The 219,062-nt window shown below is 35.0% G+C and overlaps 10 protein-coding genes across 16 annotated transcripts; 4 read left to right on the plus strand and 6 right to left on the minus strand.

Moving 5' to 3' along the window:
• Nucleotides 1–1,189: 1,189 nt before the first annotated feature.
• On the minus strand, nucleotides 1,190–4,822 carry LOC126765912 (L-dopachrome tautomerase yellow-f2-like). Its single transcript, XM_050483602.1, has 6 exons — nucleotides 4,553–4,822; nucleotides 3,335–3,666; nucleotides 3,165–3,270; nucleotides 2,884–3,088; nucleotides 2,354–2,804; nucleotides 1,190–1,437 (listed from the first exon to the last, which is right to left on the minus strand). Exons 1-6 carry the CDS (start codon nucleotides 4,755–4,757, stop codon nucleotides 1,294–1,296), a joined length of 1,443 nt encoding a protein of 480 aa, XP_050339559.1. The 5' UTR covers nucleotides 4,758–4,822; the 3' UTR covers nucleotides 1,190–1,293.
• A 1,398-nt stretch (nucleotides 4,823–6,220) lies between these two features.
• On the plus strand, nucleotides 6,221–21,115 carry LOC126751537 (uncharacterized). 2 transcript variants are annotated; one of them, XM_050461887.1, is made up of 17 exons: nucleotides 6,221–7,866; nucleotides 7,933–8,111; nucleotides 8,176–8,337; nucleotides 8,395–8,534; nucleotides 8,596–8,777; nucleotides 8,838–9,241; nucleotides 9,964–10,283; nucleotides 10,358–10,802; nucleotides 11,697–11,729; nucleotides 11,793–11,873; nucleotides 11,932–12,038; nucleotides 12,099–12,169; nucleotides 12,232–15,769; nucleotides 15,857–17,614; nucleotides 17,702–18,120; nucleotides 18,708–18,945; nucleotides 19,538–21,115. In XM_050461887.1, exons 1-17 carry the CDS (start codon nucleotides 7,042–7,044, stop codon nucleotides 19,975–19,977), a joined length of 9,342 nt encoding a protein of 3,113 aa, XP_050317844.1. In that variant the 5' UTR covers nucleotides 6,221–7,041; the 3' UTR covers nucleotides 19,978–21,115. The 2 variants fall into 2 exon arrangements, with proteins under 2 accessions (XP_050317844.1, XP_050317845.1); XM_050461888.1 differs by having other exon boundaries at nucleotides 11,935–12,038.
• A 1,726-nt stretch (nucleotides 21,116–22,841) lies between these two features.
• On the minus strand, nucleotides 22,842–43,227 carry LOC126751392 (C-terminal-binding protein). Of its 6 annotated transcripts, XM_050461618.1 has the most exons (10): nucleotides 43,115–43,226; nucleotides 41,709–42,304; nucleotides 36,048–36,301; nucleotides 35,671–35,954; nucleotides 35,297–35,602; nucleotides 34,966–35,226; nucleotides 33,923–34,054; nucleotides 33,593–33,812; nucleotides 27,078–27,265; nucleotides 22,842–25,027 (listed from the first exon to the last, which is right to left on the minus strand). In XM_050461618.1, exons 4-10 carry the CDS (start codon nucleotides 35,863–35,865, stop codon nucleotides 24,953–24,955), a joined length of 1,377 nt encoding a protein of 458 aa, XP_050317575.1. In that variant the 5' UTR covers nucleotides 35,866–35,954; nucleotides 36,048–36,301; nucleotides 41,709–42,304; nucleotides 43,115–43,226; the 3' UTR covers nucleotides 22,842–24,952. The 6 variants fall into 6 exon arrangements, with proteins under 6 accessions (XP_050317575.1, XP_050317572.1, XP_050317573.1 ...); XM_050461615.1 differs by lacking the exon at nucleotides 41,709–42,304 and having other exon boundaries at nucleotides 27,063–27,265; nucleotides 33,914–34,054; nucleotides 43,115–43,227; XM_050461616.1 differs by lacking the exon at nucleotides 43,115–43,226 and having other exon boundaries at nucleotides 27,063–27,265.
• A 541-nt stretch (nucleotides 43,228–43,768) lies between these two features.
• LOC126754429 (protein MEMO1) lies at nucleotides 43,769–46,792 on the plus strand. Its single transcript, XM_050466383.1, has 7 exons — nucleotides 43,769–43,986; nucleotides 45,447–45,528; nucleotides 45,589–45,657; nucleotides 45,721–45,833; nucleotides 45,907–46,018; nucleotides 46,089–46,308; nucleotides 46,367–46,792. The coding sequence occupies exons 1-7, from the start codon at nucleotides 43,935–43,937 to the stop codon at nucleotides 46,607–46,609; spliced, it is 891 nt and encodes a 296-aa protein (XP_050322340.1). The 5' UTR covers nucleotides 43,769–43,934; the 3' UTR covers nucleotides 46,610–46,792.
• Nucleotides 43,983–45,440, minus strand: LOC126754438 (uncharacterized). Its single transcript, XM_050466396.1, has 2 exons — nucleotides 45,107–45,440; nucleotides 43,983–45,043 (listed from the first exon to the last, which is right to left on the minus strand). Exons 1-2 carry the CDS (start codon nucleotides 45,181–45,183, stop codon nucleotides 44,362–44,364), a joined length of 759 nt encoding a protein of 252 aa, XP_050322353.1. The 5' UTR covers nucleotides 45,184–45,440; the 3' UTR covers nucleotides 43,983–44,361.
• A 107-nt stretch (nucleotides 46,793–46,899) lies between the features above and the next one.
• On the minus strand, nucleotides 46,900–50,371 carry LOC126754421 (traB domain-containing protein). The gene is made up of 6 exons (XM_050466373.1): nucleotides 50,192–50,371; nucleotides 49,670–49,956; nucleotides 48,814–49,547; nucleotides 48,631–48,750; nucleotides 48,086–48,560; nucleotides 46,900–48,025 (listed from the first exon to the last, which is right to left on the minus strand). The coding sequence occupies exons 2-6, from the start codon at nucleotides 49,836–49,838 to the stop codon at nucleotides 47,832–47,834; spliced, it is 1,692 nt and encodes a 563-aa protein (XP_050322330.1). The 5' UTR covers nucleotides 49,839–49,956; nucleotides 50,192–50,371; the 3' UTR covers nucleotides 46,900–47,831.
• A 431-nt stretch (nucleotides 50,372–50,802) lies between these two features.
• Nucleotides 50,803–51,794, plus strand: LOC126754565 (uncharacterized). Its single transcript, XM_050466661.1, has one exon. It carries the CDS (start codon nucleotides 50,899–50,901, stop codon nucleotides 51,715–51,717), a length of 819 nt encoding a protein of 272 aa, XP_050322618.1. The 5' UTR covers nucleotides 50,803–50,898; the 3' UTR covers nucleotides 51,718–51,794.
• Nucleotides 51,795–51,862: 68 nt separating this feature from the next.
• On the plus strand, nucleotides 51,863–56,832 carry LOC126754557 (structural maintenance of chromosomes protein 1A). Its single transcript, XM_050466647.1, has 15 exons — nucleotides 51,863–52,178; nucleotides 52,243–52,463; nucleotides 52,527–52,675; nucleotides 52,744–52,912; nucleotides 53,004–53,897; nucleotides 53,969–54,097; nucleotides 54,154–54,236; nucleotides 54,306–54,678; nucleotides 54,759–54,872; nucleotides 54,936–55,191; nucleotides 55,255–55,559; nucleotides 55,645–55,757; nucleotides 55,832–56,335; nucleotides 56,387–56,564; nucleotides 56,622–56,832. Exons 1-15 carry the CDS (start codon nucleotides 52,016–52,018, stop codon nucleotides 56,682–56,684), a joined length of 3,714 nt encoding a protein of 1,237 aa, XP_050322604.1. The 5' UTR covers nucleotides 51,863–52,015; the 3' UTR covers nucleotides 56,685–56,832.
• A 2,451-nt stretch (nucleotides 56,833–59,283) lies between these two features.
• Nucleotides 59,284–218,470, minus strand: LOC126750893 (eukaryotic translation initiation factor 4E type 2). The gene is made up of 4 exons (XM_050460674.1): nucleotides 218,069–218,470; nucleotides 217,041–217,497; nucleotides 62,803–62,951; nucleotides 59,284–60,346 (listed from the first exon to the last, which is right to left on the minus strand). Exons 1-4 carry the CDS (start codon nucleotides 218,098–218,100, stop codon nucleotides 60,322–60,324), a joined length of 663 nt encoding a protein of 220 aa, XP_050316631.1. The 5' UTR covers nucleotides 218,101–218,470; the 3' UTR covers nucleotides 59,284–60,321.
• LOC126750892 (syntaxin-1A) lies at nucleotides 209,817–216,433 on the minus strand. The gene is made up of 3 exons (XM_050460672.1): nucleotides 216,158–216,433; nucleotides 212,958–216,096; nucleotides 209,817–209,890 (listed from the first exon to the last, which is right to left on the minus strand). Exons 2-3 carry the CDS (start codon nucleotides 213,824–213,826, stop codon nucleotides 209,875–209,877), a joined length of 885 nt encoding a protein of 294 aa, XP_050316629.1. The 5' UTR covers nucleotides 213,827–216,096; nucleotides 216,158–216,433; the 3' UTR covers nucleotides 209,817–209,874.
• Nucleotides 218,471–219,062: the final 592 nt, after the last annotated feature.

A 219,062-nucleotide genomic window follows, 5' to 3' on the forward strand; every position in this document is an offset into this window, starting at 1 on the left:
CTGGGAATATTATTAGTATTTTGGTAACAACGCAGTAGTGAAGCGCGAAGTAGCTAAGACTGTAGGCAACTCAAAAGACTCACGAGAATAAAATTCTGCGTGAAAGGCGCATGAGCACCCTGTCAAAGAGATAGGTGTCTCGTTTGCTCAAACTTTACAATAATCGCTACCGTGAAACCATTTCATAATGGACTGTGAAATTCTTAAAGCGTAATCCGAAGATGGATCTGCATCGTTACGAGGCTTACGTTTACGAAATATTGATCCCATGTAATATACCCGAGACCAAAAAACAGTGGCCTTTTTCCCGCGGTTCTGTTCCGGAGGAGGTCTATTATTTGGAAAGAACACCGTATTCCAAATACACCGCATTAATCATAAAACTTAATTGACCTTTCTCCGAAAATAGATATGCACTTTTATACAATAAGTAGTCCTGTTTAACAGCAGAAGTCTGAGAAAAACTGAGAGACTAATTGGCGTATATAACGGCAGATGGACATAGAAAAAACGACTCAGCTCGTGCGCTGGTCATTCATATACATATGTACTTCATAGAATCTCCCACGCTGAGAGTGGTTGCTTTCTGAGTGTTGAAAACTTCATTATACCCGCCGAAAATCTTCTTAGCTATATCCTTCTTGCGAGTGCTGACTGGACGATGGACGTCGCTGCTGATACCATCACGGCTTGACATCTAGATTAGTTTCCAGAGCAGGTCATGGTGGTGCGAGCAGGCAGCGACTAGTTCTCCTCTTCTTTGTAACTAGCTTTGCATACGGTACTGGAAGAGAGGGTGTATATCTACTTCTGCTATTTCTAATGAAGTAACTGGCAGTAGGTATAACACGCTAGAGGTAGAAGACAGTAAGAACAAGAAATTCGGCTGGGACATCAGCACAATCGTTGGTAGGAGAAGTGGCTATTACCACTCACGAACACAGCGAGTTAACAACAAAACATTTAGACAAAAACTTACACGAAAAAAATAGTTCTTTAATATAATGAAAATCTAATACACATGGGAACATATAAAAATGTGATGCGATGTTATGTGCCTGTTTTTTTAAATAAAAACTTTTTTATAAACATAATCACTTAATATTTTTAATTTTATTCATTTTGTTTTTGAATTTTTAATAAAAATTTTAATAAAAAAAAATATAATCAACTTGATGCAAATATTCCGTTATTGTTACAAAATTATTAATTTTATTAACTCACCAGCGTTTGGGCAAAAAGGAGTTTAATTACAAAAATGCTTGTAAATTATTTTCTATACAAAATTATAAATCAGGCTGCACAGACAGTATTCTTTGCAGCTTCATTGACATTCTGCTTCCACACGCGGAAATTCACCACATTCGGATCAAGTGTTGAATAAATAAATATCGGCATTGAATTGGTCATCATCCAGATATTGTCTTCGTCATCAATCTACGAATAATAAAGTAAGGAGGAAAAGGTGCGATCAAGTAATACTGTACCAAAACGGAAAAAATACGAAATACGAAACAAATATTTCTGCAAAACTTATTTTAAAAAACATATACGCTTTCCTTTCATGTGCAAATGCATTTATCGGAAACGGAAGAAGTCACACGGTGCCATATCAGGTGAATATGCGGAGTGGTTAATGGTTAAAATGGGACTTTTTGGTCAAATAATCGGTCACAAGCGTCGATCGAATGTTGGATTCTAAACAATTTTTGGTCGTCAGTCAATTTGTGCGGAACAAACCTTTCGTAAGCCCAAATGTTCGGTCAAATGCGATAAATCGATGTTTTGGAGATGTTTAATTCCATTTCCATGAATTTCAATGATGATTTCGGCTGATTTTTGATGAATTCACGCACAGTTTCGATGGAATTTCCGGTGATCACGGATTTTGATTGGCCTACTTGTTGATTGTCATTTATGTCCTCACGACCACTTTGAAAACGTTGAAACCACTCGTGCACTCTGCTACGGGATAGGCAATCATCGCCATAAACTTGTTTCATCAAATGAAATGTTTCGGTAAAAGTTTTACCAATTTTAAAACAAAATGTAATTTTCGCACCGATAACACAAACATACTGACACTTAAAACGCAATAACTTAACTTCCAATCTATGAAATGTCATGAAATTCTCACTGGACAATCGATAAAGATAGCAGATTCTAACGCACTAGTCGACATATAGATGGCGCCACCAGGAGGCGCTAAATGTGAGAGAACAAGCATTCCAAGTTTGATCTCAATTTTAGAAAAGCCCGCAGTTACAACTTGATTGTTTAAGATGTTACTCGCTACACTTAGTGGAACAAGCGTTTGCAAGAGTACAATATCACTATATAAACTTCTGCTTACCGTCAAATCACTGGGATATATCATACGTTGTGCATCTTGTGCTACGGTGCCATGATTTTGTGCAGAAAATGGTTTGTTTGTATTCCAACAACCAATACCGTTACGTTGTATTTCCGCATAGAAAATTATACCGCTCTTTTGGTCATAAGAATGCATAGTGGACTGGTGATTGTCTCCACGACTACCCAGTGGACGAAAATCGTTGCCGTGATCGCTACGTGCGGCATTAGCTTCATTCTGCAGGACACTACTGTCCACTTCGAATTCCGTATTGCTAGCCATCGGATGGAAGTACACAGTACGATAACCGTCCGGTGCATATGAACCAAGTGTAATCGAGAAGATACCATCATCCCAACGGAAGGTTTGGCCACCAATTTGCAGATCACCACCGAGTGGATCGAAATTGAAGTAATTATGGCTGAAGGCCCACATGCGGTTATCATTTAGGCTGTGTAATGAGAGATAAAGAAGAACTTATTAAATAATGTTATTTATATACAAATTATTTGATATCTATTTAGGATTACCTAAAAACGTATAACTGTCGGTACAACAGATCGGGTATGTAGGCGAAAGCTTCGTTGCATGCTCGTTCAAAAACATCTACAGCTATGCTTGCTAGTCCTCGACCTGTGTCGACGATACTCTCCGGAATTTCAAAGCGGTGCAATACCTGATCGTTCGATAAATCAATCACCCAAATTGCCGGTCGCTGCACCTGCGTGCGATTGTCTTTGGAATAGATCATAAAGGTTTCAAACAAGTACATAAGTATAAAGAAAGTCGACAAATTAGCTTTTCAACTTACCGGGATACTCGAGCATGCCCGTATCGATGAACCATAGGCGTTTGCAGGCATCCACAGTGGTGCGGTAAACCGAAATAATGCGTTTAGGATTTGCTGGAAAATTTGGCTAAAAATATTTGCGCACACATAATTAAGCAATAATTACTTGGATTGTGGAATTTAGCACTCACATTTAGATAGTTTGTTTCGAAATCGGGGTATGCATGCAGTTTCGGACTATATTGTTTGCTATCCTTCAGTAAGTCGATGTAATTCAAGGTGGACGGTATGCCAATACGACGTCGTGGCATTGTCACAAATAGCCGACCCTTGTAATGTGTCGCGCCCATAGGAACATTATTGTATGGAATATAAGAATCGTTTGTATCTGCATTTTGAAACCGACTTTCGATGTTGATCAATGGGTCATCGCGGGATGTTATTCGCTTATCGACGGTGCGTTTGCTTCTTTTATCACTTTCAAGCAAACCATGTAGCTGATCGGGGAACACGATAGTACCGGCTGAAAATTTTATTTTTATCAACGGTTATTAGGTTTAAAAGCATCGTATGTAATTTATGAATTCACTATGGATTGGCAATTTATAAGAAATGTCGCTGTGAGTAATTGTAAAAAACCGGAAGTGTTTTTTATAAAGTTAATAAAAAGCTTTGCCGTTCATTTCGGCGAAAAGAAAGCTCAACTAGGCAGCATAACTGCCAGGCTCATCAGTACCATCCCCCACCTTCATCACGACCCAACCATAACTGAACAATACCACAGCCGCAACAATCTCCACCTGTTCACCACTCCCTAAATTCCAAGGTTACAACTATTTTAAGATGACTCTACTAGAATTCCCTACTTCGTTCCCCCGACAGTGGGGTCTATATAATCAACCGATATAGATTTGCATTCGTCCAAGGTTTTTGAATGCACAGTATTAGTTGAGGAATTGAGACAAGTCGCATTAAAATCTGGGTTCGTTCCGGATTTCTAGTCCTAGAACTACAGCATTCCTACTGATTTCCTCAGAATTATCAACATTAAAGTATTATTTTGAATTGCTATTACACATAATGTTTTCCCCATTAAAAATTAATAATTATTTTAATCCCCCCTGACTTTAGTTATCACCAAAACTGTAGACTATATAGGTAATATTAATTTGTGTATGTATGTATGTATGTATTACAACGCACATGGAGCGATTCGAACGTATATTATATTAAACTTTTGAGTTGTTCAATCGCTTTGAACCTTGACAGATGATTTCATATCACTTTATTATTTCATTTGAAGGCGCGATGCATTCTTCTTAATTGCATTCTGATTAATTATATAATCATTATTTCTTGTAATAGAATGCAAATCATGTGTAACAGTATTTTGAAATGAATTTGCTTACATGGCGGTCGCTTTTTATATCCATCTCCTACAGCACCACCTCCATCACCTCTGTTTCCGTTCTCATTCGGAACTCTGTCGCCACGATTGTAAAAGTCCATTTGTTTCCAGCCAAAAACCTCTATCATGCCATCACCGTTAGCAAATTGTACGATATTCACCGTAAATACCAACAAAATCGGTAAATATATATTTTTAAATATCATATTTCTGTACTTGTAAGACTCGAAGCGATCTTCGCAGATCGACACTAAAATGAAAACTAAAAGCGCCAATGTTATTAAGAAAATAGAAATCAATGTCGCTCTCTTGAAAAACCTCTGCCTACAATATTTACAAACGTCTATCTATAAATTAATCAGTGGATTCTACTAAGAACCATGTTTAAACATATGTATGTATGCAATTTACTATCATCTCCAACATCAACTTTCGTCATCTCAGGTCGCAAATGATTGATCGTTTGATCGTTCGCACGAATTCCATGTTCTATTGGCTAAGCTATATATGTAATTAAAGTCGAATGTACATACAAACTTATATGTTTGTACACACATACATATAAAGAGCAACCAAATCATATATGTTGATAAGATGCACTAGTGGGAAGTGACGAGTCGTGCCGGATATGATGGAAAACCGGTTTTTAATATGCTTTCTCCGCCAACTTTTCGCAGTATTCATAAATATGTTATTTATGTGTTATATCACACATACTTACATCTGTATGTATGTACGTATATTAATCAATGATATTTGAGGTAACATGAGAAAGATTTGTAAAGTTAATACAAACAGAGGCAGTCCAATTTGCATCCCAAACTCTCTCTCTCTGGGATAATTTTGTAATAGCACAAAGTTAAAGGGAGAGGTAGCTAAGGCTATAGGCATCTCAAAATACCGCCAGGGTAGTATCCTGCATGAAATATTGGGCATGAAAACGTTGTCAGTGCGATAGGTGCCGCGTTTGCTCACACCAGACAATAGTCACAACCGAGAAGCAGCGACGAAACATTGATGTCCTATTGTCCGGAAGTTTACTGGGTCAACACATGCTATATTAAACTCAACTGAAAAAAGAAAGGAGTACCGTTCTTTTAACGGACTAGAAGTTGATAAAAAAAGTGCTTATTCTCTCCAATAGGCAACTTTAATATACCTCGCCGTCCATTACTAAATCGAATTTCCTAGTTTTTATATAAAGAAGAACAAATTTCCCGTTTCACATTCGAGTTTCTAATGATCATCGTTTCTTATAATTTCATGACATCAAGAAGTAAAACATATTGAATCCAGATTGGATAATGTTAAAACTATAGGTTATTCACTCAAAATCGGACGAAATCATTAAAATTATAACTTTAAAGTTTTAACGGAAAATTTAAAAATTTACAAAAATTCCTCTGAAGCGTTATCGTTGTTACAGTGTTACCAAAATTCCCTTAATAAACCCAAAATTCTTTCTCTAACTTCTCACATTCAATACTGCTTGCATTTACTGACTATATATTTTTTTGTACTTTTTTAAATATTCACTTCGATGTTTTAAGTTTGTAAATTAAATTTTTAATAATTTAATTTATTTATAATTTATTATAGTTACCAAATCGTGCAACTCTGCAGAAAATAAAGTTCGCTGCAACTCTCACGAACGATATTAAACGACGAATAGAGAACGAAGCGCAGAACGAGGAAATTTCATACATCCGTGGAAAAAGAGAAAATTAAACAAAAGGACATTATACAAGTGCATAAAATAATTAAAAATATAAAATTTATAATATTTTGCTTTAGTTTAATTATATAAAGGAGTGAAAAGTGCGTGGATATTGCAAAAAAACAACAAAGAAGTAAACTCGCTCAAAGCAACTAAGAGTTGTGGCTGCGGCAACCGAGTGAAAGTGTCGCGGAAATTCTGGGCTTCGTCCGCCCGCACCGCGTTGCGCTGTTTTTATGCGCTTTGTTGGGCTCCGCTGCTGGACACAAGTTTGCAGCGAACGTTTTTGCAAACGGACAAAACGAAAAATGCACTTAGCGAATGAAGTAATTAGAAAATAACAGAAAAGGTGGACAAAATAGAGCCAAACATTGTGAAAAACACGGATGGTGGGAAATACGGAAATAAAGTAGCGAATACCAACCGAACAAGTTAACGAATAACTGGCGCGTGCAACTACATTCAGTATTGCCTTAAATCGAAAATATATACATAGTTTTGTGATAAATTAGACAAATTCTATGTCTAAAATATATGCATGCAATAAGAAGAGTAATTGAGTTTATAACATAAAGTTGTTAAGAGCAGTCTTTAAATGCGACCTCGTCCGTTTTCTACGTCACATCGTGGTGCTTGCAAGTGCGAGCGCGAAAGATCGCCATCATTGTAGATGTCGCAGGTACTGCAGCGTCATCAAGTCAATTGAAACTAAATTGTGCTGGTGCAGTTGAATTGCAACTGCATTAATAAGCACATAACTTTGAGTACAACTAATGGAATCAAGAAAGGCAAAAGATCTACGAGTGCGCGTACGACGCATAAAAGTAAACTCTTCCACCTGCAGCTCTAGCACTGCCCCAATAGCAGATGCTGTTTTTACATCAAGTAAGACGGAAGTTACTGACGAGATGGAAACGGAAACTCCATGTACCAGCAAGAGCACGTTGGTGCCATCTAATAGATCATCGCCTTCAACCTCTGATGGCGACGATTTCGCAACCGTGCATTTTAAGCTAGCAGCCGCATTAGAAGCTCATCTTCTTGATTGGCAAAGCATGAAATCTGCACTATTAGCTGAAGCTAAACTTAATTTCAAACTTAAAAGTCGTAGCAATGAGAAGACAGAAGATAATGAAACCGAACCACAAAGCTCTGATGTAGAACACCAAGATTCTGCTACAGAGGAGACGCGATTGAGTGGTGTGCTATTAAAAGCGCGGCAAGATAGTGATAGCAGCAGTACTAGTTCCAGTGACGAAGACGACGATGTGCCTGAAATACTTCTGCTGTCGCCAAAACCAAATGTGGATACCATGGACACTGATCGTTCAATGCTATTATCAAAACTGCCGTTTTCGGATCCTGGTGTGTCGGTGGTGGACGATAAGAATCCAACTGCGGCTTTATCAAAGATACTCTCTCTGCCACCATTTGATCCACATGCACCCCATTTGTTAGTGCAATTAATCATTAAAAATGTAGTTTCGCTTACGCAATTGAGTCAGCGGGAAGACAATGTAATTGAGGTGGACATTAAGAAAAGCCTTATAGCGGAGTTAGCAGTTAGCAAGAAGCATCGCACACTTAGTCCATTCATGGTAAAGTAAAAGTAAAAAAATTAACTTTGTTTATACTAATGAATTTTTCTTTCTGCTTATATGAAGGATGCATCCAACATACATGTAAAGCACAGTAACGATGAGTTCTTTACATTTTGTTCGTGTAAAAATTGCTTGAAATATCGTGAAATTGTCATACATATAATGGTAGAGCAATTTAAAACGGCGCACATGGTGGTAATGTTACTGGATGTGCTAATAAAGGCGTACGGGCCAATGCTAAAGTAAGCAATCATATTTCAAATATCAAAACTTTATTACTTAATAAGTAAATATTAATATTTACAGAAATCGGACCGCTTACAATAAGTTTGAAAAACTTTTGGACGCTAATAAGGAAATATACTGGATAGCGTGTGGTTTTGTCTATAATAAAAAGGCTGAGCATATGGATTTCATATATGATGATTCCTTATCAGATAATATGATTTTCGTGCTTTTTAGTTCCATGTGAGTGTTATAAATGTATATCAGTCCTTTTATTTAACTTACATTTTTTTATTCCAGACTAATGGTAAACAACCCTCTGCTTTTGCTGCAAATATTAGCGTTTCACGTGGAATGCATCGTTAAGGCATATGCAGAAGGTTTTATCGAAATTGTTGAACCCGACAGCAATAAAATACCTGCTGAGGAAATGTTAACATGTATGTGTACAAACATAGAGTAAATTATTATATATGAGTTTATTTACATTTACTTTTACAGATATTTTGGATGGTTATGACGACTTGTGTCGCATATCGGAACAAATTTCCAGCTATTTGTTCGCATTCGAAAACGATTTTCTACGCAAATTCAACTTAACATGGACATTGCTGTGTCAACGCCTATATCAGCTACATGTCTACTCTAATCTCACTGATACCATGTTGGCTTGTATTATTACTGTAAGTGTAGTGTTAATTTAAATTCACAACATTCTTATTTAACATTAATATTTTAATTAGTTGAAAGAGGACGAACTAACCTCGCGACATGCCTCACTTATCAAAAAGTACATTCAGTTTGACGATAAAATGACATGTGTTGAAAAACGTTGGGCTGACGTTTGGAATGAACTTAACAAATTCAATTTGTCGGAAGCGGAACGCAAACGTCGAAAATGTCTACTAAATGTTCATCGCATATTCGATACTGTGGTACAGGATGCGATAGCCTTCTCATTGCAAGAATTCGATGATGACAATGATTTCTACGACTTTCAATGTCTGGAAAATAGGCAGCTAGCCTGGCAAAATATAATGGCATATACGAAGATGAAATGGCCGGATGGATTTTTCAAACCACCAAATACCTTGGTGTGCGAAGACAAGTGCAAGAAATGCAATGTGCTATTGGAATATCATACAGAGTGAGCTAATGGGCTTATTTTCAGAAATACTATTTATATGCACCTCGGTAGTAAATTGTAGTGAATAATTCGGTGTTTTTTATTACAATATTTTTATATACCCTGAACAGGATGTATTAAGTTTGCCACGAAATTTGTAACACCCAGAAAGCAATGTGGGAGATCCTAAAAAGCATATTTATAATAGATGAGCATGACGAGCCGATTTAGACATGTACGTCCAGTCATTCAGTTTTGAGGTATCGATCTGAAGTTTTGTACACGTCTCTTCTCGCCAAAAATTTACTCATTTGTCGGAATCGCCGATGTCAGATCACTATAGCAAATAGTTGTCATACAAACTGACCGAACAAAATCAAATTTATGTATGGATTATTTTACTTGAACTTGTTTATTTAAATATATAAATAAACTAACTTAAATCACTTGACTAAATATCAAATATTAACAATATCCGATAACTTAAAACATATTATGTACTGCGACGATTATCTTCGTAGGATGGTATTAACCCAAATTTTGTCTGATTAACGCTTTTAAGACATTTATATTTTATTAGGTTTTGAAATGGTTCGACACAATCATAAAAAACTTGTTTGCCCTTTTAAGCTTTAAAGAAGGCACATGTGAAGGGTATTAGTATCGGTGCAGCCGAAGTGAATTTTTTTTGTTGTTGTTTTTTTTTTAATAATAATGATTTATAATATTTTATTTTTATTTAGGAATTGCAAGTGTATTACATGCTCTATAGCTGGAGGACCATTGCCACCCCGACGCAACTCGGATAACACCTGCTACAAGTGTATGGCGCAATCGCTAATAGAAAAGGAAGTTAATCTGTACGAGTCGAAAATTTTAAATGTTTGCACAAGTGATGATTTTCTATCATTTGTGAGAAGTAATAGCAAACGTAAAGGTTCCACACAAGATGATCTGGACGATGAAGTTTCCAAGACATTGCCGGCCGTTGAAGGGAAAATTGACGACACAATCGAGTTGGGACAATATCATATAGCCTGGGCTGTTTTTCAGCATTTAAATAGTATGCTCTAAATTCTCTTATAATAATACTTTCAAAATGTATTTTATTGATTGAATGTTTGTTAATTTATGCAGATCGAAAACGTTATAGATACACATCTATTGACGAAAAATATTTTTGCAAAGATTGCACCAGTCCATCTTGCCTGTTAGCGCGTAAAATACTCAACAACGAAGTGACACATACTCTGTCTCTAAACTTGGTGCAATACTACCAGCAACTGTCGATGAGTATCGAAGAACTTCGTGCTATACTGCCAAACATTATGTTCTATAATCGAAAAATGATTGCTTTTAACATTGGATTCGATTTAGCGGATGTTCACGATCTAGTAGTGAAGATATATTGGACATTTATAATTTCTCTTTATGCTAGATATTTCATGGAGTTTGATCTTAAGTGCCCATTGAACTTAAGCTACTTTGAGTTGGAAAATAGTGACATTAAGCTGTGCACAGATAAAATAGTAGGCAATAAGGATGACACAAAGTTCGTTAAGTTTCTAGATAAAATAAAAAGGTAAGCCAATATTTATTTCACAAATTTTAAATTTCGATTATTACTAATGAATTCAAATAAGATACTCCTATAAATATCCTTAAAATTTATACTCGATAGTAATTATCGTTCGTTGCCAGAACGAACCATTTTGAATTGCTGAAACATTCCATAATTATATACTGAACCGGTAGTATTAAGTTTGTCACGAAATTTTAACATGCAGAAGGTCCAGAAAGTACACGAACTAGTCACTCAGTTTTTGAGATATCAATATGATATTTTGCACATGTTCGTTTCTCAACAAGAAGCTGTTGACTTTTCGGGCACGCCGAGATCTTACAACTATAGCAAATATCTGTTATACAAAACTGTTTTTATATCTCAACAAATCTGCTGGAAAAACTTGCCATTGATATGCTAAGAAGACTGTGGAGGATTTGAGGTGTCCTGAATATGAATTTTAGTTGAAAATTTTTCCATCACGTATTTCATTTTAGTAAATGGTGATGGTTTGACCCCTACACCGCTTGACTACAACACAAAAAATTCATTACTATCATTTCACATCAAACAAAATTACTGTAAACTAACAAAAAGTTGAGATCGCACCACTTTAGCACATAACTGCCATAGAAACTGACCTCTCAAAATCAAGTTAAAGATCGAAGATAAAGGAGTATAGACCTTTATGCATTAAAAAATGCACCGGAAAGGTGTTATAGTGTCGGTGCAGCCGAAGTAACTTTTTTTAATAAAATTTTAATTTGATATTTTTATATAAAATAATCTTTATAATAATATTTGCCGATCTCTGCAAGGTTTATTTGCTTTTATATCAAACGAATTTTGTTTTTCATTCCACTTTATTGTAATTTGTTAATAATATTTGTATTATCTTTTATTCACCTATAGTTTATCGCCTTTTAAAAGTCAAGTCGAATCAGAGTAAGTATATAGAGACAACTTTTTGTTTTTTTAATAATCAATTTCTTTATTTTTGAATTTCAGTTTTGCTTTTACTGTTGATGTACACACTGAAGAGATTCAAAAGAAATTGGATGAACTTCTTAATTTCGACGATGCGCAAAAGTATGTACATATTTCTATACATTTTCAGAACACTTTTAAATTATATTAATAATTGCAGCAGCCCGGCCTTAAGTGACCAAATCCCACCGCCCATTACCAATATCGAAGCAACGACTGTTGTCGAGGATCATCCAAAAAAGAATTGCAAGGAGAAAATGAAGAAATGTATGCAACATAACCTTGAAAAATTCCAATTAATAACTTAATTTTTATTTTATTTTTTAGGTTGTTTCGATCATTCGGATTTGGGTGATCACTGCAAAGAAAATCATTCCAGCAAGAAGCGCATCAAAAAGGTATTTTTTTTATTGGGTTCTTAATATATAAAAAACAAATAATAACCGATTACTGTCTGCAGGAGTGCAATCATGCTCGCATGAACGAGACTCGCGATAGATTACGTAAAAAACTATCGCAACTGATAAATGCGCGTAAAAACATGAAAGCTGCGGCAGCCGCAGCGGCGGCAGCCAATGATCCACAGCAGCCGCCGCAACCACCGGTGCTGCCAGCTCAAACAACAACGCCAATAGCAAGCACGAGCACCAAGCAGCCACCTTCATTAAAGGCGGTAGCTAAAGCAGCAGCAGCAGCTACCGCCGCCAATTCTAAAACACATAATTTCACCGGCAACAAGTTGGAGGATGATGATGACAGCTTGGTTTGTTTAAGTACATTGTGTAAACGTATTAGTCATCTGCATATGAATCAAACTGCTTCGAGTGGGCAAAATGCGCAGCCAACAACGGAAACGCCCAATGGTGTGGGCAAAAAAGTTACACCCGCTGCAGTAATGGGCTCGTCCAGCATTCCAATGGCAAAGAGTGCAAATGCTGCCGCCTGGGAAGCAGCTAATCGGGAAGTCACTGCCAGCAAGATGGCTAATGGCAAAAGTGCTTCAGGTGGCAGTGAGAAGGGCGGTGGTGGTAGTGGTTCACGTGATTTGAGTGTGCTGAGTGTTTACCTGAACAGCTATTCGAAAGAGTTCCTAGATAATTACTCTCGAGATCAATCAAAGGTGCGCAAGTGGATAAATGAAACGTTGAGCTACATCGAAGGTGGAACGGGAGCTTGTAGTAGTAATGGAAAAAAGCCACAACCGCAAACTACCAATCCGAAGAAAGCTGCTAAAAAGGCAAAACAAAAGCAACGCAAAGAAGAGGAGAAACGCATTATGGAACTGCAGGATCTGCGCGGACAGTTTCAAGATATCTACTTCAAGGAATTCACTGACAAACACAAACTTAAACTGTTAAAGGGCAGTAAGAAACGTGACAAAAAGCAAATCGGTGAACTCGAAACAAACATTAAAAAGCTGCAGCGCGCTAAAGCAAGAGTGGAAACTGTGATATTGGAGTTGATTGCGACAGTAAAGCAAACAAATGCTGAATTTAAATTTTCCTATTTGCCTACAAAGGAGCAACAAGTGGAAAAGTTGAAGGCAATTGAAGAGAACGCCAGCGGCGTCGGTACAAGTGTGAGCCCTGATACCAATGTAAGCTCAAGCGTGCCATCCACAATCGCCAACGCCATTGATGGTATTAATAACCTGAATGCCGCTACCGGTATTGTGCCTGGCAGCAGCAGTTATGCACTGCCATCTGCTTATGCACATGCCAATGTGCCCAGCGCATCATTTTCTCCTTATCAAATTGACTTCCAATCTTCTCAAAGCGCTACATTGGGCGCAGGAGCTGCCACTGCGGGTTACGGCATGATTCGCGCACCCATGCCGACACCAATGTGCTATGCACCGCCGCCCCATCAAACACTCTCCCCAGACGTTGTCGCTGCCATGGCGGCCAACGCTGCCTGCAACTCGAATACCGACCCCTCCAAACGCATCGTCACAATACGCCGCGTTAACTTGCCAAACGTGCCAGAGCCACGTGTCACGGTCACCGCCAAGGGTAGCTCTCCGGATAAGGACAAGTTACTCTATACGTTCGTGAATGGTCAACTGGTACCCACTACGGCGCCGCCAATGACGCAACTGCCTCTTCAGCAGTTATCCAATGTCACGGAACCCCGAGTTACTGTCAGCGCCAAAGTCAATCCTGCGGACAAAGATAAGTTGCTCTACTCATTCGTGAATGGCCAACTGGTGCCAACATCGACGCCACCAATGACACAATTGCCATTACAACAAATACCTTTGCCACTGCCAATGCAGGCTCCATCGCCACCGCCGCCCATTGCTTCCAGCGAAATGCCGGCGGAACATTTATCATTAACAATACCACCGCCACCTTTATCAAAAACGCAACTGAAAAAGGAGAGGCGTCGTGCAGCCAAATTAGCTGCCGAACAGGCAGCAGCTTTGGCGGCGGCTAAAGAAGAGCAACTGCGACAAGAGCAAGAATGTGCGCGTGCAGAGAAGGCGAACCAACAAAAAGTAAACAAAAAGAGCAAATCGAAAACCGATGAACCAACACAACGGCGGACTGAAACAACAACTGCTAATTCGAAATCAAAGAATAATCCTGGTAAGAATGCGGTTACGCCCTCGGCGTCAACCACTTCTGTGTCAACAGCGGACGCTGTTGAGGGAGTACCCAAGAAAGGCAGTAAACCACTAATATCAGCATCACAACGACGTTCAGCATCCACAACTACTTCTTGCTCTGCCGGCACATCCTTATCTGCCACACCAGTCAACAGTCAAATGAACACGAGAGAAAATTCCGTGAGCAGTCAGAAGCCGACATTTGGGGCAGCTGATAGAGCCAAGAACATGAAAATGATGAACAAATCAGCTTCTCAGCAACACAAAACTTTGATTCAAACCGAAAAAACAATTCCGTCACAAAAACAAAAGGACATAGTTAAAGGACAACAACAAACCAATAAGGGCAATGGTAGCAATAAGAAAGCGCTCGAATCTGAAAACAAAGAGAAGGCAAAATCGGCATCTCCAGAGCCTTCAGAAACTGTGGAAGAAGAAATTGAAATGAAAAAGCGAAAGAAGCGTAAGAAAGAGCATACGGAACGAGAGCGACTTATTGACAATGGTCAGTTTGGCAACAATCCTTTTGCAACACTGCATACGCAGGATTCTGATTCCGACTGGTATTCAGATTCGTCAAGCTACGATGAAACAGACTCGGAAGACGATCAGCAGACGAGCCCAGTTGTCATTGTCCCTCAAAAGACAATATCAAACCCGCCTGTATCTAAATCTAAGGTAGCACTAAAAGCAACAACGACTACTACTACATCAGTTCCGATGGCATCGACAACAACAAATGCTGCACCAGATGTTGCAAAGCCAAAAACAAAAACTAGTGGGTTGAAGACAAAAGATGAAGGTACTTCTAATCAGCAAAATCTAAGATCACAGAATAAGAAAGGTAAACAGGAACAGCGAAAAGATGATGGGGGAGCCAAAAAACAACAGCAACACCAACAAACTGTCACACCACCGCCACCATCTCAACAACAATCGTCACAACCAAAACAACGATCTGCAACCCAACCACAGCGTAAAAACGATAAGGATAGGGAACGAGAACGAGACAGAGACAGAGATACGGGAAGCTCTAAGGGTAAAGCCAAAGGAAAGGAAAATGTGCAAGCGGGGCAAAGCAGTCAGCCAAGTGGTACAGTAGGAAATAGAACTGCCGGCACAACTTCTGTTGTGGGAGCTACTACGCATCGAGAACTTCCATCGAAATCTGGTCGTCAATCGTCACGACAGCAGAAGTTGACTGAAAACCCATCACAAAAACCAATGCAGAGCCAGTTACAAACGCAATCACAGGATCCCCCACGCAACAGAGGGGGACGAGGCAATAGAGGTGGCGGTGGTAATGGTGGTTGCAGCGGTGATGGTGGTGGAAATGATTCACGTCCAAAACGAGGCGGTGGACGTTATGAGCGTGGCGGTCGTGGATCTGGTGAGTTCCTAAAATTATTAAAATTTAAACACGTTTATATTATTCGATAACGCATATTATAATACAAAATTCATCTTTCCACTCAAGGTGGTGGCAATGGTGGGACGAATCAAAACTCCTCTCGTCATTCTGCTGACCCCAACCATCAAGTCTCCGGTGCTAGTGCCAGCGTTGAGGGTAAACCGCTCTCTAAGCGCGCACAACGACAAGCTCAACGCAATAAAAAGTTCCAAAAACAACAACACTTGCACCACAATTACGAGGATTGCGGTGCAGGCATACCGAATAATATGGGCTACTTCAACCCGGATGAAGTTGTGATACCACCAGATCCGCAGCCCTCTTTACAGCATATACAACAACAGCAACGCCAATACAATAGCTTGCCGCAACAGCTCCAAGCGTTACATATTGGTGGCAATTTAAGTGTAAAAGTAAACGGTCAACCCCCGATGCAACCCAGTTACGCGAGTGTAAGTAATGGCGGTAATAATGCCACCTACCAAGGTATGGTTCCCGCACTAAGCATTATGGATCAATTAAATCGTGGTGTGCAGGTGGAAAATTTGTCGTTACCGCCCGGCATTACGCTCACCAAAGTGGATCCGGTTAAGAGCGAACAGTTGCGCCAGAAGTCCGAATCCATACGAAAACTATCCAAACCCTTGCAGCAGCAACAGGTACAACAGCCACAATCATTCCATCATAAGGCCGGTGCAACAATTATTGCACCACCTGTTGCTCCGGTTGGCAACTATTTCGGGGCAGCACCATATGCAGGTGTGGCAGCAGCAGCCGCTGCATTAGAGCAAAGTGGCATCATAATGGTTGAAGCAAATCCGACCAGCAATAATAACAACAAGAAAGCCTCTGAAAAATTTAATGCAGGCAGCGGAACGGCAACAGGTGGTGGGAAACCATCAAAAAGTAAGAAGCGACGTAATAAATCGAAACAAGAGAGTAATGCACGTGCTGCAAATGCCGCTGCTTCTACTAACGGTCCAATTAGCGGTAATATTGGCGACATCGCTGCTGATCAGAAAGTTAACGGACAGCCGAAGATGATAACCTTACGAAATCCGATGTTCCACGGTGGTGCTGTTAATGCAGCGGCAACCATACTACAACAACAACCAGGACTCGTAACAGGCCGCCCGCTTGGGGGATTGCCGCTAGCCGCACCAATACCTATGGATCAACCAGCTGCAATAATTAAGAATGAGAATGGCATGTTCACTATACGCAATCCGGCGTTACACCAGGCCGTAACGAATGGCCTAGCATTGGGCGGTTATCGGCAATTCGGTAATGTAAGCTATTATACGCCGCAAGAAGCCGCTGCCGAGGCTGTTAGAGCCACTCAGCTGCAGCAGCAGCAGCAGCAACAACAACAGCTAAACTCTGCCAACCAAATGATTTCAACGAACAACAATGGTGACGGCAGTAGCGCCTCTTCGTCTTCGGCCTTCTCATATTTTTCGAATACCAGTTCGAATGCGAGCAGCGGCAATGCGCCGGCCTCGTCGTCTTCGTCGACTGGCAGTGTGGGTCCCGGTACAATTGGTAGCACACACAACACCATCAGTATTAGCTGTACAAGCATTGATGAAAATGGTGGCAGCACTTCATTAACTGGTAGTAGTGGCTGCGGCGGCGGCGGCGGCTTGACGGGTGATGCCGCGATAATTGCGCGCCCATCACCACAACAAAAATGCATCTCGGCCATTGGTAGTGAAGTCAAGAACGCATTACAGCAAAAGCAGAAATGCAAGGAAGGCACAACACAATGGCCCTCATTCGTGGGACAGGAGCTGCAAAATACTGTAGTGCCGGGAGCAGATAACTGTAAGTTAAAGCTTTGTGCAAATTGTGGATAACCAGAAATAATTCAAACCCCAATTTAATTATAATCGACTCCATTTTAATTTTCAGTGGCAGCTGCGGCGGCGGCAGCAGCTTATTTAGGTGGTGCAGGAAATGGTTGTGTTAGTAATGCCGGTAATGGTGGTGTTGGTGGTGGTGCAGGTGGCTGTTTAACCGCAGCGTCGTTGCAAGAGAAATATCAACAGTCCAGCTACTATAACGGGTTTGTTGACGTTTTCCCACCAACAGCGCAGACCAGTAGCAGTCAAATGTCGACACCAGTCGTGCATTCCGCCAATACCGGTTCGCTATTCGATAGCGCCAATGATTGCCATTTACATCACCATAATTGCGGTGAGGATTCACCGCCACCCACCATCACCGGTTATAATTCATATTTGGATGGCATAACCAATACGGGTGTAATACGCTACGACGACGCTTCGTTCTTGAAAAATTTAATACCAGGACAAAATCTCAGCAATGAGGTGAGTTATATTTTAAAAATTATTTTATCTAAATTGATTTCGTTATTAAATGAAGAGCGCATATTGTATTTCTATTAACAATTTATTAATTTCGCAGTACCCGTTTTAGTATTAAATAAAATAATCCCGAATCTCAATTGTTTCAACTATTAAAATATGAAAAAAAACGCTTGCCGAAAAATTGTTGAAACCCATTGGCCTCCTTGTTTTTCACGAATGCTCTTTTGGCAAGCACTAAAACTAAATCACATCGTACTTTTGTTGTTGCCTTGTAATAAAAAATGTGAGACTTTAGGAATACTGCTGAGAGAAACTTTAACTATTCTTACTCCTTCCTTTTTTTTGCTTAGATGACATGAACTAATATATTTTTAACGGTATAAAATCAAGATAGACATGTAGGCGTTTAGAAACTCGCTTTAAAGTAAAAGTAACTACGACGCTTAAACACAAAAAGAATATTCAGCTATTATAACTTTTTATATGTGAAATTGAATACCGAATATGAAACAATTTAACAAATTTTCGATAATTTCTATGAAATGAAAGTTTTGCCATTCTTTATACATAAAATTTACTTTAAAAAGGTCTCCATTCACAACATAAACGACTCGAATTTTACACGAAGTACGACATCACCGGTAGCACATCGTGTGGAAATCACGCCGGTCTACCGCAGTAGGCCAACGTCAACGACTACGAATATATACGAGCATTGTCCAACATCAGCAGCACTCACCCAGAATGCATTGAGCGAGCAACAGGCGAAATATCATCCGACAGTTGTGCCCAATTACAATGATACTTTAGCCGATTACGGGAATGGTAAGCAGTCTATAATAAAAATGAATTAAATTTAAAAATATTTATAGACTTAAGTACATTAAGGGATTATTAGGTGTAGTCTGACTTAAAAAAATTACAATTTTTTGCCATAAAATTATTTTACTCTATAATAGCTTTCAGAACAATGCATGTAAAGTTTTATGTATATGAACGTTACAGAGGTCCCAAGAACCCTTTGCTAGTATTCGAATAACTCGAAAAGTATTTTTCATACTTTTTATTATACAACTAAATTTGTAAGTTTAGCCCCTTCGAATCAATTCTTAACCTAAATATTACAAAAATAATAATAATTCCCGATCCTGTGGTACACCGAGCTTTTAGCCGAACTTCTGACAGATTTGTAAAAGTATTTGACAAGCATTGAGGTTTGCCATTACCTTTTTAGAGGGAATCGCTTTTGAAAAGGCCATTTTGATGTTAGTTGGAAGCTCAAAGTAATATTGAATAGTTTAGGCCTATCTGAAAAATTACTAACCTAACTAATAACTTCCATACTCTTACATATGTATGTATATCTGCAATTGATACATATACGCTTTATAATTGAAATATTCTCATTGTTATTCAGATGCTGGCATGTTTGCAACAAATAATCTCGTTAATTTGAATGAGCTCGACGCGGGCAGTGCTGGCACGGAATCTGATGTTGAATCCTATCAGCGTTATAATTATGAATATGAGAGTCAGCAACAGCAGCAGCAGCAACAAAATGCAATGCTCGACCTAAACGAACTGCTAATCAAGAAGAGTTCACACAGCCCGCATGCGCAATGCGCTTCTCCATACCTAGACGAAGCGGCCATGGACAGTTTTGTGCAAAATATCAGTACTTTACAAATATCAGCAACCGCAGATGAGCAATGCGGCGGCCACATGAATGGGAATGGCAATGGCAATAGCGGCGTCGGCAGCGGTGGTGGTGGGAACAATAATGGCCGTAGCAGTGTGGGTGCGGCCGGTATTCCGAGTAATTCTGCTACCACAACGACGGCTAATGGTTGGTGGTAAATGCAAAATGCAGCGTTTTTGCTGTCGCCCAATATCTATTCTAACGAAACTGCACACAAGTGAACATATTACAATACAAGCTCGAACATATGAATACAAATAAACATATTTACAAATGTACACAAACCCACACACACATACACATGTCAACATGTTGTTTATGTTAACTATAACCGTTAAAAGTCTTAAATTGTCAATTTAAGTAAAACGTCAAGATGTCAAAGAAATTTTTCTGCACCAGTTTACATTGTCGTGTAGTGACAGCTCGTCGGTCGGTGGGTCATTCGTAGAATGGCGCGCAACTGTTTTTCGCAATTTATACACACAAGTAATAAAAAGAAAGCGAAGAAAAAATAATAAAAAATCTATCGAAAACAAGTAAAAATAAACGAAAGTTTTGTCACATTTGAAAATGCGATAACACAAAGTTGCAAAATACACATACATACATATATATACAATAATGATGATAAAAATTAAACTAGAATGCGAGTAAAATACATACATACATTGAAATACATCATAAAAAAGAAAATTACATAGATTAAACACTGCTTTCATTTATTTGTGTCCGTGGCTTATCCACATTCGAATTTAAGTAAGGAACATACATTCATTATATCACAGTTAGTTCCGGTTCTACCACCACTACATGCACCGGGTAACCATAAAGACACGGAAATACAAAACAATTTAATTGAACAGCTGTGTGCATTCATGATTATGTTGCACGTATATGTGCATGCATATACATATGTGTGTGTGCAACATAGGGGAATTTAACAAATCAAATGGTTTTGAATATACGAACATTTTGGAGGCACATGCTTGTGCTCGTGAGTAAAGAGTGCTGCACGTTCGATGGTGAACGCCTGCACCAAAGTATTCACATTGACCTACATATGTATGTACATATTTACATAATATGTATGTATTAAAAAAAAATGTCTATCTATGTATGTGCAAGAATTTTATTTTTCTATTTTCTTTCAGCTTTTGACGCCAACTCAAGTTGCGAATTAGCAAATAAAAAAAGATAATTGTAATAAAGAAAAAAATAGTAATTTTTAAACGTTCAAACGCGAAAGAAAATCCCGATGAACATTGTAAATAATAAATGTGATGTATTAAATATGCACTTTAAGGTTGTTTCAATTAAATTCATATGTGTGAAGGTATCATATTCATATAAAGTAAAATAAAATTTTCTTTTAAGGAATTAGTTCAATTTAAGGTCGAGGTGTTATCGTTTTTGCAACGTCAGAAAGAACCTCTCAAATAATTTTTAAATTATAAACAGTAAAAGCAAATACATTTTCTCTTATTACATGGTTCCAACACCGTTACATCTTCTAATTGAAATATATTGGGTCTATAACTACCTATATTCGTGCGATTTTTTTTTGCCAAAATTGGAAAGTTTATTTAAGAAAAACGTACAATAATATGCAGATATTCGAGTCTCAATCCCTGCAGCAGTATAGCAAGGCAGCATATTCGACGCAAGAATGTTGCAATATAAGTATCAGTTGAGTCTTTGCAAAATAACAACAGTGTCGCAATATTGGTGCAGCTATTTGCTTGCACGAACATCCCCTATTCAAAGAATTGTCCATCTGAAGCTCTAGCATTTTTTAACCTTTCTCGCAATTTGTGGTTTCCATTTCAAAAGAATTGCGTCAACTTAGCAGTCACGAATGAATCAAACCAATTTTAGAAACCCTGTTCTGATTTGCACCGTGTTCCCGTGAGGAAGTTTTGTTTGCACTGACAGGACCTAATAGTAGTCAGAAGGGACAAAGTCAGGGACTTTAATTTCCAACCGTTGTTCTTCAAATAGTTTTTCACCATACTACTTGCAATATGAGTTGGGTCGTTGTCATGATGGAAAACTATTGCCTTATGTCTAGTTATAGACCCAATAATTACATGGAAATGTTGGTTGAAAGTAAGCAAGAAACACTGGTTAATTCTAAAAATAACTGAAAGCTGAGTGCCCATAGGTATAGCAAAAGAACTGTTTGCCATCTTCTGTCAAATTGCACGATTATAGTTTTACACTCATTAACTACGTTGAAATTCTGACTAAAAGTAGCTAGGGAACACTGGATAAATCTAAATAGCAGATAGCCGAGAGCTATAACAAAAACCTCAAATCGTCAATTTCGGCACGGACTACTTTGCCACAGTATTAGAATGTCTTTTGGGGGCTGCATTTATAGTAGAATGTTTTTTTGCAACAGCAATGTTCGCTTTGAACTAGTCAATTATCTGAGAATTGCTGAGGTACACTGTCTAAATCACACCACAAAAAAAGTCAGGAATTCAGGTGTAGAAACATATCTGTACAGTCAGTGTCAGCTCAGCTTAGTGTGGCTGGAGTTTTGGTTACAGTGACTAAAATCTATTTCCATCAAATGTTTTGTTTTATTCGGATTCGAAAAAATCATCACGATGTCATAGACGTGTTTCGAAGCACCGATATCATATTTTTTAACATTTCTCTCGCACAATCGACACGAGTATTTTTGGAGCGATTGATGATTAGTGTTCTGGAACAACCACTGATTTTGGACGACCTTCATGAAATTCGTCTTGAAAACACTGGCCCTAAATGGAGCTAAGTTCATCGGTGTACACTATTGCTCAGTTAATCCACATAGAGAGTTGTAAAAATTAATCGCGAGGAAATGTTCGCGATTTAATTCTATTTTTTGGCCGAGATGAGTATTTTAAGTTACAAAAGTTGTGAGTTGTCAGATTGCAACACAGGGGTTAGCAAATCCCGAAATGTGTATAATAGTCAACCTACGTATACTTACTTACTTACTTTACTACCGAGAAATTATTACATGTCGAAAAACTTAATTGTTTGCCTTTTTATTTGTAATTATCAATACCTTAATAGTACCAGAATTTTTAAATTGATTTTATAGTTAAAAATTTAAATTTGTATTTTAAACATAGAAATTTACCAAAAATAAAAATAAAAACAATTATTTTTATAGTAGGTATTATAGTATTAAGGTGACTTACACTCGTACAATAATTCATTTATATTTGTAAATCAAATTAAATCAATGATGTCTATATGTATGCGTGTATGTTCCAGTGTTGTATGTATGGTGTTTTACTTGCTTGTTCATATGTTGTATGGGTGCTTAAAATTAAATCTACATATTTATAGATACAATACCAGAATCGAACTATCCGTGTACTGCTTTGTGAATCTCGTATTGCAAGACGTTAGATAGTTCAAAATTATAAATTCAAAGGAATAAATGAAAAAAAAAAAAATTAAAAATTTAATGGAAGTTTGCCATTATTGCCATAAATACACATATGATAATGCAAATCATAAGGAAAAGGTGCCAATAGTTAATAACAACGCATACGATTTTCTGATTTTTAAGCTATTTTCAAATATTTTATTGCAATTTATATGGGGAAAAAAGTTTCCTTTCGAATGGTGTGGACAATTTAAATATTGAGTGAGCGCACAGCAAGCGTTTAGTTGCATTGACCAGACGGCAGTAGGTTTATATTTTCTAATAAAAATATATAGCTATTTTTTTCAGCTTAAATGTGAGCTGAGAATGGTTACATAAGGAAATTTAGGTGGACGAAGCCAAAACAGTGAGCTTTCTGCTTGAAACACCTTTGAAAAACTCCAATCCTTACAAGAACTCTAAAAATATTAAAAGTTAAGCGAATTGCGGCTTTACAGGTTAGGCAGGCTTTCAAGAACAGCTAATAAAAAATCAATTTTGAAGAAATACTCATTATGCAAACGCTTTATTTATTCATTTGCATAGAAGCAATTAGGTGGGATACATATGTATACACACTCTTATAAGCAAAATTAGAAAAACAGTACAAAAACTTCGTTGTATTATTATTGAGCACACTATATAGAGGGTCAGTGCTGTTACGGATTAGTTATTATTTGAATATTTTAGGGAATATATGCAAATGCACATTTGAAGAGTGTCACTGCAGTGTAACCAACTGCCGTCCGCATTTCTTAGCAAACGCTTAAGCATCACTCGGAAAAAAATCAGAATTAAATTATTTCACAATTCTTAAGCGTGTTATTTGAAGCCTATTTTGTAACATCTACTCGTTGGTAATACAATCTGCTCTCGCATATTGTATATTTACTTTCTAAATCAATTCAGATAAAACTATTTAACTGAATTCCATAAGTAACTTAACTTAATTGCAAATCTAAAGGAGTATTATTATGTAAGACAACTTTTTTGATTAACTAAACATTTATAATGAGCTTGATACTTATACATTTTGTTTATATTTAGTTGTACTTCACTCTGAATTATTCATTTATTCAATTAATTTGTATTTGTTTGAACATGTTTTTAAGTATTGTAGAGCGAATAAGCGTGTTTAAAGTGTAATATACTCCTACAAAGAAATATGCTATGTTTTGTATCACTCACAGAAGCGAATACATTTTTAGCTTTAAAACTTTAACCAAATGTTGTGACGGATCAAGTTAAAATTCTTTCCTTTTTTACGTTTCTTTTTTGCTGCTTTCCGCATCCTTTCATTTAAATTATGTAATTATTTCAATATGCTGCCTGTTTCTGCGTACTAAGTGCTAAGCTTGGATCAATGCGTTCGACATAGCATCGGCTAGAACGCTTTCTTTCTTTCCTATGTATAATTATGCCATAATTAATCTTAAAATATTTGCTTCTTGGTTTAAAATTTTACATCACGTCTAGACTTCTTTCTGCTGGCCGGGGTTCATAAAATATTTCTGTTTGAAAATTAGTCGCAGCAATTTATTGTTTGCATTTTTTGTTTAATGAATTTGCTTTTAAATTATTTTCAGGTCAATTTGCGTGTTCGTTTCAGCGGTTTCTGGTTGCTTGCTTGCTGGTTGTGGTTGTAGGTCTTGTTTTCTATTTATATTAGCTTATTGAGTCCACTCACAGTTGTTGGCGCTTTTGAACTATTGGACCTCTGATGGCTCTGGTATGTTAGAAGCAGACGAAAGATGGTTATTAGGGTCTGGTGCATTCAGGGGCTGCAAGAAAAAGAGAAAATAAATTTTATTTTTTTGGTTTGTTAAATGTTAGTAATATAATTGAGATAATTCAATTATAACAGAAAAATTACAACAAATAATGTAAGTGAAGAAATTAAAATGTTAAAATAATTTAATTTTTACTGTTGTAAATTTCAATAAAACGCAATGTCAAATTAGTTATGTACATATTTTAGGTATTTTTGACGAAACGGTCTTGTAGTGTTTGACTTTTAAATATAATACTTTAAATATGATTCTTATTTTTTATTGTTATGTTATTTATTCTAAATTTTATTTTGCTTTTTTACAGTACCCTACACTCATACTAATTTCAACCAGTTGACAGTAATTTACGAATATACAAAAAAAACTATTTTTTTGAATTAATAATTTTTTAAAATAATATTTCTTTAATTATTTAATAGAGTTACATAAATGGTGAGCATTATTAATTTAAAGTGAAAGCTTAAATCATTTTCACCAAGTCTTGTTGAAATTTTAATCTCCGAAAGGATAAATGTTTTTTTTCTCTTAACAGTTTCAAAGAGACGGTTACAACAAGTTATCAATTAATAATGTTTAATGAAAACTTAAGCAATAGTTAATGCTTTTTATAAGCTGAATAACGTAAAACAAAATATTACTTGAAAGACTTTAAACACTCTTGAAATGATTTTTGCTGAGTATATGATCGCATATACAGGTACATATGTATGTACATATATGTTATATAAATATAAAGGATATTCCACAAATTTCAAATTAATGTTCTCAAAAAATAAATTTCAATAATAATTTAGTGTACATATGCAGGATTAGTTTTTCACTTGAACAAATTTTGATTAAAATTAGGCTTTCACTTTTTAATTTCAATTTTGGTCTTGGGATTATATTTATTTTTTCAATTCAAATAAAAATAAGTTTTTAATCCGATTTTTGGGACTTAATATATTTATTATATTTAAATCCAGTATTTGTGATTCAAAAATATTTTTTAATCATTATTTGGGATTAAAAATTATTTTAATCAATTACAAATTATTTAAATAAATATTTTAATTAAGTTTAATGCTTTCATATGAATGCCGCCAAATATTACAAAAAGAATTTCAACAAAGGTCATTAAATGGAAAATGCTGTTATGTTTAATAAAATTAAACAAATTCGATAAAGCACTAGTTTATTATTTACTAATAATACTGAATAGTAATACATACTTATGTCATTTTCACATCATTGAGCAACTTCAATGTAAAAAAAACGGAATACAAGCAAGAATTCGTCAGAAAATAAATTTTGAAACTAAATTTGAAATTAAAAAATGTATATTTCAAAATAGGAAGTTAGAATTATTTAGTACATTTTAATTAATTAAAAATACGAATAATTATTATCATAATTATCGGTATAAAATTTTAATTATTTTAATAGGCGTAACAATGTGTCAATCAATAATAATCAAATGTGTCAATTATAGATTATCAGGCTCTTTAACAAAGGCGATAAATCAACGAATAAGTATTATTTATTGTATTCGACACACACATTTCCAAACCCATAAAAGTACACACACATACATATTTACATAGAGCTAAATACTTCAATTAGAAATTTAAAGCTAATATTACATAATCGATCAACCAAATGAAAACTAACAACGAGCTGGTGATAAGAACAAATTTAAACAACTTTTACTAGTTAAACAAACAACAAACTTCAATTGTTTAGAAACTTATAGAAAGCACAGCAATCGAAAAGTACTGAAATGATACAAATACAGGATGTATTAACCATTTACTTGAGTTCGCTTTCTTTTGCATATGGATGCGCATATATGAAATCAACATCCATATAAAAATATGGATATACATATTAAGTGAGTATGCGCATATGTAGGGCTGGAAAGCCAGAGCGTTCATTTACTAACAAATCAACTACACTAAACAATGCTAACACTAACAACAACAACAACATACAATCAACAGCAACAGCAATAACAAGAACAACAACAGCAACACATATCTATACCTACCGATTTACTACTCACAAGTCCATGCTGTAATCCAACTTGCGGTGGTATATGCACCGACGGCACCGTAGGAACTGGCGACGGATTCACTACCGACGGCGGCGGTGGAACGATAAGCGCACTGCCAGCTGCACTATGCGGTACATCATGTGTGGTACTATGGGCCTGTTGCAGTCCGCTCGTTGCATAATATCCGCCATTTAATCCTGTTTGTTTGTATACATACATATATGTAGCATATAGCATAGTAACATCGTTAATATTGAAATACTTGCAGCATCAGAACTATAAGAACTACAATTTTATCTCTACTAACTATCTATAAATGCAGCAGTTTTTTGTTTGACATAATGCATTATACAATTTGCTCAATGAAAGTTCATACATGTGTACGTAAGTACGTTTGTGTGTCTATGGGAATTAATTTAAAGTGAATTTTGTAAAATTTCCTTTTATGTATTTTGTTCAAAAAGTTTCCTAAAGAGAAATAGATTATCATGTAAACATCCATTCACGCGGCACAGCGTTTTATAAAAAATACGCAAACAGTTATAGAAGATAATGGCAATGATTTCGGCGTTTAAAGGGTTTATTCAATATTAATTATTGTATTTGTATGCGGTTGTTGTTGCTGTGCCTGTAGTAGCATAAAAACTATTGCCAATGCTTTAATATGATGTGTGATGACAGTATATGCCTGGAAGGCAGCCCAATCCTACCGTTGAAGTACATCCAACTTCGCTGCACGGCCATATGGCTAAGATCAATGGCTAATATCGCTAAGATCATAATACGTATTATATTTATTGCATTCCTATTGCTGTTTTATACTATAGTTACCGCGACGAAAAACTGTTTTTCATTGCTGCCGGAAATGGTTAAAACACCCCAACTAAACTTAACTTAGACTTAAAACGTAAACATTAACGAATGTCCATCCTATATGCGAATATCTAAACAAATTATCTAATATTACCAAAAAATTTAGCAGAATACTTGAAAAGTAAAATTTTGCATGTGTAAGAGCTGAAAAGCATATTCAACTATTTGACGAACTATACTTTATTAAGTTTTTTTTGAAGGCATTCGAAACTTTCTGCGTGTAACTCCTCTTGAACAAGAAAAAAATCAACAAAAAACTTTAACCTCGACTGAACCCAAGCTCTAAAATACTCTTACCGTAACATTCCTTATAGCATAAAGGGTATAAAAAGATCTTTATTTTGATTTTGATAGGGTCAATTTGAATGGCAGCTATATGCTATAGTGGTGCGATCTTAAAAATGTGGTCCGGGATTGGACAATAATCAAAAGATTTTCATACACGAACTTAATCTTCATTGTTATATGTCAGCTATATGCTACAGTAGTCCGATATTGGCGACTCCGACAAACTTGCAGCTTCTACAGCACTAGAGACACACCAATCGTTTAAAATTGCACCATTTTGCATATCAGTGTTGAAAATTCATACGAACTCACATACAAATCAATTCATACATAAAAACCTATATTAATTAATTCATAGCCTTTTTCGAAGCGTAGCTCGTTTGCTCCTATGATAATAAATACTTTCTATTCTATCGGTATTTGCTTATGCCACTTGTTTGTTCGATTCGCCACTCTCCAAGATATACAAGCACACTGCGAATTGTAACTGTAACTATTTTAGAACAATTTTTGGAAATTCGTGGGAATGATGGAAACGAATATGCTGCACAAAACAAACTGTAAGTGTAAGTGAATGAGAGAGGAATTTGTCATCTTGTGCTACAATTCCGAAATTCCATTTCTTTGGAATTGCATATATTGTAGCTAAAGCCGATATAGTTAAGTACTTGGTGGTCGATATGTGTCGTATGTAAATCTAGTTTTTAACCTTAGTGATATCTATTTAGCTTTAATAAATTTACTGACTTTCATTCGCAGCGTTCGTTTTTTGTTTTGTAGTTTACTTATAAAACTTTTTATATAACATTTTTTTTGTGCATAAAAATTTCTATTTCACTTATATATACAAAATTTTGCTCTCGCTTAATGATTCCATCATCCCAGAAAATTTCAAATGCCTTCGCAAAAACAAAAAAAAAAATAGAAGGAAATAACTCTAACAACATAAGAGACTCAATGGTATTGATTTATTTGCGAAAACTAAATGCAACCGACAAAAGCCGACAATGCGCAGCTATGTTGACTATGTACAAGTATATCGAAGAAATTATGCTTAAAGAAAAGAGTTTAGCGCGTTTGTTTTTAGAATTTAGTTTATTTTTGTTTTGTTTTTTGTTTCTCTGGAAAAGTTTAATTTTATTTAGCTTTCACAGTTATTAAAAATATTTATACAATACAAAATAACAGTTTTCATCTCATTTTACTTTCTTTTGCATCATTGTCTTGACCATAATTATGATCATTTTAATCTGTTGTTTTAACTTCAATCTTTACTCTTCCTTATTTAAACTTATACTTTTATGTGTCTCATATACTTATTATAATATATTAATGTATGTATAATTTCTTTTGCATTAGTTTTTATTTTTTTATTTTTACTTTTTTTGTTTTTGTTTTTAAATTTGCAATGTGGGAGTGGGTGCTCAGTATACATATTCCTTTGCAATAAACAGTAGATGTAGATGTGATTGCAGTGGTGATGGTTGCGGTCGTTGTATGCAAGTAGCTGCAGCTGGGCAAATGGCGACACGTCGCTGACAACATTCACAATTCCAGACTTTGTTTTTTATAACAAATAATTTACAGCTTTCTAGTGAATCTTGGTTTACGACAAAGTATAAAATTAAAGGCATAGATAAAAATCTGTTATGTTGTATTTTGAGCGTTCACTGCCTATTTGAACTTGCAGTGGCGCCTGCGCGCTTTATTTGCGGTTGATTTGTGCAAATTATCCCTACTTTGTAAGCTACAATTTATATTTCATGGTAAATATTTGGAATTTATAATAAAAATAATTCTGACTGAGAATCAAGACAGTGAAAGTCAATTGTGGAAATGTGCCTCATATCAATATTACATAAATAATTGCAATTTTTGATTTGGTTATTTCAGAAATAGATGCGGAAGGACATTTAAGCATTTAATGTGGTTTCTATATGAGTTTCTTTGTAATTATACTGCATACGCACACGTATAGTTTCATGTATACATAAGCGTATGTTGTAAGCGTAAAAAATATTTCACACTTAAGAAAGCTCTGAGATGCGTTAACACCCTTTCTGTGTTGCAGTTGCTTTATGTGACAGCTAAAATGCTTGGAAAATAATACAACTATATATTTCGTGTGATTTAATTAACAGTAATTTAAGTTCATTACACTTTCCCACAGCGTTTTCACAGTGAACGAATGCAGCTGCGAAGAAAATAATAAACGAAACGTTCGCGCACATTTTCACACGATAAATTTGCGTGCGTGTCTGTGTTTGCATTATTCAGCATGCTAATATTTTTAATCATAAAACTACATACTATTTTCTTTTCTGAACTTATAAATCGATTTTATATTTTTATTATTTACTTTATTTTTACTTTTATATAATCGTATCTCTAAATTAATATTATTAAATTTAAAGTATTTTAAATGTACATAATCTATTCTGTTTTAGTATATTTGAAGTTTGTTAGGTTAGATGTTAAAATTTTTGTTATATCTTTTCTCATCGTCCTTCATGTTGCTAATGTTCATTCATTTATTTGTTTGTTTTATCCCGCGCATCTATTGTTTGTCATTATTGTTGTTGTATTAAAGAAGAATATCAGCTGTGTAACGGTTTATAGCAACGGTTTGATCGCAAATCTTCCCTATCATATATAGTATTGTTTGTTGTTACACGCTTTTAGCTTAATTATTTCGCATCCAAAATGGCAACTGTTTGTTTTTAGGTTAGAATTTAGGCAAATCAATTTTGAACTGTTCGCTGTATTACATACGTTTTCGATATATGCACCATACATGTATGTATGTATGTATTGGTAGTTAAAAATAAACAAGGATGATGAGATCATTTAAAGAGCAGAAATTCATTTTTCTTATTAAAAGTTCTTTAGACAAAGCTTAAAACCATCCAAACTTAATTATAATTACTAGAAGAAACATACCAATGTTTTAGCATATACATATATATTATGTTCAAGTAAAAATAATTGTTTGAGGTTATAGTTATACTATCAACTACAGTTTTATTTGATTTTTGAAAGTCAGTAAATTTTTGCTTGCTTTAATTATAAAACGTACATAAAATGAATATAAAATGTTAAGTAGTCATTATGTGCACAGATATGATACACAACTGCTTACAAAATATAGAAATAACTTCTTCATTCCTCTTCTATGATTTATAAACGATTGTTTGCTTTACAATAATGGATAAGACACACTCTTACAATTAACATCCATTAACACACAAAATACTTTAGCATTATGTCCTGTATACATTTAACGACATTAACTCTTAAATTACACCAGCAGGCACCCAATATTCGAATTCGGTTGGATGCCAAGTGGATGTATAATTATGTTTTGATGTGTAGTTGTCGTTCACTTTTAAGTTTATTATTAGCTTGTTAAAGATTTTGTAGCATATATGTATGTATATCACAAGGAAATTTCATGAATGCTATCAAATATTTTGCTTGCTATTTAAAAATTATAATTTTTTTTACTGACGAATTCTTTGAAGAGGAAACATTACCATCTTATTTGGAACCATTTTTATGGTTGCACTTTTTTATATTGTAATTTACAAATATGTCAAAAAAGCAAAAATAATTTCGGTCTGCCCTTTTGAACTAACAAAAATGCGAAAACTCTAACCTAACGCAAAATAGGGGAAATTACAATATAGAACATAAATTCAAAAAAGTTTGGAATAAAGCAATGCGAAAACAAGAAGAAATATTTAAACAGCAAATGAATATAGTAATACACAATTGAATTCAAAACAAAAAGGTGCTAAAACAGAGTGCAAAAATTTTTGTATTCAGATAACACTAATATTTAACAAGGACGGTGCGCTTAATAGCTCATTAGGAAAATTTTATATTTTTTTCTTCCAAGACTTTTAATTTCTTAAATGTGAGCTTTGAAATACATATATTTTTAGCACTCACTTTTTAATTTGGGTTTTGTATATAATGCGGACGATAAGAAAATAAATTAGTTGTCCAAATTTATAAAGAACGCAAAACATACATAAAGAAAATTATCAATTGACAAGCGGTTGCGTTTGATGAGAAACGAAAAAAATTCATTGATCTGATGTGCTTATAAACAAGTAAATAAAGAAATATGAGTTAATTTTGTTAATTTAAATATCGAAAAAATAAAGAAAAAAACAATATATACGGACAGTTACGTCGTGACAAAAATTAGCGAAATTAGAAAAATTGTAATAAGAATCATGGTACATTTGTACATTTTCACTTTTTGATGCAGATATGCAGATACATACTGAATAATACAAAATTCTGGAATTTCGAAAGCCCTAATGCGTACAAGGCCAGCAGTTCAGTATGCGAAAACAGTCACAGACTATAAAGTGCAGATGATAAGAATCATAAAATATATTTGAATGAACTGCGCATTGAAAAGTTAAAACAAAAAATCCATTGTGAAAATCAAGAGTAGTCTAACCAAACCGTCGTGTATGTTTTTGCGTGTTCTGACAGAATCGGATGCCTTGCAACAAACTTCACTGCCGCGATTGATTTTTCAATATATGTATGTACATATATATTTTTATTTTATTTTTTTTTATGTTTTAAACTGTATGTATGTATACATATAGAGCGCGTATGCTAATGAAGGAGGGTAAATGAGTTTGGACATAAATACAACTATGTACATATTGTACATATGTACACACATTATTAAGCTCATGTATTGTACAACTGCATGACTTTTTTATTATTAAGGAAATTGAAACATATGTACGTATATGCTCCGCTACTGATGCGCTGCTGTAAACCTAATTAAATTTGTCTCAAGAAATTCATTTCTTTTCCTCTCTCGCTATATTATGTGCATTGCATTTTTATATCTTTTTTTGACTTGTTACTATATGCTTATTATTATTATTTTGCTTTTTCTTTGTTGTTGGTATTGTGATTCTATGCACTAATCTAATTGTGTTTTTTGTTTTATTTTACTTTTTTTTGTTTTGCAGATTCGCATTTATATTAGATTCTTAAATAGTCCTTATTATGATTTACTGTTTTGTGTTTGTGGTTTTATATTCTTTGCATCTTTTTAAATATTTCAATATACTGTATTATGCTCTGTTTTTAGTTTGCAGGTTTTATTACACTCAATATTTATATTTTAACTCTATTTTTGTGGTGTTTTTTTATTTAAATTTAATTGTATTTAAACCTGTTTGCTTTATATTCAGTTTTCGCGCTTATTATAATTTGCAATGTTTCTCTTCTATTTCCTCTTTTTGTTTTCTTGGTAATTATTAAAGTTACGTTTAGTTTAAAATATTACTTTCACTTTTCTGGATTTGATAATATTTGTAGTTTACCTTCTGAATACACTGCCGCAGCTGCAGCAGCAGCAGCCACAGCTGGTGTTCGCAAGAAATATTCCTTATTAACACAATTCCTTAAGACGTCTGGAATATTGCCGACTATTGCCCGTCGTATCTCCGTTGCTGCCATTTCTCGCAACTCGGTTGCGGATGCATCGCTGAAGAAGGCTGCATGTGGTGTACATATAAGATTTGGAGCATCTTTAAGGGCTCCCTGCAAAAAATAATATGTTATTAGTAATTGTTTGTATTGCCAAATATACATACTAAGAATAAATTATCTAGTTATGCATAAATTGGCAATTAGAGGCTTACTTGGAATACATTGTAGGGCTCGTTTTCGTGCACATCTAAAGCTGCAGCTCTTATTCTGCCTTGTTTCAGAGCCAGTGCCAAGGTCTCGTCATCGACCAGCCCGCCTCGTGCTGTGTTTACCAAAAATGCACCAGGTCGCATCTGTCATAATAAAAAAAAAAAAAAAAAGTTTATGTAAATAATCAAACCAATAAATTAAAGACACCGGTGGCACACTAATTAGCACATCCTTACATATTCCCATAGTACTGCTTGAAAATTGAAGATAACGATATTTAAGAAAATTTTTTGTATATAAATTAGTTATTTTTACACTTAAAAATCAGGCACTACTGAAAAGCTTGTGGTCGGTTTCAAAGAAATGTGCCTTTATTTCATAAATACAGTTACGCCATTCATTGAGAGGGAGCCGGCGAAGGTTTTAATGTCTCCACTGTGAATGGCGGTCAGTGCATGTCTGAAGTTTGTTGGAGAGGAGAAACGTACGGACCTCACTCACAAAAGGCATCCCATTATAATCCGGAGTGTGGTGTTCTGTCATGTTTGAAGCTTCTTCGTCTGCAACAGGCGACCACATTGGTGGGGGCGTAGTTAAGGACCGGTCGGTCGATTGCCAAAAGAATTGCACCCGAAGTATACCAGGCAGATCGTTTTCCAATAGAAAATATGTGGACAATAATCAAATGCGAGTCATGGCACTGAAGCCGAAGACAGCGCATGATTTGAAGGCAGTTATTCAAAAGAAAATTCCCAATGACATCTACGCGGATCTAGGGTCATCCATGCCGAGAGGATGTACATCCGTTATTTCCCAAAATGGATACCCATGTAAATATGTATGGAGTAAATATAAACCCATTAATTTTATTTTTTTTAATTACTTTCAAAATTTTATATGATTCTTTTTACGTTTTTTTTGAGATGTGTTGGTCTCTTGACCAAGCTGTTTCAAAATAGATTTGAGGTTATATTTGAGTGCACATGCGGGTGTGCTAATTAGTGTACCACCCCTGTATAATGATTTCTTTTTTAATTAAGGAACAGTATCATACCTGTTTAATTGTGAATTCGTTAATTAAGTGGTGGTTGTGTTCGTTGAGTGTACAATGCAACGACACACAATCCGATTGAAACAGCAAATCTTGTAGGGTGTAGACACGAGTTAGACCAAGCGATTTGTCGATACCATCCGGAAGATAGGGGTCGTAAAATATAACATTAAAGCCAAATGCTTTTGCTCGCAAAGCGACAGCGCTGCCAATGCGACCAAGTCCTACAAGTCCTAAGGTATCTCCTCGAATCCTTGCGCAACCCTACAAAAAATTTATGAAATTTTTTTTTAATTTCAAAATTTTCTGTTACTTTTCAAAATATTTAACATACATGCGCTGCTTCTCGAACTTGTTCAGGACCAGTGAATTTTTTGCCTTCGCGCACCATATTCGCCAGCCAATAGGTCCTTCGATACAAATTCAATATCAAACACATTGTTGTATCTGCTACTTCCTCAACACCATAACCCGGTACATTACAAACGGCAATACCTAGTTCACCCGCTGCTTTCACGTCGATATTGTCCGTACCGCTACCAATCCGCACTATAATACGTAAAGCTTTGAATTTTTCCAAATCCTCTTTTGTAAGGATTATAGTATGCCACATTAGTGCGCCGACAGCTTCATTTAAAACCTATTTTGGATTAAATTTATATTAGATATGAACTTTAACATTACTACTTAATCTAACTAGAATTTTACCTTTTCATGAATCTCGGATGTACTTTGTGCGTCGCAGAAGGCCACTGTGGCCACATCTTTCAGTATAGGCATTTCAATTGAACAGTCGCGTCCATCAAGTAACGCAACCAATGGACGTGCCTGCAACGGACCATTGGCGAATGTGCCTTTCACGTCTAAGCGTGAACGCTTCGGTAACATCATATTTTTATCCATTGTGTGTTACTACCGTATTTTTGTATTTAAAACTACGTTTTCGTTTTCCAAGTCTATGTTAATATGTTTGTGTGTTAAATACACTCTTCCTGCATTATATGAACGAAAGAAAGAAATTTAATTATATCATAATCAAAATGTTTTGATAATAACAGACTTTAATAATAGTCAGCAATACTTACCTCTATAAATAATATAAAACTTTGACCTTAAAAAAGAAATGTGATGAATTGCAATTTTTCGGTTTTCCAACTAAGCGCAATCGTTCGTATCTTGCACTTCCTTTTCCACTTGAGTTCAGCTATGTAAAGCGTAAAATTATACGACACAGATTTTCTCAGATATTTCAACTGGCACAACGATTACAATTTAATACAAATGAGGTTCCTTCATACATAATAACTTCATTTCATTCATGTTGAATTGTCCATTTTACCTAAAAAATGTTAATTAAAATTTATCGTTCAAATTAAATTAAAAAATTGTTGTGGTTATTATTGTAGCAGAATATAACATTTCAAAAACATCGCTGCCGAGGTGACAGATAGCCAGATATACATATGTATAATTCATACTTTTCATTTAAAACTTTACAATAAAGTTATAAAAACTGAAGTTTATATTAGCAGGTGTTGGTACGCGTTTATCGATTTTGTGATGAAATTATTTTTAACATTATTTTCAAAAACATAATTTACAAGCTTTGACAATGAACACTATTGACAGTGAACTCATTGCTAATATTTACTTTTGAGCCAGCTTTTAATAAAAAGCTTTATAAAAAAATTATACAATATTGTAACATCTTTGTTGTTGGAATTTTTTTGAATTCAACTAAGAATTTAGTTTAGCATTGTTATTGTGATCATCTCCACTGTAGGAAATTATTGTTTCTATACACACATGAAACGTGTGCATACGCGAATTAATTCCTAAGTTTTTATGATATCAATCTGAACTTTTCCACATGTCAGTTTCTCCCCAAGAAGCTGCCTATTTGTAATTGTTGTAGCAGCAGTAAATATTCAAAAAATGAATGGTGCCTAGTTGTCGGTTGTTGCCCGGATAAAAATTCGAGTTCGTTCCAGTTACCTAGACGAGACTGAAGTGGGAACGGTTCATTTGGCGGAACCGCGAATCTTGTATTCAAAAACATATTTATTTAACAAAGTACCTTTAGTAAATAAGGTACATAGTAGATAATTGTCCAACGCAGCGCTATGATCTCTCCGAACAAATTATTCAGATTGAACAACTATAGAACATAAAATGTCATATAAACTGATCGATCAAAAACAAGACTTGATGGTTCTTTGTATTGCAAACCTTGGCTAGAAAGAACTAAAAAAGAGTTTTCCGTTGGATGCAAACTATTATCCCACTGGGATGTTTGAAAAATACTGGGAAACCGTTGAAATCACTAGTGACATCAATTTTCATTTCAAATAGTGTTTAAAACCAAATAAGGTTATTTCCTCTTATCCTTCTCCGATCATGATCTTATTAAACAAGTGTAATATGTAATGTAAATAGGTTATATTTTAGTGAATTAAAAAAGTCTCAATCGATTCCTTTATTGTACTTAGTATTTATAATATCAAAGGTATGTTATGCTAGCACTTGTATGATAACCTTCAACTTGATCACTTTCTATCTACATATGGCATTAGTATGTATCGTAATTGTATTCAAAAGAGAACTTAGTTTTGTTGATTTTAAGAAAATCACACACCGAAATAACTGCAATTAGAAGATGCAAACAATCTCAAATATTTTTAATTACATTTGTACCTATTAAAGAATATAGCTATAAAATATACACACATGTATTTATACTGCGTTCACATGTACGTGAGATTAGAATAAAGTTCTTATCAGTTAAATATGAAATAGTGCAAACGGTATGCTATAGTGCCAAAACGAATGCACAAACGTCAATTTTGATATATACATATGTATGTATTACAACCGCGTTTTTAAACGAAGCTTAAATTTTAGTCTTGTCGCTGACTTAATGCAGAACAGAAACAAAAATACATATAATCACAAGTAGTGACCGTTAGATGGTATATACATACAATATGAACATATATATTCACAATATCTGTAAGTTATATGCGTACTTCAAACAATGCATGTTTTACTAACACATTCAATTGATCACAGTAGCTAGCTCTACTGTACAAGTATGAAAAACACAGAAATAAATAATACAACAAACATATTCACGTATACATATACATACATATGTATATGTGTAGAATACAAATGCGGTACTTTCAAAGATAAGACTGAAAATGAAATTCTATTTCAGGCAGCTGAAAGATATAGCGCGCAATTGTGAAATCATTAACACCTGCTGTCCCTCTCCATCAACATACCCTTTAGGTGCAGCTAGCTTTTGATTACGAGTTCGCACAATTATGTACATACGTGCATACGAACGTATATACATATGTAAACGCATATGAAGGTATGTATGTTTATATGAAGGCTACATAGGCAACAATTCAGTTTCGTTTCTGACGAATGATAAGATTAGGATTTGTTTTTGCTATTTTTGTGTTGAACAATTTGATGACGTGCGAAAGCAAAATATTCCAAACGATCATAGACAACAAAATTAAGGTCTGAGTATTTACATACACATACATACATATATGCCTATACCTATTTAGGAATATTCTTTATAGATTAAGAATGACTGAGAAGAATTTGGACACATTTCCATTTTCCATTATATTGAATAAATGCTATAAAATTGATAATTGATTATTTAATAAAAATTAATCTTTGTATTAAAACATACATATTTTTGTTCGTAGATATTAAAAAAAAATAGTTTATATATCCGTCTATTCTGCGATTTATGTATCCAAATATGGATTAAAATTTCTTAAACTAAAACTATCTCTATATTATTGTGACTAAGCAAACACATAATACATGTGCTAAAATTCTGCATATGTATGTATGTATATAAATATTTACATATGTCACTCTTCATATGCGACTGTAACATGGTTGCAGGTATTTTGTATATAAACGCTTGAGCAGTGGGATCAGAATCATATACAGTACAGAAAATACAAGTGAAATTAACACGATTATATTGTACTACTCAAAAGCAACCCGATCCTATTACCAATATAAACTATGATATTTAACATTAATTAATGAACTTGCGTGCGTAGCACATTTAATGTGTGTGTCAACGTATGTATGTAAGCGCTTATTGAAAATGTGGCAACAAACTGAGCCGGTAAACATTCACTTCCATCCAATGGTTGATTATCAGTAAGTTAAGCTATGTAGCAACACAATTGACATTCTACAAATGCAAAAAACCGGTTTCGATTGCCATTAGTTCTTAAAAAAGAAATACTAAAAACTGAAATGAAAAAATAACCCTATAAAGATTGGCATTTATAAAGTTGTACCTTTCCCTCTCATGCTGCTTATGTGTATAAACGGAGCAAACAAACAATAGAACCTATTTTCTAACTCTCTTTTCACTTAGCACTGCCATAAAGTCAAAAAGATAGTTGTCTGCCTGACTGCCTGCCTGTTGGATTGTTCGTTTCGTCACTCTTCCTTAAAAAACACGATTATACTTTGGTCTTATTAAAAAAAAAATATATATATGCCATATAACAAATTTCATTTCAAATCCTAAGCTTCAATAGTAAATTGGTACTCAAATCATGTAACTATTAATAACAATGTTTAAAACACAAGACTTGTTATTTTATTTATAATTAATTTAACAATTTTTAGTTTAATTTTAAAGTTGCTATTTTGTATTTGGCACAAGCTAAAGGGGTAAACTATCGTGTGTCTGACAGATATACATATGTACCAAAGTTTAACCTATACGCAACCCAAGAGTAAACCCGAAGGAACAAACGTCGTACGAGTTATTAGGGAAACGTTTAACGCTTTACTTTATTAGTCACACTGAAATGCAACAATTTATGCAAAACAAGTCACTGAAGATATTGCAAAGAACTGGTTGCATTTCCACAACTGCTCATGCTACGTTTGTCAAATGTAACGAACTTCACGTCGCTATCGGCAACTTAAGCCACAAAAACATGTGACTCCACAAAACGTGCTGTATGCAACGGCAGATAAACCTCTTTTCGTCTCAATGGCAAGGGAATAGTGTGCGTGCTCGTAATTGAATGACCGTAAGTCAGACAGGTCAGTGGGGAAATTGAAGTAGCTTAATGGCGGATGCATTGTGCGTTGTTCGAACAGACAACCCGCTAAAATTTACAAATGGCAAATGTGTACATACACATGCAGCAGTTGGTTTTATAACTTCTCTGGAATATGTCTGTCGATTTTTACTACTTGTTCATTGCGTTCATATGTTTCTTTTGTTTTATCTTTTTTTATATGTACATATATACATACATGTGTTCAATATTCAATAGCTTAGTGTTGCGTAGGTGGCAATAAGCAAAACGTCAAGAATTGCTTTTAGACAAATGCAGCGTGTAATATCAATGTCCGTTAAAGTTTCATACTTTTAAGAATGTATGTAGCTATGTCTTATTTGCATTTTCCTTAAACAATTTTATATATATATGCATATTTCAAAATATTTAATAAAGTTGACACCATGTTAAATCCCTATATTATATATTATATACATATGTATATGTATATTCAGAAGAAAAAAAATTGCAGCTCAATAAACTCTATTATGGTGGGAATAATATTACTGTACAGTAAACATATGCGGATTTGACACTGAGAATTCATGTTAATTCCAATTAATTTGCTGACAATACAAATATTTTGATCAGACTTGGATTTGTATACCGACATACTATATATCAAATATGCAAACGCATGTTCACACTAGTTCTATACAGAGATTTGTATGTAGATTTGACATTTTCCACTACATTCAAAAAATCCTCAAATACTGTCAAATTCTTTAGAAAATGTGTTATGAAAATATCTATTTTTAATTTGAAACAAACAAAAAACATTGTTGCAAACGCTGCCATCCGCATACTACATACCGCATTTTTATTTACATATTTATCATTTTTTCAGTGTAGACATTTGTATTCGCGTATGTAACTATATATTTCCTTTGTACTTTAATTCTTTCAAGATTTATGCAGATAACAAAATTTTCATTGCATTTTCTTCTTAAATTAAATACGCCAAATAACTATCTACATATGGTTTGATTTTTAAGCAGACGCTACAATTTGTAAAAACTTCGAAAAACAAAATGTTCGGGGAGCAAACGAACCTGCCAAACACAAAAAAACAATGACTTGGAAAAATCAATCATACAAAGATCACATCACAATTGATACAATTTCCATTGAACAAATACATTTTATATACGAAAAAGTTTATGTCAGTGGTATTTGTTGCTTTAGTTATTTATGTTATTTTGGAGCATAAAGAAATTGTTAAAAATGTGTCAACAATATTCGCCGCCATACTTGCACTAGTTATTCGCTCGCGCCATCTACACTCGTTAAAATTATCAGATTTTTGTTTCTTTTTGCTATTCCACTTTACAACTCGTTACTTTCTTTTTCTGCACGGCGTGCAAGTGTGAATAGGAGGCGGCTTATGGCTGGTGCGAAGCCTTTGGCCCTCAGCTTGTCAAGAAAAACTTAAATTGATTATCTTTATTGAACAACACGAGTTAAAGTGGGATTATAATGCATGTTATTTAATAAGTAGTGGCTATACCATTCTCGCAATACAAAAACTATTTATTTTCAAAAGTGAAACAAAAAGCACTTCTTTGTATTAATCATCCCACATATCTACAAATATAATTTTGACTATTAAGCAAGGCTTACCAGTAATAGTTTTCACTATTTTAAAGGGACAAAATTCACGAACGATTTGTTGAATGGTCACTATGTATGTATTGACCGACTTAAATGTGTTCTGCGACGTTGACAAGGTCTGGGAACGAAACGAACTATGACTGCGCGACAACTTTCAATTTTATTTTCTGCGATAGGCACGTCAACAAACTTTAAATTTGTAACAAGTTATAAACCATATTTTACAAAGTGTTGCCTTTTAAGTTTATAGCCGCGGCGGCAGACCGTGGATTTTGTGGTGCTACTCGCTCACTTGTAGTAGGCTTGCTTTTTTCTGCGTTGGTTAGCCCTTTTCGCTTGTACAGAACATAAAATTTTCCTCGAACAAATCGAGCAAACACAATGTTTAAACAACTACTTTTTATTCACAAACACTTCCTTGGTTGCTCCACTAAAAATGTACACTTATTTTATTTATTTTATGTACGTTTTCTCAGCAATTTTAGCAATTTTATAAGCAACGCGTTTTCTGACGAATCACTAAATTTTACACTCGTAGCTTTCAAAATGGCGGAAAATTGTGGAGAACACGGCGATTCTTTGCTGTCTGTGCTTCTTCTTGTTATCTTCAATTTTAGTACATAAATGACGCGATAGTGCATTTCGCACAAACCTCATACGCGAACGAATGAAAACTGAAAGTGTAAACACAATGGCTAGACTGCAGCGGCACGACAGTGAACTGAAAACGTCGTTGTTCATCTTACTGCATGTACACTTTGAGAAGCAACAACAACACAATGGCCGGCATGTACACAAAACAACGCAGTTGTCCATTTTGCATGTACACAATTTCGTTGTGGCCATACTAATACCTTTCACTTCAATGAAATTTTAATATTTTGTTCAAAGTGAAATTTTTTATGCAAAAAATAAGTAAATAGGTAAATATTTTTGCTTTAAATTATCACTTGCTATTACAAATGATATAATAGAGCTATTTTATGCTTTTATTTGTAAAATAACATTAAGTTTGTTAGAGCTGTGAATAATTTTACATTTTACATATTAGTGGCATCACCACTCTACCTCCTCTTTCTATCTTCCATTCTACTGTCGTCGTACTGTCGTTGGCAAAAATAGGAGCAAATTGAAGTTAGCGAGAACGACAACTGTCGGCCTGCAGTCGTGTAGTTGTGCAGCTGTCAAAATAACACTGCCCATAAGAACGTGTGTATTTTAATATTTGACAGATGTAGTTTGCAGTCTGTCGTAGCCATTGTGTTTACACTATGAATCGCCGCAATGACAGTTGACTCGTTGCTGTTGCCGATTTTCAGTTTTCACTAGTTCCAAGCGTACTCACAAATGCTTTTTACAACAAATTTAAACCTTTCAATAAACTTGATAAGAAAACACCACAAAAATGCACACACCTTTTCTTTACCAATGTATCACAAGGAATTTAATTTATTATCAAAAGAATATATTGAAAAAATGCAGTGCACACCAAGACCTGTGAACATAAGCAACTATCGAACTCCAGCGAATTCTATCAAACTGCGAATAATTTTAGTACACGCTGCCATGCGGCATTTCAATTCAGCAGGGCTGCATTGAGGAGTTTGTTCACACAAACATGGGAAAGCAATTTTTTTAATATTCTTATTTAATTAGACCACCTGATTTCGTTCATCAATACTACTGGAAAAAACACAATTCATTATTTTTAACTCGCTTTGTACTTCTAATTTATATAGCATACTACAAAACTAACTAAATTCTCATTTCCAATATAAATGGCCTAATGTTATTCCACTCGTTCTTGCCTACGAGTCTATGGGCAATCTGCTTGATTGCATTATTGCTACATTTGCAGTACTCATAGCTGAATTTTTCAGAATAACATGCAAAATTAAGTTAACATTTATATTTGACGGTTTCTTCATACATAAAGCACAATATTACGTTTTGTTTTAACTAAAGAAATTTTAATGTTCATTTAGTATTATTTTTAAAACTCTTAATTGTGAATGGTAACTCTTTTGTGAATTCTCTTTTACCCAATGCAATCGGTTGTTCCTTTTGTCAAAGACAACGAAAATAAATTGTTATTAGGTTTTCACATCTGACTGTGCAGTACATACTGAGGAATTCTTTTAAAGCACTTAACTATCTGTCAACTATTATTTAAATAAATAAAGTGATATACGTAAATATATAGTAAAAGAAATTTAAGAAAGTGTGCTGGTAAAAATGTCTACAGTCAGAAAAGCAACCCATTCTGGAAGCTGGTACACAAACTTAGGTAAACATTGAGCAAATATTTTTTATTGTCGTATGCTATCATGGTATCAGTAAAATTATCAGTTTTATAGATACATGTCTAATTGCTAAGAAGATGAGTCAGCTTCATCTTGATTATTCGGAAACATACATAAATATGACAAAAGTTCTTTTAACGTGTATCTGATAAGTTAAACAATGCATGGGGCATGTGAAAGTATTCCAGCAAAGTATGTACATACATTTACATACATATATAAAAGTCAGAGTGCAAACATATTTCTTCAATCTATGTATGTGGTACTTCTTCAAACCTTAAAAAAATAATCGGTTTAGATCAACTAGAATTTTTGAACTAAACATATACCAAAATATTTGGAAGCAAGCCAGATCTAAACTAGGTAATTTGTTGATATTCTGTGAGGTTTCGGCTCTGTCCTGAATGTGTAGATTTCATTATGTTATAAATATGATCTATACGTGTATATGAGGCTTCTGTAGCATTGGAAAGGCGTTTTGTCATTTCACTAATGGAATTACGTTGACGCTTTAGTTGCTCTAAACCATGTTGTAACTGCGAGCAAGTTTGGAAAAATTCACTCAATTCCGGTATATTTCCGAATTCGCCAGGATGATTTTGGAATTTTTCACCCATTTCAGCTGTCAAACTATTTAGTGAATTATTATTGTAATGTTTTTCTAATATATCCTTCATTTCTTCGTTTAACTTTGCTGTACGATCTTGTTTACTAAGATTCATATCTTTAATGCGATTTTTGAGTGAACTAAAATTGATAGCTTGGAATCGTTCGCCCATAGTCTGAAAAAGCTCGTAACTTTGTTGTAAATCGTAACGCATCTTTTGTAGGTCGGTGTCAATAATTGCACTTTGAGATTCATTGGAAGGTAGCTGCAAAATTTTGCTAGAAAGCATAGTTGACAAATGTTCCACCGGAGTTGGTGTCTTCGTGATGATATCACCATCATCCGCAGCCTCCGCGGACTTCTGTAGCTGTGAATGTGTGCCATCATTGCCATCCAATTTTATAGCCTTTTTAGAATCATCTGGTTGTGAAGCACTAAAATGAAATTAAAACAATGTTTTTCTACAAACGCGTCTTAGGGGTTATCAATAATTTTACCTATTTTCATTAATAATTGAATTCAGTTCCTTCCGTATGATATCGTAAAGTGCATTGGAATTATCGCCCTCTGTCATTTTCTCTTTTTGTATTTAGTAGTTTTATATGTTGTTTATTTTTTCTCCATAAATTTTATGCTAAATATAAATATAAGTATATTTTTTAATTTTATTTTCAAAGATAGAATAAGGTACATATAAACAAACGCGTTGCTAAGCAAAGTAAACATTGATTCTCTGGTTACTTTTCACAAAAAAAAACTATGCTTGTGTATAACAGTTATTTTTAACCAAGAGTAGTAAACAACATACAAAATTTTTCAAATGTTTGACTTTTACAGGATCTGAGCTGTCACGTCAGCTGGATCGCTGGCTGGGTGCTGCAGAACTTTCTCATGGACCAGCTCGTGCAATTATTGCGCCGTATGTAAAAAATTTACTATACATACAAATATGTTTAATAAATATTGACTCTCTTTGCAGGCATGCAGGTTATACCTACTGTGGTGCGTGTGGTGCCTTCGCCTATCGACAAGTCAGTCCCGCCGTTGTGTAAGTTTGCTTAACTTTAATGACGAAAACAGTGATTAATAGGTTTCATTACTAATTGCTTAGGAAACGAATTTTCATATTAGGTCCATCACATCATGTACGCCTGCGCGGCTGCGCGTTGTCCACTGCTAAGGTGTATAAAACTCCACTTTATGATCTCACGATTGATACTCAAAGTAAGTGCCAAGTCCATATTTCGGTGCGTAGTTTTTGGTGAAAAGTTTCTAATATTTTTTTACCCATACATAGTCAATGCAGAATTGGAAAAGACTGGTCACTTTTCGTGGATGGACATGAAAACAGATGAAGATGAACATAGCATTGAAATGCATTTGCCATATATAGCGAAAGTAATGGAGGAGTAAGTTTATTAGACACTTTTTTCTTGTTTATTCAAATAAAAGCAATAATATTTTACATTAAAATTTCAGTTTTAAAGATCAGTTCACGATCGTGCCAATTTTAGTCGGTTCTTTGAACCCTGATCAGGAAGCTTTATATGGTGATCTCTTAGCAAACTATTTTACGGATCCACAAAACCTCTTCGTGATATCATCGGACTTTTGTCATTGGGGACATCGCTTCAATTACACATATTACGATCGGTCGTGTGGTCAAATTCACTCATCCATTGAGAAACTTGACAAGGATGTAAGTAAATAGGACAAAGGCAGTGGATTATTTATAATGAGTAATTTTCTCTTTACAGGGTATGGCCATCATCGAAACCTTAAATCCGGGTGCTTTCACTGAGTATCTACGGAAATACAACAATACAATTTGTGGCCGTCATCCGATCGGTGTGATGTTGAACTCTGTAAAAGCGTTACAAAATCAAGGGTACAGTAATATGAGCTTTAAATTTCTCAAGTATGCCCAGAGCAGTCAGTGCAAAGATATGAACGATTCCAGTGTTAGCTATGCATCTGGCTCATTGGTGTTTGAAGCTTAGTATATTCAGCAAGATACAAATTTTGCTTTAATTTGCAAGTACCGACCGACATACGTACCCAAATATCTGGCAGAATACTTCTACTTTAAATGATTTCATGTATTTTTTTCTAAAAAGCTTATAATAATTAAATTTCACCAAACTATATTTCAATAAATGTAGACAAGTGTAGCTTATAACAAACGTGTTTCACTTTTCAACAACTATTTTATATATTGCACGAAAAATATCAACACACACTATCTGGATAAAACAGTTAAAAAAAGTAAATAAAGAGATCGCTTTAGTAATATTTTATGACATAAATATATATGTGCTTTTGCATTGGTTTGTATTTATGACAGTTTTACATTACAGAATACAGACAAGCGTACATCTATGCTTATACAACATTTTAAAACTACAAAAAATATATACATATGTATATAGTATATGTTATATTTTAGGGTCCACATTGATTTTAAAATGTGATCTTAATAGCTTTCGACATGTTTGGAATATTCTACGATCATACATTTTACTACTGGGAATGTTGGGCTGATAGACGCAATGTTTTGTAAATCCGGGCAGGCTGGCTTTGACGTAACTATCAGTTTACCTGGGGCACATCTAAAACTTATTGATCTGCGAACGCATTTAGTAATCTACAATTAACCAGTATTTTTGTTTTTCAAAATTTTTTTCCTAGTTTCTACACTTATTTTATGTATTTTAATTTTGATAGTTTCAATCACACATTTTTTTAAGATTTCTGTACAACATATGTATATTCTTTTGAACGAATGTTTTACTATTTTTAGTGCGGCTCAATAACGATTATGCGGCCTTTGAAAACCTTTAATTTTTTATTATCCTTTACTGCATTGTGCAATTTAATTAAATTAAATGAAAATACAATATTTGTATGGAACTGTTTGCATGCTTCGTATGTAACACATACATAGGTATTGAGAACGATCACACAGCTGAAAATTCGCCGTATCTTATATAAATATCTTATTTTAACTAAAATTCTTTCTTTCTGATCATTCGCAACTCATGCGCACATTTATGTGGAGATCACACAATGTTGTGCTTTTAAATTAGTTTTGATGCGGTTACAGCATTTATGTACATAGGTATATATATATATATATATATGTATATGTGTAAATATATCTACGTTTTAAAAGTAAATCGATAATGATTTTCACACAGCAGTTATCATCGCTTTGAAAAGCAATTAAAATAAACGTTTTAGGCATGGCTTTAAAATCCTATACCCTTGATACAGTACGAGACTGCAAAGAGAAGCTTGGAATGAATACCAAGCAAGGCGTGTACTTAAACGACCAGGTGGTATTTTCATGATCTCTGGTATGCACGATGGATCCACTTTTCCCCATTTTTCCGCAATGCCATTAGCATGCCCAATACCTAGCGGTAGAATGAAATTATTAAGTTACTTATATTAGCTTAGAATATAGATGCACTCACCTACAACACCAACGACGCGCACTGGTCGGGGTATACCAGAGCCATCGGTTGGCATTTGTGGTAAAGCTGCCAGCTGCAATGAATGGCAAAGAAATATATCACGCTCCTTCACAAATACTTCCGAGAACTCTGGAAATTCTCCAGCCATCTCTTGCATCAGCTTTTCGAGCAAATCGCGTTGTTTACATTCCTCCACTTCTTCGATACTTATGGTGTCGGTGGATGTGAGGCGCCATACCAGCTTCATTGTCTGCCACAAAGTGAGAGCACGCAACGCCCGATGTAAGGTGATGCGTATAGGTCGGTCGCCAAGATGTAGCATACAACCGGGAATTCTGTGTATTTCTTCGAATGCTCGCCGAAATTCGCCGCCCGGCGCCATGCCCAAATCCTTGGCGATTTGTGCACTCATTTGCAATAACAAGATGAAGAAAACGCCGTTAATGTAACCGTGTGTCTGTATAATGCTGCGAATCTGTTTCGTTCGTTAAAGATTTGTGCTTTTTTATTTTTGGATTATATTTAATAAGATAATGCTAAATTACCTTAGCAAAATTGAAGTTTTTAGCTTCCTCTAACAGTGTTTTTTCGTCAAGTTTCAAGATATGTACACGTGACGGACATAGTTCAACCATCACCACATCTGGACGGACATTGCGTATAACCTAAAGTATGTATATAAAGTTTATGGTTGTTAACGTATCTATGTCGTTACTGCTTCTACTTACATAAGAGACATCATCCTGCGACTCCTCACTGAAGTGAGCTGTGCCCACCAAATAAACTCTGCTACCGAATGGTGTGTCCAACACTGTCACAGTCGACGGCAAATTTTCTTCGAACTCTTCTATGGTGTCGTATAATTTTATTTCACGCTTGGTTGCGGGATGTGTTTCTTCTGGCACCGCATCATCAATGTCATTTGTATCACCACTAGCTGCTTTGGATTCAGCAGCAAATGCCTCAGCTACATCTACATTTAGTGTTTGTTTACTGGATTGAATGAGTGTTTCGGCTTTTTTACGACGATTCTCCGAAGATGCTGTAGCAGCATTATCGGCAGTTTTTAAAGGAGAAATCTTTTGTTTCGCCCCACCAACAGTTTTAGATAAATTTTTCTGCTGATCCCTGTCATCATTAGATTCGATTAGGAAAAAGGAATTTTCAGCTTCCTGCTCTTTAATTGAATTATCACTAATTTCTATAATTGACAAATCTGGATTATCCGTTTTAAATATTGTCTTATTTGCTAGTTGGGATTTTGGATCAACTTCTTCTTGTGATGCATTTGTCTCGGTGCTCTCCGACTGTATTAACAGCATACTGGCGCTAATGTTTTTATTCAAATCACGAGTGGCAGTAGAGCTGCAAGATCCGGTGGTTGTGTTGTATCGATGTGAATCGCCGCCGTTTAATGTTGCATCGGTGGATACATTGAAAAGTGAATTGTCATTGGCACTTCCTTAAATAGAAATCATATAGCGATATTGTTCATAAGTTATTTATAAATATGCAAAGCATGGAGAGGTTGGCCTAATGTTGAAAATTAATAAATAATTATAAATATTAAAATTTAATAGATACCGTCAAAAGATGTATAAGCGGTGAGATTCTCCAAGGCGCTCTCATATATGCTACTGCCACCTAGTGACGTGTCATTGAGTTGCCCTTTGTTTTTATTTCTAGCGCTTGATGGTGGTGTTTCGGAGTCTGCCCGAGACATGTCACGATTGGAAGATGATGATAAGTTCATGTTTTGGAAGAATAGGTTACGTAAACAAATTCGGTTTTCGGAGGATATCTATGTTTTTTACTATATTTTTTGTTTAGCAATAACTGCAGTCTTACAACTATATTTTTACCATCAAAAACTGCAAGAAAGAAGGGAATATTCTTTTAAACATAAAAAGTAAAGATTTTAATATGAATGTATGTATGATATATTGATAAAACAAATATTTTTTTCTTAATTGATCTAGGGTGTTTAATTAAACCAAATAATAGCAATTAGGAAAGTCAGAAATTTTTGAATATATTTTGTATTACTAAGAATTTTTTCGTTTTTTTCACTACCTGGTGATGAAATATCTGTATGTATTTACTTACAATAATTCTGAACGTTTTGGCTTGTGCATAAAGCTTTGCAGTTGTGTGTACACTATTAACAAAATATAAATTATAATGCAAAATTTTTCAAAAAACCAAAAATTAATTGAAAATTTCTTTCTCGTCTTTGTACTCGTTTCTGATGCTTTGGAGATTTCTTCAATTTGTTATTACGTCGTTTGCGCTTCATCAACACGTACACAATTTTTTGACATTTGTTGACTTTAGGTATGATTGCCAAATTTCGGGTTCCGTCAAACTATAATATTTATACGTATATTTTAATAACACTAGAAAATTTGATGATATAAATTAAATTTTATCTTCCATTATAAGATGTATGAGTTTTGATACAATTTTTATTATGAGCACCACAGACATTTTTTGACAATATATATTTCTTAACACAATTTATTTCAGTTTATATACATATTGGTTATTTCAACAAAAAACAAATAATAGATCACAAATAATCGTATTAATTGTAATTCAAATGTTTGACGAGATGAATATGTTTTATTATAATAAGCACGTTTTATTTGCAATTATAAACTATTGTGAATAGTTTCTTTACAACACCTGTTTTTGACATATTTCTACCAAAGCGAATATACAAAAACATTATACACGTGAAATTGTTTTGGTGAAGTGGTAAATTAGTTTTATATTAAAGTATTTTATCAAATCGTAGTTAATAGTCTATTGAAATGGAAACTATAAGTCTTAAACAGCGTTTCCTTGAGGATAATTTGCAGTACAAAGAAATAAAAGCAAGCGCTGAAATAACCACAATCGGTCAATTTCAAGACATCGATGAAATTGAAGATGAGATTTGGGTCCTACAATGTCCGAAAGGATATAATATAGAAGAAAATTTGCAAAATCAAAAGTTGAAGCTCCCTGGTCGTACCAATTTTAATTCAGCAGAAGCTGTAGCAGTAGAATATGCTGAACCGGAGACACGTGCCTTTGGCTACTGCAATCGCAAAGGCCGTTATTCCCTGCGACTGTTACCAGTAATGGGAAGTATTTTGCTTCGCGATCGTTTAAAAGCGTCTGAAGCGGTGACATTAGAAAATGCTGAAGCTTTATGCCCACCGCAAAGTCGCGTTCCATTCCCTGACATGATTAAGGTTCGTCATCCATTGCATGGCCACCAATTCGACAAAAGCTTACGAATAAACAAATCCATAGCAGAACGTTTAAAAAAGGCGGATGAGATATCGGCGAAATTAACGTATGAGGCGGCTTTAAATAGGGCAAGTGTGAAATCTCAAAATAGCAAGTTGTCCATTCAGAAGCAAAAATCGAAACCCATTTCTGCCGTAAATGAAATTAACTTAACTGATGACGATGACGTTGAATTTATCGGTGAAGTAAAGCCAAAGAAAAAGGAAAATAAACGAAAGCGGAACGATAGCACAATAGTAGAAGGACAATCGACAGCGGTGATTCCAAAGAAGAAGAAAAAAGCAAATAAGGGTGAAGAAGTCGCAAAAGAATTACAATGGCTTCAAAATATATAGATTATACTTTACTTTTATTAAAATAAATTCTTTTGTTAAAATAAAAAGCTTTGTTTACATATTCTATATATAACAGTTACACTGTTTTTTTATGGCGGCATTAATATGAGCTGTTCACAATAGGCGGAATATCCGAATAAATGTCAATGCTAAAGAGAATAAGGGAAAGTGTAAAACAGCGCGTCTTTTTCCTTCGTGCTACAAAAATATTTAATTGTTTGTAATTAATTTCAATTTTTTCTTTATATCATATTTAAAATAAATAAGTAGTTAGAAAATTTCTAAGAACAAATCAGAGATGACCGAAGAAGAAGTGGCAGCAGAGGCTTCCACCTCCGCGCCAAAAGATGATGTATATTTTCTGCAGTTTATTGAAATGGAAAATTTTAAGTCGTATCGCGGACATGTAATTGTTGGACCACTTAAGAAGTTCACTGCAGTTATCGGCCCTAATGGCTCAGGTGAAGTAATACTGTAATATTCTTAAAGAATTTCACTAAAAAGTAAATGTACATGTACATATAGGAAAATCGAATTTCATGGACGCAATCAGTTTTGTTATGGGTGAAAAGACTTCCAGTTTACGTGTGAAGCGCCTCAATGACCTAATTCATGGTTCATCTATTGGTAAGCCAGTCTCGCGTAGTTGCTATGTAACTGCTAAATTTCTCATCAACGATGAGAAGCAAATGGACTTTCAGCGTGCCGTTATTGGCGGATCATCCGAATATCGTATCAACGGAGAGGTACAGAGACATTTCGTTCCTAAAACTTAGGCACCATGAAATAATGTTTTATAATTTTGTTAGAATGTGTCGAGCAGTGTTTATTTGTGTACATTGGAGAAAATGGGAATAAATGTTAAAGCAAAAAACTTTTTGGTATTCCAAGGCGCTGTCGAAAATATTGCAATGAAAACACCAAAAGAGCGTACAGCATTATTTGAGGAGATAAGCGGGTATTGTATTTACAAATTTACAAGACTTTGCAAGATAAATAATATTGTTATTTTCATGCGTATTGTAGATCTGGTTTGCTTAAGGAAGATTACAATCGTTTAAAGCAAGAAATGAATTTGGCAGAAGAAGAAACACAATTTACATATCAAAAAAAGAAGGGTATGGCAGCTGAGCGCAAAGAAGCAAAACATGAAAAAATGGAAGCAGAACGTTATGCCAGATTAAAAAATGAATATGTGAGTTAAACAGTTACCCAAGATATATAACAAAACTTATTTGTTTTCTTAATTTTTTTTTTATTTTGCAATTTCTTTATTTAATTTTCAGAATGAGAAACAAGTAGAGTATCAACTATTTCGTCTGTTTCACGTTGAAAACGACATAAAAAAACTTAATCATGATTTGGAATCAAAACAACAGGACGTTAAAGCCGTTGAAGTGCGCAAAGAGCAAGCCGATGAGGTTTTACGGGAGAAGAAGAAAGATGCGGGCAAATTCTCACGTGATTTGGCCAAAATCGAGCAAGAGATACGTGAATTTGAAACGCAAATGAATAAAAAACGCCCGTTGTACATTAAAGCAAAGGAGAAGGTGGCACATTGTCAGAAAAAGTTGGCGTCGCTGCAGAAAACGCTTGAAACTGCGCGAGAGGCGGATAATGCACATCAACAAGACATTCGCAAATTGGAAAAACAGTTAGCGGATGTGGAAGCATTAAAAAAACGTTATGAGGATGATCTCGAAAATGAGTCTCAACGTCGTGGAAAAAGCGTAACAATGGAGGAGGGCTTGGTGCAAGAGTACGATCGTCTCAAACAGCAAGCGGAAGCCACAGCTACACAATATCGTTCGCAATTAGATTCAGTGAATCGTGAACAAAAATCCGATCAAGATATGTTGGATGGTGAAGCCAATCGTAAAGCATCGGTGGAGGAGTCCTTAAAAAAGTTGACATTACAACGCGAAGAAGCAGTGAAACGACGAGACAAGCTAATGGATCATATAAAGTCATCACAGGCGGCATTAGAGGAACAAAATCGTATTAAAGATGAACTGCGACGTGATGTGGGTTGTTCCAAAGAAAAGATAGCTGAAAAGCAACGGGAACTAGAAAACGTGCGCGACCAGCTCGGCGATGCAAAGAGTGACAAGCACGAAGATGCGCATCGCAAAAAGAAGCAGCAAGTTGTTGAGCTGTTCAAGAAGCAAGTGCCGGGTGTGGTGAGTTAGTAGATGCACATATAACTCCCATAATACATTCTAGTTGTATAATTTTTTTATATATGCTTTAGTATGATCGCATGATAAACATGTGTCAGCCAACACATAAACGCTACAATGTCGCGGTTACAAAAGTGTTGGGCAAATATATGGAAGCCATTATTGTTGATACCGAAAAGACCGCAAGACACTGCATTCAGGTGCGTTTGACTTGAATATTTTATCCCGTCAGTTAATAATTTCTTTTGGTGCATAGATATTAAAAGAGGAAATGCTGGAAGTGGAAACATTTCTACCGTTAGATTACTTACAAGTGAAGCCTCTCAAAGAACGTTTGCGGTATATAATACATTTAATATTTTTTTTTTTTTTTTACAACATTCTAATATGCTTCTCCTCTTTCTATAGAAACATTACTGAACCGCGCAATGTCAAACTTGTTTTCGATGTACTCAAATTCGAACCACCTGAAATAGAGCGTGCTGTCCTCTTCGCTACGAATAATGCATTGGTGTGCGAGACACCCGAGGATGCTATGAAAGTGGCTTATGAAATTGATCGTACACGTTATGATGCGCTCGCCTTGGACGGTACCTTCTACCAGAAGTCTGGTATTTTGTCTGGTGGTAGTCACGATTTGGCGCGCAAAGCTAAACGTTGGGATGAGAAACATATGGCACAATTGAAAATGGAAAAAGACAAACTGAACGAGGAGTTAAAAGAGCTGGTGAAGAAATCGCGTAAACAAAGTGAACTGGCTACCGTAGAGTCGCAAATCAAGGTATGAAAATTATGAATTTTAAGTAACTAATATATACTATATATATACATACATATGTATGTACAAATTTAAAATAAAAGGGTTTGGAAAATCGACTAAAGTACAGTATGGTGGATTTGGAATCATCGAAAAAGTCGATACAACAATTCGATAATCAACTCAAGATGGTGCAAAGTCAACTGGATGAATTTGGCGTAAGATTTTCCTAAACGTCTCACATTAAAATTTCTCGCCAATAAAATTTCCGCATATTTCAGCCAAAAATCAGCGAGATTGAACGGCGTATGACGAAGCGCGAAGAACATATTCAAGAGATTAAAGAGAATATGAATAATGTTGAGGACAAGGTGTTTGCTTCGTTCTGCAAACGTTTGGGCGTGAAGAATATACGTCAGTATGAAGAGCGCGAACTTGTTATGCAGCAAGAGCGTGCACGAAAACGCGCTGAATTCGAACAGCAAATCGATGCTATCAATACACAATTAGATTTTGAGAAGCAAAAGGACACCAAAAGTAAGTAGAGCCTCTATGCATGCCACTGCAGGGCAAAATAATAATTTTTCGAAATCGTTGCAGGGAATTTGGAACGTTGGGAGCGTGGTGTGCAAGACGAAGAAGATGCGTTGGAGGGCTTAAAGGCGGCAGAAAAACGTTATCTCAAGGAAATCGACGAGGATAAAGATAAAATGGAGAAGCTGAAGCAGGGAAAACAAGCCAAAAAGCAAGCAGCTGACGACATGGAAGAAGATATCTCCAAAGCCAGGCGCGATGTTTCCAATTTGGCAAAGGAAATACACAATTTAGGCAGCCAGATTTCAGCGATCGAGGCAAAAATCGAAACGAAGAAGAACGAGCGTCACAATATTTTGATGCAGGCGAAGGTTTGTAAAATGCTTAATTGACATTCACGCTTGAATTGTGTTATACATACATACTATATATTTGTGTGTTATTTTTTCTCTGCAGATGGATTGCATAGCTATACCGTTGCTCAAGGGTTCGCTCGACGATGCCGTGCGTCAAGGCGACTCTGAAACAAATACTACTTCAACTTCACTTATTTTAGAACGTGAAAATCAGTAAATATTCACACGATTAGTTCCATTTATTTCACTATGAGACACCTAATTACTATATTTTTTTACATTTACAGAATCGAAGTCGATTACAGCAGTCTACCGCGTGAAATTTGCAAGCTGAAAGATGATTCCTCCTTCAAAAAAATGAACGACACACTACAAAAGGATCTACAATCAAAATTGGATATACTTGAGCGCATACAAACACCGAATATGAAAGCCATGCAGAAGTTGTCACTCGTCACCGAAAAAATACAATCGACCAATGAGGAATTCGAAAATGCACGCCGCAAAGCGAAAAAGGCAAAATCGGCCTTTGAAAAGGTGAAGAATGAGCGTTCCGAGAAATTCATCCAATGCTGCAATCACATATCCGATGCTATTGATGGTATTTACAAAAGTTTAGCGCGCAATGAAGCGGCACAGGCGTATCTCGGTCCGGATAATCCGGAAGAACCGTATTTGGATGGCATCAATTATAATTGTGTTGCGCCGGGTAAACGTTTCCAGCCGATGAGCAATTTGAGCGGTGGCGAAAAGACCATTGCTGCCCTTGCTTTGCTCTTCTCGATACACAGGTATTATGTTTTTGTTATAATTGTGTTATCTCTACAACGTATCGTTGATAGCTACCAACCGGCACCGTTCTTTGTGCTGGACGAAATCGATGCAGCGCTGGATAACACCAATATTGGCAAAGTGGCATCCTATATACGCGATCACACAAATAATTTACAGACAATTGTCATTTCGTTGAAGGAGGAGTTCTATGGACACGCCGACGCCTTGGTGGGCATAACACCAGCGGTAGGCCTTTAAAGTAATATTTAAACTTTTCTTATTTATGCTTCCTTCGTTATTTAGGAGGGCGATTGTTTGATTTCTAACGTTTACCTGTTTGATTTGAGCGTCTTCGATGATAAGTAACGATTTCGAGTTTTTTTTATTAACCAAATTAATTTACAGAAAACCATTATGCTTTACACATATTTCTTTTTCACCATATACATATATATGTACTGTTAATAACCAAACGAACACATTCATAGGGAATAAAAGTAATAAGTAAAAAGTGCGAGAATTGTTTTAATTTACAAACTGAATATACGAGAGCGTTTCGGAGTATACTTAGCCTACAAAAGTAAAATAATAATTTGGGAAAAATTGCGGTCTACTGCTTAAAATAGGCTCCTTTTCGATGGATACACTTGAACCAGAGTTACTCCGTCTAAAAACTACGTGTAGCGGACGCGTTCGGCATCCATTCAGTAATTATGAGGTATGCTGCCGAGTTGACGATACTTACACGAATAAAAAATTGTGGCCGTTCCGGTTATATAGACCGAACTGTCGTAAAATGGAGACCACTGTTGTGGCCATAATCCAAAATTCGACTAAAATTTTTTCTGTTGAGTGAATTTTTCCAGTTTGAAACAAAGAAAAGTCGCAAGGGGCAAAATCTAAAGAATACGCCAGATCGTAGTCTAATTCGATCAATTTAGGTGCGACTACGGGGGTGTTGGTCGCCGGACTGTTGTCGTGGGGAAGAACGCTTTTTCTTCATCAAATAAGGTCGTTCTTTTTTTCAACACAGCGATGAATCCGACCATTAATTTGGCATAGTATAGCTCGGTGATCATTTTGTTGTTTTCCAAGTAGTTCCAGAATGTAAATTGTCCAATTCTCATCACTTTTTCGATCGGTAGCATAGTCTACGCCTTCTTCCGAGCAGATTCGCCATGTGAAGTCCAGTGTTTTGAAATGACACAGAAAATTCTTCGGATCAGCGTTTTCTGAAATACGGTCTTACGATTGCGCTTGCTGACCGTAGTGAGCACATGCCCAATATTTCATGTAGTTTATTTCTCACGTGGTCTTTTCAGTTGCTCTCAGCTATTTCGCACTTGGTCTTTCATTACCAGCTTCTGGAATTTATTTATTCGGCTGAATTTGTCATCTACGATAATGTACGAAACGATAGTAAACTTTTATTGTCATAGTGGCGTTATCATATGATACATTTTTACCGTTATTCTATCTTGAATCGTTATACATACCGTTTAACTTTATTATTTCTCGAAACTGGTAACACCCAAAAGGAAACGTTGGAGACACTATACAACGGCACGATTTAGTCATGTCCGTCTGTTTGTATATACGCGAATATCGAACCACTATAGCATTCTACTATGAGGAAAATATAGTAAGACTTTGTTCATAATTTAAAATTCACAATTTATTCTTCTAAATCTCTGTCATCTCCTCAAAGTAATCTCCCTGGGCCTTAATACACTTGTGCCAATGTTTTTTTCCAATCCTCGAAACAGTTGTTAAAGTAAATTTCTGAATATTCTCCAAGCGCATAGCGATTCTCGTTAAATGTCTTCAATTGCCTAAAAACGGTTTCCCTGGAGCGGTCGTTTGAGTGTGCTGAATAGCCAGAAGTCCCACGGAGCTAAATCATTATCGTGGTGGTAACAAGAGTTGTTGGCCTATAATTCTGGCCTCGCGTCAATGACTCATAACACTCAAACAGTATTCCTTGTTGACAGTTTGTCCAGTCGGAAGGAATGCGGAGTGCACATTTCGAAATCGAAGAAAACTGTCAACCTAACCTTGATTTTTGGCTTCGGCTCACCTTTGCCCGATATTCGGCCGATTGATCGTCCGTTTCCGAGTCGTAAGCATAGGTCCGAGACTCATTGTCAGATTTAATAGTCGGAGAGCATTACTTCACATACTATGTATTTACATACGTTAACGCGATGCTGTTTTTCGGAGAAATTTAATGTTTTTGGAATCAGTCGTGCTTTTGCTTTTCTTAGGCCCAAATGATCTCTCAAAATGGTTTTCACTGATCCTTCCGATTTTCCAACGATGCCAGTAAGACCTCTGGCTGTTAATTGTCAATTCTCAAGCACCAATTCCTTTATTTTATCGACGTATTGCTCATCCGTTGGTGTTGAAGGCCGTCTTGAACATAGTTCGATCGTCAACGCGTTCTGGACCCTCTTTGAATAATTCAAAAACACTTGCTCCCGACAAACAATTATCACCGAAGGCTTTTTCCAACATTATGAACGTTGCGGCACCAGAAATTTGATGCCACACAAACAATTTTATGGAATTTCTTTGTTTAATAATTTCTCTCATCGTAAAAACCGTCAAATGTACTTTATGTACTTCAGAAAGACGATAGAGCGTTATACTAAACACAAAAATTATTTTGCTGTGATATTTGGCGACGAATTACCGACGTTTATACTAAATTTAAATTAAAAAAATGTCTTACTATTTTTTGCCCACGGTAGTATAGCTGCCATTCAAAGTGACGGATCAAAATCACGATAAACAACTTTTTATACTATTTTAGGCAATAAGAAATGCACTTGTGAAGGCAATTTTAGCTTCAGTGCAGGCGAACTTGTTAATCTTTTTTTTTTACTGCTACTTCAGGAAGTTGCGCGCTTTTTATACCATTAAAATCAATACAAAAAATTAAAAAGAAAGAAACACACGTAAAAAATTTGTTTTAACTGCTTTTATTTTTTGCAACTTTAATAACTTTTTATTAAATTCTTATACAACTCTTTTCCTTCGTTCTTTATTTAATATTTTTTCGGGTGTGTGGGGAAATATTCTCAATAAATTACATACAATATTTGTTGTATTTGTTTAATGTTGTTTGAGTATGTTTACTGGTATGTATTTTTCTATATGTTTTAGTTTAGTATAACTACCGTTAGATAGTTAACGCCATACTATTATTGGGTTGGAATTTGAATAACACACTTACAGTGTTCGCGTTCATCATTAAACACACACAAAGGTTGTTTTTGTTGTTGGTACAAACTTTTTGGATTTTCAAAAAATAAAAAAAGGAAATTCAGCGTGAATAAAGTGAAAGTCGGTTATTAAATAAAAACAATTGCAGCGATTTTATAAATCGCCCTGATGACGGTAAGCGCTCAAGTAATAAAGAAATCATAATACTAATGCAACATTGTGTGGCAATAACAATTTTGTGTGTGCGAGCATTGAATGATTTGTTGATATTTATGTTTTTTCTGGCTTGTGGTTGTTGTTAAAATTGAGGTTGCAGCGTTTTTATTACTAAATATAAATAAAAGTAGAAACGCCGGCAATTCTTCAATTGTTGTGTTAAAGCACTATTTCTCATTCGCATATTTTTAAGAACCTGCTTAAAGTGGCTATTTTCGAAAAACATAAATAATTTCTACGTTGTTGCCAATGTATAAAACGTTATATAAGCATGTCTGTTTCGGGCTGCAGCTATTGCTCTGGTGGTGCTTAATTTCGTTATATTCTAGGCGTTTGTAATTTTAGCATTATTAATATCGTATAAATAGTTGTTATTGTTATAGTTATTGTTGTTATGATAGATATTGCTCTTGGTATCCATACTGTTGCCGCTTCTGTTATCGCCGTTGCTCTGCCCATTGTTGTTGTTGCTGTTATTAATGTTACCATTGCTGTTTACATGGCGCACTGTGTCATCTACAATTGTTTTTATTTTTGTTGCGTTGAACGTGTTTACTGAATTTCAGCTCTTCAGAGGCCCTTTATTACTGCAAAGGAGAACAAAAGAAAACAAATTTAGTAAAATTATGTGTAAAATAAATAATAATATAAATATTGGGCAGTCGAAAAAGTATTTTCGTATTTTGTCAATAGATGTTTTTCAGTCGTATATCTCCAGTGCTACCGATCACATTGTGTCATACCATATAGTGTTGGAAGGTGAGATCTAATCTTCACTTAATCAAAAAAAAAATTAAAATCGGGCAAATTGAAAAAAAGTTACAGCTGTTCAAAAATGAGTGAAAATAATGAAGAAATTTGCTATATTTTGAAATTTTTGTATAAAAAAGGGAAGCATGTTACGCAAGCCCTCAATGGAATTTGTGAAGTTTACGGAAACGATGCTGGATCAGTTCGTGAAGCACAACAATGGTTCGCTCGCTTCCGTTCTGGAAATTTTGATTTCCACTGATGAAAGTTTTACACTGATGGAATAATGTCTCAAGCGGAAAAATGTCAAAAAGTGTTCGCTCAAAATGGTACATATTTGCTTATTTATTTATTAGTATAAATATAAAAAAATAAGTTGAAGTTTGATTAGAAATACGAAAAGACTTTTTCGACTACCAATATAAAATAAAATATTTATTAATGATTAGTCTTTGTAAATTACAAAAACTTTAAGTTTCGTTAAAAGCAAACTCGTTTTTACAAGTTAGCTTAATTTTTAATAACAATAAGGATTTCTTATGTGAAAGATTGTAAAACAATTAAATTAAATCAGGGTATATCAATCGATTTCTCTCTTTTTATCATTTTTATCTCCTAGTACATACGATTTGAAGGACCTGTTCTAAAGAAAACTGCTCGAGGAAAAACAATTTTTTTAATTCCATTACAATATTTAACGACTATTATTATCTGTCTACTGATATACCAACTGTAACTTTTGGAGAGTCAACTTTATCATGAGTACAAGTTTTAGAGTGGCACAATGCATTTAATAAAGTTCGTGAGCCGTCCAAAACTCTTTGGTTAGTGTTTTAGGTATGAAGTGCATCGCTGCTTGGCTCATTCTTGAAGATCAGAATTTTTAGTAAATACTGCGTCGAGTAAAAGTCGCAAAAGGGATGCTAGATAACACAGCTGAGCATCATTTCTGGTGACGAGACGTGGTTTTATGAATATACCGCCAAACTGTCAATCAAGCAAACGGCGCTTAAAAAATGAGCCGAAACCGAAAAAAATAGCTGAAGGCACTGAAGGCCATCACAGCCGAGGCTTAGAACAAGTGTATTGAGAATTGGATTAAGCGTTGGCATGTTCATTGGCTCAGACGGCTATTTTGAAGGCGATAATAAAGACCTTTCAACAAATTTAGTCAATCCGACAGTCGGATATGACAACAAACTCCGTTCCAAAATAGTTCATGTAAGCGGGACTGACCCGGATTTTTCTCCGGCCACGGAGGAATATTTTGTCTTGTTGCCTTAACAACAACAACAACGATGCATACAATTTTAAATCGGTGAGTGGAACTTTTGAAAAAAGGATCACATATGCCGAGAGCTATATAACTTATGAGTTTCACAAGTCAACAATCATCGGAATGGAGGGGAAAAACGGGCAGAAATAAAAAAAAACGAGCCAAAGCCGCTCAAAAATCAAATTGATGCTCATTTTCTTCCGATATTCGTAGTTTGGTGCATCAGGAATTTCTTACGGAGGAACACTCGGTCAATAAAGAGTTCTATTTGGCCGTATTGAGGCGTTTACTTGAGAACATCCGTCGAAAACGGGCGGAATTGTAGAAGAACAATTCATGAATTTTACACGATGATAATGCACCATCTGATCGAGCCACAAATGTGATCGAATTTAAAGCCAAAAACGCAATGAATATCAACGATCAACCACCGTATTCACCAGATTTGGCTCCGTGTGGGTTTTTCTTGTTCCCCAAACTGAAATTGCCGCTCGTGGAACCCGTATTCAGTCGATCGAAATTATAAAGCAAAATTCGGTGAAGGAGCTGAAAGTTATCCCAAAAAGTGCTTATGAAAAGTGTTTCGAGGACTGGAAAGATTGTTAGCTTAAGTGTGTTACATCTGTCGGGGATTCTTTGACGGCGACAAAATAAATATTGATATATAGTTAAATATTTTTCCTTTTTTACAATTTCCGGGTTCTTTTTTGTCACAAAAAATATTGTATTTTTAGGCTGTCACACTACCATAAGTCTACCCACATATTTTTTTTTTTTAATTGAAGGAGTTCTGAAGTGAGAGAATGAACGTAATCTGGTGTTAAATCAGAACATATTATTAATTTGTTGGCATTTGCTCGATTATTTTACTGCTCGGTTAGATTTTAGGAGCTTTTGAGGTCACATAAAGTTCGGTTCTTTTCGCACATATACCACTCTTACCCCGTTTGGCTAACATTTGCGTTTTTCACTTTTGTAAAATTTTAAGTTTTTAGATAATTTGCAATCAATACTCACATTGCTACATATTTAAGGCTATCACAGTGTATCTTATACTCCATTGCCGTTGTTAGAGGTATGTTTAATATCCTACGTAGCGTGTCACGGATACGTGTCGTGCTCGTGTGATCAGTGGCAGTGCGATTCCAAATTGATAAGCTATCCTCCTAACAATGGGAAATCAAGAAAGTAATTTTAGTTAAAAAACTTGATGCACAAATAATTATTTTAGTATAAAATATAATATAATTAACAAATTGCTCGGCAGATATGCAGTTATGCCAAGGGCTGGAAAACAAAGTAACAGCTATACTCACAAGGTTGCCAACTTTAGATGAAATAAAACATTTTTGTTTTTGCATTTATTTAATAGATTGTTATTTTCAATCAATCAATGTTTAAATCATTTATCCAATCAATTACGCCAAAAAAATACTTGTAACAAATAATGAATACTATATATTAATTAATTTAATTATATTTGTTTGTCTATTTTCGTTTATCTTAATATAAACAATTGTTGTTATGCCTTTTTTGGATTTTATGATTTTTGTTTTTTAATTTTTAAATTTTATTATATAATTGTTTTATGCTTTTACTTCAAATATTTAAGTATGTACGCTAACACTTAATATTTTATTCAAAAAACAATTAACTAAACTTACTAAAAGGAGAAAATCTTTTTATATAATAGTCATACTTTTTTGCTATTGAAATATATATGTATATATTTTTTTTTGCTTTTTTATAATTGTTGTATATTTAATTATATATTTTTAATTCCATAATTGTATTTTGTAATTTTTTTGTTATTTATTTTTTGTTGCTATTTTTTTATAATTAAACCGTTTAACAATAATGAGTATTTTTCCACCAAAAAGTTTGTTATATATTTGTTTATATTAACACTTTCGCTTGTTGCGCGCATGCGCGACTTGTGTTTGCCGGCGGGTTGTTGCCAGCGCAGCTCCTTGCGCATAATTTTATCTTCTTTTACATTTTTTTGTTTCGTAGATTTTTGCTTTTGTCGATATTTTTACACAATTCGTTAAGTTTTCGTTTTCGCCATTGCATTTTCAGCAATTACATTACACATTGTCTTGGGTACTATCAAATTTGCATATAAACATACCATGTGTATATGTATGTGTGTGTGTGTTGTTTGCGTTTTTCTATATTTTTGCATTTGGTGATTGTTTTCATTTCTTCTAAATTTTTCAATTTTTTCACTTTAGATTTTATATTTAAATATTTTTATTTTTGATGTTGTTAAATTGCTAAATGTTTAAGGTTTTATGAGTAATATAGTTTGCGTGTGTGTATATGTGCCAGTGTTTTTTCGTGTTTGCTTGTTAGTGAACCAGAATGTTGTAACTGAAACTGCTTCGAAACATGTGAAGTCAATGCATTCAAGTCGATTTTGAATTTGAAAACATGCGCCTAAAACTATGCTTCAATATATATATTTTGAAAATACAGCATAATTTTAGGTGCTATATTTTATATGTATTTTTCTGCGACCCATTTCAAAGCATTCAAAAGTTTACGCCTAGAACTAAGCTTCAATATATCTCAAACTTTGCAAATCCAGCATACTTTTAGGTGCTTTATTTTTTCTGATTTTTTCTTCGACGCATTTTAAAGAATTCAAACCCAAAACTATGCTTCAATATAATGCATAATTTGCAAATCTAGCATAATTTTCGGCACCATATTTTTCATGTCCCATTTTAGAGTATTAAAATATTCGCGCCTAAAATCATGCTTCAATATAACTAATTGCAATTCGTATCCAGCACAATTTTAGCTGCTATATTTTTTTATATTTTTGTTTTTACTTTTCTTCGTTCTATTTTAAAGTATTGCAATGTATGCGCCTAAAACTATGCTTTAATACATTTGAAAGCATAGCTTTAGGCGCTGTTCTTATACTATTTTAGCTCATACATATATTTAGTTTTGAAAGCGAATTTCAAAATATGTTCTATTGCTTCTTTATGGTTAAGCTTTGCAGTTATCTTTTCAATCTTGAGATTTTCTTAAATACATTTGATTTTTTAAATATTATTTTATTAAATATTACGCTTGCTAATAATATATAATTTATCGGTTCCTCGACCCAGTGTCGTGTGCGTGTGTGGGTTGGCTAACGGCTTATTTACTGTTGAAGCTACTTGCCTGCTTTCTTTCAAATGCTGACATACACTTTATCTTCAAAATAATTTTATATACTAAACATCGCTTGGAAATCTGTAACAAGTTTTTGACTTCAGAGTTCTCATTTTTGTTCGTCAAACTAAGCACTTTTCATTTGCATATCTTTGGTATGAGTATAAACCAATGTATATAAGTACATACATACGTATGTGTACGTACATACGTACATACGTATGTACTTATTTACTTTTTATCTATACATATTAATTTGTTTATGCAATTTTGTTGCTGCGTGCGTCTAATTTGAACTCACGTTGTATGAGTGACTCCTAAATATTTTAAATATATGTATATATATATATATATATATATGTATATGTTTGTTTATGCATATATTTTTTATATTAAATGTGTGCTAATTTATTTATTTTATTATTGCTTTTTGTATATTAAAGTTTATCATTTTCAACATTCCTTTACTTGATTAATTTTGCCAATAATTTAATTCTTTGCAAAAGTTCCCTAACCATTGTTGGTTCATATATATGTATGTAGATACATTGCTGTGTAATTTGTTTGGTCTATTGCATACTTTTCTGATATCTTCAAACCCACAGCAGTTGTTTAGACTGCAGCAAATGGCTTAATTTTTTTTTTTATTCGACACTTTGATGATATTTTCGCTCTTTAACCAGCAGTTGCTATCATTCCACTATGCGCTTGATATGTAGTGGTTAGTTGCATTTAAGCTAAGCGGTATTTTTCAGCACTCAATATTCTCTCAGAATCCAGAGAAGAAGTTTAAGGCCAGAACATCTGCTCAAAAACAAGGTTGTAAAAAGAGAAGTAACAATTTCAGAAAAATGAATGAGCTAATTTTATTGAACTGTTGAGGAATTTATGGTATAATCTCCAAAATGTAAGGAATATGAATAATATAATATTGAAAAATTGTAAGAAATATCAATAAAAAAATATTGAAGTTGGCCAACAAATGCTTTTTATGTTGTATTTTGCATTTTTAGTTTTTGAAGTTTTCTTTTATTACAGCTTACAGTGTTTTTCCCCTTAGATATTTTCATATTTCCATTAATGCCTTATGTCATTATATTATAATTTTTTTTTATGCAATTTATGTTTGGATTTTTTTTTATTTGTATACATAAATATTAAAATTCCTTTGGTCTAGCTTTGTCTTCAACATTTCAAATACCATTAATTTGTTTTGGTAAATGCCATGCTTATTATCCTAATTATATTTGAAATATTTTTGCTTTTGTTATGAATTATTTAAATGTTATTAATTGAACTTGCGAGCTTCTTAAAATTGTATCAATATTATATATATATATGTATATGTATGTATATTTTAATGTTTTTTTTTTTATTTGTATACAATTTAAAATTCCTTTGGTCTAGCTTTGTCTTCAACATTTCAAATACTCGTACCATTAATTTGTTTTGGTAAATGCCATGCTTATTATCCTAATTATATTTGAAATATTTTTGCATAAAAATTAACGTATATTTCTGTTTTAAAACATAAGAAATCTTAATGCTTAATAACTTTTAAATTTAATCGGCGTTTTACTGATTTTAACACTTTATTGGTAGATTCGCATAATAATATATTATACTACAGAAAATTTGTATTTTGTGTGATTGTGTTTGTTGTATGCTAAGTTTTATCGAAAGCAACGAATAACTGATGCATAAAGAAGTAATGAGTAAGAAATAAATAAGTAAGAAAGCGTAAAAATTAGAAACATAAATTTGTAAATGGATATCAAAGAACCGCAATACATATTTTGTCTTTGTATTCCGTGACAGCAGAATGTCTCTCAAAGTCTATCGTTGCTTTCTCGAGCTATATACATATGTATATTGATTTATTGTTATTTTTTAGTTTGAAGTTATAAATTTTATTTTACAAGCAACCGCCGCCCTTGGCACGTAACAATATTTCTATAAATTCTCTTTATAACATTTATGGTTAAGATCGGGTCACATTAACCACTTTATTGGCCTTTTTGGTTTTTAACATTATGGATTACTCAGAAACACCATGCTTACGGGACACCGTTTTTGGTGTTTACGAAGATACAGCTCTGCTTTGCTACCAAATACGAAGGAATTTTTGAAAAAGAATGGTGACACGGTTTACTTAAGAGAGTGTTCAGAGTATAATTGTTCGATTTCAGTCATAATTCAAACAGTAAAATTGTATTGGGAGAATTTTAAGGTAATTCAAAAGAGTCTAAGTGAGAGAGAGAGACGACTATAACCCGCTACAAATAATATAATAACAAAAGTTTAAAATTAAATTAAATTTAAGAACAAATGTAAATTTAAGCCTAACAACACTAGCTTACAAATTAAAATAAAGTTCATGCTCTTCCAATAGATTCTAGACCGTTTTATGTAGTAGTAAAAAAAGTTCTTTGGCTATATTTGTGAAAGATGTAGGCCAATATTATGAAAGGAATATCTAAAAAAAAAATATGTCGTGGAAACAGGACGCGTTAGATATTTTGTTTTGTCTAACTAACGACTTTAATAAGTTGTGTGTGGTGTGCAGGTGTGTGTCTTGTGTTTTTACGCGAAAATCTAAAGTAACACCTATCGAACACATTTATGTTTTTTCATCACTTTGTTTCGTCATAAATTATACATTTTATTTTAGTAATATACTTATACATACATATATAATTCGTAAATGTTTATAATACATAATTTTCTGAAAATAGTTGAATTTTTAAGTGTTTTTTTCGTTTTTTTAATTACACCTATATATAATTATTTAAAAGTTCTACAGTTTTAAGCTTAAAGGTTTATATACAATAACGATTTATGACTAGATTAAATATACATATGTATGTAGGTTTTGTAGCGGTATTTATTTGGATTGCAGGCAGGAAAATATACGGTATTTTTTACATTTGATTCTGAGGTTTATATTCATAAATATACATATATATATGTATGTATTTTAAAGTGACAACTGCAATAAATTGTTTTTTCTATTTCACAACAGTTGTGATTTTGGTTTCGAACGTTAGCTTATTATTATTTGCTTATATTTTTTATGTACTTGAAGTTCAATTGGTGTTTTCCTAAGCATCACTTGCATCTGCATCTTCGTAAGAACAAACAGAAAACAAGTAATATGAACATACTTAAGTTGAGGAATTAAAAATTAATACAAAAAAGTAGAATAAAAAAATAAATTTTCAACAAAAGTATGAGTTTTCAGTTTTCTTGAGTTGTAAAATTCATAAGAAGAAACCAAAAAAGAAAAAAATAGTCAAACATCAACCGTTAACATCCTGCAAACATTTATGTTTACAAAAAAATCTTCAGAGACCATTTTGTAGAGCAATAAAATTTTTACAAAATCCATGAAATGAGATACATTTTCAAGTAGTTGGAAGCGAGTCATGAATTGTTCTTTCTGATAGGTTAGGTTAGTTTGAACTGGTAGGCCAATAAGCCACCTGGTCTATGCGTTACCAGATGGAGTTCAATTCCTAAGTCCAAGAGAAGTAGTCATCCTTTAGGATGCCTGCGCTTGACGCGAATTTTAACAGACTCTGCGGCCTCACTATTGATACCTCCTCCAGTGTACCATACTGTGGAGACCCCATATGCTTACAGCGTTCTATCTAATCTGGTTTGGCTTTTTAAGTAAGGCTGTAGCAATTTTCATAGATTTTTTAATACATACCGTCTATAAAAATTCTATAAAGCGTTACTTAAAAAGCCGAAAATCTCGAGAAGTATTAATGATTGCGATTTTAACCTCGGACCTTTTTTATAGAAAATAAAATTTCCTACAAATTTGTCATGAACATTTTTTCTATAACTCTTGTCATTTACGAGATATATACAAAAAAAATGCGAAATTCTTGGAAAAATCGGGTTTAGAGCCCCGTACTACCTCGCCGGTGTGAGTTTCGACTTTGTCGTAATGGGCACTTTTGTAGAATGTTCAATTCTGAGGAATATGTGTCTAAAGTCAAAGCGATGCCATAAAATGCCTCCGACCTGTAGGAATTTAAAGATAAAAAGTCACGATTGTAGTGTATTTTCAATGGAAAATTTTTACATGCCTTGGTCCAGTTCTTAATGTTAATATTAAGGGGTAAAATTTTCAGGGAATTTTTTTAGGGTATTTCCAAGGAAATTTCGTAACGGGATTGAAAAAAATTAATAGTTAAAAAAAAACACCCTAATATATGTACATACATATATGTATAATAAATCACAGTTCAATATTTAAATAAGAAATATTTATATGTAATATATATATATATATGTTATATGTAATATATGAAACTTCTGACTGAAAGTTTTGTTTCAACAAAAATTGTAACTTTTTTTGGTTGAAAAAAATACAAATATATATATATAATAAATAAGTTAAATAATTTTCATTGTTTAATATTTCACTATATTTTTTATAAGGGCATGTGAATTTATATTATATTTTTATATATAATTATAATGGCGTATGTTTATTTACTATTATATGTATATACGTAAGTATTTATAAGTTTTTGTATAATTTATTTATACAATTTCGAAAAAAATCTACTTATGCAGATTAATGTTAATTTTTGGTACTTTTTTTTAAACTTTCTTTTTTTGTTTATGTAAATTTTTTTTTAAGTATTTATGTTATATATAAGTACAGTTTTTATTTTTTCACTTTTTTAATTGAATTAAGTATTTTTTTATATGTATATATATGTATATTTTTTTTATTTATTTGAATTATTTGTCTTATACATATGTATGTATAAATTTAAATATTTAACAAGATTTTTCTAATTTAAATATAAGTTTTTATTTTGCTTTATTTTTTACACTATTTTCTAGTTTTTAATTATAAGTGGTTGCTGTTATTTTTATTTATTTTAATATTTATTTAAATTAACATCACAATACAATAATATTTATTATAAATAGTTTTATTTATTTTTCAAATTTTATTTTTTGTTTATTTTTTCTGAATTTTTTACTAAACTTTTTATTAGATTTTAACAAGTGTGTTAATATTTGTGATTTTGCATTTTAGTTATATTATTTATTTAGTTATATATTTTGTCACTCTGTTTTTGTAATTCCTTGCCATTGTAGTGATTTTATCTCACTGTACGCATGCGATTGATTTTTCGGTTCTTAGAATGCTTAAAAACCATTTTCGGTTGTGTGATGCCAAAGCCCAGCACTCACAATAATTGAATTTTAATTATGTTCAAAAGTATATACATACATATATCACTAACTGCACATATGTAGGCAAATATTTAAAATAATTTAAAGCTTTTTATTGAAATTTATATGCAACGCGAAACAAGATATTTAAAATTTTTGTTTATTGATAATCATTAAAACATAATTTTAATTTTTAAATAAATAAATTTTGATGTCAAACACCAAGACCGATGTTTGCGTACGAACAAAAGCCAGCTTAAGTGATTTAATCACATTATTATTATTTGTATAAGCAATTACAGTGGTATTAAGAAGATATTTGTATACATATGCAAAGAAGTAAATATTCATATCTTGAAAAAAAAAATCACAAACAACCCTCAACTTCAAAGCATATCTCATCACCAACCGATTCCATTGCAACTCATGAAATAAAACTCATCTTAATTTAATGCAATTAAAAGCAAAATGAAGAACCACAAGAGCGGGTGTGATATGATATGATAACAACACCTTCGTTTTTATGTATGTATGTATGTACTACATTTATATGTATTATTTATTCGCATGCTCTTTAGCAAGCAAATTTTAACGCTTCTTAAATCCGGTTGCACCGCCAACACAAAGCTGTCATCGCTGCACTTACATAAGTTATGCTGTTTGCCACCTGTGCTTAGTTATTGCCGCTCTGCTGCCTTACACCGTTATCTGGCTCCTGCAATAAAAATGCACAAAAGAAAGAGAAAGGTGTCTTGTTTTTATTGTAACACTTTAATGTCACCGCTGAGGCTGTGTTGGTTTCACCCTTGATGGCCTTGTGAACAAACGTTTCTCTACTGTGAATGTCTTTGTTGTTTTTTTATGAGCTGGTTTGTAATTTTTTGTTGTAGGAGTGTTTATGTATTAAGTAAAAAAAAATAAAAATATAAAAGCGCGTTCTGCTTTTTACAACTTAATGGGTATTAATGTGGTGAGATCTTATTTTAACTTGCTTTTGCACTTCACATACACGAACAAAAATATAAAATATACTAAGTTACAAAAATATATACCATATATAAATTAATAATAATATTAAAAACGCTCTAAAATATATTAAAATAGCTATTAAGTATAGTTTATTTTATTTCTTTATTGAAAAATGTAGTATAGTTAGTTTTGGAATTTTCATAAAATTAAATTTATTTTCGTTCGAGTTCTATTAAATCTAGGGTAGGAATCCTCAAGTAATAATTATATAAAGACTATAAGTATACTTATTGAACTTAGTAAACTAAATATAATAGATTTTTAAATATATATTTTTTTTATAATAAATCTAATACTTCGAATCGGCGTGTGTGCGAACCGAATCTCAAATCCATAAAAAAATACTTGGGTGCCCCCTTCTACACATTATTTTAAATTTTTATTACATAGTAACATGAACGGATGAAACGAAAATTAATGGAATAGATCTTGATGGGAAAAAGTACTGTTCATCGTCTTAAAGGTCAATCGTTGAATCCCAGGTACACAAAAAAGACGATAAAACACGCAGGCGGGAATATTAGGTAGGGGGTGACTATTCCTGGCACGGCATGGGTACAATTATTCACATCAACGGGAAAATGGATCCGTATCAATATTTAGATATACTATATTAAGGAACGAAATGAAACCTTTAGCTTTCAATTGCATTCCAAAGCGAAGGTCACAAAGGATTGGCTTAAGGAATAAAAATAAATGGTGTGGATTGGCCAGAGCAAAGCCCTGACCTTAATCCAATAGGAACGATGTTATACTCATAATTGGTGCTAAAAATTTCTCAAAATTGAGGATTTATGGGCAAGTATTAAAAAAGATTGGTACACCATCCCAAAGAAGAGATGCCAGAAGCTTGTAGAAAGTATGGTACGCAAATGTGATGCTGCAATTGAAAATCGGCGATATAGTACCAAGTATCATAAACTTATAATAAGTATATTGTGGCACCAAATCGTTGATTAAATTTCATTAACTTCACATGATTTTTGCAGGTTTGGCTCATTGTGGTTATTTGAATGTTCAAGGGATTTTTGAGAGAGTTCAAGTTTTTCAATTAATAGTAATTATTCGTGAATTGCTATTTGCTATTGTTTACTAAAATGGATAAATTAATAAACAAGTAATCATATTTTTAGCTCTTAGGTATATGACACATCAAGATTCTGAAACCGCGTATCTAGTTACACTGATGAAAATAGGATTGTATTTAATTTCCCATACAATATGCAATTTTATTAAAGTATTAACTAAAATATTTAAAAATCTAAGCAAATGAATCACACACTCAAAAAATACACTGGCGACGCAGTGTTAGTCAAAAAAATAAAATCTCTCTCCTCAAAAAAGTAGCGCTTATCAGTGTGAGTGTACCTTTTGGGAAACATAACAAAAATGGACTAGCCATAACAAACTAATATGAACAATGTGCGCAGCCAAACAAACATAACTAAAGCATATTAACCCTTAAATGCACACATAGGGGCGCACAATCGTTTAGGTGCTGCAGAAGTGCACACACACGCACACATGCGCACATTGGCTGAACATAAAATCAGTGTCTGCAACTGTTTCCATGACATGGGGGAAATCGAATGACGGTTTATAAGTGTAACAAATGAAATATGCAGTAATAAATTGGTCCGTGGAGAGGAAGCTGGCTGCACAGGCACGCGAAATGCGAGAGTGACAGCCAGAAATGAACGGTTGGAGAGTTCGTCGGTGGGAGGGGGGTACCAGGAAGAGGGTACACTGAAAGACAGTGGTTGCGGTGAGGATAGCTTTGAGTAGGTTGGCGGCGATTTAGCAGTCAAGACCAAAAGCGAATTAAAGTGATGTTGTAGCAGCAGCAGTCACATGTGCTTACACTGCACATATGTATGCATGTATACAAGTGCAACAACAAGTAAGCGCAACAACTCGGCAAGTTTTGAGAAATGAATTGTATATGGAATTAGGAAAAGGATGTGGCATTTCGTTGTTATAGTTGTTTTCACTTACGAGCCAAAGGCGACGCTTATGCCGTTATGGCGCAACGAAATGTTGATTGTTGTGATTATTGTTGTTGTTTTTGTTATATGTAGGTGCTGAAAGTGCTGTAATGGCAGGCGAGTCCGACCGACAATTGTCAGCACGAGCGGAAACGAAATTATATCCGGACAGTGTTGTGGAACTCAGACGACAAATATGTGTATGTAGTGCTGTGTGCACAGATGTAATGCACTTATGAACAGACGGACTATAGACTAACACAACTAAACAGTATGTGTGGTGCAGCATGCGAGTACTTGTGAGAGTGAGCGTCGCTGTGTGTACTTTTTGCTTGTCGGAGGTGGTATATACATCATATGTGTGTGCGTGTGAATGCGTCTTTAGAGGGAACCCGCAGTTCAAGACTTAATGGAGCAAAGCTCTTATCCGATTTTACTTGTAAGTAGAGAGCACTGAATGGGATTAATAACAAGCTTAATGTGATAAAAGGCGATATGAGCACGAGGGTATATATTTAATACGCGGTAGGGTGTGTAAAGATCAAGTGCTGTGCTTTACTACAAATATATGGTGAATTTAAGGAAACTCTTCTACGTAGAATTCATGTTGGATGGTATGGCCGCAATAATAATCTCAAGTCGCGTTACTAATCATTTAGAGAATTCTATGCAGATGTCTTGACATGAGTTAGCCAGCCTTAAATGACTCCAAGAATTAACTTTTCGTTACTTTTATTCGAGAGTACTTTACAGAAAAATAAATTGGAACGTGTGATGGCACGAAAGAAAAAGACGGAATATCTTTGTTTATATATACATTCCTACTCCCTATAAACAAAGGTGAATTGAAACATTATGCAAATATATTTTGCAAATATATATTGGGAATTATAGACACGATTTCTTATCACCTTTGACCTTTGTGACATAAACAATACATTTTTTAAAAATACACAAAATAATTCTTATAAGATTATATGACATCAGTAATATTTTCTGATACTAGTATTGGGTACTTTATTACAACCATGGCTAACGTTTTAAAATACTTTATGGAATGAACATTATACAATTTCATATTCTATAACGTCACTTTAGCTCTACTCTGTGAGGAAATTGAGCCAACTTGTAAGCAAAAAACTGTGGAATAAGCAAATAATACACTGTGACTTCAGAAAAAGAACAACAATGTATCGTCTACCACAATGAGCAACAAAATTTCTCCTAATCAACCATTTGCGCTTTTATAAAAAATGTTGCGTATACGCATTGTTGCACTCTAAAGCGGAATAGCATTAAATAGGGTGCGTGAAATTTGCCACTAAAACTTTTCTTATTCACCAATAAACCAAATTCACCGCGGGCTATATTAGCAACTTGCGAACACATTTTTTGGCAGCAGAAGTTTACGCTTTCAAATAAACTTCCCAACGCTAATTGCTTGCTTTTGCTGCCGCTCATCCTCTCCGTGCGCCTAGTAGCAGCAGCAACGACGGCAGTGGAAATTTTGCGTTAATAATTTATTATCCATGATTTATGTGTTAAACTGCGCAAAGAAAAAAGTTAAAAAGTGCGCTGCGAAAAAAAAATAAATGCAAGCAGTAAACACTTTTGCGCCATGGAGAATTATGAGCGGCAATTATTTTGTGGTCGAGTTGGAGCGCACATTGTTGTATGCGCGGTACCCAGTAAACCATTGTTGTTTAAGTGAATAATGAAATAAGTACTTTAATTAACACATTTTTTATGGTCATTAAATGTCAAGAGACTTAAGTGAGAGAGGAAATTTTAAAATTTTTATTTTTTTGTGAAGTCTACTTGGATTTTTTTTACTTTTTGTTACTCTGAAAGAAAATCGACAATGATCGAATAGTCAAAAAAATCGAAACAGTTTTTTAGAGCCATAAAAAAAGAACAATAAAAATGCCTTAAAACCCTAGACTTTGCATGTTTCTCCATCTAGCTTATATGACAAATGCTGTGAAGTTTTAAAGGCGAGTCAATATTTGTGAAATATGAAATTTCAACTGTTTTTCAAAGGTCCGACTATGGCCTTTTATTATATGTCACATAGAAACTGAACCGAAAAATGTTATGCACCAGTGAATCAAGCGGAAAACCTGGATGATGCCCATATTTTTGGCTTTGGTCCGATCGAAGTTGCTTTATAGTAATAAGATACAAGACACAAGACCAACATTGCTAGACAAAATCATTTTTTGGAAAAAGTGTTTTACATCTTAATTGGTAACTAATTTGGGGATCCAATTACGAACTACATAATAAAAATATATTTGAAAGCACTTCCATTGTTTTAGAAATTGGCTGCGTGGGTTATCCGCTACTGTTTGTCTTTTATTTACTAGCCAGCCAGCCAGCCAGCAATGGCAATCGGATTCACATGCAACAGCGCGTGTTAAAGTTGCTTGCGGAGGCGTAACTACCATAGATTACAACAAGTGAGTCAAGTACATCTGTGCGAACACATACTTACATACTTACGTACATACATATATGCTTTTGCAATTGCTTAGCAACATATTTATTGTGGATTTTTTACTTCTTGCTGGCTGAAAACAGCATAAAGCGCACATAAATAGTATAAACACGTACATATTGAAAACTCTCTATGTAGTGTTAGACCTTGACCCACAATTAGGTTAAGCATAGTGAATTTTTTTATATTTGTGTTTATATTAATTTTGGTTTTCCTGTTTGCTTGCGCACAGTTTTTTTTCATATATATACTTTAACTTAATAAAATGTTATTAAACTCCTGTGATATGAATTGTGGTAATGTGGTAGCTGGACTATTATTAGAAGTATAATTGTTGTTCCATGTTTTTCAAAAATTAAAAAAGCTTCACTTTGTCATAAATTTTTTTTGTAAATCATAAATTATCTAATATTCTCACAAGAAGGCAGTTAATTGTGCTCTGGAGGCGATTGAAAGCAAACTTAGATATTATACCATCTATTCCAGCTATAAACTATTATAGATAATATACTTTAAGAGGCTGCAGACAAATTTTAAATGTTGCTTGCTAACTGCAATGCTTTCAGAAGCTATTCCTTGAACATTTCTGCGGAGAGTTTCACGTGGGTCTCGCAAAAAAAAAAAAAATAATAGAGGCAAACAAATGTTAGACTCCCAGCCTGAATATCTGAGTAATTTTTTTTTTATATAAAACGGGTTTCAACGCCCTTTTCAGCACGCATACTAAAGCTTGAAAAAGTTACTGAACTACAAGTCCATAAAAAATTTTAGGTGCACAAGAATTTCCACTAGTATTATCTCAATTTTATAAATTAAATTTAATACTAGCGAGTTGACAATTTAGTCGAAATAAAGCCGGAGTGCACCGCACATGCAGTGACACATAAAGAACATAAAAACAAGTATGAGTTATTTTTACGTACGGATATGCCACATATTTCATTATAATGGAAAATGGTCGGTCACGGCACGCAACAGCTGTGTCCATCCTTACACTCACACACATATACATATATATTAAACATGTCCTGTTCGCACACGACTGTTTAATTGCAACATGTGTTGCGAAATGATTTGCAGCATACTCTCTGTGCATGCGTTCACAGCATAAAGAATAAATTAAAAATGTTATATAAATAAAGTGAAAAATCAACTGAAGTAAGAGACATTTCAATTCGCAGAAGTCTAAGGTTGCTGAGAAATTTATTTTCTTGTTATTTTTATATGAAAATATAAACGAAATTATTTGCGTAAAGCTTGTGAAGGTTCTCTTATCTTAAAAAATCTTTCTAAAAGAAAAACCAATAAAATATGTATACAAATGTAGAAGTGGTTAGCGCAGTGGCATTTCAAAAACACTTGCAAATAATAGTATATCAAAAATGATGAACATTTTCAATTTCGAAATGTTTTATTTTGCTGCAAGGGCAATGCAAGGCCAGGAGTTGGCATGACACCACAAAAAAATGATAATGATGATTGCATATATCATGCAAAAATAAAGTCCACAAATACCTATTAAATAAATCGAAATACATATATGATATTGTATATAATAATAAAATAAATCAAATATCGAATATATGCTTTTTGAGAAAATTAAAAACAATAGTAAAATTCAGCTGGAAATAACACCGACCATTCATTTTAATGTGAAAATTTATTAATATTGGTGTTATGCATAAAATCCGAAACTAGCGAAAATAAAAATAGTTATTTTATAGACTATGTAAAAACAAAAGAAAGCTTTGCAATAAAAAAAATATGAATTTAATATTTTTAGAAAAATTCATTATGTAGTAAAAGTGTCACAATCAGAAACACTGCGTGTAATTTAATCAATTTCCTACGTTCATTAATAAATAAAAAACAAATAATTGTATATATATATCTATATATTATATATTTTTTTTATATTTTTCCTCAAAGATATTCACCATATAACGGGTGAACCAAGTATATGTACTTTTTTCAATAGCCTTTTTTTGACAAGATCACATCTGAGTCGTGTCAAGCTATCATGTTATTTTTGTTCAGTATTGTTTGACATTTCATCGTGGAGAGACCTACTCCTGAACAATGCTTACAAATCATAGAAGTTTATTACGAAAATTCACGTTCTGTAAAGAATGTGTTTCGCGCGCTTCGCTCAACTTATGCTCAACATAATTGGCCTACTGAGCGTATTATTCGCAACATCAACACCCATCTTGAGACCCAACATTCATTATTGGATAATATTTGTCCGAATAGACCACGTCAAGCACGCAGTGAACAAAAAATGGCAGCTGTAGCTAAGAGTGTACACGAAGACCGTGGAGAGTGGATTCGGCGCCGTTCGCAGCAACTCGGACTAACGTATGGAACGACTTGGCTCATCTTAAGTTGGAAGCGTGCCAAATATAGCTTGATAGCTTGTGCAAGAACTGAAGCAACATCGCTTCGCTCTACTGCTCTTCAAAAGTTCCAAGAAGATCCGACGTTTTTGAGCCAAATTTTGTTCAGCCTAAGACCCATTTCTGGCTCAATGGGTATGTAAACAAGCAAAATTGCCGCATTTGGGACGAAGAGCAACCTGAAGAGATTCAAGAGCTGCCTTTTCATCCAAAAAAAAAAAAAAACAACGGTTTGGTGCGAATACACACAAGTGGTGTGTAAAGTTTTTGTATTTAGATCAATTATCTCAAAACGATGTTGAAGATTTGTAAAATATGTTTTCATAGTACCCGAACTTCTTCATTTTGTAATATTTTTTTCGAAATACTTTTATTTTAGCTTTAAGCTAACTAAATGAACAAAATTCAATATGAAAGTAATTGAGATCAAAGTTTTTTGTAGACTGGTTTCGTTCATATTTGATTTATATTTTGCATAAAAATGGGCATCAGATTACCCCTACGTGCGTTATCATCTTGGGGTCTGAGAGCAAGAAAAAGTCCCCGGGCTTCGAATACAGAGCATAAGGTGGATGTGGAAACAATTTAAATCTCAAAACATGCTAGAATAGAAATCGCAGCTGCAGTTAAAAATAGCCCTGAAATTGCTTTCAATACATTTTTTTTATATAAAATTCAAATTTCAGATATTCTAGTGTCTCATTTAAATATTTGGTTTAATTGTTCTAGCGTTCTCTCATAGAGACCATGCGAACTTTCAGCTTGTCTGGCATTTACGAGTTCAAACTTGAATAATATGAATGAATATGTCGTAAATTGTTCGCCTTATATACACAGCAGACTTCTTACTTCCGCCACACCGTTAGTTATATACAAAACATTTCAATTAATTCGTATAAATATTACAAATTTAATATACACGACAAGCATTTTGACAGCTTAAGATTTTGTCAAAGACATAACGGGGGCAGAACGCTCTCCTGGGTGGAGTGAGAAATCTAGATTATTTGCTGTCAGCAACGTTAGCTGCAGCGCCTGCAATAGCAGCAACAATAACAAAACTAATTTATGCTTTTACAAATTTATTCCACATTTTCCAATCAACGGAATTCGAACAACGCTCACACACGTAGCAAGGTGGTTGCATTGCATTTTTATCAATGACACTACTTCGGCGCTCTTATTGCTCTCGCTCTGCAAATTCTAAAGTGCTTGCGGTGCTATTGATTTACGACGATATTATGGGGCACGTGGCCAAGAAAATTCGAAGCACATTTTCTCTATACATATGTACTACTTATATATAAGTATATACACTTGCAGGTATAAAGTTTAAAGCGTTATCAGGAAAATGAAAAAAGTGTATTGTTTGTAATGGTGTGCCAGGCATCTCGTGCGGAATGATGAGAAGAAAAAATTTGGCCCTTCTTTTTTGCCTTTTTTAACGAACATCTTCTCTCTGCAAACCCCAAAACCAATTATGTAATTTTACTGAAATTTTCAGGTGGCTTTATGAAATTGATAGTATTCCTGTGGAGTTTAAAGCCGCTAGATGTCACGGGTGTTAAGTAAATAACGAAAATATCTATTTTAAAGCCTTAATTTTAGAGCTCTGAACAAGTTACTACATCCAATTCGCCGATTAAATTTGCAATTACTCTGTTTTTTCATGGATATGCTCAATAGTGCGTTAAAATATTTTTCGTTTTCGCTTTCAACTAAAAAATAATATTTTTTACTTTTTTGAAAATGTTTTTTTTTCTTTTATAAAAAATGTTTAACTTAAGTTTTATCAACCCAAATAAAAAAACAACGACAACAATGCAAAGTACTTGTCCCAGTCAAATAATAGAGATACACGTGCTTCTGATTTCGTCGATAAATCACTTGTAGCTGTACAATGCTTTTCAAGAAGTCCAAAGTACAAACTGTAAAACGCTCAAATTGTCGACGACCAAGATAAATGCATTATTTTAAAACAATGCCAACAATATAAATGAAACTTATTAAATTAAAAAAAAAGAAAAACAGTCAATAGGAAAGTAGCCAACCCCAAGGCAAAAAGCAAAGAAAATACAAACAACAAAGCAACAAATTGCAAAACAACATGCCACAAGTCAGTAGCAATACAATAGCAGATACCCTAAAAGGCACAATGTTCCGACGTTGACGGCAACCAATCACACTTACAATACCGTATTTGTTGGCGTAACGGCGCGTTGAAGTCGAACAGCACGGTTTACGATGTTCTCCAGCTGATGGGGCGAATTTGTTGTGATGAGCTAATGGTTGTTGCGGGTGAGCAATGACTATGTGGGCAGCATAGCTTTAGTTATGTTGGTGGTAGTGTGGATGCCGTAACGGATGTTTGTCCAACTATTTGAGTAGCTTACATTTGGAAATTTGGGGTATTTTTGTAAACCCACCACAATGAAAATAGCCAGTGGTCAAATAGGAAAACAAATAACAGGCATATCAATAACAGTAATAACGGAAGAGACAACCAATTGGGCGTATGTGTAAGGATATGGTTATGCAAAAGACTGAATTAACTTGGTGAAATTTACTAGCCAGTTGACTTAGCGATTTCCAATTAAGTGTTTATACAACTACTTAAATATGTAGAATTTGATGGGAATGGTATATATACATTAGGCTGGGCAAAAAGAAAAAATAATGTATTTTTTCGTTTGGTACTCGGAAAACATGTTCTTAGACACTTTTAAGAAAGTCTCACCAAGTATCCGCTCTTAATTTTATTGGGAAGCTATTTCACCTTGCAGTCTTATATTTTTTAATCAGGTAGAAGAATTGAAATCTCGTTTCCAAACTCCTTGAAAGTTAAGAAATTAAGAGCTCATACTTGGAGAGACTTTCTTAGTGGCGTCTGGGAGCTTATTTTTACAGAGTATCAAGCGAAAAAAATATTCGTTTCTTTCTGACCCACCCTAATATACATATGTACGTCTGCATATGCGAACGGCAATTGGAGGCATTATCCTGGCATAACAATTTCTAAGAAATTTATGTACAGGAAAGAAATCATAATAGCGTAGCTTTAGGATAAACTATTCTAGACTACTCTATTTTATGGTTCTTATTACGAAGAATCCTTATTGACTAATGTCTAGTCGAAAACATGGCAAACAATTTTTTTTGTTCTTAGCAAATTTTGATTTAAAAACATCGGCCTGTCCAATATACGATCTCATTCATAGATAAGATAGATAGATTTAAGATAATGGCATATCTAATATTTTGCTGAATATCGGTTCGTTAGTAATATGAATTTAGTTTTTCAGTTATGATAAAGGTTCTGCGGACCTTTGTGGAGCATGCAAACGTCAGTTTTATCGAAAATGTTATGCAAAAATTACGTCTAAAATTCATCTGTAATCACAAATTGTCGAAGGTGTAGAAAAGGGAGCTATCTAGAATTACACATCCACAAAAAAAGTTTGTTTTGACACTTTTTGACCAGGTTATATAGAAATTTTCCTTTCGTTTCAAAAGTAATTCTCAAGAACTCTTCAGAAACAAATTTTTAGATATGATGTTGCCAAATACCCAGATATCGGATCAGCCTACTAATGGATATGAAAAATAAGGTGAAATAGCTATCCCAAGTTATTTTTTCAAAATGAACTCAGTGACTTTATACGTGATGAAGTTAGGAATGATAAAGCAAGTGATCAAAGCATTGGATGTGGAAGAATATTGTTTTAACGATATTTGTAGAAAATTTTCGATCTTATAATAGTATGGAAAAGTTGAAAGGGGGCATATTTGATGGTTCTCAAATAAGGCAATTAGTGAAAGATAGAGACTTACGTTATGACTATTCTAGAAAGTGAATCATGGAAAAGTTTTGTACTTATACTCGTATTCCAAAATTTTCTAGGTAACCTTTAAGTAACCAATTATGATTGTGCAATATATGCTGGCAAACTGGCAGACTCTAGCAATAAATGTGAGTATCAAATGAGACTATCTACACAACCATCCGGATACATTTTCGAAAATTTTGGTAATTATCTAAAGGCGTAGAAAATAGTATCAAGGTTCTTCAGATCGTCATATGATGTCAGACACCTGTTCGTTGTTAAAAAATGTTATCAACTAAAAAATTGTGAAAGAAATGCTCATAAAAGGCGTTTAATTGAGTTGTAACATAGTATACTATCGATATTTGCCTCTCCTTCAATATTTTCTGTGGACCTGTGTTATCATTATGAAACATTATGGAATCTGTGCCTCAGTAGAAGTTTGGGTTTGTAAAAGAAGTTGGTACTTCACTTTCTAATTATATTTGAAGTCCGAATAGTTTATTTTTTGTTTGTCTAATAAAATATGAGTACGTTGGGAGTCATTTGACTGCCACATAAGATTACAAAACTATTTATCCTTAAGGGAAGGTTGCATTATATAAGAAAGCATAAATCCGGATACGGAGTCATGAGTAGAAGTTCACGCAAGTGAGGAAAATTCTCTAAGCGCCATTCATTTGGCAGTGGCCAGGAATGATTCTCTTACATATGGCTCAAGCAGCTCACGACTTCTGTCTTACATAAATGCTCTTGGTAGCTAAAAACCATCCGTTTGAAGGCGAGCTACAGTGAGAAAGCGAATCATTCCTTCCCAGGGTTGTGTTCTGAGTTTGGGACCTGGCACATAAAAACCACCCACAATGAAAAAGACACAACAGCCTCGGATGTAATGAAGTATCAACTATCACAGATTTATTTGAGTGGAATGTTCCAGGCCATCTCTTGTTTTCACTTTCAGCTTACTGTAAATTTATGTAATCATAAATGTATATTTTGACCGTATAAAAATCAATTCGTTCACTGTGTTGTTGCTTCCATAAAAAATCCTTCGATATAAGAAGAAGTTTTGAACCAGCGGACGATTAATCAAAAACCTTATAGGATGGTGCTCGTGTAAAGAATTTATCGTGTTGTCCCTCCATATATTCCAAAAATTCCACCCAAATTTGAAATTTAGTACAAAACTTCCATAAAGATATCAGAATAAGCAAAATATTAAAGCAAATACCCTAAAATAGAAACCTTCAACTTCTCTAACCTTGAAATCTTACATCTTGGGTTTACCGTAATTTATTTTTTCCATTGTACAATATTATTTTAGCACACAACTAGAAATACACAGGCATGTTTGGGGCACTTTGGTGTATTTTATGCTTAACCCATTTAAGAGCAAATGGAAAATGAAAATAGAAACATTACCCAAAGGGGAAATTCCAACATACCGACACACGTCCGTAAGTTTGCAAATGAAAGACCCTACACCCCACATGTTACTGTGCTGTGTAACTAAACTAATTTAAACGCATACAATCAGAGTTGCTCGGCCTGCAGCTACGCACTTAAGGGTACAAAGCCAAGCAATAAGGGGCGACAATATGAAATCGGAGCGAATGCGGGCAAAATAGGAGGGGATTAAGTAGGCATTCCTGGGAGATATACCAACAAATCTACTTAAGTATATATGTAACGAAACATATTTATGTATATACGGTATGTATGTATATGTATGTACATATATATGGTATGTATGCAAGTATGTAAGTAGTTATGTATACACAGCTGGCTTTAAGTAAATTCATCGACTTTACGTTTTGATACCCTTAATCTTATGTAACTGTAACGAAAACAATAGCCAAAGAATAATAACGGCACTGCAGCTCTTAGCCTTTGTATTTAAATGTAGAATTCGATGTCTGTTTCGCTTTGAGCTCATTTATAATATACAAAAAGCAATGGCGGCCACAATGTAATGCAAAAATGTGCGTATTTGTATTGAAAATTATTCATGTGTATGTAGGCATGCCTTGTGCGTGTGTCTGCATGTGTATTAGTTTGTGTATTTATGTGACTGCTTTGCTGTTTATTCTCCGTTTGCAAATGTAATAGCAGCTTATTATTATTCAGTAACTGTGCTGAATTTATGGTTGTTTTAATTTCTTGCCGCAACGATTATCAACGGAGCTCAAATAAATACAAAAATGTTGTGTAAATATTTCTTTTTCTGGTACGAGTTGGTATGAATATATTAGAGCAGGTCTACTTCCCTTATTTGTTGTGGCAGGTATTTCTTCAATGACAAAATTAAATCATTTTAATGTTCAAAATTATAGAAATAACCTCAAAACCAAATTTTTCTTTTCAAAAAATACAGATTGTTTTTCAAAACAAAAAAAAAAAACAAAATCGTCAAAATATTATTTAAAGAAATACAACTTTTTTCATTCAAAAAATACTTTGAAGAGCAAACACATTAACTTTATAATTCAGTATTTCGTGGTCTCAACGCAAAGAACCATAATTTTATGCCTTAAAATATTTTAATTAATAAGCTTGCTGAGAATTGTAGAAATGTCGAATGAAATAGCCTGTTATTATACACATACTTTGTAAGTACTTTTATTTTGCCAATAATTTTTTGGTCTCAAAATTTCATATTTGAACATCAAATGTCAGCTCTAGACCGGAGATTTAGTAGTGAAAATTGTGGGTATAGAAATTTGTATTAAACTTAGGACTTTTATATATAGAATATTTCATAATTTTACTTGGAGAAATATACATAGTAAATCTATAATGTAAACAACAAACAGCCATGAATGGAGCCATGTGTAGAAGCTCACGGAAGTGAGGAAAGTTCTCTGTGCGCCATACACTTGGGTGTGGCCAGAAATGATTCTTTTACATATGGCTCAAGCAGCTCACGACTTCCGGTTTTAGACCAAGTATCCTCAGGGTAGCCAAAGAACGAGGTAAAGTGAGTAGGCGAATCATCCCTCCCTAGGATTGTGTGCTGGGTTTGAGACCCGCCAGGTATAGAAAACACCACCAATGAAAAGGACACAACATCCTCGGATGAGAGACTCCCCGTTTTAAAGAAGAATGACAAACAGGTTCTTCTAAAAAGAATGTTTGCCAAGCACTATTGGTTTACCGTTATCGGAAAGATGCAGTTTCATAAGATATATTCACAGTAGTTTTTGAAAATGTATTCGAATGCACATTGTTTTGATACAGCAACAACAATTACAGCAACATTGCACCATTAATTATGTAAATTGTTAAAAGAGGTTCTTTGTTTGTCTTTAAGTACGGTTTGGGATCGTAGAAACAGTACTGAAGTGGTGAAATAGAGAAAAAAATTTGTTTGGCCAATCCGTTGAAAAAAGGGTTCTTCCGGTCAGTCAGCTGACACACGTAAAGCGTTTTTTCAAAATTGCAGCTTTCAAATAGGACGATGGTGGTACTCAGAATTTCCACTTAAAATTTGTACTGTAGATTCACAGCAATGTTATCTGGTAAACCATATGGGGTTTGTGTTATTAGTCCAACTTTTTTTTATACATTTTTCTTCTAGAAACAAATGAAGTCTACTAAGAAATATTATGTAGAATAAGACTACGTTTTGTTATTTTTTTCAGATAGCACGAGTTTTCGAATCAGCCTTGCTGGCAAAAACCTTCTTGAAAAAAGTGTTTTCGAAGATATGCCGTAATTTTCAACAAAATATCACTATAAAAATTTTAGTAGGCATAACCCCTTTAAATTTATAATCATTTACAGAGGCAAAAGTACATAGTTTCAACACACACACCAGCTTCTTTCTCCACATTTTCGAAGCCAACTTACTTTAATCTTTTACATAAGTAATGAATGAATTGAGCACTTCATTTCGGATTTCCTCAAGGGTTGTGTGACTTCGTATTTATCCGCCAAAAGCTTAGCCAATTTGTAAGCGAATAAGTGGGGATTGCTCCCTGCAGAATAGACTTAAAGGCACTTTACATTGGCCGGCTTCATTTTGCATGAGATTAATCAACACGACCGGGGATACAATAGACTGCTAGATGGTAGAGCGGCAAAACAAGGAATTACAATAACAACAACAATGTGGGGGGTTTTCATGAACTATAACAAGCTTAACTCAACACTGTAATTGTGTTGAATGCCAGCTGAGCGGTAAACAATCCAAATGACTAAAACTTAATTACTAATACCAATGGGCGATAGAAATCGTGCCAACGCCCCTGCCTTCTTCCAATACTACACCTTCTCAAATGTTTTGCAGTCACACTTAATCTACCGAAAAGCGTGAAAAAAGTGAGCACGTGAAGGGAAATGCTGAAAAAGACAACACAGACGAAAATGGGAAGTACTAAAAAGACTGAAATGAAACACAAAATAAAGGCACCCGCCGAAGTGAAATAGAAAATGGTCTAGTTTAATGACTAACCGTCGCTGGTAGTCGCAAGCTATTAATTTATTCCGTTCTTGTTGTTGCTTGCGGCGTCTTTTAACGCTTCTGCCGACCCCAAACGCAGCCGAATAGAATCGTGTGTTCGAAGGTATGTTTCTATTTTACATAGTCTTCGTATATACTGCGCGTGTGTTGGGCTGGGTCACGCGACTTCTGAGGTTATTTTCGGAAAATTAGTCGTTTGCGTGGTTTAACACACCGTTACCTTTGATGACGCTACATGCTTGACTATGTCGCAAGTTTAACACAATACAAAGTTGGCATTTTCTATACTACAATTCTAGAATTAAAACCGTTTTTAATGGAGCATGCTTCGGTAAAAGCATTAGCGCGGAGTTGTGTGGTCGCCCTGCGGTGTTGAATGTTATTTATAACAATGGCACGTTTTGCTCGTTTCGATGCAAATGTAATGTTCTCACGATTTCACTATTAAATTAAGAATTATGGAAAATTTGATTTTTTATGCAAAATAAATCAATCGTCATTTACGGATTTTTCAAGTTCATTTCATTGTTAACCTACATGCATAAATTAGTGCGTATCGAATATTTAAACATGAGTTAACGTGGAATTTTATGGACTCGAGGGTTACACTTGTTAAGCAATAAAGCGGCGCCTTCAGGAAATTGTGACTTTTCTTTTTTCTATAATACGCTTCGTGAATGTATTTTTTATAGTCAATATTTGTATAACTAGATCTGAAAATGTAACCGGTAAAAGGTTTGCATCGAACGGAAAACAAAATTTCAGATCGAGATCCCAAAAACTGAGGTACGAAAATGGCTAAAACGGCCCAGCTGAACGTTTATACTTGTATATGTATATATAATTTAAAGGGTCGTCGTGTTTCATGACAAAGTTAATACACACTGTTCTGGGTATAACAAAAAATATTTGAATAATTAAAGATCGAATAGTGATTAGTTGCAGGTTTTCTGAACAAACAAATTTCCGGGAAAAAGATTTGCTAACTGACGCTAATTCTCGATAAGTTCTACATCTGATGAGGTACCATATTTCAAATAATTTTAGTAATTATAGTTAAGTCAGCTGCTTCAGCAATAATAGGTACTCTAACTAACGGGTGATCCAAGTAGAAGTACTTTTTGCTCTAGCTTTTTTTTGACAGATCATGAGTGAGTCGTGTCGAGCTGTCTTGTTACCATCACCCATCTTGAGACCCAGCATTCATTATTGGATAATATTCGTCCGAATAGACCACGTCCAGCACGCAGTGAACAAAATATGGCAGCTGTAGCTGAGAGTGTACACGGGGACCGTGGAGAGTCGATTCGACGCCGTTCGCAGCAACTCGGACTGACTTATGGAATGACTTGGCGCATTTTATGTCGAGATCTTAAATTGAAAGCTTACAAAATACAGTTTGTGTAAGAACTGAAGCCGCTCGAACTTCCGAAGCGACTTCGCTTCTCTCTATGGGCTCCTGAAAAGTTCCAAGAAGATCCGATGTTTTCAAGGCAAATTTTGTTCAGCGCCGAGGCCCATTTCTGGCTTAATGCGTAAGAAAATAAGTAAAGTTTCTGCATTTGGCACAAACAGCAACCCGCAGATATTTAAGAGTGGATGTCGGTGAACTTAAACGTCAATGGCAACCGTTATCACGCCATGATAACCGACTATTTGATGCCTGAAATTTAAGCTCTTGATATCGGCGACATTTGTTTTTAACAAGCAGAGATACTTCCCAAAAATCGCCTCAATCAACAGATTTATTGAGAAAACTCTTCGGTGAGCAGACAATTTCACGTGTTGGGCCGGTCGATTGGCCACTAAGATTGTATGACATCAAACAATTAGAGCTTTTCTGTGGAGATATGTAAAATCTAATGTCTATGCGGACAATCCCGTTTCGATTCCGACCTTGAAGCAAAACATCACGCATGTATTCGCCAGTTATCAGTCGAAATGCTAGAAGGAGTCAATGAAAATTGGACTCAGCGGATGGACCATCTGAGACGTAGCTGCGGCCAACATTTGAGATAATCTCCAAAAAATAAGTACCAAAAAGTATTCTTTTGATTGATAATGAACATTCTCAGTAGCCTCTACTTTTTCAAATTAAATTGCATGGTTCCTGAGTATCTACACATATCTTTAACGAAGAAATTTTAAAAAATATATATCTACATGAATAAAAACTGAGAATTCAAATGAAGATATGTATGTAAATATGAAATTAAAGGGAGTTATTACGAATTTATTAATTATTTAAGAAATAGCTTTTTCCAAAAATTCTCCAAGTAAACTTAATTTTATTTCTTCGAAAATTATTTAGAATTGGAAAAAACGAACTCGTTTTAGAACAACCCCGAACATTTGCTCCGTGTACTGTAAGTCGCCGTATTACTATAAGATTTGAGTTTGAACAATTTTACCGGCAATCAGTTCTTTGCTGACTCTTTTGGATATTTTTTTTTGGAATACTACTAATAGTTTAGTAGATCCTGTGGATTCCGTTGTAACTCGCTCAGCTTTTGTTTAGACTAGGTACGTCTATAAGATAAACATTGGCGAAATAACTAAGCTGGGCTTACGAGATATACATAAGTACATGTATGCACTACAAACTATAGTAGCGCGTGGAAATGGCTCATACAGTCTGAAGAGCTTTTGAGCGAACATATAATATCAAATGATCCGAATATATATTTAGCGAACGGAGCTAAATAAAAAAAAATATCGAACATTTTCACCTCAGTGTATGTTTTTATAAGGTTTGTATTACATATCGTCACCTTAAATGCAAAATAACGTAACAACATTTTCGGAAATTTCCACGGGAAAGAATAGAACACGTTAAAAATGGGGGATGAGTGAAACAAAATTTAAATATTGGTTAAAACAGGGTTATATCTGATAGCAGAATCTAGAAATGTTGGACATATGTACTTATATGTAAGTAGTGGATCGAAATCAATGAAACACTCAATTTCGAATTTTTTGATCATACGTTATTTTGCATTTTAGGTGACTATATGTATTTGAGATTAGCTATCGTGGATGACAAGAAAAATATATTTAAAAAAATATATCTCCATAAAACGCCAACTTTAAACATAAAAAAAAAAAAATACTTCAGTTTGTATGGCGCATATGGTATGACAAAATATTAATCCACCGCTTTTAAAGCGCAGATAGCGGAAAATTTGACATCCAATTGAAATTAAACGCCTCCCACGAAGCTTTGCGGTTTTACACACAACTACAGGTATTCATATATATATTTATGTATGCTTGTGTAGGCGTTAATTAGTCGTTTGTTCTCCACACAACGCAATCACCTGGTGTAGAGTGTGATACGGCAACAAAAACAATAACAACGCTGCAATATTTACGAAGTCCATGTCAATTGGCGTGAAATTACATTACATAGACAAACGCAAACAATTCAAAGTTTAGGCATAAATGGCTGCACACACAATAGTTTTATATGTGTATACATATGTAGATATGTATATATGTGTATAAATGTACAGGTAAAATTCAAAATACGCACACACACAATCGCTTTTGCACTACAAATTTCGCATCATTTGCACACACGAATTTTCGCCAGTAAAGTGCAATGTCGGTAGTGTGGCTACAAACCAGCGAATTACCATATTTCAACGTAACCCCGCCAGCGCATACATACACACGACTGCATGAGACTAAAAATAGAATCGCCGGCTGGACTAACTAATCACGAAATCGAGCTTTTATGTTACCGGCAGCACCTGACGAGGCGACCAACGTGCCTCGCAAAATGTCGGAATTCCGTTAACGCAAAAAATCGATGATGCGAAAATATTCTGCAGTTTGTTGATTGGAATTTCGAATGGGACCCGGCCACTCTGGGGCATCGCATGCCTGGGTGGAGAGCAAAGCGGCTGGCGCAATGCAATTAATCGAACACAGCTGTGCATTTTGCAGTTTCGTGGACAAAAATTGGATGTGTGCAAAAAAAACATACACTTAATTTAAAGCAATTTGTTTGGATTGAACGAAATTTGTCGAAAAATAAATAAATAAATGAAACATTAAAGTAAAATAAAAAAATAAAATTTATACGAAGAGAGAAAAATATTCAAGTAAAATAATTTAACAAAGCACAACAAAATAGATCAAAGTTAAATAAATTAAAAATATATTATAATAAAATAATACAAAATAAAAAAATAAAAAAAATAAAATAAAATAAATAATAATATTGTAGCTTAAGTGGTTTAGGAGATATGTGCTTTAAATCAAATATAGGGCGGGTTCTCGCCCACTTTTTAAAAATGTTTAGTCCACTGGTGCTCCCAGCTGCTGCTCCCAGCTGCTGCGTTACCTGTGCTAAATTACAGTTATATACCTTAATTTAGTGCTTAATTATGCCACTTTATATGTTTTGCTTTCTGTGGGCGTGACAGTGATCCGGTTACGTCCATCCACGAAGCTAGCCATAATTTTTTGCCAGTGAACGCGTATACCAAGTTACATCAAGATATTTAAATTTATACTCAAGTTACAGTTCGCACAAATGGATGGATGGACAGACAAACAGTCACCTCGTCATCCTGTTCATTTTGATATATATATAAACCTATATCTAACTCGATTAGTTCTAGGTGATGCATACTACTTCTGGAGCAACATGTTGCAAGAGTATAAAAATGTCAAGAAGTAGGGCAAGTAAATTAGGCTCGGATAGACTATATTTTATAGCTTCGTTATATCAATTGCCTGTGAACCCTAGTTACGACTAAGTAGTTCGAAACTAACATTCGGTTGACTTTATTGGAAAGTCAAGCAATTTTTGGAAAAAGTGATCAGTGGAAGGCCAATTGTCGAAAATATCGAATACATAATGGAATTCACCGAGTACGACCGTCTTGTACAGGGTTTGTCCGGAAAGTAATAGGATTGAGTCGATTTAAAAAAAATTTATTGAACCAATCGTTACAACTCTTTAAAAACTTTCAAAATGGGCTCCTTCTGCGTCGATGTAGCGCTGCCAGCGCGATTTCCGAGCATTGGAGGCGTTACGGAAGGCATTGTTCGGAATAGCCTTGAGCGCCAAGGTGCATGCTGCTTGGATCCCCTCTGTTGTCTCAAGACGCTTGCCTTTCATCGGTTTTTTCAGACAAGGAAACAAAAATACGTTCGGGGGCCACATCTAAGCTGTAGGGCGGTTGCGGAAGTGTTAGGATGCCGTTCTTGGTTAGGTAGCTGTTCACAAGAAAGGCGGTCTGAACCGGGGCGTTGTCGTGGTGCAACTTCCAATATCCAAGTGCTCCGTCACAATGTCATGAACCACAGATTTTGATAAATTTAACATCTGGGCAATTAAGCGAATAGTTAGTCGACGGTTTGAGTTCTAAACTTTGCACACACGAGTCACACTCTTGGTGTTTGTCGAAGTCGCAGGTCTTCCAGCACGGTCTTCATCAGCGACCTCTTCCCGGCCCTCCAAAAAGGCCGAAACACACAACTTCTTGCTAAAGCAACACCTGGGTAAACCTGCTTGATCATATCAAACGTCTTTGTAGCAGATTTACTAGGGTTTTACACAGAATTTAATCGAGTACCTCTGCTCTAACGAACGCTGCATTTTCGGCTTGCACCACTCACAGAAACACGTCGCGCGAAAATGTTTGTCCTGACACTCTAGGTGCTCGGAGACAAATGACCAGCTGCTCGTTCGTTAGCTAGGAACGCCCTCTAGCGAATCCAGTTGGTGCGCGCACGCTCCGAAGTACAGTCGCCGTGGAAGAGAATCAGTCCTATTACTTTCCGAACAAACCCTCTAAGTACTGTTTCGATTGCCAAAGAGCTTAACATTATAAAACAAACCTTTTGCAACTATGTAAATAAGCTTGGATATTAAATGAAGTTCGTTATGTGGGTGCATACAAGTTAACGTAATAAAACCTGATGGAAATGGAGAATTTCCATCCACACATAATTGGCGAAACGCAACAAAATCGATCCATTTCTTAAGCGGGTAAGCAGTAACCACTGGTGAAGAAAAGTGTATCATTTGCGCCAGCGTCAAGCGAAAGTGATCGTGTTCGAATGTGCTGCGTGGGTATGCTAGAATTGATGGTCAGAAAGCTTTTCTTAAGTGTTTGGTGGGATTGGTGGGGAATTATTTACTATGGTGTATGTTGGCCAAACATACATATAATTCGGATCTGTACTGTCAAAAATTGGACCAATTGAAAGAAGCAAACGCCAAGAAGCGGCCGGCTTTGGCCAATAGAGCAGGAGTTCTGGTCTAATGCCGGCTTATATACAACTATAATGCCCCGCCAGAAGCTCCAAGCGGTCGTTGGAAAGTTCTACTTTAAAGTCCGGACATGACACTAAGTGATTATTACCTTTTCCTGTTTATAAAGCATTCAAATTTTGTTAAGATTTATCGACTGAAACATAAAGTACTTTATTTGATAATTTTACTTTATGCATTATAGTAAATTTTACTTAATCCCTTGAGTACATTTGAAACAACAAGTTTACATTTGAGAAATTTGAATATTCATAGGAAATTAAATTTATAAAATCCCTCCGCAAATTCGATTATTTCAGGAGTTTCCTACGGTTAATGTCCGCCTAAATTTGCTGTGCAACAAAGCTGATGATTTGAGTATGATTATTGTTGAATATGGTTATTTTTATAATCCTCTATCGAAAATTGTACCATTAGTGAGTATTTATATTTATATGTGCACATGCAACTTAATTGTAATCATTACAATTTCATTGCTGCGAGTCATAAACCAAAACAGTTTTGGCCAAAAGCCAAATGGTTCATAGGACTCAATCGATCTAAGCCAAAATTGAATTCGAATGCAGTGATTTATAATTAATTTTAGCTTAAACGCAAATATATGCAAGTTGATTAATTGTGAATGCTCCATGGACACACAGGGAGACAACAATGGGCGAAATACAGTTGTAGCATTACATGCTATTGACCTTAGTGGCTTGCGTTTCAATTGTGCAGCAAAGCAATTTGGACGCCTGCCAAACGCTCGGCGCAAAGCTGCTTCGGCCGCAAACAACAAGCAAGTAAAATTAAATAAAAGCAATACATGCCTGTTTGTGTGTGTGTGTGTGTTGTGCAGCAGATAAAGTGTTCAACAAGCGGTGGCACAAACAATTACATATATTTAGGTAAATATGTAAGTGTGCATACGGGTATGCCATGGCGTATACGTTACTCAAGTATTTTAGGTAGACGCAGATGGCTCTGTGTGGCACTTGTGCGTTTGTTGCTGTGTGCACAGCGAATTTCGTACGAAATACGTGAAACGAATGCAAATTGCAAATTCCCAAATGCTGTCGTCACAATGATGTAGTCGTTCGCAAACTCGCCACTGCTGCTCAAGATGCTGGTGGTGTTGCTGCTGGCGCTAATGCCGATGATGATGATGATGTTGTTCTTTATGTGGCTGCTGGCGTTGATGAAAGCAATGCTATATGCCGCACCAGCTGAGTGCTGCCAGTTGATTATGAAAGTGATCGTGTCTGTCGTCATTGCCGCACTTTGTTCGGCACGTGTTCGGCACTTAGTATTGTTTTAATGATTACGGTTGTTTTCTAAGTTTCCTCTTTCTTTCAAAGATGATGGACTTTGGTGTTATCTGTACGAGTATATAGTAGTTATGTGTATATTTGTTAAACGCGCAACACATTACACATATGTACATATCTATAATATATATATTTATATATTAGAGTAGTTTTGTAGGTTTATTTGTTTTGAGCAAACGCAATTCAAGTGAATCGTTTAATTGTGGTATCACGTTTTTATCGCTGGCAAATTGCTGTCGGTTTGCGAGTTTGCGTGTGGCGCCCAGCGTGGCGGAAAATTAGTGTGCTTTTATAATTCTGACATACACTTGGAATATTAATAATCTGAGTGTAGTGGCGGCGATGCAATAAAGATTTTCGAAATATTGTAAAAAAATATAGAGACTCGCTTTATAACAGTAAAATGAAACCAAAGTGGTAAGTTTTAATGGAAAACAATGGAAAGGTTGAAAACTACAGAGATTGTTTGTTGAGTGAATATTTTTTGGATTATATTGATAATGATTATACTTGTAGACGTTGGAACAGGGTTGATTAGGAGGTTTTTGATCGGCCGTTATAGTAAGGATTACACTAAGGGATTAAATAATTAGAAGAAAGCTGAAAAAGTCATGATATGATCACTACAACATACAGATGACATACAAACTGTTCAATTGAAATCAAGTACTTGTATGGAAAGTTTTTTATTTGACAAGCTATTTTCACGAAATTTGGCATAGATTATTTTCCAAGACAATGCTTCGATATATGAACAAATTGTTCAGATTGGACCACTGTAGCATATGGCTGCCATACAAAGCCAAGTCCGTGCATGGAAATTTTTTATATGACAAGATATTTAAACGAATATAGATTATTTTCCCGGATAATGCTACGATATAGAAAGAAATTCTTCAGTTCGGACCATTATAGCATATAGCTGTCATACTAACTTTAGTCTTCGAATTATCTCCGATTGGATCAGTATAGCATATACTTAGTTGTCATACTAAATATTGGACCAAAATCAAGTTGTGTACTGAAAATTTTTATTTATATGTAAAGGGTATAATAGCTACGGTGCCGAAGTTAAGATTTTTTGTTTCAATTAAAATAACTCAAAGTATAAATACTTTGATTAAGGGTTATATACAGTTAGAATTTTCAAAAAATTATTCTTTTTGTATTGTCTTATTAGATTCTACAACACCTCTAGAACATTGTTCTCAATTGATTCGAGTAATAGTTTCGGAGATACAGCCTTGAGAACTTGTGCACTCGAGGCTAGCTAGGCTAAGTGCGCCGTCTTTAAACGCGCTTTTCTCGAAACTGTGTTTTTGAAGTCGGTTGGCAAGATTTTTCGAGAACTACTAAACCGATCTTCATAAAATTTTGCGCAGGTCTTTGAGATATAATTCTTAAAAACTTGGACGAAGGTTTTTCTTCGTTTAAAATTATTTGAAAAAAAAATGTCGCGAAATTTTCAGTTTTTTGTAAAAATGTCTGTCAAAAATCCAATTATCATTTTCTTCCCTCGTCCAAGTACTAGGTTAAGGTTTTAACCAAAATACGTATTTTTTCACTCAAGATGATCCTGTAAGGAGTTATCCTGCCAACGCTGGCGCATCTTTTTTCCAAGAAGTTGGGGAAAATGGCGTTGCAGTAGTAAAGCTTAAAATATTTTTTTCCAAAAATTTCAGAATTTCTTTGTTAATAGTGTATGTTTGCAACAATAAAAAATTCAAACAAAAAATTTAATTTTTTATATGAGAAAAAAATTGTTGAAAAAGGCTGTTGAAAAGGGCCGAGCAAACCCATGTAACTTTTTAAGTTAAATACCACTTTGTTGCTTGGAACTACTGTGGCCATTAAGTGTAGGCTAGTTTTTTGTAATTTGGACAAAATTATAGTTTATTGGTGAATAACTAACTTCTAGCATTTTCTATATTAAGGCATTGATTCATGTTTTGAGATAGTTAATAAAAAATGAGAATATATAACACACTTATTATTCAAGTTGCGAGTTTGGGTTACATGCCATGATTATAATAATTAATAATACATCTGATAATATAAATGCGGTTATGTTAATGCTTGCACGAATTAATTAATTGTTAACAAGTGAAGCAATATTTCACCTATAACAAGTGTACAATTAAACACGCCAGAAACTCGATATCCACAATTACATATTTATATATACATGTACATATATATATAATATATAAATATTTATGTGTGTATTTAGGTATATATATACACTAGTTTTTACTTCACTTCAAATTCCAGCACTTTAATGTCAATCTAACCTTACGCAATATAATTTGCATTTATGGTGAATATTAAAACCGTTCAGAGTGAACCTCATTAACTTGCGTGTGTGTGTGTACTTGTGTGCGTGTACTTGCGCTTGTGCGAAACCAATTTTCAAAGTGTTGCACTCATTTAAGTTTTGATGACTTTTGCCTTGGAATTAAAAATTCCTTCACAATTTCAGTGACATTGCTGCTGGCGCCACCAAGAGTCAGCAACTTAGTGTGTGCTAAATGGAAGCAGCAGCAAAGTAAGCAACAAATTATAACTCGACATGTGAACTTGCACATATATATGTACATACATTTATGTGTATGCACATGTGTGCTTATAGGGCAGCACATCACAAAAAATAACATAAGTGAATATATGAAAGTCGACAGAGCGACACACAGGCACATACTCGCTCTCCTAAATATGCACTTGAACTTAGATAAATAGTTGTACAGACATACATATGTATGTAGAGTAAAGAAGACACGTACGTTTGTGGAAGTGTATATTTGGAATTTAGAGTAAGTTTTTGTATTTGAAGTGTAAATATTATGAGTAAGAAAACGCCTACGACAATGTGTCGCTGCTATTGTGGCTACCAAGGGATGACACCAAGAAAGAAAAGCAGTTTGAGAACGCTGTTAGGTTGTATATGGTATATGGTTGGAGTGGCTCGGACTTGAAGCAAGTTTCTCAGTATACCCATTTATATGATCAGGTCTTAGGTTGAAGTGCTACAGTTTTGGCATCTTTGTAAAAGTTATTACAAAGAAGTCAGAAATCTGGTTCAACAATTTCCACTGAAGGTCCAACAGATCATTGAGCATTAGATCCAAGCAACACATAGCTGACTTAACGCTTCGCCTTATTGAATTAGTATAATTAAGGCTCCGAAAGTTTATTTAAATAGTGAAGGAATTGCAGGACAAAATTTCAACTTTTCTTGTAAAAGTGAATCATAGCTAATCATAGACACCAAGAACATCAATTCGTGACAAAATATATATCTATTTGGGCACAAAAATAAACAATTACTATCGAGTCAATATAACGAAATTGAGCATTTAAGCAGTAAACGTGTGTATTTACATACGTCTCAGTTTATGTTACATTGGTAATAATGAGACTTCTTCAATAACAAAGTGTTCTTGAATATACATATACATACATACATATGTCTATAGAAATTTATTGAACAGAAACACTGGCCATTTCGGGCCAAAAATATTCGATTATCATTGAGCGGTATCGATTCCCACTCACAATAACGTGCCGGTCTTGATCATCACAGAAGAAGTACGGCCCAATGACGTCCCCGGCCCATAAGCCGAACCAAACCGTAATTTTTTCGGGATGCAATGGAGTACGTGTGGATTGCTGCCTGACCAATAACTCATATTTTGCTTATTTACGAAGCGATTCAACCAGAAGAGCAGATAATTTTTCGATAAAAATCCGGATCATTTTCAAGTTGTTGCTCAGCCCAATTCACGATCATATGATGATTCTGATGGTCAAGCGGCTTCAGTTTTGACGCATAAACGTTTGATCTTGTAAGGACGTAGGCCAAGATCTTTTCGCAAAATTTGCAACAACGACGTCACATTAATCCCCAACGCTTGAGAACTACGTGTTCCAGTGGTAGCAAAATTCTCGACATTACGGGCACTTCTTTGTCTAACTGGCACGGGAACATTTTGTAATATGCCTGTGGATTCAAATCTTCCACTCGCTCAATTGTTGACCTGACAGGACGATTATGATGACCATAAATAGGACGTAGCGCTCTTAAAGTTGAAGCCACGTCTCCGAATTCCGCTAGTAAATTCTAGCAACTTCGATTCGTTGTTGGATCGTGTATCTTTCCATGTTGAAATGGCAAGCGTTACTGAACAGAAATGTCAAAAGAGCCGGAAAAAAGATGGCGTCGCTTGCCGTCCCTTTCGGTCTACTTTTGTAGCGTCCCTATAGAAAAACCCGTTATTATAAGTTGAAATGTCCCTTCAGGATTGTGATTTTTTTGGATTAAAAGTCAGATTTTCCACTTTTGGGATTAAAAATTGAGAAACTATTTTTTTTAATTTGAGAATGGTAATAAGACAAAAAAAAAATTAATTTAAAAAAACTGGAAAGAAAAGGGATAAAAAATAATTAAATATTTCTAATAGATTTCCAAATGGAAAAAAATTAAAAAAAATACTAATTGTTTTCGATAGGAGTAAAATAGTCAAATAATCGTATTAGGAAATATAGAAAGGTAATCTTCAAATTAAACAGAGTTTAAAAAGAAATACTTGATTTACAACTCTAAAAGTACTCACACAAACGAAAAAAAATTCAGTCCAGCACTAATCCCGAAATACTAGCCCAGTAACCTTAATTTACACACACAGATCATAACAGTGCTTGTAAAAGTGAGAGTGTAACATAATATGCTTTCTACACTCATCAGTAGCCTACATACATACATATACATATGTATGTATATCGTACAATTGCCACGCGACATCTCTAATAGAGATGAGACCACCCGGTACTCACTATTCACTACTCATTGACTCATTGTCATGTCACACTGCCGACCAGCGGCAATTTAATGAACAAACAGCAGTAAGTATTTATGTATGTGCTTTCAATTCTATTCGAATCCAGTGGTAAAACGATATCCACTACAACACAATATGTCAGATGCAATTATTGTAGCCGTCAAGTGGGTTGAAGTACCGTTGCACAGGGTGGCAAGCCACCAACGCGAAGTTCAGCAACAAAAAGCACATTTTTTTCACACACACACAATTATCATTGGCACGAGCTTTATTGGTGGCGATCTTACATGCATTGTCAGTTGGTGCTTTCCTTCATTGTACTCTGTCATATTCTAAAACGGCGTGGGTAAACGCTGACGACATTGTTACTATCATTGTCATATCAGAGTGAATTTATTAATTGCGTGCTCTTCAATGACGTATGCCTAGTTGGTTTTGCTGTTTACTCTTTTCTAGTAGTCGTATACGTTCGTATGAATTCTAGTTTGTGTGGAACGGTTTCTGACTGAGTCACTATTAATTGCTAATTAATTTTCCGAAAAAGGAAAAGTGACGAATGAAATATTACGTGCCAACAAGTTATAACTTCTACAATGAATGTCATTTCACACAGGTTAGAGCTATTAAGCAATGATGAAGCCATGTTCGAATTTATATGGAGTGTGTGTATGACGTTCAGTCAAGACTGAAAAGATTTTACAGCGATGAAAGAGGTTAATATTTTATCACATTTCAGCTCTTATTTTAACACAAGTTCATTGCCTTGTAAGGCACAAAATAGATAAATAAAATTTTTTGAGCGATCTCCGATAGCAATACTCGACGTTCATTATTTTATCATAAATCTCTTATTGGATCATCGGTTATATTAGCAAACCAAATCTTCTAATTTTTTCTGTAAATACCAGATTGCACGAAAAGGTTCTTCTCCATCTATGATCTTGTTGTCTAATTGATCTAATAACACAAAATAATTAGAAAACAACTACTGAGTGTCTCAAAATCACTGGCAAAAACATTTTGGCAAAAACATTATTGGCTTTGGACGGAGCTTCGACATGCAACAATCATTTATGGGACTACCGATTAGACTCAGGTGCAAAATAGAACATATTTCATATATTGTCACAAACCGTCGCAGAAGCTTGCATTCAATAACTTGAGACCGATTTGATAAAATGTCATACAAGCTTGAGTATTTTAGTTAAGATAATTCTAACACACGTTTTTTTTGTTGTACCAATATTTTCAGTACTAAATAATAATCAGAATTTATGGCTTGTTGGGATGTACATATGTGCCAAAAGACTTCCAAAGGTAAATAGGTATCTCTTATAACTAACTTCAGTGATTTTGTTCCTAAAACCAAAGCGCAGGAAGACATCCAGTCCTGACTACAATTGGAATCTCCTATTGGCGCCAAACAGCGGAAAGGAAGAACGATTGGCACGCTGTTGTAAACTCTATTACAACCGCTTAAACGGTGCCAACAATGAAGAAGAAGAAGTATACGAGTTGAGAGTCAACAAAACGACGTTAAATGCCACAGAAATCGTGAAAGATCTAGAAGTTAAAAAGAGGTAAATTTGGCGAATTTATTAGTAATCTGTAGGCGTATGTTCATTGCTTGATCTTTAACTTTGAAGATGTTTCTTTTATTGATATTTGACCTATCATACTTCGGCCTGTAGTCAACATTAACGATTAAGCGACTGGGAAAGAAGTTTTTTGCCAGCAACTTGTTATAGTCGTAATACTAATCAGATAAAACAGTTATTCGGTTCCTGTTAGATAGAATCAACTATCGTGTGAACTTAAGGGGCAAGAAAATATTACATTTTTTCGAGTTATACACGATCTTCGACAGCGCTTCTACGTGGATGAAACCTGTAACATAAAAAGTCTCTACTATAAGAGAATTCCCTACAATAACTTACGTTGGCGGCGTCATACGGGGAACTTGTATAAACAGAAAATGCAGAAAAACTGGATAGTGAACGAATTATTTGTCTCCGAATAATACGCCAAGCGAATTTGAAAAATGTAGTTCTGAGAAAAACACCTTTAAAAGAAAACTCATGCATCTGATTAAACTATTTGAGATATCGATTCACCAAAGAACATTTAAATTGGTCTACGAAAAATGAACATTTTTTGGTCGGAACATTTTTGAATAATACAAGACGCCACCCAATACCGAATACCAGCCAAAATATACATAAAAACGGTAAAAATGGAGGTGCAACAAACACATCTTGCCATAGGATCCATTTATTGGAATAAGGAAAACATGATTGGGGATGCCAGTGAAAAAATGCCGCTTGTTTGGACGTCCCAGTAGGACAACGATCCCAAGCACACAGAAGAGCAGTTGCTAAAAGCTGGTTTGAGGAAAGGAATGTCAAGGTAATGGAATGGCCGCCACAGTCCCCTAACATCAACGCCAGCGAAAAATTGTGGACCGATGTCAAGGAGTCAGTAGCCCGATGTAAGCCGACATGCAACTATGATAGGCTATTTCTTTCAAAAGATGTCAAAAACTTCGAAATTCTTCATAAATTTTTTATATATTTATAATTCATTGAAATTACTTAAACAATGAGTTTTTTTATTTGTTTTACATTATTTTAGGTTTTTATGGTACTTCAAATACTCCCATTGAGAGAGCTTTGAATTACTTAAAGCTAGAATAAATAAAGGAATCCGAAAAAGGTAGGCTTTTAAGGTTAAAAATATTTCTAAATATATTTTCACAGTCATTTTAAATAAAAAAATATTTAAAGGAAAATTAAAAATAAAAATATTTCAAATAATATGCATTTAAGCGTTTTATTTCTCAAAGGACACCCATACAATCGCGCACACAATAATGCACATTTACTACATCAGCATATCACCTTTTCCATAATCGCATCTTCCGGGCCATTTGTCATTGTTTCTAGCCGCGCTGCAATCAATATGAGTAATGGCGGCGCGGCGTGGCACAGCGTTAAGCTGACTGCGTAGCTTGTTGAAAATTATAATAAATTCATAGAAGTAGCGCTGAGGCGGCTGCTGCACTGCATTAATCTGTGACAACGATTGCAATGAATAGCTGGGATATAAATAAAAATGCGCGCACGTGAGTATGTGTGTGGGTGTGTGAACTGCCCATTGTGCAGTGGATTCATGGGAAATCCTTAGTTAACGCGACAAAAGCAACCTGTAGTAATTCCAATGCATTAAACGCAGCGGATGATGAATATATAATATATATAATATATACATACCAACAAACAACTTTATGGTATATATGTGCATGTATGTATGTGTGTATACATGCATGCTTGTATTTCTGAGCTGCATCAATGCAACAATATTCTTTGCATATGTTAAATTTATTTCGACTTTATTGCGCTTCGAAAACCCATTTGGATTATACGCTCAATGGCATTGGTGTGATTGTGCTTGTGACATTCAAGTGCACTTTAGAGACTCAGGGCGCGATAATGCGGTTGCCATCAAAAAGGCAGTATTTGTGTGTAATTTCATTAACTGAGCCACAGCGCTTGCTATTTATCGCAGAAATTCGCTACCATAAAAATGGCATGAAACTTTTTAATAAATTCTTAAAAAATGAGTAATTGTGTTATGTAACATATATGTACTCTATAAATAAGCATACGTGCATGCATGTATGTGTGCTTAACATATGGGGCGTATGCGACGTAATAGCGAACTTAATGGAATATTAATCAATCAAACGCTAAACAATGTGTACAACTCGTGAGCGCCTGAAGCTGCGACTTTATTTGAAATTTAAATGAAATTCCGCTGATTACGCTTTAAAGAGTGCGACGACAAAAACAATGTGTGTCTGTGTGACCAAGGCTATTTTTATGGTTGGATATGGATTTAAATCAAAGCAGCTTGTCTATAACGGATATGCTTGTGACATCTCTGCTTATTTAAATTTTTATAATTTTCTATTTTTTTTTTTTTGATTTTTTAACATCCGTTTTTTTATGAATAATGCAAACACTCATCGGTGATGCACTTGCATAACACTATTTGTTGCTGTTTACTTTTATAGGACGTGGCAGCGATTTTTATAGACAGCTCAGCTTGTGTATACTATTTTGACATTTACATGACAATTCGTTAGCACATATGTATGTTCATGTAAATGTGTGTGCTGGAACCACATTTGGAAAATGACAGCTGTGAAAATATGTCATAGGGTCTGCCACGTTTGTCACATGGAATTCTGCTTGAGTTACTAGTGCTGTTGTGCAATGCACCAAATATGATGCAAATGTGTTTTTAGAACTAAGTCACTGTGTTTCATATAATTTATAGGGTACTATTTTGGTTAGTTTTGTACTTGACATATATTTCCTCTACAGCCGATGAAGCATTATTCTAATTATGTGTAGTCCAAAGCATATATACATGTGTCAAATAGGACAGTAAGAACAATATTCATAGTTTTTTTGTATAAATTTAAATTATATTAAGCAAAAATGAGCCTCACCTAATTGCATTAAGATAGCTTACAAGCTGAGTAGTCCACCGGAAGAGGTAAGACTTTTGTGTTGTAGCTGCTGAGTTAAGGTATCTAATATATAGTATAAAATATGTATATATAGAGTCAAATAGACTGATAAATAAATGATGAAATTGTTTAAATAATTTTTTAGATGGAATAACAAATTTTTCCAAAATTTTTTAGATATAATAAAAAAGAAATCAACTTTGTTTTGCTATAGAGGGTTTTAGTATTCAGTATATTGCGAACGGGTTAAGTTAGGTTAGGTCGTAGAATGGGTCCAAAAATCACTGGATATCACTTGGGCTGATATTTCTTCCATGTGTTATCCAAAATATGCCCCCAATACGCAGCCTTATAGATCAGCGAAAAGTTTTAAGATCACCACAAAGTTATTACGAAAGCTAATATCAATCTCAGTTACTTCGCTGAGTTCTCCATAGATGTGTTTACCGAGATATTTCAAACTCAGTCTGACAAATGCCTCGCAATGGCGGGACAAAGAACTTCCCTCAAATATTAGATCGCAACGCGTGTGTACCTATTGGACATTGTACATTCAGATCTTCAACAATTGCAATGAGATTGACTTTGCTAAGTGCAAGTAGTTCGGAGGACCTCTTACGGTTCAATGTGGGTCAGAAAGATTTCACAGTCGCACAAGCGCTTGCCGAGCTCACGACATCGGAAAACCGTCTCGCTTGCAATCTACTGAAATTGTAGTAAGGACCTAGCAAGCTCATCCGCTTTACCGATTCCCGCAAATCAGCTACGACACCCATACATGTCAAATATGCTTGAAGCTTTAATAATTAGCTAAAACACTGCTTGCCTACTTTAGAGGGTATAGGCAGCGAGCTCAAAGCCACTGTTCCCGCGACAATCGGGTCTACGTATTCGGAACGCACCCGGATTTTTATCCATCCAAGCACTGTCAACTCGGCAGAACAACAACAGTAACAACATCTCAAAGCCAGTATCGTCGCTCGGCTATCCGACTAAATGAAGAACGCTGCACTTCGGAGCAGTATGTCTGATGCTACCTTGATGGCAGACACCTCCGCTTAAAAGACGGTACAGTGGTCTGGTAGCCTGGAACTACAGCTGTCGTAGAGCTCCCGATCGGAGACCCCAGCTCCTACTCTCCTTCTTAACAACGACCTTATTCGCGAAAAAGGCTCACTGCACCTCTTCTCGAGCGGAAATTGTGAAAATTTAAATCAGGCGGCTGGAAATGTGAATTGTATTTGTGATTCTAATACTGTTTTAGAACTTGAATACACAATTTTTTTAAAATTTCCATGAAAAAAATTGCAGATACACGGTGGCTTTATAAAGATAGGGATTTTCATATTACTCTGTCTGTATATACTTGTATACGAACTAGTCCCTCAGTTTTTAAGATATCGTTTTGAAATTTTGCAAACGTCATTTTCTCTTCAAGAAGCTGCTCATTTGTCGGAACTGCCGATATCGGAATACTATAACATAAAGCTGCCATACAAACTGAACGATCAGAATAAAATGCTTGCAAGGGAAACTTTCTCATTTGAGGATATACATATCTTGACGAAATTTGGTATGAGTTATTGTTTATAGAAATAATGTAATCTCCGAAAAAATTGTTCAGATCGGATTACTATAGCATATAGCTTCCATACAAACTGACCACATAGTTACTAACAGAAATGCACCTGTGAAGGGTATTTAGCTTCGGTGCAACCGAAGTTAACGTTTTTTCCTGTTTTAGAAATTGATTTTAGAAATATACACATAGTATGTGCTTAATAATCACATGACTGTCTAGTTAAATTGCTTACATAACACGCTGCAGCACTAATAATATTTAACAAAATTTCAGCTTTCAGCTTTCAACCTTCAGTCAATTTCAATTTTATGAATTTTCGCAATTACTTTTTAATAAGCCAGAAATTGCATACACAGCCATTGCATGGAGGTTTATTAAAGTAATGTCTATTTATTATGTAAATTATTGAGATTGAATTGCCGCCGCCAACACAACAACGCCCTGCTGTAAGCTGCGCCCATCACACGCCACAATTATCGATCGATGAATTTGGAAGCGAGCGCAAATACGCTGACTTTTATCGGCCCGTCAGCCGTAGGCGGCGGCAAAGAGGACGAGTTGTGTGGCTGTGTAGATGTGTGGGTACCTGTGTGAACCACAATACAAAAAAAGTACACAAAAAGGGAATGAAATAAAAAAGTATTGCATACAAATAGGCGCAAAACCAGGCAAAAAAAGTTAAGAAAAAATCACGAACACGCAAACTGTGTGGGGAAATTCAGCGAAATAGCGCGTAAAGCAAAACTGGGTTACAGCGACTGGCGTTGTCAGCGACAGGCTGAGCGCCAACACCCAAACACCCAAAGAAGCGCTGCTGCACTGTTGCGCTTTAGCATAACAGTAGGCGCACACTTAGCCGTTTTGTCGTCAATAGGGGTGCGCGCGTATTGGATGACATAAGAAACCCATTAACCCATATTTGGTTAGCAAATACTCGATGATTGTGCCAGAGATGGCATTAGAGGCTGCGATACGAAGCGCAAATGCGGCGGTTTGTTGACTGTGTCGATGAGGGCGATGATAACAAAAATTGATGCAAATAAGTATATATATATATACAATATGGATTAATATATATGTAGGTGATAAACAAGCATTTCGATAGCAAGGCTGTCGCAGTAATCATCTTTGGAAATTCAGGGTGGCAAGTGTTGGTGGCATGAAAAAATATGCACAGCGCTGCCAGTCACAACAATTTATTCATTTGCCGGAAAGTGGGCACATGTGTTACGCAGCACTTCCGCCGAATTAGCATGTCGTGGAGGAAGCGAGTGACAAAAGGTTCACAAGTCATTGCCGGCGGCGGCGCTCTAAGAATTATGAAAATTGCAAATAATTTTGCTTTAACACGCGTTGTCTCGAAAGAACGGTGCAGAGGTGCTGCAGAGCGGTCCACACATATATACACAAGCATACATATTCACGCATATAAACACCCATTGTAGCGCCACCGGCTTCAAGCATAGACAATTCATGCCCGCTATTGTCTTTCGTATCTATATACATTTTTACATATATAATATTACTACAAACAAACACTTACATACAGAGAATAGATTACATGTGCAACCCTGTGCGTTTAAATGCGTATGCATTCATTCCTTCACAGCATTCGCTCAACTTTTGTTTCGGTTTAATGGTCGGTGGCGGCGTTGAATGCTCCGCATAACAAGCGAGTACAAGCAAACAAAAAAGTACACACAACAACAAATGTTTACGTCGACAAACTGAGTGTTGCGCGGTGTGAGGCACGCTGGTGTATGAATGAACATCTGCGGCAGACTTTGTGTTTATTTCTAACATAAATATTCTGCTGATTAAGCAAAAATAGGCCGACAAGCGCAAATGTGCGCTACAAATACATATACTCACTCCATATATGTACATGCTTGTTCATGCTTATGTAATGGCGTTTGCCGTTACACAAGTTTCGCCTTGCTTTGCAGCTGATTATCTGCTCTTGGCCATGAGCATCCATGTGTGTGTACACTTATAGCTCGGCTGAGCATGTGGACTAAGCGAAGAAGTATGTTGGCAATGATGTCAAAAGGTCATGCAAGCACACTATGTGTGTGTGTATGTAAGTGTAAAAATTATTTTTTGAACCCAACTGTATAATATTTGTTTGTGTAATGCTGTATAGAACGGTAATAAATGGCCAAATGCTGTGTAAATACATATGTGCAGAAACACTTTAGTACATACATATATACATATTTATATATAAGTAAGCACACTTAAGTAGAAATTTCTATATTATACATTAAATTTATATTAAAGCGTATTTCCTATATTTATAAAACGAGTAAATATGTATAAGTTGCATAAGCTTGTGCGTGTGTTGGTGTTTGCATTTGTAGGGCGCATATTAGATATTAATCACGCATCGTGCGCTGTTATGCCGCTTTTAATTAAACCTTAACACGATAGTTTGTGCCTGACAGTGCGTATGAGTAATGCATTCGCTGTAAACCACTTTTACATATACAAGTGCATACATATGATACAATATATGGGTAAACGTATGATTTTATGAATCTATAAGCTCATAAATATACAAATCTGATATTTATTAATAATAATTTAATTTTGTTTGAGCTAAGAAAAACTTTAATTTATAAGATAATTTTTCAAAATTCTTAAAATTAGATTTTGTCAAAGAAAAAAGTTGCCATAAAAAAACTTTATTTTGAACATAAATTTTGTACGGCAGCTATACCCTATAGTGCTTCGATTTCGGCGGTTCCGGCAAAAGACTAGCTTTTTTATGGAGAACGTGTGCCAAATTATATACGGACAGTCAGACGGGTGTGACTAAATCGATTATTGCATAATTATTTATATATAAATTCTTTGCAGGGTCTTATACGTTTTCTTCTGGGTGTTACAAATTTCGTGGCAAATGTAATATACCCTGTTCATGAGAAAAAAATAAAGTGTAAATTATGAAAAAAAACAATATTATAGAATTAAATTTTTTTCCAGAAAATTTTATTTCTTGCGCCATGGTCGCGAAAGTGTGGAGAACATTTATCTTTCCAAATTTATTTAGTCACGCGAGAGTCTCAGTTAAAAATTTCGCTCATCAATTAAGTAAATGAAAAGAAATTGCTGTTGAGAACTTTTGTACGATGAGTATCTTAGATTGTGAGAACGTTTCTGGTTGTTTTCTCAGAAATTATTAGCAGACTCATCAAATTCTAAGATGAATAACGAAGGTGGTTGATAAATTGTTATTTTAGTGTTTCAATTAGTGAGATATATTTAAAAGTCGGTGATTTTGAAGTCAACATTATTCGAACAGTGTACTAGGGGAAGGAATTACGTTAAGCTTTCATATTTATGGTCATTTAAAAAATTGTTATCTTTAATTGAAATTCCAAAAAGGCTTTTCATTGTTAATTTTTTTGAAAAGGCTTTTTATTTAAACTCAAATAATACGCGATTCGGAGGACCTCCGAAAAAAAGTGTCTGGAGGTCAAGAAGATTTTTTCGTTTAATTATATTAAATCCAAAACATAAAAATATTTATTGTTATTATGGATTTCGGAGGGTATTTGTAACGGACTAGGCAAAATTTTGATTTTTGACAAATTACTTTCCAAAAAAATTTCTTTTTTTTGGGTGAAAATAGAAATATAGAACAATGAACATGTCTCAAATTTTCTATTTTTAACGGAATTTCGTGTTCGGAATCGTTGCGAATGGCTTACGGTGATTTAGCTTTATCTAAAACCAAAGCATGCGAGTCGTACAAAGCATTTTAAGACGGTCAAGAGGTCGTTGAAGACATGCCTCGTTCTGGACGACCCTTGACCTCTTCAACTGAGGAAAATATTGAAAGAGTAGAGGATATTTGGTGCTCGAAAATCGATAGGCAAGTGTTAGAGAGATGGCAAGAGAGCTCGACATCTCTCGCGAATCCGTTCGACTGATTTCGAAGGATATTCCGGGTATGAAATGCTTTCTTGCTCCACTCGTTCAGATAAAGCTGAATTTTTTTTCGATTTTCAAATATCTGAAAACATTTATTTCCATTACTTTTTTTTGATTTAAGATTTTCAGAAACTTACGAGGTTATCTGATGACCTAAGGTCTCTCGATCTCTTACTTACTCCAAACAAAAAATGCTTGGATGTTTTACTTTTACTGCAAGAAGACTGCACTTCATTCGTTAGATGAGCCGATTTACTGAGTAATTTTGGTGAAACAAATTGAAACATTTTTTTCATAAAACTAAAATATAGCTATTAAATCATAAATATTGACAATCAATGAACAAGCCGTGTATAATTCATAAGCTAAAGCTCTATAAACAGCATTTAGCAAACATTGTTTTATAATTTACTATCAGACAAACTTTTTTGATAGCATAAGGCTCATACTAACAATAACTCAAAATGTTATGAAGGAGTTTTTCTGACACTTTGCTCACTTCTATGCCGTTGGTTACTTTGAAAGTGTGCAGTTTCTTAAAATGCTGCCAAAATCGCCAGTTTTTCTATATAAAGCTGAATAACTTGGCAGAAAGTATTTCCTTTTATGGACTAGGACAATATTTTCTGTCTCTATTAGTTGATAAATAAAGTAAGCTTACATATATTAATTAAACAAAATTTTGACCTCACCTTCAAAAACCAAGGAATTAAGGCTAAAAGTCCGTCACTTCTTCGAAAAAGACGCCTTGTTCCTATTCAGCTTCCCTAAACCATAGAAAAGCTCGCATATAAGTTTTATTCAAGCAAACGACTCGCTTGAAAACTTTTGTCATAAGAAAATCCACTATTTGAGCGCCTTTGTAGAATAGATAATAAAATGTAATATACGCTCCTTTTCATAGAAGTTAACTTTAGTTATTGGCAACTGATTACATGCCTCACATAAGTTTATATAGTGGACCTGCACTTAAAATAAACTGCAGCCAGTATGTGCCTGCATTTGCACCGAATTGTGTATAGAGCAGCGTGTGTACTGTGAGCAGTAATGCACTTTATAAATAGCCAACGTAAGGAAATCAAATTTAAGAACGAAGAAGACCTTGATAAGTAGTAATAGCCAACACAGACGTACTCATATATTTCGCAAAAAGGAAGGGCCAGAATAATGGCACATGAGTTTCGAAAACGCCACACAATTAAGGCGGCAGCGAAGGCGGTAGCGGAAAAGCAGCAGGGGAAAGTAACAAAATTGCAGCAAAAAGAAAATGCGAAATTGGCGAAATGGAGAAGCAACAGCTAGAGCCGGTGGCAGCTGTGGCCAGAGCGGAGGCAGGAAGCAGAGAGATGCCAGCTATGACAATGATAAAGATAACGAGAAGAACAGCAACAAAAACTGCTGCTGCGATCCACCGGAATTGCAGCAATGACAGGCAAGCAAAGCAAACCGAAATGACAGAAGTAGCAACAACATAGTGTGAGTTATTGTTGTGCACATACATATACATATATACATGCACTTGTAACTGCAGCAGAGGTGGCGGCGATTGCCAGCGCTCCCGCAACAGTAGCAACATAAGCAGCAGCAAGTACAGCTTGTAAGACTGTCTGAGCTCTTGAAACTTTTGAAAGTTGCAATTCAGATAAAATGTGCAACAGACCAACACAGAGGCACACTCACATGCGCGTCTTAAGACATACACACTTTACAAATGTATCTGGCCAAATTCAATGTTAAAAGTTTGTTGCGTCAAGGGCTAAGTAAGTTGTTGGTGCGCAAGTCGGCGAAAAGGAGAACAGGAAACGACCAAGCTAAAATTATGACCAGTTATGAAAAATTGTTCAGTAGTATATAACGGGTTTTTAATAAAATACAATTTTATGAGATAAGAAAATGTTCAAAGAGATGGTCTTTAAAGTTTTAAGCTGACTATAAAGCGCTAATAGGACGCTTTAAGATGCTTTTTGAGGGATCTTCTGACTCCGAAAGGCTAAAAGAAGGCTAAAAGAAGGCTTTTGAATGCCCTTTGAGGGACAAACATTGTTTTTGTAACAACATCCACGTTAACTTGAGACCTCAATATATTGTCTTCCAGTCGGTGGATTACGTTTTCATCTGGAAGAGATCCCTGGAAAGTTATCATATATCATTTTCTCCCTTTGACGATTAAGAAAAACTTAAAAAATCATAGAACGATTGATTGCGTCCATTTTATACCCTATTAGATATTAAACAGTTTTTCACCAATCCGTCTTAATATCTGTTTTGACATCTACTAAAAGCTTAGATGTGGAAAAGCACTAAAAAAATTGGTTTTTCTAAAGTTGATTACAGTGATTTGGGCGATAATTTGGCAAATGAAAAGCAGGACACAAGAAGCAAAATCGAAAAGGCTTGGGAATTAGAAATCCAGGGTTTAAAACCCAACCACCCGACCCACCCACTTCGCCAGAAAAATAAAGTGAGGCAAAAGGTAAAGAGTAGAAAGTAGTGACCAGAAATTTCATACGCATTTGACATTTCATGTTGGCGTCCGTTAGTTTGCGGAAGAAAAGTAACAACCCTGCAGCGCCAATTAAGAAAAAGCTGGAATCATAAAGCATGAATTTAGAGATACTAAACTCAAAAGTGCTCATGCCAGAATTTCTCACAGATGTAATATCTACTATGAGCGAGCGTGTATGCGTTATAAAGCTGCTGTTGTTATTGCTTTTGCTGCTGCTGTCATCCATAACTTAACAGTATTTATGGCCTTAGTCTCATTGACAGCACTTTTAACGAGGAAATGTTTGTGCTTGTATGCGTTACATGTGAGAGATATATTAGTATGTACTACAGATATACAAGTACATATGTGTATGCTTTTTTGAAGTGGAAATAGCTCTGTATGTGTAGATATGTGTTGTAATTTGCAAAAAGTAAGTAAGGTAAGCCACTTCGAACATTTTTTAGAAATTCTCTATAAGTCAAGGACTTTGCAATTTAATTTATTTAGCGAATGACAGGTTGAACAGCTTAGAAGTTGTTCAAAAAATTGAACAGCTTTTAGAAATGTGACAATCATCCTTCCGGGGATTCTTCATTTATCGTGTTGCATTGGAATATATGGTAGATAGAAAGTCCTCTTTTTGGTTGTTGAAGAAAAAATATGTTTGAGGCTATATTGAATACATCAGAACGATCCGGAAGAGGTACTATATATTTTACAAATAAATTTCTGCTGATTGGCATCGGCAAGTGCGAATACCCTAATTAAAATTACCTAACTCAGACAGTGGGCTTCGTAGGTATTCTTTTGTAACCTAAAACAGTCAGGCTGCGTAGTTAAAAAAACGCATTCAAATTTTTTTGCTGTATATATCATAGAGGGAGGAAATAGGGTTTGGACAACGTTTTCTCAATGGTTTTTACAAAATTTTTTCATTCATCAACAATTTAGTATACTTTTTTTTCAAAATCTGAAGATGTTTTAAAATTCGGAAATTAGTTTTTTATTGCTTACGATTCATTATATCATAAATATGTATATGTATCATAAAATTTTAAGCATACGCTGTCAGATTTAACCAAGACATAACCAATTTATAACCCATACATAACCAATTTATAACCAAAACATAACCAATTTATAACCAAAACTCAAATTTTCTTTTCATTAATTACTGTTTTTCCTTCGCTTGTAAGCTTATGAAAAGTGTTGTTATATTTTTTACATTTTAGGTGAATATATACATATGTGACTATATATAGATTTAAGTGTATATACTATAATATTTTTGAAGAATTTATTCGAAAACACCGCAAATATTAGCGACTCAATAATTTGCGCAAATTCTGGAAGCCACAATTTTCATTTGATTTGTTATTGGGCTTGCAATATTCTTTATTTTATATATTCTTTTTTTGTCATCCTATATATATGCTATCAAAAACATAGAAAATGTAATTAAAAAAATAGTTATTGATTTTAATTTTAAATATTCCGATTATAGGATCATGAAGAGTGCAAAACCTTGAGAAATATGTCTGCCATTTAAAAAATTGGTTAAAAACTTTTCAAAACAAGCTGCTACTCAAGGTCAAAATATTCGTTTTGAAAACAACTTGTGTGAGGCTCACAGCCTGAAGGGTAACTACTCACTATAATGCTTATAACAATGGAATGAACCGGGTATTGCATTTACAATTTTGAAACCATATATTTTAGTTGATTTTTTGAACCATCTTACCCCTCATTAAGAAGGGATTAAAGCTGATACGCCTTTTAGAAAAAAATATTAAAAGATATTAGACTAATGCAGGGAGCTCTAAACTTCGTAGAATCCTTTTGTGATAGTAAAATTTTCAGCAGCGCTCTAGAAATTGCATGAGAAAATCGATCTAATATTTTTCAAAGCGATATTTGATTAGAGTGAATACTATTTACAGCCAACTTGATCAAAAAAAAATTAAATAGTAGTTTTCGTATGAATTCAGATGAACTGACACAAAGTTAAAATTGTCCATTTAAATGCATTAAAGTTAACATTTTGCAACAACTACAAATGCAAGAAAAGATAACCCTGTTGGTTGTCTGCCAATATCATGTCAATATTTATTGATTACTCATACGCCATGGCGTACAGATATGAGCACTGAACAGACGAAGGCAAGCATCAAAATATGTATGTATCATCGCCGCTATCAAGTCATTGGCCATATGAATAAACAGTTTTATTAAATTTCCCAGCAGCTTAACAGCTTTAAACTCACTAAGCACATACGCACATATTTATTTAGTATAGATATGCATGCATAAGCATTTTATATGCATTTTTAGTAGCAATTCTTTCTTCTCATATTCATACCCCTTTCGGCAAGTAACTGAATATGAACAAAATCTGTGCTGAGGAGGTGATGAGAAGAGCAGCGTGAATATACACTATCTACTTTCCACGACAACAAACACACATTTACATACATATAAACACATATACATACATATATAGATTTGAAAGAAGTAAGCGTGAGCTTGTTGCCGCTGGCTCGTTGCCGCCACATTGTTATTTGTGCTGCCATTGTTGTCACATTTTCGACATAAACAATTGTTTGTTAGGTGGCAGACGACAAGCGTTCCAAGCAACAATGCCGCAGCGGCAACAGCAGCACAGGAACACAAGCAAAGCCGCACACGCGCAAAGCTGTCGCAACAACGTCTCACAAACAAGCAGCAGCCGCAAGAATAGCAATGGCGTGACAAGTTAGTTAGTCTGTTGGTTTGGTCGGTTGGTTGGTTGGTTGCTCAGCTCACTCTGGCGGTGGCAACATGTGGCAGCGCAAGTGGACCGTTAGTAAATATGACAGCACCAAGTATTGGAAAATCTAATTCCAATGAAGCTTTTGCAAGCAAGTGGCAGCCAGTGGCAGCCAGTGCGACTTTAGTAGGGTATGTGAGTATGTACACAAGGAGTTCTAGAAATTTTAATACAGCATTAAGGAGAAACTATAACTTTTTAATAAGTAGAAAAGTACTCAGTAATGCCTAATTTATTAGGTTTATTTTAGTGTTAGTAGGGTACTGCAATGAATTTGCTAGATAGAAGTAAAGGAACTATAAGTTAGCTGCGTTAAGTACTGATAAGGTTGTTGAGCACTTTTATACACGTATTTTTCTATTGCACCTACTTCCTGTAACGTTCTAGACTAGTAGTATACACAAGTAGAGATATATTGGTAGTAAACTGCAGGATTCTAAGCCTACCGGCTCTGACTATAAGCATATCTACTTCTTCATTAGTTCGGAAGCAAAGATCAGAACGAAGCCCCCTTGGTGGAACAAGGAGTTTGAGTTCTGCAGACGCAAAGTACGGGATTGCTTCAACTTAGCTGAGCTGGCAGAAAGCTAGGACTGTTGGAACGAATATAAAAATCGTCTAAGGAACTACAAGAAGTTGGTGTGTGGCAGAAAGCGTGCACTTTCTAGACGGTAAAATAGAATGGGCGCTCATTCGATCCATACAAATCTCCCGCTATAGACGAAATCATTCCAGCAATATTACAAAATGAAAAATTGTAATAAAGTACTACATGTATTATTGATACAATATTTTTTAATGAAAAATTCTGCTGCTAACAAGAAGTAAATTTTTTGGAGAAAATATAAAGAAATCGCCAAAACAGCGTTTGATATTAGTAAATTGTGTTACGTATATTATATATCGAGATAGCTGACACTCCAAAGATACATATCGAAAGATCATAGCGGACATATCGTTTAGAAATATTTGGGTATGCGAAAGTTCTGTCCAAAGCAGGTATCGGGTCCCGAATATATAAAACAAGGACAAAACGTGCTTGGAATTGCTTTTGCATACTCCTTGTGCACCTGTTGTGGTTCTCAGTGACTTTCTCCAGTTCTCAGAACTCAAGGTAATGCTGGTCTTAAAAGAATTTACCTACAATTAAGAGATAAGTCCACAGCTCAAAAATGGACAATGGAGTTGATGCGGGGATATACTATCCAGGGTTAACTATAAGGCAACAGCCTTTTATGTTTGCTCACTCTGCAATATATTTCAAGCTGAGATTTTTGCTATTGCGAAAGCTGGCCACTAATGCACCTGCAGGCAATGCCAGAGTCAAGATTTATGTAGACAGCCAAGTAGCGATCAAGGCAGTAACCTCATATCACATATCGGCCAGAAGTGTTTTGGGAAGCAGGGCAGCAAAATACAAAATGTTGCCAAAAGCAAGCAACTTCACTTCTATTGCGTGCCAGGCCACAAAGGCATCGAGGACAATGAAATAGTGGTTGATATTGCCAAAAATTGGGAAACCTATGCACTGCCTATACGACGATCTGGACAGAAGCATGGTAAAGAAGATGAAAACCAGTTTGAACGAGCTACCTGGATATAAAGCTGCAAAAGTCATGGGCAAAACAGTAGATCGGAAGTACACAAAATTCTCATTGGCACTCCAAAGAATGGACGGTAGGAACATGATCGGGATACTAATTGCTCATTGTCTGGTGGCGACTGACCGCAGAATGGGCTTGATAGATCGAGAAGACTGCAGGAAATGTCTAAAGCAAGGCACCAGGGAAACAATGGAGCAACTGTTTTACATCTGACCCGCATTGGCAAAACTAGGCTGCAAGGGGGTCCCCATGGTATGATACACTCGATACCGCCGATAGTGAGGCCACAGAGTCTGTTAAAATTCGCGTTAAGTGCAGGCATCCTAACGGATAACTACTCTTCATAGACTTAGTAACTGAACTCCATCTGGTAAAGCAAAAAACCAAATTAGTCTATGCGTGACTCAGTGGCCTACCAGCATAAGCTCACCTAACCTAGGAGGTAAACACCGAAACTAAGGTTATTTTTAAAGCAAATATGGTTTTGAGTAAAAAAATGGTATTGGAAAGTTAGATCAAAACAGCTAATAATTTTAGCTAAAGAAATATGTTTTCCTTTAAAATTGCACAACTGTCAACTCATCCGTTAGACAAATGAATTTTGCTGATGTTGTTAATAAAAATAGTCTAAACATTGTGATCTTAAAAATCCGATGATTATGATTTATTTGTGGAATAAATTATACCTAATTATTACCTTATTCTTTTGTCGATCGACTACATTTACATAATCAAGCAACTAACTACATTTGCATAAACTGACTGCTTGGTAAAATATAGTCCACTTTGCCGGCAAAGTAAAAATTTATGGAGTACAACACATGCTGCATGCTCGTCATCCTTTTACACACACACACACACAGTCCTATAACTGCATATTTATTTTGTATTTATTTTCGCTTCAACTCTTTTTACTTATATTTTCATAAATATTAATGATGAGCCAGCAGAGTTTGACAGGATGACAGGCCAAAGCAAGCAAGCAGACATGCATGCAACAGCTTTATTGTTAGTGTTGCAGGAATCGGTGTTGGCGAACAAAATAAATAAAATGAAATCACTGCTGCAAGCGCAATGAAGACATTTATCATTTTTCTAGTTATCGCAAACTGTTTGTCAAATTCAAGTGAGACGATGGAGTATAAATTCCAACGAATATAGACAGATGCATACATATAAAATGCTTGTTACTCAGAGTTTTGAGCCACAAAGTGGCAATTAAATAACTATTAAAGCCAATGGAAATTGATGTCTGCAGAGCCAAAGTATTAAGCATTTATGAAATAATAAATTTTTTAGTTGTGCAAAATAAACTATTTTATTACTCAAAGGGAAAATTCCCTCCCTCAAAAAGCTCAAATAACTAATGTGGCGCTGTCTTACACGTACGTACAAAGCCATAAATCTGAAAGCCTTTCTCGCATGCATACATACATACTATACAGCTGCTGTCAAGAGCAGATTGTGCGCTCAACACGATATTAAGTTATGTGCACATAGGGTGCTGGCGGTGCACGTGTCGGCAGCCACGCACGTAAAGACCAATTTTACAGTTGCCCACATGCCACGCAAGCATCCAGACAGTAGAAGGGGTGAGGTGGTAGTAGTAGTATAGGATGTGCTTGCAGCCATGCAAGCAGTGCATCTAATTAGTAACATTGAGTTACAATGGACTACGCCTGCGGCAAAGACTGCTCGCTTGCAACGAATTGTTGCATACAAGCAGGCGTCCACACGTGTGTATGCATTTAAATGTATGTGTATGACTGGCGATGTGTGGGCAAGGCTGCGTGTGGGCAAGCACTAAAAATACAAATGCGTGACCAGAAAGGTGGCAAATAGGCGAGCAAGTCATATATGTATGTATATTAGGGTGGGTAAAAAAAACGATTTTGTTTTGGCTTGATAGTCTGTAAAATTGGTTGATAGACACCTACAGATCATTAAAATTGCTACGAAATCACTGAAATAATTTTTAAGTAGTTAGAACAGACATACTATGAATTTTTCTAGCTGGTAGCAAGAAAAAAATAGAAAACTGTAGGGCGGTGTACCTTTCCGACACAATTGAGAGCTCATATTTGCCTAAACTTTTTAGAGGTGTCTATAAAGTAATTTTTCAGTGCACTTCGTTTTTGTTTTGCCCACCCTAATGTGTGGTAAATTTTCGCAAACTTTCAGCAATAATAAAACTTTCCTAAAAAATGCGGTTGTTGTTGCTTTTGTTGTAATTGCTGGGTACTGCTTTTCGTACGGTTCAAAGCCGAATGACTGGAAAGGAATAAACGGTTATAACTTTCACTTTATTTTCTCCATTTTTCACTGAGTGGCAACAAAATTTAAATAAAATTTTTACAGAAATAAGAAGAGCAAAGTGCAATTTAGTTGCAAAATTTTCTGCAGCATAGCGCATTGATGGTAACGACTGCATGATTGCAAATAAAACTGTGCATTTTCTGCTGGAAACATTTACAAACTCGAGCTTTAGCTATAAAAATAACATTTCCAATAAACATGTTTCTACAGTTCTGTGTTAACCTACTGGGCAGTAGCAATGTTTTCGAAAGTTTTTTTTTTCACTACAGTAGTTTAGTTTGGAAGTATTTTTCCGAGCTTAAAATTCAATTTGAAATTGCTTATGTAGCAAAGTTTTATTTTCTGTGCAAAGTTTTAGTTTAGTAAGCTTATAGAAAAAACTAGCCAAAGACTAAACAAATTCGATTGAAAGTTTGTTGATAGAATTCCCAAGGCTTAGCCGCCAAGTTAGAGTTGAAATCTATTAAATTATTACCAGAAATTTATTTGTGGAATTCAAATGCACAATTTAGGGACACTCATAGCGTGACAGCCTAAAAAAAGTGATTTTTAAGAAATAAAAAGAAAACTGCTATATTAATTATTTTAAAATTGGTGGCATCATAACTTTACAAATCTTTCTTGTTAAAAAAAAAAATTATATTAGATCAGATGATCATAAATTAGCACAGATCGCGAAGACTGCACGAAATGTCTAGAGCAAGGCAGCAGGGAAACAATGGAGCTCTTGTGCACTTGGCTCGCATTGGCAAAACTACGCTGTAAGCATGTGGGGTCCCCACGGTATGATACACTGGAGGAGGTATCGATAGTGAGGCAACCGAGTCTGTTCGCGTCAAGCGCAGGTATCCTAACTAGTCATTTGGTATCGAAAATGACCAAAACTGGTCTATGCGTGACTCATTGGCCTACCAGACTAACCTAACCTAACTAATATGCACTTGTTTTCTGAGCTATAACTTCTTCTTCTTCTTAATTGGCGTAGAAACCGCTTACGCGATTATAGCCGAGTTAACAACAGCGCGCCAGTCGTTTCTTCTTTTCGCTACGTGGCGCCGAAGCCAGGTCCTTCTCCACTTGGTATTTAGTTAATCTTTCTGAATCACCCCTTTCTTTCAAAAACATTGTGGTCTTCAAATTAAATATTGGCGAGTCTACTTTAATACGACTACAAATATTTAAGTGGCATTACGAGGTTTGACAATTAAGTAATGAGACTGATTTTATTGCCGCGCTTGTGGTAAACCTGTGACCTTGAAATTCCCTTTTTCTTTTTCCGGATCCCTCCCCTCTCCATTGATATATGTACCATCGCTCCAGCTTGTTTAGTTCGTTTGCTGTGTCAAGTTGAGTTGACGTGTGTTTGTAGTGCTCGTCATGAAAATGGAAAACCAAAATTAAGAGCAACGCGTCGCGATAAAATTTTGCGCCAGATTGGGCGAAACAGCTTCGGAAACGTACGCTAAAATTGTAAGAGTGTATGGTGATAGTGCTCTTAGTCGTGCCCAGGCTCACAATGATTGTCTCCGCGCGCCCCCCGCCCGAAAAAAGCTCGCATGAGCAAGTCAAAGGTGAAAACGATGATTATTGCCTTTTTTGATAGCCGTGGAATCGTCCACAAAGAATTCGTTCCACCGGGGAAAACTGTGAATCAAGTCTACTATTGCCAAGTACTCGAAATATTGCGAAAACAAGACAACAGGGTGCGCCCAGACATCGCTCGTAAATAGATCGCTCATCACGACAACGCGCCGTGCCACACCGCCCTCAGCCTGTCCCAGTATTTGGCCTCTAAAGGGATCTCCGTGTTGCAACAGCTGCCTTATTCGCCCGACATGTCACCCTGTGACTTTTTTTTTTGTTTCCTAAAACAAAGCCGGAGGTCAAAGGAATCCATTTTGAGTCGATTACGGACATCAAGGCGGCCGTGACGAGGATACTCGCGGACATCCCAGTCGAAGCGTTCCAGAAATGTTACGAAGCATGGAAAACGCGCTGGAATCGCTGTATAGCTGCCCAAGGGGACTACTTTGAAGGGGATGGCAGAGTTGTAGAATAATTTTCAAATATACGGTTTTTATAGAATCAGTCTCATTACTTAATTGTCATACCTCGTAAGTGAAAGTTCACGACATGTAAACTTCGTCCATTCACCTCTGTTACTGACGATAACATCGAAAAGGTTAAAGAAGCAGTGCTTGAGAATCGACGTGTTGGCATTGGAGAAATATCAGGTGACCTCAATCTCTCTTATGGATCGAAACACTTTTAGTTTGGTTAAAATTTTGGTAAATGTTTTGGATAGGAAGCGTGCCAATGTTAGATTCACATCAAAAACACTCGATGTTTTACAAAGCAACATCGAGTAGAGGTTGCAAAAGAGATGCTTGACAACATAGTTAAGAATACATTCATAGAACGCACCAATAACGTAATGTATGGAAAAAAATATTAAGCTTTGTTATGCTTATATTGGCTCAGGTGCCTCATTTTAATGCAATAGAAAAGATTTGTATTAATATAAATTCAATTCCAAATTTGGAACATTCACTTCTTTTGCACTCGAAGGTAAATACCCAGCCTACAGTTGCTTTAAAGCTCATAACCTGTACAAGAATGGCATCATAGCGTCAGAGACACTATGAATTATGCTAAAAAAATTCTATTATGTTGTTGATTTTGAGTATTAATTTTAGTTATTAATTGGGGACTACCGCTTATAAGGTTCTTTTTTAGATTTTTTTCATCTTTCGTAGCTCCTTTTAATATTTTCTACCATATTTTTATTAAAAGATTTTTGATCACATTTATAACCAAACACATTATAACCAAATTTTTTGTTTAAAAAAGATGTAAAGATCTGCTATTTAATATCACAAAGAAATGTTGTGTTACATTTTGCAATAATCTGGCACATCATTGTAATATCAAGTGAACATCGACTGACTATATCTATAAAATTTCTCCAAATCTTTGCAAATAGCGAATGCTTATCTTTGGCAATTACGGTATTTACCACATAGGTTGAAATCAAAAATGTGCATTGGAAATAAACAACAAAAAATGTAAATAATTGAATGAACAAAAAATATCTTAGATAAGTGTTCTGGAAGAAATTGCCTTAGCTGAAATATTAGTCACGGGCGAGCACAACGCTGACTCATGTTACGTACTCGTCTGTCTCTTTTTGTAGCAATGGTCGAAATTAAATACTTAGTTAAATACGCAAATAGATAAATGCATAAGCAAATAAAGTCATAATAAAAAGTTGTACTTGTGTTTACAAACACACATACACCGTTTTTATAATCAGGTGTTTGATAAATAAATGGAACAGGTTGAATCAAACATCAGATAACGAATATTTAGATTATTAGCGAGCATGGAATTCATTTCACATTCATTTTGCAAATGAATATATAGTTTCGGTGGTGTTTTTTAAGATATTTAAAAAAAAATTGGAAAGTATTTCAATGATTTTTTTTAAATTTAAAAGCTCGATGTATGTACATATGTACATATTTTTTATTTATAATTTTTGAAAGCTAGTGTAACATAATATTTTATATATTTTAGAGGTTGAAATTTTCAACAATAGCTTGTTAAGCCTCCACAGTTCTTTAACGGTACATTTATAAAATAATTCTAAAGGTTCTGAACGCCAAATATATATACATTATTTTCCCGTAGTTCCTAAGTGGAACATAGGGTCTATAATGGGAGACATGAAAACACAGTTGTTACCCCAAAAAAGTTTCCAATTAAGCTTTTATTTTCATATCTCAGTGGTACCGATGGCGAAATCTTCACAAATAACTATGTCGAAGGTATTGATATCACAAAGAAAAGAGAAAGTCAACAGTATTTTCAAGTTCTGCTAAAATATCTCAGCAGTTTTAATATTTTGCGGGTAAAGAATAAATATGCATTTAAGGACTGTACCGAAAAGAAACCACACACTATCAATTCAATATTTCTCATGAAGTAGCCATTTGATCACATTGCGGTAAGAACCGATAGAAAGCGTGATCAGTTCTGCTTCTATTGTTTCTTCTTTCTCCGTTATTATATTTGTAATATCATTTTTGCGATGCCTCGAATCAAAGAGCACGTTCGTAGGAAGTTCTCTAAAAGATTTATCAAAAAGTGGGCGAAAAGAGCCCTAGTGAATCAAATTTTGAAGCAATGGTTTTCGCCTTAATTAACCAAAACAAATCAATCAGTCTGTGCGTGATTTGGCGATATAAGCTAAAACCAGTGCTGCTACGATTCAAAGAGTGAAGCATAGAAATAATTTAAAAACTTATAAAAAAGAAAAGATTACTGAAATAAAGTGAACGGTAAGTAAAAAGATGGAAAAGAAGGCTATGAAAGTCGCTAAAAGATTCTGTTGAGCGCAATATAATGGACGATGAAACAAGAACATTACTAGTTCCCCAATTCTATGCGAAACCAAAAGATGGTACTGTCGACCAGTCAGTGTCCACAATTGAAATAGAAAAAGTTGGTGAGAAAATACTCATCTGGCAGGCTATTTGCTCTTGCGGCTTTAAGATCACTCCATTTTTCACAACGGGTACTATATTGACCGACAATTATAAAAAGGAGTGTCATCCTGTCAACATTATTTTGACCCGATTTAGCCACAGTATACTACGCTCATTCCATTTTGGTTTTGTTAAAGATCAACGATGTCAATTTTGTTAAAAAAGTGGAGAACCCTCCAAACGTTTCATCATTGCTTCGCCCGATTGAGAAATTGAGTAGAGAAATTTTTAAAAGGATCATCGAGTTGCCGAAAACGTCGACGAATTAAATAAAAAAGAACTAGTTTACGCCAAGTCGTGCTGTTGGAAAAGAAGGTATAAATTAAGAGAATTTTTTTTTACTAGTCTAGTTTGCTATTAAAAAATAGTTACAAGCAAAAATTAACTAAATCTTTTATGTTACAAATAAAACATTGTGTGCAGTCTCCTTTCGTTACAGTCCTTATTGTGTGTTGCTCATACGCCACAGTGCTCTAATATACATTATAAAATAGAAGTGTTGAAAATTCAATAGAAGCTCTTATTCTGAAGATATTATTAAAAGAACTGTCCGAAGGCTATAACCGTGCAAGCGGTGTCTACGCCAATAACGAAGAAGTCTTAAGGCTCATCTGCGAGTTTTTAATACAATTGAGCAGCAGTTGCAGTCTAACTAACATACAAATTTGTTTGGTAGAGTGCAATTTTCTGTTTGGTGACAGCTTGCCAGTTTTCCCATGATGCAATTATAACTCGAAAATCACAGGAATTCCGAATAACTTAATGTTATAAAATACTGCGAAATAAATGGCATGAATCAAGCAAGCAAAATTTTAATTGACTTCAGACTTCACTACGATTGCAAAAGCTCACAGCCATATTTACTTTTCTCCGCTGACAAACTAATTGACAGACAAATACGAGTACTGCCACACAAGTGCACAACAATTGAGAAATTTGCTAGCAACAATTCGGAAAATGTAGTCCAAATTTCAGTCAAAAGTTCTGAGACAGCAATAAAAGCGATTCGCAAGAGTTTGCAGAAAGTGAAATGCAAAATGAAAATAAATATTAAAATATTCATAAAATTTCATTTCGATTTGAGCGTGAAAATACCATATTTAAAAGAAGAAGCATGAAAATGCGCTCGGTTGAGAGAGAGGAGGCGACGGGTAACAACAAATAAAAACTTTGTGGCACATACATACATGCACTATATATTTATGTATATTGATATAAATATGAAAAAGAAGCAGAAGGCTGCACAGGCTATAAATAGCGCAGCCATACGCCACTCTTTAAAAAACAAAAAAAAAACGTTTATTTACTCAATCATTTCACCTTCGCATATATGTAAATATTTACTATTTATTTTTGGAAATTTTCATAAATAATTTTTGCGTACATTTCCAGCACAAAAGCGTCTCTACATATTTATAGCCGCTTTCCCGCTTTCAGTTTAAAATAGTGACTGCGTATGTGTATACTATGGATGTATGTATGTATGTAAGTATGTATGTATGTAAGTATGTATGCCCGTCCGTGTCAATGTTGTTGTGATGGTCGTCGTTGCTGTCGCCTTCACAGTCACTGGCATTTAGTGTCAATTGATAAGGTGTCGTTGACAATGAACAGCAAGGCAGCCAACGTCATGGCCAAGGGTGAATTCAATTGTGTTTTGTAATTGTGTGAGCGTGTCTGTGACACACATGGCTATACAGCATGTTATCAAGCGCTTAAAGTTCTTGTGGATAAATGTATGTATGCACATATGCATGCATGTAAATGAACTGCGAAAATGTGTATTTTCCCACTTAATTGCTTTGGAATTCCATAAATTTGCTGCGAGAAAAGCAGAGTATGTAGAAATTTAGTAACTTTAGGAGGAAAAACATTATGAAATTTCCAAATATGATATTATATTGATAATATTTTGAACTTCTAAGAATATATTCCCTTTCGAATTTTTTTTTATAGAAAATAAATATTTGCTCGTAACTATGATTATTTTGATTATTTTTTATATACGTCTTATATTCAGTCGGTTATAGTCGGTATTAGGTCTATAACTATATTTACTCGGTTTGCCAGGAGATAACGTATAGCTTGATAAATATTTAATTGTTTAAATACTTCGAAAATGCGAAAAAGTATGCACAAGGAAAGGTGCTGTCCTTCTGCGCACTTTTCAATGCAGGACATACCTTCATTTCACTCAAATATGTCGAACTTTGCGCCTGAAAATGTATATCTGAGTGGAGTTCTACTTCATTAAATTAATATAAAGAACTTTAAAATGAACATGCTTTAGCTGAGCAAACGTACCAAAAGCTGTTTTAATGACTTGAAAGTGGTGAGTTAGGCTTGGAAGGTGAAAAATACCCTGGACCGGAAAAAAACCTTGAAGATTGAACCTTAAAGATGAGGAGAATGCAGCAATACTCGATGAATATTATTGCGTATGCAAGTAGAACTCGCAGAATCTTTGCGAGTCATTCAAATAGCTGCGTTTAATAGCAACTGGATACATTGACACGCCAAGAAATTCGCTGTCATATGAATTGCAGCCAAGAAATTTGAAAGAATAATTTTGCATGTCAAAAATCCTGTTGAAACGCTAAAAAAGTTGTCGCCTTTGCATCGAAATTAGATCCATTACAACAACACCAAATGCAAAAAATCATTTGTGAAACCTGGCCAATGCGAATATCTATGAAGCCGCAATAATGCTCTGTATTTGGTGATATCAGCAGGGTGAGGAGAAGCGAACTGCCTTATGAGCTGCTAAAATTTAGCTTTTCATCATGACAGCGCTCGACTTGATGCATTATTGGCCGCCAAGCCGGCAGTTCTTTTGAATGGAAACTACAAATTGCCAGGAATTGGACTCAAATGTCCAAATTTTGAAAAAAACGCGAATAAAGTTATTGATTTGGTCGATAAAATGATAAACAAGGCTTAAAATTAATTTTATTTGTCGAAGAGAGTGTTGTTATTATTCTATTGTGATGATAAGTTAAAGTAGTATTGGAAGAAATTCAATTCACGGTTTATAAACGTTGTTGACTTATAAATTAAATAAAAATTTTGTTTTTTCAGTTGTAATATAAAATTAAAATTTTGAAAAAAAAAATTGTAGTGCGCTGGTATAGTTCTACGGCTTAGCAAAACAACTTTCCTGAGGATAAGCTCATGATAGGTGTTTTGGTCTTTATTTTTTTTCTTCATGGTCGGGAAGTCCCTATCGTTTCTATAATAAGGTGACTATTGAATTGAATGCAAATGTTGAATATCGTCACCTAAAATGCAAAACAATGTATCATCAAAAAAAATTAAAATCGTTGTCAGATATAATAACCAATATATGTATAACCATTTTATAACGAAAACTCTAGTTTTGTTTCAATGTGAGCGGTTTTTGTTATATCATTTTTCTTTCGCCTGTAAACTTATGAAAATGTGTAGTAATCTGGACACGTGGAGTCTGAGATGAAGTAGTTTCAATAACACTATTTTTAGATAAAAAAATGCTTAATCCCATATAGGCCATAAGAGCACTCAAGACGATAAGCCAGGGTGACGATTAAAAGAGGCAGTTACGAACGAAAACATTAGAAAAAAATGATTTTGGCTAACGATACAAAAAGATCGGATCATATGAAATAGCGCTAAAGTTGCAGAAGTTTGAGTTGAAACAATAAGTCTATAATCACAAATCGACGATTATTTGGGTACGTGAAAGCTCTGTGCAATAAGGATGTTGGGGATCACATGATCGACAAATTTTTTCGAGTCACAAATCAATACAAATGACACCAATACTACGAATTGCTTCCATATACATCGTACTCTAAGGGTCTGGTCTTCAATGACTTTTACTTGACCACAAACCTCAAGAAACTGTTCGAAAAAAAAATGATCGGCAATGAATTCAATTGTCGAGATAGAGCAATGCTTTGAAGCTTAGGACCGGTCGGACTAAAAGCAATCATAGTTTGAAGAACGCTTAAATAGGTGTAGCATTCTCGATGGCATTTATGTTGTATGATAATAACGAAATTGCCAAAAAAAAACAACTCTTCTTTAAAAATATATACACTTTTCTGGCCGCACAAGAACACATGTTTTTTTAAGTTTAATGAATAGTTGTCGGAGTAGATGAAGTTAGGTTGGGTTAGGTTATTCTGGTAGACCGATAAGCTATGCATAGACCAGTTCTGGTCCTTTGCGAAGTTAAATATAATTAAATATTTTGAGTTTAATGATTATATTTACTAATACGAGGTCAAAAGCGCTTCACTCACAGCTATTAATACATAGCCGGTCCAATGAAGAATGTAAACTCATGTAACGTGAGATCTAAACCAAAAGCTACTTAGCAACGAGTTAAGGTAAAAAATATTTAGCATTACTTCACCTTTGGTGTGATAATATGCACGAAAATTTTTGTACAAATCCGCAACACCTCAACTGGTGAAAATAAACCTCAAGCTGATCTGCACCGCACTGACTTTTACTTATCTAAACCAAACACGAATTGCAACACGTAACTAACGAGTGCGCGGTGGGAGCATTGTTGCAAATCGGCTAATGGTCAGTAAAGCTAAAACAACAAACAATTACCAACATATACGCAGACACAGACACATATAAATGTCGTGGCACGAAAGCCACTTGACCACAAAAACATGGCTGGGCGTAAGCAAAGAGTGTGCGGCTGTGATGCCAACAACCAAAACGGACGTGCGAGCGGTGGAAGTGGTAGATACACATACAAGTGAAAATGTAGTATGCGTGTGTAGAAAATAAATATGTGAGTATTTGCCTAGAACACACTGCCGCAATTTACATACGGGATATACATACATGTGTATATAGATATATATTATATTTGCATACATACATTTCAAATATCCTTGAGGCTTGTGCGTTGCCTGCGAACTCGCGCATGCAAATATATACTTACAGAACACGTGCTGGCTTAGCAGTGTGTTCCACATGTTCCACATATTGGAGTGTATTTGTGCACACGCGCATACACTTGTAGTATGTATGTATGTACATTGAGTGTTTGGCTTTGCATAACCCATTTTATGCCCGGCTATCAGAAGGCGTGATTTCATATGCAACAGCGGGTCAAGTCCCTCGCCTATTGCAGTGCAAAAGTTTATGTTAGCTAAACAATTCATACATAGACTATATTGTTTAGCCAAGTGCAAAATTTTTGGCGAATTGTTGGAAGCATGAAAATGTTATATAAAGTGTTTGCAAAGTTGTGCAAGATTTTATGTAACTAAAGTTGCAGTACCGTGCAATTGCGGATATCGGACATGCTTAGACGTATACATGGGATTGGTGGGTTGTTTGGTTGAAAAGTGTAGGCACAAGAGTACCTGACTGTAAGCGAGCGCACCTAAGGCTCATAGTGCTGTATGTTATGCAGATATTAGGCGAAATTTTCGTCCATGAAGAAATGTTGGGCTACATTTCGTATACTACAACAAAAAAGCAAGGATTTGAGCAAAACGATACGTCAGATATCTGCTTGAATTCTTGTGAGAATACCAGTCGTCTTCGATTCACCACTTCTCAGTTCGCTTTTGGAGCGTTGCTCTCACGTCAAATATTTTAACATATGTAAACAGCAACAAAGTTAGTGGGTTTAACGGGTTAAGCTTATTTGTGAATTTCCAAAAAAGTCGTCTTTTTTACATATACATATATGTATCAAACGTACACATATTTGAAAATATATTTTCAGAAAATTTGATCCGGCAGACAGTTTTGTACATATGACCGTCATTATCGGAATTTTTGAACTAAATGTAATCGGCTCCCGTAACAGCTGTTCTCTGAGTAGTCGAGGAAAATTTCTCAGAACGGCCGGACCGATTGACTTGAAAATTTTAATTACATTTGAAGATATATTTGTCATGTTAGGATCGACAAAAAAATTTTTTTTGGCTAAGCCGCCATTTGTCGAAAATGAAAATTTGAGTACATAGCTCTTTGGTCATCTATAGTACTGACAAAGTTTTTTGGTTCATGGAGTTGAGTCAATTTTAACCGGAAAAATCATCGTTACCGCCAGACACTTTTTCAGAGGTCCTCCAGGAGAACGATCAAGGGAATCCAAAATTGATTATTAAAGTACATTACTATATTCTGTAGGCGTACATTATTTTTAGATTTATTTGTTCTTTACAAGAACTTACTTCTGATCGTTCAGTTTGTACGGCAGCTATTTGCTATAATCCGATCTTAATAATTTCGAGATATTGCATAGTTGCCTAGGATGAGGACTGAGCCATGCCAATTTTGATGAAGATGTCTCGTAAAATTTTTTTCTTCTCAGAATTGGGATTCGAACCCACGCCTCTGAAAGAACTAGAAAGCTACGTAGAAACCCATGACTGTATGATAGGTAAGTTTGCACTCGAGTCTGGCGCCAAATGAAAGAAGTTTTCCATGCAAGCACTTGATTCCGTTATGATGACGCATGAGTTAGGGAGAAAAGGACTTGGGCAAAATTTCAGGTCTATATTTCATAAACTGAGGGACTAGTTAGCGTAAATACAGGCATAATCGACTCAATTCGTCATGCTGTTTAATTAAATCATATTACATAGCCTTTTCTTAAATTTTTAAATCGCTTCTTAAGGATAGAAAATATTCATTGAAGTTATTTCCGTATAAAATTGTTCTCACTCAAGAACTGAAGACATTGAACCACCGTAAACGTTGTGAATTTGCTAATTTTGCCTTATAACAACTTGAAAATGCTAACGATTTTAGTAAAAAATCATCTTCTTCTCTGAGGCTCACTTTTATCTGAGTGGCGCGGTAAATAAACAAAACTTTCGATTCTGATGCGAAGAAAATTCACAAATTATTTACGAACAACCATTACTATCACCTAAGTTGACAGTTTGGTGTGGTTTTTGGTCTGGTGGAATCATCGGTCCATACTTCTTTCGAAATGAAGCTGGTGACTCCATTACTGTCAATGGAAGGCGGTATAGATCAATGATAACCAACTTTTTATGGCCGCAATTGGAAGAAGTTAATACTGACAACATCTGGTTCCAACAAGACGGGGCTTCGTGCTACACAGCACGCGCCACAACCGAATTATCGAGAGAAAAATTTTGAGATTCGATTATTTCAAGAAATTGTGCAATTCAATGGCCTCCAAGAAGTAGTAACTTAACACCATTCGACTATTTCTTGAAGGGTTATTTGAAGTCATTAGTTTTTAGCTATTAACCAGATTTTCTTCAAGCTTTAGTAATCATTAAATACGGCTCGATTTAGTGGAAAAAGTATTCGAAAATTGGGTTCATCGAAAAAGTAGTGGAGAACATTTGAATGATATTAATATATTCAGAACATATTTGTCTCGATTGTATTTCATATTAAATAAAAACATTTAAGTTTCCTTAACAATTAGTGTGTTTTTTTTTTAAGAAATCAAATCACTCTTATTGGGAACCCCTGTATATTAAATTCTGTAAGATGCCTCGATTATGTGGATCATGGACTGAAACATTGAAATTCGTATCCATGCGAAAAATATATTCGAGAACGTGAAAACCAATTACACAGCAATGACGAAAAGCGCCGAATACATACATACATATGTATATCTGAAACCAACATATTTTTTGGCGCAGTGAAAATGAGCTACTGCCAGTTTTTAGTTAATTTCGAACCATAAACCATTAACTTATGATTATTTTACTTTCTCACATACATACAACTTTTTATGCTATACTCTAAAAATTCGCTGAATTCCATATGGTAAAAACAAAAGACAACAGCAACAACTGAAAACTGCCATTAACATTTCGCACTTCTGTGGAGAGCGCTCCAAATTGCAATGGACATGCTCGGCAGCTAGCAGCGCGGGGCAAGCGACCAGCAGCACGCATTATTTGCGTTTACACATCGCTGCCAGACATTCAGCATAAATCAAATCAGACTGACGCAAAGGCAACACCACAGCAAAGCATGTAGAGTGTGAAGGTACTTGTATTAATGTACGCGTATGTTGTTGCTGCTGTTGTTATGCGTGATATTGTCCTTCGCACAAATTACAAAGCTGTCTGGCTGAATTTGGCATTATGGACAGCTATGCAAAGCCCACATAGCTTGCTTGGTATGTGTGCGTGTGTGTGGTGTTTGGTGTATTGGTGCATTGCTGGCAGCCTTGCGTAGGGATTCGGCAACGAAGTAGGCAGGAAGGACAAGACGTGTATTTATGTATGTACATAGGTGTAATGTAGAGTGTAGATTAGCCTTTATGTCTTTTTGTGACGCATAAGTTGAAAGAGCGTGTTTGGCATAATCTTAATAAGGTTAAAGTTATATTTATTCACCTTGAAATGTGTAAGGATTGTATTGGAGTAGTAAGGAGTATATTGTTGCGGTTTTTGTGGTTTTTGTTGAACGGGAGGGACTACACAATTGGTTATATGAATTCATAAGCATAAAAAATGTACTCAATGAAGTTAGTCACCAAAATTAAGCGTCTTTTTTCAAAATTTCAAGGAAAGCCAAAATAGTTGAGTAAGGTAGAAGAACTCGAGAAAAGTAACGTTCGCCTAGTAAAAGAAATATTTTACGATTGTTATATGTGGCTCAAGCAGCTCACGACTTCCGTTCTTAAACCAAGTATCCTCTGGGTAGCCAAAAAACATCCGTTTGAAGGCGAGCTAAAGGGAGAAGGTGAAACATCCCCTCCCCAGGGCTGTGCGCTGAGTTTGGGACCGGCCACGTAAAAAACATCCTCCATGAAAAATTACTAACAGCCTCGGATGAGAGACCCCCTTTTGATGACGACCATGGCAAACGCATTAAGGATTACGATTTGAGAGCATGCAGTTGGAATGTTTGGTCTCTTAATTGGGAATGTGACGCTGTTCAGCTGACATCACTGCCGTCCAAGAAGTAAGATGGCGTTTACTACAGCGGTCATATAAAGGAGCGCAAATTCGGTGTGGGATTCGTGGAGGGAGAGAGACTCCGTCGCCGAGTCCTCACATTCACCCCGGCGGATGAACGTCTAGTCCCAATTCGCATCAAAGCGAAGTTCTTCCGACGGAAGAGAAGAACGATGTGAACAAGGAAGGCTTCTATGTGCGCTTGGAACGCACCCATGAGAGCTGCCCCCGCCACGATGTCAAAATCTTTGGCACTACGGTCGGTAAATACAGCCTCCAGAATGAAACATCCCCAATTGGTTGAGGCTGATCGACTTCGCCGGAGCCCGAAATATGGTTATTTGTAGTACTAGATTCCAGCATATGAAAAATCATCAAGCTACCTGGCTGTTTTTACTTTTACATATTAAATAGTTTTTTTTTTATTTATTTAATTTAAATTTATCAAAAATCAATTTATGTTGAAAACTTCCATTATACACAACATAACAACCTCATCTAGTTAAAAAATTTACCATAAGACAACTCAATCGAGCATAAACATTACTTCACATCCGCACTTCTTTAGATTTTATGCACTTTCATTAATTTTATTACTCGGTCGCCCTAATTTAACTGCTACTTAATGAGCACATGCACTGTCATTACGCCGTGAAGGATGTGGCAATGTGCAAATCACTTTACACTTCCGCCACCAAACAATCGGTGTTAGCAGCAGCCGGGCGTTGGACAAGCCGGCAGGCAAGACAAGTCGAAGGTCGACAGCCGGCCCGAGTCGGACAAAAGACAAGCCACACAACACTGATAAACATGTCATTCGCTTACATTTCCATTTTTTTTGCGCCAACTTTATGCCTCCTCATTATTTCCTTGCCGCACTTTGTGCCTTTCACAGCGCACAACAACACTTATTCCGGCGCACTGATCAGCCGCACTCAAGCATAATTAGGACGAGAAAACGCCAACGAATCGGCGAATTAAAAATAAAAATTAAAAAAATTTAAGAATGAGAGCAAGATGTGAGAAGAACCGTCAAAAAGTGAACATAAAAAAGGAAGTGTAATAAATTTTGTAAATCTCATTAAAGGCTGCACACAAACCGAGGCAAATGTTGCGCACTTAACGAAACGACGTCGCTCATACGCCCCGTTGTGCCTTCTAAACGAGCAAGTCGTATACCTTTGCTGGTTTTGTGGCGCGGCAACAGCGTTGCGACCGACGAACGTAACGAGCAAACCGCATCGCACTTGGTGGAAAGTTTTCGCACAACAACATACAACAACAATCATAAATTTTTGCCCAAATATTTTGACTACAAACAAGCACACACACAGAATTACTGGCGGCGCAGCAAAGCAACAAACTCAAGCATCCTCCACAAAACATAACGGCGCGCAAATACCTACGCAAGACGCAAGTATTTAATGTGAGTGTGTGTGTGTGTAACATTTGAGCCGTGCCTGTGCCGTACAAATATTGGTGGCTCTGCGCCGGGCGTTAATTTAGCCATGGCAGAAGTTTGCCCAGCAACTCCTTTAGTTTATTTTCGTTTTCCTTTTCGCTCTGCACTTTTCGTGTTTCTTTGGAAAGGTCGAAAATTCACCAACTTTTACACGGCTAAAGTCTTGCAAGCGAAGCTGCTAATATAACGGCACATGCAGGTATCGTTTGTTTGGCCAGCGGAGCTGGGGAATTGCAGAGCACCTCGCACAAGTTTTCTGTATCAGCTGACGGCGCACAGCAGCGGCAAGGTATGCTAGAGTGTTGTTCCTGTTGCTGTTACCGGTTGGTAAAGGTGCAAAAAGTTTTGACTCTTGATTAATTATTGTTTTAATTAGAATGTGAATAAAGTAGCGTTTGCTTGCCGTTAAGTATGTGTTGTAAGGAATTTTTGCAAAATCAGGTCTGAACTTTAAAATAGTTTTAAGGCATATAAATATGTGAATATGGAGAAAATGCGTGTTTGCTGACCGTCCCGCTTAAAAATTCAGTTTAAATTTAATTGAAAAAAGCTGAAACTACTTAGAACTCTGTTTTATATTGATGAAATGAGGAAAAATGTCTATAAAAAATGCAATGAATTATTTTCTTTTTAATATAAAATTTTTTTGAATCATATGTTAAACAAATCTATAGCATGGTTTTATATAGTCAGCTTGAGCAGCTTTAGATAGCGTTTATTCAAATATAAATCAAATGACTCCAGGTCGGTTAGTCTGCACTATTTTGTGAACTGCTCGATTCAGCTGAGGACCTGAAAATATTATACACAATACTCAAGAGCATTTTGACAATGGTTAAAATCCATGAATTAAAGATTGAATTGTTGGAGTATTTGAATCATAAAATTGTGTTTTTCTTATTAAACGACAAAACTTGTTCCTATCGATTTCTAACAAAAACAAACTGTCCATCGAAACACACATACATTACTTAACCTACTTATTTCACTCTTCATATATACTCCTCAAATCCTCAAATCATGCTCTTGTACAATTGAGAGTAACAAAGTTTTGAAGACCTATTTTACAGTTACTTCGATAACTTATGCCTTAAAGATGTTAGATCTAAATTCACATTTACATTTACAAATTCAGCCTGAGTTCGTTATTAGGGAGCTACAGATTGTCTCGTTCATGGTAATAAGGTATGAGAAAAATACTTAGAAGATAAAAAATGAGGCGCTGCCGCTAATTGGTTCCTGTACGAAAATATTAGCTGACGTCACTTTAGCGAGTGCCTGAAGGTAGGTTATATGCATTTGTGAATTTTACGAAATCGATTATTTACTTTACGTATATATTGAAAGTACATATCGTCACCTGAAATGCAAAATAATGTATGATCAAAAAATTCGAAATTGAGTGTCTTATTGATTACGCTTCACTACATTATATTACATATGCAATTTGTTCTGCGCTCAATTAAACCCGTTTTACAAAATCGATTATTTATTTCGTTTTTATTCATACTGTATATATGTTATTTTGCATTTCAAAGTACATATATTTGAGAATATTCTCCGAAAATTTGATGTTGATCCGGCAAATAGTTTTGGAGGTAAAAGCGTATTTCAGAATTTTTGAATTTTTTGAGTTAGTGTAATAGGCTCCAAAATTTTAAATGCATTTTGCGCGAAAGTCGGTTAAGAATATTAAGTGCTGAACCGATCGATTTGAAATTTTCACTTAAACTTCTTAGATATATTTGTCACGCATTGATCAAGTTATAAAATCTTTGATAATAATTTCGATTTTTAAGCTACTTTAAAAAGGCTTTTTTGCACCATTTTAAAAATTTTGACTAGTCTTTCGATAATTATCTGCATTCATCTATTGTAATAATATTTTTTTGTTTTTGGATTACGATAATTTTAAGCAGAAAAATCTTCCTCATCAGCAGAAGACCTTTTTTCAATTTTCTTCAAGAGATTTTCTCATGAAAAAATTTTTGGAAAACAAATTAACGTTTTTAAAATACATTGAATTCTTTTAATATGTATTATTTCTTTTGTTATTTTTTGAATAAAATGTCTCTTAAAAAATATGAAAAAAAAGTTTTTTCTTTTAAGTGTACATATATAACCCTTTAAGTCTATAAAAATAGCTCTTCATTACTATTTCAGTATTTCTTACTTGATTTAATATATTTTATACTATTTTATATATATTCAATTTTGTTTATTTCAGTATCGTTTGCTTTTTAATTAAAAAAAATTAAAAAATGTTAGAAACCTATTGTTAAATATTTCGTATTTCACTTTTATTTTGCTGCTTTATTTCATTTGGCACATATTTGAAATATATGTCCAAAATATTATATACACAGTCGAGAATGAGTGGGTTGATAAACCACAATGACATATCTTATGTACAATTTTCCGCAAATTTTTAGGGTATGTGGTGTCTTAGCTGTCAAACTACTCCAATTTTCTAAGGAGTAAACTTTTATTGCATCCAACTAAAGGTTTGAGTGTAAAAATTTCGTAAAAAATATGAATTATTACTTCACTTCTTTGTTATGTTGTGGTTTTTGCTGCAGCTGCGTTAATCTGTTGTCAGATACTGACTGACTTGTCTTAGCCTTAGCACTGTGTAATCTACTTTTGCTTTAAGAGCAAATTTATCTGCAATCGTTATCGGCAAAGAGCTCTTTAATGTATATTCATACATCTCAGTGTCATAATGGCGCTTCGTTTTTGCATCGCTGCTGCCACATACCGCTACCACCGACGCATTACCGAGATGCTGATGTGGCTATTACTAATGCCTCATGATGACTTGTGTATTTATTTATTTTCTTTTTCTTCTTATTGTTATTGCTTTTTATAATATACATATGTATATAATATATAACAACACTTTTCGAAGAAAACGCCATAAATTTTCATATATCCTGCCAAAAGGCGAGACGGCGACAAGAAAGTTAAATCAACAAGGTGGCTGAGGCACAAAACGGATGTGACTCATTTGTGTGATGCGCGCGCGTGGCATTATAAGGATGAATAACCACAGTCGAGTAACGAATCACGTACGCATAGCGGCAAAATAAAGCAAAAAAAAAAACAAAAAAGAGAAGAAATAATAAGCAAATGTGAATGCAAAAAAATAAAAAATGAAGGGAAGGACAAAAAACGTTAAAGAAAATGAGCAAAGGATATTAGAAAATTCTTAGCTATAAAGATTGTGGTCTCGAGACAAAGCATTGGCAGGCATACTGAGTAATGACAAGGTGTATCGAGCAGCGCGCCGTTTAACAGGCATTTATATATGTGTGTGTAGGTGTGCATGCATATGGAGGAACGTGATATTTTGATGGGCTAATAAAATTTGTTTAACTCCGACGTGGATAAAAGCGCTTGGCAGAGTTAGTAGTTAGTCTTTGGCATATATATTACTTATACATATGTATATACGAATATGGTATTGTAAATGTTTACATATGTATGTATATTTATTATAAATATGTATATGTTACAGTGAAACATTGAACTAATCAGGAATAATACCAGTTAACAACTAGAATTTCCTGGTTCAAATCGAACAACTCAGTAGCACAACAGAATTTTATATTTTTCGTTGATTTAGAAAAAAACATAAGTATAACAGTATATTTTGTGTAATAAATTATGAATGGGTTGAAATTTTTCAAAATTAAATTGTTTCTGTGTATGAATGAAACAAGTCACTTATGACTCTGTATGTGCCTGGTACATTTTTCATCAGAAACTGACATTACAAGTCGCTTAAATGAAAAAGACAGCCAACGGACTAGTTGGACCTGTTCTACATACTAGTTATAAATTTCACTAGTTCGCAACTAGTTGATGACATTGTAAAACGCATGCTTTAGCTATATGATCCATCATTCTCAGTAAAATAAGTAATTGCTGGCACTGAATTGCTTCAATTTATTTGTTTTACTCTTTCATTACTGTGGAAAATTTTATGGAAATTTAAATGTTTCTTATTTGATAAAGGGTATATAATATTTTCTGTGGCTTTAGGTCTATAAAAAGGATATAACTTAACGCAACACGTGTTGAAATTTAGAGAAATACGACGCCAGCAAACCGACTGCTGCATATAAGAGTGGTCGCACATTCTTTGATTTAGTACACATGACTTTTTTATTATGAAATTCATTGAAACACTTCCGAAAGTTTTCATAAATAAAACTTCTTGAGTATGAAAAAATTCAAAGTGCATTGAGTTATTATAGGCTATTTATAAACATATATATAATAGAGTGGGTAAAAAAAGCTAATATTTTTTTTTACATGGTACTTTGAAAAATAAAATTATTTATTAGATAGAAAAATTCATATCTAGCTTGATTCATATCTCACTTGAAAAAATATTTCCTTTTTTTTGGTTACGGTTGTTGATCGATTGCAGTTTTGGCTTTATTTCCGCCATAATATTGGCTCGTTGCAATGGTGCATTATCATAGGGTCAAATCCACGAATTGTTCTTCCACAATCCTGGCCCTTTTCGCAGCATGTTCTCACGTAAACGCTTCAATACGGCCAAATAGAACTCCTTATTGACCGTCTGTCCCTCCGAAAGAAATTCATGATGCACCATACCACGAATATTCCCTCCATGGGATCGGAATTCGCACGATCAAGTATGTTCAAAGAGATCTGTTTACGGTACTCTTTTTGAAAAACATTCAGCTTTATCGGGTCGAGTCGAGTAAAACGAGTTTTATACGCAAAATATCCACCAAAATAATTCGAACACTCGCGAGAGATTGTCTGACGATTTTCACGCACCATATCCTACACTTTGTTAATATTTTTATCAGTTGAAGAGGTCAAAGGTCGTCCATAACGAGGCATGTCTTCAACGATATCTCGAGCTCCTTTGAAGGCTTTGTATCGCTCGTAGTCATGTGTTTTTGATAAAACTGAATCAGCGTAAGCTTTGCTCGACATTCGCAACGATTTCGCACACGAAATTTGGTTAGAAATACAAAAATTGGGACAAATTCTTTGTTCGATATTTTTTATTTTTATTTGTCAACTGGTTGACAGATCACGCTCATATGGCATATAAATTAAGGACATTATTACCAACTTATCAAAATACATTTTTTTGAAATATCATTTACCCGGTGAATTAAAATTACAATTTCCGGGTGCTTTTTTGTCACAATGTATGTAGTGAATACACAAAATATTTTGTAAGAGAGTAACAAAAGAATACTAAACTCAATCAAACTTGTACGAGTTTTCTTATTTTCGAATAATCTTCACTGAGCTCGGAAAATATAGAAGAGCTTGACTTTTTCTATATAGCGCGTCTTCTTTTGATGTTCGTTTACGGCTATTATTATTTACTATCGCAAATTTCTAATATTTTACATTAATATATTTGAAGGTGAAGAAATTAAGGATTTTTATTTGTGTATTACCACACTTAGAAGGTACTCTCTGATACTCGTATCTTAGAAAAACGGATCCATATTTTATCAGATGTATAAACCATGCACTAAGCTTCTACTAGCTTTTTCTACTAAAAGTAAAATAGTGCACAGATATATACCAATAATGATAAAATAGATTCTATCTTACTTGGATATATAATACTATTCACAAAAATCATAGAAAAACTAAAAATAAAATGGCAAACAAAGCAGAAAAATAAGAAAAATCGTTAACTTCGGCTGCACCGAGGCTATAATACCCTTCATAAGTACATAAGATTCCTTCCAAGAACTTTAATCGGTCAGTTTATATGGCAGCTATTTGCTATATTGACTTGTTCTGAACAATTTCCGAGAAATAGCACCATTGTCTTGGATAGTAACTCGTGCTAAATTTGCTGAAGATATCTTGTCAAATGTGAAAGCTTTCCATTCTAGCACTTTATTCCGACGGAAGACATATGGATATGGCTAAATCGACACAGCTCGTTTCGTTCATTATATGCTGTTCAGGGTATAAATACTATATAAGAATATTAAATACGCAGCATACGTGATAGAATTTTGCGAGAAGATAGCAATATATACTCGCAGATAGCAAAAAAGCCCAACAACAACAACATCAACAACAAAACAAAGATAACAACTATACAGAGATTAGCAAGGAAGAGCACTGGCCATCGGGACAGCGAAATAAATCAAATGGAGTGATGTTATTATCTTTGTCTGTTTGAAAAATGACATAAGTGAGAATTTATAAAAAATGGTAAGAATCAGATTGTTTTATGCTATTGTATTTCTTGCACCCTCAAATGTATACAAATTTGTCATGCGATGCACAAAGGCATCTGGAAGTAAATGTACATAGTTTCTACTACACACAAGTAAATAACTATGTTCATATGTATATAAAATATATATATTATAAGTGTATATGAGCCGTAGTGACTCGTGTTTGGGTTGACTTTTGACTTCATTGCTTGTGGGAGAGAAATTTATGATTTTATTTATTTGTAAAAGATAAATTGCTCCACTTAAGTTACATTTCCGCCCTTAGTTGGCATATTTTAGTTGTGTAAATAAGTTAAGGTTTTTGGTTTTGTAGACTAGATAAAAAGCACATTTGTATGAGAGAATCATGGTTAGACACATAGGTTTATGTAATCAAAACTAATTGATTTGAAACTAGGAGGCTTTTTGACAATTTGTCATTTTTATACCTTGTTAAGGGTACATTTTGTGTATGAAGGGAATTAATGTATTTTCGGTTGTATTTGACCGTTATTATACATTACTTAAAGGTAGAATTTTGGAGTGTTAATTATTTGTAGCCCTCATATTGAAAGCATTTATCATGAGTATCAGCGTACTTTTACAACAGATGCCTACATAAAAAGCATAAGGTGAAAGCCTTAAAAGTCCCTGGCTCAACATAGTAAAATACTAACTTTTTCAAGGTAATCAATAAGAATTATTCTATGGGTATCCCGAAACGCAGACGCCATAACCTTGCAAGCTGACTGTTGCGTTTTCCACGCTTTGGAGCGAGCTCATCGTGTGCAGCCCACTCGGATGACTATCGACTGGATTTCGAAGTGAAATGATGGAGCCTTGTTTCATCCATTTTCACATATCGACGCACAAACACGGGTTAATTACGCTTGAAAGTCTTCAAACATTGTTCCGAATCATTAACTCGTCGCTGTGTTTGGTTAGAAGTGAGCTTGCGGGGGAGCTTTCTTAAATCTAAATATTCATGATTGATATAATATACTACACATGTTCAGTTGATATCTTTAGAGTGGTTGCTAGTTTGTACACTCTCACTTTACGGCTATCCAAAATTATTTTGTGGACTTTTTGGATGTTTTCGTCAGTAACAACCTCTTTTAGACGTCCATAGTTCAGTTCAATATATAAGAACTATACTGAGGGTTGGGAACACAGTGTTTCGATGGAAGGTTCATCTACACATATTATTAAATTCATCAATTAGGGATTTTCTCATATATAAATCTCTAAATAATCAAGAATATTTTATCACTCTGCTGAAAATGCCTAGAAAATTTCAACACATAGTCTAAAAGTTGAACAGTTTGATTTTTATATGATCTCCCTGCTTGACTGTACTTATTTTGCGTGGCAACGAGTGCATTTTCCAACCATTTCAATACATTAACAACAAACACAGAGCATAAAAGTATAATAAATATAATAAAACTTCGGCATGAATATTCGTAGTTCTGACAAGCTACATACAAGGTCACTTTTACAACCGCAGTGTAATCAAATTTGATTTAATCCAATTGAAGCATTTGATTTTTCTGCGAAGCGTACAGTTCTGCATAGAAAGGTATGGAGATATAGCACAAAAAAAGTCAACAAAATATAACGAAATTAAACGCAAACTGCACTTGATTACACACAACAATAACAACAAACTATATTAACTAGGTAACTAGATAAGCGAGAGCAAATTAAATTTAAAGCATTCAGCGCCATTTAAATGACTTTAGTTGGAAAAAAAACTGTTTATAAAAATGAATGTAGAAACTATAAAAAGCGCCATCACTCATCATTGCTAAGCCGTTTTTCTATTTACGCGCTTGTTTTTTGCATGTTCGGCTCACACTGGCTACTTCCCGGTACTCGCTGCCTACTCTGTTTGCATGGATGAATAAAAGCCGCAATGATTTATCATTTTTGCTCATTTCATTGACGGCGGCAGTGGAAAAAAAGGAAAATAAAGTCGAAAACGCCCACTACATAAGCGTTGCCCACCCGCGCCCGCGACTGCTGCTCATCAAAGCAGATATTATACATATTTGCCATGCCGACGGAAAATCATCAAGCGCGAGGCGAGTGCGTGCTGCGTGCAAGCTGAATGTGCGGCTAAGCGCTTAGAAAGTGGTCGGCGAAGTAGCGAATGTGGGTGGTAAACCGTAGAGCCTGCAGTGTTGACGTTAGCGCCCACACAAACACACCCACATACACATTTATTTGCACACACACACACCCACTCACATGGATAGACCTACCGAAAACAAGTTGATGATTATGATAATGTTGACGCTTCAACTGGTATTCGACAATGCGCGTTGCTAACGGACCGTTGAAAGGCGTCGCGCAAGTGGGCGTTGGCGGTGCTGAGGGGGAGGGGCATTGTCAGTTATTACTGACAATATTGCATTGCTGTCTGGTGTGTCACCATGGAAATACCCTAAGTATTCAGTGACGCGCGTTATGAGGAACATTTCTAAAATACAAAAACAAAAATAAAGAAATCCAACTAACGGCAGTTGAACAAAATCAACCGCACACCAACAAAAATATCGCAAATAAGCTCGTGTTTGTTTGTTTGTTTGTGTGTGTGTGGGGTGTGTTTTCGTTCTTGAGCGTTCTTGCCTCAAGTAAATCTCGTCATAATTGAGATGCTTAAGTCGTTAATCTCTAAAAGCGGAAATAAGATTGCAGGCTACAATTTCTATGACAGGAGGGGAAATCAGCGCGCATGATGAATTGAAAATGGCAATGCCGCGAGCATTCGCATAAGTATAAAATATGTGGGAGAAATGTTGCAATACGCCATTCTTTCAAGTGAAGTGCTACTGCTGCCTCGCGGGGAAGTCTCCAGTTGGCAGTTATACCGTCATTTAATTGTATGAAATCGCAATGAATTTTCATTTGCATTCTTTTGTTGACTAATTCTTTGCAATTATTTTTAAACAGTAGGAGAGGGATTTTTGCGAGAAAAGTAAGAAGAAGACTGGCTAGAAGTGGTTGATAATGAGTTTGCATAGCCTTTTTTAAAGCGACAGGTCTTCAAGGTTAGTGTTTGAAAATAATTCTGACACGGTAGAGATTAACATGAAACAGGTGAGAAAAGGCTAAGTTCGTCATCATTCTCACGGAAAGCAACTTGGAACTTGCAAGCATCAAACGATGCGAAAAATTAGTGCGAGTACTTCACGCAAATGAACTTGCTTTATCCATACTAACCTAAGCTAGTTCGAGAATCGTTGTAAAAGAAGATATTTAAAAAACTTTATAAGACAAAATAATTTAACAATATGGAGCATATATAATAAGGGATGCTACGGTGACAATTTTGTCGAGCGATCAGCTTGCCGTCATACAGAAAAAATTAAAATATCGAGTACCAGAAATTACAGCGGTATCTGTTACAGCTTTCTCGAACACCATGATCGTGTATGAATATTGTAGATATAACTAAATTTTCGAATGATGCTTCGAAGCTACACCAATGTTTTGAAGGGATGACATACTATTTGAATTTCACGTTAATGGGAAGTTCAGGGTTTCTGCCCGTTTTAGATTACATTACAGGAAGTTTTGTCAACAAAATGACAATGAACTCAATGGAGGCTGAAAGCACTAATTAATAAAGTATGGACCATAATTATTATTAGGTTGGTTAAACGGACATTGAGAAGTAAAGTCATCTTTCGACGAACAAAAAACAAATTCTACAAGCCAAACATCTTCCTCGTCCTGCTATATGGTGCAGAGGCATAGACGATGACAACATCTGATGAGTCGACGTTAAGAGTTTTGGAGAGAAAGGTTCCGCGGAAGATTTAGGGTCCTTTGCGCATTGGTAACGGCGAATACAGCAGTCGATGGAACGATGAGCTGTACGAGATATTCGACGACATTGACATAGTTCAGCGAATAGATGAAAATATTCCAGCTCTGAGAGTATTCGACGCAGTAACCGCCGAGGAAGCAGAGGCAGACCTCCGCTTCGTTGAAAAGACCAGGTGGAGAATGGCCTGGCTACACTTGGAATCTTCAATTGGCGGCACTTTGCCAAAAGAAGAAACGACTGGTGTGCTGTTGTTAACTCGGCTATAACTGTGTAAGCCAATAAAGGTGTCGAAGAAGCGGAAATCAATAGTCTCAAATTATTGTGGAAGTTCTGTATTCAATATTATAGAGTATCTGATTCCCTTCGTTTGCAAATATATAGGGCATGAAGCGTCTAAATATAGGATCCTTAAGCAGGTCTCATTGATAAGGTAGGATTAAAAATCAATTGCCTGTGATATTCTCTTTAATTTACAATTACTATGGTTTCACAGGGTGTTGAAAATTCCCCGATTCAGGAGACAATGTTGGAGAGATAGAGATATGATTTCAGTGTTTGCAAGGGGTTATGCTATGAGGGTTATAAAGGCTGACTAAAGCGCACTATTAGATGGAAATCTAGTCATTAACGGTATGATATGCCTGAGTAAATATTAGATCCCAAGCGAAGTCTTGCTCAGTAACGTATATGTGCGGATTCTTACAAATACCTCTGATATTCTGTTTGGTAGGGAGCTTTCGGAAATGCAGAGCTTGTGGCTTTATAAAAGCTAACTTTTATTATTATATAGAAAACGTTTGGAGGAAAAGAGGAGAGAATGCAATTCTTTTAATTTTTTGGCTTAGTTTCTTAGTTTCTTAGAAAATATTTTCGGCTTAACAAAAGCTCAAAATTATTCGTTCTTCATAAAGTAATTTCTTTGATGACAACAACTGACCATATTGAATTTTTTCGCTACCTGCTTTACACTTAACCGCTATATACTGTTATGCCGATATGCCGATATGGGTTGTGTGTAAAAATACATCTTAAATCGGAATCACTATCCAAGGGGTAAAAATACAACTCAAGCAAGCCGAAAATTTATGTGATGTGTACGGAGATGTGTTGAACAATGGCCAATGCCAAAATCGGTTCCTGGATAGACTCGTGAAGCCGTTTGGGGGCCTCTTGGAAGGTCGATAGTCACCAATAAAAGGTTATTGCTGTGGTGGGATTTCAAGGAGTCGTTAACTTTGAGATTTTAATCGACAATACCCACGATTAATGCTGAAGGGTATTGTGATCAGCTGGACAAATTGAGTGATGCACTTAAACAGATGATGTCAAAGTTGATCAATAGAAAAGTTGAAGTGTTCCACACTCGCATTATCCTGCGAGATCTCACACCAGTTTGTTGACTCGCCAAAAGTTTTTGCAGCTTGAATGGGATGTGCTAACACATCTACTAAATTCTCCAAAGTTGGCATCTGCGCACTATTGCTTGTACCAGAAAATTACAAAATTTTTTGAATGAGAGCACTTTCATTACAAATCAGGATGCCAAAAACTACTTGGACCAGTTGTATGCCTGCAAAGATCAACAATTTTCTAGGCGTGGAATCAATCTCTTGCTCAAAAGATGGCAAAAGGTATTGGACCAGAATGGAGGATATACAAGTATATTATCAAAAATAATTGACGCAATAAAAAATCTTGTTTAAATTGCACTAAAAAACGTAGTTACTTAGTGAACGACCAATACTTGAAATAATATTCATATTGAATATGAATGATAAATATTGCATAACTCATACTTAAAGCAGAGTATAATCTTGTAGAATAAATATTTCCAAATTCCATGCTTTTTCTTATTTTTAACTTTAATTTGGTTAACTTGTAGTCGATGTCAGCGGAAGATAAAAGGAACGTGAAAGAGTAACTACAAGCGAGACTTTACAAAGTACAAACATAAATTACACTCAATTTTAATAACAGTTAAAACTTGGCTACACGCTGCAAAATTGCTAAAAGCGAAAAATAAGATAAAAAGCGAGCCAGAAATTGCTATTGGCAAACTTTGACGCCGAAATGAGCAATCGACATTTCGCTCGCGCGCCAGCCAGCAATGCACTTGTGTAAACTTAACATTCTGCTTTAATTAAAGCGCTAATTGCCGCTGGAAGCAAAGCAAAGCGGCAAAAGCATCATTGACATCGACTGCAACACGCAAATTGCCGCACTTGCACGCATACATACATACATATGTACATACAAGTTTATATAAAGTTTTGCGTCACAAGGACTAACAGAGAAAGGCAAACGATTGTAATTGACCACGAAATTCTGTGCGTGTGTGCGTGCCTCAGTATGTCTGAGATAGAGTTAAACGGAATGCAAAAGAGCATAAGAGAGGAGCTTGTCACTACGTAAACCAGCTTATTTGGTATATTGCTAGAAATGTATGGAAATGTACAGTGATGAATACTAATATATGTACAAGTCATGTATTTTGCAGTAAATTACTACAATGAGGCAAAAATATTTGAGAAAATTTTTAATAATTTTTAACAATTCAGGAAACCAAAAAGTAATGTAACCCTACGTTTTCTTTCTAAAGAAAGGACAAAGAAAAAGGAAACTAGTTGAAGGAAAAAGCAAGAATTAATAAAATTTTTAATTTTGAGCAATAATAATAACCATGGAGGGTGGATCATTTCAGAAAAGCAATATTTTTAATAAAAAAAATACACCGCCGCTAGATGGCGCAACTATCGCAAGGTATCACACTATCATATAATACATTCTTGTAGACGGCTACTGTCGAGCCCGACTCTGGGGTTCTCTTGATCATGTTTGGATGCATGTATGTATATTTTAGAAATTTGGAAAAAGATGTTTGTCGCAGATTCAATTCTTGTTTTTGGAAGCAATATGATTCAGCGAAGACAAAACGCGTTTGAAAGTGCTTTAAACGTTCACCCTTCTTTTGCGATATTAATTTGTGACATAATGAGCACTGAAAGCGACAACGACAGACTTTAAGTTGACAAAATCGCATAATCACGTACTGGCAGACCGCCGATTGAAGGTGCGTAAGAGCACTCAGATTGAATTGTCAAAAGACCGCTTGGCTCATGTTTTACCCGAAATATCGGGCATAAGAAAGATGTCGGGGCGATTGATATCTTGTCTTCTCACTCTGACCAACAAACCGCTGGTGTGAGACTACTTCGCAGCCGTGTTTTACGTTGTTTAAGCGAAATCCGAAGGAGTTACTGCGACCGCTACATAAAAATATGAAAACATGGATGCGCTGGACTACACCAAAGACCAATGAACAGCTGACTTCATTCCGAAGTGTTCTAATGCTAGAAGGCTGGAAGGGTGATGAGCAACGATATCTATAATTCACAAGGTTTGGTCTGCATCGAGTACCTGGAGAACGTGATAATTATATTTACAGACAGCTTAAAGACGTGGGAGCATCGCTGGGTCAACCAGCAATTTTTTCCAAAAGTCTCTTTTTTTTTGTAGGTTAAATATTTATGGGACTGTCTTATTTTTTTATTTTTTCATTTCGTTTACGTAATCTAAAAGTTATAGTTTTTATTAAATTTTAAAAAGCTTTGTGGAAACCCCAAAATTTGTTTTCCATATTTCTATGACCAATACTATGTGAACATCAAAATGTTAAACATGAAATATATTTGCAAAAGCAAGTGCACACGCATGTTGCTTGCTTTGACATTTATCCATACATGCCCGTGTAATCTCCCTCCTCCGCAGTTTGTGCTAATTTCGTGTGACATTGCCAGTCTCTAAACGAAAATGGGCAAAAGCTTCAATGAAAGTATAATAAGCTTAGTACGCATACACTTACATATGTTTGCTGGTATGTGATTGCATAAATACATATATGTATGTATGTATGCGCACACACACTCGCCGCTGCTTCCGAGTCTAACAGGTTACCTGATTGCAGGTGAAGAGATTGCAGCGATGTTTGCTCTGTGTGACTTCGCTCTATTTACACGCGCAAAATCATAAACTAACGAACTAAATGCTCTCATGTTTACTATTTCTTTACGCTGTTGTTGTTGTGTCAGTTATAGTTGTCTTATTAAGTATGTAGTTAGCACGTGCTAAATTAAGAGCAACTTGTCTTTTTTCTTCTCTGAATAAACAGCTGATGCCACGCATTTATGAAAGGTAAATACGTGAGCTACACAGCCACAGGCGCACACATGCAAGCGAACTCATTAGAGCGACATTATTTGTGTTGTTTTTTAGAGTAACATTGTCGCTGGTTAATTACCAACATAATTACTACTATTTAGTGTATAAAAGAACCGGAGGGCATGGTCTAAATTTACATTTTGTGTCATAACTTTAGGTTCGTTGTGAAATTAAAAGGTAAAATTGGTATAATAAATGGACAAAATTTTTTATTTGCTTAAAATATTGTTCAATTTGGAGAATATTACATAATAGAAAATTTGAAATTTGTTTTCAAAAATTAATTAAACATAATGTTACTTGAACTTTTAATTTTGCAATAAGAAAATAGTCAGGTAAGTAGAATAGTTTCGAACCGAACCTTGACCTAAGGGTGCCGGCAGAGTTAAAGCTTAAAGCCGAACCGAGCGCATTCATTCATACTGACCTTTCTTTACATGGGATTTATTGGATATTGCAAGACGCTGAATATATTTGACTTAACTTCACGAATTCTTACTTTATAATTGCGCTTTTCAGAATATTTGATCTCATCTAGTTGTTGATGAATGAAGCTATGGCGTTTTCCCATATACAAATGGCTGAGAGAAGAAAGAGAACAAGAATACAGAGTTGAGTTCATTCGACAAAAGCCACCAAAAGCGCCCAAAAACACAACAGTCGGCTGGCATTATTTTAGTCACTATTTATTTTTCCTTTGGCATCTCAAATAATTATATGTATCGACGATTTCGAACATGGTAAAACAATTTAACGAGTATTGTGCTTTATTGGAACGATTGAAGGTCAAGATAAATGCAAGTTCAAATTAATAGTATGACAATATGTAGATATTGTTCTTTTGAGCTCGTTATTTAGAAGCAGTGTAATTTTCTAGTGAAAGTAAAAGGAAGGAGTTTAGCCCATGTTCCTAAGAAGCAGTCTTAAGTGATATACCATATGAAATAAAAGAGGAAAAAATGGGTTAATATCACAAAAAAAAAAACATTGAGTATTTTCAAATGCTTTAAATTCATTTTCTTTATCGTTGCATCAATTATGTATGAGCTCTTGTACCCAGTTAATATTATTATGTACATTTTGCATTGTACTAATAACAAATTTAACGCTTTAATTTGATAAAAGCGGTTTCATGCCCGCTGGCTTGCATTTATTAGCATTAAATTATACTTTAAAAGCACATTGTAGCTGCCGCATCAGATGGCATTTCGAGTGGAAGAAATTTTTTACTTATCAGCCAAAATGTAGCATAAAAAATTTGCCAAAAAGAAACGAAAATTAAAAGAAAAATAATATTAAAAAAAGAAAGGACGTTATTTTCCACTGCATGGCAGCAATAATACCCTTCACAGTTCATTTTTTATAGGAAATACATACATATGCAACAGAAAAATATTCTTTCTAGTCAACTTGTTTGGTTTAAGCAACCTTCTAGACGAATTAGAGTTACTTAATAAAAAAAAAAATGATTTTTATGTTGATATTTTCCTTGATTCCGATTGACCAGTCTGAATGGCAGCTATATGCTATAATGATGAGATCTCAAAAATTTGTTCGAAGATTATAGTATTGACATCGGCAATACTCAATGGCGAATTTCGTGAAGTATTTTCTCCAATAATCAAATTTGCCATACAAGGAATTGAATTGGATCGATGAGTTTGTGTGCCAGCGTTCTCCTACAGTGGTCTGATATCGGAGGTTCCGACAAATAAGCAACTTTTTGGGACGTGAGCAAATTTCAGATCGATATCTCAAAAACTGAGAGAGTCATTCGCAATTAACAGAAAGAGTTTAGGACATGTGTAAATCGACTCGACTCGTCATGCTGATCATTTATATATATATATTTTTTAGGGTTTTCTATGTTCATTTCTGGATATTACAAACTTTGTGGCAAACTTAGTAAATCCTGTTTAAGGTATAAGAACATATACTAACAGGCACTTCCTTAACGTCTGATGCTCATGAAATATATTACGCGAAGGAGGCGAGGCGCTCGGTACATCCGTACGAAAGTAAGTTTGCTGACACAAATAAGGACATTGTCTGTAAAAATTTACAAAGTACTAAATGTACAAGTATGCATGTGCAAGTAAGTAGCAATATATTGCACAAATTACACACGCACATGCACATACACGGTATTAATAGTAAGAATTTTTAATTTACTTTTGTGCTTGTAGCCATTTTTCCGCTGCAAAAGCAACAGAGTAATGAAACAAGTAAGGAAGAGCTAAGTTCCCACATAACCGAATATTGGACCGATTCAACCCATTTTAATAAACAGAGATATTATTACCAGAAAAGGATTTTCTCTGAATTTTAATTGCAGATCCCATACATTGACCGATATTTTCGGTCAAAAGGTAACTGTAGATACTGGAGTATACATTTCCGGGTGCTTGAGAAGTTGGTTGGACTTGGACAGCTGTTTGACAGCTGATTTGTAGACTGGAATGTGAAAGAATCAAGTTGAATTTAAAATGCTATATGAGAAGTAGGCATGGTGGCAGTCCGTTTTCATTCATTTTAGTACTGTGATACAATAATGTGACTGAATGCCACGTACCATGTTTAGGCGAAATCGGTCGGTCGGGTTCCGGGATATGTGATTTTACCTAAAAGTTTGCGGAGCCACGTGGTTATTTGCCGATTTCAACCAGTTTTACAGTACCGGTAGGGGTGCTAAATGGAATCATCCTGAGTGAATTTGGCTATTGTAGCTTTAGTGGCCTAGGATACATGTGCATTAAACCTATTAGAGGGCGGAGTAACGTCCACTTTTCCAAAAATTTTAGTCCACATGTGCCCCTTGCAATTTTTTTAATCTTATTTAAGTGCTTAGTTATGGCACTTTATACGATTGGCGATTTGTGGGCATGGTAGTGGTCCGATTACGCCCATCTACGAACTTCGCATTACTTCTTTGCCAGTGAATGCGCAGACCTGATTCCATCAAGATATCTCAATTTTTACTCAAGTTACAGCTTGCACGGACGGACGGACAGACAGACAGGCACCAGGATTTCAAGTTTTCTCGTGTTTCTGATCATTTATATATACAAAACCCCACATCTATCTCGCTTAGTTTTAGGTGGTACCTACAACTGTTAGGTGAACAAAACTATTATACTCTGTAGCAACATGTTGCAAGAGTATAAAAACGAACGAGAGGGCCAACAAGCGCTTACACACACATAGATACAAGGGTACATATACATAAGTGTGTATGCGCGATGCATATCTTGAATTTTATTCATTTTCCGCTACCAACCTTACGGCAATGGCAATGCTGTGGAAGCAGAGCTGGAAAGAAAACAAAAGCTCTTAGCGACCGTGAAGGAAGTGACGCTGGTGAGCATAAGAAAGGCAGCAACCAAAGAGCAAGAACAATATATACACAGATGCATGTAAGCTCCGAAGAAATGCAACGGCGTATATTTTTCACACACACACACACACACACAATGGCAAAGAAACCGCAATCTAGCATTCGCGTCGACACAATGCAACCGGATTAATTTTGGTGCGTGTGTTTGCTTTTGTTGCTCTTCTGTTTGTTTGCTTGTTTGTACGTCGTTAATGCAGTTGAGCGGAATGTGCAAAGTTGGTAACTAACGAAGATGCAATCGCTAAGCGCAATGACAGCGCGAAGTTGCCTGTTAATGGATGGCGGTCGGTGGCTGCCGCTTGGCGGTTGCTGTTGGCGTGACAGCGTGGCTGCATGCGGGGGCGTGGTGGCAAGTGCAACAAGCATTTAAATCTAATTTTATTTGTTCATTTCTTGCGGCAGACAGGCAACTCTTGAGCGCGTTCCTCATTTTCTGGTGATTAAGAATTTCCATCGTAAAACCCGCGTACTTGGCAAGCAACCGCAAATTGCAAGAGTCTATTAAATTGAGCAACTAAAGCGCAGCAACGTCGAGAATAAAGAATGCAAAGCCAATTGTTTCGGGGCAAGTAAAACTGGTAGATAGCTAAAATTAAAAACGACGCTTGACAGAACTTAAGGAAAGTTGTGGGACCGAAGATGAGAGGAGTGGTTATACATTAAATTTAAAGTTTGCTGCTGATAACGGCATTTGTTGCAAACGATGGGTATATGAGAGTAGAAATATGTTTGTATATGTATACCTACATATATGAATATTACTTTCTTGAAATTGTTTCCTTCAATTATATTGAGATAATAGTAACCTGCTTACATAGATAGATAGAAAATAATTGCGGTTTTGCGCTGCGGCCTATGGTCTATTGTGCTTTCTGCTATATTACAAATAGTCACAAAGATCCAGCACTGTGCATAATTCCAGGAGCTTGCGGGACGCGATTAAGGTGATGTGATCCCTGTCGACGCAGATCGTAGGGCCTTAAGCCTGCTTCTACAAATTGCTGGGCAATTAAGAACTAGGTGTTCTGAAGTTTCCTCTACCATGTCGCAAATGGCCATGTTGAACAAGTGTTTCTTGAGCATGGAGTGCCCATTATAGAGTGCAACAAGGGGAGGAAATTTGTCTCGGGGGAGTTTGATCATATCTCTAAACCAGCTTGGCGTGGCTCATTCTTGTTGCCTGCTGCTAGCGCCGTTCTCTCCTCAATGCGAAAAAACTTATTTATGGTGTGTGGTCCCAACACGGTCCATCATTCTGGAAGACGTCGCAGAGCGGGCTAGTTCGTCACCCAGCTCATTGTCGGCTACCTCTTTATGCCCCAGCACCTAGATCAGATGTACACGGTTGCAAACTGATATGATGGAGATTGATTTCTGCACACTAACTTGTTGCAGAGACTTCTGCGTGAAAGATGCTCGGAAAACATTCTATTGATATGGATAGTTTGGTATGCGGTCCGGTGTTTTCGGGCTGTCAGTATACCACTGGATAGTGCTGCTTCGCAGTAGTAGGTCGAGCGTGGAATCACTCTACATCTCCTTACTGTCGAGAGTAACGCTCAACTTCTTTGTGAAGCTTACCCTCTTTGTAACGCTGTCTCTCGGAAGAAGGACCAGAGTCGTGTCTGCCCCCAAGGCTTTGATTTGTTGAAACGACATTATCTTCCCTTTGCCTCTTGCTTGATTACTAGATGCAGCGGTGTGAGCTCCAGCATGCTTACATCATTTCCTTGAGCTGACTTTGTTATTATTGGAGATATAGTATAGGGTAATTAGCTTATTCAACTAATGAAGATTAGGAGATGGTTTGGATCGAAATATCCATACTATAAAATAATTTGGTTTTCAACGGGCAGTTTACATGTCAGCTTTATGTTATATTTGTCCGATCAGAACAGTTTGTACGGATATTGTAGCGTTGCCTTGGACAATAATCCGAGCTAAATTTCGTGAAGATATCTCGTCATATAAAAAAGCTTTTCTTGCATCGTTCATTTTGTATGTTTGTGCTATATGCTATGGTGATCCGATCTAAAAAGTTTCTTCGGAGATTGTACCCATGCCAATATTCTTCAAGATATCTCAAATATCAACAAATGGAAAAGCTTTCCATAGAAGAACTGGATATCGACATTACCAAAGGCAATAGATTTATGATTTTATTATGAAAGTAGTAAGAGAGTTCAGTAGAAAATATAAAACAATTTAGTACATAGGAATGTCACCACCGCTAATGCAAGCACTATTATTAGGCCAAGCCATAAACGCCAATAACAAATTGCGATCGTAAGTGTCAAGACAAAATTGTTTTCAATAAACAAAATTGGCTCTCGCTCTGGGTGCATATAAGTAAGTCCAAAGAGTATGCAATAAGCATAGATATGTTCAAAGAAATATATGTATGTCTGTATGTAAGCATGCCCGCGAAGTTAAGTGGCGTTTCAAAACCGGTTATGAGTAAAGCCCACCATGCAAAATAAAGAGAATGCTCATGAACGAACAAGAAACAACGTAAACAAATTAACAATTTGCAAAATGTCGTAATAGAGTATAAATAATGCTGAATAGTAGCAGCATAGAAAACGTAGAATGGAAACCGCAAAAAGTGCTTTGTTTTGGGCGTGAACGCTGGCACAAGCCGGCTGAAGTGTTAATGAGTAAAATATTTACTTTACTAAAAAAATTGCGAATTTCGGAGAAAAGTTTCGTTTTGATATGGAAAAGCTAAAAGACGAGGTGTGTTCAGAAAATAATGTGAAAAAATTTCGCGGGTTTGGAGAGTCCAGTTGGCAAAATTTTTGTGTTTTATGTTGATATACTATGGGTACATGTCCGTGAAGTACGATAATAACGGATGATGCAAGTAGAGGTGCTTTTTTCATTGCCTTTTTTTTTGAAAGATCAGAATTGAGTTGTGTCATGTTATTTTTGTTGAGTATTGTTTGGCATTTCATCATGGAAATACTTATGCCTGAACAACGTTTACAAATCGTTCAATTTTACTCTTTAGCGATAAGGCTCATTTCTGGCTCAATGGGTATGTAAACAAGCAAAATTTGGGACGAGGAGCAAACTGAAGAGTTTTAAGAGGTGCAATTTCTTGCAGAAAAAAACAACTGTTTCAACAAGACGGCGCCACTTCCCACACATCGCATCAATCAATGGATTTACTGAGAGAACACTTCGATGAGCAGATAATTTCACGTTTAGGGCCGGTCTACTGGCCACCAAGATCGGGTGATAACATACCGTCAGACTTTTTCCTTTAGGGATATATAAAGTCTAAATTCTATGCGAACAATCCCTCTTGCCTCATAGATGGAGAGGATGGTTCATTAACATATTCATTTGTTTCCATTTTATCCTCTATTTGAGTAAAAGTATTTGCTAGCGACTCCATCCCTTCTGGAAATAGTCGCTGGTGATAAAATCTGGCGAATTTAATGCTCGTATCACAAGTTGAATGAACTTAAGCAACTCAACGCACTGAAACGCGCCATTTTACATATTGGAGCAATGTTTTCTGACTTCACTGTCATTTGTGGTTTGTCCAGCAGGAAACAAAAATGCTTCAACAAAACACGAAATTAACTATTTCCCTTCTAAACAAAAATAGCAGAGACAGCGTTACTTTGAAGCCAAAACCTTTAGAAGGATTAGATGAAATGTCGTGAAACTTTGACAGTGTTGTAGTTAAAGTTAGTACTCCAAGGCAAGGTTACAGATTGGTTGAAGTAGATATTATTACATATACCCTGGACAGAACACCCAGAAGGAAACGTCGGAGACTTTATAATATATTTATATATATAAATGATCAGCATGACGAGTCAAGTCAATTTAGCCATGTTCGTCTGTTTGTTTTTATGTACGCAAACTAGTCCCTGTTTTTGAGATATCGATCTGAAATTTTACAAATGTCTTTTTCTCCCCAAAAAAACTGTTAAAATGTTGAAACCGCTGATATCGGTCCCCTATAGCATATAGCTGTCATACAAACTGAACTGTTGGAATTAGGTCCTTGTATGGAAAATTTTTTTATTTGACAAGATATCTTCAAGAAGTTTGGCATGGATTATTGTCCGAAGCAATAGTACAATCCCCAAACAAATTTTTCAGATCGGACCACTATATCTTCTAGCTTCTATACAAATTGACCGTTTACGCTATTTCTAGATTTTAGTATAAGATTATGACTTTGTTAAGCCCACACAAATAAAATATGGTTTAGTAAGTCTAATAAACATTCTTCAATTTTTTTAACATGCGCATGTGTTGGCAAAATTTATTAATTATGATAATAATTAGATTATCGCAATTTTTTCCACAAATTAACTAAATGGCTGGCGTTCATACATATTATTTCTAGCATAAATTAACCAAAAAGTAATTTAAATACAAATTGTATTAAATTTTCGATATCTATAAGTCCATTAAGACTTAATTAAATAACGATGCACATTTGTAATTAAATGCACCGAAATTGTAATAAAATACTGGCAAAACAAACAAGCATTAATTTGAATAAATTTAAACAAGGATTATGCGGTTATAAAAACAGCTGCTTGGGAGTGAGCTGTTTTAAATTATATTATATTTAATGGAGTTTTTTGATGCACAACTTTTTAGTTATACATAAATATATACAATACGAATATCATTTTGTTTTATCTGCCGTTGCGTGAAAAATCAAACCGCTGGATTAAGCCTTTCAAATAGCTAACCGCAAAGCAAGCGCATGATCGATTTTTAGTGACTTCCCTTTATGAATAGGTAGAAAATTTTTTGTTCAACTCTGCAATATTCGAATATCCTAAACTTTAATACAAACTAGCAATAGACGAAATCTATTTACATACCCGGCATGTCTGTTGAATCAACATTTACTAACTGAAATATATATAAGGTATTGTATTCGCATGGTACTTCCTACCGTACTGTATAATTTGAAATATGTAACTAGCTATCAATAACATGCCATTTAAAGACAGCAAAAATGGAATTGAAAATGTAATTTCAATTTACTTTGATTGGCTTGTCAGTTGTGGCATGCAATAAGGTTGTGGCATACGAATTACCAAAACTAGCGAAAAATAAAAACAAACACTGCGTTGCTGTGCGAAGGAATGAGTTGAAATCAAAGCAATAAAAATACTTTCGGGAGCGTAGAAAGAGAAGGAGTCAGTTCATAGCAAATTGGCGAATTTAATAGAGAAAAAAAATAAAAAGAATATTTGTGCGCTTAGTATGTACAAAGATGGTTAGCAAAATACCTGAGGTCAATCGTGAAAATAGCTAGAAAACTGCTAGTTTTTAACCAGTTTTTCTTGATGAAAAATAAACTAGTCGTAAAATGACTGGTCGACAAACTAAAAATTAATTACTCCGTATAAGAGCAGACTTGTGCTAATAACAAAACTTTGTATTAAGATAATTTTTGTTATTTGTTTTTAACAATTTATTACAATTATGAACTCAAGAATTATTATAATTGATTTGTAATTGAATCAGATGTTATCCACGGAATTATTTATTAATTATTGACACGATTTTCGTTATATTTTTTAAGTGAATATTACCGATATTCTAATAGTTACTCTATTATTTGAGGCGGAGACGAATTAAACAAGTCGGAGATTACAAAAATCGATGTAGTCAATTTTGAGACTTCATTTTATTCATACTAAGTATATATAAATATATATATATGCGATACTTTTACGGAGTTTTAAAGACTTAATAATATTTTTTATCAAACTTTTTGAGCTCAAACTTTTGTTAATTTAAATTTGGTTACTACTAGTGACTAAATCCGATTTTTCGATTCTAAATTCTAAATTCCAAATCCGACATTTGACAACTCCTAGGTTATCGTTAAGTAAAATTGTCAGCGGCTTAAATGAAAAAACAGGTTAGACGACTGACCTGTTGAACGTGCGGTTCATACTGTAATTACTAAATTTATTTTCACACTTATTTCCGATATTTAAGTAGATAATTCAGGGTTGTAATTTGACAGCTGTTAAGTTTAGTTGCTATTTTTTCTAAGTGGTTTTGAGAACGCTCTATAGAATTGACAAAAAAAATATCAATACTATGTAGTATTGCATGCTTCCTTTAAACCCCAGAAGCTGCTCATTTGTCGGAAATGCCAATATCACATCATTCTACCATACAGTTGCTATATAACCTGACCGATCAAAATCAACATCTTGTACGGAAAAAATTTCTTTTAAACAAGATATCTTCACGAAATGTGGCATAGATTATTATTATCCAAGTCAACTGTAAAATCTCCGAGCAAAATCAAGATAAAGATCTTCATAAAGGATCTTTTGTAGGTTGTACATATATGTATGTCAAACAATGTGGCTATAATGAAGAAGCGCAACAACCGGGTACCGTTTCGAGATTTAGTTATACTTAAATACATATAATTAATTAAATACGTTTTTTCTTGTTTTCTTTTACTTTTGAAACCCTAAATTTCAAGACTACAGCTACCAGGTAAAATTATGATTATATTGTCATCGAAGAGTTATACTCTCCCCAGAAATCAACGCACGTTTCTAATATTTTGGCACATAGTACAAGTAAGGCAATGATCCTTGTCAGATGTCATTAACTGCATATAAATTAAGGCGATAAACGTGCGATTAATTGAAATATTTTTGGAGATTTTTCTAGTGAAACAAAAAATTTGGCAGTAACGCAAAAAGCAATGCATATCAGTGAACTAATGCTTAAACGGTTGAATGACTTTTGATATAAGAGTTCAAAGCAGAGAGCTAATTAAGCGTTGCTAAAGAGAGGTATGTAAATGATTTCTGCCAGTTAGCGTGGGTGTTTCAAAAGAACGATATGCTATTTAGGAATCATAATTTGAGCGGCGCATAGCAACTGAACGTAATTAGCTAAGGGGCTATAAAAAGGCAAATTATTTATTTTATTTATAATAATTCATATAACAAAAAGAGTTTTATTATATAAATACATAAACCAGCACTGGCTACGAGTTAGCGTCTTGTAATTATAACTAGGTGAAAAATTTAATTGCTAAAGGTTAAAAGATGTAATTGGCTTAAATATATTTTAACAAATCGTTGGTTTTTAAAAATCTATATACAATCATTACGTTTTTTTCTGAAGGTTCACTTAGTAGTTTTATGAGATCAATGTTGCCAGAGTTGCGGGCTGTTGGGTGAAGCATCGGACAGAGTGTGAGTAAGTGTTTGATAGTAGCGGTGTCCTCGCAAAGGGGGCAAATGGATGGCCTTTTACCCGATAGTAAGTGGGCGTGTGTTATGATAGTGTGTCCAATTCTTAATCGAGTATATGTCTTCATTGCGCTAGTTGGAACTGCTGACGAGTATGTGTTTTCCATTCGCTTGCGTTTTTTTGATGCCTTTTGCGCTTAATAAGGTTAAGAATGTTTTGCTTGGCAAATTAATTAAACAATTGTGCATAAGATTGAGGAATAAACATTAAATCATGAATGATGAGAAAACAATAACAATTTCCACAAATAAAAAACATGATAAATTTACAAAAATTTTTGTTTACCAAATATGTTGAGGAAATTCAAATTTTATCATCAAAACTGACGTTCTACTGTTTAATCAAATACCAAATATCAAATTGACAAAATAGACTCCATTTGTTTATAAAACTATTTCGAATTACTTCAAACTGGTAACACTGATGAACAGCTGCTCAATCAGCTGATGGCTACAAAAATTGTGACTAATAATTGAATTAGAAAAACTTCATAATAATCCATATTAGCATAGCATTTATCAAAAATAAAATATCTTCACACGAGTACAATAGCTACGCCCACACCTCCGTCATATACCGGCATTTTCCACATATGGCCAATATCATATTAGTTATAAATTGCCTGCATATTCGGCAGCTAATGTTTCAGTAGTGGTAATGGCATGGAAATATCAACAGCAAATGACATCAGCAAAGCGTTAACATCCTGATATTTATTTACCGTAATTTATCAATATTTTTGTGAAATTATTGGCTATATTAAGAGGCAACGACAACCGTTGGAAATGCTGCTGTTGCTTAGCCAAAAGCCAATTGTTTTTATTGTTTGCGTTTTGTTGTCGCTATTTATAGTAATACCTATGTATGTCAGTTGACTGTGCAATCAAATTAGGCACGTCACTTGTTGTTGCTAATGAAAGCCCACACGGCTATCGAATGCCTAAGGATAGCATGAAGCGATTGTTTGACGCAGACTTCTTTGCATATTTCAGCATTTCATTAATATATCAGACATCTCTTAACGAAATCTGTATAATATTTGTGAGAAATTTGTATAATATTTGTCAGCGGTACCTTTCACTCTTATTTTAGCATTTGACTGTGATTCTCAACATTTTTATGAAAATTTTCTTGTGAAATTTAATTTATTCAATTTATTATTTATAAAATAATTATATTATGTTCTAAAGACATTACAAAGTGAATATTATAATTCTAAAATTAAACAATGGTTTTACAGGTTTTCTTTCCCTCTCTAAAGTCTTTTGGGAGAGATTTAGACTTAAAAGAGAAGTTGCCATTTACAGCGGGCAACTTTAGCAAACATAACTTTTGTCCAAGTTTTTTTCTCGTTGAGGACTCATGGTTAGGCTAGGATGTTGCTCAAGTTATTATAATTTGAATTTATTTACATCAAGAGCGATATTGCTCAAATGATCGCTGAAGGTCCTTAAGAGTTTAAGGAAAAGTCGGTCTGACGGCTTATCTTATTATTAGGGTATGCCAGTTATATTATATAATGGACGATAAAAGCATGAAGCCAGTTAAAGAGGAGAACCACCTAGCTTCTCGACGCTTGAAACTTGTTTTCTAGAAGCACTTGCTGTCTTTAGTCAAAGAAATTACTATATTATAACAGGCCACTAAAGGTTTTTTTTTGTATACTAAAGACATCACACCATTAGATCTAATTGGACTAGGAATGGCCCATAAAAACTGCTTTTTACCAACTTTTTCTTATGTAACGGAAAAAATATTGAGTAAATAGTTGGTTTGTAATTTCCAATGTGGAATCACGGCTATGGTATAGTAGTAGAAAATGTTGCAGAAATGGTTTGGATAGTCTAATTTATCATAAACAAACCATTTGAGTGGCATAAAACAAGCAATGAAGGTCGTAAGTCATCGCAAACTTGCCTGATGCAAGTCGAGCATCCACCGCTGTTAATGACAATAACACCGATAATATTAAAGAAAAAGTGCTTCAAGAATGTCGTGTTGGTATCAGAGAGATAGGAGAGGATCTCAATATCTTTTATGAATCGACTAGCATATTCAACACATTTGGTTAATATTTTGGGTATAAAAAGTGACAATGTTAGCCAACGTCGCAGAGGATTTCAATATCTTTTATAGATTGACTACCATATTCAACACATTTTGGTTTATGTTTTGGGGTCGAAAATTGAATGAAGCGTGTATTGGTGCCTCTTTTAAAGTTGGTAATAAGGATTAGTATTAAAAAAGAGAGAAATTGTTTTTTTTTTGTTAGTCCGAGTCAATTTTGATCGATAATACCTTCATATAAATTGTCCTATATTTTGGGAAAAATTTTAAAAGGAGTTAAAAGGATATTTGACAAAATAAAAAGTGATATATTGATGTGACTAAAAATACCTTATATAACTGTGGAGATAAAAATGGTGCTGCGACTTTACCAGGGCTTCCAGAGCAGCTCGAATTCCTCAGAAAAGGACTAAGTGATTTGCTATCATAAGTTTAGAAGAAGTTATTTTCTTTGCAGTACCGTATTTGATCATATGTAGTCAACGTCGTTGTCGCCACTCACCAATGCCACTGATATTAACTGAATGTGACATTCAGCGCGACTTATTCACATAAAATCATACATGCCACGCGAATGTAAAATCACTGCACTACACGCGCTTGATAGTTATGGTCAGCGAAATTAACAGGAATTGCGATAAACTGACGCCAGCAGAGCAGACAACATGCATATAAAAGTTGCAAGTAAGGATGCAAGGTTTTTGGCAAGGAGATTACATCGGATATTTATTGCACATAAATGTATGAGAGTGATATGCATGGGGTCCTGCAGTTTTACAGTGTTGTAAAAAAGTTTTCATTAAAATTGATGGAAAGCAATAACGGAAATATAAAATACATACATACAGATCGAAAAGCAAATCATTAAAATCTGTGTGAGTGTGCGACACCAGCAAATATGTGAAAGTCAAAGGAGGAAAAAATGTATATGAGGCAAAAGTACATAAATGTGCCATTAATATCGAATTTCATCGACAATAAGCAAATATGTGCGCTGCTAATGTTGGACTTTACCGACTGTGCTGCTATGAGGGTACATATTTGCAGACGCCAGCGCCTCGCACCGAACAGCGGCACTCGACATTTTTGGACAAACAAGCTGAATGGCAACAGCGGCAATAACAACACAAGAGCAACGCTATCGTCAACAACAACAACAGCAACGTTGTGAGCAACAACAACGACTTTGTCATTTTCCGCTTTTCTATTTATATTAACTCCATTTTTGTTGCTTTTCGTTTTTGTTTACCGTTAGGTGCGGCTATTTGTGCGCAAGCAGTAAATTGGAAACACTCATATCCTCAATGTGTTGGTTTTTATTTCGCACAACTGTGTGTCCTTGCTCCCCGCTCCTTGCCGCCAAAGCAATAAAACTGGTGCAGCGCGTGTTGAGCGAAATTTCGCTAAGCAATTTTTGTCCTTTGCGCTGAGTAAACAAGAAAATTAATTGTTTTTATTTTCTCCGCACGAAGTAAAGTGCGCTGCGGCCCGGCGCTGTGGCAGCGCCGCCAAGTAAACATCATTGTGAAACGCGCGCGTTAATTTTAAGTGCTTCATTTCCGTTCACTCAGCGACCGCCGCAACTACCAAAAATTTCCTTTCCTTTTAATGCCATTTTTAGAAAATTTTGTTTGGATATGTGTGTGTGTGTGCGACAGTGTATGCGTGTGGATAATTTTAAGAGTTGAAGTAGCAGCATAATTGACGTGTAGCAAATAAATGGCCTAATTTAGTGGCAAAATATGTGTGAGTATGGGTGAGTTGACGCAAACACGTGTGCCCGTCAGCGTAGTTAATATGTGGATGAGCAGTTGGGTCGGGTAAAATGTATAGCTACCGCTACGTTTCTGTTTTTATTTCGAACAATATTCGATAAGATTTTGATTTTTCGTAAACAATAATCGTTATTTAGGTGAAATTTGTGGGTAGTTTATTCATCCTTGCAGAATACCGAGATAAGTAAGTAGCAGTTAGAAATGCTGCCCTTTTTATAACATGAGCACTGAAAGGTATAAAGGTAAAATTTTTAGAAAATATATATTTTTTTAATTCAAAGAAAAAATCGGCCGTTTATACAAGAAAATCTACTTGAAATGAACTAATTAGCATCGCTTGGGCTACCTCAAGGCCCTAATCGATTAATACCCATGTAGTATATGCCAACTAACAAGGGTATAATAGTCGCTAGGCAACTTATTAACAAAATTTCGTTTAGGTATACAACGTCCTACGGCGGTAATGAACTGATAAGGAGCAAGCCGTGGGATAGGCCTCCTCAATACCGCATATAAGGTTCTATCGAGTATACCGTGTAAAATAATATTAAAGCCCACCGCCAACAAACTTATTGGACTTTATCAGTGTGGCTTTAGGTCTGGAAAATCAACAACCAACCAGATATTCACCATGCGCCAAAAGCCTTCAGGATCGTGAAGGACATCTTCGAGCCGTTCGATATCAGACAAGGCGATTCCCTTTCGTGCGACTTCTTCAATCTACTGCTGAAGAAAATAATTCGAGGTGCAAAGTTTAATCGAGAAGAATCTATAATAAGCTACTGGTGTACGCCGATGATATTGATATCACTACTTTATCCAGGCTGGACATGAAGCGAAGCAAATGGGTCTGGTAGTGAACGAGGGCAAGACGAAATAAATCCTGCTATCAAACAAACAGTCGTCGCATTCACGACTTATACTATGTTCGGACCGACATTGAAAACATTTTGAAAACACATTTGTATGTTGTGGAATCTAAGTCGTTCGGACCGACAATGTGTGTTTTCGATGAGTTTTCACTGACAACTATCAATAGCGGCATTCTCTTGCTCTTACAAGATTGCACGATGACACAAAATGCAAAAATCCTATACCGAAATATGCAAGGCCAAGAGAGCACCCATTGCAGAATCTAGTGATACATGACGGCACGAAAATAAACGTGGGTTTTGGTCTGATATATTTATAGCCATTGCAAATAATTTTCTGCGTGGGTTGCACCAAGGGAAAATTCTGCAATTTCTGCACCGTGTAAGGTTTTGCAAGAGCAAGAGAATCCCCCCAATATGATAATATCAAGCGACAGCTGTTTTTGTATATCTAATGTAAACAAATATCAAGTGACAATTTAGGGCCGGCAAAATATGTTTTCCAAATACATCGATTAAACTAGAGCTGCCATCGATTATAATGAGTGGAATGTAAGTTTTCAAGTAGTTTTCGGCGAAAACTGTGTTTTCGTTTGACAGATTTTACATGGACGAAAACACAAGTTTTCGTGCGAAAACCAGTTTTTCCCACGAAAACATGTTTTCGTTGTCGGTCCGAACATAGTATTAGCACCCACGTCCGAGTTGACAGTCATAACTTCGAAGTCGTAGATAATTTCGTCTACCTTGAAACCAGCATTAACACCAACAACAATGCCAGCCTCGAAATCTAACGGAGAATAACTCTTGCCAACCGGTGCTACTTCGGACTGAGAAGTAAAGTCCACTCTCGAGGAATAAAGACCAAATTCGTCCTGCCCTATGGTGCAGAGGAATGGCCGATGACAACATTTGATCTTATGGTCTTTTGCGCATTGGCAACGGCGAATATCACAGTCGATGAAACGAGATATACGATGACATTGGCATAGTTCGGTAAATTAAGAGACAGTGTCTACGCTGGATAGGTCATGTCATCCGAATGGATGGCGCACTGTTGTAAACTCGGCTATAACCGCGCAAGAAGAAAATCTAAATAAGAACTGTTACCAAAACAATCGGATCTTAACTGGAGCAGTTTCGAACTGTCTCGGTAGTATATCTGAAAATTGTCTGCCGTTATAACCACATCAATATCTTAACAGGAATTGTTCTCACAACGCTTTGGTTGGCGTAACTGTAACGGATCCACATTTTTATCCGACCAAGGACAGTCAACTCGGCAATACACTTCAAATTACATCAGGTTTATTCTCTGCCGTTACACCAACAACGTCTGAACAAAAACAAGTTCTTAGTAGACTTAAATTTGACAAATTTTGAATAGAAACTTGAACGTGTACAAGACTCGTAGGTTCTAAAGTTCGATATAAAATACTGAAGTTTTTGGAAAACTAATTTTTAAAACTTAGTTCTATACATTTTCTAACCACATATTGTTCTACTGACGAAATTTGTAAAATTTTTAACAAAATTTTAATTCGATCGTATCTGTGGTCAATAATCGTTAAAATATTATACATTCCGCACTGACATCCTCACATATGTATGTCAATACAATTTAGCTGCTCAGAACATCAACATCTTCTAGTACAGTTTGTTTATATTGACTTAATTTCTTGCTCGAAGGAATTGGCTTTCAAAATATAGCACGAATAAGCGTTAATTGTTATAAACATTTGCTTTTTAATTGTTCTCAACTATTTTCCGCACAATAAATCCCAATATACATTATAAAAATTATTTTTCTAAAATGCCTAGAATAAAATTTTGATTACGAAATAACCACAGAATACTGAAGCTAACGCTGAAACCCGTTTCAAAAATGTATTTCAAGCCAAGCACTGCGACATACCTGAGCAGAAATCTCTTCGCCCGCACATGTATCGCAACGAAGGAACACAACAAGCGGACCGGCAGAGCTCATCGCAAATGCACAACCAAGTTCAGTGTGGAAGAAACCTCAACAAGGTTACCTAAGAAGAAAATTATTGACTAACTAGCGGCAGTGGGTGAGATGTACGTTTTAAAGATCTATCGGCAAACTGTGCGATAAGCGACAACAATAGCGACAATCAAAGCAACAACACAGCATACAAAATACATTGTAAAGAAAGACGAGCAAAAGCGAACGCGCATAAGGATGATGGTTGAAAGAGGAAGGAAGTCAAATGCCTAGTAGCAAATAATTGCAGGAACAATGCCAGATATGGAAAACATGGCAAAGAAGAGCAAAAATACAAATAATAAGTAAGGAAGCGCTAATATTGGGTGTGACCGAACATTTCATACATTTGTAATCTGTAGAGATTGCAGCCAGGGAAGCACTTTCAGGTTAGTTTCATCCGATTTCATTCTAAGCTCAAATATGCATCGTTATAAGAAAACCACGCTCTCTGAATTTTATTAAGATAATTCATAGACTGGCCGATATATACGGTACAAAACTTATTCATTGGGTAAAGGAAGTAAATCTGACACAATCACCAATATTTTCGGTACAAAGTCAATTATAGATCCTGGGGTCCAAATATTCGGTACTTAGAGGCTTGAACAGTTTTTGTTGGATTTCGATAATTTTTGACCATAAGGTGGCATTGGATTATGGTTTTGGTTTTATCCCGTTATATCTACTGTTCTTGATTTGTACACTCGAAAGGAAAAAATCAGATGGAATTTAAAATTGCTTTATATGGGTAGTAGGCGTGGCTGTAGTCTGATTTCGCCCCTTTTCACACTGTAACATAAAAATGTTAGAGAAATGTCACATATCAAGTTGGGTTAAAAACGGTCGGGTGGGTCTCAAGATATTTTTTTTTACCTAAAAGTGGGCGGTGCCACCCCCATTGTTCAATTACTATGTCTCCGACTCCATTAAAGACCCATTTTACCATCTCGGAGGTAAAATTGAATGTCTCTGCTATATTTAGTTATTGATTTATCGCGCTTCTAGTAGTTTTTAACCGTACCGTTATATGGTTCATGGTCCATTTTCACACTGTCGTTAGGAGTACTTATAATATTTTCACTAGGTGAATTTGGTTGTTGTAGCTTAAGTTTAATTTTAGGTGATACATACAACCGTTATGTGAACGAAACTAGTATACTCTCTAGCAACATGTTGCAAGAGCATAAAAACAGGTGACGAAGGTGAGGCGTGGCAAGCAAGTGTTGCGTATGCGACGACATAAATAGGTGTGTTTGTACGCTTCAATGCCGCATGTGGCTGAATGGAGCACACACACATATAAACAAATATTTTACACATACATATACATTCAGACATTTTTCACAAGAACATATGTATATTTTACAGATGCAAATAAACACAGAAACGGCTATGCCTTCGTGCCCAGCCATTCAACTGGCAGGACATGGCAAAAAGAGGAATTTGCAAAACGAGTTCGCCTGAAGAAACAAGAAATGTTGACTTTGTTGTTGCTATTTTTGTTTGTCATTTCTTCCTTTATATATTTTATGTGTAAACTTATTTGTGCTCTTTTGTTTTATTTGCCGTTTATTGCATTGACGGCACGCGTGTGTGCTTGCGTGTGTAGTTTGTTCAGACGTTTTTATATATATATGTACATATGTATACATGTATATAGGAATATATGTGTGTGCGTTAAAATTCATTTGTATGCCGATAGCAACGACATTGAAAGGAAATTCGTACAAAGGCGAAAGGAAAGTAGTTGCACAATGCCAACAGGCAAAGGGAGGTGCCGCAGCAGGACTCACCACTACATGCAAATATACAGTAAGCCTACAGACACATTTATATATATACATATATAAAGATATGCGCCTACAAATACGCTTATACATGCACAGATTACACGAAGCGTTAGGCGGCGGCCGAAGGCTGTTACGAACACATGAGGCACAATGGATTTGCAGTACGAGCGCCAACAACTGAACCAACAACAACAGCGACATAATAACATTGCGGCGATAAGTCGATGGCAGTGACGCCCAAATCGTGCCTGGTCGCTGGCAGCAGGCGGCTGGTAGGCACTTGTCTATTCAAGTGTGCCATGCGAGTGTGTATGTGTGAGTGTTGGGTGATGTATACATTTTTTATATACCTATGCGTGTGTGTGTGTTCGCTTTTGGCTGGCTGTGTTAAAAATAGCTGCAATAGATTACTTGTTATTACAGCGCCGTTGCCGTGTGGTGGCGTGGTGCGCGGTGGCGTATGCGAAACTTTAGTGCGGTACGTCGGGGCGTATGCGCTACATACTTCAATTAAATACCTACAAACCGCCACTTACTATAGAAACCGTATTTGTATATACAACTGTGCTTGAAAATAGTAGTGGCTTGTGAAAATTAAAGCAATATTATTTTTACACTTAAAAAATCCTGAAAATTTAATTTTTTCTATGTCAGAACATAGGCTTAAACATTGCCACTCTGCGCTTAAATTGATTTTTTATATAGTTGTCTTGTTTTAAAGAGTTTGAAGAAAGGAAAATCTTAAAAGTTTATTGAAGATTTGCCCGGATGTTCTGCTAAAATGATTGCGAATGTAAAAAAAACCCAAATTCCGAAACAAGGGGACGAACAGAAGCTTTTTCGCGGACACAGTTGAGGAAAGTTGTGGCTTTGGCACGAGAAAAGTCATTTTATGCCTAAAAAATTAAAGAAAAACAGTTAAATAGTGTCACTGCTTCCACAATAAGAAACAATTGATAACAGCTAAACTCTATGGCAGGAGCCCAAGAAAGGTGCCATTGGTTAAGCCCCGGCATGTGCTGGCCAGAGTTCAATTTGCTGCGGAGCACCTGTATTACTGCATCTTGTGGTCGAAAAATTGAGCAAAATATTCTGGTCCAACGACACAAAAACTATTTTATTTGGTTCCCGAGGACGCCAACAATATGAACGGAGACCAGTAAACGCTTCATTTGATTCTAAATATGTGCCACGGACGGTAAAACATGGAGGTGCCAAATTCAATGTGTAAGCCTGCTTCTCTTACTATGGTTCAGTTCAGTTATTTTGATTCAAGAAAACATGGATGCCAAATTGTATTTTGAAATAATGAAGTCGACTATGTTACTACACGCTAAATGAAATGGGTCTATCAACAAGATAGGTCAGCAGGTTGGCAAAAAATTGGTTTGCTCTAAATGGAGTTTATGGAGGTTATGGGTTGGCCGGCTCAGTCACCGGACCCTAATTTAATTGAGAAATGAGAGGGAAATATTCCGTCAAATACCAAGCAATTATGGAGTGCTTGGAAGAAAGCGTAGAAAGCCGTTCCTCTCGAGTAATGCAAGCGTTTGGTGGCCTTCACGCCTAGGATATGCGCAGCTGTATTATCTAATAACGGTCATTTGACGAAATGGTAATTATTTAAGCTTTATTTTGTATTATTATAATGAAATAATTAATTTTTTATGTAAAATCCTCAATACTGCTATTATTAATCACAGCTAATCACACTTAAAATTTTTATTTACATACTTTTGTTTACTTTTTAAATTAAAACTTTATATTATTCTTTAAAGAAATCATATTTCGCTTAAACTTAAATATGAGCCAATTAAATAAAACAGTAATAAACCATAATAAAAATCAATTACACTATTTTTTTGTTTCATTTAAATTCCTGGTAATGCCACTGCTATTATTTCGAACACATTTGTAGATATGTGCGTAATATCTTTGCATTTGTGGGTGCTGCTATTGCTGTTGTTACCACTGCTGGGACACTATTGTCAGCGGCAACAAAAAATGGCAAACAAAATTAACACAAATGACAGCTAGGAAAACAACAACAGCAAGGAAAACAACAACAACAGTATGAGTTAAACACTTATACATGTATAGTAAATATGTAGGCAAATATACATTTGTACGCTTGTCTGCGCGACTTGTGTGTTTGCCCACTTTAAATGTTGCTTTTTATTTATTTATAAATTGTTTGTTTGCCCACTTTTTATGTGCTTGCTCAGCGGCAATGTCGCATTCAACGAACGAGTATTGAAATTTGCTGGTATTTTTTTTTTTTGTGTTATTTTCAAGCTAAAAACGTTAATCCTTCACTTTTTAGCGGCAAAAAAAACCGAAGCAATTTAAATGAAATTCATCTGCGCTGAAAATTTATCAGCATAAGACAGCTTTGTGGAAAATTGTTGTGCAAAAGCTTTTTAGTTGTTGTTGTTAGTCGATTTCTGTTATTTTGTAATTTTATGAGCAGATTTTTTTAGTTTTCTTCTAATATCGATATATACTTAATTTCAATATACATATGTATGTGTAACAGTGCTCGCTTTTGCATTCAATTAGCTTCAAGAGCTTAAAAGTTTTTGAGTATTAAATTGATTAACTTCTTATGTATAACGGTAAAATATTCATTAAAAATCACTAAGAAAAAATTATTAGAAAATTTGTATTGAAAATTGTTATTTTTATATTTTTTTTTGCTATATTAAAAAAAAAATCATATAAATAATCCGTCTCTCACACAAAGCGAAAAGTTGAAACTTTCGATATGTCGGGTGCTGTTAATAAATCATAGAATTTTAAAACTTAATAATCTCATGCATGTTTTTTTAAATGTATTTAACTATTGTTGTTAGTGTTTTTTATACAATTTGTATTCAAAATATAAATTTGTTTTCAAACTATCTCCACTTAAGGGTTTATATACAGTTAGAGTTTTCAAAAAGTCTATTTTTTTATTTTTTTTTTTCTTAATGTACATATGTATATTTGAGAATATATACAGAAAATTTCATATTGTTCCGGTAAATATTTTCGAAGTTACACACAAATTTGAAAATCAGTTTCAGAGTGCTTACTTCTAAGGTCAAACTGTAAACGCATTCTTGTCAAAATGGTATTTTCAGAGTCAGTGACCAACATTACTCGAAAACGGCTAAGCCGATTAGTCTCAAATTTTAAATATATTTTTTAGTAATTAATATAAGATTTTTTTCACCGATAAATATAAATTAAAATACATATTTTTTATAAAAAAAAAAATAAAAAATTTAAGGCCGAAATTTTGTTCAAAAATCGATTTTTTTTAGAAATCGCTACTTTGTCGAATTACTAGATTTTGCATTACTTTAACGAAATCGGTTGGTTTTTTAATTTCAGAGGATCCAGTTTAGAGATATAGTGGTCACCGCAAAAAGTCTTTTTTGAAAGAAGCTCCGGAGATCAGCTTCAATACCTTTTCAAATAAATATTTTTACTAATACTACGGCCCAAAATACAGTTAAAAGGTGTTATAATATATGTAAAAAATTTTGAATCAATAAATTTAAAAGTTTTCTCAGAAGAAATTCTGGGAAATTCCTTCTAACTGTATATAACATTGATAACAATCATGACTTTGGAGACTTGATTCTAATTCCATAAGATTAGTGTCTTGCTTTCCGACCACGCATTACGAGAGTGGGCAGCAAACTATAAATAACTTGTCTCTATCCAAATATATCTGCTGTGATCAAAAAGTAAAGTGAATTTGATTATGAAATGTAAATTATTTATTTATTCTCATGTCTTTGATGTCAAAGTTTTCCTTGTCTGATAAAATACAGATTCATGCTCTTATTCGTAACAAAAAATAGTCTCCGTATGGGCCTTTTGAGTTTGCCGAATAGCTAGAAGTCGCATGAAGCCAAACACTATCAGCGAGCTCTCGAATCGTCAATCGATGATTTTCAAGCAACAAATTTTTGATATTTTTATATTTATTCTATATATTTTACATGACCTAGGCCGCGGTTCGTCTTTAAAGCGTTCTTAGCCTGCTTATAAATGTTTTTTTGTGCCATAATTTGATTACCAAAAAAAATAATTAAATTTTTAAAGGTATTTGTACACAAAATTTGATGCAAGTCCGGTCCATAACAACATGAACCGTTGTAAGAATCGAAAAATCCACTTTTAATTGCTTACAAACATGTGTAACTTGGAGATAATTAAGCTTTTATATACAAATATACGCTTGTCAGTCCTACCATCCTAGAAAAAATTACCTGCCTTCCTGGTGCCCGAAATTAAATTTTTTTTGCACATTTGTACAGTGTATTTGTTTGAGAATGTTTTCCGAAAATTTGAAGTTGATCCAGAAAACAGTTTTGTAGACATGATCGCTTAAAAAAATTAGCTTGGTGTAAGCGACTACCAAAACTTTAAACACGGATTTCGCGAATCGCGGTTAAGTTTTAAATTTTCACACAACCTACTAAGAAATATTTGTCATGTAATGATCGAAATAAGAAGGTTTTTAATAATTATTTTGGTTGTTTTAGCCGCTCGGAAGTGTAACTTCTTTCATAAAAACTGGTTTTTTGAGAAGCCGAGGTTTTATTATTGTTATTTTGAGAACTATTGTGAACATCAAATCGCAAAATAAAATAAAAAAGATGCACAAATTAATAATTCTCCAGAAAAGGTTCTTGTTTAAGGTAATTTCTGTGAACTTAATGCCATTACATAGCGAACTGCATAATTAATACAATATTATTTCAGAAGATTAGAGTTTCTTATGAAAAATCCAAATAAAATCATATTAAGAAGCTAATTTTTAATGCAACTACGTACAACAACTACGTTTTTAATGCAAGCAAATTGTTATATTCGCGTAAAATTGTATTACAAATATGTAAGAAGAATATAAAATCTTAGTTTCTTCAACAATAGAGCTTTAAAAGGATTATGCTTCGCACCAATATGGGTAAAGCAAATAAAGCCATAACCCTTAAATAAAAACATATATCACAAACTCGTAAAAATGCCACTTGAGTCGTAAAAATACAACAAATATTTTAAGTATATGTGTAAATACGGCAGCTGGGGCGCGGGTGAAAACCTCATAGAAAAACAACTCGTATTACATAAGCATTGGTGCACACTTACACACAAGTGACTGCAAACTGGCATAACGCAAGTGTGTGTGTGTGCAGAAAAGCAAGAAAAAAATTACAATAATATAGCATTGGGCTCCCGGCAGGCATTCTTAGCAAGTCTCGGTGCTAAATCCAGTTTTCTTCACACTGCTCGTTTTAAATATTGAAAAAGCGCGTTTGCCTAGCCAAGCATGAATGTTGCTCATACGCACTGGTGCTTGTATGCGCGCGATTATATGAGAAAATACAACTTTTGAGAATGTTTATGGCCACTACTCATACCCAGCAAAAACGCAAGAACGCACACTAACACACATACACGAACATATGCGAACATTTCGATGATTTGCGAAAGGAAAAATTTATAGCGAGCATTGCGGCGCTTACGTCACTCAACTCATTTCGCCAAATCGCTTTACGGCACGGAACGCTGGACGCCAAATGTGTGTTTGTTGTGCTTGTGTTCGCGCCTTCACGCAGCTCACGCAGTCCAATATTCGCGTGCACACTGCGGCTATAAAACTAATAGGCGCCCAATTCGGTGGCGCGTCTTTTCTCTCAAGCCACATTTATTTTTTTTTTGTTGCACGAGCTACTGTTTGCTTCATTGCTTTTTTTTGTTGTTTGTTGTGTAATCATTTGTGTGTCAAGGAAGAGCGCATGCAATTCTTTTTGCTCGCTAGCAGTCGACAGCTGCGTTTATTGCCTGGATTAAGTGCGTTTTGATCTGGTTTGAGGCTTTTGACCGCGTCTCTTGGCAGAGATTTGGAAAATTAGTCACAAATCTAAGATTTTAGATAAACACAATTGCTTAGTTGAGTTGAGAAAGCAATACATTTTTATCTTAATATTAGAAGTATGCCTAGTACATAGTTTTGTAGATGTCTATGGAGGTAGTCGAGTGGCCGTAAGGACTTGCGTTAAATGCTTTCGGTTATTGGAGCTTGTCAAATACTCTTGGCAACAATAATAGCGGTCAATTAAATTTATTACATGTGAGATTAGGATAAATTAAACAGAGAAATTGCAAAGAGTACAGTTCATTGGGAATGGCAAGGTATTAATGTGGTACATTATAATAATAAAGGGAATAAAACTGTTAACAACCGGTTATACCAGGTTGTTCAATAAGTTTTGTCGTTCGATAAGAGAAGGCGTTGCTACTAGCCTAAAATTTATTTTGTTTTGTTGGTTCATATGAACGTATGTGAAGTTTTATTTCAATCTGCCAATTCATTCTATGTTTACAACTCATTTAGTGTCGCCGTGTCACAGCATTTTTTTACAATGGAAAAAATTGAATATCGTGCAGTGATAAAATTCTTATTTTTGGAAGATGTATCACCAAAAGAAATTCACGAACGAATATTAAAAGTGTACAATGATTGTTCACCTACAATTAGAACAGTAGAAAGATTGGTTGCTGAATTTAAACGTAGGCGTAGAAGCCTTGAAGACGATCCACGCGAAGGACGTCCAAAAAGCGCATCAACACAAGAAATCATAGCCAAAATACAGGATAGGGTTTTAGAAGATCGTCGATTGACTGAGAGAGATTTAGTAGAGGCTCTACACATCTCATTAGGCAGTGTGAGCCATATTTTAAGTGAAATTTTGGGTTTTAGAAAGCTGTGTGCACAATGGGTGCCGCATTCGCTAGCAATGGACACAAAAACACATTCGAATGCGACTGTCTCATCAACATTTGGATATAAAAAGGATAAAGTGGATTTTTTTGCGTCATCATCAATCACTATGGATAAGACTTGACAAAACAAGAGGCTGAAGAATGGTGTGAACCTGGTTGTTCGGCGTCGAAACGAGTTCGTGTCTGGAAATCTGTCAATAAGGTTATGGCATCAGTGTTTTGGGATGCGAGAGGAATTTTGTTTGTGGATTACTTGCAAAGTGGTAAAACGATTAATTCTGAATATTATTGCAACCTTTTGAACCAGTTGAAGGAAAAAAAATCGTGAAAAAAGATCCGGTTTGCAGAAATTCTTTTTCATCAGGACAATGTCACAAGACCATTTTGACTATGGCTCAAATCCATGAATTGTTGGAGCATCCAATGCATGGAGCATGAAATATTATTTCAACGAGTCACAGTTGGAGTCTGTGAGAGAGAAGATACGTTGCGGACTAGTTTATAGCGTACTTCTAACAAATTATCGATCATAATACAAGTTGAATGAACGACAATGTTTAACCAACGCTTTTTGGTAAGATGCCTATGATGTTAAGCAACTCACTCAATCACATTTTACTTCACTCAGAAATATTTAAAGAATTTTCATTTAATTTATTGCTCTGACCTTAACGACCTGCCTGCACGAGAGGTGCATTATTTGAGCTGAGTAGGACAAAATGTGGGAACAGTTTAGCAGTAATTTTTCCCAAGTCATCACTATAGCTGCAAAGAGGTTATTTTTCATTACGAAAAAATATACCTAATATGTTGTCAACGACGAACAATTGATTACTGAGACAAAATCTCATCAAAATTGAGAAAGTTTGAATGTCAAATTCTTCTTGAGCTCATTTAAATCTCGAACAAGTGCTTTTATTGATAACTCTTTAATAAGTGCATTCCGAGTGCATGGCAATTCATCAAATAAAATCACTAGAACTTTTTTCTTCAGACCTGAAGAGACACAAGGGAAATTAAAAACTCTTCGCTTCTCTTCCGCTCTTTGCCACTTAGAACTTACATCTGTAAGCATCGGACTCGGCAAATGTATTTGCATCTCCGACAGAGGTGATAACTTCATAAAGGTAGAACGAAAAACACAGAAAAAAGAAAGAAGTAAAGCCAACGTAGCGAGTTGGTCAAGCACGCGCGTTATTGGCAACTTCAGTGAATAGCTAATGCGCGCATAAACATTGGAGAGCACAAGCATATCGCAGCTGTTCGCACACACACACTGCGATATGTTGATCAAAAGGATATGCGCTGCCATAAAAACAGGCAAGCGGAAACACCGGCTCACGTTGTGCCGGAAGGGAGTCGAAATGGAAAAACGAACATATGCACTTTTATGCATGAATAGAGGCATGGCTCCAACAAGTACGTGAGTATATGTGTGTGTGTGTGTGACTGTACTAGTTTGCAGCTGTTTAATAGCAAGGGCGTTGCAGAAAAGTTTCGAAACTGCGAAAAATAGCACAAAAGCGCTGCAAAGTAAAGGCAATTCGGGGAAAAAGAACGGAGAAAGCAAAATGCATTCACATTGCAATGCAAATAAATTAGAGCTTAGAGCGGCGAAGAGAATACAAAAGCTGCTGGCTACTGGAAGCTATTATGTAACGGCGAACGTTTTTCGTAATATATTCGAGCGAAAGCCAGCTGTGGTGTTACTAAGCGAATTTGGGGGAAAAAAACAAATAAAGGGAACTGTTAGTTGCATGAAATTGCTTAAAAAGCAAGCTCGAATGCTGAAAACTTAACAAAGCGCCGAATTTCAACTGCAACAGACACATTTTAGCTGGCGCATTACACAACAATCGAAGCGCGGTAGATATGACTAAGTGGTCAAGACTCGCGCTGTCGCGAGGGAGCGCCCTCTCGGTTGTGTTTGTATTTACGTATTTTGTGTATTTTATTTTTAGTTTTATGTTTCTTTTTTGATTGCTCTTCTCTTATTTTTTTTTTTACTATTTTGCTTGCTTGCAACATTTCATTTATTGCAAGGATTACGGCGCTTCTAACAACAGACACAAAGCAAATAGCAAAAGGCAGCCAACTAACCGAACGGAATGACACGAATTGAGATATAAAACGAATGTGGCGATACTGAATAATAGATATAAATGCGAAGAATGGACGCAAAATTAATGTAATATTGGATGAAAGCGAAAAATGGAATTGAAAATGTGGAAGAATTGTACTTTTTTTAAAGGTCGAAATAAACCAAGATTTAATGCAGACAAGTTATAAATTTTTTTCGATAATTGGATTTGATGAGAAAACTAAATGTACCCTTTTGTACCTGAAATCCACAAAAAGCAGTTAAATCGTTTTCAAGCTCTAGTGAACATTCCTATCTCAATAGCTACGGAACGAGACTTCTTTTTCTTCTTTATTGTCGTCGACACCGCTTACGCGATTATATAGCAGATGGTGAAACCGACTCCCCAATCGATGACGATGGAGCGGACGTTCCATTGCCCGACCATGAAGAAGTTCGAATAGCAATTGAGCCCGTCCGTAGAACACGTAATGAAACTAGTCAATTATGAACTAAAGATTTTCGTTTAGAACTACTTACAAGGTCTGTCGCAAAAGAAACAGAACTTTTTAAATATAACTGTTTCTGGTGGCGCCACCTACCCACATGAAATAAAAAGTTTGATCTCTTGTTGACATTTCGTAAAAATTTTAAGACACTTGGATAACTACAATCGATGTTATCGATCAAAAAGTGACAGCAGCTTTTGGTCATCGGTCGTAAAATGCAAAGAGCAAATATTAAATTTTGTTTTAAACTTGGGAAAACGTTTACTGAAACATTTCAAATGATGAAAAAAGTTTATGGTGATCAGTGCCTATCCCGTAGTAATGTGCATGAGTGGTTTAAGCGATTCCAAGAAGGTCGTGAGGACCTCTGTGACGATCAGAAGTCGGTCGTCTTCAGAAGTCAAAAATAAAGACAATGCTGATTTGTTTTTACGATTCCGAGGGTATTGTACACTGAGAGTTCGTCCCACCTGGCCAAACGATTAATGCTGTGTTTTACCTTGGTGTTATGAAGCGTATTTTGTCACGCATTCGACGTGCTCGACCACAATACCGTGAGGCAGGGTCCTGGCGCCTGTTGCACGATAATGCGCCGTGTCATCGGTCGACGCTTGTCACTGATTTTCTGACAAAAAACTCCATATTGACCTTACTGATTTTATTTGGAAAACGTCATTTGCCCATGAAAGGACACTGGTTTGAGGACATTTCAGCTATCCAAAAGGCGACGACCGATATTCTCAAGAGATTTCCGAAAAATGACCTTAAACACTCATTTGAAATGCTAAATGACCGGGCTAAACGCTGTATCGCAGCACAAGGAAACTACTTTGAATAAAAAAATTTAACTTTTGAAAAATATTAATTTTTGTTGTTTTTTTTAACAGTCGTGTTTCTTTTGCGACAGACCTTGTAATACCTGAATAGGAAGCCATCTTTTTTTTTTCAGGGTTATGTTGGCTGCTCATTCTCATTTTTTCTGGATTTTTAATTGATAGAGGAAAAATATTGATGGAAAAGGCCAAAAGCAAGGTTCTTTACGATAAATATTGCAAAAAACTAGAAAAAACCGAACACGCATTGTGTTTTTAGATTAATGACTTCTTTCAAAAATTCAAAAATCGCTCAAGAGACTCGGTAATTCGAGCAATATGGTTGCGCTGAGTGGATAGGTTCTACACCATGTTTATTCTAGTTGATGATGCACATTCTCACAGTGTCCACCGGAGACATTACTGCTGCTGTGGAGCAGAGTATCGAGAAAATCTGTCATTCATCCGAAGCACCACTTTATGAAAGGAACTTGATTGTCCAATTCGTTTTTGAAGCTGAATGCTAAAACGAGTTAGCCACCGATCCTCATTTTTACAAAAAGGGACCTAACATCCTCAAAAAGTCACAGTTTGGTTTGTTGTATGTGCTGAGGGATCCATTGGTCCATATTTATTCAAAAATGAAGCTAACCTGTTGCAGCTTTGATTAATGCCCTTGTCGTGCTTAAATTGCAGGGTGTTCATGTGGACGATCTTTGGTCCCAACAAGACGGCGCTACATGCCATACAGCAAACCAAACAATCAATGCATTGAAGGAAATTTTGGGTGAGCGCATTATTTCGCGATGTGGGCCTATAGCTTGGCTTCTAAGGCCGTCAGATTTAATACCGCGGCACTATTTTTTTGGGATTATGTTAAGTCGCTTGTCTGCGCAGATAAGACCAATACGATTGATACCTTAGAAGATAATATTCGGGTTATTGCTGACACACGGTTCTAATTGCTGCAAAAGTGGTCGAAAATTATCGGCTAGAATTTATTCGAACCAGCTGCACCGGTCACTTGCCCGACACCGTTTTTTAGGCAACAATTGAGATCCTTAGACCATCAAAAAAAAACTGAAAATTATAGATTTCTAACTAGAACCATAATATAACTTAGTATAGGTATGAATGCCTACAGGCTTGCCAACATAAAACATTCATGGAAAAAGAAAACGAGGCTTAAGTAATGCAGCTAAAAACACCAAAAACCCATTTGAATACTGCCTCGCGTCTAATTCCTCCAGCAAAATTATGTAAAACCACTCTTCCGGTGGGAAAAAAATCAAATAGAAAATCGAAACAGTCAATTGAGAATAAAGAAAATGCAAATTGAAAGAAATGGTGAGGAAAACAGAGAACAAAAAAATTTAAAATCAAATGTTCAAGCATTGCAAAATAATATATACAGAAGTACATAGCAAAAGTATCACCAACAATTGAAGTTGGCATTGTCGAATGCCGTTAGTCGTTTATACCGCCACCCAAACGAGGCAGTGAGCAACAGTTTTATAGAAGGTGAAGACTCGCAGTCAACTGCACAGGAGGAAAATTGAAAGCTAAATGTGAAAATAATAAACGGTGTGTATATGCTCACACATAACATAGTATAATATACTACATATTATGTACTCCTACCATAATATACCATATATATATTGATACAGCAACCCAGTCATGCCACGCTGGAATTGCACGTGTGACAGAGTGCAGAACTGACAAATGTCTATGGATATAACACTTGAATGCCGAAAAGCGAATTGCGTGCACAATGAGACGGATGTGGCTGCTTTGCCACGGAGAATAGTCTTAACTCTTATGTTGTGGTTGTAGTTGTTTCGCAGACTTGAGGCTTGTGCGGTAACAATGTCGCATTGTTATGTATCGTGAAATAGGTCAAGAATGCCAACTGTAAGATAGTCTATTAATTTTGGCTTAATACAATTTTAATGAGATATATTTTCTTTGGTTTTCGAATATTAATCAAAATGTTGACAATAATACCATAGAGTACAAACTAGATGAAGCAATTTTGGGATAGCAGAGTTAGAATTTTTGCATCCAATTTTGCCTTTGGGTTTTAAACGCAGATGTTTAGTTCATTTTATATTTATAATTGAAGTGTAAGCTTTATGGAAACATCTCTTTCAAACCTTAAATATAAATATATAATATCTTCTCCACTTCGCTTTTAGCAATTAGAGACCTGCAAATTCTAAAACTATATCCGAACTATTTCATATGTTTTTGAAGCGTATTTCTCATCTTGCTAATTCGAAATATTTCGGGAATTATAACGAGTTTCCTAGAGCGCCTCGGAGTCCTCTCTCTTGGAGTTCTTGAACTTAAAATTTAAATTTTCTCAAAACATTGTTTTTCTGGTCAGCCCGGGTTCTAACTTTTTTTCTACTGAACCGACTGCTTTCATATTCAGGCTATTCTACACACTTATAGTTCTCGTCGGTACTAACGAGAATCTATAATCTCTAACTTTTTATTTTGCAACCCTTTCTTTGTTAAAATAAAAGGACTTTTTTTTTTCAAAGTCCGCCATTTTGTTATTTACTCTTGAAATTTAACTTCAGTAGTTTCGACCAGAATGACATGTCTATAGATTAAGAATAATCAAGAATATTTGATTTCAGATAACACCAAGAGCCAAAATCAGCCGGGCCCACGTGCATTTTTTTTTTGAAGTTCCTACTTCGAGTGACAATAAAAATAGTAATAAAGTATTAAATTTTTTCAAATATTTTTTTTTATATTTTCAATATGTAAATAAAAACACTCTAAATATTCAAGATAATTAATTTTTATTTTCCTTTTAAAAACCACCCTTCATAGAAGTCATGAAAATAGGCATAAGTTACCAGACTACTACCTTAAGAAGAATGAAATTTAAATAATTTCAACTCTATTCCACAAATATTTTCTATTAACGGTGCGTTTGCCATATCTAAGTATGCCCGAGGCATTCATATTGGAGAATTCTAGCCAAGCCAAATGGTCATAAATCATTATTTCCACTTTCTGTCGAATAAATGCTGCTTTTAGCGAGCAACTGGAATTTTCGACGCATTAAAATGCAAATTCAAGCATTATACTCGCACGTAAGCACATGCACAGCCGGCAGGGTAACAGAAAATCTAGATATTTGCATCAATTTCAATTTCCATGGCGTTAAAATGAAATATGCGCAAGTGAAAAGCTTGCGACTCCGCTCTGAATTCAATTTATAATAATTCTGCTTTGAAAATATTGCAGGAATTTTTGCCTTTTTTACGTTTCTTTTGAAATGGATTTTAGACAGGCAGTGTTAAGGTTGGCTTGCAGTTAAGTTAGGGAATTAGAACAGTCAATGTGCTGAAATTTTTTGTAAGCCTATAAATCCTATAATCGCAGTCGCTCCTCGAAGTCCTCATGGAAAACTGGAGATTTCGAAGATTGGCTCTGTAGCCGCACTGTCAATTTAATTATACCCTGAACAGGGTATATTAAGTTTGTCATGAAGTTTGTAACACCCAGAAAGAAGGATCGGAGACCCTATAAAGTATATATATAAATGATCAGTATGTCGAGCTGAGTGGATTTAGCCATATCCGTCTGTCTGTCTGTATATATACGAACTAGTCCTTCAGTTCTTAAGATATCGTTTCGAAATTTCGCAAACGTCATTTTCTCTTCAAGAAGCTGCTCATTTGTCGGAACTGCCGATATCGGACCACTATAACATATAGCTGCCATACAAACTGAACGATCGGAATCAAGTTCTTGTATGGAAAACTTTCACATTTGACAAGATATATTCACGAAATTTGGTATAGATGATTTTTTAAGGCAACAATGTAATCTCCGAAGAAATTGTTCAGATCGGTTAACTATAGCATATAGCTGCCATACAAACTGAATGATCGGAATCAAATGCCTGTATGGAAAACTTTCACATTTGGCAAGATATATTCACGAAATTTGGCATGGATTACTGTTAACATAAAAACATAATCTCCAAAAAAATTGTTCAGATCGGATTACTTTAGCATATATGTAGCTTCCATACAAACCGAACACATAGAGGCGTTAAAACACGTGATTTTGGTGGCCATTTGAGTGAGCCAAATCTCGAAATTAACAATTCGCTAAACTGTGCATGCAATTTGCCCACGTTTAGACCTGAAAACTAAAGTGACGCATAATCATCACGTAAAAGTGTCGGTCAACATCGTGTTATAAAGCTCGGTATTAATGGTAATGGCATTTACGGCCTCATTTTGAAAGAGCAGTGTCACAGCATTTTTTACAATGGAAAAATTTGAATATCGTGCAGTGATAAAATTCTTACTTTTGGAAAGAAGCACCAAAAGAAATTGACGAATGAGTGTTAAAAGTGTATAATGATTGTTCACCTACATTATTTTTATTTTAAAGATGGTTTTGAATGGTGGTCAATATCTTGAAGACGATTCTGTGAAGGACGTCCAAAAAGCGCATCAACACCAGAAATTATAGCCAAAATACAGGATGTGGTATTGGAAGATTGTGAGCGGCTGTGACTGAAAGAGTTTTTCTCACACTTCACATTTTCATTAAGCCGGTGAACTCTGAGCCATAATCTACTGAACCGCTCCTTTTGAAATTTTGCACAGTCTTTCTTTACCTAAATTGTGAGGTAACGCTGTCGAGTTTTTTTTTTAATTTTAACTTATTTTTAAACAACAAAATTTCTGATTTTTTTTGGTGAAAAATCAGTATTTTTAGTTCCGAGCGTTGTAAAAAAAATCATTAAAAAAACCTCGACAGCGTTATGAGAAACTTATCAATTAATCAAATCAATTTAGTATTTTAATTTCAAAACATCCAAGAGCGGAAGTTCGGTTCACCGAATCAATTTTTTTGAAGGTCCAGAAGTTTAGTCATCAGTTTTTTTAATATTCTATGGAGGCTTTGAGAGAATATTCTTTAAATATCACATAATTATGCTATAATTATACAAATAAATAAATATTGATTGTATCTTTAAAAAAAAAAATTATTGAAAATATGCTTTTTTCGCTCGAATTAACCTTACTACCCCCTTAAAAGTGTATAATGATTGTTCACCTACAATTAGAACAGTAAAAAGATTGCTGAATTTAAACGTAGTCGTAGCCTGGCTAAAATCCATGAAGGCTAAACTCAGAAATCATAGCTATGTATTTACAATGGGTGCCGCATTCGATAACAATGGAACAAAAACACATTAGAATGCGATTTTCTCAGCAACATTTGGAGCGTTTTAAAAAAGATAAAGTAGATTTTTTTGCGTCGATTCATCACTATGGATGAGAATTGGGTCTATCATCATGACTCTGAAGCAAAACAAGAGTCTAAAGAGCGGAAGTTCGGCTTCGAAACGAGTTTGTGTCCGGAAATCGGCCAAGAAGGTTATAGCATCAGTTTTTTGGGAGGCGAGAGGAATTTTATTTGTGGATTACTTGCAATCTGGTAAAAAAATTAATTCTGAATATTATTTCAACCTTTTGGACCAGCTGAAGGAAAAAATTTGTGAAAAAAGACCCGGTTTGCAGAAGAAAAAAAATCCTTTTTCATCAGGACAATGCACCGTGTCACAAGAGCATTTTGACAATGGCTAAAATCCATGAATTAAAGCTCGAATTGTTGGAGCATCCACCGTATTTACCAGATATGACCCCCAGCGACTTCCATTTATTCCTAGAACTCAAAAAATGTATGCGTGGCAAGCGTTTTTCATGAAATGTAGAGGTCATAACGGCTGTTAAAGCGTATTTTGCAGACCTTACGGATTCTCACTTCAGGGTAGGGATTCACAGATTGGAGGAAGCAAGTGTATTAATGTTCAGGGTGATTATACTGAATAATAAATTGTATTTTGAATCATAAAATTGTTTTTCTTATCAAACGACACAACTTATTGAACAACCTGGTATAAGAGCTTTTCATAAAGATTTACTTAAGAGTTTTGATGCTTAATGCTTTTTATACGTGAAATGCTTTATTACTTTTAATAAAATATTAATAATTGGCAAGAAATAATGCAATATTTATTTAATAAAAAAAGAGCTTCGCTACTTTCAAATTCATAATCGAAAGCATGAGTAAGCTAGCGAGAAAAACACGTTATATAAAAAGCAAATAGAGTGCATAAAAAGGTAACGCATACGAAAAAATAGTGTGCTTCTCCATCAATTATTTTTGACGCACCAAACGAAGCCATAATAATAATACAAATTATACACTTTTTTCGAATGCAAAACTAACCGTTATTTCTTCTACACAGTACAGACAGCTACGCCGGATTAAGGCAATTGACATATCAAAATCATATCAGCGATAATGCCGCACTATCGAGAGCTAAAGTAAACAAGCAAATACGACACTATAATAATTTCATATTTTCCTGACACGCGGACTTATTTGTCGAACACGGACACGCACACTTGCAGCGGTCTACAGGCGTACTGTAATTGCAATTCAGTGCTTGCCGCCAAGTGGGAAAAAGGGTGAAAGGGTAAAAGGTGCATTGTTGGAGTTAAGGGACAGCGTTATTATTATTATTGCTGCAAAGTGCACACCAATACATACTTCTATTGTTTTATTTATATTTGTATTGCAACCCCATTTAGCTAAAAAAACGTATATACTATATATATATATATCTCCAACTATTAATTTGCGCTTGTCTGTGTGGGTGTGGAGTGCGGGCGGGTTTTTTTCCTCCGATTGCGGGACAAATGAATGCCGAGCTGTTGGTTGCGCTGGTTATGTTGGCAATGAGAAGTATAATTGTTGTGGGGAGTTGAATGGCGGTGTCATTTTCATGAGTTGCCACTTGAAGCATTTATTATTTGTGTTATTTTTTTTCTTTTCTCTTTTTTGGCATTGCTGCAGTGACCCGGGCATAATATGCCGTTGAATGGGTGCAGAAAAAGCGGCGTAAAAATCATAGTGCATGCAATGAAAATATTAAAAGGGGTCACGCTGGGTCAAATATACTACATACATATGTACTGCTGAGTGGCATATAAATGTATAGCGGATATTTAGCAGAGTGGAAGGTGTATGTATGTATTATGGCATGCTTTTTGCCAACTTAGACTATAAAAATTGTTGTTATAGTTTGTGTAAGCGATTAAGCTGAAATTTTTATCAATAATAGATACACACACATGTCAGTACCCGTCGTTGGAAGCAGAGGAAGATATCCACTCCTGGCCTCACTTGGTATCTCGAATTGACGCCATATTTTTAAAAGAAGAAACGACTGTCGCGCTGTTGTTAACGCAGCTATAACTGCGTACCGCTTAAAAAGAAGAAGATAGACATGTGGTCATAATAATAAGTCCATGCACCGATGTGGCTTTTAATGACTAATAAATTCACTCTGGAAGGAAAGAATGTTACATTTTACATGTTCTGAATCCAATATCTTATCAACTTCGTAGTATTTTCAGCATGGTTATCTTGCTGAAATGTCCATATTAGTGGCTTACTTTCCTTAGCATATGACAGCGTCGTGTTCTCTAAGATATCTTTATATTAGAATCTATTTATGGTGTCTGTAATACGATGTATTTGTAATTCCCCAATACCATGAAAAGCCGCACCAGATCATTATGTTGCCGCCACCTTGTGCAGCGGTATTTTTTTGGAAACCATGAATGCAACATTTTGTCGAATTTTTGGACGGCGAACATTGCTTTTAACCCCGATTGCATCAAAGAAATTTCGAACAAATTAGGATTTTTTTCACTAGTGTTATGTCGCTTTTAGGCCACAATCGAGGTCACTAATTTATGATTTTTCATGAACAAGTTTTAATTGTATTTATTTATGCTTATCCAAATTTCTTCAAAAACGAATATTATCAAGTCGAAGCCCCATTATGAGTTAGTTTGGCTGAAAATGGATAAAACTACCAAGATCACCATAGTTGGAGTTAATCTGGCTATAGACAGACTCAGATTATGTACATATGTATGTATCTAGGCAGGGAAGAATATATGATATTACAAAAACAACAATGCTGTGAGATTCCACTAATTTTTTCTGTTGGAAAAATATGTATTTTGACTAGAAAAATATAGTTCGCACACGTATTTTTAATGACCAAATTTTGGAAATTCATCAAACAAAAAAAAATGATGTTGATAGTTGGTAGATATCTTTTTAAATATTTTTTATTGGGTGACTGTGTCAAAACACAAAAATTCAAAAAATTCAGAAGTTTTGTAAATTACAATAAACTTTAGGAATGGATAAAAGTATCGATTTTGTCTCAAATTTTATATTTTTAACCAAATTCGAATGCAGAATCCGAATTAAAAGCCCTTTATCTTTTTGTGGTTTGGAAGGATATTTCTTTATTTTATATAATAATAATTTATAAAATCTTAAACCTATTAAAAGGATGCTCTCTTTTTCCGCAGTTCAATGCTTATTTCTATCCGTCTATACATTTTTTAAGACTTTAAAAAAGGAGCTATTCAACAGAATTGGCTTCGTGTGATTTTTTCCTGTTCCCCAAACTGAAATTGCCACTTCGTGGAACCTGTTTTTAGTCGAAGCGAAGAGATTAAACAAAATTCGTTGAAGGAGCGAAGTCTTCACCTAAAAAGAGCTTATGAAAAGTGTTTTGAGGTCTGGAAACTTCGTTGGCATAAGGTGAAAAAATAAATATTAATGAATAATTAATTATTTTTCGTTTCATTTAGGATTTTCGGATACTTTTTCTCACAATGTATATTTTTTTACCAAAATTAATTGACAATTATTGTATATGTGTTCCAAATTTGTTCTTTGGAACTACTATTTCATTCTCAAGTTGTTCGTATCATGCAAAACGATTATCCATATACTATACTATATGAATCAATACTTGATCTAAACAAAAATAAAACTAACTTCAAAGGAATAATAGTATAAATAGCATAGCTGCTGAGAAATTTAAATTTCGCTTGTTATTCCATAGAAGCACTCACAAATCATCATTGCTCTATTACAATAAATGCCCACGTAAATTCTATTTTTCCCATTAAAGATCATTGACCAATGCGCCTACACATATTTCCAACGAAGTCAAACAGCGCGTCATAGAACGACGCACAACCACACTTACAAATACATGCAGCAACCCGCTTGCCAATTTTAGAACACACCCAATATGACGCAGCATCTTGAGGCGAGCGCTTACGGCACAGCGAGTGCATTGTCTTGTCTATTTTAGTCCTGACATTCAACTCCTTAACAACCACTATGCGCACTCACATGTACGTATGCTGTGTTGCTGTGTATTTTTAGCTGCACGGGCGTAATTATATTGCAAATTGCTTGAACTCTCTTTATTTTTAAATGCGACTATTTCCATTGCAAATATATTTAAGTGCCTGCAAGTGTGCATGTGGCAAGTGGCAGCGTGGTCGCGTGGCGAATGCAGCATATGTTCATAACTGTGTGTGTGTGTGTGTGTATGCATGTTTGCACGCAATATGCTAAATTCTCCCAAGTGGCTGCACAAAAATAAATTTACTAAGCGGCTTAACCTCGATCTATTTGCTTTTATTGCAATTTTATACATTTTTATTTGCTCTTATTTTCGGTTGCCAGGCAGTCATTGGCCTTAATCGCTCGATTTCGCCTGCCAGTGTTGTCAGTGGGCGGCGGAGGGGCTGCTGAGGCGGCGCAACGGCACAGCTTGTGTGCGAAGCAGCGTGGCGTAAATTGGGGCAAGCTAACAGTTTCGTACAAGTTTTCATCAAATTAAATAGCACATCGCTTTATGTTTTACTCAAATTGTACAAAATTTTCCAAGGATCACTTAATTTACTTTAATGGATTTATTAATTGTTGCTTTTGTTTTCTGTTTTTTTTTTTTTTTTTTGTTTTGTAATTTCAGGTGAAGTGTCGAAATTTTCATATTTTCGAATGCGATGTATTTATAGTGCATGGTTTCATACTGAAGTAAAAAAATTCCGTTATAAACGGTAAAATTAGCAAATGCCTAGTAAATTGTGTTATTAAAAAGGCGCTAATTCTTCGTTTACAGTGTAAGCAGTTATGAAATTTTCAGAATTGCGAATTCTTTCCATATTTCGTAGAAGTTATTTCCCTTTATAACGGGTGATCCAAGTATGGCCACTTTTTTTGACAGATCACGCGTGAGTCGTGTCAAGCCTTCATCTTACTTTTGTTCAGTATTATTTGGCATTTCATCATGGAGAGACCTACTCCTGAACAACGTTTACAAATCATTCAACTTTATTATGAAAATTCACGTTCTGTAAGGAATGTGTTTCGCGCGCTTCGCTCAACTCATGGTCAACATAATCGGCCTACTGAGCATATTATTCGCAACACCATCACCCATCTTGAGACCCAGCACTCATTACTGGATAATAATCGACCGAATAGACCACGTCCAGCAAGCAGCGAAAAAAATATAGCAGGTCGTAGCTGAGAGTGTACCCGAAGACCGTTGACAGTCGATTCGACGCCTTTCGCAGCAACTCGGACAAGACGTATGGAACGCTTTGGCACATTTTAAGGTGAATTCTTAAATTAAAAGCGTAAAAAATGCAGCTTGTACAAGAACTGAAACCGCTCGACCTTCTCAAGCGACATCGCTTCGCTCTATGCGGTCTTGAAAAGTTCCAAGAAGATCCGACGTTTTTGAGCCAAATTTTGTACAGTGATGAGGCTCATTTCTGTAAGCAAGCACAATTGACTCATTTGGAACGAAGAGCAACCTCAAGAAATTCAAGAGCTACCATTTCATTTAGAAAAAGAAGACGGTTTCGTGTGGTTTGTGGGTCGGTGGAATTATCGGTCCATATTTCTTAAAAATGATGCTGGTGAAAATGTAACCTCAATGGCGACAGTTATCTCGCTTTACCGACTATTTGATGCCTGAAATTGAAGCTCGTAATCTCGGCGACATTTGGTTTGAACAACACGGCCCCACTTCCCACACATCGCATCTATCGGATTTATTGAAAGAACACGTCGGTGAGCAGATAATTTCACGTTGTCGGCCGATCGATTGGCCACCAAGATCGTGTGATATCAAGGTTAGACTTTTTCTGTGTGTTCTTTGAACATTAGTTCAAAGTTTTGTCTGATAAAAGCAAAGATACCATTAGTTTTGGATCTATCAGTGTGTCCTCAATGAGTATTTAGGTGGAGCAAAATAGAAACTTAGAAACTTCATTCGTTTAGATTCAATAATTTTTTTAACATTTTATTGCACCATCAGCATTAACTCGAACAAAATGTATTATTTCTTAAACCAGTTGAGAATTACATATATGTGTAATATTGAGTGAATGAAAATATGCAAGGAAATTGAAACAAATAGAAAAACTGGGTAGTAAGCTCAGAGGCGAAAGGAAAAATGCTTTTAATTATGCCTTAAAGAACCGCGTTTAGTTGAAACATAGAAAAATTCCATAAAAAATTATTAAGAAGCCTTACAAAATATTGTTCTAATGTGTTCAAGTTTCTACTGTGCAATTTTTGTTTTTTTTTTTAATTTCATGCGCTCCATTTTAAAGTGAATCCGCCCGAAGCCGTCACTTACCAATTCCAAGCACATAATTCCTTCAACTTTTATACAATATGCTACGCTGAAGCGCTGCTCCCTCTCCCTTTCTCTGTGTCTTTCTTTTACCGCAACACTTTTAAAAAGGAATTTGTGCTCCGTCTTGAGCTTCCTACGCAAATCTTGAACACTTTGAACACTTAATGCCAACGGCATAACTAAATAACAGGTTACATAGCGGCAACACACCGCCACACATACAGACATACAGATATATATATATGTATGTATATGGAACCAATAAATTGTTCAAGGAGTGTAATCAATCGAGTGCCAAGGGAATACTGTCTCACAAACATACGCTTCTATGAAGGTGGCACTTCATTCAAAGCCATTTGCTTATACATAGCGCCATTACAACAATAAAAAAGCACACTTAGCGACAACTCAGCACTGACAACGGTAATTTGCTTAAATTTCCACGTCACGTAAACTCATGATTTGCTGCAGTACTTGTCACTGACGCAAGGGTATTTGCCGCTGCTGGACCTTTGTGGCGCAAATTCTACATATTTTTCATAGATACAGTTATAATTTGTATGAATCAACTTAAGCGCGCCAACTATTGGGTGGAAAGTGGCAAGTGTGTACGTATTTGTGTTAATAGTGGCACTAGTTGGACGCACTTCCGTTAAAGCCTCACTGCTGCCACATAACGAACTCCTTTTTGTATTCCTTTGCACATTGCTTTTATTATTTAATTTTTTTTTATATTTTATTTTCTTCTCTTTTTCTTTCTTGATTGCAATTGCTGTCGCTTCTTTTATTTGTGCGTACTGTTATGACTTGGAATGGCAACAATAAGACCAGCGAGTGACAACGCACAGCAACGCGTACAAGCGCCGAGCTTTATATAGCAATTAATTAAAAAAAATTCCGCCTTTATGTCATTTTCCGCGCAACAAATAAAATCATATTAGTTACGCAAACCCTTCCTTCCGTTCGTTTCTTCTTCCGTTGTTTGGCTGTTGAAGGAGTGGGCATTGTTGTTGCTGGCGCTTGTGTTGTAGACGGCTGTAGGAGTCACGAGCGTTGACAGATCCATTTGCAGTGACACTCTTTGGCCATTTCGTCACTTGCCGTCACGGCTGCCTCTTGGCATCGCTGCATAGCAATCAGCTTGCGTGTGACAAGTGAGAAGTCTCGCGCGTTGAATGAGGAAAAATATGTGATTGCCGCAATGCAGGTGGAGGTAAAAGCGTAATTGTAGTAATTGCTGGGTCGCACAGGGTTTTGCATTTGGCATGACACGATGCTGGCAGTTAGCTGCCTTTGAAAGCAGTAGCTGATGTAAAAACAGAACGAGTTTTAAGTCAGCGCTCCAAGGTTTGGCTAGAAACTCGAGAGCAATCTTTAGTTAAAAGTGGTCAGTCAAAAAACAGGGTAGCTCTGTGGTGAAGAAAATCGGTGTTGATGGTCAAAATACCATACTATAATGAGTAAAGTCGAATATTCGCTTATGCAATAGGAAATTTTTCGTCAAATTACGATTTCACAAGACCTGGTTTCAATCGTATTTCCGGTAAAATAAAAAATAAAACAAATACGGGGTAGTCGAAAAAGTATTTTCGTATTTGGCTAATAGATGTCGTTGCAGTCGTACATCTTCAGTGCTACCAAACACATTGTGTCATACCAAGAAAGGTGACATTTTAAGCACCTTTTAACTAAAAAAAAATTAAATTCGAGGAAGTTGAAAAAAAGTTACAGCTGTTCAAAAATGAGTGAAAATAATGAACAAATTCGCTATATTTTGAAGTTTCTGTATAAAAAAGGGATGAATGCCACGAAAACCAGCAATGAAATTTGTGAAGTTTACTAGGAAAATACTGTATCAGTTCGTGTAGCACAACAATGGTTCGCTCGCTTCCATAGTTTCGATTTACACCGATGAAAGTTTTACACTGAAGGAATAATATCTCTTGCGGAAAAATGGCAAAAAGTGGTCGACCAATGTGGTACTTATTTGTTAGTATAAATATAAAGAAATAAGTTGGAGTTTGATTAGAAATACGAAAAGACTTTTTCGGCTACCCAATATTTTGTTTTCTCCAAAAATTCAAACGTTTAGGCCCACCCTCATAAGCACTTGCCAACTGAACACGTTATGCATTAATGCTGACTTTGCTTTTCCATAAAGGAACAATGCATTCGCAAGCCGCCATAATTGCATATAAGCTTCATACTCACACCCTTCCAGTATGCACGCCTGTTTACATCATCGGTAAGTTGAAAAACCCCACATGTTCGCAGAAAAATGTGTCAGGAAATGTTGGCAAACACAAGTCCACACTCGTACATATACATATACCTATGATGCTTATATATTGTTGTATTGCTACTTTCTCGTTGTTTTATTGATGCATACACTAAGGCCAATTACCGAGAGTGAAGCGTGGGAGCTATTGGCGTCACAAATGGATTTAAAGTTATAATTGCATGTGTGGATGGCAGGATAATAGATTACAACGACAGCTTATGTACATAGAAGAAGTAGCAACAAAATGCAGATAATAACAAGTTGTGGATATTTATTCACTGAAAAGCCGAAGAATACACAAATATTTACTGCTCACATGTCGAGCACTACTTTCAACGGCAAATTTACAGTTATTTCAACAAACTTCTCAGTGGATTTGAGACAATGCGTCTCAATATTGACTTACTGTTGAGAACTGTCATTAAACAGATGATTGACTTTAATGAGAATAATGTTCATAAGCAAAACTGTTTAGAGGTTCCATCATATTTGGTTGTCGAGATGCAGTTGATGTTGGAAAATTAAAATGCTGTGGTATCTACAATAAACAGAGAAGCGATATGTCTAAAAGAGCACATCTGAACCTCACAGCAAATAAATGTAAAATCAGGCTAGAAATGAAGAAGCACTCAAGTCGTCTGTAAAAAAATTTCCAAATTTTTAGGCTTTTCTAAATCTGAGATACTCTTATAATATTACCGTTGCCTGAGAAAGAGCGTTCGAAAAAAAGCTACCGTGAACTAATTGGAACTCTAACCCACTGAGTGGTAGTCACAGCCTTTGAGACGGCAACAGCCTAAAGCTTATTCACGAAAAAGCTGAATCGTGGTAGGTGCTTTGTTAAGTTGACACATAAATTTCAAGGTTGTATGAAAAAAGTGTTCAAAAGTTGTAGATCTTATCCCTTCCAACAACTTTGTCGTATAACTTTTTCTACAGGACTTTGCCGGAAATCGAGATAAACCGTTTTTATGGTGTTACATGGATTTACGCGTTTCAAAAATTCGAATATTTATTGTCTTATTAAATTCTACAACACTTCTAGAATATTGTCCTAAATTTTCAATTTGATCGGCGTAATAGTTTCAGAGATACAGCTTTGAGAACTTGGGCGCTCGAGGCTAGCTAGGCTGAGAGCGCTGCCTTTAACCACGTTTTCCTCGAAACTGTGTTTTTGAAGTCGGTTAGCAAGATTTCTCAGAACTACTTAACCGATCTTCATGAAATTTTACACTTGAACGAAGGCTTTTTTCGATTACATCTATTTGAAAAAAAAAAATGTCGTGAAATTTTAATTTTTTTTTGTAAAAATTTATGCCAAAAATCCAATTATCAATTTTGTTTTCCTTCGTCCAAGTTCTAAGTTAAGGTTTTAACTAAAATATTTATTTTTTCACTTTAGATGATTCTGGAAAGAGTTATCCTGCCAACGCGGCCGCATCTTTTTCCGAGGGGTCACCGGAAATGGTGTCGCAATGACCGAGTTTAAAATTTGTTTTCCAAAAATTTCAGAATTTCTTTCTTAATAGTGTATGTTTGTAACAATAAAAAATTCTAATAAAATATTTAATTTTTTATGAGAAAAAAATTGTTGAAAAGGGCTGTTTTTTACCCGAGAAAACCCATACAACCCCTTAACCGATAAAAATTTAACCGCGCCCTTCCTCTTCTTCTTCGGAATTTAGATCATCATAAAATTAGTTTTTCTTTAATTTTTTGTTATTTTATCTTTTGCTTCCAATGGGTTTCATCCTACCATAATGATTTTGGTCTATTAGAAATTTTTTGTCTATTAGAAATTATTACCTCAAAGCTACTTCCGCGTTGTATCCAGCACGTCAAAAGTCTCCCCTATTACAGACTAAAATGTATTTTAACGAGGTACAACCCTGTCTTGCTTTCATTAGAGTGAAGTTGAAACATATTGGATGTCATACTTTCAGTCATATTTTCGAAGAATCGACGAATTGGCATCGATATTAGCCGCTGTAACCGTGCAGTTCCTCGTTATCTGACGTCTCTTGATCCATATGTGCTTCAACAAACCTAACCAGCCGCCTTGTTAGATGAAAAGCTCACGTTCTTTTGAGTTAACTCTAATAAAAGTCTATGAAAGCATAATACAGGTTAAAAATTACCCAAAAACAAGTTCAAAAGACTTAAAATTAATAGGTTTTCATGTTACTAAAAGTCTGCTGATGGATTTCAATTAAACACGGAATCAAATAATAAAAGCTACGACCAAAAAAACGGAGTCTTGGACAAAAGCATCTGTTCTCTAACAAAAATTTGGTACTAAATAAAATAATGTACATAGTAGATAGTAGAATTTGAGTTCAAGTAAAGTTTTTGGCACCAGTCGAAGGTGCTTCAGTGTAGAGCGTGCATGCTTATGTACACTAACGGTAAATGAGAGGATTTTATGTTGGAACTGTGAACCAGTAAAGCCACTTATGTCTGCGCTAATAATTTTGTTAATTCCAACATATTTTATGGAAATGCTTTAGAGAAAGCAAATTTAATTTTATGGTAGGTTAAGCATTGCATATGGAATTACTTATGTGAGATATATGTACATATTTTTATATATACCTGCACATATAATGTGGGCGTAGTAAAGTGATGCTAAATAAATTGCGTGCTGCTGCTGATGGTTAGGTTGGGTTAACTGGTGACTACTTTCCCATATAAATACAAATACATATATGTAAATATATACATACATACACATTTAAATGCACATATAAGTACACAAATGTAATACTTATTTTATATATATTTATTCAGATTTTATTGCATACATTTTAACTTTCAATGGTTTTCAGCAAAAGCTGTTGAACTCACTCTTAAAGCGAGTGTATATAATAGAAGCACATATGTATGTAGATACCTGCAAATATACATACATATATACATAAGTACATATATGTAAAGAAAATTGTTACAGTTGAGTGACTTGAATTAAGGTTTAAAACACTGAAGGAGTGAATGAATGAGTGAAAACGAATGAATGAATGAATGGCTGAGAGAAAGGCGTTCTGCGAAATTACCTTTGTGTAGACATCCGGCGATGTGAAGACATGTCCCAAAAGGTTAGGAAAGTGTAAATAAAAAAGTCATTAATATCGTGTACACATAAATAAGAAATCGTAGAGAAATTTGTGTCATTATTTACTAGCATTTTCAGTTAGCACATGGCGCTATGATTTTCCATTTTGTTTTGAGAGGAAAAACGAAGATTGCATTTCAGATAGCCATTGAAAAAGGTGAGGACGAGCTGATAGTCAAAATATGTATGTGAAGGTATGTATTTGGGTTAAATAAATGATTGTGTTAAAATTGGGCGCCTCACCCTAAATTGGAATAGAACAAGAAAAGCGTTCACTTCCGTCGAAGCAAAGCTATACTACTCTTCAAAAATATCCCTACAAGGAACTTGTTTTAAATCTGTCATTTTGCATGACTGCTATATGCTATAGTGGTTCGATCTGTACAATTTGCTCGGAGCTTGTTGCTCTGGACAATAATTCATGCCAAATTTCTTATACATATGTATATATAGTTGAGTTTTGATACGGACGAGTGCACCAAGGGCTACTCTTTTTCGAGTGGAGTACTCCAAGGCTCAGTATTAGGCCCACTACTATGGAATCTCATGTTTGATGGGGTGCTAACAAGACAGTAACCAGCAGACGTGAAACTAATAGCATATGGGGACGATCTCTTGGTGGTAGCAGTGGCTAAACAATTAGTCTCAATTAGTCTACCTAAGAAATAAATGCAAATAGTCTCCGCCAATGATTCTCTTCTGTGCGTCTGGGACCAGCAGAGCACAAAACAGAAGTTTTCCTCATAAGCACCAGGAAGGTGGAAGAACAAATAGAGCTCACCATAGGGGAGTGCGAGATTACTTCACAGTAGCAGCTGCAGAACCTGAGAGTAATAGTGGATTCCAAATTAAAATTTAAGGAACACCAGGCGTATACTTCCGATAAAGCAAACAAAATTTATAGAGTTCTATCGAGAATGATGACCAATAGAGGCTGTGTGCGTTCCAGCCGGTGATTCTTAATAGCGAAAGTAATGAGTTCCGCAATACTGTGTGCAGCACCAGTATGGATACAGGCAATGAATTTGAAAGCGTATGATAAACAAATAATTGCAGTGCATAGGCTTCATGCAATTCGAGTGATAAGTGCTTTCCTGTCTCTATCAACCGACGCTGCTGAAGTATTAGCTAGTATGCCGCCTATTGACATCCAGGGATACGAAATCGAGCGATTATAACAGCTATCAGCGCCCAAAACAGTATCGGCAAAGACAGAGGTGAGAAACAAGAGCACCAAAATATGGCAGCAGTGGTGGCATTCCTCATCCAAAGGTCGCTGGATCTACAGACTTATACCGGACATCCACTTGTGGATAGACAGACAACATGGGGACCTGGATTTCCATCTGACCCAAATACTTAGTGGACATTGGTGCTTTAGAAGCTACTTTTACAGATTTCATAATGACATTAGTCCGACGTGTTCAGAGTATATTAAAGGCTCTGAACTTGAATTGTTTTATTGCCTTCACTTTTCAAATACAAGGGAAAAACTAAAAAACTCGGTGGTAGTTTTACGGTCGATAATTTAACGACACTAATGTGACAGTCGACTGAGCAACGGAAAGCTGTTAGCGAAGCGTCAGCATTCATAATGACAAAACTGAGATTTTTTCAACAGATTAGTAGTCCGTTAGTTCATACAATCGAGGATACTTACTATAAATGTCCTGTCATTCCCACGAAGTAATACTTAACTGGTGGTTCCGTGGGAGAGCCTTGAGTTGGAAGTAGATGCCGCAAAGAAGATGACGTTCAAATTGGTTGGGGTCAGCAGGAAGATCATGACTAGTTTTTGTCACGTCGGCGTTATGTAGTTGAAAGAATTACAAAGATCGAAGTCGAGATCAGTCTATCTACGAGGCCATAGCCAGTACACTATGCTTTCCATATGAGAATATATGATTAAAAAGGGTTAAACTACTCATGTGTGATTTTATTAGAAGCTGAATGGCGCCGATTCGGAACGAAAAGATTACCTTTAGTAAAAAAAAGACTTAAAAAAATCACCAAAACACACCGAAAAAAGTAGTTCTCAGTCGAAAATAGTTGCAACCAATTGTGAAAGACTCTCTTAACTAGCACGCCTTAAAGTCTGAGTGTCTAAGAATATTGATACTGGTGCTAATGCATGAAGTAGATACTCGACGGTAAAAATACGGGCCATAGGAAGTTTTATAATTGCAAGAGGTAGAAACAAAGGGGAAATTGGAAAACTGTTAGGTAAAAAGCTGAGGTCAAAAGACCATGAAAAATTTGATATATGTCGAAAGTCGTATTTTAGCAAACTGTCTTCATATATAGTACACATACAAATACATAACTATATTTTAATTTATTTAATTTTCAATGACATTGTTGGAAATTGTTGAAGGGTCATAAGTGTTTGCAGATGCTTGCCTGGGCAGCTGCAAATGTCACTAGCGCGATATTATAAATATTCCATATTTTCCATAGTAAATTTGCATAATTTTTTATATGAAAGTAAATGACTATTTATAACAAATGTATACATAAACTATATCAATATATATGTATGTATATTCATTAACTGCAGCTTTTATTTGCAGTAAAATTGATGTGTGTGGGGTTAAAAGTGCGCTGGTGCGCGTCACTGCTTTCTAATTTGATTTGTGCAATTGAGTGTGAGCACTCACCAACGGAGTCAGTCGCTAGCCGCCGGTTGGCAATTGGCAATCGCCAGTGCGCATCATGAAGCGCACAGCATTCACAGATAAATGGGCACTTAAGCGCACGCATCCATACATACATACACCCACACATACGTAAATGTGTACAATAAGCGCACATTTTGAGCGACCACAGGCAATCGGAGGGTTGAATTTTATGCTAACTGCGGTGGTGTTGCGCTTAAATTGCTTAATTGTCAGTTTTATAAATGTGCGCGCGTACATTTCTGTATTATAATCTATAATTAACCGATTAGTGAACAATTAGAATCGTTAAGCGGAAAAGTGATGCGTTTAGCAAAGTGCTTACAAAGGAGTTGTGGATTGATATAAGTTGGTCTAAGACAAAAAGGATAATTGGTGCATTGCTCATACGCACGGTGGCACCTTGTTGATGAAGAAATATAATAATATTTAATTAATAACAGCATACACTGGAACTATAAAGGTTGAACTGTATGCAATACTAATGATTTTTGGTCACAATTTAAGGCATATGTTGCAAATATTTAGGGTTGGAATTGATGTTCTCGTGAAGGAAAATTATTCAAAATACGAGCCTCAGAGCATCAAAATTAAAGAAATTGTTTGATAAAGTTGAGGTTTTATGATTGTTGAGTCATTTAAAAGGATCAAGGAATCAAGGAATCTAAGAGAATATGACGAACGAGCTGAAAATATGTAAAAACAAGAAAAAATGTTAACTTTGGTTGCACCGCAGCCGGGCGCAATAGACTTATGTATGTATGTCGCGGTTGAATCCTCTTATATATATCTTATCTTGCACCGTAGCTATAATACACTTCACGTATGCAATTTTTATAGCATAAAAGCGTATAAAAGGATCATTATTCCGATTTTGATGGGTCAGCTTGTATGGCAGCTATATGCTATAGTGGTTCGATCTGAACAATATGTGCGCAAATTATAGCAATGCCTTGGACAATAATCCATGCCAATTTTTGTGAAGATACCTTGATAAATGAAAGAGTTTTTCATACAAGGACTTGAGTTCGATCGGTCAGTTTGTATGACAGCTATACGCTAAAGTAGTGCCATCTCTACTATTTCTTCAGAGATTGTGGCAATGTTTTAAATAATAATCTCTGCCAAATTTCATGAAGATTAATTGACAAATAAAATACTTTCTCATACAAAGACTTGAGTTTGATGAGTCAGTTGTATGGCAGCTATATGCTATAGTAGTCCGAACTGCACAATTTTTCCGTATATTGTAGCGTTGCTTCAAAGATATGAGCATGTATATAATCACTTTCTTTACCATGGTGTAGCCGGCTCCCAAAAATTTTAAAACGCTTTTTTCAGAGTCGGTGAGAAAAATTTATCCGAAACAACTGTGTTGAGTGAAGTGAAATTTTCAAACGACCTTCTTAGATATATTTGGCAGGTAAGGAACAAATAAATAAGATTTTTAAATTAATTATAATAAGATTTTGAAACCACAGCGAACAATATTTTTTTCACAAACACCACTTTTTTTTTGGAAATCCGCCATTTTGTAAAAAATCTAAATTTTGACTAGTTCTTCGTTAATTACTGTATTCATCTGTAACAAAAACAAATTGTTTTTCTTTTGGATTTGTGATAATTAAAACAAAAAAATCTTTCTCATCGCCAGACACGTTTTTCTGGAGATTTTTTTTTTTAATTTTTTATTAAATTTGTTTACTAGAAAATTGCGAAGTTTGTCTATTTTTTAATATATTGATTTATTTCCCGAAAAAACGCATTACTGACTTCTCTTCTTCTCCTCTTTAAAATTTTGTAGCTATGAACTCAATAATTGAGAAGTATATTAAACTCACTCATTTCACCACAAACCAATGCCGGCACCATAAAATTGTGCTCCGACAAATTTATTTGCTTTCGAATGGCATTGAGTAATCACACACATCTTAAGTTTTCTTGTTTTTGCATTTTTTTCTCTCCTTCTTCGCATATTTATGACATAAGCAAATTTATCAAATAATAAAAAATTTGTTTTTGCCAAATAATACAACAAAAAAGAAAAAGCAACAATAAGAGAAGAAAAAGTATTCGAAAACGACGCGCCGACGAAAGTAAATTAAGAATTATATACCTATGTATGTATGTGTGTAAATGCTAAATCATATGAAATAAGTAAAAATTCTTTCTAACTTGACGAATAAGACTCTATTGAGCGAAAGAGGAATGCAAAAAATGTGAGAATTTATTAAGTGAGCGCGGAAAATTTTCTAAAAAATTGTTAAACATATACATACAGATGTAAATAGGCAGTAAATATATGATGCATAGGTATAACAACAACAAAAATATTATTGTTGTAGCCACATAGGCAACACAGCATCTCTAATTTTCATTTATTTGCAGCAAATATACTATCTGTTCGTATATATACATATGTATATATATGTATGTATATATATATAAATATACATAAGTATGTATACATACATATATGCATGTGTGCATGTCTCACATTGTGCGAAAACAATTTTTTCTATGAATTGTTTTTGTTTTTACTGGCTACAGTGAGTGGCTTTGATCGATTTGTTGAGCAACAACAAAGTGCATTTGTTATTAATTAAGATTTCCATGAATAATATGCAGCAGCAAGTGGCTACAATTTGCTTTTACACAAATACATTCTACATAAGGTATTTTGCCTGCTCTTTAGAACACATTTAGCTTCAGGCTCAGCTGGCAGCAAGCTTTGACTCAACAACCGCAAAAGGTTTATCTGCGAAATTTTCACTGGAATCTTTTCTAAAAATAAATTCGTACAAATTCTTCGATTGCATAACTTTTTAATTTTACATAGAATAAAGGTTGAACAAATTTTTTTTATCAACAAAAGTTCGAACAAAAATTCTTAGAATATGCTTGTTTTAAATTCTTGGGAGGGTATAACATTATTCCGACAATCGAGCTGGTGTTGAAGTTGTGTTAAAAAGTATATTTCTTGTATTTGCTCTACGATTAAGTTTTAGAAAAGTTCCAAGAAGATCCGACGTTTTCGAGCCAAATTGTGTTCGACGATGAGGGCCTTTTCTGGCTCTGTAAATAAGCAAAACTGCCACATTTGGGACTAAGAGCAACCTGGGGAGATTCAAGAGCTGCCATTTTACCCAGAAAAACAACGGTTGGGTGTGGTTTGTGGTCCGGTGGAATCATCAGTCAACATTTCTTCAAAAAAGATGCCGGTGAGAACGTTACCGTCAATGACGACCGTTATCGCGCCCATGATAACCGGCTATTTGATGCCTGAAATTGAAGCTTGTGATCTCGGCGACTTTTAGTTTCAAAAGAACGGCGCCACTTTCCACACTTCGCATAAATCAATAGATTTATTGAGAGAACACTTCGGTGAGCAGATAATTTCACGATTGGCCATTTAGATCGCGTGATATCACACCGTTAGAATTTTTGCTGTGGGGTTTTTCCTGTGGGGTTATGTAAAGTCTAAAGACTATGCGGACAATCCCCCTCCGATTCAAGACTTGGAGCAAAACATCACGTGTGTTATTCGCCAGTTACCAGTCGAAATGCTCGAATGAGTCATCGAAAATTGAACTCAAGGGTTGGACCATCTAAGACGTAGACGCGGCTAACATTTGAAAGAGATAAACTTTAAAAAATAAATATTTCGTTTAACAAAATGGATCACCAAATAACAAATCCAGCAAGTTCGGATATATCGTTTAATAAAATTCAGGGTTGTGAAAGCTCTACGTCAAGTGGGTGCCGTGCGATCTGAGAATGCACATAGACAATACACCGTAACTCAAATCAATGGAAAAAAAGTGCACCGTATTGGATCTATCTCCTCACGAACTGTTTGGTTTTCAGATCTCAAGAGTTTGGTCGATGAAAGGAAATCACAGAGTATGCGCAATATTTTGAAGTAAAAAACCAATATTACTATAATGTTTTTTATGACAGGGATGAAAGATCGCCATAAACGGTCTATAACCTCTGACTTCTATGTGCAATATGTTGAATACTACAATAATTTTTTTTTATTTAAAATGATGAAAAATGTTCAGGGTGTACATAACACATATGTATGTATGTATACAACAATTACAAGAAGAAAAGTTTAGAACTAAAGTAGGGAGTTGTGGTTGCAGCAGACATTGAAAACCTGCCAACTTTTATGATACTCGATTAAAACGTAAAACTATATTATTTTGGGGGTTTTCTTCTTAAAGTATTTTAACTTTTTTATAAGTAAATAACTATTCTGCTAAGCGATAATTTAGAATTTCCCTATACATAGCTAATTCGCTGATTAAATGCAATCATTCTTTATAATCAAATGCTAAAATGATTTCCAGTGAAAGCTGCTCGAACAGACACATTTAGTCATTTCCAGACTTAAGTACATACCATACTTGTATGTATATATTCACATATGTATGTATGTACACGTTTGAATGCAACTACATTTTAAGGAATAATCTTAAATATTCGTACGCCGTTGAACTTAACCGCATGAATCACGATATACGCCGATACGATATTACAGTATACATATACATACATATATACATAACAATGACTCTACAAATGAATTATAATAAAACTAACAAACCGCATAAAAATACATAAGAATTCAACTAACCAAAAATGACCATAGAAAGTTAGCTGGCAAACAAAGTGAATAAACAAAGAAATCCCGCAGAGAGAGAACATTGGGGGAAATAACCAAAATGGCAATGAGAAGTTTTAATTCACTTCAAGCATTGTGTGAGCAGAAAATTCATCTCCAAAAAAACAAAAACGAAAAAAGACTAAAAAAAAATAATAGAAATAATACAAAAATAAGTATAAATATAAAGAAATAGAAACAACAGAAGATACAACAGCAGCTGTTATACGCGGCACAATGCGTGTGTTAGAATTATTTTAGACAAAGAGCAATTGGAAAAATAAAAATAAATGAAATAAAGAAAAAATATAAATAATGTAAAATTAACAGCGAATTATTATTAATTTTTTTTTATTTTTATTTCATGAACATAAAATGCAAAACAAAGTATCATCCAAAAAATCGAAATTAAATTTTTTATTGCTTTCAATTCACTACAACATATTACAAAATTTTTGGCTGCAAGGTTAAAACAAGTTCTACAGAAAAAAGTTATATGGCAATGCTGTGGGTTATGAAAAGATCTACAACTTTTGTAGACATATTTTTTCACATAACCTCAAAATTTCTGTGATAAATGCAAATAATCAAGTTTTTGGGATTCTCTTTCATGAAACTTGGTGGAAACTTACTTTCCTATGTCCTAAATATACTTGTTCAATTCACAACCTGTCGTAAAGCATCGTAAAATCGTAAAATTATAAATTTTTACACTTGTTTTTTTTATAATTTTACGATTTTACGATGCTTTACGGCAGGTTGTGAATTGCTCAACTGTATTTTTTAATTTAAAATATTAAGGATGAAACCTTATTTTGATTTAAAAATGGAAAACCTCTAATTTACAATCAAAAATTTTCAAGCCAAAATTTCAGATATTAAAAAATCAGTAAGCTTTTTTTCACTGAAATCTGTACTTTCTGATGATATAAAAAATAAAAAAAAAATGCAAAAACAAACCACTAAACAGCTGCTTCTTTTACAGTGTTTTCCAATAAAAATGATATGATTTCCTTAAAGAAAAAAAAAACGAATTGTTGAGGAAATTCAAAAGTTTTTTATTTAATATAAGGTACAATCGATACAATTAAGTTCTGAATTTAACATCATTCAAATGACCTCCACGACCGACTTCTTTTGTAAGGATACTTTTTTCACTAAATCTAGTCGTATGTCATGAATAGCACGTTCAATACTGACTTCGATGATTCCACCACACCAAACTAGCAATTTAGGTGAAGATAATGGTTATTCATGAATAATTAGTGGATTTTCTTCGCAAAAAAATCGACAGTTCTTGATATATACCGCACCACTTAGATGAAAGTGAGCCTCATCGGAAAAGCTGAATTTCTAAAAAAAATCGTATAGCGTTTTCAAGTTGTTCCAAGGCAAAATCATCAAATTCACAACGTTTACGGTGGTCCAATGATTTCAGTTCTTGAGTGAGAACAATTTTATAATGATGTGAGCCCAATTGCTATCACAAAATCCACCAAGTTGTGGTTTGAGACAGTCCCAATTCTCGAGAACGTCTTGGAATCGACAAATTGCGGTCTTCAGCAACATTTGGCTGCACGGCAGCAATATTTTCATTTTCTTTGAGCATTTCTTTGTCTTATTGGCACTTGATCAGTATGTAAAGAAAATGTACGCTCAAAATTTTCAACAATTCAATGAATAGCGAGCACAGGTGGACGATAATTATGACCATATAAAATGGCAAAAGCGCACAAAAAGTTGCAATAGGAGAACGATTATTTTGATAATAAAATTGTAAACATTACTGAATACAATGAAGAAAAATTACAGATTTTGACATATTAAAAATGGCCGAAACGACACTTCGAAATCATAACATCCCTATTGGAAAACCCGCTATCCTCAGTAGCAGCAATAAAAAGCAGTTTTGAACCGATGCGTTTTTATCTTAAAGAATTTGTTTGTTTTCAAAAATTAACTACCCTGGTCCAGTATGTATATTAACATATATTTTACGCGACAAAAATATTATTTGCTCACATTAGTCATGCAGGCAGTTTGCCAGACATGATTTGGGAAACTGAAACTGCAAAGTTTTAGGTCGACGAACTGAACTTGAACAACCAAATGAGTTTGATGGCATACATTAAGTCATAATGCGGTCGATACTTTGCGTAATTATGCAGTGAATTTAAAAACTGATATTACGCACACTTTTATTAATATAAGACGTAACCGAAAGGCACACAATTGGAAGATTGTGACTCAAATTTATGATAATCGAGCGAGATCTCACGATAATTTCAGCTGGTATCTGTTGTAAGGACGTGTCCTTATATCTTTATATTGGTAAATTAGGTAGGAAAGTTCGTTTGGTAAAAATATTCGATAAGTTGTGATATAAATAATTTTTCCATAAACGAAATCGTTGATTAAAGTTAAGATATCGACATTCGTTTAAAAATTTGTACAAACAAAATCTGGCTGTCTTTCAAAAACCTTTTGTATTCAATTTCGCGGTAGGTCACGAAATTAATTGGAAAACTAGAAACCGCCGAATGAAGTCTGAAAGATGTCATCACCCTCTAGCTGCCGTCTCAAAATAAAGTTCATCTATTTATGAAGGCCACAACAAGACATTTGTCCGAGAACTCGGTTTGTCCAAGATATCACTTACAACGTCGTCAGATATTAGGAGATATTTCGAGCGCTGAAGAACGATGAAAATCGATCCTGCTTTTAAAAAAATGTCAATACTTTACCAAATAGTAATTGCAAACAATAACATACCTATCAGATGTTTACGAAACGCTGGGATTAATAAAACTGGGAAGCTCTGGGATTAAGAAATATTTTTATAAACATTTTTTGAAACTCAAAAACAGTTAACTGTGCGACCAAATTTGGCACGACTGCCACAAAACCGGGTTATGTCTCCATTAGAAATAAAAAAGATAGGGTTTGGGCGCTTTAAGAATATTAGAAAGATAAATTCCGAGTTCATAAGTTAGTTTTAATTCTTGACAGCAAAAGACTCAATTCAAGTTTACGGCACTCTCAAAGTCAATAGAAACTATAGCTTCGCCCAACTTGAACTGGAACTTCCTTTACAGACTAGTCTAACTTTAAGAACCTGTGGAGTTTCAAGTTTGCACTGGAACTACCTTAACGGACTAGTCCAACTTTGAGAACCCGTGGTGTTTCAATCAAAACAATTAAAAGTACAAAAAACAAAAGCGGAATTTTTCGTTTTTCTTTCGAAATTTTTTCCTGTACTTTTCAGCTAAGATTGAAGTAAACTCAGTGCAGCTGTAAAACCATTAGAGATTACTCAACAGTTTGCCGATTTACTTAACGATTTATCCCCAACATTCGTGCAAGAAAAGCAACTTTTCAATCACAGCTAAGATTTCTGAAAGTAGCAGCGACTAAGAAAATCTTTTAGCAGAAATGAAAATGAAATAAGTGAAAATCAGTGAAAAATTGCAGACGGAAAATATTATTTACTTTTAAAGCAACAACAACAGTAATTTAGCTGTAAACATGTAAAACAATACGACACAGACAGTCAGCGCTTTGCAATTGTCGGCCGTCAGCTGACTGGAGGTGCGACGCTTTAAATGCGGTAACGCTAATGGCTTTGTTGTTGCCGGTTGTTGGCGTTTAACAACCTCGTTGTCGCTGGCTAATTGAGAGCGTGAATGGCAGAGATGCGGGCAAGTGTGCGCCACAGTGTTAATGTTAGCATGTGTCTGTGTGTGTGTGTGAAACAATATGGTGGCGCTGGGTATTAGTAATCGACTACCAACAATAACAAAAACATAGAGTACAACTAGCAATACAAAAAGTAAAATTCATCGTTGCAGCTGCTGCTGCGGCGGCTGCTTGGCTTTTGCCGGTAATGAAGTTATTGATGAGTCACGGTGTCAGCCAGCAATGCATGTCTAGCCGTATATGTGTGTATGCATGGATGTATGCATGTTGTTGTTAGCAAATAAAAGTACATACATACATATGTATGTAGTGAAAACACCAACAGATTTTTTGAGTGGCACAAATGCGGGCATAAACCCACTCGCATTTGCTTTAGTCACGTCATTATTAGCGTGAGAGTGAGAGTTATTGAGGTGGCGTGTGATTTTTTAACGGTTTTTTTTCATTTTTTTCGTGTTTAATTTTTCAATTATTCACCTGTTTTCATTTTATTTGCTTTTTATTAAATGGTTTACATATAAACGAGATTTATTTATTTACACTGCATCTTAGCTCGCTTGTTGCTTATAATTTCAATGGAATTGTTTTCAAAATTATATTGTGTTAATTTGTCCGAACGATGAAGTCAGACTTTCAGACAGGTTGGCGAGATGTTTGTTTTTTAGCTGTTATTTTTTGCACTCTCTTTTAGGGGGAAAAATACATTTGCCAATATCGGATTATTTTTACATTAGCGGCTTGTCATATACATACTATACATGTATGTACATACATACATATGTATATGTATTTAATACAAAGCGAAAATTCGCGAGTTTCAATGAATGCCAAAGGGGTATATAGAGATAATATAAAACCTTATTTTGCACGCTTTTACAATAACAAAAACAAACAAAATAAACACAAACAGGAAGTAAAATACTTCTTAATCTTGAATTGCAATCATCAAGTACATCACATGTTGAAAACTTCGCGAAACTGCTAACCTTGAAACCTAAAAGGGTATAAAAAGATCTTTATGTATATTCATTTTGATTGGCTAGTTTGTATGGCAGCTATATGCTATAGTGGTCCGATCTGTACAAAATATTCGGAGATTATAGGGTTACCTTGGACAACAATCCATGTCAATTTTTGTGAAGATACCTTGAAAACTGAAAGAGTTTTTCATACAACGACTTGAGTTTGATTGGCTAGTTTGTATGGCAGCTATATGCTATAGTAGTCCGATCTGAACAAAATATTCGGAAATTATAGGGATACCTTGGATAATAATCTATGCAAAATTTCAAGAGGATACCTTGATAAATGAAAGAGTTATTTATACAAGGACTTGATTTTCTTTGGACAGTTTGTATGACAGCTACATATACATACATATGTTATAGTGATCCGATCTGAATAATATCTCCGGAATTTATAGCGTTGCCTTAGACAATTATCCATGCCAAATTTGGTGAAGATATCTTTTCAAGTAAAAAAACTTTGACTTTTATCTGTCAGTTTGTATGACAGCTATATGTTATTTTATATGGCAGAGCAATAGAATATGAAGACCTGAAATATAAAGGATCTTAATATGATTAATTGATTTTCTTCGGCTTTTCGCTACTTACCGCGCTGACTTTTTAATTCCACTACCTTACAAGCCTCCGAATATTAAAAAAAAAACTCAGCTTAGCAATTAATAATTGGAGCTTTGAGTCTTTCAGAAAAGCTTTTAATAGATAGCTATTACAATTAACTATGTTACCCAGTCTCATACATAAAAAAAAAAAACACTTGGTATCAGTAACAAATGCATCCGTTGTTTTCTTAGTGGATTCTCAACAAGGTAAAGCGTCGAGCTTTGAACATTTCTGCTGGGCCTCTGATCACTCAGACTTACTATATGTATTTGAACTATTTTCAAAATATTTAGGTTTGTGTTTCAATGGAGCTATCAGGGCCAAATTACCAAAAATCAAATATGTTTTTTTCATATGATGGAATAGTTGTTTTAGTTAAGTTTTTTTCCATGGGAACTTAGAGGAATTAAAGAAAACAAATAAATCCAGCTGTTTTCAAAACTGTCGTATTAAGAGTTTATCTGTATTCGAATAAAGATTGCTCGTAGTTTTTTAGGAAATGTTCTATGACACTACAACAACAACAACATGTTTACATTTTTTCATATCAGCAGCTTGAGTTTAGGAAACGGAGAGACTTCGAATTTCGGCTGGGAAGGAAGGATCATTAATGCGAATTTCCAAAATTTACAAAAACTTTATGGATGCTATACTGAGAGCCTAACCAAATTTTAAAATAACATTCCTGAGAAAAATAGAGAAAAAGTGAGAAAATCCCTTATGTTTGCCCAGAAGGAGATATGAAAGTTATCATATTAAAATAATCAGAAATTAAATCGCCTTCAGTGACAAAGTGTTTCGATTAAAAACAAATCTCAATTTATTTTCGGCCTTTTCGCGAAATTTCAGGAAGTATTTTAAAAACTGACAAAACTGCTTTCTTTTCTGAACAAAATTTGAGCTTGTAGAAGAAAGCTTGTGAGGAAAAATATAGTCGGCAAACTAGTTGAGCTTTACGATGCATACTAGTTGCTAAGTAATTTATAACTATTTTGAAACAGAGCAAGCAGAAGAGAAAAAAACCCTCTCCATACATTCCAAATAAATAAAAAATACCAAAATTGATTTTTACTTAACAAATGACCTCCTAAGGCAAATTTTTTTTATTTTATTAGAAATCGAATTTTTAAATTTTCTAAATCATTGCATAATTACATTATATAAGAAATATGGAATTTTACACATATACATATATATGCATATATATATATATATATATATATATACGTATATGTATGTATGTATTTAGCTCATATTGCTTTTTATCGATTAGGTAACACCATACTAAACTACTACATAAGATGTACTAAAATTTAAGTTTGCTTTCATACAAATTAATTTGCTTGTTTTTTTAGTTTTTTCCATTTTTTTTTGTTTTGATTTGTTTTGTTTTTGTCTTTACCAAATTTACAAAATTTAATAATATCAAATTAGCATAAATGTAGTAATGTAAGTATGTATGTATATTTATTTAATATAATATGCTATAAGTACTTAAGTATAATGTTTTGGTCGTAATTGCTACACATTTAATTGGCGACTACTAAATTTAATGCTTAACATAAACATAAAAACAACAGGAAAATCAAAAGGAAATCACAAAACATTTGCTATTTATACATAGAGAATACGCAAATATTTATAAAAAAAATAATATTTATAAATAAAATTACATAAAATTTGTGGAACGCAGTAAAAATGCACACAGCGGTGACGAGTGGAGTAGGCATACAATTATATACATATAAGGTACGCTTTAGGTATATATGAACACGCGCTGTTGTTCTTGCTGTTGTTGCGTAGCAGACGTGACATTGTTGCTGTAATGCGTTTATGCATATTTTACTAAATTCTGCTATTAACAAGCTAATTGTATGCAGCTAACGCATCTAGCAAGGAAAACACAATAAATATTAGGTTGTGTAGGTAATTGACTTTTCACTTAACTAACACAGTTGTTTTTGTTATTATATGTAATAATATTATAAAACTATTTTGTTATCGTAATCCTTAGAAATCACATATTTAGAAGCTACAACAAAAGATTTAAACATTTTTTTCAATAACTTTAATATGCACCAGCTGTTTTTTGTTTTTGTGTTTTTGTTGGTTTTTTTGTTTAATTTTTATCAGAAATATACCATAATAACAACAAAATAAATTATAAATATACGAAATAATAATTTGCTGCTGAACGCAAGAAAAACGTTTGTTCCAACAAGGCCGCCACATTTGACACAAAGTAAAATGATGCCTTCTAATTTCGCACAAAACAACATACATAAATAAAAAACGATTTCGTCATTGCACATTTCTGTGTATAAATTGCTTTAGTCAGCGCTTAAACCAGCCAATATTTGTGTACCAACAACAACAATTATTATTTGCAATAATATTTTATATTTTTTTTAATTTTATCATTTTTTGGGTGTTTGTTTTGTTTTTATTTCTTTGACTACTTACCAACGACAAAACAGTTTGCTGTCAAGCAGTTGCTGCTTATTGGCGCATATGCTTTATTTCTAATTATGCTGTTGGTTAGTTGGGAGCTTGGCTGGGTGGCAAGGTTGGCTTGTTGGCGGTTGGTAGGTCGCTAGCGTTTGTCATTGCACATTCCTTTTGTGGCGATGATCGTACATTGATTGGCAGCTTTTGTTCTTTTCGATTCAATATGATATAAAGCGAAGGAGCCGCAAATTATTTGTGAACAAATATTTTTTCGCAAACGAACAGGCTGCGAGGCGCATTTATGGCATTTTTTCGATTTTCTCAATTTATCTTCAATTTATTTCGTGCATCATTGGCGTGCAATTGTTAGTAGAGAGGCGGCTTAAATTTTGTTTGATGTGCATTTTGCTTGTCTTGCATTTGCAGCGGACAAAAGTGCATGCGCTTTGTTTGCTATTTATTGTTGTTGTTGCTATCGTTTAAAGTGCAATTTGTCGGGCGGTCGGTCGGGTTAGTTACCGCGTTATGGGTGCTGCTCATAGTTAAATTAAGGGTGCTTGAAGGTGCGCTTAGTTGCAAACTATGTTTTTTTTTGTTGTAGTTGCCATTATTTGTTTTCGTTTTTTTTTTGCATTCCCATTTGTGTGTGTGTGAGAGGTACATAGGTGTTTGTAATATGCTTAGCATTGTTTTAATTTATATATTTTTATGTTTTTTTTTTGCATTCTTCCATTCGGCCTCACATGACAGTTGTGACATACAAATAATACAATACATATGCAAGTAGATATGCCACACCCGCAAAAGTTGTGAAATTTCAAAAAACAAAATAATTTTGGGTACGTGCACTCGCTATGCGTCTACATAAATGCATTTATAAAAGCTACAAGCTTAGCTTAGTGTTCTATTAAAAAAAGAGCTACCAACCGCAAGCTGCTTTACGTTCTGATCGCTCATGTGATGACGTGATATGCAACAGTTGCAATGAAAAGTAGGCGTACTTATGTATGTACATACGTACTCATGCGTGGCTAAGAGCTTACATAATTTAGGCAGGCGATTCAAAGAAAACAATATTTAAGTTAACGAATTGCAACAGCAGCAAATGTGTATATTTATTATGACTTTTTTTCGTTATATCACTTTTCCGCTAGTGTTGCCAAATTAAAAAAGTATACAAATAATTTATTCAAATAAAAAATGTACAAATAGTTGTGATGTTGATAGTGTTTGGCAGCGGTTTGTGAGTTTTTAACAAAAAATATATACATAATTTGAACAAAGTATCAAAAATATTCCAAAAAATTTCAAAAATAAAAAACAGAAAGTAAAAAAATATATGAAATACAAAAAACAATTTTAAGATTATAAAAAAAAACAACAGGCCGGCATCATGTGGCAGCAGCAAACAGTTGTTTTTATGTTAGTTGAGGCAAAACGCGCAAATGTGCCCATGCAGTGTTAATAATCCAAAATAAAATTTGTTATAGTTGTTAGTCGGTTTGGTTGGTACATTTTTATTGTTGGCATGCAGAGTGTGGAGTTATTATAGTTGTTTTTGTTGTTGTTGTTGTTACGGGTGAAAGTGTTCCCATTTGATATTCAATGTTTTTTGTTGTTTAATTTTTTGTTTTGGTAATTTATTTTAATTTTATTTTATTTTTTATTGCGTGTTATGTAAAACAACGAACGCATTGTAAAGTTGAGATTGCGAAACAAAAGTAAAAAAGAAGGAAAAAGAAGAAAAAAATAAACAAAAACATATTGTGAGTATTACGAAATGATTGTTATATGATGAGATATGTGTTAGTGGTAATATTACCTTAGGGTACTCGTATTATGTAAAATTATGTAAATATAAATACTAGCCAAGCATAAAATAATATAAAATTGTGTTTTATAAAGAATATTAGGAATAAAACAAGATAATCATAATAATAAAAGTAAAGCAGCTAATGCACTTAATTTTTAAATGTTATTTTATTATAATGCGAGCATAAGTCGATAAAAGTTATAAAAAAATTATTATTATAGCAGTTTTTAGCTAAATGAGATCTATTACGCTTTCAAATTTAGCTTGAGTTAAGCTTGAGCACACACAATTTTTATATTCGACAAAATATTTTATAAAAATAAAATTTAAAAAATGAAAATGACTTTAAAATTTGGTATTAAAGGATATTAAAAAAATAAAACTATAACAAAATAAAGAAAACACATTTTATTCAAAAATTGCATATAAATTAAAATCTTCGGGGTAAAAGAAAAAAATAAACAAAGTATTTCTTAAAAATCTATAAACAAAAATCGGAAATCTTTTTAAAAATGTATCTTAAATTGTGAAAATGATCTAGAATGGTGTTTCGAAATATAATTTTAACACGATTTACTGCAACTTTCATACAGCTCGTAAGCTTTGCTCAAGTCTCAATTAGCCGTAATTACGCGTCTATATATAATTTCACATGTTATCGCGCTATGCAACGTATCAGCGCGCGTGCTTATCACAATAAAATAAAAGCAGTTTGAAAAAGTTATCACTACCACATAAATATGCCAGCATTCGAAAGCGTAATCTTATCTACACATAACTAAATAATCAAGCAAATAACTATCAACCTGTAAATTAAATGGTGGAAAAACTCAAATGATTATTTTTGCGCGAAATATATAAAAACAAAAACATATTTATGTATGTAAATATGCAAAAGTGTAAAGGTAACAATGAAATAAATAAATTTTCAGAAAACAAACATTAATTTTTAATAAATCGGCATAAAGTCTTATTAAGTGTTGCATTTTAAGTTAATATTTATATTTAATTAACGCTACATATGCATGTATGTGTTTTTATATGAACGCGTGCACAACTGTGTGTGAATGCACTTTTTACATATGTGCAAGTATGTTGTGTGTGTTTGTTGTTGTTTTGTTGAATTTTACTTTGCTATTTTTACTTTACAGTCAATTGTTTAATGTGTATGTTTTCTTTTTGTTTTATTATTATTTAACGACTTTAATTTGCAATTTCCATGCAATGCAATTCAATTTCCATTCAATTAATTTCATTTAATTCACTTTACTTTAGTTTTCTATATATTTTTTTTATTTCAATTGAGTTTTCCAATATATAAAGAGATTTCTATATAGAGAGATTATATGTTTTTAATAAGTAAATAGTTTTTTTGTTAGTTTTAACTTGTTTTTTGTTTTTGTTTTAATAATAAATTGTTGCTATATAAGAGTTAACTAGAGAAATATGCAATAAGTTTGTATGCATGTAAGTAAATACATAGCGTGTTATTTTTCTTATAATACAAATATGAGATTTCGAGGAGTTCAAAATCATAGTAATTTTTTTTTGTGTGTAAATTCAACTGAAAATTGTGTGAAACGAGCTATTCTTAAAAATGTTTGTAAATGCGCTCTCAGCGTCGATTTTGCTTTATTAATTGTTAATAATAATTATTATTTTTTTGTTTGTTTGCTTTGCTTTTGTATTTATACTTTACGCTTAAAAGCAAGTAAAATGAAAAGACCTTCAACTGATTTGTGACTAAACTTTTAACCGGAAATTCTTATCAACAATTATGAAGGGTTGGAAAGTACAATAAATAGTTCTATGTTTTGCTTAAGTTCGTTTATTAATGTTAATGCTGATTTAGTTTATAATTTTTCTTTTGGCATTTTAATGCATTTTTTTATCTTAAGATTTGCCTTTTCATTTTCTCACTTTTTGCATTTTTCTTTAGTGTATATATATTTTTTATACCTTTTAAGTTGTGGTTGCTTCGCATTATAACAGTAATCAATAAGATTTCATAATATAGCAAATACAGTATAATTATATGTTTTTTTTAGCAATTAATCATTTAATTAGGTAATTAAGTATGTAATAATTCACCAAATAGGCCGCAAAGGCAGCTTACAAATTGGCGGCATTTACGGCCGCATGGCATTACTATACGGAGACTCTTATCGCTCTTTTACTCCAGCTCTCTAATGCTTGTCAGCAGCAGCCAAGCTAAGTTGACCGCTGCTGGTTATATTTTTGAGGCTTTCAAAACATTTTACTCGTACTACGAGCGTGCGATATAAGAGCTAATAACTAGTTATAATAATTGTAATTACTTTTTTGTTGCTATACTTTTTTGTTTTAACTATATGTATGTAAATAAATAATAAACATGTAGTAGTAATAATGTAATTGCGTTTACACAGTAAGGCCAAGATATGAAGCAACTATGAGACCCAACACAGTCAAACATAACAGGATCATGATCTTCTTTCGGCGCGCCTTGCTCTGGTATTTAAGCGCCTTCTTTGTGTCTTGCGTTGCCGTCTGCACATAGTCCATAGCATGCTCCACATGATATTCAATGCGATCGATCATCTCGCCCTGCGACTCCACCAACATAGCCATATCCATGAACATGTCGTGTAGCTCTTTGATCGATGTCTCCAATTTCATGATATCAGCATGACGAGCCTCTATATCGGCCAGCGTTTGTTTGGCCTGCTGTGTCTCCATGATAATGCCTTGAGTGAATACTGCTGGGTTGCCTTGCTCCAACATGTCTTCCAGTTCTTCGCTGGTCGTTGCACGTCCGGTAATCTCCAGCTGACGTTGTATTCTACCTTTGCAACGCTCTCGGTAATCCGTTTGCGTGCGATTGTATTCTGTCATCACCTCGACGAATTTTCGTGATAGCGTTGAATGTTGTGTTTTGCGTATACGCAAATCGGCGGACGATTTGTTCTGCTGCTCCTCTTGCTCTATATTTTGTTCGATGCTTTTTAGCTTTCCACGGACCCGATTTGCATTCTTTTTAATATCGGCCATTAAATCTTCAAGCTCCTGCTTGGTTTTCTCATCTGACTGAGGGGCGGAGAGTATAGCTGAATGCTTTTTTTTCACTTCCTCGACATTGTCTTGAACGCGATCGATCATACCACGTATCTCCTCCACCTGCTTGAAGAACTCATCCATATAAGAATCATGGGCATCCACATTGACAGCCACTTCCTCGGACTCTTCGTCGTCGGATTGGGCTGCGTGAAGTGCGGCTAATCTGTCTTTTGTCATTTTGCAGCTTTATTTATTCAAGAACTGAAGTGTTTGAAATTGTTTTTGTTTTTTTGTGGTTCGCGTTTTTTCACTGAAACACTTCTTAAGCAGTGCGTTTGCTTTGAACTTTTTTTAATTTGTATTCTAATTTTAACTTTATATTAGCTGACTTATTTTCGTTGACTTATTTTGTCGTTCGTTGGCTTTGTTGAGCTAAATTTTCAGTAGATTTTTTCAAGGGACAAGGGATATAGCTTTGCTCAATTTCAAGACGTTGTTTATAATTTTTTTTGTGGCAGTTAATGCTCCTAATTTAGCCTATCACTTATTTGTTTCAAAATTATATTAATTGAATTTTCATATAATACTTATGGTGAACTTGACACGAGCACAACACAAATTTTTGCTTTTCTTTTATACGCCAATTCGTTTTTGCTTTTCCATTTATCACTGCTAATTTTGTCGGTCTCACAGCGTACTTCGTGTGTGCAACACTTTCCACGCCTGAATATTTTTTTGCGGTGGTGGGTGGACGCGGGCGGTTGTTTGCGGCCCGTTCGTATGACAATTATCGATTTTTCCTTGCGAAATGCGGACGTTTGGAACCAGCCGCCGTACCGCTGTCTTGGCAATAGTTCTTTTTTTGAGGCGTTGCTTTTTGATATTTCTGAATTAAATTATTGACTTTTCCTCTTATTTTTGTCACTATAAAACTGCCTCTTTGATTGCGTTATACATATATTGCAAGTTATTGTTGAGAGTGAATATTACATATATCAGCATACGAATTTTTAGCATTTGTTATTTCACGTTGTTAGAGGGGGCAGAATGAATTTGAACGTGTGTGTATTGGTATGTGTAGCGGGTGAAGGCAATGCTCACGGTCAACAAATTCAATTTACTGCGATATCCACGACACTCGACAATAATTTGGGCGACATTAACAACGACGACGATAGCGATAGCTTAAGCGACAATAGCAACGGCAGCATGACTCACTTTCTGCCTCACTTTTGTGTGTTATTTTCGTATTCACAGACTGTATGTAAGCTTTTTTAAGTGCTAACAGTTGTATTTTTTATTAAATATTTTATATACAGAATTAAATTTTATCTTGTGAGTTGTAGCTCTTATATTATTTCACATCCACAAATTGTAAGCTTTCGAATTTTTTGCTTTCCTTTTGATAAACACCTTTTATATTTTATAACCAGCACTTGGAGCACTCAATGGTATAATTTAACACACGCGCAGGGAGAAAAATTGTTGGTATCTGCTGTTGCGTTCGCTGCTTATGATGACGATGAAGGTGATGACGCTGTTGGACGAGCACAATGTCGAAAATGTAGCTTATCGTTGAAAGCTTCCGAACAACAATAGAGAGGGGTGGGTTATGATGGCAAAAATCAGCGCAAATTGTTACTAGAACGCCAAAGCAGCTATGAATGAGAGTGGATTGGATTTTGATTGTTGGTAGATGGTTTTTGTGTATCGGGTTTTCTATCACGTTGTTTTTGCCTCTTCTTTACTTTCGTTATTTGAATTCCTTATTTTCCACTTTTATCACATTTATGGGACTAGTACTCCCTTAAGTTTTCAAAAATGTTTCACAAATTTTAATATAACTTTAGTTTTGAACTAGTTTCTTTATATACATATATGTGAGTAGCCTTTTTAGCTACTCCTATTGTTGTTGGAAATTCTCTTTAGAAGCGTGTAAAATGAAGAAAAAATCGATTTTTGCTCAGGGTCTTTTTTACAACCGAACGCGTACGCGCGCGGTTACACCGTTTATGCGGCGGTACGTCAGTGCAGCTTAAATAGAATATAGACGCTTTAGGAGTAGCGTGGTAATCACTTTGTTCACTAATTTTGTATTATTTTCTACAAAAATGTGTTTCGTGAAAAATATATTCCGTTTGTGTGACCCTATAGTAAGAAAAAAGGGCCAGTGTGAGCGTTGACTGATTTTCTTTTGGTCACGGTTTATGAAGCACGGACGTCCGGAAAATGCTCTCGACGCGTTGCTGGCTCTTCACAATCTAATGAAAGAAGCAAGAGCGCTGCTGTATGAAACTAAGACTGCATCGGTATTCGCTCGTACACGAATGTGGAATTCGTACGCTCGTGTGGATAGTCTCTCTAGTGCGTTTGCGTTGTATATATTTTCCATCGGGGGAGGCACAAGCGTTGCACTCAGCGGTTCATCTTTTGGAGGCTATACTCTCTGCTGTTGTTGTCACGATTAGTTGTCCAACCTAAGCTCATATTTTCCCGGCAAATTTTCACTAAAAAATTGTAGGAGCATTTGTTAAAATTGGAATGTTTTTTTATTAACTTTTGATTTACCAGTAAGGGGCGTTGATTACACCATTTAACTCTCCAATGTTATTTTCCTTACTTGACAGCTTTTTAATTATGCATTAATCACTTCTTCGCTGTATATCGTTTGACAACCACTTTTTATTACGTCAAAGGACACAAATTAAAACACCAAAATCCACATAAATACCGTATATGTTGAAATCAGAATCGATGTAAAAATATTTACTTCTGATTCCAAATTCTATCTATTTGGATAAATAATTACGATTGGAAAATTAAGCACAAAAATTTATGCACTGCAAAATTGAATAAACCAATTCAGAAGCAATTCACTTATGCTTTATTTTTTTTTGTTAGCACTTTTGACATTTCTCTTTTGACTATGCGTTGTCACGTAATGAAATGTCATTAAACGTAATGAACAGTAATACCACATTGCAGAAAAGGGAGAAATTTATCCCACAAAAGAATTTAAATTTTATGAATGGAAAATGTTTCATTAAATAAAAATTAGTATAGTTGAATGTACATTATTTGGCATCCATATATTATTGGTCCAATCCTAAGAGTTTTCAATTATATTAATTTTTTTAGTATTAACAGTAACGATAATAATATTATTTTGAGGTAATGAGTTGGATATAGATTTTTTTTAATAAATATCACATGAGTACCTAGCTATTGCAACCTTTTTTCTCACGCTACAAAATGTATCATGAGATTTTAAAGAAAAATATGTTTGTATAAGTGTTTGGAACATTTTAGATCTTTACTTTGCATCAAAATTTCATTTATGCGCAGAGAAGTACTCACTTTACACGAATACCATTTGTTATCCCATTGGCATACTGCATATCTGCACTGGCTTCATATCATTTTAATAGCAATTAGAAATACTTGGACTTACCGGATACTTTGTTGTCAGTACTATCCCACATATCTCATCACCGACGAGAAACTGTTCACCCAACATTGCCATACAAACATTTTCCCACGCACGATCAATTTTATTCTTCCGTAAACGTATTACCCACTGGCCACCTTTTGTGTTTGCTGGATCCTCCCACATCGGTTTTATGCCCTGTTTAAATAGGCTTAATTCCCGATAGGGTTTCAAAGCTGTTGGCCGTATAAGATGCGAATACAAAGACCACCATTGTTGTACACTGGCACAGCGTCCTACAACATGTAGGGATTTACTATAATCCGTGGCACGATGTGTCCCCTTACGTGAGAACCAAAGGCAGTATGTATGCTGCAGCCGGTTCTCATTCGGCCCAACTTCTAAGGGTGGCAGTTTATCTACATCTATTTCATTTTCCATGTCACTGTCATCGCTGTCAGCCAGATCTGGCCATGGTTTTCTGTAAAATATGTGAAATGATGTAGTAAAAGTCTGATGTTTTTATATGCATAATATTGTATTTCCAAAAAAACACAACCAATCACAACTTGCTTTTTTTAAACAAATGTTTCTTCGAGAGTGATTATTGTATATTTGTATTCTTTATACAAAAATTTCTAAGTAATAAACTTGAAATAACGTATTGTTTGCAATGCAATTACGTTATAACCGCAATTCAGTTAGGTGGCATATTAAAACATTTTCAATTAAATCTGAATTATACAGAAATTTAAGTAATGTCAATAATTAATTAAACTCTATTATCTGTTTTGTTGTCTGTGCCAATATAACAGAAATTGTGTCAACGTCGCCCTACGAAAACATAACCTAAACAATAAGTGATAACACGCGAACATTTGTTTATATTCTAAACATTGTTTGAATGGACAACACGATGCGCTATTTTAAGTCATGAGACTTAAAAATAAAAAATTGCAGCATATTCTAAATATCATTAGGAACGAGTGTTGGTTGTAGCTTTTTTTGCTTCAACGTCGAGAAGTTAGCTAACACACAGACGCAGCACTTACGATTCGTACTGTTTGGCTGGCATTTTGTCCATAACTTGAGTATACAGTGTTATTGGAAGTTACAAGATGTCCGTTGACAATTCGATGGGCTCGAAAGTGTTGCGCCAAGTGTTTGGTGCTCCAATAGGTCTGAGATGGTTTGTTGTGTTGTTGTCAATGCTTCGCAGTTAGTGCGCCTACCGCTACCACTGCCAGCAAATTATCCGTGTTAATCACTGCTCCAATTTCAGCGAAGCTTCTCGTGCTTTTATTACGCGTTATTCACTACGTATCACAGTTTTCCAATGAAAGCGCGTTGTGTATACGTTACGATATCTTTTTATTGATAATTTTTAATTAATAATAAAAGTGCAAATGGCCAAAAAATTCCAATAGTTTTCAAAAAAGTCCCTTGCGATTGTTTCTGAGTTTGCTTTTAAATAAAATCTTATTAATTGTCAAAATTTGGCATTCTCTTTTGTGCAACAACACGTTGAATTCAGATTAGTAAACAAACATGGTTGCATTTGGCAGGGATATTCAAATAGAAACACTTAACCCTTAAGTTTTAAATTTTACAAATTTAAGAAAATTATATTAATTTAAAGTTATTACGAAAAAACAGTATATTTAAACAATTACACATTTTGTTTTTCTTAAATTTTTCCACTAATAATGATGTTTGGTTGGTTGCACCATGTATGAAGGAAAACCGTGGTCGAAGTCTCTTATTCCGAATGTGTGGATCTCCGTTTCTCTGGTTAACTATCTCCTCATATACTATATGCCTTTAAACTTAGCCTCTTAGGTTGACTTTATATTACATACGAGGTGTCTGCAAAAAATAATCGGTCAAGGCTCTTCCAATCGTCGAAATACTTCCCACATTCGATTCTTCACTCATATCTGTAAAAAATGTGTTTGTACGGTCGCCCAACTTATGGACAACATAATCGGCCTATTGAGCGACTTTCGCAACACCATCCATCATCCATCTTGAGACCCAGCATACATT

This window comes from Bactrocera neohumeralis, chromosome 2, assembly GCF_024586455.1.
Source record: "Bactrocera neohumeralis isolate Rockhampton chromosome 2, APGP_CSIRO_Bneo_wtdbg2-racon-allhic-juicebox.fasta_v2, whole genome shotgun sequence".
Taxonomy (NCBI): domain Eukaryota; kingdom Metazoa; phylum Arthropoda; class Insecta; order Diptera; family Tephritidae; genus Bactrocera; species Bactrocera neohumeralis.

Excerpts from the sequence above, each read along its gene's own strand:
- LOC126754429 (XM_050466383.1), top strand. The coding sequence starts at position 43,935 with ATGTCTACAGTCAGAAAAGCAACCCATTCTGGAAGCTGGTACACAAAC. Across the intron at positions 43,987-45,446 it reads AAGCTGGTACACAAACTTAG|GATCTGAGCTGTCACGTCAG; the intron begins GTAAACATTGAG and ends TGACTTTTACAG. Across the intron at positions 45,834-45,906 it reads TCTCACGATTGATACTCAAA|TCAATGCAGAATTGGAAAAG; the intron begins GTAAGTGCCAAG and ends ACCCATACATAG.
- LOC126754421 (XM_050466373.1), bottom strand. The coding sequence starts at position 49,838 with ATGAACTTATCATCATCTTCCAATCGTGACATGTCTCGGGCAGACTCC. Across the intron at positions 49,548-49,669 it reads CGCTTATACATCTTTTGACG|GAAGTGCCAATGACAATTCA; the intron begins GTATCTATTAAA and ends TTTCTATTTAAG. Across the intron at positions 48,751-48,813 it reads CGCAGGATGATGTCTCTTAT|GTTATACGCAATGTCCGTCC; the intron begins GTAAGTAGAAGC and ends TACATACTTTAG.
- LOC126751392 (XM_050461615.1), bottom strand. The coding sequence starts at position 35,865 with ATGGATAAAAATATGATGTTACCGAAGCGTTCACGCTTAGACGTGAAA. Across the intron at positions 35,227-35,296 it reads AAGTTCGAGAAGCAGCGCAT|GGTTGCGCAAGGATTCGAGG; the intron begins GTATGTTAAATA and ends AATTTTTTGTAG. Across the intron at positions 33,813-33,913 it reads AGCCCTACAATGTATTCCAA|GGAGCCCTTAAAGATGCTCC; the intron begins GTAAGCCTCTAA and ends TATTTTTTGCAG.
- LOC126750892 (XM_050460672.1), bottom strand. The coding sequence starts at position 213,826 with ATGACAAAAGACAGATTAGCCGCACTTCACGCAGCCCAATCCGACGAC.
- LOC126750893 (XM_050460674.1), bottom strand. The coding sequence starts at position 218,100 with ATGGACAAAATGCCAGCCAAACAGTACGAATC. Across the intron at positions 217,498-218,068 it reads CCAGCCAAACAGTACGAATC|AAAACCATGGCCAGATCTGG; the intron begins GTAAGTGCTGCG and ends CATATTTTACAG. Across the intron at positions 60,347-62,802 it reads AGCCTTAAATATGTAGCAAT|TAATAAAGGGCCTCTGAAGA; the intron begins GTGAGTATTGAT and ends TCTCCTTTGCAG.
- LOC126754438 (XM_050466396.1), bottom strand. The coding sequence starts at position 45,183 with ATGACAGAGGGCGATAATTCCAATGCACTTTACGATATCATACGGAAG. Across the intron at positions 45,044-45,106 it reads TCAATTATTAATGAAAATAG|TGCTTCACAACCAGATGATT; the intron begins GTAAAATTATTG and ends ATTTCATTTTAG.
- LOC126754557 (XM_050466647.1), top strand. The coding sequence starts at position 52,016 with ATGACCGAAGAAGAAGTGGCAGCAGAGGCTTCCACCTCCGCGCCAAAA. Across the intron at positions 54,679-54,758 it reads CCGTAGAGTCGCAAATCAAG|GGTTTGGAAAATCGACTAAA; the intron begins GTATGAAAATTA and ends TTAAAATAAAAG. Across the intron at positions 55,192-55,254 it reads GAAGCAAAAGGACACCAAAA|GGAATTTGGAACGTTGGGAG; the intron begins GTAAGTAGAGCC and ends AAATCGTTGCAG.
- LOC126765912 (XM_050483602.1), bottom strand. The coding sequence starts at position 4,757 with ATGATATTTAAAAATATATATTTACCGATTTTGTTGGTATTTACGGTG. Across the intron at positions 3,089-3,164 it reads GGGCATGCTCGAGTATCCCG|ACAATCGCACGCAGGTGCAG; the intron begins GTAAGTTGAAAA and ends TCTATTCCAAAG. Across the intron at positions 1,438-2,353 it reads TATATCCCAGTGATTTGACG|ATTGATGACGAAGACAATAT; the intron begins GTAAGCAGAAGT and ends TATTATTCGTAG.
- LOC126754565 (XM_050466661.1), top strand. The coding sequence starts at position 50,899 with ATGGAAACTATAAGTCTTAAACAGCGTTTCCTTGAGGATAATTTGCAG.
- LOC126751537 (XM_050461887.1), top strand. The coding sequence starts at position 7,042 with ATGGAATCAAGAAAGGCAAAAGATCTACGAGTGCGCGTACGACGCATA. Across the intron at positions 8,112-8,175 it reads GCGTACGGGCCAATGCTAAA|AAATCGGACCGCTTACAATA; the intron begins GTAAGCAATCAT and ends TAATATTTACAG. Across the intron at positions 18,946-19,537 it reads TTTAGCCGATTACGGGAATG|ATGCTGGCATGTTTGCAACA; the intron begins GTAAGCAGTCTA and ends ATTGTTATTCAG.